Genomic DNA, 288,358 nt, shown 5'->3' on the forward strand with positions numbered 1-288,358 from the left:
TGCTAATTAATCCTCTCTCATTGCATAATACCCAGTCTAAGAAGGCCTGATCTCTAGTTGGTTCCTAACCATCCCATATACACTCTAGGAATTCCTCCTCCATGGTATTGTTACTAATTTGGTTAGCCCAATCTATATGTAGATTAAAGTCACCCATGATAATTGCTGTGCCCTTATTGCATGCATTTCTAATTTCCCATTTAATGCCATCCCCAACCTCAGCATTACTGTTTGGGGGTCTATATACAACTCCCACTAATGTTTTCTGCCTCTTGGTATTTCTCAGCTCTGCCAATACAGATTCCACATCATCAGAGCTAATATCCTTCCTTACTATTGTGTTAATCTCCTCTTTAACCAGCAATGCTACCCCACCTCCTTTTCCTTTTTTCCTGTCCTTCCTGAATATTGAATACCCCTGGATGTTGAATTCCCAGTCTTGGTCACCCTGGAGCCATGTCTCCGCCATACCATATCTGTTTACATCCATTTGCGCAGCTAATTCATCCACCTTATTACGAATGCTCCTCGCATGAAGACACAAAGCCTTCAGGCTTGATTTTTTAACACTCTTTTTAACCTGCTGCCCCCAGTTACAGCTCTCATCTTTCTGGAGTTACTAAAAATATTGGCTATTGCGAGGGAAAAGGGCAATCTGAAACTTTTGCACATCCCAGTGGTTAGTCATTGTTTTGACTCTGTTGGTTTTCTTTCATGTTGAAAGTTCACAGAATCTCGTAAACTACTTTTTCCTATTAGTAATGAAGTCGTCACTGCATTGCTATGTTTGACATGTGCAAGCAATTAATTAACCATGACTAAACCTGAAAGTTGTCTTCTTTGCACGATGGCAGAGATTGTTCGGAATACTCCGAATTTAAAAAAAATTGTAAAACAAAATTGTGTTCCTATAAAAGGAAACTTTGCGGATGAATTGATTTTCACGAGCTCCTATTGCTTATTCTGAAGTGGTTAAATAAAACCTGTAGGTACCAGGATATTTGAAGTAAATACACATCTCATGCAACAACAACTTGCATTTAGAAAGCACCTTTAACATAGTAAAACATCCCAAGGCGTGTCACAAGAGCGTGGGAGACTTCTACTGCCTCCCAAAGATACACAAAGCCAACACACCCGGACGTCCTATCGTATCAGGCAACGGAACCCTGTGTGAGAACCTCTCTGGATACGTTGAGGGCATCCTGAAACCCATCGTACAGGGAACCCCCAGCTTCTGTTGCGACACTACAGACTTCTTACAGAAACTCAGCACCCACGGACCAGTTGAACCAGGAACACTCTTCACCACGATGGACGTCTCGGCACTCTACACCAGTATCCCCCACGATGACGGCATCGTTGCGACAGCCTCAGTACTCAACACCAACAACAGCCAATCTCCAGACGCCATCCTACAACTCATCTGCTTCATCCTTGACCACAATGTCTTCACCTTCGACAACCAGTTCTTTACCCAAACACACGGAACAGCCATGGGGACCAAATTCGCACCCCAATACGCCAACATCTTCATGCACAAGTTCGAGCAAGACTTCTTCGCTGCACAGGACCTCCAACCAACGCTATACACCAGATACATTGATGACATTTTCTTCCTATGGACCCACGGCGAAGAATCACTGAAAAGACTACACGATAACATCAAGAAGTTCCATCCCACCATCAAACTCACCATGGACTACTCCTCAGAATCAGTTTCATTCTTGGACACACGAATCTCCATCAAAGACGGACACCTCAGCACTTCACTCTACCGCAAGCCCACGGACAACCTCACGATGCTCCACTTCTCCAGCTTCCACCCTAACCACGTTAAAGAAGCCATCCCCTATGGACAAGCCCTGCGAATACACAGGATCTGCTCAGACGAGGAGGAACGCGATGGATACCTACAGACGCTGAAAGACGCCCTCATAAGAACGGGATATGATGCTCGACTCGTCGATCGACAGTTCGGACGGGCCACAGCAAAAAATCGCATAGACCTCCTCAGAAGACAAACACGGGACACAACCAACAGAGTACCCTTCGTCGTCCAGTACTTCCCCAGAGCGGAGAAACTACGCCATGTTCTTCGCAGCCTTCAACATGTCATCGATGACGACGAACACCTCGCTAAGGCCATCCCCACGCCTCCACTACTTGCCTTCAAACAGCCGCCTAACCTCAAACAGACCATCGTTTGCAGCAAATTACCCAGCTTTCAGGAGAACAGCGACCACGACACCACACAACCCTGCCACGGCAACCTCTGCAAGACATGCCAGATCATCAACACAGATACCATCATCACACATGAGGACACCACCCACCAGGCACATGGTACATACTCATGTGACTCGGCCAACGTTGTCTACCTCATACGTTGCAGGAAAGGATGCCCCGGAGCATGGTACATCGGCGAGACCATGCAGACACTGCGACAACGGATGAACGGACACCGCACAACAATCGCCAGGCAGGAGTGTTCCCTCCCAGTCGGGGAACACTTCAGCAGTCAAGGACATTCAGCCTCCGATCTTCGGGTAAGCATTCTCCAAGGCGGCCTTCGAGACACATGACAACGCAAAATCGTAGAGCAGAAACTGATAGCCAAGTTCCGCACTTATGAGGACGGCCTCAACCGGGATCTTGGGTTCATGTCACGCTACATGTAACCCCACCTGACGTAGGGTCACCCAGACTCGAGTCGTCATTGGCTTGTTCTCTCTACACAGATGCGGCCGGACCCGCTGTGATTTTCAGCAAAAAAAATGTTTTTTTGTCTGTTTTTTGTTTTTCATACAGACCCCAGCATCTGCAACATTTGACCCCTTGTGACCCCACCTCATTATTCTTTGATGTAATGTTTTCCTGACTAACCTGTTTGGACACCATTCACACCTTTGATTGCTGTGATTATCTCTCTGCTGAGTTGTGATAAATGGCTGTTAGAAAGATTACCTGTAAACATCTGACATTATTCTCTGACTATATAAGCTGTGTGTTTATGCATCTCTCCACTTCACCTGACGAAGGAGCAGCGCTCCGAAAGCTTGTGATTTCAAATAAAACTGTTGGACTATAACCTGGTGTTGTGTGACTTCTTACATTTGTCACAAGAGCGTTATCAAACAAAATTTGACCGAACCACCTTAGGAGAAATTAGGACAGGACAGCGGTAGGTTTTAAGTGTCAGCTGTGGCTCAGTGGGTAGCACTCTCTAGGTGGGAGGGGCTAGGAGTGAGCAGGTGCTGCTGGGTGCTTGGTTACTGCAGAGAGAAATTGCGTAACACTAGCGGCACACTATGTTACAGCTTGCCATAAACAGAGGGACAACCACTAAATATAAGAAAAGAGTATATATAAATTATATGAAAGTATATTTATACACTCAGGGATATATCTGTTTATACACTGTATGGATAGATCTGTATTTTTGTGAACAAACATGAATGTTTTCCGATGCTTTGGCAACATAAGATGTAACTTGTCATGCCAATAAAGCGATTTGAATTGAATTGAATTGGTGTTTATTTTTCAGGTTTTAGGGCCTTCTTGGTCCTTAAACAGCAGCCAGATGGTCGCCGGGCCCCTCAGAGGACAATGCTCCCAGGATGAATTTAATCAGGGGAGAAAATGTTGGGGGAAGGGAGGAAAAAAGGCCCAACGATTTGGGCCGGGACCCCAGGAGGTTTGGAAAAGAAAACACGGTGGTGGTTCAGTGCGAGGATAAGGAGATACGAGCTTGGGATATTATCCAAGCGGTACATGAGGACTGTGGTGAGGGAAGCTGCTTTGCCTGCCGACCAAAGCCGAATGTTGGGTTTGAGGCAATGGTCAGTGGCCGAGAGGAGGTGGAAAGACTTTTACTAAGCTTGAAGGTTGAAGATAAGTTCTTGGAGGTATCTCTGCTATATACTGAAGAGCTGGTGGTCTCATTCTTAAATCTACCGGTTTATATTGAGGACGAGGTGCTAATAAAAAAGTTGGAGTCGTGGGACATTAAAATTTGCTCGGCAATAAAGAGGAGATACTATCCAGGAACACGGGTAGCAGATGGAACCCGTTATGTAAAGGTGCGGTTCCCAGAGGGGGTGAAGTCATTGTCGTATAGCATGAAATTCAAGACAATGGAAGGAGTGCAGTACTTCAGGGTACTGCATGATAACCAGGTGAAGGTTTGTTATTATTGTCTTGGACATGACCATCTTGTAAGAAGCTGTCCAGACTTGTACTGTTATAACTGCGGCGAGTCTGAACACATCGCTCAGAGCTGCGAGGCGGAGAGCTGTGGGGTGTGTCACAGAGGCCCCACCCGCTGTTAGTGTGAGGCAGAAGGAGCCCCTTGAGTGATGAGGAGATGGGAGAAGGAGAAGGAGCAGGAGGTGTGAGTGGAGCTGCTGGAGGAGCAGAACAGGCGGAGGACAGAGCTGGTGAATGGAAGGAGAAAAGAGCGCAGGAAGAGGCAGGACATTGCGGAGCAGAGAACAGGATGGAGATGGTGGAAAACACACCAAGTACAGTGGAAAAGGACAAAGGCAGCAGCGGGCAGCAAGGGTCGAGGGCAGAGTCAAGCCATAATACGACCCGGCTCTCCCTGAAGAATCTGGTGCATGCGGGGGGCAAGGAGGCGGGAGCGGGGTAAGGGTAAGTGCTCCAAAGAAAGACTGGGAGTCAGACATCTCGGGGAGCAGGAGGGGGCAAGAGAAAGAGAGGGTGCAAGAGGCAGCAGCCTTAAAAGGGGCAGCAGGACGGGAGCGGGGAGACAAAGACACCAGAAGGGAGCAAAATAGATGCAGATGCGCCATTGTCTCAGAGAGAGAGAAGAAACTGGGAGCAAGGGTCAGCAGTGGAGATGAGGTTGAAGGGAGTGGCACTGTTGGAGAAACCGTGATAGCAGGAAGACTCTCTAAGGGAGATTATAGGGGCAAAATTTGGTTATGCCCCATTTGGGGGTGGTAACCGAATTATCGCTGGAGATTTAACGCCCGGCGCGGAAGTACCGCCCCAGCCGCTAAATTCGGCTTACCACCCCGGCGAGGAAGCAGAGCGCTATCTCAGACTCTCCAGTTCTTCTCAGGGCAGTGTCAGGGGCGCAAACCACGGGAATGCTACGCGGCCTCTCCACGTAGTGCTGATGCGTTTCAGCGCCCCCTCCCCTTCTGTTAAAAGGGACACTGCGAGCTCTGCAGGGTCTCCGGTGGCTCACACTAGCCCACACTAGCTGTGCGATGGCGACCACAGACCACGCCAAAGGGCCGCTATGGAGGGCCCTCCTGGAGGTTGGCCAAAAAAATTAAATGGCGGCACGGGTTGCGGCTGCGCCTCCCTTTAATTAGCGCCCCGCAAGTGGAGGTCGGCCCGCAAGGCTAGCGCTGACACCGTCTACGGCAGCCTCGGGGTGCGCAGCCGAATTTCTGCTGCGGGGCAGTGAGGGTCGCAGCGGGGCGTTAAGGGGTCGTGGCGCACGGCAATGATATCATCGTCAGTGCTGCAGCGGTCTGGGGCGCTACCGGCAGGGGGGGCCACTATCAGCTAGCGCCTCAGTAGCGCCACATTGAATTTCTCAGGGGGTGCTGCCCCCGCCCGGGCAATAAGCCCGTTGCACCCCGTTAGCATCCCCAGGAGGCTCTAACGGCAGGCGCAAAGGAGCTTAATTTCACGGCCAGAGTATCTGATAAGGAGCAGTGACGGGAGGTTACAGAAGAGCTCGAGAGTGAGGAGTCAGAGGGGGACAGAGACATGGAAGTGGGGGTGGGGGGGCATCGTGTGGAAAGGGCCAGGTTAGTGAGGGGCAGGAGGAGGAAGAAGGGGCAGCTCCTCGGTCCAAACCTAACGTAAGGAAGAGGCTGAAACTGCAGGGAAGGTTCAAACAGGAGGTGAACAAGAGCCGGAGGCTGCAGCAGAAAGCAACAGCTACCCGAAAAGTTGGGAAGGAGCATAAGAGGAGGGTAGGGCCAGAGATTAAATGATGGGGGGGATTATCAGGCACACTTCCCTTATTCGGAGCCATGATCAATTTTTAAAGCACAATAGATTAGTATATGTTATGGGAGATAAATTAAACTTCAGGTTTTGATGTTAATATGTGGTGGAGGAATAGCTGTGCAGAGCGGCAGAATGGGTTTCTATGATGCAGTGGAATGATCACGATGTAAATGTTTTTAATGTTCAATAAATAATATATTTTAAAAAAGTGGGTAGCACACTTGCATCTGAGTCAGAAGGTTGTGAGTTCAAGTCCCACTCCAGAGAATTAAGCACAAAAATCTAGGCTGACACACCAGTGCAGTAACTGAAGGAGTGCTGCACTGTCTGAGGTGCCGTCTCTTGGAGAGATGTTAAAATGAGGCCCCGTCTGCTCTCCCAGGTGGATGTAAAAGATCCCATGGCACTCTTTTGAAGAAGAGCAGGGGAGCTATCCCTGGTGTCCTGGCCAATATTTATCCCTCAATCAACATCACTAAAACAGATTATCTGGTCATTATCACATTGCTGTTTGTGGGAGATTGTTGTGCACAAATTGGCTGCCATGTTTCCTACATTACAACAGTGACTACACTTCAAACGTACTTCAAAGGCTGTAAAGTGCTTTGGTACGTCCTGAGGTCATGAATGGCGCTATAGAAATGCAAGTCTTTCTTTCTTTCATTACGGAGCATCTTCAAGGAGGAAAGGAAGGTAGAGATGCGGAGAGGTTTTAACATAGAAACATAGAAGATAGGAGCAGGAGTAGGCCATTCGGCCCCTCGAGCCTGCTCCACCATTCAATGAGATCATGGCTGATCATCCAAATTCAGCACTCTGTCCCTGCTTTCTCCCCATAGCCCTTGATCCCTTTAGCCTTAAGAAATATATCTAACTCCTTCTTGAATATATTTAATGAATTGGCCTCCACTACCTTCTGTGGTAGAGAATTCCACAGGTTCACCACTCTCTGGGTGAAGAAATTCCTTCTCATCTCTGTCCTAAATGGCTTACCCCTTATCCTTAGACTGTGACCCCTGGTCCTGGACTCCTCGGCCATCGGGAACATCCTTCCTGCATCTAGTCTGTCTAGTCCTATTCGAATTTTATAAGTTTCAATGAGATCCCCTCTCATTCTTCTAAACTCCAGCGAGTATAAGCCCAATCGACCCAATCTCTCCTCATACGTCATTCCTGCCATCCCAGGTATCAGTCTGGTGAATCTTCGCTGCACTCCCTCCATGGCAAGAACATCCTTGCTCAGATAAGGCGACCAAAACTGCACACAATACTCAAGATGTGGTCTCACCAAGGCCCTGTACAACTGCAGCAAGGCATCCTTGTTCCTGTACTCGAATCCTCTTGCTACGAAGGCCAACATACCATTTGCCTTCTTAACCACCTGCTGCACCTGCATGCTTACCTTCAGCGACTGGTACACAAGGACACCCAGGTCTCGTTGCACTTCCCCTTCTCCCAATCTATTACCATTCAGATAATAATCTGCCTTCCTGTTTTTGCCACCAAAGTGGATAACCTCGCATTTATCCACATTATACTGCATCTGCCATGCTTCTGCCCAATCACCCAACCTGTCCAAATCATACTGGAGTTTCTCGGCATCCTCCTCACAGCACACACGCCCACCCAGCTTTGTGTCGTCTGCAAACTTGGAGATATTACATCTAGTTCCCTCATCTAGATCATTTATATATATTGTGAATAGCTGGGGTCCTAGGACTGTAGGGAGGTGGTGTGTGTAGTCAGCTTCACCTCTGACTCTTCTGAGCGGTTCAAATCGCTCCCACTCCCTTGTTCTAGACTTTGGACTTATTTAGGGGTCGTAATAAAACTTGCAACAGACACCTGGGTTAGTCAAAAGAATTCAGATCTTTATTTTGAGACAGGAGAATATACAATACAATAAAACTTACACTTTAAAAGGGTGGGGAACACACGGAATAAGCGAGGGAGAATTACAATACACAAAGATCCCTTACCCTCCCAACCCCACTACACTAACTAGGCTGGAATCCAGAGGACCAGGAAATGCTCACCAAAAACGACTTTCTTGACAGTTGTAGAGGTTCACGATCTCGGGGTTCTCTTTACTTGTGGCGGTTGGGGCCTGCCGTACCTCGGATGTGGTAGAGGACTGCACCTGCGTTGGGTCTTCAGTTGGGTTGATTCCGCAGATGCGGTTAGTCGCTCCGTTTGGATCTTATCGGGTAAGTACCCAAATTTCATTGGTTAGGGCTAGTTTAGAGTCTTTTGTCCAAAATCTTACCCAGGGGTAAGTCAGGCTAGCCTGTAGAGTGGAAACAAATCTTTGGTTCGTGAGTTTTTCGGTGGTTGGTTTCTTGTTGGTCGCGGTGGCCCAATATTACCTGGTTAGTGGTAATATTGGCTGATGTTGGTTTCTGTCGGCCTTTGGTTGCCGCGATCTCCGTTTCTTCTTTCTTCCTTCGAGTCTCCGATGATGGTCTTTCTCTTGAGCTGGTTGGCTGAATTTGAACTCGGACTTCTGAGCTGACTCGAACTGGCTGTGTTGCGTTGTCTCGCCTGTGTTGTGCTGTTTAACTGGACAAGCAGGCCTCACTTATACTAATTTGGGGCCTGGCTTATCTTACCGCCAAATCGTGGTTTCCTTTGTTGAATTTGGCGGGCTCGTTATTTTTAATGTCTTTTAAAACTCTAACGAGCTTCGGGAATGGCCCATCCAAAATGAATGAGTTTAGGGGATGGCTCTACCCAAACTTAATCGGTTTTTAACTGGTTTCGGGATTGCCTTGAAACCAATTTAAAATGCTAAATGTTTTTCAATTTCCTTACATTGACTTTGGACTATGGTTTGTTTATAGTAACTGTAGGGCCGATGTTCTTTTCCTTTGTGTGGCTGGAGACATGTCCTGTGTACCTGATACCTGGCTCTGGGTGGGAAAACAGGCTCCATTGTCCTTATGTAAAACTGGGGCATCCTGAAATTCCTTAGACAGACCAATATCCAAACCTCAGGGGCTCACCCCACATCCCTGCTGTTCTAGCCTTTTGCAAGCCCGAACATGTCTTTTAAACCAGCCAAAACTTCCTGGGATTTTTATTTTAAATCCCTTTTGCCCAATAACTCTTTAACCAGTCCAAAAATCTCTTCCTTAGATTAAACTCCTTGAAATCCTTCTGTTTGGCCCAACCACACTTTTACCCTTTTTCCATGTTCCTTCTGTGATGTTCCAAAAATCATTTTAAAATGACTTTCCTTCTGTTCTGGGGTTGTGCAGAAATTTTCGAACCTTACACGACCGATCCCTGCGGTACCCCACTAGTCACTGCCAGCCACTCAGAAAAAGACCCGTTTATTCCAACTCTTTGCTTCCTGTCTGCCAACCAGTTCTCTATTCAAGTCAGTACCTTGCCCCCAATCCCATGTGCCTTAACTTTACACGCTAATCTCTTATGCGGGACTTTATCGAAAGCCTTCTGAAAGTCCAAATACACCACATCCACTGGTTCTCCCTTATCTATTCTACCAGTTACATCCTCAAAAAATTCCAGTAGATTAGTCAAGCACGATTTACCTTTTGTAAATCCATGTTGACTTTGTCCGATCCTGTCACTGTTTTCCAAGTGCTCTGCTATTACATCTTTTATAATGGACTCTAGCATTTTCCCCACTACCGATGTCAGGCTTACCGGTCCATAATTCCCCGTTTTCTCTCTACCACCTTTTTAAAATAGTGGGGTAACATTAGCTACCCTCCAATCCATGGGAACTGTTCCAGAGTCTATCGAATTTTGGAAGATGGCCAGCAATGCATCTGCTATTTCTAGGGCCACTTCCTTAAGTACCCTAGGATGTAGATTATCAGGCCCTGGGGCTTTATCGGCCTTCAATCCCGTCAATTTCCCTAACACCATTTCCCTACAAATACTGATTTCTTTGTTCCTCCCTCTTATTAGACCCTACGTTCCCTGACATCTCTGGGAGGTTATTTGTGTCCTCCTTTGTGAAGACAGAACCAAAGTATGTATTTAATGCGTCTGCCATTTCTTTGTTCCCCATTATAAATTCCCCTGATTCTGACTGCAAGGGACCTACGCTTGACTTCACCAATCTTTTTCTCTTCACATATCTATAAAAGCTTTTACAGTCAGTTTTTATGTTCCCTGCAAGCTTACTCTCATAATCGATTTTCCCCCTCTTAATTAATCCCTTTGTCCTCCTTTGCTGAATCCTAAACTGCTCCCAGTCCTCAGGTTTACTGCTTTTTCTGGCCAATTTATATGTCCTCTCCTTGGATCTTATGCTATCCCTAATTTCCCTTGTTAGCCACGGTTGAGTCACCTTTTTTGTTTTATTTTTATGCCAAACTGGGATGAACAAATTCTGTAGTTCATCCATGTGATCATTAAATGTTTGCCATTGCCCATCCACCGTCAACCCTTTGAGTGACATTCCCCAATCAATCCTACCCAACTCGCGCCTCATACCATCATAGTTTCCTTTATTTAAATTCAGGACCTTAGTCTCCGAGTCAACTACTTCACTCTCCATCTTAAGGAAGAATTCTATCATACTATGATCGCTCTGACCCAAGGGGCCTCGTACAACAAGATTGCTAATTAATCCTTTCTCATTGCATAATACCCAGTCTAAGATGGCCTGATCCCTAGTTGGTTCCTCGACATATTGGTCCAGGAAACCATCCCGTATACACTCCAGGAATTCCTCCTCCACAGTATTGTTACTAATTTGGTTAGCCCAATCTATATGTAGGTTAAAGTCACCCATGATAACTGCTGTGCCCTTATTGCACGCATCTCTAATTTCCCGTTTAATGCCATCCCCAACCTCTGCATTACTGTTTGGGGGTCTGTATACAACTCCCACTAACGTTTTCTGCCCCTTGGTATTTCTCAGTTCTACCCATACAGATTCCACATCATCAGAGCTAATATCCTTCCTTACAATTGTGTTAATCCCCTCCTTAACCAGCAATGCTACCCCACCTCCTTTTCCTTTTTGCCTATCTTTCCTGAATATTGAATACCCCTGGATGTTGAGGTCCCAGCCTTGGTCATCCTGGAGCCATGTTTCTGTAATCCCAATCATATCATATCCATTTACCTCTAATTGCGCAGCTAATTCATCCACCTTATTAGAATGCTCCTTGCATTAAGACACAGGGCCTTTGAGCTTGTTTTTTAACACTCTTACACCTTTTAGAATTATTATTTACTGTGGCCATGTTTGATTTAAACCCTTGATTTCTCTGACTGCCATCTTTGTTTTCCTGCTTCCTGTCTTTTGCTTCTATCCTTGTTTCCCTTTCCTCTGTCTCCCTGCTCAGGTTCCCAACCCCCTGCCATTTTAGTTTAAACCCTCCCCCAGAGCACTAGCAAACACTCCCCCTGGGTCATCGGTTCCGGTCCTGCCCAGGTGCAAACCGTCCGGTTTGTACTGGTCCCACCTCCCCCAGAATCGGTTCCAATGTCCTAGGAATTTGAATCCCTCCCCCTTGCACCATTCCTCTAGCCACATATTCATCTGAAATATCCTTCTATTTCTACTCTGACTAGCACGTCGCACTGGTAGCAATCCTGAGATTACTACCTTTGAGGTCCTATTTTTAAATTTACCTCCTAACTCCCTATATTCAGCTTTTAGGAACTCATCCCGTTTTTTACCTATATTGTTGGTACCTATATGCACCACGACAACTGGCTGTTCACCCTCCCCTTCCAAAATGTTCTGCAGCCGCTCTGAGACATCCTTGACCCTTGCACCAGGGAGGCAACATACCATCCTGGAGTCACGTTTGCGACCGCAGAAACGCCTATCTATTCCCCTTACAATAGAATCCCCTATTACTATCGCTCTACCCCTCTTTTTCCTCCCGTCCTGTGTAGCAGAACCACCCATGGTGCCAGGAAGTTGGCTGCTGCTGCTATCCCCCAGTAAGCCATCCTCCCCAACAATATCCAAAGCGCTATATCTGTCTGAGAGGGGGATGGCCACAGGGGACCCCTGCACTACCTGCCTGTGCCTACTACGCTGCCTGGTGGTCACCCATTCCCTTCCTGCCAGTGCAGCCTTTACCTGCGGTGTGACCAACTCATTAAACGTGCTATCCATGACATCCTCAGCATCGTGAATGCTCCAGTATGTATCCATTCACAGCTCCAGCGCCGCAATGCAGTCTGCCAGTAGCTGCAGCTGGATACACTTCCCGCACACATGGTCATCAGGGACACAGGAAGTGTCCCTGATTTCCCACATAGTGCAGGAGGAGCATACTAGGGAGGAATTCCAGAGATTAGGGCCTATGCACTGAAAATATGTTTCAAGCGCTGTTGTGCTGTTTGTCCGTCTGCATAACTTTAAAGTGAGAGGGCGAAAAATTTGTTTCCGTAGCGTGAAATTTTCCGGTGCTACAGGTGCCATTTTGTGATGAAAATGGCATCCGCACCGCATGCGCACACTTCTGGTGCATACCGTGAGGGACGCCATCTTGGTGAGGGCATTAGCATCGGCACTGGAAGCGTGCGCCTGAAGTATGTAGAGTAGGCAGATCGTAAAGTCAATCAGTGTGCAACACAGATTTGACACCAGTGCCAACATTTTTGTCCTCAACATTGGATCTAACACCCTGTGTTAACCTCGCACAGCTGAACGTGTGTTCAGCAGCAGCAAGGACCCCCAACCAGCGATATTTAAAGGGATCATCAACTACTTTCAGGTTAGTTGCTGATTAATGTTGCCAAAAAGAGCAGTAAGCTTGAGGATTGGGAGAATTTTAGAATTCAACAAAGGAGGCCCAAGAAATTGATAAGGAAAAAGAATATGAGAGTAAATTAGCAAGCGACATAAAAACAGATTGTAAATGTTTCTATAGGTATGTAAATAGGAAGAGATTAGTGGAAGTAAACCCATTAGAGGCAGAGACAGGAGAAATTATAATGGGCAATAAGGAAATGGCAGAGACATTAAACAAATACTTTGTATCTGTCTTCACGGTAGAAGACACAAAAAACATTCTGGAAATAATGGGGAACCAAGGGACCAGAGAGAATGAGGAACTTAAAGAAATCAGTATAAGTAAAGACATAGTACTGGAGAAATTAATGGGACTAAGTGGCAACAAATCCTCTGGACCTGAGGACCTGTATCCTAGGGTTTTAAAAATGGTAGCTGCAGAGATAATGGATGCATTGGTATTAAACTTCCAGAATTCCCTAGATTTAAGAACAGTCCCCAAGGATTGGAAGGTAGCAAACATAACCCTGCTATTTAAGAAATGAGGAAGAGAAAAAACGGGGAACTATAGGCCAGTTAGCCTGACATCAGTAGTAGGCAGAATGCTAGAATCTATTATTATGGACGTGGTAATAGGGCACTTAGAAAATCATAATGGCCCAGAAATTCGGGTCGGAGGCTTCCCGCGGGTGCAAGCCTCCGACCTGCACTTACCTAGCGCGCCGGCCATTGAGCTGCGGGCCCGCGTGGGATTCCGATCCTGGGCCTCCTCCAACTGCCGGCGTGCAGTGCTTGCGTATCCCAGGGGCGTAGTTAGTTCGATGCGTCCCCTGGGATCACGTGGGTCATGGAGAGCCAATGGTAGCAGGGAATGCTTCATTCATAAGTTGGGCAGGAAGAGCTGTCAAACTTATAAATACTATAAGCCCCAAAACATCACTAAAACTTCAAATAATGTTTTTTTTAATTACATTTTTAAAATAACTATAAATTACATGAAATAACTATTTTAAACAATAATTTAAATTTTTGAAAAAATTAATTACATTTCCTAACGTGGCTAAAAATAAACTTACCTTTCTTTAAAGTATTTAAAAATAACAAACCTGTGGAAAAAATGATTTACTTTTAATTAATTCACCACTTACCTTGTTATAAGCAGGCCTTGTGCCTGCTTTTTAAAAGTGTAACTGCTGGAGACTTACCCTCCTGGAGAAACCTGCAAAAAAAAAACGTAAGTTCGATGCGCACGCGCTGCCTCTCCGGCGCACGCGTTCCACCTGTCAACCCCTTCTTTCAGGGGAACGGAGGTGCCGGTTTCCCGCGCATGCGCAGTGCATGCACGAAACCGGCACTTTAGTTGGGCCTACGGGTGAGTACCCCGTGCGTACTCATGCGTTGGGACCCGAATTTCTGGGCCAATATGATTAGGCAGAGTCAGCATGGTTTTATGAAAGGGAAATCGTGGTTGACAAATCTATTTTTTGAAGATGTAAGTAGTAGGAAGTATAAGGGGGAACCAGTGAATGTAGTGTATTTGGATTTTCAAAAAACATTCGATAAGGTGCCACACAAGAGGTTATTACACAAAATTAGGACTCATGGTATTGGGGGTAATATATTGGCCCAGTAATTCGGGTCCAAATGCGCGAGTACGGTCTGGGTACTCACGCATCTGGCCGGATGAAATGCCGGCGTTCAGGAAACACCGTGCATGCGGAGAACGCCGGCATTTCCGGTCCTCTGAACGAAGGGGTTCAGAGGCACAGCGCGTGCGACTGCACAGGCAGCGCGTGCGCAGTGAACTTCGTCGATTTCATTCATGGATTCAGTGAGGGTAAGTCCTTACAAGTTACACTTGAAAAAAGCATGTGTAAAGTTGTTCCAAGGCTGCGGAGGAAGATATATTTTATCGTGGAGCTTCTGAAAGGCAATATTTTTGTTTGGGAAAGTGAGGAAGGTTATGTTAAGAAATGCTGAGGTTAGTTTTAAAGTTTAAATTTTTTTTTTTTTTTTTAAAACGGGTTTTCAGTACGGTAGGTAGAAGGAGCAATTGTTGCTGTGTGAATTGAATGTGAGAATGAGTGTTCTAAAATGAGTAATGTAACATTTCCAACACTTTTAAGAAAGAAACTTTTCATCAGTAATAAGTAATTATGTATGTATGTCTGCATATATTCCTTTACGTATATGTATGTATGTTTTATATTCCTTTACTTATGTGTATGAATGTATGTTTTTAATTATGATTTTCCAATAAGTTACTTTCTCTGAAAGTCATAATTAAATACATACATTCATACACATAAGTAAAGGAATATATACATACACGCAAAGGAATATATACAGACATACATACATAATTACTTAAAAGAATATATTACTGATGAAAAGTTTCTTTCTTAAAAATGTTGGAGTCATTTTCACATTTAATAAACACAGCAAATTCAATTCACATAGCCACAATTGATCCTTCTACCTACAGTACTGAAAACCCGTTTTAAAAAACAAAAATAAACTTTAAAACTTACCTCAGCATTTCTTAAAATACCTTTCCTCCCTTTCCCAAACAACCGCAGCCCCTGGAGCAACTGTACTCATGCTTTTTTCATGTGTAAGTTGTAAGGACTTGACCTCACTGAAAGCATGAATGAAAGCGGTGAATTTTACTGCGCACGCGCTGCCTGTACAGTCGCACGCGTTCTGCCTCTGAACCCCTTCGTTCAGAGGACAGGAAATGCCGGTTTTCCCCGCATGCGCTGTGCATGCTGAAAACCGGCATTTCCTCCGGACAGACGCGTAAGTACCCCGACCGTACTCGCGCGTTTGGAAGGGAATTACTGGGCCAACATTTTACATGTCAATAAAATGAAAAATTTAACAATTGCACGATTTGCCCCCTCGCATCTGCGACTGAGGGTCCAAGGAGGTGCATTGCGCAACAGGTCATCATCGTACGTATCCTCACACTGTTCCCTTTCGGGAACTGTATGAAGTGGTGGAAGGATTTCTGGCCACGTTAACACTCCTTCCGTGACCATAACCATCTTCATACCAGCCATTAGGGTGGTTAGTCCTATGGCGTGAGGGTTTTACGGGCTCCCACAACCCATCTGAGGGGGGGGAGCCACCCACACCCGCGGACGCAAGTATCCCGCTGGATGTCCACCCAGAATTTATAGTTGGAGCTCCGATTCCACTTGCCGGGACTGTCTGGAGCGGGGTTCGAAACCCTACTCCTTCTGGCCCAGCGGCGGGGATGCTTACCGCTACGCAAAAGGCCCACTCCGCGCAAAAGGTGACACCCATACGTTTCCTGCACCTTTTCCCTCCCCGTGACTGGAGCCCTATGCTGCCACTTGAAAGACCAAGCTAGCATCTGTCCTTTTTGCGGCGCCTTTGACTTCTCATTACCAATGATGAGCAGGCGCTGCGCCTCCACCTCGTTGAGGAGATTGCTGAGGTCATCATCAGTTCAATTGTGAGTTCTTTTAATGCTGTGAATTGTGCTCATTCCAGCCATTTCACGTTGCTAATCGGATTGGGCCTTTGGCGTAGCGGTAGGATCCTTGCCGCTGGGCCAGACGGGGTAGGGTTTCGAACCCCGCTCCAGACAGTCCCGGCAAGTGGAGTCGGAGCTCCGGCTCTAAATTCTGGGTTGACATCCAGTGGGATATTTGCGTCCGTGGGTGTGGGTGGCCCCCCCCTCCTTGTATAGCTTGTGGGAGCCCGTAAAACCCTCCCGCCATAGGACTAACCACCCTAATGGCTGGTTCAAAGATGGTTACGGTCACGGAATGAGTGTTAATCACGGCCATAAATCCTTCCACCACTTCATACAGTTCCCCAAAGGGAACAGTGTGAAGACACGTATGACGACGACATTGCTAAATAAATAAATGGAATAAAAAAAATTATTTTAGGGCTTTTAAAAGTCTTTAAATTGCTTTAATTCTGTTTAAAATTACTTCAGATTCTTCAAAATAATGTAAACGTTTTTAAAAGTTTATAAAAGTTACCAAAAGCTTCATAAAAATACCAAAAACCTATTTAAAATGCTGCTTTGCATGTAAAAATGCTTAGCAGCTTGTGAAAAACATTGGGGGCGTGTCCTATTAAACTGAGACCTCAAGGGGCGTGTCTCACTTGCACAGCGCGCTCCAGGCTTCGTGCTGGCTGCACTCCTGGGCGGCATGACGTCAGACACTGCCCGGGATTCTTCTTTTTCAAACACAAATTCCAGGCGTCCCTGGAAGTGAAATGTCAGCGCGTCGGGTAAGTGCATATACGGGGCTTGCATGCGCGGCAAGCCACCGACCCAAATTACTGGGCCAATAGCATGGATTGAGGATTGGTTAATGGACAGAAAACAGGACTTTTTCAGGTGGGCAGGCTGTAACTAGTGCTTGGGCCTCAGCTATTCACAATCTATATTAATGACTTAGATGAAGGGACTGAGTGTAACGTATCCAAGTTTGCTGGTGATACAAAGTTAGGTGGGAAAGTAAGCTGTGAGGAGAATGCAAAGAGGCTGCAAAGAGATATAGACAGGTTGACTGAGTGGGCAAGAACATGGCAAATGGAATACAATGTGGGGAAGTGTGAAGTTATCCACTTTAGTAGGAAAAACAAAAAAGCAGAATATTTTTTGAATGGTGAGAGACTGGGAAATGTTTGCACTCAGAGGGACCTGGGTGTCCTTGTACATGAATCAGAGAATGTTAACATGCAGGTACAGCAAGCAATTAGGAAAGCAAATGCTTTTGTTACAAAGGGATTAGAATATAAGAGTAAAGAAGTCTTACTACAATTATACAGGGCATTGGTGAGGCCACACCTGGAGTATTGTGTACAGTTCTGGTCTCCTTACCTACAGAAAGACATACTTGCCTTAGAGGGAGTGCAACAAAGGTTCACTAGGCTGGTTCCTGGGATGAGGGGATTGCCCTATGAGGAGAGATTGAGTAGACTAGGCTTATATTCCCTAGAGTTTAGAAGAATGAGATGTGATCTAATTGAAACATATAAAATTCTTAAGGGGCTTGACAGGATTAATACTGGGAAAATGTTTCCCCTGGCTGGGGAATCTAGAACACAGGGTCACAGTCACAGAATAAGGGGCTGGCCATTTAGGACTAAGATGAGGAGAAATTTCTTCACTCAAAGAGTTGTGAATCTTTGGAATTCTCTACCCCAGAGAGCTGTGGATGTCGTTGAGTATATTCAAGACAGAGGTCGATACATTTTTGGGAACAAAGGGAATTAAGGGATATGGGGATCTGGCGGGAAAGTGGAGTTGAGGTAGAAGATCAGCCATGATTTTACTGAATGGCCGACTCCTGCTCCTATTTCTTATGTTGTTATGTTCTTAATTTCTACTGGCTCTGTGTAAATTTGTGGAAGTGTTTGGAACTTTCTAGAGTTATCTAAAGGTGGTGAGATGACAGGGAGTGGTGTTGCAAGTGGACAAGGCCTTGGTTCTGACTTCAAGGGTTCTAGTCAGACCAGCTGCTCCCAGTCATGGGTGGTCTAGTTGTCACACCCCCCGGCTTGCAGCATGACAGGGAGTTGGAGCAGGGGCAGCGAAGAAGAGGACAAGCTGCTCGCAGAGTGGAGGAGGAGGAGGGGGAGGAGAAGGGCTGTTAGCAGGTGGCTTTACCCACCTAGAGTCTTCCGAGAGCAATTCTCTTACCTCAGCCTGAGCCAGGAGCACTGTGTGAGGTGTCTGCACTTTGCGAAGGAGGTGCTCACAGAACTCTGCCACCTCTTGCAACCAGACCTGCAGCCTCATACAAGGGCAAGGACAGCATAGCCAGTGGCTGTGAAGGTGACCATGGCCCTGAAATTCCTTGCATCGGGATCCTTCCAGGCTGGAGGAGGTGACATCTGTAACATCTCCCAGTTTGCCGTCCACTGTTGCATAAGAGAAGTGATAGATGCTCTTTATGCCAGGAGAGGGGACTTCATTGTCTTCTCTCTGACCAGAGAGCAGCAGGCAGAGAGTGCATGTAGTTTTGTCAGGATACTGGGCTTCCCCATGGTGCAAGGCACCATCGACTGCACGCACGTGGCTTTGTGGGCGCCGCATTTAAATGCTGACATGTACCGCAACCGCAAAGGTTACCACTCGCTGAACACAGCATATGGTGAATGCCCATTATCCTGGCAGCAGTCACGATGTTTTTATTCTACACCAGTCCACTGTTCCCTCAGTCGTTGAGCCACCAAGAGGGCAATCCGCTGATGACCTGGCTCATGATTCCGCGCCGCAACCCAACCACACAGAGGGAAGGTAACCTATTGTTGAATGGGGAATTGGGGTTGCCTTCACTGGTACTGCAGTTGGATGAGTTGATCACGGGCAGCCCGGGTAGAAAGCATGGGCAGCAAGCCTGGCAGCATGTGTATAACGAAAGCCATGCTGCCACACAGAGAATCTGATAGAGCAGACCATTGGCATGCTTAAACAACGCTTCTGCTGCCTGGACCACTCTGGAGAAGGTCTACAATACTCACCAGAATCTGTCACAAGATTTGTGGTGGGTTGCTGCATGCTCCAGAACCTCGCCATCATGAGGGCACAGCCCTTACCACCAGGCACACGGCAACCAGCTGATGAGGAGGAGGAGGAAGAGGAAGAGGAGGAAGTGGAAGGAAGGCGGAAACCCAGACAGCCCCTTTCTACTAGGGCTGTCTGTGATCAACTTATCCGACTGCAGTACCAGTGAACGCAACCCCAATTCTCCATTCAACAATAGTCCACTCCTTACCTTCCCTCTGTTACTGACCATCACAGCGTCCTCTTGGCCACATTGCTGAAATAAAAGCCAACACAAAAGTAACATTTCAATCCAACTTTATACATCAATATTACATAACAAAGTCAACAAATCACCCTTGTGCATTGCCTTTGCCTGTCCTAGTGCTCCTAGGAAGTGCTACCCCAGTGGCTGCAGCATGGCTGGTGGAAGGCTGCTGACTTTCAGTGGGGGACACTGCAGATGGCCTTGCAGGACGACCTTGAGCAGCTCTGGGCCTAGAAGGCCCGGCTGCGGACTGCACCACCTTGGCATGGGCAGTCTGGGCTAGCTGACTGACAGGCAACAGCAAGGGCACTGGCAGAGTGGCAGTGGTGGGAGGATGATTGCTGCCATCCCGAGAGAGGACGGCAGGTTCATGCTCCATGGAGCCACTGCCACTCCCCCGGGGCGGCGCCTCAGCATTACTAGCCATCTGTTGGAGGACAGATTGCTGGACTGCTGTGATACGCTGCAAGCCCCTTTTCACACTGGTAAACGCAACCACGATGGCAGCAGTCTGAGCTTGCATGACAGAAATCGGAGTTTCCACTGCAGCACTCAGACGTTGGGTGTCTTCTGCTTGTGCTGGAGTAGAAGCTGAGACATTGGCCGTCAGACGCTGCATCATGGTTGGGTCCACAAAAATGCTCCCTTTAAGCCACGCAATCGTGCAGCGCGCCAGAGAACTCGTGCAGCCGGCTTTTTAATGTAAAAAACGCACATGCAAGGTATTTTGAAAGGCCCGCGCAGGGCCACTAGAATTACAGGGAACATTGGTCCACAAGTGTGCTAATGGATCTGCCCACCCCTTCCATGCTGGAAATAATGGGCTCCAATCCCTGTGCAAGTTTGGCTCCGGACTCCTCCATGCTCCTGGACATTGCACTCAGGCTTTCTGGTAGGCCTGCCAATGCACCACACATTTTGTTGTGCATACCCATCACCGTTCTTCTGTAGGCCGCCCCATTGAAGTCCTCATGAATCCTCTGCAGCAGAACTTGTGTGTGACCTCGTCCTCTGGGGAGCTGGTACCTGTGCTACCCTTTCCCCCTGCCCTGGCTGCAGCCCGCTCGTGCCCAGTGACTCACCACATGCAGATCCCGCCTCTAAGTTACCCTCTAAAGTCCGCACAGTGCCAATATCTGAGCTGGTGGCTGAGTGTGTCAGATTGAGTGACGGTGTTTCTTCTTCATCATCACTCTCCTCTCCCTCTTGTTCTTATGCCACCAGTTTCTTGGGTCTCTGAAATGATAAAGGCACAAGGGTAGGGTTGCGATGAGGGGAGGAGGGAAAGGAAGATGTGCATGCTTACACCAAATGCAGCTTGTAAATCAGATATTGGAATGAGGGTGAAGTAGGGTGTGAGGAGGAGGATTACGTAGGAGGATACGGTCATCTTGTATTCTTTCAGCCCCGCTACCGGCTCACCGATGCCCCTCCCAAGAATGGCCAGCACCATCTCTTCCATGGGGGTGAAGTTATGCAGGAGTGTCCCCCACTGGTTAGGTGCTGCTGGCGCCAGTTATAAGCCACCTTTGTCTGCAAGAGAAAGAGAAGTGTGTCGGTGAGTGTGGTGCAATGTGTTTGGGTGATGTGCCTGTCATGGTTGAACAGCTGGCAGTGTGTGCAAGCTGTGAGATGTGGGTGTGAGGCTTGCAGCAGCAGTAAGTGTGTGAGGGTGAGGTGAAGCCATAAATGTGAGGTATGAGTCGTGTTTGGTAGAGATTGTTGGTAGGTGAGTGATGGGGGGTGTGGTGCATTGAGCAGTGTGTGAGGCTACTGGTGCAGATGGATATGACATTTGAAGATTAATTTACAGACCTTGGCCACTGGTGTGAGGTCATTAAACTTCTTCCTGCACTGCGCCGACATCCTGGAGGCTACACTGCTGACATTCGCCACCGTGGTGATCTGCTCCCATTGCACATTACATTGTTGCCTGGAGGGTCTTCAGTGCTGCATCCGAGAACCTTGGTGCACGCTCTCTCCCATTGTACCATCATTAATTGCTGTTCACCGTCATCCCCAGCCAATTCAATGAGCTGCTGCAGGCAGAATGCACCTCGCCTTTAAGTAGTGCAGGCTTTAAGCGGTGCTAGCCTCGCACGCACTTGGGCCCCCTGCTGAACGTTCAGCCACTCAGCAGCATGTTCAGAGCTGGGCTGAACGTCACAATCACTGAAATGAGCAGGCAGCACAAAGTTCTTCTGAATGGCTGTGGGTAGATTGCGCATCGCGACCTCTGCATCATTTTTTTAGGGGCAAACCAATTTCGAGGCCAGTATCTTTCAGTTATCAAGTAGTATGATTTAACTTTTTAAATAGTCGCCATTGACCACATTTTGTAATGTTTGGTAGAGAGAACTGGAAATGTCAACACATGAATCGAAATGTATTTTTAAATGAGGAATTCCATGAAAACACATTTTGCTAGTGATGAGGCAGGAATTAATGCTTCAGTGTTTGAATGTCCATTCTGCACTCTGCTGAAAGGAAAAGATTTAAAATGCACAAAGCAGCCAAGTTCTTTGTTCCCATATCATTGTTTGGAAATTTGGCTGGCTACAAGTGAGAAATATCTTGCATGAAATTTTCTATTGGCCTCGTCCTCACTTTTGCATCCCTATATGGCCATGCCCCATCCTAACTTAGCAAATTTCTCCAGGCAACACTCCCTCCACTCCTTTGGCACCGATTTATTCCTTGTTCCCTGCTCCATCATTAGTTGCCACTTTGTGAGCCATGATGCCCTTGCACCTCCCCCCTCCTCCCGGAGTTCGCTACTGAGATTTCTCTGCCTTGTGGCCTGCCTCTCTGCTTTTAAAAACATCTCCAACACTGCCTTTGTTTCTCACTCTGCCCATCTCCGTTGCTCATGATCTGTTTTACCTTCAATTTTAAAAGGAACTTCGAGGTACCTATCTGTACATAGGAAGTACTTTAGAAATGTCAATTCATATTTTATGCCTGAAAAATTAAAAATTAATACAACGGAGTAGATACCAGAGGAATAGTTTCAAGTAGTAATTCCAAGTTATTTGGAATGCAAGTGTTACACTGAAGTAACTCGAGTAGGAATATCTTGCATAGTAAGTTTCAAGTAAAAGACCTTTAGCCCATCCAGCTCACCTCTCCACAGTATGCCCTTGGTCCATTTCTAATAATGCTGAATCCCATTTGTTGACCAGAACCTGTCCAGTTTCTTTTTGAAACCCATAAAGGTTTCTTATTCCACCACCCATACTGGTATTGTGTTCCACACACGCTTTTAGTAAAAAAAAGTTCCTCCTGCATTTCCTATTTTCTTTTATTGTCCTCAATTTGTAAATATGACCCCTTTGGGGAGAAAAAATTGAGTCGCGCCCCCTTTGGGTGGCTAACTTCGCCGGGCCTGAAAAAATTAGCGCCCCCGCAGCCAAAATTCAGCGGTAGCGCTGCGAGTGAATATCATGGCGCTATGTGCCGCAGCGACACGCCCTGCGGCAGGTCGCGCCATGGTACTGCAGGCCTTCCTCCCCTTCTTAAAGGGGAGGGGCCTAGCGCAGTGCAACCCGGGGCCCAGCTGAGCCAGCGGGGATCGGAGTGCCGGCAAAAGAGCCTGGCACTCAAGAGAAGTGCCGGGCTCACGGAGCGCAGCCGGCACTCCACGTGGGGGCTGCAGAGGAGGCCGGGACCTTCCCTTTAATTTGTGCCGCCCCGGCCGCAGGTAGGCCCCCCTGCCCCCGTCGGACATAATGTCCGGCAGGACAGGTGGCGCTACCGAAGATTGCGGCCGGGGCGCGAGCGAGTTGCTGCGCACGACGATGACGTCATCGCCGGCGGCGCTAACGGATACCGCCGCTGCTAACCTCCCGCTGAATTTAGGGCGCTAATGGGAGGCGCAAAGCAACTGAATTTTTAGGTCAATAAAGTCTGTACAAAGCAGAAGCACTTGGATTCAATTTGCATTACAGTGTCACAATATCTAATTGTACGGCTATAATTTCTGAATTATTAGAGATAGATTCATAAAATGTAATGTAAAATTTAGAATCAGTGAAGTTAGATAATGGGTCATGGCCTAATGTGGAAGATCGAGGACACCCTCCATTTCTATGCTTTTTTTTTTACTTTGGCTCGATCTGGGTCTCCTATCGCCAACTTAAATATTTTAGCATTGGTTATACATTGAGGCATTACCTGCAGTTTCCAGGTGCTCTTGTAAACGCAGACACTTTTGTGGCTCCAATGCACTAACCTTGCTACTGGCATGTAGTTTGTGTTTTTTTTTGCCTAGCATTGAACCACTTCACAAGAACCCTGGGTGCTAGAGTTGAGAAAATGGGTTTCTGCCCTGTTTACATCGATGGAGAGACTGATGCAGAAATGCTGCAAGGGGTGGCCTTTGGAATGCAAACGTTCTGAAAATATCTGGGAAACAGTAATTACACGGTTTAAGTCGAGCTTTGGGTAGTAGGGTTGGAAGCCTGACACATTGGATGGTGAAATTAGAAAAGGGACCAACAGGTCCATCAGCTAGAAATAAGGAACTTTAAAAAAAAATTATGTCAACCAGGCAGAATAAAGATAACTGTGGAGGACTGGAGGAAGAATGATAAGAGATCATTTTAGTATTAAAAGCTAGTGCAACAGGTTTTTCCTCAAAGAGTACAATGAGATACAGTTTAATAAAGGCAGCTATTCCTAGAGTTAACTGGTTCAGCAATGTATTATTAAGCAATGCACTAATGTGGGGACAGTTACATTTACTTATTTTTTCTCCCCCAGGTCTACTTCAATGCCTCAATTTTTTTAAGGGCGATCAGGAATGGAAAAGGGGAAATCTATGTAAAACCATTCATCATCAAGTCAAACAAGCTAGGAAAGTGATTTTATTTATCAAGGTTTTATTGTATAGTACAAAATGACAAACATAGGCTTTTCACACTAGACAAACAATACTAAACTGGTCACAGTTTGAGAGGGAAGTCTACATTACTTTTAATTATTTCAACCGAATCAAGAAAAATTTCAAAAGTACATTACGAAATGTCAAATACAAATATTCCCTATATAAAGGAAAACTGTAGAGAAACTGGTATAATGAAGCAAAATTACTGAGGTACTGTGTTAAGTATCAAACCAGATTGGCCATGTACTGTAATTTTGCATCAACACGATGTGGCCCATATCAATTTAACACCCAGGATGGGTCCATACTTCATACATATGTAGCCAGTTATTGTGTAGCTAGCCTTTCGCAATCTGTATTATGAAACGTAGGGATGCAATTATAGTGCATGTTCAAAAGTCACTTATACAAATACTTGGGCTAAATTAGAAGCAGAAGAGACACTTATTGTGGCTGGCCGTATATAAACATTAAAATCACACTTAATAAAATCACTTGGTTGACAGTCACTGCAAACATACTTCAACTTGTTTTTCAGAAGCTTCAATGGGGAGGGGAAGCATTTTATGTGGTGCACCTTTTCAGAAGTCAAAGTTTACAGCAAGGATCTGAGTCAATTCTCAGGATAACTTTTTCCACACTTCCAGCAGACATGCTTTCAAAACCTCTTGTTACTTAGGCAGAAGACAGATGATGAAAGCCGAGAGGTTTAAAAAAAAATACAAATCTTTAGAAGTGGAGACCCACCGTATCAGCTGAAGCCGAGACTTTTACTTCTGAAACCGATGATCACCATAGATGCCAATGAGTTATTGAAACATTTTCTCACAACTGAAAACTGAGTGCAAAATCACTGGTATAAGTTTTTATTAAAAAATTCTCTTTGAACCCCCTTCTCCTTCAACTATATTCATCCAGACCTCTGCCACTTATAACCAGCTATTAGATGGTATACAAAAATGACCCATGTTCATTTTCACACCCTCATGTTCCATTCTAGTTTAGAGGGTAGTATGTAGTGGTTAAGTTCGGCAAGTACTGAAAACAATGCCACCAATGGCAATTTCAAAAATGCATTATTCTATGTTAGTAAAGGTTTCACAGCCCAAAGTTTCACAATTCCGAATGCACACATAGGTAGAAGAAATTTTTTTTTTCAGTTATCTTCACATTTGCTACTTTTACTCAAAGTGGTTTCAGCTATTAGGTAGACAAATCTTTTTGGATTTTCCTTTGATCAAGCAGCTGCACGCACATTCCCTCTACTAGCTGTGCTGCTCATTCAAAAACAGAAGGTGCATTTGCAATGAATGAACAGAATAGTTGAGCACAACATATTCACAGACTTATGGAATCTGGCCATAAGTTACTCTACTTTCAGATGACAGCATTCTCTCTCTTCCCAATTCATGCACACAATTTGATATTTAGATCAGTTACGGCCTCTATGAAAACAAAGTTTCTACGTTAACCACTGCAAGAGCACCAGTTTTAAAAATAGCTACATTTGTAAAACAAAATGGTCTCTCGCACAACCCAACACTGCAATTATTTTCAATAAGTTAATAAATTCCAAACACTTCTAGTTATGGCTAGTATAAACACTCAGTTTGCACTTTCATGGAATGCCATTCAGAATGGCAATGGGCTGAGGATCTTTCAAACCAATGGTCAGTACTTGAGCGCCAAGATCATAAGATAAAATTCACCATAAGGCAACAATGAAGATATTAAATACTTGTAAAGTGTCTGCTTTAATCACTGTGTTGGATTTTCATTTCTTGGACTTTGAGCACAATATTGTAGACTCATTATTACAGACAGGAATTGATAGATTTTTCTGCATTTGCACAAAATTCTCAACATTTCCAACTATTTTGAAGGTTTCAAAAGGGCATTAATATGTAACATAGTAATCTAAATATGTTGTGCCAACTGAATACTGCGCAAAACATAACTACATTGATAACCATCTTATTTTTCAAAATAGTTCACAATGTGTTAGACATTACAACAAATCAAAACAATAGTTATCACACAGTGAAATGTGTATTAGATGAAGGGGTTAATGCCTGTTGGAATGTTCAATAGAATTGATTTCTGAACTAAATAGCTCAAGTGGAATAGAAACATTTTGCAGTTTCCTTAAAGTAGGTGGCTCAAATGTAATGACAAATTGCATCATACAGCAAATTTATCATCTCAATTAACTCAAAATTTGAAATATTGAAAAACATCAAATTTGAGAGAACTGGGATATACTGTAATGAAGGATGTTATTGTATCCATCCACACAAAACAGAGAATTGCCACTAATACAGGTCCTGACAAAATGTATATGTAACAAAGAGGCATTTCACTGGTTTTGAACAGTGGCTGATGGACAAATTATTCCCAATGGAAGTATAAAATACTGTGCAGTATAAAACGGAGTTCTGGAAATCAGCCTGTGTGGATTTGCAAAAGGTGAATGTCCTCGATAGTTCTTCTAAAGTCCTGAATACAAAATCTTACAGGCACAGAATGCTGTTATCCATTACCACCTTATAAAGTGTAGTGTAGACTTCTCCAGCTAAATGACCACAAAAATAAATATATTTCACCATCTAGTGGTTACTTCCTAGGTTGTGGCAGACTGCTTCTTTCTGACAATCCAGGCAGTGCAGGAAATCTACAACATACAAACTACAGGAGTTTTAACATTATTACAGCATCATACAGTCTTATAACTTATATTTACAAAGAAACATCAAAAATATTTTACCACTATTTTTCTTCTTTACAACAGGAATTTCTTATGCATTTCGGACTTTTAGTGCCAAGCTGTAGGTGAAGCCACAGTCCGAGTAATAGAGGGCAGTCACATACAAGGAATGTTGCAATTTACAAATGTGCAATTGGCTATCCAAATACTGGGTCCTTATTCTATCCCATAGTGAAGTCACATACATGTAACATGCATGAAAGCGGTGTCAAAGATACATATACGCTTTCTCCAGTCTAGTTAACATATAAAAAGGCATATTTAGAATCATACAAGACAACAGATCTGCGCAAATAGCAGTTAGGCTTATTTTCAACTTCAACATAAAAAATTTACCTATTGTAGATCAAACACATTTAACCCATTCACACTTTGCCCGAAACATGGGTTGGAGAATGCATACATGTTATTTGTCATCCTCAATGCACAAATTTTGTTCTTTTCAAAATCAGGAAAGAAAACTTACACGTTGATCTTTATCAAGAATATGACTATTAACCTTATGGGCAATGAATAACATTTTTAAAATGTACATGCATGGTTTAAATGCCTCTGAAAAACGGGCATTAAAAAAAGGCAAAAATTAGAAACCTATGGAACTGTATTCCCTTCCATCCCTAGTGAGTGTTGACCCCTTGCTAGGTAGTTTCACAGTTGCTGGTTGCCATCGGTTACCTCACCCCAGTGAGGATGTGTAAACCGAGACAGTGAGTAAACGATTTGATTGTGGGTGGCCCAATAATGTCATCGCCCAGCTTCTCTACTTCCAGCAGGGGTCAATGGATAGAAATCAGAAATAAAAACCATGACTAAGTTTGGCCTCCTAACCCAGGGGCACTTGGCCTCTACTGCCACCCTGCTTGCGATCAGCTGAGTACAGATGGAGTACTGAGCCTGCTAGCCTCCTGATCTGTTTGGTTCACTCACTGGATCAATTTGCTATGCCATGAGGGGAGGCGCGGGTCAATTTTTAAATTGACAATAATCTTAAATTCAAGTCTCAGTCTCCTTCTGTGAAGAGCACATTTGAATGGTTTATGTGCATTTGTTTATATGCATACTGATCAGTGCACATGCAAGATATGGCAGGTAGTACAGGGACATAACTGGTTTCCATACTGATGATTTTAAACACATTTCTACCCAAAAATTGCACTTGACACAGTTGGAGTGCGAATAATCCAACCAGTCTTGGTCTTTGGTTCATTTAACTACTCTGAGCTGGACCAAGTGCCAAAAGATTGATGCCAACACCTGAAATTAAAAAATGAAAATTTAAATATACATATTTATATATATATATATATATATACTCTCCAAAGTACAAGTGTAAAATCAGCAAAACTTCCAAATATAATTGAGTTTTTTTTTGTAAAACCAAAAAAAAATCACAAGACTTGAGTGGATTTTAGTTTCAGTTTGTGCTCATCTTGTGAAGTAAAGTTTTCTGTGACATCCAATTATGAAGCATTAAGGAAAGATAGCAAAGGGATTGCACACCAAGGCAAAGAAACAAAGAGGTTGAAACAGTAGCAGCAGCGGCATGACAGATTATTTTCTTCTAAAACACACACCACACTTATTCTTATTAGTTTCATCTGTAAGACAGCACTTTTGTTTCAATTAGTACAAATATAGAATAAGTGCAACATTTTACAATGCACCACATGTTTTGCAACATACATGACTTCTCTATGTGTTCCTGGCTACAAACTCCAAGAACGGGCCAAGATGCTTTGAGAAGGAAAATATCAATAACACCTCACATATTTTTCTGAAGCACATTCCCTTCTAACACCCGGAACTGCACATCTGTCTCCATATTCCTGGCTCCCTCCATGGCTGACTCTACCTTGGAGCCCTAACCAATGTTAAAGAAAACACTTGTGGGGAGTTGGATCGTAAGCCACTAGGATTCAAACACCTGAGGGTAGGATCTTTGCAACTAAGCTAACAGGTTGCTCTTCATAACGCCCATTGTAACAACATGAACTTCCTTGTTTTTGTCTACTGAATTGACGCACAACTTTTGTTTAATCCATCTGAAGTCTGGCTGATATAAAATGTACAGATTACTGAAATCTAGGGAACTCCAACCCCTTCACTGGCTTAAAACTAGGTTTGAACAAGATGCACTTAGGCTGTTGTTATGTCTATTAAAATTCATCAGGCCAGTGAAGGGGTTAAATGTCATTCAAATATAAAGGCTTGCACAGATTAAAATACATGACTGAAAATGTACAAATATACATACTACATTTACTTCTAATCTTATAATTCAGTCCAGCAATGACAAGGAGGATCAGGTCACTGTATAAATAGAAACACGTGGCAGATATGATGCAGCAACCACCCAGATACCCAGTTATTGTTCCATTAGAAATCATTTCAATGTCACAATATTATAGGGTTATATTGCAATGGAACTCTACATTCCTGTAGGATATTCTCACAAAAATACATCTGTTATTAGTTCAGGTTATACTACACAGAACAAGAATAGAGTTTCCATTTTCTCTTATTATAATACACCATGGGGTTGTGACTTATTGCTGCCTCTAACCATTGCATGAACACCTACAGCTTTATTAATAGAATTGTTGATTTTTATTTTTTACATAGAGTATGTGAAGTTTGTGGCAACTGTAAACGTCCATTATTAGCTTCAGAAATACAAACTTGGCAAGGATTGCAGACAATTAAGCCAATCTAACTCAATAGCATTAACTTTTTTTGTATTTTGCAAGCCTGGCCAATTCCCTGGGTAGTAATACATACATACAGCTTTTGTGATCTCCCAACATTGCTCAAGAACACACATTTTCTCCCCCCCCATTCAGTTCAGCGCTTCAGCTGGTCTCATGGAGCTGACCATTGTGAGTTGCAGTAAGGCTCCCCAATATTAATCAGATTTGTTGCTTACTTAACTGCCCTTATGGACCTACAGTGATGTGGTTCTGATCGCATCTCCACAACAAATGGAAAGACCTTAGTGCTGGGTACATTGTGATTTAAGATGTGAACATGTTCACTCCCTGCTCTTATTTATTCTTTTCACCTCACCCAACCTCCAAAAATAAATTAAGTTGGACAAAATAACTTTTGCAATTTGGCCATCCTGCTGCAAAATATATTAAAACAAAATCAATCAATCTCCTTATTAAAATGTTTGGGAAACCAGACGTTTTCATCATAACTGTGCGCAAGTGTTAAGTAGATGCAGACGGGGAGTCCATGGCACAAGTAGAAAACAAGAGGAGGCAACAAAGCAATGGTGATAAAAAAGGTTTCAAGAAATGTACACACAGAGTGCATGAATAAATAATGTAAATGGTAAGATACATAAAACAGCCAGTGTGCCATCATCTACCAATAAGAACAGCCAGTCCCGTCTTGACTGAGATAAGAAATCTTTAATATGATCATTTTCATTCGAGCCACACCAACCTCACAATTTCATCAACTTTAAAGCGGGTCTAAAAACAACTTGGATGGGGAAAGTAAGCGACGAAGTCAGATCAATGCTTCAGTCTATTCTACGTATTGCGAGTTGGAGAAGTATGTAGAACTGGACTATTTATTAAATTCAGAATTTTTCCCAGTTGGTAGAGATTTAAGCATAAATCTGAAGAATGGACAGGTTTGTGTGCCCGGTGGTCCTTCCCGGACGGGGAAATTAAATTCCTCCTCCCTCCTTTGGCAGCAAGCACAAACATACGAGCAAAGGCAACAAAAATAGCGAATGTCTGCTTTTCTATGTAATTAATGACCTGCTAATGAAATTGCACATTTCAACGCTGCACCTCCCTGCGATTTTGTTAACGAGTAGTTAAACACAGAGAACAGACATTCTTCAGATTCTGGCTAAAAAAAAAGAGGAATTCCACCCCAAAGAGACTACCGACCTACTGTGCAAGTGGTACATTACAAAGGCTGCACACAACACAGCAGTTCTAGCTAATGATACTTTGTTCTTCACAAAAACCAGCGAAAGATCAGATCCGTTCTTCAAGGAGTTCAAGTTTATAGATATTAAAAGAACATTATTCAGATGCTGGCAAGGGAGGAAGAATTAAAAAGAAATCAGGCCATACAGAAAGCTTCAACTTTCACTCCAACAGCAAATGCTGCTCATCAGGACAGAAAATAGACTCGCATAACAGACATGAAACATAGGCTGCCCTCCAATGGCTCTGGGGGTGGGGGGGGGGGGGGGGGCGCATTTAAAATGTCAATGCGCCAGCAAGTGGTAGATTTGGACACTGGTGATATGCAACATGCACACTGTTCAGAATTTTTGATTTGCCTCATCCCCATTCCCACACCACATTTTAACAGGTGCCTCCCCTCACCTATGTAGTAACAGTGCAAGTGTGAATTCATTCGAATACTGTTTGAAATAAGTGGCTGTTAGAACATGGACATTTTCAACAGTTGTGCAAGACTTGCTCTATACGACAACAAAAAACGACCCAGAGAACATTCCAATTCTACACTCTTAGTATTTTATCCAGGCATCAATGATTAAAATGCCCACAGAAGTGACCATAAGACACATGCATTATTAAACTGCAGCACAACTTAGGATTTGAAGAACTTTCCTTCAAAACTTGTTTGTCATTACTGGGCGAGCTCACGTTTTTTCACTACTACAAGAGGATTTGATTCAAGGACATTTCTACCGTTAACTACAAAACTTTGGTTTAGTTTGATTTATGCTCCTAGAAATCAACGGGCCCAATAAACATGATGGAACTCACTAGGGGAATTCAAGGTTCTTGTTAAAAAGACTTTTATAACTCATTCACACAAAGAGGGCACATGGCATGAATTTTTCACATGCAATAATTGCAATAAATTTATCCTCTCAGATTTACTCTCAGCAGACCTGTGGTTATTGTGCTCAGAGCTATAAATGTCTGCCCTTAATGGCAGAATGCATAGTTTACAGGTGGGAACAACTGACCTGGAATTATATTGTGCCCCCTTGCAGGGAATAGAATCAAGAAAAAGAACAGCAACATTGTAGGAGGAGGTTTGGAAAGTACTCTGGCATAGACATAATATAGGGTTCCATGCAGGTTTGTGCCCCCTCAGTTTTGGACCAGGAATTAAATTAATATATGATTTATATAAAAAATTAAAACTGGAAAAGGCTACTGTAAAATAGCAGCACAAATTTACAGCAAATTTTACAACATTGCAAAATCTAAATTTTAAGGACTCTTGTGTTTTGAAAGGGGTGGGTATATATTGTGTTGCAAATGACAGACTGTGTAACTTGGAGCACGGCAGGATTTAACAGTAAATCGTAATTTAAAGGCAGTGAACTTGGCATTGATGCAACTGCAAACACATCCTTTTCATCTTTACTCATGAAGAGGTGGCACTTGGTAAGTTTTCAGTACATCTCCTACTAACTGATCATAGCACTCTGTGTTATTTTTCAAAAAGAACTAATGACCCGATAAATTGTTTTAGTGATGTTGGTTGAGGGATAAATATTGGCCAGGGCACTGGGAGAACTCAGCTTCTCTTCGTGGAATAGTTCCATGGGATCTCTTACGTCCAATGAAGCCCCGGTTTAACGCCTCACCTCAAAGACGGCACCTTCAGCAACGCAGCACTCCCTCAGTACTGCACTGAAGTGTTAGCTTAGTTGCATGCTCACGGACTAGAATGGAGTTTGAACACTGACTCGGTACCGGGCCAGAGTGCTACCACTAAGCCAAGGCTGACATAATTATTACGAAAGAAAAGAAAACTTAATAAGTACTTTCTTTACTCACGGTATTAATTACCAAGGATTTAAGGTTTACTGTATGCGTTTATCGCTATAGCCCTCAGGTAGCCATATGACTGTGACAAAGGACTACATTGTCATTCAAACCAAGTAATCGGAGTCACGCTCACATGAATAATGGATCGCTCTGATGGGGCAAATATTCAGATGGTACACTTTGATGAAAAGGGATTGTAGAGCATATTTTAAAAAAGTTATTGGATTTTGGAAAGCTCTTTTCAGTAAGAAAACTACCACAAACACCAAGAGTGCTGAACGTTGAGAGAAATTCTAACTTTGACAACTGAGTGGGACCTACTAACTTGTAAGTGACTCTTAGGGGCAGTCTAACAATATTGAACAGTGATACAATGCTAATTCTGAAGAGTTCTGTTAATATTAAATGGGGCCATTGGATCAACTTATAAAAGGGAAAGTGCACAGCAGGTTACGATGACACAAGTCATTAGCTCGTGGTTGGGGGGGGGGGGGGGGGGGGAGGGGGGCAAAGTGATCTGACGACCACTAAAATTTACAGCATCATTTAAAAAAAAATGTGCAACATAATGTATTATCATTTGCGCATTAGTCTCTATTGCAGTCATGCAGGGACAGTTAGCAAACTTGTTGTCCTAACACATGGGGATTGTTTTTAATGTAGCGCAGTGATGCGGTACAAGAGAAAGTTAGCAATGTTTGAGTGCACACAATCTTTTCAGAAAGTTTTGTTTTATTAAATATGGACGCTGGAAGGCAAAAAAGTTACTGCAGGACCTGGTTACCCAAACAGGGTTGCGCCACTGTCCAAATCAAGCTGCAACTCCACTGTGGCACACGGAGAATCGCTTCACTACACAAAAGACAGCGCAGTTTAACAATTTAAAAATGTGCTACAACTTTATTAGCATCTGTGACAAACTAAATGCGTCTCTAAAAAGGAGGCAGTTCTAAATGTTTAACTTAATGACCAGTTAACTGGCCAGGAGCAAGGTGGATATAACCAGTGAATTAATTCCAATTGGACCATGGCTTGGATACCTAGGCGACATACACTGGCTTTTTTTCAATAGAGATTTAGCAGCTATCACACAGGAATTGCACTTTTATTGGGTGGGGGGGGGGGGGGGGGGCGGCGCGTGCTTGTCTTATGCAAGGGTTTTATTTAAAAGAAATTCAAAACTTCTACAACCCTCATGTTCATGGAAATACAAATCCTTTCTGGTCCATGCAGTACCCTTTTATTAGCACTAGATGTACAGCAAAGTATTTACCACAAGCCATCATCTAGCGGCATAAATTCAACACAGCAACTGGCTCACATTTTGGTATAAGGAGTCCCTGGGACCCAGTTTCATCAATCCCTAGTTCTATCCTGGTTCTAGTGATTTGATAATATGTGCCCTCTCCCGGCACCCAGATCATTGTTTTGTACCAGTTCAGAATGGTTCATGGTTGGCTCACCTCTAGTGGCTAGATCCAAAAAGGGGACAAACAGTTGATATGAAATGGGGTTTCCTTAAATTGAACAGCTCATATTTGCCCAAACCATAGGAACAGCTAATTCCATGTTTCTCTTTCTTAGCCATGAAAGTAGCTTCCACCACCAATCAGGTGGTTTGGTTAATCAAAGTACTACTAGAAATCTGTCACACGCAAAACGCACACATCCTTGTCCAAAAAAAACACTGATTAGTTTCTTAGAGATGCAGGAAATGACTAGAGTTGGACTTTAAACGCCATGCACAATAAAAAAAATGATAATGTTTATGACTAGAATAAATGCCATGAATGAGACTTGTTGATGATAGCGTTATGAATCCAATTTCACAGGCAAGATGAATACAAAAAACTGAACAGATGAAAAGGTTGTTCTGTAAAGTGTAGGGTATGTCTCCTCTCCATGTAACATCCAAAGGTTTAGATCCCATCCATGTATCTGGGCCCAAAAATAAATGGTTCTTTCCTCTCGAGAAACAAATACGCACTGTAAATAAATAGACGACATCACTGATGTCATGCCAAAAATTAGTTCTCCAGTAACTTTTAAAGTAAAATATAAATAAAATATTCTGTGAGCCGCCTAGCTCTCACTGAGATAACGATTCCGACTGAATAGTTGCAGGGTGGTGCAATGTGTGGGCGCTGAGCAAGCTGTTCACATCTCCAACATCAATACTTCCAAAATCCGTCACAGCAACAGACATTTTTGCCTGAGCAATGTGTGAAGTGTGGTTTTCAAAATCCACACTGCTGGGGTTGCCAGGCAGTCCGTCATTGAACGCTTTGGGCAGCGAGAAATCCATCTTCAATTTTTTGGTGGACATCTCCAACGCTGGTCTGTCCAGAATGACTTGATCCAGTTCCAGCTGGAAAAACCCAGATTCTGCTTGACTTAAGGTAACGGTATCACAGTCGTGCGGGGGTGTAACTCTTCCTTGGCCACAGATGGGATCCAGCGAGCAATTTGTTTCAGATCGGTTCACTGGAGGACTGCAGTACTCAAACATCTGGCTGTTGGCACTCATGGTGCAAACTGCAATTTCAACATCTTGCTGTTCTGTAACAAAATGGAGGGGGGGAATAAGTATTAAAAACAAAATAATTCAATAGTTTGACGTGATATACATTTGATCATCTACGTAGATGAATTTATTATACGTACATATTACTAAATTAAAAATAGCTTCCCATGAGCTACTATTGTAATTAGCCACAGAGTGGAAAAATCCATTTGGAAAAAGAAAACACATTAAGGGCAGTGCAGATTTAAATCTAGGATGTCTCACCTAGCTGAGGAACATCATAATAGTGTAAACTGGGAGTAGCCTCAGCGTTCCAGCCAATGTTCTGGCAAGAAAACCTCAGCGACAGTTCTAATTCTCCGCTGAGACCCAATGTAAGTCACATATGAAGTTTCAGTGGACTAAAGCGACCAACCCAATTGATTTTGGAGATACTGGCCAGGATTTTGCATATGAATGGCAAATCATTGATTGCGAGTGCAGGATTGCCAAGAGGGAAATCCCAGCCATTACATTCAACCAGGAGAGAATGAAAAATAAAGATATCATACGCAAGAGTCATAGGGGGAAAAATTGCTTTGCGTCTCCAGTTACAACTAGCGCCCGGGCGCGGCGCCGCCCACTCCTCCTGTGAAATTCAGTGGGAGGTTAGCAGCGGCGCCAACCAGTAGTGCCCCATGGCACTGCGCCACCGGCGATGATGTCATCACCGTGCACAGCGCCCCAGCCGCGATCTTCGGGAGTGGCCCCATACTTATCGCCTGACGCTATGTCCGATGGGGTCGGGGGGGGGGGGGGGCCTACCTACGGCCGGGGAGGTGCTATTTAAAGGCGAGGTGCGGGGTGGCCATTTTTGTTGCTGGCCGCCTGCCAGCGCTCCCGTCTCCGGCCTCCTGAACTGCACCCCCTGCGGAGTGCCGGCTGCGCTCCAAGGGCCCGGCACTTCCCTTGAGTGCCGGGCTCTTTTGCCGGCACTCCCGATTGCCGGGGGCCCAGCTTCCAGTAGCGTCCCGCTTCCCTCTTGGGGCGCAACCACTCAATTTCGGGGCGCTACTCAATTTTTAGCCCATAGAGTCATAATGGCACAGAAGGAGGCCATTCAGCCCATGCCGGCTCTTTCTAGAGCAATCCAGTCAGTCCCATTCCCCTGTAGCCCTGCAAGTTTATTTCCCTCAAGTGCCTATCCAGTCTCCCCTTGAAAACATTGAGTGTCTCCGCTTCCACCACTTCCGTCGGCAGGGAATTCCAGGTCCTCGCCACTCGTTGCGTAAAGAAGTTTTTCCTCACATCCCCCTGTATCTCTTGCCCAAAATCTTAAATCTGTGTCCCCTAGTCCTTGTACCATCAACTAGTGGGAACAGCCTTTCCCTGTCTAGCCTATCCAAACCTGTCATAATCTTGTACACCTCTATCAAATCACCCTTCAACCTCCTTTGCTCTAATGAAAACAAATCCAGCTTCTCCAACCTGTCCTTGTAGCTAAGATCCCCCATCTCCGGAACCATTCTGATAAATCTCCTCTGCACCCTCTCAAGGGTCTTCACATCCTTCCTAAAGTGTGGTGACCAGAACTGGACGCGGTACTCCAGTCGTGGCCTAACCAGCGCTTTATAAAGGTTCAGCATAACTTCTCTACTTTTGTACTCAATACTTCTATTTATGAAGCCCAAGAATCCATATGCTTTGTTAACCACTCTCTCAATATGTCCTGCCACCTTCAGGGACCTATGCACATTAACTCCCAGGTCCCTCTGTCCCTGCACACTCTTTAAAACTGTGCCATTGTGTATATTGCCTCTCCCTGTTCCTTCTGCCAAAATGCATCACCTCACACTTCTCTGTATTAAATTCCATCTGCCACTTGTCTGCCCATTCTGCTAGCCTTCCTATGTCCTGTTGCAGTCGATTGGTATCATCATCACTGTTTGCCACACCCCCAAGTCATCGGCAAATTTAGAAATTCTGCTCTGTATTCCAATCAATACACATTAAAAATGTACTTTTTTTCTAAAGCGCTCTGACGTTTCAGCGTCATGAAAAGTTTTAACTACAAGTATTTATGATACCTCTGGGCACAAAGAAGTGATTACCGGAGTTCTGAAGGACTAGTGGATCCTGCTCAGAGTCTAGTCTGCTGGTAGTGGAGGAGATGGGTGGAGAGCTTGGAGCTCGGCTGCAACTCTCACCCTCGATACCATCCAACTCCTGGTCCATGTAATCTCTTGCAAAAGGGAGACAAAAACATGTTAGCGTTGCTTAAATAGAACCTGTACTTCTAAGCAAGGAGGGAATTGACATCCAAGATTTGTGCAAGAAAACCAATATATGGAGAAATTAAACATCATAATTTGGGAAAATTCAGCTCTCCAGTTTTTAACATGGCCTCAGATAAACAAATGGCAAATAGGGCTACAGATCTTTTGCACTCGAATGTAAATAATCCCCTGGGTTGCGTGCATTCGTACTTTCTTCATGTGCTCCACCCTAACAGTTATTTACGCCCAAGTGCAGAAGAGGCAAAATCTGCCCTTATTTGTTTAAGGTGTTTAAACAGATACAAACCACATAAACTCAGACCATAAAAGTTACAATAACCATCATACATTATAATGTGGCCACATGAGATACAGAATAATGAGGCTACATTGTAGCAAGGCGATATACAATGGTCATGGATAATTTATAGGCACAGGTGATCTTCAGTTTGTTTGGGCAGCATGACAAGCCGTCATGGAACTCCGTGCCCGACTGTAATTCATTATTAGATTAACCTTCCTTTTGGCACAACATATACAAGACGTTCCTCCCCTCTAAAATTCAGTCCTGACCAAATATCGGACAGCAGATCATAAAGGGTGAATGTAATGCGTAGATGCAGCAGCTGTCATCGTGAGTGTGTGTGGGGGGGCAGGGTAGCTTACAGTAAAATAACCAGGTATTTAAAAAAAAATACCTGAACAGCAGTTTATAGTTTCCAGAAAATAAAAGGATTAAGCACATTGCATATATTCTATATACCAGTGGATTTCCCATATTTTTTGCCCATGGAAAGTCAGGACAAAGCCAGTCCTCTCATAGTACATTAGTGATAATGTAAGTTATTGGAATGAAGACCTGTAGTTTATGGGGCTCCATCTAGTGTTAGATTTGTATAGCTGTAGGTATGACTGTCACAGAACGGTGATGTCCAAATAACAAGTGCATGACACACATATAAAATTTAAGGTAGTTTAGATGAATTAGTGATAACGTTACAGAAACATTGTAAGCCCTCTCTTCTTCGGGTGGGGCTGGTTGAAGTCCCCTCTCACCTCCTTTTAACTTCAGCTACAGGTCTAGCCCAGTCATTCCTATCAGCATGGATTGTAAACCATTTGCAAATTCAGCTATTTTAACTTGATTACATTTTATGTTGCTGACGCACTGTAGTAACATGTCTCCGTTATACACCCAGTATACAGCCCCAGTCCAAAGCAAAATACATATCAGTACTCTGATCAAGAGAACCGTTTGATCTACTGAAAGCAGATCAGAGTGTACGAGGATCACAGCCAATACTAGAAGTTACAGATCTGTACTGCAATGTAGCAAATAGTTTCCACAGGACAAGCAAAAAAGCTTCAATTAATTCCAGGGCAGATATTCAGCGAGAGAAACAGTGAAATAAAAAAAGTTAGACGAGTTATATTGGCAAGGGAGGGGTGGGGGGGTTGAGTGGAAAGAGTATGGAGTTTGGTACCCCAGGGATCAGTGTTTGGGCCTCTGTGACCAATTTACATCAAAGAATTGGATTCAGAAACCTAATGCAAACTGGTCAAATTTTCAAATGATACTAAAAGAGGCAGTGAAATCGGAGGAGGCAGCACAGAAATTATAGAATTAGCTCGACAGAGTAGTTGAGACTTAATACAGGCAAGTGAAAAGTATTGCCCATCGGAAGGAAAAATGAACACATGCATCTCTGTGAATGGTACAGAATGAACACATGCATCTCCGTGAATGGTACAGAAATAGCTACAGATGAAGTTAAAGGAGACTCAGGAGTCTGAGAGACCTGACAGCTCAACATGTCCAACCAATGCAGAATAGCAATCATAATCAATAGAATGCTGAATGACATGAATCTTGTCATTCATGTGGAAAGCCTTATGAAATAATACTGGGCAGCCTGCTGGTGGCACTGTCCAGGGAGAGAATAAATACTCAGGCATGGGCCCAGCTTGCTCAGGACATTCTTTAACAGGAACTAGTGAAGGACACAACTAGATCTCCATGTTGAAAAACAGTTGATTAAAGCCTTATTTAATACCAAGTGCCTAGTAGTTTTCTTACGTCATTGAACATACAGGATTCAGTAGAATACAAGTCGAAGGAAGTCAGGATCAAACCGTACAGTGCTCTGGTCAGACCACAGTTCTGGTCACCTAGAAACAAGGGAGACATTCAAGCACTGGAGACAGTGCAGAGAAGAGACGCAAGGCTGATCCCTAGGGGTCTGAGTTAGAAGGAAAGGTTAGACAAATATCGCCTTTTCAGCCTGGAAAGGAAACATCTGAAAGTTAATCTTAGAGCTGTTTAAAATAGTAAACAGTATGAAAGAGTAAAAGTAAAAAAAGTAAATTGACTATTATTTTAAATTAAAACGTGCAGAAGAACAAGGGGCTACAGATTCAAATTAGTAAATGGCAAATTTAGATCATCAGGAAGTTCATCACTTGGAATGGACATCTGGACAGAGCATTGCAGGTGAAAACCCTGGAATCATTTAAGAACCAATTAGATGTTGCAATGGAGGAACTTTAGGTCCTTTCTAAATGGGTAAACGAAGATGGGCCAAACTGCCTTCCTTATTCGTAAATAATTTGTGAAGAGTTAAACTTGAAAAAAATCTTAGTAATTAAATTAAACCATTGGTAAATAATACCACTAATTATGCTGTATCCTGGAAAGGGGTTTCATTTCAAGAAATTCAGTATTGGACTCAAATATCAGTTGAAAGAAAAAGATTAGTAACAGTCTAATGTATAGAAACAGTCTATAATGCAAATCTGGGCACCAGAAATAACCCTGAATTAATGTTCTATGGTCAGAAAAGGAGCATGTGAGCAAGAGGAAGTAAGAGTGAGATCAGAAGGAAGAGAATTGAACTTCCTGACCTGCATGCGCTTTATTCAATTCATAAAGACAGTTAACAACCACATTGGTTTTACCACAAAATTAAAAACACCCCACAAATTACAGAATAATACTTACAGGACACCTGGGTGAAGGCTATACTTTTTCTTTCCGAATTTGGATTGCTGAGCAAAGTAGTCATAACGTTCGGATTTCTTCCACATATAATAATATGCAACACACTCGCCAACAGAACGTGTTCTTACCTAGACATATAACATGGGTTCAAGAATGCTGCAATCCCATGGAGCATTATACTGTAGTACCAAAGCTACAATTTTAATGATCAATAATATTCTTACTGCACACTAACACAATTCATTCAATTTCAAATTACCGATGGGGTTTATTTTAAAACGACATATTTTTTATGTACAAGTTTCTTGGCCAGTAATATTTAGATCATTGAATCATAGAATGATACAGCACAGAATGAGGCCATTTGGCCATTGCGCCTGTGCCAGCTCTTTGAAAGAGCTCTCCAATTAATCCCACTCCCCTGCTCTTTCCCCATAGCCCTGTAATTTTTTCCCCTTCAAATATTTATCCAATTCCCTTTTTAAAGTTACTATTGAATCTGCTTCCACCGCCCTTTCAGGCAGTGCAGCCAGATAACAACAACTCGCTGTGTAAAAAAAAAAAATCCTCATGTCTCCTCTGTTTTTTTTAGCCAATCACCTTAAATCTGTGTCCTCTGGTTACCGACCCTTCTGCCACTGGAAACAGTTTCTCCTCAATTACTCCATTAAAATTGTTCATGATTTTGAACACCTCCATCAAATCTCCTCTTAACCTTCTCTGCTCTAAGGAGAACAACCCTAGCTTCTCTAGTCTCTCCACATAACTGAAGTCCCTCACCCCTGGTACCATTCTAATAAATCACTGCTGCACACTCTCTAAGGGCTTGCCATCTTTCCTAAAGTGGGTTGCTCAGAATTGAACACAATGGGCTGGATTTTTCCAACCTCGGTGGGTTCGGGGCGGGCGATGTCCATGGCTTGTGGGGACCTGGCATCTGTCTCGGTCCCAGCCTCCAACAAGATTTTACGATGATGGGGCTTGTTAAGCCCGCCCTGCAAGGTTCCCGGCCAATTAATAGGAAGCGGGTTTGATGACGCGCCATCAGCCGGTTTCCTTAAAGGGGCCATGTCCAAATTGATTTTGACAGTTCTGCTGTCAGTGTTCTGCAGCACTGAGGTGCTGCTAACACTGGCAAGCACTGCACAAAGGTGGACAGCTCTCCCATGACTCACTCCATATGCTTATGGAGGGAATCGCAGCACGCATAACGTCCCCCCACCCCCAATAGTGAAAAGTGTGAAAGGAATGGCTTGGACATTGTAGGGATGCTTTATGGTGCTGGTGTGGGGTGGTGCCAACCTGATGCATCATGCGGCAGCCAGTGTGAAGCAAATCTGGACATGGTGAGGCCATCGCTACATCCCGGGCAGCAATGTGCATGGGTGATGATGCCCTGTGTCTAGTGCAGCGTCAGTTGATTGCGGAGAAGGTTGGTGTGGATGTTGGTGCTGATCGTGTTGGGGTTCTGAGGACCAAGGTGAGATTTTTTTCAAGGGCGCCGATGCTGATGGAATAGATGGCAGGTGAGGTTGAGATGACAGAAGTAATCTGTCAATGTTGAGATAGATTGTTCCAAGGAGGTGACAGTGGATCGAGAGATTACTCCAAACACTTCAAAAGTGCATAAAGCTCAAAAGTGGATTCCAAATATTGAAGGCTGAAGCTTCTGAGATTGGAAAGTGACCAGCTGTTAAATGGTAGCTTTTAGACCACTTTTGCAGCTGTCACCTAATGAAAGAAATGGAGAGTTGTTCAGAACCAGACATACTTACCTGGTGTGATCCCAGAGCGACGGGAACCTGGTGGAAAACTTGGGAAAATGCTCTATACCTTGTAAAATGGTGATTAAATTGCTTTAAACACCCTCTTAACTTGCACAATTGCATGACCTGCCACTTAGTGCCGTGTGTGCAAAGCGCAGGCAGAACCGGCACTAGGGAAACTCACAAGGAGCCGGGTTTAGAGCGGGATACCGCCCCTCAGTCAATCTTTTGGATTTTGACAGCGGACCCGCCTCCGAACCCGACCTCTGAGCGCCGTCAAAATTCAGCCCAATACTCCAGCTGAGGCCTAACCAGTGTTCTATAAAGGCTTAGCATAAATTCCTTGCTTTTGTACTCTATGCCTCTATTAATAAAGCCAATGTACTTTTTTAACAGCCTTCTCAACTTGTCCTGCCACCTTCAAAGATTTGTGTACGTACACCCCCAGGTCTCTCTGTTCCTGCACCCCCTTTAAAATTGTACCATTTAGTTTATATTGCCTCTCTTACCAAAATGTATTACTTCACACTTCTTTGTGTTAAATTTCATCTGTCATGTGTCTGCCCATTTTACCAGTCTGCCTTTGTCCTCCTGAAGTCTGTTACTATCCTCCTCACTGTTTACTGCATTTCTGAGTTTGGTGTTATCTGCAAACTTTGAAATTTGTTTACCAAGTCCAGGTCATTAATATACATCAAAAAGAGCAGTGGTCCCTGAGGAACACCACTGTACACTTCCCTCCAATCTGAAAAACAATTGTTCACCACTACTCTCTGCTTTCTGTTCCTTAGCCAATTTAGTATCCACGCTGCTACAATCCCTTTAATCCAATGGGCTTTAATTTTGCTATTACAGGAAACTCTTTTTTATCCGGCACCGACGGGACCGGCGTGGTGCAGGTTGATCAAAAAGTCCGGATTACAGAGAGGTATACTTACTAAGGTACGAGAGCCCCGTACACGGCCACAGATCCAGGCGTCCCTGTTGCATGGCAACAGGTGCAGGAACCCCGGTTACACGGCCACAGATCCAGGAACCCCGGTTACACGGCCACTAATATGAAGTAAAACTTACCTGAACCTACTCCTGAATTTTGCCGGTTAAGAGAGATCTCCGGTTATTTAGGTGCCGGTGAAAAGAGAGTTTCCTGTATGTGATACTTTGCCAAATGCCTTTTGAAAGTCCATATATACATCAACCACACTACCCTCATCCACCCTCTCTGTTACTTCACGGAACTCAAATCAAGTTAGTCAAACACGATTTGCCTTTAACAAATATGTGCTGACTTTCATTTATTAGCCTATAATTTTCCAAGTGCCAATTAAATTTGAACACTGACTACTGTCTCTAAAAGTTTCCCTACCACCGGTGTTAGATTGACTGGCCTGTAATGGCCGGGTTTATCCCTCTCCCCTTTTTTAAACAAGGGTGTAACTTTTGCAATCCTCCAGTCCTCTGGCACCACCCCATATCTAAGGAGTATTGGAAGATAGTGGCCAGAACCTCTGCAATTTCCATCCTTACTTCCCTCAGTAACCTAAGATGCGTCCCAGCTAGACCGTACGACTTTTCTACTTTGAGTACTGCCAATCTTTTAAGTACCTAAGTATAGTCAATAGGGAGGGAAGAAAAACTGGAATTGGAAAACAAAAACGTAGAAAGTAAATTGGAAGGACAGAGGAATCAAGGGCTAGATAGTAGTCAACAAGGAGGTTTGCCTGTACTAAATGGTATATACTTCAATGCAAGGAGTATAGCGAACAAGGCAGTTGAGCTGAGGGCACAGGTAGATACTTGGGACTATGATATTATAGCTATTACAGAGACGTGGCTGAGAGAGGGGCAGGTATGGCAGCTCAACATTCCTGGTTATAGGATTTTCAGATGGGATAGAGAGGGAGGGTCCCGGTATTGATTAAAGAAACTATTACATCTGTGCGGAGGGATGATATGTTGGAGGGATCATGAAACGAGGCCATATGGGTCGAACTGAAAAACAAAAAAGGGGCGATCACACGGCTGGGAGTGTACTACAGGCCCCCAAACAGTGAGAAGGAGGTAGAAGAAAACTATGTAGACAAATTTCTGCAAAAACTATAGGGCAGTAATAGTAGGGGATTTCAACTACACCAATATTAACTGGGATAAAATTAGTGTGAAGGGTATAGAGGGTGCGGAATTCCTAAAATGCATCCAGGAGGACTTTTTTAGCCAGTATGTAGCAAGCACAACAAGGGAGGGGGCGGTTCTGGACTTAGTTTTAGGGAATGAAGCTGGGCAGGTAGAAGGCGTATCAGTGAGGGAGCATTTTGGTGCTAGTGACCATAATTCTGTTAGATTTAAGGTAGCTATGGAAAAGGACAAGGATAGGCAAGGAATAAAAATTCTAAATTGGGGAAAAGCAAATTTTGCTAAGCTCAGAGGGGATTTAGCCATAGTGGACTGGAAACAGCTACTTGAAGGTAAATCAGTGTCAGAGCAGTGGGAGGCATTCAAGGAGGAGATCCGGAGGGTTCAGACCAAATATGTGCCTTTAAAGAAAAAAGGTGGGACTAACAAATCTAGAGCCCCCTGGATGTCTAGGGACATACAGGGTAGGATAAAGAAAAAAAAAAAAGGAGGCGATTGACAGATACTGAGGCCTAAATACTCCAGAATCTTTAGAGTACAGAAAGTGCAGGGGTGCAATTAAAAATATTAGGAAAGCAAAGAGAGAGCATGAAAAATTCTTGGCAAGTAAAATCAAGGAAAACCCAAAGATGTTTTATAAATATATTAAGAGTAAGAGGATAACTAAAGAAAGGGTAGGGCCTATTAGAGATCATGAGGGTAATCTGTGTGTGGAGACGGGAGACATCGGTAAAGTTCTTAATGAATATTTTGCGTCTGTTTTCACAAAGGAGAGGGGCGAAGCAGACATTGCTATCGGGGGGAGGAGTGTGAAATATTAGATGAAATAAACAGTGAGAGAGGAAGTGTTAAGGGGTTTAGCAGCTTCAAAAGGACCGGGACCGGTGTCCTTGGGGGAGTGTTTGCTAGTGCTGTGGGGGAGGGTTTAAACTAAAATGGCAGGGGGTTTGGAACCTGAGCAGGGAGACAAAGGAAAGGGAAACAAGGATAGAAGCAAAAGACAGGAAGGAGAAAAACAAAGGCGGCAATCAGAGAAATCAAGGGTTTAAAACAAACATGGCCACAGTAAATAATAATTCTAAAAGGTCTAAGAGCGTTAAAAAAACAAGCCTGAAGGCTTTGTGTCTTAATGCAAGGAGCATTCGTAATAAGGTGGATGAATTAGCAGCGCAAATAGAGGTAAATGAATATATGATTGGAATTATGGAAATTATGGCTCCAGGGGGACCAAGGCTGGGAACTCAACATCCAGGGGTATTCAATATTCAGGAAAGATAGGCAAAAAGGAAAAGGAGGTGGGGTAGCATTGCTGGTTAAAGAGGGGATTAACACAATTGTAAGGAAAGATATTAGCTCTGATGATGTGGAATCTGTATGGGTAGAACTAAGAAATACCAAAGGGCAGAAAACGTTCGTGGGAGTGGTGTATAGACCCCCAAACAGTAATGCTAAGGTTGGGGATGGCATTAAAAGGGAAATTAGAGAAGCGTGCAATAAGGGCACAGCAGTCATCGTGGGTGACTTTAATCTACATATAGATTGGGCTAACCAAATTAGTAACAATACTGTGGAGGAGGAATTCCTGGAGTGTATACGGGATGGTTTCCTGGACCAATATGTCGAGGAACCAACTAGGGATCAGGCCATCTTAGACTGGGTATTATGCAATGAGAAAGGATTAATTAGCAATTTTGTTGTGCGAGGCCCCTTGGGTCAGAGTGATCATAGTATGATAGAATTCTTCCTTAAGATGGAGAGTGAAGTAGTTGACTCAGAGACTAAGGTCCTGAATTTAAATAAAGGGAACTATGATGGCATGAGACGCGAGTTGGGTAGGATTGATTGGGGAATGTCACTCAAAGAGTGGACGGTGGATAGGCAATGGCAAACATTCAAAGATCGCATGGATGAACTACAGAATTTGTTTATCCCAGTTTGGCATAAAAATAAATCAAAAAAGGTGACTCAACCGTGGCTAACAAGGGAAATTAGGGATAACATAAAATCCAAAGAGAGGACATATAAATTGGCCAAAAAAAGCAGCAAACCTGAGGATTGGGAGCAGTTTAGGATTCAGCAAAGGAGGACAAAGGGATTAATTAAGAGGGGAAAATAGATTATGAAAGTAAGCTTGCAGGGAACATAAAAACTGACTGTAAAAGCTTTTATAGATATGTGAAGAGAAAAAGATTGGTGAAGTCAAGCGTAGGTCCCTTACAGTCAGAATCAGGGGAATTTATAATGGGGAACAAAGAAATGGCAGACCAATTAAATACATATTTTGGTTCTGTCTTCACAAAGGAGGACACAAATAACCTCCCAGAGATGTCGGGGAACGTAGGGTCTAATAAGAGGGAGGAACAAAGAAATCAGTATTTGTAGGGAAATGGTGTTAGGGAAATTGACGGGATTGAAGGCCGATAAAGCCCCAGGGCCTGATAATCTACATCCTAGGGTACTTAAGGAAGTGGCCCTAGAAATAGCAGATGCATTGCTGGTCATCTTCCAAAATTCGATAGACTCTGGAACAGTTCCCATGGATTGGAGGGTAGCTAGGGACTAATGAGAGGGGGGAACTGAAAGAAATCAGTATTTGTAGGGAAATGGTGTTGGGGAAGTTGACGGGATTGAAGGCCGATAAATCCGCAGGGCCTGATAATCTACATCCTAGGGTACTTAAGGAAGTGGCCCTGGAGATAGTACTCAGTAGACTCTGGAACAGTTCCCATGGATTGGAGGGTAGCTAATGTTACCCCACTATTCAAAAAAGGTGGTAGAGAGAAAACGGGGAATTATAGACCGGTAAGCCTGACATCGGTAGTGGGGAAAATGCTAGAGTCCATTATAAAAGATGTAATAGCAGAGCACTTGGAAAGTAGCGACAGGATCGGACAAAGTCAACATGGATTTACAAAAGGTAAATCGTGCTTGACTAATCTACTTGAATTTTTTGAGGATGTAACTGGTAAAATAGATAAGGGAGAACCAGTGGATGTGGTGTATTTGGACTTTCAGAAGGCTTTCGATAAGGTCCCGCATAAGAGATTAGCATGCAAAATTAAGGCACATGGGATTGGGGGCAAGGTATTGACTTGGATAGAGAACTGGTTGGCAGATAGAAAGCAAAGAGTTGGAATAAACGGGTCGTTTTCCGAGTGGCAGGCAGTGACTAGTAGGGCACCACAAGGATCGGTCCTAGGACCCCAGCTGTTCATAATATATATTAATGATCTGGACGAGGGAATTGGATGTAGTATCTCTAAATTTGCAGACGACACAAAGCTGGGTGGGAGGGTATGCTGTGAGGAGGATGTCGTGAAACTGCAGTACGATTTGGACGGGTTGGGTGATTGGGCGGAAACATGGCGAATGCACTGTAATATGGATAGGTGTGAGGTTATCCACTTTGGTGGCAAAGGCGGGAAGGCAGATTATTGTTTGAATGGCAATAGATTGGGAGAAGGGGAAGTGCAGAGAGACCTGGGTGTTCTTGTGCACCAGTCGCTGGGGGTAAGCATGCAGGTGCAGCGGGCGGTTGGGAGGGCGGATGGTATGTTGGCCTTCGTAGCAGGAGGGTTCGAGTGCGGGAGTGGGGATGTCTTGCTGCAGTTGTGCGGGGCCTTGGTGGGACTGTGCCTTGGGTATTGTGTGCAGTTTTGGTCGCCTTGTCTAAGGAGGGATGTTCTTGCCGTGGAAGGAGTGCAGCGAAAATTCACCAGGCTGATACCTAGGATGGCAGGAATGACGTATGAGGAGAGATTGTGTCGATTGGGCTTATACTCACTGGAGTTTAGAAGATTGAGAGGGGATCTCATCGAAACCTATAAAATTCTGTCAGGCCTGGACAGACTAGATGCAGGAGGGATGTTCCCGATGGCCGGGGAGTCCAGAACCAGGGGTCATAGTCTAAGGATAAGGGGTAAGCCATTTAGGACTGAGATGAGGAGGAATTTCTTCCCCCAGAGAGTGGTGAACCTGTGGAATTCTCTGCCACAGAGGGCGGTGGAGGCCAGTTCATTAAATATATTCAAGAAGGAGTTGGATATATTTCTTAAGGCTAAAGGGATCAAGGGATATGGGGAGAAGGCAGGGACAGGGTACTGAATTTGGATGATCAGCCATGATCTCATTGAATGGCGGAGCAGGCTCGAGGGGCCGAATGGCCTACTCCTGCTCCTATCTTCTATGTTTCTATAAATCCCCAGGCCCAGATGAAATGTATCCTAGGCTGTTAAGCGAAGCAAAAGAGGAAATAGCAGAGGCCCTGACCGTCATTTTTCAATCCTCTCTGGCTTCAGGTGTGGTGCCGGAGGACTGCTAATGTGGTTACCTTGTCTTAAAAGGGAGAAAAGGATAGACTGAGTAATTACAGGCCAGTCAGCCTAACCTCGGTGGTGGGAAAATTATTGGAAAGAATTCTGAAGGACAGGATAAATCTTCATTTAGAAAGACACGGATTAATCAAGGATAGCCAGCATGGATTTGTTGAGGGAAGGTCGTGTCTGACAAACTTAATTGAATTTTTTGAGGAGGTAACAAGGAGGGTAGATGAGGGTAGTGCGTTTGATGTAATGTATATGGACTGTAGCAAGGCTTTTGATAAGGTTCCACAAGGCAGACTGGTCACGAAGTTAAAAGCCCATGGGATCCAGGGCAAAGTGTCAAGTTGGATTCAAAACTGGCTCGGAGACAGGAAGCAGAGGGTAATGGTTGATGGGTGTTTTTGTGACTGGAAGGCTGTTTCCAGTGGGGTTCCGCGGGGCTCAGTACTAGGTCCCTTGCTTTTTGTGGTATATATCAATGATCTAGACTTGAATATAGGGGGTATGATTAAGAAGTTTGCAGATGATACTAAAATCGGCTGTGTGGTTAATACTGAAGAAGGAAGCTGTAGACTGCAGGAAGATATCAATAAATTGGTCAGGTGGGCAGAACAGTGACAAATGGAATTCAATCCGGAGAAGTGTGAGGTAATGCATTTGGGGAGGGCTAACTAGGAAAGAGAATACACACTAAATGGTAGGACACGGAGTAGTGTAGAGGAACAAAGGGACCTTGGAGTGCATGTCCACAGATCCATGAAGGTAGCAGGCCAGGTAGATAAGGTGGTTAAGAAGGCATACGGAATGCTTGCCTTTATTAGCCGTGGCATAGAATACAAGAGTAGGGGGGTTATACTTCAACTGTATGAAACACTAGTTAGGCCTCAGCTAGCGTACTGTGTGCAGTTCTGGTCACCACATTACAGGAAAGATGTGATTGCACTAGAGAGGGTACAGAGGAGATTTACAAGGATGTTGCCGGGAGTAGAGAATCTTAGCTATGAGGAAAGACTGGATAGGCTGGGTCTGTTTTCCTTGGAACAGAGGAGGCTGAGGGGAGACCTTATTGAGGTGTATAAAATTATGAGGGGCATAGATAAAGTGGATAGAAAGGACCTATTTCCCTTAGCAGAGGGGTCAAAAACCAGGTGGCACAGGTTTTAAGTAATTGGTGGAATGTTTAGAGGGAATTTGAGGGGAAATGTCTTCACCCAGAGGGTTGTGGGGGTCTGGAACTCGCTGCCTGAAAGGGTGGTGGAGGCAGTGTAGTGTCCGCGCCTTAATAACACATGGACTGCAGGAGAACGATAATAATAGATGTTTACTGCACAGAGAGTATGCTGAACTGAAAGTACAGAAGCCTGCTACTGCTTTATATACAGGTGTGGTCACTGCCGGTACTACAGCATAAAAGCAGTTCTCTCTTAAAGGTACATACACAACAATTCCTCCCCTTTTAGATAACCAGTACATAACATTCATTTAATAATTGAATAATAACTAATTACAATTACAATTTTCTTTGTACTATATACATCAGCTGAAAGTAAACATTTATAAATTCAGTCTTTGAGGAGGCTTCCTGATCCTGTCTGGATAGCGCCTTTCTCGAGTATACTGTTCTTGCGGCGGAGTCGATTCTGGCTCATTGTCATTGGTTGGTTCGTCAGCTTCCAATACCACTGATTCTGAGGTAGACGCAATCTGTGCTTCGGGTTCATCACCAGGTGCGCATGCTCGTGGTATGGGTTTGACTTGTTCCTGTGACTCTAGAATCTGGTCAGCATGGCGTCTCACGATGCTCTCTTCAACGTCCACTGTGTACATTAGTGGTCCCTGCCGTGTGCATATCGTTCCTGGCTGTCATTTTTCTGTTCGGTAGTCGCGGGCCAAGACTGGTTGCCCTATCTTGAAGCTCCTGGTTGGCCTTTCATTGATGTGCTGGAATTGCTTATTCTCAACATCTCGTCTTATGTTTGGTTTGAGCAAGTCCAGGCGACATCGTAACCCGCGGTTAAAGAACATCATGGCTGGAGATTGGTTGGTGACTGCATGTGTCGCATTTCGGTAAAGGAACAAGAAATTATCTACCTTGTGTTGCAGTGGTATGTTGTCGTTATACATCGCCTTTATTGCTTTTTTAAAGGTTTGAACAAACCTCTCGGCCAATCCATTTGTGGCTGGATGATATGGGGTGGATGTGTAATGCTTTACCCCATTATTCCTCAAAAACCTCCGGAAATCCTCGGACACAAACCGTGGTCCATTGTCGGAGCAAATCTGTTCTGGCAAGCCATTCCTGGCGAAGATGGTCCGTAGGACTGCAATAGTTTTCTCCGTGGTGGTGGAGGACATTTTGATGACCTCTGGCCATTTCGAATGTGCATCCACGGCGATTAAAAACATTGAGTCCATAAATGGACCAGCAAAATCAATGTGTACCCATTGCCATGGAGATGAGGGCCACTCCCATGGGTGTAGCGGGGCCTGTGGTGGAGTGTTTTGGACTTTCTGGCATCCTGTGCATCTCTTGGTCATTTCCTCAATTTCTTTATCGATTCCCGGCCACCACACAAACGCCCTGGCTAGGCTCTTCATTTTTACCCCTCCCAGATGACCCTCATGAAGCTCATTGAGCACTCTATCTCTCAACTTGGGTGGAATTACCACTCGGGATCCGCACATCAAGGTCCCACGGCACACTGACAGCTGTTCTCTCCTTGGCGAGAATGCTGGCAACAGTGAGTCGCCATGTGCTGGCCATCCCTTCACCGTCAAATCATAGACCCGAGAGTGTGTCGGGTCATTTCGGGTTTCCTTCTCTATACTTGAGTTTGTAACAGGTAGACATTCGACTATGGTCGAATGGAATATCTCAACAGGGTCCACTGCAGGCGCTTCCTCCACCATAGGCAGCGGCAGGCACGACAGCCCATCAGCGTTTCCATGCTGTTTCGTGCCCTTATACTCTATGTCGTATTGATGTGCTCCTAGAAAAAGGGACCATCTTTGCAGCCGTTGCGCCGTCATCACCGGAACGCCCTTCTTTGGGTTAAAAATGGAGACAAGAGGCTGGTGATCAGTCAGTAAGGTGAATTTCTGCCCGTGCAGGTAGTGATTGAACTTCTTCACCCCCCACACCAGGCTGAGGGCCTCCGTCAATCTGGGCGTAGTTACGCTCGGCTGATGTTAACGAGCGTGACGCAAAGGCTATTGGCCTCTCTGAACCGTCAAGGAATTTGTGCGACAGCACCGCTCCAATGCCGTAGGGAGACGCATCACATGCCAACCGAATCGGTAGTGATGGATTGTAGTGAGCCAATACTTCTTTTGAAGTAATTAGGCATTTACATTTCTGAAAGGCACGCTTATACTCATCACTCCACTTCCATGCTACTCCAGTTTGCAGCAGGGCGTTCAGCGGGTGCAGAATTGTAGACAAGTTTGGCAAGAACTTATGGTAGTAGTTCACCAACCCGAGGAACGACCTCAGTTGTGACACATTTTCCGGTGCTGGAGCCTTGACTACTGCCTCAATCTTATCTGGGGACTTATGCAACCCCTCTTCATCAATCACGTGGCCACAATACAAGATTTGTTTCCTGAAAAACTCGCATTTGGGGCGGTTGGCTCGTAGTCCATATTCTTGTAATCTAGTGAGCACCTGCTGCAGGTTGGCAAGGTGTTCACTGTCATTTCCGCCCGTAACCAGGATGTCGTCCAAATAACACTGGGTCCCCGAGATCCCTTGCAGGACTTGTTCCATCGCCCTCTGCCAAATAGCCAGAGCTGATGCTACCCCGAATACCAGTCGATTGTACTGGTAAAGACCTTTGTGGGTGTTTATCGTGAGGTATTTTCTAGATGATTCATCTACCTCCATTTGTAGATACGCTTGGGCCAGATCAATCTTCGTAAAGCGTTTCCCCCCAGATAGTGAGGCGAAAATATCCTCTATCCGCGGAAGTGGATATTGTACCGTGTGAAGGACTGGGTTCACAGTAACCTTGAAGTCCCTACAGATGCGAACCTTCTTCGGTTCCCCAGGCGTGCTGCTCAATGATTTCTTCATTACAGGGATGATGGGTGTGGCCCACTCGCTCCAGTCCACCTTGGACAGCACACCCGAACGCTCCAGACTCTCCAGCTCTGCTTCAACGGCTGGGCGGATTGCATACGGTACCGGTCTGGCCTTAAAAAATTTTGGGTTTGCGTTTGCGTTATCTTCAATTTTTATCGTTGCCGTTATGCCTTTTAGAGTCCCAAGTCCTTGCTGGAACACCTCTTTCGCGTCAGTTAGAATTTTTGACAGTCGTCCAGGTGTGGCGTCGTCAACTTTTTTGTCAGCCACAGTTAGTGCCTGAATGGAATGCCAATCCAATTGTATTTTTCGGATCCATTCACGTCCCAATAATGGTGGTCCTCCATCTTGCAGTATATATAGATACAGTTCCTGTGTATCCTTGCCGTTGTATTTAACGGGCACCCTTATTTTTCCTCTGGGGTAGACTTTTTGCCCTGTATATGTCTTCAAGACAATGGACGTATCCTTCAAAGGAATGTGTGAGAATAGCCGCTCGTCGTCTCGTCGACTCATGACTGTTAGGGCTGATCCTGTGTCCAATTCCATCTTTACTTGGGACCCTGCTATCACGAGGGTGACCAAATGGTTCGGTGATCCTCCTTCGCGATCACGTTGTGTAGCTTTAGACAACTTAGTCCCCTGCTCCCGGAGTCATTGTCCCTACTCTGGTCTTCTGAACTACTGTCCGTCATCTTTTGTACTTTCTTGTACTTTTCCTTAGTAGTTCTTTTAGTGTTGGTTTTCTTTCCCGACCTGCAGACTCGTGCTATGTGTCCCATTTTTCCACATTGCCTGCATACTTTGTCCTTAGCCCAACAATCCTTCTGGTCATGGGTTGTTCTGCCGCAGCGATAGCACTTTTCTGCTCCATATGCCATTTCATTAGTGCTATATCCTTGCGGTTTCTGTTGTATTTCCGCAGCTCCCCGTGCTGCTGCTTCATAGGATACTGCAACGCTGAAAGCCTTTTCTAGCGTAAGGTCCTTTTCCGAAAGTAGTCGTTTCTGGGTTCCTTCACTCTGGAGCCCGCAGACAAACTTATCCCTTAAGGTATCTGCCAGTCCTGTTCCGAACTGGCAGTGTGTCGATAACTTGCGTAGTTCCGTAAGATAGTCAGCATTACTCTCGTCTTTGTGCTGGTTTCGTTTATGGAACTTGAATCTTTCTGCTATCAGCAGCGGTGTAGGGTTTAGATGTTCCTGTAAGATATTGACAATCTCTTCAAAATTTTTCTCCATTGGTTTAGCTGGGGTAATTAAATTTCGCAGTAGGCCGTACGTTCTCGCGCCCATCAAATTTAATAATATCGACGCCTTCTTTTCAGCGGCCACCTCATTTGCCCTGCAGTACACTTCAACTCTTTCCACATACGTGGTCCAGTCTTCTATTTCGTTATCGAAAACAGTGATGCTGCCACTCTTCAGCATCTTGGGTGGTTTAAAATGGCGCCTCCCGTGCTTTTCCTTCTTCCCCAACGGATTAAAATGGCGCCTCCCGCGCTTTTCCTTCTTCCCCAAAGGATTAAAATGGCGCCTCCCGCGCTTTTCCTTCTTCCCCTTGCTGCCAATGCTGCTCCTCGCGTTCTAACAGGTAATGGCGGCGCCCCGCGGCTTTCTGTGCATCTCTTTTTCAACGCTGCCCGACTCTTGATCACCGGCCGCGTCCTGTGCGCTCCACCCTCTCTCTCTCTCTGTCTTCCCGATGATGCTGCTCGGCCCCCTTACAGAGCCGCTCGCCCGAGCTCTAGCCCGCCGCAGTCCGGGGAGGGTCAGCGCACTACCTGCTACCAGCCCGATTTGCTGGGACACCTTGATTGGAGAACCAGGCCCAGCTCTCCACAGCTTCCCCTGCAACTCTCTGGACTCCGATGGATCACTGGGCGGTTGCCCCTGGTCGACGCCCATTGCTCTGGCTTCGACCTCCAAGAAGCTTCTTCCCAGGGATGGATCCCCGTGAGGTGATGCAGTACTGCATGAGAGTTCAAACCTGCTCGTCGCCACTGTAGTGTCCGCGCCTTAATAACACACAGACTGCAGGAGAACGATAATAATAGATGTTTACTGCACAGAGAGTATGCTGAACTGAAAGTACAGAAGCCTGCTACTGCTTTATATACAGGTGTGGTCACTGCTGGTACTACAGCATAAAAGCAGTTCTCTCTTAAAGGTACATACACAACAGGCAGGAACCCTAACCACATTTAAAAAGTACTTGGATGTGCACTTGGGATGCTCTAACCTGCAGGGCTACGGACCAAGAGCTGGGAAGTGGGATTAGACTGGATAGCTCTTTGTTGGCCGGCGTGGACACAATGGGCTGAAATGGCCTCCTTCCGTGCTGTAACTTTCTATGATTCATCTATTTTTATCTTATCCAATATCATTACTACTTCCTCCTTTACTGCTACATTGGCAGCATCTTCTTCTCTAGTGAAGACAGATGCAAAGTACTCATTTAGTACCTCAGCCATGCCCTCTGCCGCCACAAGATCATCTCCTTTTTGGTGCCTAATCGGCCCCACCCTTCCTTTGACTACTTTTTTACCATCAGATTACTTTTATTAAGCAAAGTTAATTTTTCTTTTTAAACTAACCCCTTATTTGCAAGATAAGTTAGCCACTTTCTTCAGTCCATCTGGACGCATACCTCGACCACTGAGAGGATGTGTCATCTGCGACCTGCCAAGCCACTTTCAGTCAGCTGCTTGGCTGCATCTACCCTATTCAATTCTGGAACATGAAGCGCTCCTACTACAGTGTTATTTCATGAGCATTAACTTTGGGTTTTTACATATGTGAATGAAGCCAAATGGGTAAGAGAATTATCATGCAGTCCCATGCCTCAAGATGGTTATGCCTTGTGTAACCGGATTCTTTAAAGGTCAAAGTGCCAAATTCACAACCTCTACAGCTACCATTGAGAATCCCAGTGCAAATTGATGCTGTACATTCTTTACCCATTCAGAAGCATGTTTAAAACCTAAATTGGCCAACAAAATTGTGAAGCTGAAAAAGGCTAAGATGGCAATTATATCTGCACACAACGGTATTCAAATTTTTCATCTTTGTATGCAATTGGCTGAACATGAACAAAAGATAATTTCTGACAATATCCATCCTTGTATACAAACAGGATAACATTCACTATTAGCCAGGCTGCTGGAGCATATCAACTGTGGGTAAATCACTTTTCCTGTCTCGCCCTGTGGATCTCTGCGTGTGCAAAACTCATTTGGCAGAGTTCAAAAGAAAAACTTGAGATCATGGGTAGCTTGTGTAGAGTTAAGTGACTAGAGAGGAAGCAACATAGCAAGATAATATAGCTATATATATATATAATTGCTCTTCTGTCTGTCTGTCTTATAGAGCGTACCTACACGCGTGTCACATCAAAAGAAAGCTTACGATTCCGGAACGGTCATAAGCGTATTTACTTTTCGGTGAGACAAAAATTGTGCCGACGGTACCCAAAAAACGTTCAAAATTCCGCTCATTATCCCCTCATTAGCATTGAGTGACGTGAAGGTTGACCAATCGTACAGTCGAGCGACCCGACGGTCGACCAATCGCTGCGTCACGGGGGCGGGTTCATTGCGTGTGCGGGCGGGCCATCCTACAGTTGAGTGGCGTGATGATTGACCAATCCTACAGTTCAGTGACCTGATGGTTGACCAATCGGTGCATCACATTGCGTGTGTGGGTGGGCCTAATCCTTCTGACCGGAGGTGAGTGGCCGCCATCTTGATTCCTAACTTTATTTATTTTTGCCACTTTCTGTGTGTTAGGGAACTAAGGAAAAGAACAATTTATTTCAGTTTTAAATTGTATTTAGGAACAGTTAGAAATGAAGTGATCCCCTGCCCTTCGCCCGGAGGCTCGCCTGCTTTGACGGCCGTTTCGAGCGGCTGTGCCGGCGCCGGGCGCGGCCTAGCAGCCCGGGAAGCCTGGGCCTTGAGTTGAACGGATTCCCGGCGCGATGCCGCTGCCCCCTGGGCCCGAGGCGGACGCCGATCGATTTGTTTTAGTCGCCAGTTTAGACAATGCCCGGAACCTGCTGAAGGCCGTTCATTTCCGCGACCAGGTCACCGTCTTCGCCTCGGCCAACGGCATCAGGGCTCGGCTCAGTTTGCGGCTGCGGCCCGAGGACTCACTCGGGCTTTCACCCCTTCGGCCCGGTCCTGGGGCTCCCCGTGGCGTCAACCGCGCTGCCCGAGAGCCGGACCCAAAGCCACCAGGTGACCGGCCGCGGCGGTCCGTGCCGGGAGCCGCCGCGCACAAAACTTCCCCGCGGCGTCAACAGCCCCGCCCCAGAGCCTGACCCAAAGCCACCAGGTGAGCGGCCGCGGCGGCCCAGTCTCTCTCTCTCACTCCCAATCTCTCTCTCTCACACTCCCAGTCTCTCTCTCTCTCTCACACTCCCAGTCTCTCTCTCTCACACTCCCAGTCTCTCTCTCTCTCTCTCACACACACTCCCACTCAATCTCTCTCTCTCACACACTCCCACTCAATTCAATTCAATTCGCTTTATTGGCATGACAAGGTACATCTTATGTTGCCAAAGCATCGAAAAAACATTTATGGTTGAACATATAAACGCAGATCTCTCTCACACTCCCAGTCTCTCTCTCTCTCTCTCACACACACTCCCAGTCTCTCTCTCTCTCTCTCACACACTCCCACTCTATCTCTCTCTCTCACACTCCCAGTCTCTCTCTCATACTCCCAGTCTCTCTCTCTCTCTCTCATACTCCCAGTCTCTCTCTCTCTCTCGCTCACACACTCCCAGTCTCTCTCTCTCTCACACACACTCCCAGTCTCTCTCTCACACTCCCAGTCTCTCACACACTCCCAGTCTCTCTCTCTCACTCCCAGTCTCTCTCTCACATTCCCAGTCTCTCTCTCACTCTCACTCCCAATCTCTCTCTCTCACTCCCAATCTCTCTCTCTCACACTCCCAGTCTCTCTCTCACACTCCGTCTCTCTCTCACACTTCCAGTCTCTCTCACACTCCCAGTCTCTCTCTCGTCCCCCCAATCTCTCTCTTTCTCTTCTCCCCCCAGTCTCTCTCTCTCTCTTCTCCCCCCAGTCTCTCTCTCTCTCCCCCCGTCTCTCTCCTTCCCCCGTCTCTCTCTCCTTCCCTCTCTCTCTCTCTCCTTCCCTCTCTCTCTCCTTCCCTCTCTCTCTCTCTTCTTCCCTCTCTCCTTCCCTCTCTCGCTCTCCTTCCCTCTCTCTCTCTCTCTCCTTCCCCCTCTCTCTCTCTCCTTCCCCCTCTCTCTCTCCTTCCCTCTCTCTCTCTCCTTCCCTCTCTCTCTCTCCTTCCCTCTCTCTCTCTCCTTCCCTCTCTCTCTCTCCTTCCCTCTCTCGCTCTCTCCTTCCCTCTCTCGCTCTCTCCTTCCCTCTCTCGCTCTCTCCTTCCCTCTCTCGCTCTCTCCTTCCCTCTCTCGCTCTCCTTCCCTCTCTCGCTCTCCTTCCCTCTCTCGCTCTCCTTCCCTCTCGCTCTCCTTCCCTCTCTCGCTCTCTCTCCTTCCCTCTCTCTCTCTCTCTCCTTCCCTCTCTCTCTCTCTCTCCTTCCCTCTCTCTCTCTCTCTCGTCGCTCGTTCTCTTCCCCCCAGTCGCTCTCTCTCTCTCTCTCTCTTCCCCCCAGTCGCTCTCTCTCTCTCTTCCCCCCAGTCGTTCTCTCTCTCTCTCTCTTCCCCCCAGTCGTTCTCTCTCTCTCTCTCTTCCCCCCCAGTCGCTCTCTCTCTCTTCCCCCCAGTCTCTCTCTCTCTCTTCCCCCCAGTCGCTCTCTCTCTCTTCCCCCCAGTCGCTCTCTCTCTCTTCCCCCCAGTCGCTCTCTCTCTCTTCCCCCCAGTCGCTCTCTCTCTCTCTTCCCCCCAGTCGCTCTCTCTCTCTCTTCCCCCCAGTCGCTCTCTCTCTCTCTTCCCCCCAGTCGCGCTCTCTCTCTCTTCCCCCCAGTCGCGCTCTCTCTCTCTTCCCCCCAGTCGCTCTCTCTCTCTCTTCCCCCCAGTCGCTCTCTCTCTCTTCCCCCCAGTCGCTCTCTCTCTCTTCCCCCCCAGTCGCTCTCTCTCTCTCTCTTCCCCCCAGTCGCTCTCTCTCTCTCTTCCCCCCAGTCGCTCTCTCTCTCTCTTCCCCCCAGTCGCTCTCTCTCTCTCTTCCCCCCAGTCGCTCCCTCTCTCTCTTCCCCCCAGTCGCTCCCTCTCTCTCTTCCCCCCAGTCGCTCGCTCCCTCTCTCTCTTCCCCCCAGTCGCTCCCTCTCTCTCTTCCCCCCAGTCGCTCCCTCTCTCTCTTCCCCCCAGTCGCTCCCTCTCTCTCTTCCCCCCCAGTCGCTCCCTCTCTCTCTTCCCCAGTCGCTCCCTCTCTCTCTTCCCCCCAGTCGCTCCCTCTCTCTTCCCCCCAGTCGCTCCCTCTCTCTCTTCCCCCCAGTCGCTCCCTCTCTCTCTTCCCCCCAGTCGCTCCCTCTCTCTCTTCCCCCCAGTCGCTCCCTCTCTCTCTTCCCCCCAGTCGCTCCCTCTCTCTCTTCCCCCCAGTCGCTCCCTCTCTCTCTTCCCCCCAGTCGCTCTCTCTCTCTCTTCCAACAACAACATGCCCTCAAAAAAGCCTCGGCACCACCGGGCACCCCCAGCTAGTCTACTGTATATAATATAATAAATCTCTTATGTCTACAGGCATTTCCCGTCAACTTTTTCCATTATAAATGTGGACACAAGAATGTATAATGGAAATATGCAGTATCCATGACTTTAAACGGAGGACGAAATTACGTTGGCACACTCTGGCCCAATTATCCCCCACTGTTCAAACCCCGCTTCATCTGAAGACTACGCTTGGTCTTGATTCCCTGTGTGCAGCGCCATGGGAGATTGAGGAGTAAAAATATATATTTTCTATTTACATAATTAATTTGAAAAACAAGATATTTAATTTTACCTATAATAAAAGCAGAAAATGCTGGAAATACTCAGCAGGTCAGGCAACAAAACTTGCATTTATATAGTGCTTTTAATGTAGTAAAACATTCCAAGGCACTAGACAGGAGCGTTATCAAACAAAATTTGACACGGAGTCACATAAGAAGCTATTAGGGCAGGAGGTAGGTTTTAAGGAGCGTCTTAAAGGAAGAAAGAGAGGTAGAGTGGTGGAGAGGTTTAGGGAGGGAATTCCAGAGTTTAGAGCCGAGGCAACAGAAGGCACGGCCACCAATGGTGGAGTGATTAAAATCGGGGATGTACAAGAGGCCAGAATTGGAGGAGTGCAGATATCTCGGAGGGTTGTAGGGCTGGAGGAGATTACAGAGATAGGGAGGGGCGAGGCCATGGAGGGATTTGAAAACAAGGATGAGAATTTTAAAAATCGAGGCGTTGCTTAACCTGAGCAGCGGACCTGCGAGGGAGCAGCGGCTGTGGGTGAAAATAAAGGTTGGTGATTTTCAGGCCCAGTCGAGCAGTGGCAGCAGCGGGAGCGGCGGACCTGCGAGGGAGCAGCGGGAGTGGGAGCAGAATTCGAGAGTGACGTCACAATATAGAAAGTGACGCCGGCGCAGGGGAAGCAGCTGATTGGGTAGTACGGCCAGGTGAGTATTTATACTACTCTATAGCTTGACAGTTAAGGTTAATAGTTTATAAAGTTTAAAAGGTCTTAATTTTGTGGTTTATAGTTGCTAAGGTCTCTGTTGTGTAGCGGGGAGTGCTAGGAAACAAGGGCCCTTGAGTATATCATTTAATTGTAGTGCAATTAGTGGTATTGATTTGATTTAATTTAATTTGAATTAATTAAAGGGTAAGTCATGGCAGGACAGCTCGGCCCCGTGGCATGCTCCTCCTGCACTATGTGGGAAATCAGGGACACTTCCTGTGTCCCTGACGACCATGTGTGCGGGAACTGTATCCAGCTGCAGACAGACCGCATTGCGGCGCTGGAGCTGCGAATGGATACATACTGGAGCATTTGTGATGCTGAGGACGTCGTGGATATCACGTTTAATCAATTGGTCACACCGCAGGTGAAGGCTGCACAAGCAGGAAGGGAATGGGTGACCGCCAGGCAGAGTAGTAGGCACAGGCAGGTAGTGCAGGGGTCCCATGTGGCCATCCCCCTCTCAAACAGATATAGCGCCTTGGATATTGTTGAGGGAGATGGCTTATCGGGGGAAGGCAGCAGCAGCCAACTTCCTGGCACCGTGGGTGGTTCTGCTGCACAGAACGGGAGGAAAAAGAGCGGGAGAGCTATAGTAATAGGGGATTCTATTGTAAGGGGAATAGATAGGCGTTTCTGTGGCCGCAAACGAGACTCCAGGATGGTATGTTGCCTCCCTGGTGCAAGGGTCAAGGATGTCTCGGAGCAGCTGCAGGGCATTCTGGGGGGAGGGTGAACAGCCAGTTGTCGTGGTGCATATAGGTACCAACGATATAGGTAAAAACTGGGATGAGGTCCTAAAAGCTGAATATAGGGAGTTAGGAGGTAAATTAAAAAATAGGACCTCAAAAGGTAGTAATCTCAGGATTGCTACCAGTGCCACGTGCTAGTCAGAGTAGAAATAGAAGGATATTTCAGATGAATACGTGGCTAGAGGAATGGTGTGCAAGGGGGAGGGATTCAAATTCCTGGGACATTGGAACCTGTTCTGGGGGAGGTGGGACCAGTACAAACTGGACGGTTTGCACCTGGGCAGGACCGGGACCGATGTCCTTGGGGGGAGTGTTTGCTAGTGCTGTTGGGGAGGGTTTAAACTAAAATGGCAGGGCATTGGGAACCTGTGCAGGGAGACAGAGGAAAGGGAAACATGGATAGAAGCAAAAGACAGGAAGGAGAAAAGCAAAAGTGGCAGTCAGAGAAATCAAGGGTTTAAGTCAAACATGGCCACAGTAAATAATAATTCTAAAAGGACTAAGAGTGTTAAAACAACAAGCCTGAAGGCTTTGGGGGAGATTCGGTATCGCCCCATTTGGGGCGCAATTCTCGGCTGTGCACAAATTATCGCCACCTACTGCGAAATTGGTCTGTCTCGCCCCTGGAGCTGATTGCAGCGCTAAATCAGGCACTGCACGACTCTCTTAAGGCGCTAAGCCGGAGGAGCGAGGCGCTAACTCAGAGGGCGGGTGCAGCGCAGGTGCTGTCAGTTAGCGATTGCACACAGACACGCTGGCGCCGGTCAACTCTTAAAGGGGAGGGTCGATCTTGATTTGCAGCCGCACCCTGCGCATCGGAGCCCTGAATCTCGGCCTGGACAGACCTGTTGCCAAATCCTGCAGCCAAGGACCATGGAGAGGGCCAGGGAGCGAGCGCAGCGTTTCAGCGAGGGGGCCTTAGAGGCTCTGGTTGGCACGGTGGAGCGCAGGCGATCTCTCCTGTACCCGGAGAGTGGCAGGAGGCCTCTGCCCAGCGAGTACCGAAAAGCTTGGAGGGAGGTGGCTCAGAGTGACCTCCAGCGGCATGGTGCCTAGGACCCCTGTGCAATGCAGGAAGCAGTTCAACGACCTCACTCGGGTCGTCAGGGTGAGTGCTTTTTTCAGAAACCTCTTCATCCCTCCATCTCGACCTCGCTTTATGGCCAAAGGGTCTTGAAAGCCCCAATGCCCAGTACTCCTCCAACACCTTTGGCCCTTTCAGGAAACTCACATGCACATTCAGCACTTTGCACACAGTAAGGGCTATTCGACCATGGGAGGCATTTCAGCCAAGATCATGGCTGCACACAGTAAGGGCTATTCGACCATGGGAGGCATTTCAGCCAAGATCATGGCTGCATCTTTACTCAGACCCCGTCCTTTTTCTTGCAGGGCAAGCTGGCACATAATAGGAAACAGCAGCAACGGACCGGGGGAGGCCGGCCTCACCTTCAAGCCCTGACCGATCTGGAGCAGCAAGTCCACCGGATTGTGGCAAGCCGGATGCTTGGCCCCGTCGCCACTGGAGACGCCGACCCCGTTCTGGCCAGCAATGGTAAGGTCATCACCTTTTTGACCTCTCTCCTTCCACTTGTTCCTCACAACAGCATCCTTTGCCACTTTCGAGCCAAATCAGTACATCGCTGCACTCATTCCTCCCTTGCTGCCACCCTGTCCTCACACTAAAGCCACTCTAGTACCTCCCTGCTTTCAGATGCTGATTCACCAGGTGAGAAGGCGGGCCCTCAAGCTGCCACTGGGAGTGAATCTGAAGGCGAGGAGGAAGAGGAAGCCGGACCATCAGCGCTACCCTCTGCCGAGGCAGACTATGGCCATACTGGGGACACGCCTTCCCTGGAGGGGAGTGGGGGGAATGGTCTGATGAGGGTGAAGCTCCAGGACCCAGCGGGCTGCAGCAACGCGAGGTGGGGTAGGGAAGCTCGGGGGCCTTCTCCCTGGAGGGAGAGTATGGCCTCCAGTCCTGCTACAGTGAGCGCAGAAGAGGTGCGGCTCCTCGCTAAAATGAGCGCCCAGGCGGAGCAAAGGCACAGTGAGCTCATGGCTGCAGTGGCAAGGATGCCCGAATCCACTGAGTCACTGGCAAGGAGTGTCCAGGACTTCGGTGCAGCACAGGCGTCTGCCACGCAAATGCTAAGTGCTGCAATGCAGTCAGTGGGTGGTCTCATGCAGACGCAGATTGAGGCCACGAGAGCACTAACTGCTGCCACCCTCGCTGGATCGGGCAGATTTCCCCGGGGCTCTCACCGCGCCGCAGCAGGCCAGCAATCTGTGCTCCCGCAGATTGCTGCCCCGTGGGAGTGCTAGTGTGTCGGTCGAGCGGGGAGTTGCTGTCCTCTCTCAGGATGACAGCATTCCTGCTGCCAGCACTGTCACTTCTGCACTGCAGTTGCCACCACCTGTAGGACAGACTGCTGCCGCTCATGCAGAGTTGGAGCAGTCAGCAGCCGGGCCCTCCAGGCCCAGAGCTGGTCCAGGCCATCCCTCAAGGGCATCTGCAGTCTCAGTTTCTGACACTCAGCAGCCTTCCCCCAGCCTTGCTGCAGCCACTGGGGTCCCAGTGCGGAGGAGCTACAGGGTGGGAAGGGGGCAATTTCGCAAGGGAAGCAGATCACCCTCGAAGGGCAAAAAGTAGAAGGTGTGGCAAAAAGTGGTTCATCGTTTTTTTGAAGGCCGAGGGTCGTGGTCATATCTTTGTTACTGTTTTGGACATTGTCTCCAGGTTGTGAGAGCCAGTTATGTGATTGACTGTTTCTTTGTGTCTTTCTCTCTATTACTTTGTCATGCGGGAAGGATACACAGTTTTGTTAATAAAGAAGTGTGTTAATTCAAAATGTGCATGTTTGCTCTTTGCACTCATTGTTGCCTTGACCGGCTTAGGGGTTGCGGCATGGTTCCATTCAGGTTCTTTGAATGGCAGAAGCCATTGCCTCAGAGGGGGCCTAGAAGCGACTTGCGATAAGCCTTTGACGGACGGCCCTTGCACTTTGTGCCTCCCTCCCGTCTTGGTGCTGCTGCTCCTCCTCCTCCTCCTCCTCCTCTGCTGGTGCTCCAAGGCCCGATGGCACTGGCTGGGTCCTGAGGATTGCCTGGTTATGCAGCATGCAGCAGACAACAACGAAGTGGGAGACTCGCTCAGGCGAGTACTGCAGGGCTCCTCCAGAGTGGTCCAGACAGCGGAACCGTTGCTTGAGCATGCCGATTGTGTGCTCAATGATGTTCCTGGTAGCTTGATGGCTCTCGTTGTATCGTTCTTCTGCAGGGGTACTGGGCGAACGGAGCGGGGTCATCAGCTAGGTGCACAGAGGATAGCCCTTGTCCCCGAGAAGCCAGCCTCCTGGGTGAAGCGGGGCCTCAAAAAGGTCTGCCACAGAAGTCTGGCACAGGATGAAGGCATCGTGGCTGCTGCCTGGAAATCGGGCATTGACAGCGAGTATCAGCTGTCTGTGGTCACAGACCAACTGGACATTCAAGGAATGGAAGCCCTTTCGGTTGCGGAAATCCTCAGCATTCTCTTGCGGTGCCCGCAAAGCCACATGGGTGCAGTCAATGGCGCCCTGCACCATGGGGAAGCCCGCTATTCTTGCAAAGCCCACTGCGCGATCTTGCTGCTTGTCGGGGGTCATTGGGAAAGAGATGTGCTCTCGTCTCCTTTTAAAGAGGGCATTTGTGACTTGACGGATGCAGCAATGCACCACGAACTGGGAGATATTGGCAATGTTCCCAGTAGCAGATTGAAAGGAGCTGGTGGCATAAAAGTTGAGAGCCACTGTTACCTTCACTGCCACCGACAGAGACGTCCTGCTCCTCAGTTGAGGTTGCAGATCTGGCTGGAGATGGTGGCAGAGCTCAGTGACCACCTCCTTGCTGAATCGCAGCCTTCGCAAACACTGCTCCTCAGACATATTGATGTATGAAAACTGTTGTTGAAAAACCCTGGGACGGTAAGGTCTGCTGTACAGACGCCTGTTGGCCCTCCCCCGTCTGGCCATGATTGCCACTCTATCTCTGCGTCTCTGTGCCCTCTCAATATGATGGAGAAGCACGATGTGCCCATCCATTGCAGCCCCCATAATATGTGGGCAATCAAAGTTATGCCGGTGAAAAAGCAAAGCAACTACAAAGTTATGGGCAGAAGCCAAAACTACCTCAGGCAGCGTTGACTCAATGCAGAAGTCTCTCTTTCTCCCTTTGTCTCTCAGCAAATCTCTCTCTCTCTCTCAGAACGAGTGGTCCAAAAACAGCTACCACACAGAAGACAGGAAGAGCCCCCTTTAAATAGCGCCCCCCCAGCCCCACAGCGACTGGGAAGCGTTCCAGTCAACCTGTCGTTGGTAGCGACAGGCGGAAAGGAGGGGGGCGCCACTGAATTTCCGGTCTGGGGCGCCCCAAGGGCGTTGCACTCTGGAATGACGTCAAGATCTGCGTGCGCAGGAGAGCGGGCAGTAGGGTTTAGCGCCGCCGCTAAATGTCCACTCAATTTCGCAAGTGGCGCAGGGCTCGCCGCGCCTGGGCGCTAGTTGGTTAGCGCCCCACTTATCGCCCTCTTAAGGCGCTAACGGGTGGCGCTCACAACTGAATTTCTCACCCTTTGTGTCTTAATGCGAGGAGCATTCGTAATAAGGTAGATGAATTAGCTGCGTAAATAGATGTAAACAGATATGATATGACTGGGATTACGGAAACATGGCTCCAGGGTGACCAAGGCTGGGAACTCAACATCCAGGGGTATTCAATATTCAGGAAAGACAGGCAAAAAGGAAAAGGAGGTCGGGTAGTATTGCTGGTTAAAGAAGGGATTAACACAATTGTAAGGAAGGATATTAGCTCTGATGATGTGGAATCTGTATGCGTAGAGCTGAGAAATACCAAGGGGCAGAAAACATTAGTGGGAGTTGTATACAGACCACCAAACAGTAATGCTAAGGTTGGGGATGGCATTAAACGGGAAATTAGAGACGCGTGCAATAAGGGCACAGCAGGTATCATGGGTGACTTTAATCTACATATAGATTGGGCTAACCAAATTAGTAACAATACTGTGGAGGAGGAATTCCTGGAGTGTGTACGGGATGGTTTCCTGGACCAATATGTCAAGGAACCAACTAGAGATCAGGCCATCTTAGACTGGCTATTATGTAATGAGAAAGGATTAATTAGCAATCTTGTTGTGCGAGGCCCCTTGGGACAGAGTGATCATAATATGATCGAATTCTTCATTAAGATGGAGAGTGAAGTATCTGACTCAGAGGCTAGGGTCCTGAACTTAAATAAAGGAAATTACGATGGTATGAGGCGCGAGTTGGATAGGATGGATTGGGGAACGTTACTTAAAGGGTTGACGGTGGATAAGCAATGGCAAACATTTAAAGATCGCATGGATGAACTACAGAATTTGTTCATCCCTGCCTGGCATAAAAATAAAACAAAAAAGGTGACTCAACCGTGGCTAACAAGGGAAATTAGGGATAGCATAAGATCCAAGGAGAGGACAAATAAATTGGCCAGAAAAAGCAGCAAACCTGAGGATTGGGAGCAGTTTAGGATTCAGCAAAGGAGGACAAAGGGATTAATTAAGAGGGGGAAAATAGAGTATGAGAGTAAGCTTTCAGGGAACATAAAAACTGACTGTAAAAGCTTCTATAGATATGTGAAAAGAAAAAGATTGGTGAAGTCAAGCGTAGGTCCCTTGCAGTCAGAATCAGGGGAATTTATAATGTGGAACAAAGAAATGGCAGGCCAATTAAATACATACTTTGGTTCTGTCTTCACAAAGGAGGACACAAATAACCGCCCAGAGATGTCGAGGAACATAGGGTCTAATTAGAGGGAGGAACTGAAAGAAATCAGTATTTGTAGGGAAATGGTGTTAGGGAAATTGACGGGATTGAAGGCCGATAAATCCCCAGGGCCTGATAATCTACATCCTAGGGTACTTAAGGAAGTGGCCCTAGAAATAGTAGATGCATTGCTGGTTATCTTCCAAAATTCTATAGACTCTGGAACAGTTCCCATGGATTGGAGGGTAGCTAATGTTACCCCACTATTCAAAAAAGGTTATAGAGAGAAAATGGGGAATTATAGACCAGTAAGCCTGACATCGGTAGTGGGGGAAATGATAGAGTCCATTATAAAAGATGTATTAGCAGAGCACTTGGAAAACAGTGACAGGATGGGACAAAGTCAACATGGATTTACAAAAGGTAAATCGTGCTTGACTAATCTACTGGAATTTTTTGAGGATGTAACTGGTAGAATAGATAAGGGAGAACCAGTAGATGTGGTGTATTTGGACTTTCAGAAGGCTTTCAATAAGGTCCCGCATAAGAGATAAGCGTGTAAAGTTAAAGCACAAGGGATTGGGGGCAAGGTGCTGACTTGGATAGAGAACTGGTTGGCAGAGAGGAAGCAAAGAGTTGGAATAATCGGGTCTTTTTCCAAGTGGCAGGCAGTGACTAGTGGGGTACCACAGGGATCGGTGCTAGGACCCCAGCTATTGACAATATATATTAATGATCTAGACGAGGGAACTAGATGTAATATCTCCAAGTTTGCAGACAACACAAAGCTGGGTGGGCGTGTGTGCTGCGAGAAGGATGCCAAGAAACTCCAGTATGATTTGGACAGGTTGGGTGATTGGGCAGATGCAGTATAATGTGGATAAATGCGAGGTTATCCACTTTGGTGGCAAAAACAGGAAGACAGATTATTATCTGAATGGCAGCAGATTGGGAGAAGGGGAAGCGCAACGAGACCTGGGTGTCCTTGTGCACCAGTCGCTAAATGCAGGTGCAGCAGGCGGTTAAGAAGGCAAATGGTATGTTGGCCTTTGTAGCGAGAGGATTCGAGTACAGGAACAAGGATGTCTTGCTGCAGTTGTACAGGGCCTTGGTGAGACCACACCTTGAGTATTGTGTGAAGTTTTGGTCGCCTTATCTGAGGAAGGATGTTCTTGCCATGGAGGGAGTGCAGCGAAGATTCACCAGACTGATACCTGGGATGGCAGGAATGACGTATGAGGAGAGATTGGGTCGATTGGGCTTATACTCGCTGGAGTTTAGAAGAATGAGAGGGGATCTCATTGAAACTTATAAAATTCTAACAGGACTAGACAGACTAGATGCAGGAAGGATGTTCCCGATGGTGGGGAAGTCCAGAACCAGGGGTCACAGTCTAAAGATAAGGGGTAAGCCATTTAGGACAGAGATGAGGAGGAATTTCTTCACCCAGAGAGTGGTGAACCTGTGGAATTCTCTACCACAGAAGGCAGTTGAGGCCAATTCATTAAATATATTCAAGAAGGAGTTAGATATATTTCTTAAGGCTAAAGGGATCAAGGGATATGGGGAGAAGGCAGGGACAGGGTACTGAGTTTGGATGATCAGCCATGATCTCATTGAATGGTGGAGCAGGCTCGAGGGGCCGAATGGCCTACTCCTGCTCCTATCTTCTATGTTTCTATGTATGTCAGCGAGCACAGGGGTGATGGGTGAACTGGACTTGGTGCGAGTTAGGACACGGGCAGCAGAGTTTTGAATGACCTCAAGTTTATGGAGGGTAGAAAGTGGGAGGCCGGTCAGGAGTGCGTTGGAATAGTCAAGTCTAGAGGTAACAAAGGCATGGATGAGGGTTTCAGCAGCAGATGAGCTGAGGCAGGGTTGGAGTTGGCCGGTGTTACGGAGTTGGAAATGGGTTGTCTTAGTCATGGCTCAGATATGTGGTCGGAAGATCACCTCAGGGTCAAATATGACAGCAAGGTTGCAAACAGTCAGGCTCAGCCTCAGACAGTTGCCAGGAAGAGGGATGGAATCGGTCAGTCTTCGCAATATTTAGTTGGAGAAAATTTCTGCTCATCCAGTACTGGATGGTGGACAAGCAGTATGACAATTTAGAGACAGTGGAGGGGTCGAGAGAGGTGGTGGAGAGGTAGAGCTGGGCATTGTCAGTATACATGTGGAAACTGACGTCGTGTATTTGGATGATGTCACTGAGGGGCAGCATGTAGATTTCGATAAGAAGGGGCAAAAGGCAGATCCTTGGGGGACACCAGGGGTAACGGCGCAGGAAGAGAAGCCAGATTTGAAATGTTAACTGTTTCTCTCGCCACAGATGGTGCTTGACCTGCTGAGAATTTCCAGCATTTTCTGTTTTTATTTCAGATTTCCAGAATCCACAGTATTTTGCTTTTATTTCATTTTACCTTATTTGCTTGTATGAGATGAAAGTTTTTGCCATGAACTCGAAGTCCATGTTCAAAATTTCTGCATTCCTCTTCACTCCAGGCACATAGTTCATCTGCAAGTGCAAAAATGTGGCATGTCAGCACTGCAGAATAGTCACGTGGTTTTTCAGGACAATTTCAAAGTTCCAAAAGAAAGGTTATATTGCAATTAATGGCAGAGTAACAATTTACAGCACAAACTATACTTTCTAATAGCTTGCTGTTAGACTACAGCAAGTTATAACAGCTTGAAGGAAATTTCAGAAAGCCTTTCCAGTATAATTAAAGTAAGCAAGAAACTTCAGCAGAGGATGAGTCTGAATAAGTCAGAGTCAATTCCTCATAACTCATAAGGGCTTTGGTGAGACCACACCTTGAGTATTGTGTGCAGTTTTGGTCGCCTTATCTGAGGAAGGATATTCTTACCATGGAGGGAGTGCAGCGAAGATTCACCAGACTGATACCTGGGATGGCAGGAATGACGTATGAGGAGAGATTGGGTCGATTGGGCTTATACTCGCTGGAGTTTAGAAGAATGAGAAGGGATCTCATTGAAACTTATAAAATTCTAACAGGACTAGACAGACTAGATGCAGGAAGGATGTTCCCGATGGCGGGGGAGTCCAGAACCAGGGGTCACAGTCTAAGGATAAGGGGTAAGCCATTTAGGACAGAGATGAGTAGGAATTTCTTCACCCAGAGAGTGGTGAACCTGTGGAATTCTCTACCACAGAAGGCAGTTGAGGCCAATTCATTAAATATATTCAAGAAGGAGTTAGATATATTTCTTAAGGCTAAAGGGATCAAGGGATATGGGGAGAAAGCAGGGACAGGGTACTGAGTTTGGATGATCAGCCATGATCTCATTGAATGGCGGAGTAGGCTCGAGGGGCCGAATGGCCTACTACTGCTTCTATCTTCTATGTTTCTATGTAACTCATAATACATTTAGCACTAAAGAGGAACGGGCCACTTGGGATGTACTGGTGACAGAATGGAGGCCTCGTCCCAAGCTGTGCAGTCTTATTGATAAGAGATAGAAAGGCATAAAAAAGGTTGCATACCTTGTACCACTTTGACATTAAATCTCAGTCTTCTGAGGGCTTCCTCTGCATTGAAGTTACATTTTACAAGTTCATACAAGGCCTATTGGAGTTAAACAGAGATTGAAAAATGATACATAGGATAGGAACACTGTTTCATCTGAAAATAGCAGATGGTAGCTAGTTAGACAAAAATGTGGACTAATTTATCATTGCTTTATGCTTTGAGACATTAAAGTTATTTCAATCAAAAATAAAAAAACAAAGTGCTGCAAACACTAGGACAGGTAGTGGCGAGAACAGAGAGATCAGGTACAGTTGGTAATTCAGGTGTGCGCTTTAACAAAAAACATTCCCCCCCCGCATTCAAGCAGCAATGCGTTCAGGGTCCACATCTGATGCATCAACTTATCTGTTTTCTCCACAGATGTTGCCTGACCAGCTGTGTGTTTCCAGCAATTTCTGTTTTTGTTTCAGATTGAAAGCATCTTCAGTTTCTTGTCCAAAAAGACAGACAGACTTGCATTTCTATAGCGCCTTTCACGACATCGGGACATCCCAAAGCACTTTACAGCTAACAAAGTACTTCTGAAGTGCAGTCACTGCTGTAATGTAGGAAACGTGGCAGCTAATTTTGTACACAGCAAGCTCCCACAAACAGCAATGTGATAATGACCAGGCAATTTGTTTTAGTGATGTTGATTGAGAGATAAATATTGGCCAGGACACCGTGGGGATAGCTCCCATGCTCTTCTTCGATGTAGTGCCATGGGATCTTTTACAACCACCTGAGAGAGCAGTCTCATCCGGAAGACGGCACCTCCGACAGTGCAACACTCCCTCAGTATTGCACTGGAGTGTCAGCCTGAATTTTTGTGCACAAGTCTCTGGAGTGGGACTTGAACCCACAACCTTCTGACTCAGAGGCAAGAGAGCTACCCACTGAGCAAGTTGGGCATTGAGTATCCAATGTACATTTAGTCAATGATTACATTCAAGATAAATAGGGATGAGGAAGGTCACTTGGTCTTTCTTAACATCCATCCAGAAACACCATATATTTCCCCATCGTAGCGTCCAACTGTTTAAACAATTCCAGAGTTTTCAGTCTACTACTCTACCCAAACGTCCATTCCGTGGGTTAATCATTCTGCGTGAAGAACTTCCTGACATCAGTCATAAATTTGCCTTGCGCTAGTTTGAACAAGCGCCCTCTTGGCCTGCTGTGTCAGTTTAGTGTGAAGCAATTGCTCAGATTTTCTTTAATCCAGGCTCAGTGGTCAAATCTGCAATGATGGATTGAATGGAAATGTCCTTTTAACAGTGCCAACTCTATCCGTGATACCTCCACAGCCCTTTCTGATGTGTAGATTTTGGGAATGTGTGTGTTGCTGATGCATGTCCATGAGCTCTTTTTCTCTCCCTCCTCCTCATACATCAAATGGGACACAAGAGCAAGTCCTATGGTAAATAAGAAAACCTTTTTGCAATGTATCACCTCTGAATTGGTCCTGGCATGAAATTTACTCCAGGATTAATTTGGTAGTGTATAATCTAGAACCACAGGTTGGATTTAAGCTGCTGTCAGGTCTGCATGAAACTTAGATTGATAGTGTAAAGAAATATGTGGAGAACAGTTCAACTTTCCATCGAAATTAATCTGTATAGACTGGTTAGTCACCTGTTCACTATCTTTAACAAGCATTCCTTCAGGTAAACTCTCATTCATTTTCTCCTCTCTCGCTCTCTTTACTGCTTTGTATAGAAACTCTTCAACTTGTCTTTCTGGAAGAACGTAGGGATCCCAAAGCAACTGGTCCTCATTGTCATAAACTATAAGTATGGAAAAAGGGCAGATGCAATGTGAGTTATAACACAAAATATACAGATCATTCAATACTGAATCAATGTTATTAACAGCCTAACTGAAGTGCAGCAAGTCCTTCACCTAATAGAATGAGGCAGAGTATGATATTTTAAATATGCGCACTTAACTGAGAGAACTTGCATTTATATAGTGCCTTTCACATCCTCAATACGTTCCAACGCACTTTACGGCCAATGAATTATTTTTGAAATGTAGTCATTATTATTTTGTAGGCAAATATAGCAGCCAATTTGCACAGCTAGGCCCAATAAACATCAAAGAAATAAATAACCAGCTAATCTTAGTTTAGTGATAAATGTTGACCAGAACACTAGAACTCCCCCATTCTTCTTCGAATAGTATCATGAGATCTTTGACGTAAACCCGAGTGGACAGACAGGACCTCCGTTTAATGTCTTGTCTAAAAAACTGCATCAGTAACAGACACCAAATAGGTGGTCCAATGCTAAAGTACCACTGTGTTGCACCAGTATACTAGTCAGAAGCCAGCACACTGCTTCAGAAACCAATCCATGGCACAATGTTGGGCCAGATTTTGTTGCCAAAATAACGGCGAGGTTAATGGCACTCGCTGTTATTTGCGCGTAAATGGTATGACAACTTCGGGCGAGGAGCAGATGTCAATATCCAAAAGTTGCGCCACTCCACCATTAGCTTTTCGCTGTCTGCCTCACCAGTGACATGCATTAAATGTCGTGAAGTTGCTGTGTATGCATGGTAGATACAAACTAAACTCGCCACAGAAAGTTCAGTCTTGTCGTTTCAAGCGCAAGTATCTATTTAATGACATGATAATTGTTAATTACTGCCAAACAACCTCTCTGGCACGGAAAATTAACGATTACAAGCGTGGAGTCTCATTCTTTCAGGTATTAATTGTTGTTGGAGATTTTTTTTTTTAAATGTGAAATTTAGAATTAAAAACTTTTGCTTTTCCTGTCTCTTTTCTCACTCTCTCCTAATCCAATCTTTCTTTTCCTCTCTTTCTATACCTGCTTTGCCATTGAATTCACCCACTCTAATTTATACTTCCTTCTCAGTTTATACTTCATAATTTATCTAATTTATACTTCCTTTGCTATTTATTTCACAATCCTTCAATCTAACTGGTTCAAGAGATACACAGTTCATCTCCCTGTTCACTCAGGTCCCAGATGCCGTTTCCCTCTCTGTGATGTTATCAGCTCGTATTTTCAGCAGCTTAGCAAGCAAAAATGTTTTGAGCTGAAGGGTGCAGGGGCAAGTCTAATTCATGGCAGATACTGTTAGATACCTTGCTGCAGCAAATTCTGGCCCATAATGTTTCTTCCTCCAACACACCCCAGGCAAGTAAAGAGACTCAACTCGGTGTTGCTGATAACAGCTGGAACCAGTTCCCTGCAAAGCTCAGGGCGCTGATGTGTCTGCAGATAAGTATGACTCATGCAGAAAATAGTAGAGCCAGGCAAGTGAGTCAGCATTTGAAGTGTCTTACTTGGGCCAGTGTGCTTACTGCAAGTGTTTCAGCGAGCAGTTTGTTTAAATTACATTTTCCAGCAAGGTGTAAAAGTTTGTTAATTTATTACAACAATTGAAAGCAGTCTTCCACAGAACTTGTAGAACCAGGCTAATATACTTGTTCTGGACCAATGAACATTTTATGTGTGCAGATAACACAATAACCACCACCAGAGGGTGCTAACAGTTTGTATGCTGGAAAGGTCATCTGATCTTTCTTCCTGTGTGAGGTCATTTGACCTTCCTACCTTTCTTCCTGTTGACCCCAGGAAGCAGTTTTGCTAGGAAGAACCTGACTTGAGTAATGGAGAATCTGCCATGAGAGGTTCCATTCACAATCCAAAGTAATCTGATTTCATATGTTAGGCCAAGCGCAATATCTTTTCACAAATTTGTTCGAGTAAAGGCTTCAAACAGCAAACGGCTTCAGAAGAATTATTTTGAATAGAGTGTTTAACTTGCTGGATAACTAGATAGGAGCACGTCTAGCGCGGCCAGTACAGTGAAAAGATATCAGTGAAAATATATCAGTGAAAAGATAGCAATACGGCTAGCTGTGAAGAGCGGAGCAGGAGGAACCCAGAGTAAGCCTTAACCTCGTAGAGCACATCTACCTCACATCAACATGTCAGAAGATAATAACGAAAATGCTTTGCAGCAAGTAGAAGACCTTAAACAGGCAGACGAAACTGTAGAACGTGACAATCGGTCTATAAGCTCCGGTTACTACAGATCGCAAGTTGGTTCACGGTCATCGGGTGGTTCTAGAGTAAGCATAGCCATCGCCAAAGCACGGGCTAAGCTAGTAGCAGCTCAAGCCAGAGCTGCGCATGCGGACAGTGAAATAGAAATAAAAGTAAGACAGGCCCGTCTCCAAGCTGAACCCCAAGCAGAACAGGCCCGACTCCAAGCAGAACAGGCCCGACTCCAAGCAGAACAGGCCCGACTCCAAGCGGAACAGGCCCGACTCCAAGCGGAACAGGCCCGTCACCAAGTGGAACGCCAGGCTGAACAGGCCCGTCTCCAAGCCACATTAAGCGCTCTGCAGCAACAAAAAGAGATAGATGCTGCATTAGCCGAGACACAAGTATTCGAGGCAATTTTGGAGGGAGCTGTTCCCGAGACAGCTTACAAACCTTTAATTCCCGTTCCATGGCAGAGTCCACGACAGCGCACCATAGATTACGTGAGCAACCATGCCGACATACAGTTTACAGGAGAAAGGGATGGAGGCCCACACATCTCTACAGACGCAAGCACTTCGTATAACATGCCACAAGTTGCCAACCAAGGTCAAAGCAGACGGCGTGCCTCAAGCCGCAGAGTCTCTCCCAGCAGAACGGAAGACACGGTGCAAAGGAATAGGATGCCGAATAGAGAAAGTCAGAGGCAAATCCCCTCTCGGTTCCTTGAGACCCCCAACAGAGCCCCCAGCCAAGGCAACCCTGGCACAGGTCCCAGCACCTACGACCTCGCCAAATACCTTGCACGCACCCAGCTGGTGACTTCGGGGTTAATCAAGTTTGATGACAGGCCGGAGAATTATCGGGCTTGGAAGTCCTGCTTCCACGATGCCATATCGGGCTTAGACCTGTCGGCAGGAGAAGAGCTCGGCCTCCTTATCAAATGGCTCGGCCCAGGGTCCGCCGGACAGGCCTGCAGGATAAAAGCAGCCAATGTGGGGCAGCTGCCAGAGGGGTTGAAGAAGGCTTGGGTGAGGCTGGAAGAAAGCTACGGCTCGCCCGAAGCCATTGAAAGGGCTCTCTTTGACAGGTTGGAGAACTTTCCAAGGTTGACGAGTAAGGAACCCCAGAAGCTCCGCGACCTTGGAGATCTGCTGTCGGAACTCGAAGCCGCAAAGCAGGACGGCTACCTACCCGGTCTATCGTACTTAGACACTTCCAGAGGGGTAAGTCCCATCATTGAGAAGCTTCCATTTAACCTGCAGGAGAAGTGGATAACGTTTGGATCAAAGTTCAAGCTAAAGCACAACGTGGCGTTCCCACCGTTCTCTGCGTTCGTTAAATTCATCCGTAAAGAAGCCAAAGCCAGGAATGACCCCAGCTTCAACTTCTTCTCCTCCCACCCAGCACTTGCCAGAAGAGACAAGTTCGACAGACATGGAAAGGCACCAATATCTGTCCACAGAATGCAAGTGTCCTCAATTGAGCACACAAAGATTCAGAAGAAACCTGAGGATATGAGCAAACAATGCCCTATCCACAACAAGCCCCATCCTTTAAAGAAGTGCAGAGGCTTCAGAGATGTCCCTGGAAGATCGGAAACAATATCTTAAAGAGAACTCTATATGTTTCAGGTGCTGCTCGTCCACGAGCCATCTCGCCAAGAACTGCAAGGTAGATGCAAAATGCACTGAATGTGAAAGTGATCGGCACGTTTCAGCACTACACCCAGGCCCAGCTCCTTGGAAGTCAGAGACGCCTCCTCCCGCATCAGAGCACGGCGGGGAGAGGGAGCTGCTGGTCCAGAGATTACATCCAGGTGCACCGAGGTGTGTGGAGAAGGAGTGAGCGCAAGAGCATGCTCCAAGATATGCCTCGTTAATGTGTACCCTGTAGGACGTCGCACACTAGAGAACAAGCCATCTCAGGTGAGCACACTCAAGACTTCCATCTTGGAGAATGGTCGTCCAAGCTACCTTACCCCATGCAGTAGACAGATCCGCGTGGTGTTTGACTCCAGTGCACCATATCAGGGCGTCTCTCTCAACGACATACTCCTCACAGGGCCCGATCTTAACAACAGCCTCTTGGGAGTGCTCATGAGATTCAGGAAAGAGCCCGTCGCCATCACTGCCGATATCCAGCACGTTTCATTGCTTCGTGGTGCGAGAAGACCACAGAGACTTCCTCCGCTTCCTGTGGTATCGGGACAATGACCCCAATAGAGACATTGTGGACTACAGAATGCGTGTCCATGTCTTTGGGAATAGCCCATCCCCTGCTGTCGCCATATACGGACTAAGGAGGGCTGCCAAGGAAGAAGACGACGACTTTGGCAGTGATGTGAGAGGGTTCATCGAACGAGAGTTCTACGTCGACGACGCACTGAAGTCATTCCCGACCAAAGCAGAGGCCATCAGTACCCTCGGACGAGCCCAGGAACTACTTGCACTATCCAACCTCAGGCTGCATAAGATAGCTCTAACAGACCAGCAGTGATGGAGGCATTCCCCCCTGAAGATCGTGCTAAGGACGTCAAGGACCTAAACCTCTTCACTGATGACCTCCCCCTACAGCGTAGCCTAGGGGTGTTGTTGAACATAGCAACAGACACGTTCAAGTTCCAAGTCCTAGACGCCAAGAAACCCTTCACACGTAGAGGAGTGCTCTCTACAGTCAACAGCCGATACGACCCTCTCGGCTTCTTAGCCCCTGTCACCATACAAGGCAGGCTGCTCCTCAGGGAACTCTCCACACGCGCTGAAGAGTGGGATTCACCTCTCCCTGAAGAGATGGAAGCAGAGTGGGACAGATGGAGAGACTCACTCCAAGACTTACAGGAGATCCGAATACCTCGCTGCTATTCGTCTTTCTCTCCCTTAAATGCCCAATTCAAAGAGCTTTGTGTCTTTGCAGACGCATCCGCTAAGGCCATTGCAAGTGTGGCTTATCTGAAGGTCACCACTCAAGAAGGACAAAGCAAAATCGGCTTCGTCTTTGATAGAGGCAAGTTGGCGCCCCAGCCAGACCTCACCATACCCAGGTTGGAACTGTGCGTAGCAGAACGCAACCTACCCCCTCACAGCAGTTTACGGAAGCTGCATCCTATCATCGACATCGACGGATCGTCTCTGAGGTGGTTCTTCTTTTGTCGCCAGAGGACTCCAGTGACAAGTAGAGTTCAGACTATGTGGAGTCGTTAACGACCCCAGACGGGGAGTGTTCTGGACCAATGAACATTTTATGTGTGCAGATAGCACCCTCTGGTGGTGGTTATTGTGTTAACAGTTTGTATGCTGGAAAGGTCATCTGATCTTTCTTCCTGTGTGAGGTCATTTGACCTTTGTTCCTTTCTTCCTGTGTGAGGTCATTTGACCTTTGTTCCTTTCTTCCTGTGAGGTCATTTGACCTTCCTACCTTTCTTCCTGTTGACCCCAGGAAGCAGTTTCGCTAGGAAGAACCTGACTTGAGTAATGGAGAATCTGCCAGGAGAGGTTCCATTCACAATCCAAAGTAATCTGATTTCATATGTTAGGCCAAGCGCAATATCTTTTCACAAATTTGTTCGAGTAAAGGCTTCAAACAGCAAACGGCTTCAGAAGAATTATTTTGAATAGAGTGTTTAACTTGCTGGATAGCTAGATAGGAGCACGTCTAGCGTGGCCAGTACAATACTACTCTGCACCATAGCCACAAGCTCAAGAGTATCATGAGCTGAGCAACAGAAAAAACACATACTGATGATTCTCAACAGGGAACTTATGTATTTCACAAATGAGGAAGAACACTATTCAAGTACTGTACTTGGCATTTTGCTAGTCACCTTTAAGCAATTTTCAGAAGCGAGTGGCCACCATCTTGAAAATCAACCATGAAGAGATGAGTAGGATTTTCAGGGCTTTCTTCGTGCATTCAAACCATGGCGATTTTGCTTATATTTGTGTAGCCATTTGAAAACATTCAGAGGAATGGAATATAGTATGTTTTCAAATGGCTTAGTGTTTATCTCCCCAGAGCTGAGGCAAAGGGCTAGATTTTCGGGGAGCCGCCAGGCGGGGTTTCAGGCGTGTGGGGTGGGGGGAAATCCCGAATTCGGGGGTCCCGACACCATCCCGCCCAAATTAAGTTTCAGGGGCGGCGGGTACCCGCCCCGCACTGGGACCCGCCAAAACCAGGCGGGAAGGGATTAGAGCAGCGGGAGCAGAGGAGGAGCAGCCGGGTATAAAAACCCACGACCAGCGAGGCCCGAGAGCACTCGGAGCAGCGGGAGCAGAGGAGGAGCAGCCGGGTATAAAAACCCACGACCAGCGAGGCCCGAGAGCACTCGGAGCAGAGGAGGAGCAGCCGGGTATAAAAACCCACGACCAGCGAGGCCCGAGAGCACTCGGAGCAGCGGGAGCAGAGGAGGAGCAGCCGGGTATAAAAACCCACGACCAGCGAGGCCCGAGAGCACTCGGAGCAGCGGGAGCAGAGGAGGAGCAGCCGGGTATAAAAACCCACGACCAGCGAGGCCCGAGAGCACTCGGAGCAGCGGGAGCAGAGGAGGAGCAGCCGGGTATAAAAACCCACGACCAGCGAGGCCCGAGAGCACTCGGAGCAGCGGGAGCAGAGGAGGAGCAGCCGGGTATAAAAACCCACGACCAGCGAGGCCCGAGAGCACTCGGAGCAGCGGGAGCAGAGGAGGAGCAGCCGGGTATAAACACCCACGACCAGCGAGGCCCGAGAGCACTCGGAGCAGCGGGAGCAGAGGAGGAGCAGCCGGGTATAAAAACCCACGACCAGCGAGGCCCGAGAGCACTCGGAGCAGCGGGAGCAGAGGAGGAGCAGCCGGGTATAAAAACCCACGACCAGCGAGGCCCGAGAGCACTCGGAGCAGCGGGAGCAGAGGAGGAGCAGCCGGGTATAAAAACCCACGACCAGCGAGGCCCGAGAGCACTCGGAGCAGCGGGAGCAGAGGAGGAGCAGCCGGGTATAAAAACCCACGACCAGCGAGGCCCGAGAGCACTCGGAGCAGCGGGAGCAGAGGAGGAGCAGCCGGGTATAAAAACCCACGACCAGCGAGGCCCGAGAGCACTCGGAGCAGCGGGAGCAGAGGAGGAGCAGCCGGGTATAAAAACCCACGACCAGCGAGGCCCGAGAGCACTCGGAGCAGCGGGAGCAGAGGAGGAGCAGCCGGGTATAAAAACCCACGACCAGCGAGGCCCGAGAGCACTCGGAGCAGCGGGAGCAGAGGAGGAGCAGCCGGGTATAAAAACCCACGACCAGCGAGGCCCGAGAGCACTCGGAGCAGCGGGAGCAGAGGAGGAGCAGCCGGGTATAAAAACCCACGACCAGCGAGGCCCGAGAGCACTCGGAGCAGCGGGAGCAGAGGAGGAGCAGCCGGGTATAAAAACCCACGACCAGCGAGGCCCGAGAGCACTCGGAGCAGCGGGAGCAGAGGAGGAGCAGCCGGGTATAAAAACCCACGACCAGCGAGGCCCGAGAGCACTCGGAGCAGCGGGAGCAGAGGAGGAGCAGCCGGGTATAAAAACCCACGACCAGCGAGGCCCGAGAGCACTCGGAGCAGCGGGAGCAGAGGAGGAGCAGCCGGGTATAAAAACCCACGACCAGCGAGGCCCGAGAACACTCGGAGCAGCGGGAGCAGAGGAGGAGCAGCCGGGTATAAAAACCCACGACCAGCGAGGCCCGAGAGCACTCGGAGCAGCAGAGAGCAGCGAGGAGGAGCCCGGCTTAAAAACCGGCGGCAGTTGCGAGGCGTACCAAATCAACAGCAGAGGAGAGGGGTAAATAGTAATCAGTGTGTGACGTCACCAGGGAGCAGCTGGTGCAGTCGGGAGAGCAGGAGGCCAGTAACTCTTATATAGGTGGAGCTGTTGCTAAACCCGAAACACTACAGTGTAGTGTCTCCCACCCTTCCACCTCCTCTAACCTTTTAGGGGTTAGGGGAAGTTGAAAAGGTAGGTTCAATTTATTTTAGTTCAGGAGCCTAACCTAGGTGGAAAAGGTTCCAGGACAGGAGGCGGCAGTGAAAATACAACACCAGAAAACAGGTAGGTGACTGGTTGGTGAGTACTTTCACAAACTTATTCTAAGTAGAATTCAATAATTAAGCTAAATCGTAGTAAATAAAAGGGTCTTGTAAGGGTTAAGTCATGGAAGGGCAGCTCAGACCCGTGTCATGCTCCTCCTGTGCCATGTGGGAAATCAGGGACACTGTCCCTGACAACTATGTGTGCAGGAAGTGTGTCCAGCTGCAGCTCCTAGCGGACCGCATGGCGGCGCTGGAGCTGCGAATGGACTCACTCTGGAGCATACGCGATGCTGAGGATCTTGTGGATAGCACATTCAGTGAGTTGGTCACACCGCAGGTAAAGGCTAGCTCAGACAGTAAATGGGTGACCAAAAGGCAGGGTAAAGGCAGGAAGGTAGTGCAGGAGTCACCTGCGGTCATCTCCCTCCAAAACAGGTTTACCGTTTTGGGTACTGTTGGGGGAGATGACTTATCAGGGGAAGGCACCAGCAGCCAGGTTCAGGGCACCATGACTGGCTCTGCTGCACAGAAGGGCGGGAAAAAGAGGGATAGGGCTATAGTGATAGGGGATTCAATTGTAAGGGGGATAGACAGGAGTTTCTGTGGCCGAGACCGAGACTCCAAGATGGTATGTTGCCTCCCTGGTGCAAGGGTCAAGGATGTCTCGGAGCGGGTGCAGAGCATTCTGAAGGGGGAGGGGGATCAGCCAGTTGTCGTGGTACATGTAGGTCCAACGATGTAGGTAAAAAGAGGGAGGAGGTCCTACAAGCTGAATTTAGGGAGTTAGGAGCTAAATTGAAAAGTAGGACCTCAAAGGTAGTAATCTCTGGATTGCTACCAGTGCCACGAGCTAATAAGTTTAGAGAGAGTAAGATAGATAAGCTAAATACGTGGCTTGAGCAGTGGTGCAAGGGAGAGGGATTTAAATTCTTGAGGCATTGGAACCAGTTCTTGGGGAGGAGTGACCTGTACCAAGGGGACGGTCTACACCTGAACTGTGAGGGAGCCGATGTCCTCGGGGTAATATTTTCTAGGGCGGTTCGGGAGGATTTAAACTAATTTGGCAGGGGGATGGGAACCTAGGTAGTGGAAAAGAGGGAAGTCATATGAAGTCAGAAATAGATGGTAGAAAGGTGAGAAGCAATAAGCAAAGGAGAGAAACACAAAGGGCCAAACTAATTCATAATGAGAGTGTGAAAAAAGCAAGCCTGAAGGCTTTGTATCTTAATGCTAGAAGCATTAGGAACAAGGTGGATGAATTAGTTGTGGAAATAGAGGTAAACAAGTATGATTTGATTGGGATTACAGAAACGTGGCTGCAGGGTGGGCAAGGCTGGGAACTTAACATCCAGGGATATACAATATTTAGGAAGGATCGGCAAAAAGGTAGGGGAGGTGGGGTAGCATTGCTGGTAAAGGAGGGGATTAATGCAATGGAAAGGAAGGATATTAACTCGGATGAAACGGAATCTGTATGGGTAGAAATGAGAAATAGCAAGGGGAGGAAAACGTTAGTGGGTGTGATATATAGGCCTCCAAATAGTAATATGGAGGTGAGGGAAGGCATAAAAAGGGAAATTAGAGAAGCGTGTGATAAGAGCACAGCTGTCATCATGGGTGACTTTAATTTACATATTGATTGGACTACCCAAATTAGTAAAAATTCTGAGGAGGAGGAATTCCTGGAATGTTTTCGGGACGGTTATCTGGATCAATATGTCGAGGAGCCGACTCGAGATCAGGCCATTTTAGACTGGGTATTGTGCAATGAGAAGGGACTTATCAGCAATCTTCTTGTACGAGGCCCCTTGGGTCAGAGCGATCATAATATGATCGAGCTCTCAGTCGAGATGGAGAGTGAGGAAATTGAATCAGAGACTAAGGTCCAGAACTTAAATAAAGGGAATTACGAGGGTCTGAGACGGGAATTGGGTAAGATTGATTGGGTGGTGTTTCTGGGGGGATTGACAGTAGAGAGACAATGGCAAGCATTCAAAGATAGAATGGAAGAATTCCAGAACATGTTTATACCGGTTTGGCATAAAAATAAACCTAAAAAGGTGACTCAACCGTGGATAACGAGGGAAATTAGGGACAGCATAAAATAAAAAAAAAAGGGCATATCAACTGGCAAAAAAAAGCACCAGACCGGAAGATTGGGGGCAGTACAGGATACAGCAAAAGAGGACAAAGGGATTAATCAGGAAGGGGAAAATAGAATACGAAAGTAAACTTGCAGCAAACATAAAGACAGACTGCAAAAGCTTTTATCGGTATATCAGGAGGAAAAGACTGGTAAAATCCCAAGTCGGTCCCTTGCAGTCCGATTCGGGAGAATATATAATGGAGAATAAGGAAATGGCAGACCAATTAAACTCATACTTTGGTTCTGTATTCACAAAGGAGGACACAAATAACCTCCCAGGAATATCGGCAAACATGGGGACTAATGAGAGGGAGGAGCTGACAGAAATTAGTATCTCTAGGGATATGGTGTTGGGTAAGTTGAGGGGACTGAAGGCCGACAAATCCCCGGGGCCTGATAAACTACATCCTAGGGTACTTAAGGAGGTGGCCCTGGAGCTAGCAGATGCTCTAAGGATCATCTTCCGGAACTCCATTGACTCGGGAACAGTACCCGTGGATTGGAGGGTAGCTAATGTTACCCCAATATTTAAAAAGGGGGGTAGAGAGAAAGCAGGGAATTATAGACCAGTAAGCCTTACATCGGTTGTGGGCAAAATGCTAGAGTCCATTATTAAGGATAAAATAGCGGAGCACTTGACAAATGGGGAAAGGATCGGACAGAGTCAACATGGATTTACAAAGGGTAAATCGTGTTTGACTAATCTGCTGGAATTTTTTGAGGAAGTAACTGGTAAAATAGATGGGGGAGAGCCAGTGGATGTGGTGTACCTTGACTTCCAGAAAGCCTTCGATAAAGTTCCACACAAAAGATTATCATGCAAAATTAAGGCTCATGGAATTGGGGGCAAAGTATTAACGTGGATAGAGAACTGGCTGGCGGATAGAAAACAGAGAGTTGGAATAAACGGCTCGTTTTCGGAGTGGCAGGCAGTGACCAGCGGGGTGCCGCAAGGATCTGTCCTGGGACCCCAGCTGTTCACAATATATATAAATGATCTGGATCAGGGAATTGGATGCAATATTTCCAAATTCGCTGACGACACTAAACTAGGAGGAGGGGTGGGCTCTGATGAGGATGTCAGGAGGCTACAGTGCGATTTGGACAGGTTGGGGGAATGGGCGGATACGTGGCAGATGCACTATAATGTGGATAAATGCGAGGTTATCCACTTTGGGGGTAAAAACAGGAGGGTAGATTATTATCTAAATGGCAATAGATTGGGAGATGGGGAAGTGCAGAGGGACCTGGGTGTTCTTGTGCACCAGTCACTGAAGGAGAGCATGCAGGTGCAACAGGCGATTAAGAAGGCAAATGGTATGTTGGCCTTCATATCAAGGGGGTTCGAGTATAGGAATAGGGATACCTTACTACAGCTGTACAAGGTGCTGGTGAGACCGCATCTGGAGTATTGTGTACAGTTTTGGTCGCCCCATCTGCGGAAGGATGTTCTTGCCATGGAAAGAGTGCAACGGCGATTCACCAGGCTGATACCTGGAATGGCGGGAATGACCTACGAAGAGAGATTAAATAGTTTGGGCTTGTACTCACTGGAGTTTAGAAGATTGAGAGGGGATCTCATCGAAACATATAAAATTATGGCAGGCCTGGACAGGCTGAATTCAGAGAGAATGTTTCCAATGGCCGGGGAGCACAGAACCAGGGGCCACAGTCTAAAAATAGCGGGCAAATCATTTAAAACAGAGATGAGGAAGAATTTCTTCACTCAAAGAGTGGTGAGCCTGTGGAATTCCCTGCCACAGAGGGCTGTGAAGGCTAATTCAATAAATATTTTCAAGAGAGAATTGGATATATTTCTGAAGGCTAAGGGGATTAAGGGTTACGGAGAAAAGGCGGGGACAGGGTACTGAACTGGTAAGATCAGCCATGATCTCATTGAATGGCGGAGCAGGCTCGAAGGGCCGAATGGCCTACTCCTGTTCCTATCTCTATGTTTAGTGCCAATTAACTGCCTGTTAACAGGTAGTTAACAGGCAGTTTTTAGCCTAATCCCTATTTTGAGGGGTGTCGTGTGGGATTCCCGACGGCTCCAAACCACGCCAGGTTAGAGCAGTCGGGCCGTCGGGTTGAAGGACTTGGAGGGGTCGTGATGTCGGTGTTGAGGTGAGTGATGGGTGCATGAGTGCAAAGATAAGTGTGTTTGGTGTGTCCAATGTGTGTAAAGAAGTTTAAATTACCTGTACTTACCTTAACAGCCTTTCTTCCTCTAGGTTTCGGGAGTCCATCACTCAGCAGGCACTGAAAGCAGAATGGCTGCGATCTGTCAAAAGTGACAGCCTTCAGCTTTCATTGCCGGAGAGATTTCTGACTGAGTCTGCATAGAAGGACTCAGGTTAGAAGTCAGACTGTCAATGTTTGACAGCTTCAAACAGCTGTGAAGCGCTGATATTTCATCTGTCAAGAACTCTTGACAGATGAAATATCAGTCTGTGACGTCACCTGTTGCCGGGTGGCCCTTAATTGGCCTGCTGAGCCCGCTGGGCGGGCTTAACAAGGTCAATCAAGGGAAAATCACGCGGATAGGCCGGACGTCGATGTAGGCGGGACTAAAACCCGAAAGTTGAAGTCCCACCTCCTTCCCGACAGCTTTATGAAAATCTACCTCGTAGAGTCAGTGTTGATGTTTACTGTACACGACAAAGCAGCATGCTTACTGCAGAAACAATAGCCCCGCTTTTAACTTCAGGTGGATTCCCCGCTCAGGCCCGAGTTAAAATTACAGTCGGGTCTCAATGATGTCATCGGGCCGCAACATGCACGTGTAAAGAAGGACCCTGTCGGCGCCAGGCGCGTGTCCTTGCTGCCTGCTCAGGACAGCAGGTTAAAATTGCAGATGTTACGATCATGGCGGCTTTCGGACAGGTAAGAGCCGGGGCGATGTTAACTGCCCGCCCGCCAGGGTTCTGTTGAGCGAGTAGGGTTAAAATCGCCCCGAATGACGCAGCTCTCTGGAGACTCTTCTAGTCAAAGTAAATGTTCACTGCCACGTAAAAACTGCAAAGCCTACTCATTGGATGTTTAAAAAAATTATTTTCCTGCTGCGCAATTTACATTTTGTACAGAAACTGAATAATTGCTACCACCCAGTGGATGAAAGGAAGAATGCAACATATCCTACTAATTGCATTGCAAAAATTGACATACAATCTTGACACAGGTTAAATCTCAGCCATGTGCAGGACCTCATCCAGTGGAAGAATAAGGAATTTTAGCAAGATTGTGACTTTCTGCATCTAGGGTTAGTGTTAGAACCATAGAAGTTTATAGCACAGAAGGAGGCCATTTTGGCCCACTTGTGCCTGTGCAAAAAGAGACATTAAGAAGAATTAAGAAATAGGAGTAGGAGTAGGCCATACGGCCCCTCGGGCCTGCTCCGCCATTCAATAGGATCATGGCTGATCTGAATCTAGACTCACGTCCACTTCCCTGCCCTCTCCCCGTAACCCCTAATTCCCTTATCTGCTAGGAAAATGTCTATCTCCATTTTAAATTTATTTAATGTTGCAGCTTCCACAGCTCTCTGGGGTAGCAAATTCCATAGATTTACTACCCTCTGAGTGAAGAAGTTTCTCCTCATCTCAGTTTTGAAAGGGCAGCCCCTTATTCTAAGATTATGCCCCCAAGTTCTAATCTCACCCATCAGTGGAAACATCCTCACCGCATCCACCCGATCAAGTCCCCTCACAATCTTATAATTCTGCCAAGTCGAGTATTTAGTTTCAGTCAGACTGCATCAAATTATCACATCAGAATTAAAAATGAATACAAACAAATAAACTTCAAAATACAACTGCATGAAATAGACCAAAATAAAAACTGGAATAAAAAAGTCTAAAAAAGGTTATAATAAGCCACAGAATGCGAACAATGTTTTGAATAAAGCATCATCGTTTGTAAATGCCACTTATGTAACAATAATTTTCTTTTGCAGTGTTGAAGTTGCTTAAAGATACACAAAATAAAATGGGAATGATACTTTAGAATCAGCACTACACCAGTGCATGCTATCAGTGTAAAACAACAGCAAGATCTGAAAGCTTACTATCACCACTAACTGGCACTTAGTAGTATTGCAACTATTGAGCCTAGACAAATTTAATTTAATGGCTGTAAAATGTTTATTCAATGGATAAGCATGTGTCCTTTTGGCTTCTTAGATCTTATTACTAGCTCAACTGAGCAGGATTTTTGCTAGATAAAAAGGTACAGACTTAAAGAAATCGCACTCCATTTTAACTGATGGTCTAAGTTAAATCTCCAGCTCATTTAACTATATGAATGGTTGCCTGAACAAACCGGTAAAGCTGTAGTTCCATACAGACAGTCATACATCTTTTGATGGCCAATCAAAATTCATTCAAATATCATCCGATTTTTCACACACTAAACCCAGATATTTTCAGCAGAAAAATAACAAACCAACCATCAAACCAGTTGGTATGGCAATTCTAAGCTTTCAATTTCGTCATTCAACGAACAGAAACTTACATTTGTAAAACATTTTACACACTGGAAAGACATTTTCAGAATGCGTCAGAGAAGTGCGGAGAAGAAACAAATGGACACCGAACGTGTGGGAAGAACCAGCAGATGGAACTAAGTGATGCGAATGAAAGATTGGCTGAAGAAGAATATTTTGAGAAGGTTTTTGGAAGCAGGAAGGGGGGAGGGAAAGCAGAGGGATTTAACGAGGAAATTCCAGAAGGCAGAGGCATGGCAGCTGAAAGAGTGGCTACCAATGGTGAAGTGTCAAGGTTGGAGAACAATTGTAGACCAGTGTCAGAGTGCCAGCAACAACACAGGTCTGAAGATCATTGAGGTCGGATGGGCGAGGCTGTGGAGATATTTGAAGAAAACGACAAGAGATTTTGAAATCGATAGAGGGACACAAGGAGCAAGTGGAGTGTGGCAAGACCCAGAGTGATGAAAGCATGGGGCTGAGAGCAGGCAAGGAAAGGGTAGTGGCATTCTGAATTTGTAACTATTTGTGGAGGATTGGGAAATGCTAGGGTCAGAGATGATTAGAGACTCAACACAGCACTGTGGGAAGAGGCAGTGGCAGAGATGGGCGACGTTTCGAAGGTGGGAGAAGATGGTGTTGGTAACAGAACCGACGTGGGCAAGGAAACTAAGTTCTCACTCAGGCAACATGCTAAGTTTCTACATCAGTCCAAGTTTCTGAATGTAGCCTGAGCTGTCAATTAGGGAAGTTGATGGAGTTGAGGAGAGGTATGTAGGAGTTGAGAGGAGCCTTCAGTTTTGTCTACAGCGAGTTGAAAGAAATTTTGATTCATGCAAGCCTTCATATCGGAAAGGCAACTGCAGAGTATTTAAGTCTGTTGGCCCTACTGAGATAGTTTAATAGTAAAATGCATTTCAACATACTGCACATTAAAATGTCAAACTGTACAAGTTGTGATTATTGAGTATGATCCTAATATACTGTCCTGAGATATGGAAAACACACACAAGTCAGAAACTTATACAAATACCTAGATATTAGTTAAAACCTACTGATAATTGATAGAATATTTAACTAAACTACTGCGGATCGATGTGGACGAATATATTTCAGTGCATTACATAAAGGAAGGATTAGGTATTTAAGTCTAGAGGACTATGAAAGGGATTTGAGGAAATGCCAGTATGGGTGAAACTGCATGCTCTCTCCTGTCCTTACCTTTTTCATTTTGCCTATATCTGCCGATAAATGGTGGAATAGGGGCTTGATACTGAGGTCCAACCATAATCTCCTGAAAGAAATCAAAGTACAAATTTTGGCAAGTTATCCTTCAGGGTGTAACATACATTCTCAAGTCTCAACCAAAAGATCTAAATTGCAACAACTTGTGACCAAAGCTGATTACACCAAAGCTGATTACACCATTGAGAATCTTCACCAAGGGCAAGTTTATACTCTGACACAGCAGTATATACAGGGACAAGTTGTAATCACTCAAGAGTGGAGCCAGTCCCATTGGAGAAACCACATCTTTTATATTGTTGGATAGTTTCTACAGCAGTATGTTCAGCTGTACAATATCCATGCATGCATAATCATGTGCAGTTGCTTTTAAGTCACTGATTGAAACCATTTCTGTGGTTTCTTTACCTTCTTTCCTTCCCCAATCGCTGAGGAAGATACAGGTAAGCTTTGCCTGCTTGTATTGAGGCAGCCAGCAGTGCCTCAGCTGCTCAGCTTACCAACAGCCATGTTACTTGGCTGCCTCGCCGCGCTGGCCAATTTTCACCGACTAATATCTGGAAGAGCATTAGGAAGAATTTGGGAAATTAGCACGTCTGTGAAAAATGTTAGAACAACTGAGGTAGGACGTAACCTTAATGCCGCCTTTAGTACAGCACACATGTAGAATTCAAAACAATGAAATGAATTTCTTTTAAATACCTGAAAAAACTTTAAAATAATTGGGAATTAGAAAAAAAAATAAGCACGTAGTTTGCTCTGTCCACTTGTATACGACTAAAACATAAGGTACTCCAATGATCTCGATCTCAGCGATAATATATAAATAACAATTCTTCCTAATGGGCTCATATTTTAAAAATGCAGTCAGCCAAATTTAAATTGCATACCGTGATCAATTAAAAAAAATACTCTTGACAGACATTACATCGGCACATCATTTCAACAAGGTTACCATTTTTATTTCCCTGTGGACTGAGGGAATAAGTGTTTCTGCATTTTCAATATTAAATTCTATTTGAACAAATGCCATTTGAAAAAAAAAAGTTAATTATATTATCACGGTTATTATGCTAAGTGACACTATTTCTATAAGCGACTACATTTCATCGTAACATAGGAGTCATGTTTGAGGATACTTTGGCCATTTTTCCACAGAAAGAATTTGAAAAAAAATGTTACTTTTAATTTTAAAAAAAGTATATTCTCAAGTTTAAAAAAAGGCCACTACAACAACAGCAACCTGCATTTATATAGCGCCTTTAACATAGTACAACATCCCAAGACGCTGCACCGAGCCACATAAGGCGATATTAGGACAGGTCAAAGCTTGGTCAAAGTGGCAGGTTTTTAAGAAGCATCTTAAAGGAAGAGAGGGAGGTAGAGTGGTTTAGGGCGGGAATTACAGAGCTTAGGGTCTAAGCAGCTGAAGGCACGGCCGCCAATGGTGGAGTGAAGAAAATTGGGGATGCGCAAGAGGCCAGAATTGGAGGAGCGCAGAGATCTCGGAGGAGATAGGGAGGGGGCGAGGCCATGGAGGGATTTGAAAACAAGGATGAGAATTTTAAAAATCGAGGCTTTTGTTGGACTGCGAGTCAATGTCGGTCAGCCTCGATGAAAGATGGTTAATATGCTACATGGGAGCTGTACTTTCCAGAGATTAAACAAGAAATTGGTTAGCCTGTCGAGATAATAAAACACACCTCACACCCATTGTGTTAGAAAGTTCTTTTATCTCTGTCTGTCTGTGAACAGATGGGAGATTAAGAAATTTTTTAAAAGTTGTCTTTGGAGCACAGGAAGGCTGCACAAGCAGTCAGACTTGTAAACAGAAAGTTGCAAAAGCTTTAGGAATGCTCAAAGTCAGTTAGAGGCATTTTTTCCCCCCAAGTCAAGTAAGACAACCCACTAAGGTGGGTAAGCATGGCATATTTATTTTGCAGTTAATTGTTCTAATTGAATCTAATAGAACTGATGCTCTTGTATATTCGCTTGTGAAATGAAGCATCTTAATGATTCATATCAAGTCTTGCGGCACCAATTGTTTGCTCACTCTGCCTTTGGAAAAAGATTCAAGAACCATTTGTGCAAAAGACACAAATATCCAGTCCAGATCACAAGGGAATGCTGTTGTTACATCCCTGAATTGCACTATCGTCAAGTAGATATGGTGCAAGCAATGTTTCCCCTAATTTTTTTTTTTTTTTTTTTTTTTTTTTTTTTGAGTGGGCGCTCCCTTTAAGAGGCTGCAGTCGTAAAATTTAACATTGGCGGCCGCACAGCTTAGAGGGAACTTTGGGTGCAAGTCAACTCTCATAAAAGTCAGACGCTCAGACTGCTTACGGTAGTGACTGACACTACTGAACTCGAGAAGATAGTTATGGCAGATCACAACCTGTAACAATAGGATTTGTGGTTGTGAAAGAATAAACAAAAACCATACAAGTCCTTGTCTTACAAGGATACCAAGACCATCAAATTTAACTTTAAAAATAAATGTAAATTGTTACTGAAGAGATACTTTTCCCATCAACTTATACCATAAATACCTGCTGCACAGGCAAAATGAGCCGTGCATTGCTAGGTTTAGAGAACACGTGCATAGCATAGGAATTCTTTGCTCGTGTGTAGTCTGCTACCAGGAATTTATTTTTTGATATTTGCTGTGGTCCTGCTGCAGCCTAAAAGAGACAGTAGTGCACCCATTACTGTATTATAGTAAATTTACTGCAGCAATATATCACAATGAGGTAGAAATATTACCCACTTTAGCTGCTGAGAAAAGTTTCAAATAATTTTTCAAAATCCATGGCACTTTCATGCCAGTGACCCTTAAAAGCTCATTTATAGTAACCTGCAGAATGTTCTCAAAAATCTGCTCCCACTTTGGGTATTAAACTAATAAGCCTGTAACAAATACTTTAAAAAATATATTTATTATACTCATTAATGGATCTCTGAAAAATATCAGCCCAAGCATCACTAAGGGGGAAAAATTCAGTTGCTTTGCGCCTCCCATTAGCGCCAATGTGGCGCAAAGCAACTAGCACCCGGGTGCGGCGATGTTTGCGCCACTCGCGAAATTGACCAGACATTTTGCGGCGGCGCTAAACACTACCGCCACGATCTCCTGCGCCCGCAGATCGTGACGTCAGTTGAGTGCGCAACGCCCCGGTAGCACCCCGGACCGGATATTGAGTGGCGCCCCCTGCCTTACTGCCTGCCGCTAGCAACGACAGGTTGAGGGGAACGTTTTGCAGTCGGGAAGGGACTGGGGGAGCGCTATTTAAAGGCGACCGCTTCCTGACTTTTTTTGTCGCCGACATTTTTGCACCATCCATTCTGAGAGAGAAAGAGACTTCTCGACATAGTCAACGCCGTGCGAACGAGTTTTGGGTACTGAGCTGCACTATGCAGGTTCATTTTGATTTGTCCTTCCTTGCATCGATTTAGAAGAGACTATGGGGACTGCACTCTGAGCTCTTTCCCTGGGTCTCTCCATTGTTTTTTTCCCAGCAGAATTGATGTACAGGTCTGTCCAGGCCAAGATTCAAGGCTGCAATGAGCAGGAGATGGAGAGCAAGATCGACCCTCCCCTTTAAGAACTGGCTGGCGCCAGTGTGTCTGTGTTCCAATGCTGACTGACATCACATGAGCTTCGCCAGCGCTCTGAGTTAGTGCCTTGCTCCTCGGCGTTAACGCCTTAAGAGAGGTGTGTAGCGCCTGATTTAGCGCTCCAAACACCTCCAGGGGCGATAGAAGCCAAGTTTGCAGTTGGAGGCGATAATTAGCGCCAGGCGCTAAACTTTGCACCCGGCTGATAACTGCGCCCCAAACGGAGCGATACCAAATTTCTCCCCCTAAATCTTTAATTCCCTGAGGACGCTTAAGATGTATCTAATACTTTAAGCCATTCTCGGTTACATTTTCTAAGAACCCCAATTCCTCATACCTTTTGAAGCATTTTTACTTTAAAAAAAAAATGTTCCTTTTAACCTAAATAACAACAGAAAATGCTGGAAAAACTCAGCAGGCCAGGTAACATCCGTGGAGAGAGAAATAGAGTCAACGTTTCAGGTCAAAACCCTTCGTCAGGACTGAAAAAACACAGGAAATGAAACAGATTAAAAAGCCAGTTTGGGGGCTGGGAAATGGGGATGAGAGAACAAGAGAGAAGTGAAGAGACATTACGAGGTATTCAAAACGAGACGGTGATAGGACTAGTGGAGACAAAAGACGGCTCTAGATGAGGTGTGAAATGCGCTGGCAGAATGACAGACAGCTGCCATGTGGGAGAGAAAAAAAGGGGGAAGGGCACAAAACAAAGGTGTGGATAAAAAATATATAAAAATGTAATAGGGGCCGAGGTTATGATCTGAAATTGTTGAACTAGATATTGAGTCCGGAAGGCTGTAAAGTGCCTAATCAGAAGATGAGGTGCTGTTCCTCGAGCTTACCGTGTTTCCGTGGAACAATGCAAGAGCCCGAGTACGGTGAGGTCTGAGTGGGAATGGGGCAGCGAATTAAAATGACAGGCAACCGGAAGTTCGGGGTCACCCTTACGGACTGAACGGAGGTATTCTGCAAAGCGGTAACCCAATCTGCGTTTGGTCTCCCCAGTGTAGAGGAGACCACATCGTGAGCAGCGAATACAGTATGCTAGATTGCAAGAAATACAAGTAAATCGCTGTTTCACCTGGAAGGGGTGTTTGGGGCCCTGGACAGTGGGAAGGGGGTAGGTATAAGGGCAGCTGTTGCATCTCCTGCGCTTGCACGGGAAGGTGCCGGGCGAAGGGGAAGGGGTGCTGGGGGTGATAGAGGAGTGGACTAGGGTGTCTCGGAGGGAGCGGTCCCTACGGAATGCTGAAAGGGGAGGGGAGGGGAAGATGTGTTTGGTGGTGGGATCACATTGGAGGTGGCGGAAATGGCGGAGGATGATCCGTTGAATGTGGAGGCTGGTGGGGTGAAAGGTGAGGACAAGGGGAACCCTATCGTGGTTCCGGGAGGGGCAGGGGTGAGGGCAGAAGTGCGGGAGATAGAACAGACATGGTCGAGGGCTGTGCCAACCACGGTACAGGGGAATCCTCGGTTGAGGAAAAAGGAAGACATGTCGGAAGCACTGGTGTGGAAGGTGGCATCGTCGGAGCAGATGCAGCGGAGACGGAGAAACTGGGAGAATGGAATAGCGTCCTTACAGGAGGCGGGGTGGGAGGAAGTGTAGTCCAAGTAGCTGTGGGAGTCAGTGGGCTTGTAGTGAATGTTGGTCAATAACCTATCCCCAGAGATGGAGACGGAGAAGTCGAGGAAGGGAAGGGAAGAGTCGGAGATGGACCATGTGAAGGTGAGGGAAGGGTGGAAATTGGAGGCAAAGTGAATGAAATTGTCTAGTTCAGGGCGAGAGCAGGAAACGGCACCGATACAGTCATCAATGTACCGGAAAAAGAGGTGAGGGAGGGGACCCGAGTAGGACTGGAACAAAGAGTGTTCCACTTATCCCACGAAAAGGCAGGCATAGCTAGGACCCATGCGGGTACCCATAGCAACACCTTTGATTTAGAGGAAATGAGTGGAGTCAAAGGAGAAGTTGTTCAATGTGAGAACAAGTTCAGCCAGGCAGAGGAGGGTGGTGGTGGATGGGGACTGGTTGGGCCTCTGTTCAAGGAAGAAGCGGAGTGCCCTCAGGCCATCCTGGTGGGGGATGGAGGAGTAGAGGGCTTGTATGTCCATGGTGAAAAGGAGGCGGTTGGGGCCAAGAAACTGGAAATTGTTAAAGTGGCGGAGGGCGTCAGAAGAGTCGTGGGTGTAGGTGGGAAGAGACTGGACAAGGGGAGAAAAGAGAGAGTCGAGATAGGAAGAGATAAGTTCCATGGGGCAAGAACAGGCTGAAACAATGGGTCTACCAGGGCAGTCCTGTTTGTGGATCTTGGGAATGAGGTAGAAGTGGGCTGTGAGGGGTTGGGGAACTATGAGGTTGGTCGCCACGGGACGAAGATCTCCAGAGGAGATGAGGTCAATGACAGTCTTGGAAACGGTGGTTTGATGTTCAGTAGTGGGGTCATGGTCCAGGTGGAGGTAGGAGGAGGTGTCGGAGAGTTGGCGTTCAGCTTCCGCTAGGTAGAGGTCGGTTCGCCAAACAACAGCACCACCCTTGTCAGCAGGTTTAATGACAATGTCGGGGTTGGATCTGAGAGAATGGAGTGCTGCAAGTTCAGAGGGAGGTAAGTTGGAGTGAGTGAGGGGAGCAGAGAAATGGAGACGGCCGATGTCACGGTGGCAGTTAGCAATGAAAAGATCTAGAGAGGGTAAGAGGCCAGGGGGAGGGGTCCAGGTAGAACGAGAATTCTGAAAGCGGGAGAAAGGGTCAGCCGTGCGGGGGGAAGACTACTGGCCAGAGAAGTGGGCACGGAGATGAAGGCGGCAAAAAAAAGAGCTCAACATCGTGCCGAGCTCGAAATTCATTGAGGTGGGGGCGTAAGGGGATGAAGCTCAGGTCTTTGCTGAGGACTGATCGTTCGGGGTCAGAGAGGGGAAGGTCAGAGGGGATAGTGAAAATGCGGCAGGGGGTGAGATTGGGAGAAGGGGGGTCAGAGGAAAGTGAAGGGGAAGAAGGTTCCGGAGGGGCGTTGGTGTTCAAGAGTTGATGAAGCTTGCGATCCTTGACATCGGAAAGGAAGAAAAAAGTTTTTTGTTGAAGCGTCGGATGAGTCGATGGATAAAATGGAACTGTGGACCCGGACAGCTTTGAGATAGAGTGCGTCGGTGTTAGATCCGTGGTTCAGTGGATAAATAATTACACGGATGCTGTACATAAACAAATAACAGGTCTTTACTGGAGGAGGGTAGTCTCTAGACTGGGGTACAGAGGCATGCGCACAGCTTATATACCGGTGTGGTCACTGCCGCTACTACAGTATACAGGAGCTGTAAAAAGTAGTTCTGACTTAAAGCACATACACTACAATTCCTCCCTTTTTAGATTAATAATACCCCCTTAATATTCAAATAACAATTACATTTTTACATGTACATTCAATAACAAAAGTCCATTTATAGATTCAGTCTTTGGGGCGGCTTCCTGACCCTTTCGGGATAGCGCCTTTCTGGAGGTTCTTGTTCTTGGTGCAGAGGCGATTCTGACCCCCTTTCATCGGGTAGTTCATCGGGTTCCACTGCTACTGGGTCTGAAGTAGATACTACCGGTATGTCGGGTTGATCCCCAGGTACTCGAGACATGGGGTTGACGCATTCCTGTGATGCTAAGATCTGATCGACGTGGTGTCTCACAATGTTCTCCCCAACATCCACTGTGTACATTAATGGCCCCTGCCTTGTACATATCGTTCCGGGTTGCCACTTCCCTGTTCGATAGTCCCGGGCCAAGACAGGTTGCCCTACATTGAAGCTCCTTGTCGGCTTCTCGTTGATGTGCTGGAATTGTTTGTCCTCAACATTTCTTCGCACATTTGGTCTGAGCAAGTCCAGACGAGATCTCAACCTTCGGTTAAAGAACATCATGGCCGGGGTCTGGTTGGTAACTGCATGTGTCGCGTTTCGGTAGGCTAATAAGAAATTGTCCATCTTATGCTGTAGTGGAATTTCCTCGTCGCACATGGCCTTTATCGCCTTCTTAAAGGTTTGTACGAACCTCTCAACCAATCCATTGGTGGCTGGATGATACGGGGCGGATGTGTAATGCCTTACCCCATTCCTTTTCATGAATTTTTGGAACTCGTCGGACACAAACTGTGGTCCATTATCAGAGCAGATCTGCTCTGGCAACCCGTTTCTGGCAAATATGGTCCGTAGGACTGCAATCGTTTTCTCTGTAGTGGTTGAAGACATCTTTATCACCTCAGGCCACTTTGAATGAGCATCCACTGCTATTAAGAACATGGAGTCCATGAATGGACCAGCGAAATCAATGTGCACCCGTTGCCATGGAGAGGAGGGCCACTCCCATGGGTGTAGAGGGGCATGTGGTGGTGCATTTTGGACCTTCTGGCATCCTAAGCAGCTCTTAGTTAGGTCTTCGATTTGTTGATCGATTCCCGGCCACCACACATAAGCCCTAGCTAGGCTTTTCATTTTCACTCCCCCCAGATGACCTTCATGTAGCTCATTGAGCACTCTCTCCCTTAACTTGGGTGGAATCACCACTCTGGATCCACACATCACTGTCCCCTGGCATACTGACAGCTGTTCTCTTCTGGATGAGAATGCTGGCAACAGTGAGTCGCCATGTGTTGGCCATCCCCTCACCGTCAATTCATATACCCGTGACAGCGTCGGATCATTGCGGGTCTCCTTCTCTATATCCGCGTTTGTTACTGGCAATCATTCAATTATTGATGAATAAAATATCTCGATAGGGTCCACTGCTGGTGCTTCCTCCACAGTAGGCAGTGGCAGGCGCGATAGCCCATCAGCGTTCCCATGCTGTCTCGTGCCTTTATATTCTATTTCATATTGATTCGCCCCTAGAAACAGGGACCATCTTTGTAACCGCTGTGCAGTCATTGCTGGCACGCCCTTCTTAGGATTAAAGATGGAGACAAGTGGTTGGTGGTCAGTCAGCAAGGTGAACCTCTGTCCATGCAGATAGTGGTGGAATTTTTTTACTCCCCATACTAGGCTGAGGGCCTCCCTGTCAATCTGGGCGTAGTTGCGCTCGGCTGAGGTTAGTGACCGAGACGCAAAGGCTACTGGCCTCTCCAACCCGTCTGGGAATTTGTGCGACAGCACCGCTCCAATGCCATAGGGTGATGTATCACATGCCAAACGAATTGGTAGTGCTGGGTTGAAATGGGCCAACACCTCTTTTGATGTGATCAATTCTTTACACTTCTGGAAAGCTCGTCTACGTTCGTCATCCCACTTCCATGGTAGCCCTGTTTGCAGTAGGGTGTTCAGCGGGTGTAATACCGTAGACAAATTTGGTAAGAACTTGTGGTAATAGTTTACCAGCCCGAGGAACGACCTCAGTTGTGACACATTTTCCGGTGCTGGAGCCTTGACTACTGCCTCTATCTTGTCAGGGGACTTATGTAACCCCTCTTCATCGATGACGTGGCCGCAATACGAGATCTGTTTCTGGAAAAACTCGCACTTGTGGCGATTAGCTCGTAGCCCATATTCCTTTAATCTGGCGAGCACCTTCTCCAAGTTAGCGAGGTGATCACCGTCATTTTCGCCCGTGACCAAGATGTCGTCCAAATAACACTGGGTCCCTGGAATCCCTTGCAGGACCTGATCCATCGCCCTTTGCCAGATAGCCGGAGCCGAGGCTACTCCAAACACCAGCCGGTTGTATTGATAGAGACCTTTATGGGTGTTGATCGTAAGGTAATGTTTCGAAGCTTCTTCTACCTCCATTTGCAAGTACGCCTGGGCTAGATCAATTTTGGTGAAGCGTTTACCACCAGATAGCGAGGCGAAAATATCCTCAATTCATGGAAGCGGATATTGCACCGTGTGAAGGACTGGGTTCACTGTCACCTTAAAATCCCCACAGATGCGGACCTTCTTTGGTTCCCCAGGCGTATTACTCAACGACCTATTCATTACAGGAACGATGGGTGTAGCCCACTTGCTCCAGTCCACTTTGGACAGTGCTCCTGAACGTTCCAACCCTTCCAGCTCTGCTTCAACCGCTGGTCTGATCGCATAAGGCACTGGTCTGGCCTTCAGAAACTTTGGGCTTGCATTATCCTCTATTTTAATTGTTGCTGTTATTCCTTTTAGTGTTCCTAGTCCCTCCTGGAACACTTCTTTTGCGTCAGTTAGCATTTTTGACAGTCGTCCAGGTGTGACGTCGTCATCCTTTTTGGCCTCCACCTTCAGTGCCTGTATGGAATGCCAATCTAAATGTATCTTCCGGATCCATTCACGTCCTAGCAGTGGTGGTCCTCCATTTGGCAATACATATATATCCATTTTAGGTATTTCCTGACCTTTATATGTCACTTTCACCCTTATTTTTCCTTTGGGGTAGACTTTTTGCCCCGCATACGTCTTCAAGACAATCTCTGTAGCTTTCAAGGGTATGTGTGAAAATAGCCGCTTGTAGTCTCTTTGATTTATGACTGTTAGAGCTGACCCTGTGTCCAATTCCATTTCCACTTGGACTCCGTCTATCTTGAGTGTAACCCAGATAGTCTGGTGATCCTCCATTTTGGTTACATTATATAGTTTCAGACAACCCAGCTCCTTGCTTCCGGAGTCTGTGTCACTTTTCTGTTCGTCTGAACCACTGTCCATCACCTGGTGTAGCTTTTTGTACTTCTCCTGTGGAGATTTCTTACTGTTGGTTTCTTCCCAGACCTGCAGACTCTTGCTATGTGTCCTGCTTTCCCACACTGTCTGCACACTTGGTCCTTGAACCAACAATCTTTCTGGTCATGTGTTGTTCTGCCGCAGCGATAGCACTTCCCTGTTCCATAGGTCATTTCGTTGGTGCCATATTCTTGCGGTCTCCGTTGTATCTCTACAGCGCCCCTTGCGGCTGCTTCGTGTGATACTGCCTTACTGAAAGCTTTGTCCAGCGTAAGGTCCTTTTCTGATAGAAGCCGTTTCTGGGTTCCTTCACTTTGTAGCCCACACACAAACTTGTCTGCTAGTCCCGCTCCAAACTGGCAGTATTTCGATAGCTTGCGTAGTTCCGTTAGGTACTCAGCATTACTTTCGTCTTTGTGTTGGTTCCTTTTATGGAACTTAAATCGTTCTGCTATCAGCAGCGGTGTGGGGTTTAAGTGGTCCTGTAGGATTTCTACTATGCTTTCAAAATTCTTGTTTACTGGCTTCTCTGGGGTTATTAGATTTCGCAGTAACCCATAAGTTTTTGCACCCATGGAATTTAACAGAACCAGTGCTTTATTAGCATCTGGCACTTCATTCGCCCTGCAGTACACCTCAATATGTTCCACATATGTCGCCCAATCTTCGACTTCATTGTCGAACGTAGAGATACTGCCACTCTTCGGCATCCTTGGTTGTGCATTAACTATCACCAATGGCGCCTCCCGCGCTTCCCCTTCTTCTCCGCTGGCACAAAATGGCGTCTCCCGCGCTTTCCTTCCTTCCCGCACTCGCCCGTCTTCTCCGCTGCGGCTTCGCAAAGTGGCGTCTCCTGCGCTCTTCCTTCTTCTCCGCGGCTCAATGGCGCCTCCCGCGCTCTCCCTGCTTTTCCGCGGCTCAATGGCGTCTCCCGCGCTCTCCCTGCTTTTCCGCGGCTCAATGGCGTCTCCCGCGCTCTCCCTGCTTCTCCGCGGCTCGATGGCGTCTCCCCTTGCTTCGCCCCGCCGACCCTGATCAGCCCGTGATCCCTGGCTGTGCTCTGCGCGTTCTTCTCTTGATAGTTGTCGACGCCGCTCAGTCTAGAACCCGGCTGTTTCTTACCCTCTCTCTCTCCGGTTTGCAGTATTTTTCCTCGACGCCGCTCGGTGATCAACCCCCGGCTGCGCCCTGCTCTCTTCACCCTCTTTCTTACCCCGTCGACGCTGCCCGGCTCTCTCTCTCTGCCGTCGGTCGGCTCCAGCCGCCGCTGCTCGGGAAGGGTCTGCTCTGGACCTGTCGTTGGTCTCTTACTGCTCGTTGTGGCTGGGGAACCAAGCCCGGCTCTCCACAGCCTCCCCAGCGAAGTTGGATCTCTGCCTGACTGCTGGGCGGTTGCTCGCGGTCGACGCCCGTGTTCCTGGACTCGACTATTTTTTTTAATTTTTAATTTTATGTTGCAGGTAGATTCGCATCAACACTCGTCGCCACTGTTAGATCCGTGGTTCAGTGGATAAATAATTACACGGATGCTGTACATAAACAAATAACAGGTCTTTACTGGAGGAGGGTAATCTCTAGACTGGGGTACAGAGGCATGTGCACAGCTTATATACCGGTGTGGTCACTGCCGGTACTACAGTATACAGGAGCTGTAAAAAGTAGTTCTGACTTAAAGCACATACACTAGTGTCGGTGCTGCTGAAGAGAGAGGTCGAGAGTGTTCATGTGGCGCCGCATGGCGTGGAGCGTGGATCTCAAGATGTGGCGAGAGCAGTAGTTCGAGGAACGATGAATATCTTGGAGGTTCCTTTTAACCTCCTGTGATCCAAGTTTTGACATACCTATTTCTAAAAATTAGGAACAGCATGGCCTGGATTTTGAAGGAATAATAACGGTGAGGCTATCAGCGCTCACTGTTAGTAAGGAGTAAATCAGACACCACTTCCGGCATCCACACATGCGCAGTTAAACACAGAAATCAGGAAGTTGCTGTCGAGTAGTCCTGCTCCTCCACAAGCTTCGCTACACCCGTACCGCGCCGAGACACTTGGGATTCACATACATGCAACAACATGAAGTTGAGGTACTTACCCACTAGAGGCCCACTAAACATGCCAGAAAAGGTTAGGGCTTGTCCATTCAAGTTCATTTTTAACGGCATGGTAAGTTTTAATTATTGCCAAACAAACTTTCTGGCACTGAAAATTTACTTTTACAAGTATGGAATCTCATCCCTTCAGATTTTAATTATTGTTGGAGAGTTTAAAAAATTACTTTTTCTGTCTATTATCTCTCTCTGTTAATCTCATCTTTCTTTCCCTCTTTTTATTTCATTTTCTGCACATGATTTTACATTGAATTAAATATTCTAACTTATACGCCCTGGTTTAGACTCTGTGTGGCTCAGTAAGGATTCTTCAATCTGATTGGTTGAGGAGACAGGCCACTGCTTTCCCTGTTCGCAGAGGTCCCAGATCCCCTAGAAGATGCCGCGCTGTTTCGGCTCTCTAATTACCGTAAATCGTAGTAAATTACCGTAAAAGCCCACAGGAGCTGTGGGCAAGTGTATGTGAAATGAACAGCAAGCGTTATTTGTTCGCCGCTAACCGCAAAATCCTGGCCATTATATTTTCTTTCCTCATCCTGAATAATAGCCGTAAATATTTTTCTTTTCTATTTTGAAGGGACTGGGGGATTTGGTGTTGGGGAAATTGATGGGATTGAAGGCCGATAAATCCCCAGGGCCTGATAATCTACATCCTAGGGTACTTAAGGAAGTGGCCCCAGAAATAGTAGATGCATTGCTGATCATCTTCCAACATTCAATGGAATCTGGAACAGTACCCATGGATTGGAGGGTAGCTAATGTTACCCCACTATTCAAAAAAGGTGGTAGAGAGAAAACGAGGAATTACAGACCGGTAAGCCTGACATCGGTAGTGGGGAAAATGCTAGAGTCCATTATAAAAGATGTAATAGCAGAGCACTTGGAAAACAGTGACAGGATCGGACAAAGTCAACATGGATTTACAAACGGTAAATCGTGCTTGACTAATCTACTGGAATTTTTTGAGGATGTAACTAGTAAAATAGATAAGGGAGAACCAGTGGATGTGGTGTATTTGGACTTTCAGAAGGCTTTTGATAAGGTCCCACATAAGAGATTAGCGTGTAAAGTTAAGGCACATGGGATTGGGGGCAAGGTATTGACTTGGATAGAGAACTGGTTGGCAGATAGAAAGCAAAGAGTTGGAATAAACGGGTCTTTTTCAGAGTGGCAGGCAGTGACTAGTGTGGTACCGCAGGGATCGGTCCTTGGACCCCAGCTATTCACAATATATAGACAAGGGAACTAGATGTAATATCTCCAAATTTGCAGACGACACAAAGCTGGGTGGGCATGTGTGCTGTGAGGAGGGTGCCGAGAAACTACAGGATGATTTGGACAGGTTGGGTGATTGGGCAGAAGCATGGCAGATGCAATAGAATGTGGATAAGTGTGAGGTTATCCACTTTGGTGTCAAAAACAGGAAGGCAGATTATTATCTGAATGGCAATAGATTGGGAGAAGGGGAAGTGCAACGAGACCTGGGTGTCCTTGTGCACCAGTCGCTGAAGGTAAGCATGAAGGTGCAGCAGGCAGTTAAGAAGGCAAATGGTATGTTGGCCTTCATAGCGAGAGGGTTTGAGTACAGGAACAAGGATGTCTTGCTGCAGTTGTACAGGGCCTTGGTGAGACCACATCTTGAGTATTGTGTGCAGTTTTGGTCGCCTTATCTGAGGAAGGATATTCTTGCCATGGAAGGACTTCAGAGAAGATTCACCAGGCCGATACCTGGGATAGCAGGAATGACGTACGAGGGGAGATTGGGTCGATTGGGCTTGTACTCGCTAGAGTTTAGAAGAATGAGAGGGGATCTCATTGAAACTTATAAAATTCTGGCAGAACTGGACAGACTAGATGCAGGGAGGATGTTCCCGATGGTCGGGGAATCCAGAACCAGGGGTCACAGTCTAAGGATAAGGGGTAGGCCTTTTAGGACAGAAATGAGGAGGAATTTCTTCACCCAGAGAGTGGTGAACCTGTGGAATTCTCTACCACAGAAGGCAGTAGAGGACAATTCAGTAAATATATTCAAGAAGGAGTTGGATATATTTCTTAAGGTTAAAGGGATCAAGGGGTATGGGGAGAAAGCAGGGACCGGGTACTGAACTTGGATGATCAGCCATGATCGCATTTAATGGCGGGAGCAGGCTCGAGGGGCCGAATGGCCTACTCCTGCTCCTATCTTCTATGTTTCTATGTTTCTATCCCACAAGTTGAGTGAACAAATTAGGGACAATTGGGAGAATGGGATGAAAATACAGAGCAAATTCACTGAGTTAGGGATGGTTTCCTCACACAACAATAAATATTGACCAAGAGTCTTCAAAATTTGAATATTGAAATTTCTGTACCATTAAATTTTTGCCAGTAGTTTTGACAAAAATATCAAATCTAATAAATCAATGGTCATCAACCTCCTGGTTACTAACCAATTCTGGTAAATGGCTAAACACAAATCCACTGCAGCTTCTGCTCCAATAGCTTGCCTCATATGTTGTGTGAGGAAACCACCCCTAACTCTCTGAATTTGCTCTGTATTTTCATCCCACTCTTCCAATTGTCCCTGATTTGTCCACTCAACTTGTGGGATGTTGAAATCTCATGGATAGTACATGATGTTCCACACTCCTCCTTTCTGGTTTAGAGCTCCCTGTTCACCTTTTGTTGGTGGCCTACAGCAGTTCGGGGTTAATTTTCATTACTCATTACCGATGAGTAATTTTCCACCCTTACAATTACTTTGTTCTAACCTTTGTTTCAACTTTAATTCTCTTTTGCTGCATCCACCCTTTCTGCAGCTGCCATGTCATAACTCAGCAATAAAGCCAGTCCCAACTCAGCAATAAAGCCAGTCCCAACTTCTGTGTAGATCTGTTCCATAGATGTACAACATGGAAAAAGGCCATTTGGCCTAACCAGTCTGTGTTGGTGTTTATCCTCGACATGAGCAGTAGTTTTAATCCCACGTGCTTGTGCAGTTTCCATATCCCCTTTTCCTCTTTCCTTCAATTCCCCATCCAACATATTCTTAAATGGCCTCTGCTTCAATCAGTAATTCTGGTAGTGCATTCCATAGCCTCACAATCCTGTACAAAAAAAGTCATCCCTTCTCTTACATTTAATGCTGTATCTATGTCCCTTTGTTCAAGATCCCTCAAGCTCTGGAGCTAGTTTTTTCAATCTACTGTATAACATCTCTTCATAACAGTAAACACTTCTATCAAATAACTCAATAGTCTCTACTGTTCTAAAAGTAAAGGCCCAATTTCTGAAGTCTTTCTTTGTATTTGTATTTCCTCATACCAGGCAGCATCTTAGTCAACCTGTGCTTTATTTTCTCTATTGTCTCAATATCCTTCCTATATTGTGGACCCCAAAACTGCAGACAGTACTCCAACCATGGTCTTACTAAGGTTTTGTGTAGATTTACCATTATATCACAACTTTTATCATCTAAATCTCTTGCAATAAAACCTAGTATTCCATTAGCTTTTTTTATGGCCTTAAGTGCTGTTTTTAATGTTTTGTAAACCTAAACCTCCAATACCCTCTGCTCTTCCACATAACACAGCCAACCCCCATTCAAAGTACAGGTTGAGCGTCCAAAATCCGAAATTCTGGAATCCGGACGATTGGTGGCAGGGTTGTCTGGAATCCGTAAAATGTTCCGGAATCCAGACACCCTGTCAAACCGCAACCTGGGCCCAGGAATTTCCGGGCTCGGAACGTGTTTCTGATGTCCGAAGTCCGGAAACGCCCGAGCCCAGGTTGCGATATTTCCGGACATCAGAAACACATTCTGAAGTCCGGAAAAACACGAAAGCCGGCTCGGCCTCAGTCCCAAGGTTGCCGGATTCGGGACGCTCAACCTGTATAATTATTACTTTTACATTTCCCCCCCCCCCACACCTTTCTTCCACCCCTCGCACCCCCACATCCCCCCCCGCCACCCAAACAGCTTTTTGGGGTACAATTTAACAGGTTCATGTGTGAGCCTAAACAGTCAGTTTTGGCAGGCTATCCAGCCATGGGCAAAGGAGCCATCACAGTCAAGATCAATCCTATCATTATTCAATATTCTCGTGTCCTTTCCAGTAGAGGTCAGTAGACAGCAGTCGCGAAGAGGGAAGTTGGCTGATTTTTCTCCACTTAGCCCAGGGGCATTTAGGTCAATTGTGATGCACCTACTGGCATCCCAGTTGAGATTAGTTAACTCAGCATTAAAGCAGAGATTTTCCGATCTGTATAACTCAGCTGCACACTGTGTCAATGCTATAAATGGAACTTGCCAGTGTTATCAAGAGACAGCAAAAGTGGGAAGAGAAAAGGGCAATGAAAATGAAACAATAAAGCAAAGAACATAAAACAATGGAAAGATTGTGGCAAGAATAAGGAAGAAGCAGGTTTAAAAAAAACACAACCCAATACAAAGGGAGTAAATTAAGGGTAGGACATGGCGGGGCAGCTCGGCAGTGTGGAGTGCTCCTCCTGTGCTATGTGGGAAGTCAGGGACACTTTCGGTGTCCAGGGCGAACACATGTGTAGGAAGTGTCTTCAGCTGCAGCAACTCGAATTCCACGTTTCGGAGCTGGAGTCACTGTGGAGCATCCGCGAAGCTGAGATCTTTGTGGATAGCACATTTAACGAGGTGGTCACACCGCAGGTAAAGAGTGCACAGGCAGACAGGAAATGGGTGACCGCCAGACAGAGTAAAAGAACTAGGAAGGTAGTGCAGGTGTCCCCTGGGTCTATCTCCCTCTCCAACAGATTTTCTGTTTGGGATACTGATGGGGGAGATGGTTTCTCGGGAATGCAGCAAGAGCCAAGTCCGTGGCACTACGAGTGGCTCAGCTGCATAGGAGGGGAGGAAAAAGAGTGGGAGGGCAATAGCGATAGGGGATTCTATCGTAAGGGGAACAGATAGATGTTTCTGTGGTCGCAGACGTGACTCCAGGATGGTATGTTGCCTCCCTGGTGCCAGAGCCAAGGATGTCACTGAACGGCTGCAGGGCATTCTGAAGGGGGAGGGCGAACAGTTAGAGGTCGTGGTTCACATTGGTACCAACGACATGGGTAAAAAGAGGGATGAGGTCCTGCAACAAGGATTTAGGGAGCTAGGTAGCAGATTAAAAAGCAGGACCTCAAAGGTTGTAATCTCTGGATTACTCCCAGTGCTATGTGCTAGTGAGTATAGGAATAGGAGGATAGAGCAGATGAATGCATGGCTAAAGAGTTGGTGCAGGAGGGAAGGCTTTAGTTTCCTGGATCACTGGATCTGCTTCTGGGGAAGGTGGGACCTGTACAAGTCAGACAGGTTGCACCTGAACCAGAATGGGACCAACATCCTTGCGGGGAGGTTTGCTAGTACTGTTTGGGGGGGGGTTTAAACTAACTTGGCAGGGGGATGGGATACGGAGTGGAGCTACAGTAGGGGGTGATGCACAGCCAAACATAGAGGAAAAAAAACAAGTCAGCCTGGATGACAGAGCAAATATGTAGCGGCACAAGGGAGTATGGCAAGGCTGGATGGCATTTATTTTAATGCAAGGAGTCTTGCGAGTAAGGCAGATGAATTGAAGGTGTTGATGAACACATGGGAGTATGATATTGTTGCTATCACAGAGACATGGTTGAGGGAGGGGCAGGACTGGCAGCTCAATATTCCGGGGTATAGAATCTTCAGGCGAGACAGAGGGGGGCGTAAAAGAGGAGGGGGTGTTGCAATATTAATCAAGGAGTCAATTACTGCTGTAAGGAGGGATGATATCTTAGCAGGTTCCTCTAATGAGGCCATATGGGTAGAACGTAAAAACAAAAAGGGGGCAAGCACTTTGCTGGGAGTGTACTATCGGCCCCCAAACAATCAGGGGGAGATAGAGGAACAGATATGTAGGCAAATCGCAGAGAAGTGTAGAAATAATAGGGTAATAATAGTAGGGGATTTCAACTTCCCCAATATTAACTGGGATAGTCACAGTGTGAAAGGCTTAGAGGGTGCGGAATTCTTAAAGTGCATCCAGGAGAGCTTTTTGAGCCAGCATGTAGAAAGTCCTACAAGAGAGGGGGCGGTACTGGACCTAATTCTAGGGAATGTAATCGGGCAAGTGGTAGAAGTGTCAGTAGGAGAGCATTTTGGTGACAGTGACCATAATTCGGTGAGATTTAAGGTAGTCATGGAAAAGGACAAAGATGGACCAGAAATAAAGGTTTTAAATTGGGGGAAGGCCGATTTTAATATGATAAGGCAGGATCTGGCCAAAGTGGACTGGGATCAGCTACTTGTAGGAAAATCCACATCAGGGCAGTGGGAGTCTTTCAGAAAGGAAATAGAGAGAGTACAATGGCAACATGTTCCCATAAAAGTCAAGGGTGGGACCAACAAGCCCAGGGAACCCTGGATGTCAAGGGATATACAAGAAGGGAAAAAAGGGAGGCTTTTGGCAGATACAAAGGACTAAAAACAGTGGAAGCCCTAGAGGAGTATAGAAAGTGCAGGGGGGGGTACTTAAAAAAGAAATTAGGAGAGCGAAGAGGGGGCATGAAAAAACACTGGCAGGCAAAATAAAGGAAAATCCCAAGGTGTTTTATAATTATATTAAGGGCAAGAGGATAACCAGGGAAAGAGTAGGGCCCATTAGGGACCAAAGTGGCAATCTGTGTGTAGAGCCGAAAGATGTAGGTGAGGTTTTAAATGAATATTTTGCATCTGTGTTCACTATGGAGAAGGACGATGGAGGCATAGGGGTCGATTTTCATTAAGCTGTTGGGAAGGAGGCGGGACTACAACTTTCGGGTTTTAGTCCCGCCTACATCGACGTCCAGCCAATCCACGCGATTTTCCCTCGATTGACCTGGTTGAGCCTGCACAGCGGGCTCAGCAGGCCAATTAAGGGCCACCCGGCAACAAGTGACGTCACAGACTGAAATTTCATCTGTCAAGAGGTCTTAAAAGCTGAAGGCTGTCACTTTTGATAGATCGCAGCCATTCAGCTTTCAGTGCCGGCTGAGTGATGGACTCCCGACGCCTACAGGAAGAGAGGCTGTTAAGGTAAGTACAGGTAATTTAAACTTCTTTACACACTTTAGACACACCAAACACACTTACCTTTGCACTCATGCACCCATCACTCACCTGAACACCGACATCGCGACCCCTCCAAGTCCTTCAACCCGACGGCCCACCTGCTCTAACCTGTTGTGGTTTGGAGCCGTCGGGAATCCCACACGACACCCCTCAAAATAGGGATTAGGCTAAAAACTGCCTGTTAACTACCAGTTAACAGGCAGTTAATTGGCACTAATCCCTTCCTGCCTCGGGTCGGCGGGTCCCAGTGCGGGGCGGGTACCCGCCTCCTCTGAAACTTACGTGGAGGCGGGTTTTGGGCGGGATGGTGTCGGGACCCCCGAATTCGGGATTTTTGCCCCCTGCCCGCCTAAAAGCCCGCCTCACGGCACACTGAAAATCTAGGCCATAGAAACCAGGCAGGGGGATTGTGATATACTTGAACAAATTAGTATTGAGAGGGAGGAGGTACTAGCGGTTTTAGCAGGCTTAAAAGTGGATAAATCCCCAGGCCCAGATGTATCCCAGGCTGCTGTGAGGCAGGGGAGGAGATTGCAGGGGTCTGCCACAGGGGAGGTGCCAGAGGACTGGAGAACAGCTAACGTAGTACCATTATTCAAGAAGGGTAGTAGGGATAAACCAGGGAATTACAGGCCAGTAAGCCTAACATCAGTGGTAGGGAAATTATTGGAAAAAATTCTGAGGGACAGAATTAGTCCCCACTTGGAGAGGCAAGGATTAATCAAGGATAGTCAGCATGGCTTTGTCAGGGGGAGATCATGTCTGACCAATTTGATTGAATTTTGAGGGGGTAACTAGGTGTGTGGATGTGGGTAGTGCAGCTGATGTGGTCTACATGGACTTCAGTAAGGCTTTTGACAAAGTACCACATGGGAGACTGGACAAGAAGGTAAAAGCCCATGGGATCCAGGGCAATTTGGCACATTGGATCCAAAATTGGCTTAGTGGCAGGAGGCAGAGGGTGATGGTCGAACGTTGTTTTTGTGACTGGAAGTCTGTGTCCAGTGGTGTACCGCAGGGATCGGTGCTGGGTCCTTTGCTGTTTGTAGTGTACATTAATGATTTAGATATGAATGTAGGAGGTATGATCAGCGAGTTCGCAGATGACACGAAAATTGGTGGAGTGGTAAATAGCAAGGAGGGAAGCCTCAGGCTACAGGGCGATATAGGCGGGTTGGTTAGATGGGCAGAACAGTGGCAAATGGAATTTAACCCTGAAAAGTGTGAGGTGATGCATTTTGGGAAGACTAACAAGGCAAGGGAATGCACAATTAATGGTAGGACCCTAGGACGGACAGAGGATCAAAGGGACCTTGGTGTGCATGTATATAGATCCCTGAAGGCAACAGGACAGGTAGATAAGGTGGTTAAAAAGACATATGGGATACTTGCCTTCATTAGCCGAGGTATAGAATATAAGAGCAGGGAGGTTATGATAGAGCTGTACAAAACGCTAGTTAGGCCACAGCTAGAATACTTCGTGCAGTTCTGGTCGCCACATTATAGGAGGGATGTGATTGCATTGGAGAGGGTGCAGAGGAGATTCACCAGCATGTTGCCTGGGCTGGACGCTTCAGCTATGAAGAGAGACTGGACAGGCTGGGGTTATTTTCCTTAGAGCAGAGAAGGCTGAGGGGGGACCTGATTGAGGTGTACAAAATTATGAGGGGCATAAATAGGGTAGATAGAAAGGAACTTTTCCCCTTCGTAGAGGGGTCAGTAACCAGGGAGCATAGTTTCAAGGTAAGGGGCAGGAGGTTTAGAGGGGATTTGAGGAAAAACATTTTCACCCAGAGGGTGGTTGGAATCTGGAATTCACTGCCTGAAAGGGTGGTAGAGGCAGGAACCCTCACAACATTCAAGAAGCATTTAGATGAGCACTTGAAATGCCATAGCATACAAGGCTACGGACCAAGTGCTGGAAAATGGGATTAGAATAGACAGGGCTTGATGGCTGGCGCGGACACGATGGGCCGAAGGGCCTCTTTCTGTGCTGTATAACTCTATGACTCAAAGTTATACCGTGACAGGTGTCCTCCACTGATGGTAACTTATCTGGACCTACGCAATGACAAGTTTTCAGACACTGCTGAAGGAAGGGATATATAAACTACACCTTGTCCAAAGGCACTAACCTTTTTACAGTCATTTGACAAAATGGAATCATCTTCTTCAGAGTCCTCATCCGATAATGACAGTTCCTTATCATCCTCAATAGAATTAGCTGGAAACAAAATAAAGCTGGTCATTTATACTTGAACTAAATATTTAATTATAATTAAGAGATACACTAATTATAGTTTTTTATTACATGCAGCCGAGTAATTCACTGGTGTAAAACTCAAACAGGGAAAAACTCATTTCAGGAAACGCAGCAACATTTTCTGAATGAGAATTTCTTGTAATCCTGACAACTTTCATGTCATAGTGCATAAATAATACAAAGAGCGTTTTGGAGTTTTATAGTTAAGGCAGTATGTATCGTTTATCTAGACACAAAGTGAACTGAGCATTTGTCATATTTCACCATCCCACATACTCCCACGGAAAAAAATAGCTCAATGAAGGTTTCAGAAGTAATTCTCAGAGCATTTCAAATAGAATCTTAACCTACCAGCAATGGTTCAGCATCAACAACAACTTGGCCCAGAAATTCGGGTCTCCACGGATGAGTACGCATGGGGTACTCACCCATTGGCCCAATGGAAGTGCCGGTTTCGTGCATGCACTGTGCATGCGCGGGAAGCCGGCACTTCCGCTCCCGAAAGAAGGGGTTGACAGGTGGAACGCGTGCGCCGGAGAGGCAGGGCGTGCGCATCGAACTTACCCTCCCGGAAAAACCTGGAAAAAAACCATAAGTCGCAAGGCCTGCTTTTAACAAGGTAAGTGGTGAATTAATTAAAATAAAAACATTTTTTCCCCACAGGTTTATTATTTTTAAATACTTTAAAGAAAGGTAAGTTTATTTTTAGCCCCATTAGAAAATGTAATTAATTTTTTCAAAAATGTAAATTATTGTTTAAAATAGTTATTTAATGTAATTTATAGTTATTTTAAAAATGTGATTTAAAAAAAAAAATTATTTGAAGTTTTAGTGATGTTTTGGGGCTTATAGTATTTATAGGTTTGACAACTCTTCCTGTCAAACTTACGAATGAAGCATTCCCTGCTACCATTGGCTCTCCATGGCCCACGTGATCCCAGGGGACGCATCGAACTAACTGCGCCCCTGGGATACGCAAGCACTGCGCGCCGGCAGCTGGAGGAGGCCCAGGATCGGAATCCCTCGCAGGCACATAGCTCAATGGCCGGCGCGCAAGGTAAGTGCAGGTCGGGGGCGTGCACCCGCGGGAAGCCCCCAACCCGAATTTCTGGGCCCTTGTATTTATATAGTGCCTTTAACATTGTAAAATGGCCCAAGGTGCTTCACAGGAGTATTATAAGACAAAAAAATTGACACAGAGCCACATAAGGAGAAATTAGGGCTGGTGACCAAAAGTTTAGTCAAAGAGGTATGTTTAAGAGATATGTTTAAGGAGTGTCTTAAAGGAGGAAAGAGAGGTAGAGAGGCAGAGAAGTTTAGGCAGGGAATTCCAGAGCTTAGGGCCCAGGCAACAGAAGGCACGGCTACCAATGGTTAAGCGATTATAATCAGGGATCCTCAAGAGGGCAGAATTAGAGGGGCGCAGATATCTCAGGGGGGTTGTGGGGCTGAAGGAAATTACAGAGATAGGGAGGGGCGAGGCCATGGAAGGATTTGAAAACAAGGATGAGAATTTTGAAATTGAGGTGTTGCTTAACCGGGAGCCAATGTAGGTCAGCGAGTACAGGGGAGATGGGTGAACGGGGCTTGGTGCGAGTTGGGACGCGGGCAGCCGAGTTTTGGATGACCTCAAGTTTACGTAGGGTAGAATGCGAGAGACAAGCCAGGAGTCCGTTGGAATAGTCAAGTCTATAGGTAACAAAGGCATGGATGAGGGTTTCAGCAGCAGACGAGCTGAGGCACGGGCAGGGACGGGCGATGTTATGGAGGTGGAAATAGACGGTCTCAGTTATGCCGTGGATATGTGGTCGCAAGCTCATTTCAGGGTCAAATATGACACCAAGGTTGCGAACAGTCTGGTTCAGCCTCAGACAGATGTTAGGGAGAGGGATGGAGTCAGCGGCAAGGGAAAGGAATTTGTGGCGGGGACCGAAAACAATGGCTTCGGTCTTCCCAATATTTAATTGGAGAAAATTTCTGCTTATCCAGAACTGGATGTCGGACAAGCAGTCTGATCATCAATCAAGGCTTGTTTTTTTTTTAAATTGCTGAACCAAGGTGCAAGCTATGAACTGTTTTGTAAAACATGATTCCAAACAAAACACATAGGCCTAGAAATTCGGTGGCGCCCCGTTTGGGGTGCCAAGCTCGCCTGGGCGCCAGAAGTTCCGCCCCGGAAGGAGCCGATTGCGCCAGCGCGATATTCAGTTTCAGCACCCCAAACGGAAGCGGGGCGCTGCTCGGGGCGCTGAAACTGAATATCGCAGCGCAACGTGCCGCAGCGCCATACACTGCGGCACGGCGCGCTGCGGTACTGCAGGCCTTCCTCCCCTTCTTAAAGGGGAGGGGCCTGCAACAGCGCGATCAGAGATCGTGAGTGCTGGCAAAAGAGCCCGGCACCGAGGAGAAGTGCCGGGCTCTTGGAACACAGCCGGCACTGCCCGGGGGGGGGGGGGGGGTGCTGTGCTCAGGAGGCCAGGGACGGCGGCGCGAGGAGGTGCTGGCAGGCGGCCAGCAAAAAAAATGGCCGCCCCACACCTCCCCTTTAATTAGCGCCACTACCGCCGCAGGTCAGCCCCCCTGAACCGGCCAGCATTACAGCGGGGGACGCGACCCAATATCGTGATCGGGGCGGTAGCGGGGCGCTGTGCACACCGATGACATCATCGGTGGCGGCGCAGTGCTACAGGCTAATGCCGGCATTAGCGCCCCGCTAAATTTTGCAGGGGGCGGGGCCAGTGGCGCTAAAGCCACTGAGTGCCCTCTTTGGGCGCTAACTGGTGGCGCAGCCCACCGAATTTCTAGGCCATACACTTAATGTGGGCTAAAAGTCATAAAAACAGGTTTCCAAAGTTAAGGGGCATCAGTAGTAATTGCTAACTTTCCATTAATGGACTGGCATTCGAAGGTCTTCGAGGTACTGCTCAGTTTCCTTTTCATACCTGTGACCGGTGAACACTGCGTTTTATTAATTGGTTAGAGTACTGTGAACAGTTCTGGTGTCCAGATTATAAAAAAGGACATAGAGGCACTGGAGAAGGTGCAAAAAAAGATTTACTAGAATGATACCAGAACAGAGAGTTTATACCCATCAGGAAATATTAAATAGGCTGTGGCTCTTTTCTCTAGAAAAGAGATGGCGGAGGGGTGACCTGATAGAGGTCTTCAAGGTTATGAAAGGATTTGATAGGGTAGATTTAGAGAAGATGTTTCCACTTGCGGGCAAGACTAGAACTAGGGGCATAAATATAAGATAGTCATTAATAAATCCAATAGGGAATTCAGGAGAAACTTCTTTACCCGGAGAGTGGTTTGAATGTGGCACTCACCATCATAAAGAGTAGTTGAGACGAAGAACGTGGATGCAGTTATGGGGAAGCCAGATAAGCACACGGGGGAGAAAGGAACGGAAGGATATGTTTTTGGTGTTAGATGAAGAGGGTGGGAGGAGACTCGTGTGGAAGATAAACACCGGCATGGACCGCTTCGGCTGAGTGGCCCGTTTGTGCTGTAAATACTTTGTAATACTCAATTTAACTATTACAATTTAAAGCTGTTATTGTTTTTTGCTAAATTTTAATTGATGTTTCCATCTTAAAATTTATTTTCCAATCCCCACCACCAAAAAATCTACACCCAGGCCAATACTGGCCACTTATTCTAGAATTTATTTTTCACTAACTACTCAGGTCGGCAGATAGCGTGCAACTATGTACAACATGTATGAAATTATGCTGTCTGTTCTTGGCTTCCCTCGAAACTCAGCACATAACTGCTGCTAGCGTAATCTGGCTTTCACGACATTATTTAGCACAGGGCAGGTTAAGTGCAAGAGCTGCACAAAAGTGACCAATGGTTGGAGTTTCCTCCTTTTAGGGAGAATCCTCCACATGAGCTCTGGATAACTTCCAGAACAGTCCTTAAAAAAAATTATTCAAGCAGTCAATCATTATATTTAGTGAAAACCTAGTAACTCTTGGATGAAGGAAGGGAGTTTTCCTTGAAATTGTACAGTTTTGCCTCTCCAAACTTCACAACCACCGGACGTCTCAAAGCGCTTTACAGCCAATGAAGTACTTTTTGAAGTGCAGTCACTGTTGTAATGTAGGAAACACGGCAGCTAATCTGCGCACAGCAAGCTCCCACAAACAGCAATGTGATAATGGCCAGATAATCTTTTTTTTATATAGTGATGTTGATTGAGGGATAAATGTTGGCTAGGACACTGGGGATAACTCCTTTGCTCTTCTTCGAAATAGAGCCATCGGATCTTTTAGTCCACCCGAGAGAACGTTTAATGTTTCATCCTCAGTACTGCACTGGAGTGTCAGCCTAGATTTTTGTGCTCAAGTCTCTGGAGTGGGAAATTTGAGGCTGAATTTACAACTCATACCATGGTCAGAAACAGAATTCAAAACTGAAGACAGCTTAAGTACGCAGGATAGCAGTCGAGTTATACCATGGTCTTGACTTCCATGATCTGAGCTTGAATCCAGTCCAGATCGACTAGAGGAGTAGCTCCTCTGACAACTGTATGGGTACAGTTAAACGATTAAATATTCCTTTCATCTTCTACCCAAAACAATGTCCTTCTGTTGGTTTGGTATCTGCAGAGGTAGCTGATCTCAACTGGAAGGTGGCATAAGGGCAGTACACAGTCCCCCTGGATCAGGTTGGGGGCGGGGTGGTGGAAAGAAAAAAAATCAGCCAGGTTTAATGTTCCTGATCATTATATAGCAATGTCCACAAAGTGCACTACTGATACTGGGAAAGGGCAGAATCAGCTATGACATCCCCTGCAGTTAACTTCTAAGGCAACATTCGCACATGAACAATTGTCACTTAGAAAAGGTACAAGAGGCTGACTGGCAGATATCACAACAAGGAGTCAATGCTTTTAGGAAGAGAGGGGAGGGGAGAAAATTTAATTTAAAAAAAAAATCAAAAATACCCAAGTGTGGGAAGAAATTATATTTCAGAGTTACATAAGAACATAAGAAATAGGAGCAGGAGTAGGCCATACGGCCCCTCGGGCCTGCTCCACCATTCAATCGGATCATGGCTGATCCGAATCTAGACTCACGTCCACTTCCCTGCCCTCTCCCCGTAACCCCTAATTCCCTTATCTGCTAGGAAACTGTCGATCTCCATTTTAAATTTATTTAATGTTGCAGCTTCCACAGCTCTCTGGGGTAGCAAATTCCATAGATTTACTACCTTCTGAGTGAAGAACTTTCTCCTCATCTCAGTTTTGAAGCCCCTTATTCTTAGATTATGCCCCCTAGTTCTAGTCTCACCCATCAGTGGAAACATCCTCCCCGCATCCACCCGATCAAGCCCCCTCACAATCTTATATGTTTCGATAAGATCACCTCTCATTCTTCTGAACTCCAATGAGTAGAGTCCCAACCTACTCAACCTTTCCTCATACGTCAACCCCCTCATCTCCGGAATCAACCAAGTGAACCTTCTCTGAACCGCCTCGAGAGCAAGTATATCTTTTCTTAAATATGGAAACCAAAACTGCACGCAGTATTCCAGGTGTGGCCTCACCAATACCCTGTATAACTGCAGCAAGACTTCCCTGTTTTTATACTCCATCCTCCTTGCAATAAAAGCCAAGATTCCATTGGCCTTCCTAATCACCTGCTGCACCTGCATACTAACTTTTTGTGTTTCATGCACCAGGACCCCCCAGATCCCTTTGTACTGTAGCACTTTGCAGTTTCTCTCCATTTAGATAATAACTTGCTCTTTGATTTTTTCTGCCAAAGTGCATAACCTCACACTTTCCAACATTATATTGCATCTGCCAAATCTCTGCCCACTCACTTAGCCTGTCTATGTCCTTTTGCAGGTTTTTTATGTCCTCCTCACTCATTGCTTTCCCTCCAATCTTTGTATCGTCGGCAAACTTGGGTATGTTGCACTCAGTCCCTTCCTCCAAATCGTTAATATAGATTGTAAAGAGTTGGGGTCCCAGCACTGACCCCTGCGGAACACCACTAGTTACTGATTGCTAGCCCGAGAATGAACCATTTATCCCAACTCTTTGTTTTCTGTTAGATAGCCAATCTTCCACCCATGCCAGTATATTACCCCCAATCCCGTGATTTCTTATCTTGATCAGTAATCTTTTGTGTGGAACCTTGTCAAATGCCTTTTGGAAGTCCAAATACACTACATCCACTGGTTCCCCTTTATCCACCCTGTATGTTACATCCTCAAAGAATTCGAGCAAATTTGTCAAACATGACTTCCCCTTCATAAAACCATGCTGACTCTGTCCTATTAAATTATGTTTATCCAAATGCTCTGTTACTGTTTCCTTAATAAAGGACTCCAACATTTTGCCAACCACAGATGTTAGGCTAACTGGTCTATAGTTTCCAGCTTTTTGTCTACGTCCCTTCTTAAATAAGGGTGTTACATTAGCAGTTTTCCAATCTGCCGGGACCTTTCCTGAGTCCAGGGAGTTCTAGAAAATAATCACCAATGCATCCACAATCCCTACCGCCACTTCTCTCAAGACCCTAGGATGTAGGCCATCAGGTCTGGGGGATTTATCTGCCTTAAGTCCCATTATTTTACTGAGTACCATCTCCTTAGTGATTTTAATCGTCTTTAGCTCCTCCCCCCCATTGCCCCCTGTTTGTCCAGTGTTGGGATATTTTTAGTGTCCTCTACTGTAAAGACTGATACAAAATATTTGTTCAGCGTCTTTGCCATCTCCATGTTCCCCACCACTAGTTTCCCGGTCCCATCCTCTAAGGGACCAACGTTCACTTTAGTCACCCTTTTTCTTTTTATATAGCTGTAGAAACTCTTGCTATCTGTTTTTATATTTTTTGCTAGTTTACTTTCATAATCTATCTTCCCTTTCTTAATTAATCTTTTAGTTATTGTTTGCTGGCTTTTAAATGCTTCCCAATCTTCTATCCTCCCACTAGATTTGGCTACTTTATATGCCCTTGTTTTCAGTCGGATACTATCCTTTATTACTTTACTAAGCCACGGGTGGCTGTCTTTTCTTTTACTCCCCTTTTTCCTCAGTGGAATATATTTATCTTGAAAGATGTGAAATATCTCCTTGAATGTAGACCACTGCTCTTGTACCATCCTACACTTTAATCTGTTTTCCCAGTCCACTTTAGTCAATTCTACTCTCATACCTTCATAGTCTCCTTTATTTAAGCTCAGTATGCTGGTTTGAGATCCAACACTCTCACCCTCAAACTGAATTTGGAATTCAACCATATTATGATCACTCATTCCAAGGGGATCCTTTACTAGGACATTTTTTATTAATCCTGTTTCATTACACAGGACCAGATCGAAGATTGCCTGCCCCCTGGTTGGTTCAGTTACATACTGCTCAAGGAACCCGTCCCAAATACACTCTATGAACTCTTTCTCAAGGCTGCCATGCCCAATTTGATTAGTCCAGTCAATATGAAAGTTGAAATCCCCCATGATTATAGCTGTTCCCTTATTACAAGCCCCAACTATTTCCTGATTTATACTCCGACCAACAGAGTTGCAACTGTTAGGAGGCCTATAGACTACGCCCACTAGTGACTTTTTCCCCTTCTTATTCCTTATCTCCACCCAAACTATTTCACTATCCTGATCCTTTGACCCAATATAATTTCTGACTATTGCAGTGATTCCATCCTTGATTAACATAGCAACCCTTTCCTTCCTGTCTGTCCTTCCTAATTGTCAAATACCCTTGTATGTTTAGTTCCCAGTCATGATTATCTTGCAGCCATGTTTCCGTAATGGCCACCAGATCATACCCATGTGTAGTTATTTGTACCGTCAACTCGTCAATTTTGTTACGAACGCTGCGTGCATTCAGATAAAGAGCTTTCAAATATGTTTTCTGACAATTTATTCCTGCTTTTACCCCTTTTACTACTTTACCTTTATCATTATACATTCTGTCCCTTCCTGACACGCTCTGGTTTTTAATTCCCCCACTGCTACCTGTTGTGTCCGTGTATAATAAGACACTGACTGCAGGAGAACGGTACAACAGGTGTTTACTCAACGTGGCTCACACTGAACTGGTCTGTACAGATTACTACTCAGTGCTATATACAGGTGTGGTCACTGCCGATACTGCAGTATACATGAGCTGTAAAAGATAGTTCCCCCCCCTTAAAAGGTATATACATTACAATTCCTCCCCTTTTAGATTAACAGTACCATAACACTCATTTAAAAATTAAATATCAAACTAATTACAATTAACACTTTTAACATGCAACATTAGCTGAAAATAGTCTATTTATATATTCAGTCTTTGGGGAGGCTTCCTGATCCTTTCTGGATAGCGTCTTTCCCGAGTGTCTTGCTCTTGGTGCGGAGGCGATTCTGGCCCCCTGTCGTCGGTTGGTTAATCAGCTTCCGATGCTACTGTTCCTGGGGTAGATGCGACCTGTACATCGGGTTCATCACCAGGTACGTATGGGCGAGGCATGGGGTTGACTTGTTCCTGTGACTCCAGGATCTGGTCAGCATGGCGTCTCACGATGCTCTCCCCAACATCCACTGTGTACATTAGTGGGCCCTGTCGTGTCCATATCGTTCCTGGCTGCCATTTTTCTGTTCGGTAGTCGCGGGCCAAAACTGGTTGCCCTACATTGAAGCTCCTTGTTGGCTTCTCATGGATGTGCTGGAATTGCTTACTCTCAACATCTCTTCGTACATTTGGTCTGAGCAAATCCAGGCGAGATCTTAACCTTCGGTTAAAGAACATCATGGCTGGGGCCTGGTTGGTGACTGCATGTGTCGCATTCCGGTAGGCGAACAGGAAATTGTCCACCTTGTGCTGCAGCGGAATGTTGTCATTGTACATAGCCTTTATTGCCTTCTTAAAGGTTTGTACGAACCTCTCAGCCAATCCATTTGTGGCTGGATGATACGGGGCGGATGTGTAATGCCTTACCCCATTCTTTTTCAAGAACCTCCGGAACTCTTCGGACACAAGCTGTGGTCCGTTGTCGGAGCAAATCTGTTCTGACAAGCCATTCCTGGCAAAAATGGTCCGTAGGACTGCAATAGGTTTCTCCGTGGTGGTGGAGGACATTTTGATGACCTCAGGCCATTTCGAGTGCGCATCCACGGCTATTAAAAACATTGAGTCCATGAATGGACCAGCAAAATCAATATGCACCCGTTGCCATGGAGATGAGGGCCACTCCCATGGGTGTAGAGGGACCTGTGGTGGTGCATTTTGGACTTTCTGGCATCCTGAGCAGCTCTTGGTCAGGTCCTCGATTTGTTTATCGATTCCCGGACACCACACAAGCCCTGGCTAGGCTTTTCATTTTTACCCCTCCCAGATGGCCCTCATGAAGCTCATTGAGCACTCTATCCGTTAACTTGGGTGGAATTACCACTCGGGATCCACACATCAAGGTCCCCCGGCACACTGACAGCTGTTCTCTCCTTGTCGAGAATGCTGGCAACAGTGAGTCGCCATGTGCTGGCCATCCCTTCACCGTCAAATCATATACCCGAGACAGTGTCGGGTCATTTCGGGTTTCCTTTTCGATAGAAGCGTTAGTTACCGGTAGGTATTCAACTATAGTCGAATGGAATATTTCGACAGGATCCACTGCTGGTGCTTCCTCCGCAGTAGGCAGTGGCAGGCGTGATAGCCCATCAGCATTTCCATGCTGTTTTGTGCCCTTATATTCAATCTCATAGTGGTGCGCCCCTAGAAAAAGTGACCATCTTTGTAGTCGTTGCGCAGTCATCACCGGAACGCCCTTTTTCGGATTAAAAATGGAGACAAGAGGCTGGTGATCAGTCAGCAAGGTGAATTTCTGCCCATGCAGATAGTGATTGAACTTTTTCACTCCCCACACTAGGCTGAGGGCCTCCCTGTCAATCTGGGCGTAGTTACACTCGGCTGAGGTTAGTGATCGTGACGCAAAGGCTATTGGCCTCTCTGAGCCGTCCGAGAATTTGTGCCCAATGCCGTCGGGTGACGCATCACATGCCAACCGAATTGGTAATGCTGGGTTGTAATGGGCCAATACCTCTTTCGATGTGATTAGTGTTTTGCTCTTCTGGAAAGCTCGTCTACATTCGTCACTCCACTTCCATGGCACCCCAGTTTGCAGTAGGGTGTTCAGTGGGTGTAGTATTGTAGACAAATTTGGCAAGAACTTATGGTAGTAGTTTACCAGCCCGAGGAACGACCTCAGTTGTGACACATTTTCTGGTGCTGGAGCTTTGACGACTGCCTCAATCTTCTCTGGGGACTTATGTAACCCCTCTTTATCGATAACGTGGTCACAATACGAGATCTGTTTTCTAAAAAACTCGCATTTGGGGCGGTTAGCTCGGAGCCTATATTCCTGCAATCTAGTGAGCACCTGCTCCAGGTTGGCAAGGTGATCACTGTCATTTTCGCCCGTGACCAGGATGTCGTCCAAATAACACTGGGTCCCTGGGATCCCTTGCAGGACTTGTTCCATTGCCCTTTGCCAAATAGCCGGAGCTGATGCTACCCCGAATACCAGCCGGTTGTATTGGTAGAGACCTTTATGGGTGTTGATTGTGAGGTATTTTTTTGATGCTTCTTCTACCTCCATTTGCAGATACGCCTGGGCCAGATCAATCTTAGTGAAGCGTTTCCCTCCAGATAGCGAGGCGAAAATATCTTCAATCCGCGGAAGTGGATATTGTACGGTGTGAAGGACCAGGTTCACTGTTACCTTAAAGTCCCCACAGAGGCGAACCTTCCTTGGTTCCCCATGCGTGCTGCTCAACGACTTTTTCATCACAGGGACGATGGGTGTAGCCCACTCGCTCCAGTCTACCTTGGACAGTACACCTGAACGTTCCAGACTCTTCAGCTCTGCTTCGACGGCTGGGCGGATCGCATAAGGCCTTAAAAAATGTTGGGCTTGCGTTTTCTTCAATTTTAATCGTCGCTGTCATGCCTTTTAGTGTTCCGAGTCCTTGCTGGAACACTTCTTTCACGTCAGTTAGGATATTTTACAGTCGCCCAAGTGTGACGTCGTCATCCTTTTTGTCAGCCACAGTCAGTGCCTGTATGGAATGCCAATCCAGTTGAATTTTCCGGATCCATTCACGTCCCAGTAATGGTGGTCCTCCATCTTGCAATACATACAGGTCTAGTTTTGGTGTTTCCTTACCGTTATATATAACAGTCACCCTTATTTTTCCTTTGGGGTAGACTTTTTGCCCCGTGTATGTCTTCAAAATAATTTTTGTGTCTCTCAAGGGTATGTGTGAGAATAGCCGCTCGTAGTCCCGTCGGTTTATGACTGTTAGGGCTGATCCTGTGTCCAATTCCATCTTTACCTGGACTCCTGCTATCTTGAGAGTGACCCAAATGGTTCGGTGATCCTCCGTTGTGATCACATTATGTAGTTTCAGACAACTCAGTTCCCTGCTTTCGGAGTCGTTATCACTCTTTTGTTCGTCTGAACTATTCTCCGTCATCTTATGTACCTTCTTGTACTTTTCTTTGGTAGGTTTCTTATTGCTGGTTTTCTTTCCCGACCTGCAGACTCATGCTATGTGTCCTACTTTTCCACACTGTCTGCACACTTTGTCTTTGAACCAGCAATCATTCTGGTCGTGTGTTGTTCTGCCGCAGCGATAGCACTTCTCTGTTCCATATGACATTTCGTTTGTGCCATATTCTTGCGGTCTCTGTTGTATCTCTGCAGCGCCCCGTGCTGCTGCTTCATATGATACCGCAATGCTGAAAGCCTTTTCCAGCGTAAGGTCTGTTTCAGATAAAAGCCGTTTCTGGGTTCCTTCGCTTTGAAGCCCACACACAAACTTGTCCCTTAAGGTATCTGCCAGTCCCACTCCCAACTGGCAGTGTTTCGATAGTTTGCGCAGTTCTGTTAAATAAATCAGCATTGCTTTCATCCTTATGCTGGTTCCGTTTGTGAAACTTGAATCTTTCTGCTATCAGCAGCGGTAAATGTTCCTGTAGTATCGTTACTATGTCTTCAAAACTCTTTTCCATTGGCTTCGTTGGGGTTACTAGATTTCGTAATAAACCATACGTCTTTGCACCCATTAAATTTAACAATACCGACGCTTTCTTGTGATCTGACACCTCATTTGCCTCGCAGTATACCTCTATTCATTCGACATATGTAGTCCAATCTTCGACTTCATTGTCAAATGCGGTGATACTGCCACTCTTCGGCATTTTGAGTGTGGTTTAAAATGGCGTCTCCCAATGGCTTAAAATGGCATCTCCCGCGCTTTCCTTCCTCCCCCGCTGCTGCCAACGCCGCTCCCGGCGGTTCTCGTGGCAATGGCGGCGCCCTGTAGATTTCGCGCGCTTCTCCTGCGCTGCTGCCAACGCCGCTCTCGGCGGTCCTCGTGGCAATGGCGGTGCCTCACGGGTTTCTGTGCGTCTCTCTCTCCCTCTCGACGCTGCTCGGCCCCTGAACACCGGCTGCACCCTGTGCACTCTGCCCTCTCTCTCTCTCTCCCCCATCGACGCTGCTCGACCCTTTGCTGTGCCGCTCGGTCGGGCTCTAGCCCGCCGCTGTCTGGGAAGCGTCTGCGCACTACCTGTTGCCAGCCCGTTTCGCTGGACCACCTCGACTGGAAAGCCAAGCCTGGCTCTCGACAGCCTCCCCCGCAATTCTCGAGTCTCTGCTGGATGACTGGGCGGTTGCCCGTGGTCGACGCCCGAGTCTCTGGCCTTGACCTCCAATCCACTGATCTCCAGGAACGAATCCCCGGGAGGTGATGCAGAGTTGCAGGTAGGTTCGAACTTGCCTTGCCGCCAATGTTGTGTCCATGTATAATAAGACACCGACTGCAGGAGAATGGTACAACAGGTGTTTACTCAACGTGGCTCACACTGAACTGATCTGTACAGATTACTACTCAGTGCTATATACAGGTGTGGTCACTGCCGGTACTGCAGTATACATGAGCTGTAAAAGATAGTTCCCCCCCTTAAAAAGGTATATACATTACACGACCTTGCTCTGTTGCCTTCTCCGCTGTCATTTTTATTTTTCGCTCTCTTAAAACCTCCCCCCCACTAATTAGTTTAAAGCCCTCTCTACAGCCCTAGTTATTCGATTCGCCAGGACTCTAGTCCCAGCACTGGCCAAGTGAAGTCCGTCCCAACAGAACAGCTCTCTCCCGTCCCAGTACTGATGCCAGTGTCCCAGGAAGCAAAACCCATTTCTCCCACACCAGGCTTTGAGCCACGCATTTAACTCTCTAATTTTATTTACCCTAGCCAAATTTGCACATGGCTCAGGCACTTTGCAGCCTTCCGGACTCAATATCGAGTTCAACAATTCAGATCATAACCTCGGCCCCTATTACTTTTTTACTTATATTTTTTTCCACCCCTTTGTTTTGGGTCCTCCTTCCCCCCCCCCCCTTTCCTTTTTTTTCCTCTCTCCCACCTGGCAGCTGTCTCTTATCCTGCCAGTACACTTCACACCTAATCTCAGCTGTCATTTGTCTCCACTGGCCTATTACCATCTCGTCTGGTTTTGAATACCTTTTAATGTCTCTTTTACTTCTTTTGTTCGCTCGCAGCCCTGCCTTCGATCTATTTTATTTCCTTTCCAGTTTTGAAAAAGGGTTTCGACCCAAAACGTCAACTCAAATTTCTCTCCACGGATGTTGCCTGACCTGCTGAGTTTTTCCAGCATTTTCTGTTGTTATTTCGGATTTCCAGCATCTGCAGTATTTTGCTATCGTACTAGATTCAGAACAGATCTAGCAGCTGAAAATTGGGCATCCATGAGGCGCTGTGGGCCATCAGCAGCAGCAAAATTGTATTCCACCACAATCTGTAATCTCATGGCCCGGCATATCCCTCACTCTACCATTACCATCAAGCCAGGTAACAAACCCTGACTCAATAAGGCGTGTAGAAGAGCATGCCAGGAGCAGCACCAAGCGTACCTAAAAATGAGATGCCAATCTGGGGAAGCTGCAACACAGGACTACATGCATGCTAAAAAGTGGAAGCAGCATGCGATAGACAGGGCTAAGCGATCCCACAATCAACGGATCAGATCAAAGCTCTGCAGTCCTGCCACATCCAGTTGTGAATGGTGGTGGACCATTAAACAACTAACAGGAGGAGGAGGCTCCATGAATATCCCCCATCCTCAATGATGGTGGAGCCCAGCACGTGAGTGCAAAAGACAAGGCTGAAGTGTTTGCAACCATCTTCAGCCAGAAGTGCCGAGTGGATGATCCATATCGGCCTACTCCCGAGGTCCCCACCCATCACAGAAGCCAGTTTTCAGTCAATTCGATTCAGCCCACGTGATATCAAGAAACGGCTGAGCACACTGGATACAGCAAAGGCTATGGGCCCCGACAACATCCCGGCTATCGTGCTGAAGACTTGTGCTCCAGAACTAGCCGCACCTCTAGCCAAGCTGTTCCAGTACAGTTATAACACTGGCATCTAACCGGCAATGTGGAAAACTGCCCAGGTATGTCCTGTCCACAAAAAGCAGGACAAATCCATACCAACCAATTACCACCCCATCAGTCTACTCTCAATCATCAGCAAAGTGATGGAAGGTGTCATCAACAGTGCTATCAAGCGGCACTTACTCACCAATAACCTGCTCACTGATGCCCAGTTTGGGTTCCGCCATGACCACTCCGCTCCCGACCTTGTTACAGCCTTGGTCCAAACATGGTCAAAGGAGCTGAATTCCAGAGGTTAGGTGAGAGTGACTGCCCTTGACATCAAGGCAGCATGTGACTGAGTGTGGCATCAAGGAGGCCTAGTAAAACTGAAGTCAATGGGAATCGGGGGGAAAACTCTCCACTAGCTGGAGTCATACCTAGCACAAAGGAAGATGGTTGTGGTGGTTGAAGGTCAATCATCACAGCCCCAGGACATCGCTGCAGGAGTTCCTCAGAGCAGTGTCCTAGGCCCAACCATCTTCAGCTGCTTCAGCAATGACCTTCCCTCCAACATAAGGTCAGAAACGGGGATGTTCGCTGATGACTGCACAGTGTTCAGTGCCATTCACGACTCCTCAGATAATGAAGCAGTTCATGCCTGCATGCAACAAGACCTGGGCGACGTTCAGGCTTGGGCTGATAAGTGGCAGGTAACATTCGCGCCACAGAAGTGCCAGGCAATGACTACCTCCAACAAGCGATAGTCTAACCACCGCCCCTTGACATTCAATGGCATTACCATCGCCAAATCCCCCACCATCAACATCCTGGGGGGTCGCCATTGACCAGACACTTAACTGGACCAGCCACATAAATACTGTGGCAACAAGAGCAGGTCAGAGGCTGGGTATTCTGTGGCAAGTGTCTCACCTCCTGACTCCACAAAGCCTTTCCACCATCTACAAGGCACAAGTAAGGAGTGTGATGGAATACTCTCCACTTGCCTGGATCAGTGCAGCTCCAACAACACTCAAGAAGCTCGACACCATCCAGGACATAGCAGCCAGCTTGATTGGCACACCATCCACCACCTTAAACATTCACTCCCTCCACCACCGGTGTACCGTGGCTGCAGTGTGTACCATCAACAAGATGCACTGCAGCAACTTGCCAAGGCTTCTTCGCCAGCACCTCCCAAACCTGTAACCTCTTCCACCTAGAAGGACAAGGGCAGCAGGCGCATGGGAACACCACCACCTCCAAGTTCCCCTCCAAGTCACACACCATCCTGACTTAGAAGTATATCGCCGATCCTTCATCATCGCTAGGTCAAAATCCTGGAACTTGCTACCTAACAGCACGGAGTACCTTCACCACATGGACTGCAGCAGTTCAAGAAGGCAGCTCACCACCTCCTTCTCAAGGGTAATTAGCAATGGGTAATAAATACTGTGGCAACAACCTTGCCAGCGACGCTCACATCCAATAAACACGTTTTAAAAAAGGCATGCTGAGATTCCCTTCCAACATCTTCTCTATGTAACCCCTTCACGGTTCTCTAGATATATGTGAGATGTGGTCTCTGTTGTAGACAGTATTCTATAGTCCAGTAAGGAGATCACTACTACAATGGCTTAATTCTAATTATCTTACTTTATAGTTTTAACGTTAGACAGTATAAGACGATTACGGGTCAATGACCTAAATTAGACATTTGCATACATTAGAATGAATCTAGACATAATAAACATACATTCTCCATTTATATGGATTCAAAGGAGAATCTGTCCCTGTGTCCAAATTCGAGTGCACTCTTTCGTTGGCGCGCTTAAGTTGGAGCTTATGGTATGTATAATGTCTGCAAGACTTACGACTCCGAACCCCTTCGTTGAATTCTCTTCACGATCACTGAATCCCACTTTGAGTTCTGGATGCAGAGCTACTAATACGAAGGGCGGCGGCCGAGTTTGGAAGCCCGGGACGGTATGCGGCAGCCATTTGCCACCTGAGCCCTCTTTTCAGAGCTCCTGCCCTCTTTTCTTCCAGTCGCTCCCGTTTCCCGCTCGAAAAACCCGACTCCACCCCTTCCTCCTGGGGTTTCTGCCTGGAGACTGCGCAGCCTCACTGTCTGCAACAGTTGATACTGGTGCAGAATTATGGAAAGTCTGCTCTTAGTCACATTGTGTCCTTAAAAGTTCTTGCCGTACCTTCACATGGGCAACTTTAACCCAGGGATTTATAACAATGATAATACAGTGTCTAAGTTAAAGATTGATAACCATACTTAGCGTACATAACATTTCCAGTGGGTATTACACTCCCCCCCCTACCAAATATAGGCATGTCCCCATGACTAATGAACTTTACACATAAGTGGTTGCATGCTTCCCAACCATGTATAAAGGGAGGTAACATATCAAACCGTAGGGGCTATCATTACACTTGGCACTCCTAGTGTACTGTATGTCAATCTTTCAGGAACCTTCTTAACTCGCTGTGAGCTCCTTATTTCGGATACCCGGTCTTCAGTTCCTTCAACTATGTTGGAGGCGTTGGTTCCTTTGTTATCATGCCTTTCAGTCTCTTTTATCTCCTTCTCGGAAGCATCTGGTTCTTCCCAGACCATGTCCAAGTCTGAGCTAAATGGTTGAGACAATTCATCCAGATTCTGTCTTGTGTGTCTTTCTGGGAGGTCGTACCATAGATCCCATTCTTCATCTTCCGACTCATCAGGTTCCTCATGATCCACACACTGTGTCATGGGTTTTCTGTCTTCTGGAACAAAGTTTTCCTGGTTTCTCGTTTTTTTTCCTTCTTCTTCTCTGCAGGGTTCTCCTACTAGGTGTCGGCTCCTTATCCGCTGGCGGATCCAGACGCACTTGCTGTCCCAATGGCAGGATATGATTCCGGTGCAGTATTTTTATGGGTCCATTCCCACCTGCAGGTTTTAGCCGAAACACAGGTAGTTGTGACATTTGACTTTCAACAATGTAAGGTGTAGAAGCCCAGCGGTCTGCTAACTTATGTTTCCCTTGAAGTCCTAGGTTCCGTATGAGAACTCGGTCACCAGGCATGAGTTGGGAAAAACGGATCTTCTGGTCATACCTCTGCTTATTTCCTTTATTCTGTTTGGCAGAAACAGACTCAGCAAGTTCATAAGCAGCTTGCAATTCCTTTCTCATGTCAGATACATAATTGAGGTAAGTTCTCTGTGATGTGCCATCACTGGATACTCCGAAACACAAATCCACCGGCATCCTCGCTTCACGTCCAAACATGAGGTAGTACGGTGAAAAACCAGTAGCGTCATTTCGGGTACAATTATAAGAATGAACAAGATGTCCAATGTGCCGACTCCACTTGTTCTTTCGCTTTGAATCCAGCGTTCCAAGCATGTCTAACAAAGTACGGTTAAACCGCTCAGGTTGAGGATCTCCCTGAGGATGGTATGGAGTTGTTCTTGACTTCTCAATCCCGAGCATGGACAACAACTCATGTATAAGTCTACTTTCAAAGTCTCTACCTTGATCACTGTGTATTCGCTTTGGCAGTCCATAGTGGATGAAGTATTTCTCCCACAACACTTTGGCAATGGTGGATGCTTTCTGATCCTTTGTGGGAAAAGCTTGGGCGTAGCGAGTATAATGATCTGTAATGACCAAGACATTTGCGGTATTGCTGGAATCGGGTTCGATGGACAGAAAATCCATACAGACAAGGTCTAGAGGTCCATTACTTTGCATGTGAAACAGAGGAGCAACTCTTTTAGGTAAAGTCTTTCTCTGGACACAACGTGCACAGGACTTGCAGAACTCCTCAACCGCAGACTTCATACGCGGCCAATAGAATCTGTCCTTGACCAACCCATAGGTCTTATCTACTCCCAGATGACCTGCGTCATCATGCAAAGACTTCACCACTATTTCCCTGTACTTTTCAGGCAGGACCAACTGTGAATGACATGGTTTAGTGGGTGGGTGAGTGATTCTACACAACACTCCCTCTTTAATTTCCAAGTGGTCCCATTCTCTTTGGAGCAGATGACAGTCAGGATGTTTTGATTTGTCGATCTGTGTAATGTCACCCAGACGGAGAGCTGAAAACACCTCATGAATACAGGGATCCTCCTGTTGTGCTTTGGATATTTCAGATGAACACAACATGGGTAAGTTTTGTACATCCAAACTGGAAAGGTTGCAAAATGCCTGGGGAACAGCATGCATTGACGCTCCCAAGTGGTCAATCTCTCGGGCATGAAATGAATTCTTTGGTCCAGATACCACGGACATCTGACACATTACTTTCACATCTGCTGAAGCAACATCTTTCCACTCTGGTTTCTGGTAGTGTGGGCGACGAGACAGAGCATCTGCGTCAATGTTCTGGTTCCCAGGTCTGTACCTGAGACTAAAGTCATAAGCAGATAGTGCAGCAAGCCAGCGGTGGCCGGTGGCATCAAGTTTTGCCGAAGTCAACACATAGGTTAATGGATTATTGTCTGTCCTCACTTCAAACTTCACTCCATACAGATAATCCTGCAGCTTATCCACCACCCCCCACTTCAACGCCAAGAATTCTAGCTTATGAGCTGGGTAGTTACGCTCTGATGGCGTAAGACTGCGACTGATGAACGCTACGGGTCTCAGCCCTGCTCCTTGGTCCTGATACAACACACCACCCAACCCTTCTTGACTGGCATCCACGTGTAGCACATATGGCAGCTGTGGGTTTGCAAAAGCCAACACGGGGGCTTGAGTAAGACTTTGCTTTAAGGTGTGGAAGGCCTCTTCGCATTTCTCATCCCATCTAACACCAAAAGGCTCAGAGGGTTTGAAGTAGTCCTTGTTCTCTTTACCTTTAGCCTTTTTCTTCCTCTCGGCTGGTGGGAGGTAACCAGCCAGCAGCTGATTCAGAGGATGGGCCACTTTGGAGTAATCCTGCACAAAGCGCCTGTAATATCCGCAGAACCCAAGAAATTACCGCAAGGCAGTCACTGTGTTCGGTTTGGGCCATGTGGTAACAGCTTCGATCTTGGATGGATCTATGGCTACTCCATCCTGTGATACAATATGCCCCACATAGGACACGGATGTTTGGCAAAACTGACACTTGTCCAATGATAGCTTGAGACCTTCATCCTCCAGGTGACCAAGCACTTTCAGCAACCGAGCTTCGTGTACTTCAAGGGTTGCCCCAAACACAATATCATCCAAGTACACCAATACTTCGAGCAAGTTCATGTCCCCAACTGTTAGTTCCATTATTCTTTGAAAAGTTGCTGGAGCGTCTGAAACTCCCCGTGGCATCCTTTCAAATTGGTAGAACCCAACTGGACATATAAAGGCTGTCTTTTCTTTGTCCGATTCACTCATCGGTATTTGGTAGTATCCACTTCTGAGATCCAACACACTGAACCACTTGCTTCCATTAAGACAAGCCAGTGCATCCTCAATTCTTGGAACGGTGTATTGGTCGGGAATAGTACGTCTGTTAAGCGTCCTAAAGTCCACACACATCCGAATCTTTCCGTTCTTTTTCCTCACCACCACTATAGGAGATGCATAAGGACTCCTGGACTCGGTAATGATCTCAGCTTCTTTTAACTGCGACAGGTGCTGTCTCACTGCTTCGATGTCAGCTGGTGCCAGCCGTCGAGACCTCTCCCGAAAGGGTTTATCCTCGGTAATTCTGATAGAATGGCGAGTACTCTTACTACAACCAGCATCAAACTCATGAGTAGAGAAAACTCCTCTCCGCTCCATCATCTTCCTGACTAATCGGTCCTTCCATTCTTTAGGAATGAATGAATCTCCAAAGTTGAAGGAGGAGGGTGTCAGATCTCCGGTTGAGTTAACTTTGGACTCTTCCTTCACATGTGACGACAGTACATTTACAGGAAACAGATGCGCAATCGGCATTCCTTTCCTCAATGTGATTCCTTTGCCTGACATATTCCTCACGGTCACTGTAACTCTCCTTGACATCACAGCTGTCGGGGTCTGCAACTCTGGTCTCACCAGAAGCTCATTTGGAAACTGTGACTCTTCTGCAGGATCATCAGGTGACTCTATCAGAATGGCTTCAGTACCTGGCGTTCCAGGGAATTTTGGTATCCCAGGGATTCTAGCCACTCCTCCAGGACGCAGGGTGATAGGTTTGGCTCGAACGTACCACACAGTTCCTCTTTTGCTATCATCTACGTCGGAAGAAAGTTCAGGCAGTTTCTCAAAAGCCTTTTTGAAAACAGGGTGAATGTGTCTGGTGCTCAAGAAGTTTTCACCTCCCTGCTCTTTGCAGCTTGTCAGGAGTCGTCTCACTATGGGTGTATTACTGCCAACCAGTATGGAAACCTCACCTTTCACCATGGGGTCAGGGCAAACCAACACAAGTGCATCAATGGTCTCAGTGGTCCCTACATCAGCTTCCAAGAACTCCAACCTCAGCGACAAATAGCCATATGGGTAATCAGCAGGACTAAGGCCCCAGATCTGCAGAAGACTGATTGGGGTTAACGGCAAATGCGTCAGGTATCGGTCATAGAAGGATCTGTACAGTATGGTAACCTGAGAACCCGTGTCGAGGATAGCTTTAGTATAAATGCCTTCAATCTGTATTGATACAGCAGAACTCGGCCCTACTAAACCTTCAGGTATGATGTCTTTCATATCCCCTCGTCTATTATTGCACTTAGCGGAACGTGTCTTAACTACAGGGACAGCAGGCCGTTCCGTTACTGTGCCCCTTTGTAGTTTCCTGACTTCTTGGTAAGTTTTATGAGATGGTCATTTACTTTTTTTAGATTTTCCTCACCTCTACATTCTCGCTTGAAATGTCCATCCTTTCCACAGTTATAACAAAAGACTCCAGGTCTATCTCCTTCATGGGGATATCCTTTAGAGGAATCATTCATTTTGCTGTTAGACTTCGCAGGGTGTTCAACCTTTTGCACCCGTGCGTCATCCCTTTCTGTGTTGGGCTTAGACCGAAAATATGCCATCTCGGCTCTCATGACATTTATTTCCTTCTTCAGCTGTTCCATCTCAGGGTTGACATCACCCTTAGGAGTAGGAACTGTAACAGGAGTCACAAGCTTGGACATCACAGCACTCTTTGCTACATTCCGGGCCTGAAGCATATCCTCCTCCTCTCTGACTTCCCTTAGCAGCTCAGTGAAGGTAGGTGGATCTCGCAACTTATGGGTCATGCGTATGCGAAGAGCAGTCACGTCTTCGAGCAATGCACCTCGCACAACCTGTTCAATGCGGAACCGATTCATTTCAGGCAACTCAATCCCTCTTTTCCGTAACATACAATGCAGCAGTTTGTCTATTCTCAGCAGATAACTGGACAGCTTCTCTCCCTCACACTGGAATGTGCTTCTGAATCTGACCATCAAATCTGAAATGGTTTCAGTAGTTCCAAAGGCAGTTTCTAGAGCCTGCATGTAGTCAAAGGAAGTAGCAGAGGTGTTCTGCGCCTTTAAGAATCTTACAATGTCAGCAGCAGGACCCTTAAGGCTTTCTACTATTCTCTGCCTCTTCACATTGTCACTGCACTGCCATTCCTCTAGCAGAGGCAGGGTCTGCTCAGCCCAGGCGTCGTACTCCTCTTCCCCACTGGGAGTTGGTCTCACTCCTGAGAACATACGGAGCTTACGGTATCCCTGAGCCTCGAAGGGCAGATTGGTGCATTTATCCACCAGAGAACTAATGGCACTGACCAACTGAGTGTTCATATCCAGGGCCTAAGAACCTATCAGACCTTTGACATCAGCAACAATCTTTCCTTCTTGTCTCAAGAATGACAACAACTTGGTCTGAAACCCTTCTTCTTCCTTAGTAGTAATAGGGACAAACTGAACTGGCCAGGGACCAGCCTCTTCAGAAAGCCCAACAGCCTCAGGTAAACCATGACCTCTCAGGTTCTCTGATGTCTGGATCAACACAAACTGCTTCTTGGTAGCTGTATCCAAGCAGCGCTCAACTATCCTAAACTTTCCAAAGGCTTTGACACAATTCAGAGCCCTTAGCAAGACATCATCAGGGTCATCGTTAGCAACACCATTCAGCACAATGGCATGGGTAGTAGCTATCTGCTTCCGTTTGCACCAAGCTTCAACCTCAATAACATCCATCTTTTATGCTCAAACAGCCCAGTAGAAACCACAAACCACTCTCTTAGCAATGAGCATTCAATACTGTTAGTTTACTGACATAAATAGACCACAATCCCAGATGAGCCCCCAAAATGTAACCCCTTCACGGTTCTCTAGATATATGTGAGATGTGGTCTCTGTTGTAGACAGTATTCTATAGTCCAGTAAGGAGATCACTACTACAATGGCTTAATTCTAATTATCTTACTTTATAGTTTTAACGTCAGACAGTATAAGACGATTACGGGTCAATGACCTAAATTAGACATTTGCATACATTAGAATGAATCTAGGCATAACATACATTCTCCATTTATATGGATTCAAAGGAGAATCTGTCCCTGTGTCCAAATTCGAGTGCACTCTTTCGTTGGCGCGCTTAAGTTGGAGCTTATGGTATGTATAATGTCTGCAAGACTTACGATTCCGAACCCCTTCGTTGAATTCTCTTCACGATCACTGAATCCCACTTTGAGTTCTGGATGCAGAGCTACTAGTATGAAGGGCGGCGGCCGAGTTTGGAAGCCCGGGACGGGATGCGGCAGCCATTTGCCTCCTGAGCCCTCTTTTCAGAGCTCCTGCCCTCTTCTCTTCCAGTCGCTCCCGTTTCCCGCTCGAAAAACCCGACTCCACCCCTTCCTCCTGGGGTTTCTGCCTGGAGACTGCGCAGCCTCACTGTCTGCAACAGTTGATACTGGTGCAGAATTATGGAAAGTCTGCTCTTAGTCACATTGTGTCCTTAAAAGTTCTTGCCGTACCTTCACATGGCCAACTTTAACCCAGGGATTTATAACAATGATAATACAGTGTCTAAGTTAAAGATTGATAACCATACTTAGCGTACATAACATTTCCAGTGGGTATTACATCTATCAAAGTCAGACAGTGCATCTTTGATCCCTTCTACCAGCTTGCATACAACTGAAGTTAGGCCTGTAGTTTCATGGCTCTAAATTACTGACGCTTTTAAATATTGATATTTCATAGGTCTCTCTCCATAGGCAACATTCCAGGCTTTAGCAAGCTGTTAAATATTTGACTCACAGAGCACAGTTCGTTTCTTTGAGCACACCAGGGTGAGTGCCACCAAGGCCAGCAGCTCAACCTGATTTGAGATAAAATTAGAGCTAAGACTACATCTACATCAACTTTGACGTTCAATTATAGCACCAACCCTATGCTGTATTTTTGGCAGCCCAACATCATCTTCAGTGGTGAGGACTGATGCAAAGTAGCCGCTTAAAACCTTTGCCATATCCTGGGTGTTTTCCCGTATCTACATTGGGGAATCCTTCAGTGGCCCTATATAGTCCTTAATTTCCCTGACTCCCAACATAGCCAAGAAGGACCTGTCTACTATCCTCTTCTCCACTGCCCTTCTGGTTGTTCCGACAGCATATTTTGTTGCCGAGGAGAGTTCAATGCCTGTCCCGGTTCTCCTAAAAGCTATTTTCCTTAAACCTGTAAAAATGCTTCTCTTTTAGTCTAATTTCTCTTTGGACATGACCAATTTGGTTTTGTTTTATCATGTGCCCTTTTAACTCTAGGGTCATACACAGCTTCTATTTGTGTAAGGATGGTTTTGAAGGCATTCCATTTCTCTTCAGTGCTCCCTTTATCCCTCCCTCGTAGGGCCGCTCAATCAATTTAGCCAACATTTATCCCTCAACCAACATCACCAAACAGATTATCTGGTCATTTATCTTATTGCAAGGGACTGTGCGCAAACTGGCTGTTACATTTCCTTACAACAGTGACTACACGTCAAAAGTACTTCATTGGCTGTGAAGCGATTTGGGGCGTCCTGAGGTTGTAAAAGGCGCTACAGTGTATAAATGCAGGTTCTTTTTTTCTTAAAGCAATAATTCTTAAAGAAATATGATACCCTTGGCACGTATCTTTCTAATTAAAAAAAAGCCACAAGCTTTATTTTCCAAATTTATGTGGCTGATTAGTAAATAAAAAAACGAGTATTAGAGACCAAGGTTGCGCATGTGATCTCAATACTCATTCACACAGTGTATGCATGTGTACTTTAAACTTTTTGTGCGTTTGTTGGTAAAATGATAAGATGAAAAGCAGAGTGCGCAAGTGTTTAATTATAATAATAATCATAATCAACTTTATTGTCATTGTTAGTGCACAAGTACAGTACAACGAAATGTAGGCTTGCGGCTCCCGAGAGTGTACATTTAGATTAAGACATTTAAACATTCAACATACATTTGGCTTGTAATACATTAACATAAACATAACCATAATAAAGTGCATTGGCAGATGTGCAGGCTTTAGAGTTTATTTGTGGAGTTCAGTAGGATGACAGCCCTGGGAAAGAAGCTGTTCCTAAATCTGGTCGTATGGGTGCGAATGCATCTGTAGCGTCTCCCAGATGGCAGGAGGGCGAACAGACTGTGGCTGGGGTGGGTAGGGTCTTTGATGATGGTCCGTGACCTCCGTAAACAGCGTTTCTGGTATATGTGCTCTATGGTCGGTAGCCAGGTGCCGGTAATGCGTTGGGCAGTTTTGACTACCCGCTGCAGGGCTTTCCGGTCATAGTAGCTACAGCTGCCATACCATACTGTGATACAGTTCGTCAGGATGCTCTCTATTGTGCAGCGGTAAAAGTTAGAGAGGATCAGGGGTGACAGGTTACATCCCTTCAGCCTCCTTAGGAAATATAGGCGCTGCTGGGCCTTCTTCACCAGAGAGGAGGTATTGAGGGACCAGGAGAGGTCTTCCGTGATGTGGACTCCGAGGAACTTAAAGCTGTCCACCCTTTCCACCACAGCCCCATTGATGTGGATGGGGGTGTGACTTCCGCCTTTAGACTTCCTGAAGTCCACAATGATTTCTTTGGTTTTCTTGATGTTAAGGGCCAGGTTGTTATCGGCGCACCACTTCACGAGATGCTGGACCTCCTCCCTGTAGGCTGACTCATCGTTGTTGGTGATCTGGCCTACTACCGTGGTATCATCCGCAAACTTGATGATGGTGTTGGAGCCATGAACAGCCACACAGTCGTGGGTGAAGAGGGAGTAGAGGAGGGGGCTCAGCACACATCCTTGTGGGGCCCCCCGTGTTCAGGGTCGGGGGGGGGGGGGGGGGGGGGGAGGTGTGGTTACCTAATTATTGTATGTGCTTTACTTTTTTTGGTTATTGCTTATTGACTATCTGCTAAAATGGTGTGCAGCACGGGTGAAAACGCCAGACTTCAGTGCCACGGAAACACCAGCAACATTGCACGGAGAGGGGAGCCGTCATCATGGTCAGTTTGACCAATCAGAAAAACCACTTCAGGCCAGCAGAAGAAAGCAAGCCCAACCAATAACAAGCAGTTTCAACGGGGTACATCATTGCAAAGGGCAAACGGCATCCAACCGCATTCTGGGTGGACAGCAGGGTCGCATTTTGTTGTGCAAGTCAACATTCTCAGCAATCACTCTGATAAAGTCAACGTAGCACTCGGAACTTCTGGAGAAAAACCTAGAAGCTGCACTAAGACGCGCTGCCTCTAATAAATCCATGCAAGAATTTCAAATTTGGTGAAAGAGAAAGACTCCAAAGTTTCACACTGAACGGTGGTAGATGTTAAGTAAATATACACATGAAGTACATTTACGTAAGAACATAAGAATTAGGAGCAGGAGCAGGCCATTCGGTCCCTCGTGCCTGTAAGATCAATAAGATCATGGCGGAGCTTCGAACTCAAATCCACTTTTCTGCCCGATTCCCATATCCCTTGATTCTCCTAGAATCCAAAAATCTATCTATCTCAGCCTTGAATATACTCAACGACTCAGCATCCATAGCCCTTTGGGATAGAGAATTCCAAAGATTCCCAACCCTCTGAGTGAAGAAATTCCTTCTCATCGCAGTCTTAAATGGCCAACCCCTTATCCTGAGACTAAGCCCCCTCACCAGCCAGGGGAAACAACCTCTCAGCATCTACCCTGTCAATCCCCCTCAGAATCTTATATGTTTCAATGAGATCACCTCGCATTCTTCTAAACTCCATTCTTCTAAACTCCAGAGAGTATAGGCCCAATCTACTCAATCTCTCCTCATAGGACAACCCTCTCATCCCATGGATCAATCTAGTGAACCTCCTAAGGCACGTATGTCCTTTCACAGATAAGGAGACCAAAACTGTGCACAGTACTCCAGGTGTGGTCTCACCAAAGCCCTGTACAACTGTAGTAAAACTTATTCTTGCACTCCAACCACCTTGCAATAAAGGCCAACATGCCATTTGCCTTTCTAATTGCTTGCTGTACAGGAAACTCTCGTTTAAACGGCACCTAAATATCCGGAATTCTCTAATAACCGGCAAAATTCATACTCCAAAAACAACACCTCAATAACCGGAAAGGTTGCCGAGTCTGAGTCTCCCGCGGTGGCCGAGTTAGTCAGTGGGGCTAGTTCTCCAAACTGCCACTACTCGGCTTCTTGGCGCTGTTGGAAGTCTCTTCCGATCCGAACACCTCAATAACCGGAAATGTTGCCGAGTCCGAGTCTCACGCGGTGGCCAAGTTAGTCTGTGGGGATAGTTCTCCAAACTGCCACTACTCGGCTTCTTGGCGCTGTCGGAAGCCCGAACACCTCAATAACAGGAGTCTGACTCTCCCGCGCTGCCGGTAGTCTCTTCCGATCTGCCATTTTTCTGTGTGTCTCCCGTGCTGCCGGTAGTCTCTTCCAATCTGCCATTTTTCTGTGTCTCTCCATCTTTATCGTGAATTATCTCCCCCATCTTGCATTATGGAATTCCCAAAAGTTGGTCAAAGCAAAAGGAAGAGAGCGGTGTTAACTTTAAAACCGAAAATCGACATATGCCAAAGACTAGAAAGGGGGGAGAAGCGTATGAACATTATGAATGAATTCAAAATTGGTTCGTCAACAATCTACGACATCAAATCGCAGAAGGATAAGCTGTTCAAGTTTTATTCAAGCTCGGAGACATCTAAGAGTGTAGAGAAACGGCGTACGCTTCGTAAGCCTAAGCTTGAAGAGCTGGATACCGTGCTTTATGAGTGGTTTTCTCTTAAGCATTCAGAGGGTGCTCCACTTTCCGGACCCATGCTAATCGAGAAAGTGAAGGATTTCTATGCAACGATGGAGCTTACTGACAAGTGTGCTTTCTCCGAGGGATGGCTAACGTGCTTCAAGTTACGGCACGGGATACGACAACTCGATATTTCCGGGGAGAAAAAAATCAGCTGATTACGACGCCGCCGAAGAATACTGCGATTATTTCAATCGGATTGTGCAGCAACATGATTTGTCGCCAGCAGATATACAATGCCGATGAAACTGGCTTATTTTGGAGGTTTCTGCCAGAATCAACGCTTGCTGGGGCTAATGAGGCTAATGCTTCAGGTTACAAGAAAAATAAAGATCGAGTAACCATGCTAACATGTGCGAACGCTGCTGGATCACACTGGGTTAAACCTCTTGTCATTGGGAAGTATAAAAATCCCCGTGCATTTAAAAATGTGAGGCACTTATCTGTTGAGTACAAAGCTCAAAGAAATGCTTGGATGGATAAGAAAATCTTTTTGTATTGGTTCCATCATATTTTTGTTCCATCTGTGAGGGAACATCTCTGTAAAATAGGGAAACCCGAAGATAGCAAATGCATTTTATTGCTTGAAAATTGTAGAGCCCATCCGCATGAATCCGAGTTGGTTTCGGGAAATATTTTCACCACTTATTTGCCACCAAATGTAACTTCTCTCATACAACCCATGGACCAGGGCATTATCCAAAATCTCAAGTGTCATTACAAGAAAGACTTCCTACATAAACTGATAAACCAAGATGACAATATTCACACATTTCAGAAGGAATACAATCTTAAAGATGCCATCTTTAATGTTGCATGTTCCTGGAACTTGATGAAAGGTCACACTTTGAGACAAGCCTGGCGCAAATTGTGGCCTTCTGTAATGTTTGCCGAAGGTTCTTCTTCAGAGGAGGAATTTCATGGGTTCAATGTTCGTCCCAAGAGGAGTACAGTAATGGAAATGGCTGGCATGGTAAAAAATGTAGGCCCAGCAAACCCTCTACATCACCTCAGTGAAAGTGATATTGAGCAGTGGGTTGATGCAGATAGAGAAGTTGGTGTTGTGCATATGCTAAGTGAAGATGAAATAATTGAGACTGTTTTGAATCCAAAGAAAAGGAAAGTGAGATGGAAAGTGAAGAGGATGAGATTTCTGAAGAGAAGATGATTTCTTGGGCTAAAGCTGCAGAAGGATTTGCTTTAATCCTCCAATTTGCTGAAAGGCAGCCTTGCCACTCTGCCCAAGAAGTTATGCAACTCCATATTTTGCATTCCACCTTTCTACAAAAAAGGCAAGAGTCCACTGAGCAAGCAGACATCCGGGACATGTTTAAGAAAGCTTCCAAAAGAGTTGAAGCAGTGGAAGTGCCTGAAGAATCTGTTGAAGTGCATGATCCTGATGACCCAGCTGGCATGGATATTCCTGATGAACCAGCTGACTTGGAATAAGTGTACAGTCAACTACAGTATACAGTCGTTTATAAGTTTTGTTTTACTGTTAAATAATTAAAGAATTATGGATTACCCTCAACTGGCAGTACTGTACTTAATCAAGCATCTTCCACCATCCATTTAATACAACATTCTGTAGGTGAGTACCCAATTATACTGCACATTTCTTGATTTTATTATTTTTGTTTGTTAAAAATAGCCTTGGTATAAAACCCTCTCCGTCATCCGGAATTTTTAATCAACCGGCACCATCCCGGTCCCGTCGGTGCCGGATACGAAAGAGTTTCCTGTATTGTGTGCGAGGCCTCTTCTACTAAAATTCCTGCATGTAGTTAAAATAGTGTCGCCATAGCCACACCTGTGGATAGTACGCGGTTTCTATTGGACAACATGTTGCATTTGCAAAGATAAATCCAGAGGCCGTATGCAGAGCTCAGTTCATGTGCTCAGGCCAAGGCAATCGAGTACCTATCACCAATGTCAGACATAACATTTCCTCCCCCCTCACAGAATTTCAAACATGAAATGTAGTGACAAAGTCCTGTAGGTGGCCAGGGCGAGAACGTGTACGAACAGGCCGAGGTGCGGACTGGTGAAGAGCAGGCCGAAGTGGGGACTGGCGAGGAGCAGGCTGAGGCACAACATCTGCTTGAGGGTTGGCTGGCTGAGTCACATGTGCATCCCGCCACTCTGGGGGTAAGGCTTGGGGGATTAGGTCCGTATAATCCCGCATCAGGGGGTGCTGGCACCTTCCAAAGGCGGCTGGCATGCCACCGAGAGCCGTCAGTGAGGCAGAAAGTGGCTGGTCCAAGTTGGCGGCTGATTTGGAGAGGGGAGGACCAAAATGAGGTCATCTTATTGTTGCGGTAAGGCCTGCGGGCTCTGACCCAATCGGAGACTGAGATGTTGGACGCCTTGGCCCTCTTCGACTGGTCGAAGCGGAGTTTCATCTTCTCCTGCTGTCTAGCGACTGTGGCTTGAGCCGGTGGAGCGGGGCTCTGAGCTAGCGAGGGGCGGAGCCTGCCAAGGGGCAGCATGAGCTCACGGCCTAGCATGAGGGATGCGGGTGAGACCCCTGTAGTGGAATGCTGGGAGGCTCTGTAGTGCAGCAGTGTGTGAAGGAGGGCCTTGTCAAACGCACACCCCTGGGATAGGTGTGCTCTGAGGCCATTTTTCAGTGTCTGGTTAAAACGCTCCACCCCCCCATTTGACTCGGAGTGTATGTGACGGATGCCCTTGCTCTCAAGGTAAGAGAGTTCCGAAGAGACCATTTGGAGGCCATTGTCTGTGGTGATGGCCTTTGGATGCCCCCAGCAGGAGAAGAGGGACTCAAGAATATCGATGATGACCCGATAGGTGACGGAGCCCACGGCAGTGACCTCTGGCCATTTTGAGTGCAGGTCATAGGTCACCACTAGGAACCGTTGATGGTGGGGGACACCATGGATCTCCCCGCAGACGTCCAGCTGCAGGTGCTCCCAGGGCGGAGAGGGCCAGGCAAGGGGTTGCAGGGGTGGAGGAGCTTGGTGGCCAGTCTTGCCACTCACAAGGCAGGCTGCACAGTCCTTGACCAGGGCCTCGATTTCCTGTCGATACCCGGCCACCACACTAGGTCTCGGCATCATTGTTTGAGCTTCACTATGCCCAAGTGGCCCTCATGCGCCATGGAGAAAACACGCGCACGAAGGGCACTTGGGACCACAGTGCAGAGCCCACGTGCAACACAGGAGTCATTCCAGCAGGAGAGCTCCTCTTTAACTCTGGAGTAGGCAGACAGTTCCTCAGGCACCTTGCGAGGCCAGCCATCTCTGATGAAGGTGCACAGCTGGGAGAGGGCCGGATCCTGTTCAGAGGCCTCTTTGAGCTCCTGGAGAGAGACTGTGGTTTGGAGAGGCGTGTGCAGCATCTGGACGATATCCTATTCCACATGTTCAGACCCGATGAGTGGGGCTGGGGCAGTGACAGTGAGGGAGAGCAGATCTGCAACAACATTGTCACGTCCTGGTGTGAACTGGAATTGTATTGGCGGAGGCGGTCAGACCAGCAGTGTAGACGCAGTGGTCTGTGGCCCATGCCGGATGTCGACAGCAGGGCAGTGAGAGCCTGGTGATCGGTTTGCAGGGTGAAGGCACGGCCATACGTGTACAGGTGCCACCGCTCACATGCCCAGACGCATGCCAATGCCTCACGCTCGCCTACCGAGTACTTCTGTTCAGTGGGGCTAAGGGCTCGGGAGGCAAAGGCGATTGGTTTCTCCACTCCATTCTGTATCTGCGATAACACCGCCCCCACAGCTGCAGCGGACGCGTCGCAGGTGACGAGGGTGGGGCTGGCGACGTCAAAGTGAGCCAACACTGGAGGCGACGTGAGCTGCGATTTGAGGCGGCGAACAGCTTCTGTACAGGCTTGTGACCACACCCAGGGCTCATCCTTTCACAGGAGCTGGCGCAGTGGGGCTGAGTACTGGGGCAAAAACTTCAGGTAGTACCCAGTCATGTCAAGGAAGGAGGCAACCTGTGCTGCAGAGCTGGGTTCTGGGATGCTGTGAATGGCATCCACGTTTGACTGGAGTGGGGATATACCGTCAGCCGACAACTGAAACCCCACAAATTCGATCTCTGAAACAACAAAGACACACTTTTCGCCATTCAGTGTGAGCTTGTGTTTTGCTAGAGCCATGAAAACTCTGTGAAGGTGTTCGTCGTGAGTGGAGGTCGAGGGCCCATGCACGACAATGTCATCCAGGTAGATGGCCACCCCAGGAATGCCCGCGAGTACAGAGGACATCACCTTTTGGAAGCAGCTGGGTGCAGAGGTAAGTCCAAATGGCATCCTGGTGTACCGAAAGACGCCAGCATGTGTCACAAAAGCAGTGAGGTCCCTGCTGCTGGGGTAGAGGGGAACCTGTAGATAGCCCTGTCGAAGGTCCAGTTTCGAGAACAGGATGGAACCATAGAACTGTGCTGTGAGTTCCTCTGACGTGGGCAGTGGATATGTGTCAGGGATTACGGCCTTATTCACTGCTCGAAGATCGACACAGACGCGTAGACCACCTGACTTTTTCGTTGCGACCACCAGGTTGGAGACCCATGGGGAGGCATCAACTGGTTCGATGATGCCAGCTTCCAGTAGCTGCTTTAGTTCAGCTGTGACCCCGTCATGGAGAGCAAGCGGGATGTGGCGCAGTGGCTGAATGACAGGGGTAACGGTGGAGTCAACCATGGGCTGGTGGGTGAAGGCAGTCAGGCAGCCCAGACCCTCGAAGAGTGCTGGCCATGTTTGGCGTCACGGTGGGGTGACGTGCAGAATTGCAGACCCGCCGGTGTCCAAGAGAGAAAAACCCAGGTCAGTGAAAAGATCCAGTCCCATCAGGTTAGCTCCTTGGCGTGCCACATGAAAACAAAAATCTGGCAAAACTTTTGTTCCATAGCGTACAGTGAGGTTGACTGAGCCCACTAGTCCAATTTTCGAATTACCATACCCGCAAAGGGCAGTGGAGGGCGCAGAGAGTGGCAGGGAGCTGAAAAAGCGTTTAAATGTGTCCATATTCAGCAGTGAGACGCTGGCACTGGTATCCAACAACAGCGGGATGCACACATCATTCAGGTTAATTGTGCATGACTTGAAAGCCACTACTGGCCCAGAGCTCACGTTGTGAATTATAGTGCTTGAGGACTGAGAGTGTTCATTTGTAGCAACCAGGGCAGAGTGGCAGACATTGGCAAAGTGATTTTCTTTTCCACAATTGCGACAGGCTTGGCCGCGCGCGGGGCAATTCTGCGCTCTGGTAGCATGTGAACAAGATCCGCAGTTTCCACACTGTTGCCGTGGTAGCGCGCGTTGCTGCCGTCGCGCGAGCATTACCGTGTCAGAGCTGTCGGGGCCGAGGGTGCTGTCACTGGGTGTGTGTGCTAGTTTCACTGCACATTCAGCTGCAGACTCCACTTGAAAGGCAATGTTGACTGCCTGTGACAACGACAGATCGTCGGACTCGAGTAACAGTCTTTCACGCACTCTCACGTTGTTGGTGTGCTCTATTAGTTGATCACGCACCATCTCGTCTTGTAGTGCACCGAACTTCCACGAGCTAGCTAACCCCCTCAAATTAGCCACGTATTGATGCACCGACTCACCGGGGAGTTGGTGACGCTGTCTAAAAATGAATCGCCGCAGGAGGGCACTTTGTGGGGCAGAGAAGTGTGTGCTTAACAGAGCCACAGCCTCATATGTTTGCATTGAGGCTGCTGTGCATAATGTCCCAAGAACACGCTGGCCCTTCGCTCCCAAGCAATGGGATAACAGTGCCTTTTTCCGTGATGTACTCACATCTTCTAGTCCAAGAGCAATGAGGTAGGTTTCAAAGGACTGTAACCAGCGAACCCATGGGATCGGCGGCTCACCGGGTAGTGCAAGGAAGGGAGGAGGTGGTGGAAGAGAGATTTCAGCCATCCTCATCGCCAAATGTTGCGTTTGCAAAGATAATCCAGAGGCCGTAAGCAGAGCTCAGTTCATGTTGCTTTTAATGGCTGATCCAAACACACACTACAGGCAAAAGCAATCAAATACCTATATCCAATCCAAATGTTGCGTTTGCAAAGATAATCCAGAGGCCGTAAGCAGAGCTCAGTTCATGTTGCTTTTAATGGCTGATCCAAACACATACAGGCAAAAGCAATCGAATACCTATATCCAATGTCAGACACAATACAACGATAATAGCACTATCAAACGCCATGTGCTCAGGCCAAGGCAATCGAGTACCTATCACCAATGTCAGACATAACACAACACTGCTTTAAATACAACTACCATGGCTTCATGTTTCCAACTACTCTTTGCATTTGAAATTTCTATCATACGGGACAACTCCTTACTACCAGCAATGGGACTCTTCCATGGGCTGAAGCTTTTTGCTAGTCCACTTTTTCCAATAAAATATCTGGAATTCCAGCAGTGTGATGGACTAGGGTATAAAGAATTCATGAACAAATTAAGTCTCAAGTTCCATATCCAGTCACATTTCTTCATGGAATTAGGCCAGGTACAGGAGGTGAAAATACATTTTATTAAAGAGTCTTAGGGGGAAAAATTCGGTTGCTTTGCACCTCGTTAGCACCCCGAGCGGGGCGCAAAGCAACGAGCGCCCGGGCGCAGCGCCACTAACGCCTCCCGTGAAATTCAGCGGGAGGCTAGCGGTGGCGGTAGCGCCCCGCGGCACTGCGCCTCCGGCGATGGCGTCATCGCCGTGTGAAGCGCCCCGCTCGCACCCCGGCCGCAAACTTAGCTCGCGCCCCCGACCTACCGTCGGACGCTATGTCCGACAGGGTCAGGGTGGTGTTTTTGCAGCCAAGACGGTGATTATTAAAGGTCGGGTGATGGGCGGCCATTTTTTTTGGCCCACCTGCCAGCACCTGCCCCCTCTCGCCTCCTGCTGCGGGGTGCCGGCCGCGATCGGTCAGCCTGGCACTCCTCTGCACATAGCGCTGCGATATTCCATGGGAGCGCCCCATGAGGGAGGGGGAGCGCTTCCAGTAGCTTCCTGCTTGGGGCGCTACCAAAGGGGGGCACGAGCCAATTTTCCCCCCTTAAAATGTTAATCATCTACAGATGAGATAACCCAAAGTAATATGACCTTAGGACTTCAAATTCAGTTCAAAGAGAAGCTCACAGAGCTAATCTGGTTTTCACTGGAGAAATAAGATAATTCAAGAAGTCAAATAACCTGCTCACACTATTAGCAGCCTTTTCAGTGTTTTAATGTGACCGCAGAACTAGAGGACAATATTAAATTAACAAGACTACCAAGACTGGAGGAAGTTCCGCTAATGAAAAATTAGGGATTTTTTTCCCTACCTAATTTATGGCCCACGAACAAAATTGTGGGCAGCTTTAAAATGTGGTTTTCGAGAAATATTTTCCTGCTTAAAACAGGAATTTCATGCCTAAAGTTTTTACTCCCTTCCTCCACCTCCACCCACCCCCCGCTCCATGAAAATAAGATCAATCCCGCTTCAAAATTTCACTACTCATCTCCTGGAGATGGCCTCTCATTCTGCAGCATGGTTCCACATGGCACTGGATACCTTCTTGCTCAAATGACATTGATATGCAACCTTTGACCAGTGACTGCTGGGAGGTTAATGGATTATGAGGGCATCACAGCAGGTTGTCATCCAACATTGGAAAATATGCACTTTCCCCAATTAGATGTATTTCTGGAGAAAGCAATGAATGAGAAATATGGTGAGATCTTGACAGATCTATGAAAAAAGAATGGGTTTGTTGGGCATAATGGCCTTTTCCTGCTTCTAAAAAATTGAATGCTCTCATAATTGATATTCTTGAGTAATGCCAAGTAATAAAGGGTTTAGTACTCAGAAACCTTATCCTGAGAAGCTCTGCCCCATAACTTAGGGTCACAGTATATTCTGGAGATTCTTCCTTCTCTTCCCAGTCTCTTCTTATTTTTCCTCTACTTTTCTATTTTCTTCTTCTCCTCTCCTTTTATATTTTTTCTTTACATTCTCTCCTGCTTTGCTTTTGTCTTGCTTCCTGCAAGAATGCTCCCTGAGCACAGGTAATCAATCACACACTCAATGTTTTCCAGTTTTCTTCATGCACCTGCTGCTCCAAGCTTCAATGACCCTCTTTTGATTTTCATCTTTAGTCCAACCCAAAGCCACTCATTTTTGTAAAAAAATAAAGTGAAAAGACAGTGCAGGGCTCATGGATACAAGTCAGAAGAAGGGGCTGAAAAATAGTTCAGAGTAAGTATTTAGAGCAAGGAGTAGCAGAAAGACAGAGCACTAGACTGAGAAGCAAGATGGTGGCCAAAAGGTACTACAGGAAACTTTGTTATATCCGGCACCGACGGGACCGAGCTGTTGCCGATCTATCAAAACTGCCGGACATACAAAGTTAATGTTGAAGCATACGGAGGTTTTCATCTCCGAATCTGACAACAAACACTGTTGCTTAGCAACAGCTTGTAAACAGTCGGCCCGTACCTTGGAAGCATCTCTGTAGCTTAGCAACAGCTTCAGGGAGACTTTCCAGAGCCCGACTGTTGAAAACAAAGCGACAAGAAGAAAAAAAAACCTAACAAAACGGCTCCTGATTTCTGCCGGTAGATAGAGGTTTCCGGACATACAACCTCCGGATAAACCAAAGTTTCCTGTAAATCACACATCTTCCTGGTTACTGCCAAGTATATATTTAGCAAGCACTAAAGAGGGTATTCTGACCAATAAATGCTCAGATTTAGTGGTGATGTTGTAACCACAGACCAATCACATCGCTCAAACTGAACAGTCAGTCAAACTGGATGGATATTAACCAACTCAATTCTTTTAAATTTATAAGGATATGACATAAACTGAAAGAAGTGATCTAAAAATTGTGCATGGCCTTATTGAGACTCCATCTGGAATACTGTGACCAGGTTTGGTCTCTTACTTCAGAACAAATATTAGGCTAATCAGAGAGGGTTCAACGAGGACTACAATACCAGAACTTAGAGGGCTCAGTTATGAAGTCTAACTGCTGGAGCTTTTCTTTCTCCAGAAGAGACGATTAATCAGAAACTTAATAGAATTTTTTTGGATTAGGAAGAGGTTGAAAATGGACCCATTTTTCTGCATTGTACAGAATTTCAGAACCAAGCTGCATAAATTCAAGATAAATTGTCTTTAACAAAGGGGTAATCAACATATGGCAGCTGAACAGAACATTTTAGTGCAGTCTCAAAAAAAGTGAAATAGACACGCTCCTGGGATCTGAAAAGCATTCACGATTATTAATAATGATAGAGATATTTCACTAGAAAGAAAGGAAAAATTGAAACGGGCAGCGGAGATGGACCGATGATCTTCTCTACCTGAAATATGTTACCCAAGTGGTTCTTGTGTTGTTAAGAGTCAAAGGTCATATGTGGAATATAACCGGTCAGAGTCGAGTGATGCAGATTGTAAGCAGTTTTTCCTAAATTATTTTTACTCAGATCATTCTGCCTTTCTCCTTTTTCTCTCGGCATGCAAACTGTTGTAGGCAACATTTATTTAATTCCTCCTCTAATGACTGGTGAGGTAATGGAAAAGGAAAAGCTATGATTAAGATGACATAGGCTCAAACTAGTAAAAGGTAACTTTAAGACTGATTTGAGCTTCCCTTTTATGCAGAGTGAGCAACGCTTAGAATGGACTTCCAGGCAGAGTGGTGAAAGTGAAAACCATGGAATAATTTAACAATTAGATGTAGCAAAGGAGAGTGTAGTGTTGTTCTGAATGAATGAATTAAGATGGGTTAAATGGCCTTCCCCATCCATAAGGATCTTGTAAACCATCACGTTATACAACTTACATCTCAGAGGGTGGGGAAAAAGATCGGATGCCTCATGGGAAGTGACTGATGGAGTCAAATCATCTGCTGAAGACTGGGTTTCTTCCTCCTCTTCTCCAGAAAGAAGATCTTTAGCTATTTGTTCCTGTCAACAAAAGGCAGGAGTTATTATTCTTTATGTTTAGTTATTTTTTACTTATGTTTCAGCAATTTGCTTATATTTACTGAATAAAGCCAAGTCTTCACACTCAGAGCTGGAGTTCCTATTGCATCTTCCAAACGTATTTTATCTATTGCTGTGACTAATGATGAAAACAAACCATCACCATACATTTTTCCTCGATTACTTGAAAAGGAACGCCCTTTATAAATGGGATACAAGTTGAAAGATGCTTTGTTGGCAAGATCAATTTAATGGAATTGGTTGAGCTTGTTAACCAATTGTGCAATAAATTTAGAGTCTTGCCTTTATTAATATAGGCCAATAGATCAAGCTACAAGATAGCAATTCAAGGAAGCATGAGGCAGTTAAATCACAAGAACAAAGTGCAAGTGGTTTATTGAATGTTAATCATAAGATTAAGAGACAGCGGTTCAAACTAACTGCCAGGCATGAAGCACTTAAGCCTTCTTGTTTTGATAAAAGGCACATTTTACATGTCTAAAAATAGAACTGTTGCAAATGCACAACACCTGAAAGAGAAAGACAGGTTAATGTTTCAGGTGTAGCCCATCGGAACTGATCAACCTGCTGTTAATTTTCAGCATTTCTTCACCGCACCCCCCGCCAATCAAATTTCTAGCATTTGTTTTCTTTCAACCGTTTTACTTGCATGTTAAACTGAAACTTTCCTGTTGGTTGGTATTTTCAACAGACAAGAAATGACTATCCAGCATTTCATGTATTCAAGCAGACGCCAAGCAATATTTTAATTGGTGCTGGTCAAAAAAAGTAGAAAATGGTGGAAATTTCCAAGCAACGTTTTGCATTCCCACTGCAGGTTTAAAAAGAAACCATGGTGATTACACTTAAGTTGATGCCAAGGCAGCATCAGGGTTGTTAGACAAGAGAAAGCAGCAGAGACGCTGCACGTTCCTTTTGGTAAAGGTGTGGATTTGGATGCAGACAGCACCTTTATCAGCAAACATTATTCCACATTAATCAGACATGAACATTGCAATCTACTACCTATATTAAGATTTTAGCATTTAAACTTTAAATGTGCCCACAGCACAGAAAAAAAAATCACACTTTCTGATCAAAAAACACTTCAGCATCCACTTCCATCACTGCCTCGTACCAGATCTTTCACAAACTTCTACGTTTTCCTTTGATCAATATGAGCAACATCAAAGGATATCCACTAGTTTGTTATAAGAGTTAAAGCAAACATTGGTAGCAATTGGTTAATTGCTTTAAAACAAAAAATCACCAACTCAAGTCTCAACAGAACTAGAACTGCTTACCTTATCCAGGGTCATATCCGGCAAGTTATCAGCAAGCTCACTGGGAGAGCTGCCCTCACTTTCATGCTCCGAGATTGGATCGGATGCTTCATAGCCATAAAGTGCTAGAAGTTCTTCTAGAGGCACATCACTTTCCTTCATAAAGAGATTAAAATAAACACTCATGAACCTTGGTTCCTTGTTTGCCCCTCTGTCAAGGCTTTTGAATGCTAATATAATACACCATAACTTTAAAAGGACATATGACATAACATAGAGGAGTGAAACTACACAAGGTAAGACTGGATGAAATCACATTACTCGCCTTTATTAGACAATTTTGCAAAATACGGTCTACTCCTCTCAATTCAAATTAATGTAACTACTTTTTAGCTCTGAATCCCACTTTGCTGTATTATATTAATTAATTCAAGTTACTGGATGATTCCAATTTTTAGTGCAAAATGACAGTTATTCAGGAGTACACTATAGTTGTCTGCCAGCAACTGGATTGAGAGGCTGAGGTGCTGAACATCCAGGGAACTCTTCTACCTGTCTTCAATTATCAAAGAAATACACCGTTTCAACATTCGAAGAATTCTGTAGTTCAGCTATCTTTTTCAAATATATCTTGTTACTACAATGCACAATCAGGCACAAATGATTTCCACTGCTCTGACTGGGGTGAGGGGCAGAAGAGTGGCAACAAAGAGAAACAGATCAGAGCAAACACTGCGACATTTTTGAGAGTCGTACGGTTGACATTCATTCATATCTAGTCATTAATCAAAATCACATAGAAACATAGAAGATAGGAGCAGGAGTAGGCCATTCAGCCCCTCGAGCCTGCTCCGCCATTCAATGAGATCATTGCTGATCATCCAAATTCAGTACCCTGTCCCTGCTTTCTCCCCATATCCCTTGATCCCTTTAGCCTTAAGAAATATATCCAACTCCTTCTTGAATATATTTAATGAATTGGCCTCAACTGCCTTCTGTGGTAGAGAATTCCACAGGTTCACCACTCTCTGGGTGAAGAAATTCCTCCTCATCTCTGTCATCCTCCTCATCACACGTTAGGCTTATACCTGTACAACATTCAGGATTTAAAAGTTTAAAAATTCTTAATGTGACTTTACCCTTTCCAGATCCTCAAACGATTTATCTCCTTCAGGCGTCTCCTCTTCTTCCTGAGGAGTGTAATTGTGAGACAGGATATCGGCCAAATTGAATCTGTGATCTGCTGAGCCCATTGAGCCAGCTAAAAGACCAAAAACAAATTTAACAATTACACATTCTCTTGGACACACTAGTTCAGCCTAAAGAGAAATACACAATTCAATAAGAGTTAGGAACTAATGAAGTAATTTGCAAAAAGTGGTTAATTGATTTAAATTTTTTTTAAATGACACTTATTCTCAACATATACATTTTGGTAGTTCTAAGAATGATACAAGTGAAAAACTACATTGGTTGCCCTCTCTGATAGTCCCAGTGATTCCCTCATGGTTTTCAAATCGGTGAGGAACCGTCTTAGATCATTGGAAACTCTTGTTAGTTCCTCATTCTTGTCCGTTACATAAGAACATAAGAAGTAGGAGCAGGAGTAGGCCATACGGCCCCTCGGGCCTGCTCCGCCATTCAATAGGATCATGGCTGATCCGAACCTAGACTCACGTCCACTTCTCTGCCTGCTCCCCGTAACCCCTAATTCCCTTATCAGCTAGGAAACTGTCTATCTCCGTTTTAAATTTATTTAATGTCGCAGCTTCCACAGCTCTCTGGGGTAGCAAATTCCATAGATTTACTACCCTCTGAGTGAAGAAGTTTCTCCTCATCTGCTTCACGAGAGAGAAATGGGATCATGTTGTTGTAAGAATGATAGTGTAAAAGTTGACTGTTAGAAACATAATTTTATATTTATAGTAATAACCAATCTCTCACTACAATGTACAAAGGTATTCTAGCATTCGGAGCACACTTGTGACGTTCAGCTACTATCCTGGTGTGCCCCTTTAAGGCCACTGCTCAGGTACGCAGCACATGCGGAGGCAAATTACAGGCTAATTATTGTTGGACAATGTTCAGCTCCTCTGCTTGGGAAGGGGCCATAAAAACTGTTCATTTGTGATCTGTTAACGTTCTGTCTGAAGTGTTACATGCTAGAGCCAAAATTTATATAGAACAGTTCAGGATTCCCTAAACATTAGCACTGTTTCCCTCCAACAGCGACTAGAATTCAGTAGATAGATGAATAGGGTTGCATTTGCAATAGTGGCAGTGAGGAAAATAGACTGCAAAAGCTAGACGCTTCTGAAAGGATACATGCCAGCAAGAATAAACATGCTGCTGAAGTTAGCTACTGAAGTGGAGCAAACAATTTAAGATTGCAAAAGTACTTCATAATATTGTGGCTTTGCATAGAAAGAGAGAGTGTAGCGCTGACAGAAATGTCATTTCTCTGAAGGTTTCCTTATTCCCTAGTCCACTCAAGAAAGGAAAAAGATTATATATACACACACACACAGTTAAGAAATTCCCAGGACACTGTTACTCATGTGAATTACACGAATCAGAGTTGAAATTGAGAAAAATTAAAAGTCTTGCATATTTCTTCCAAGTGGGAGACTGCAAATATCACACCGATCAAATCAAGGCCCGTGTCCCTGCTCACGGAACATCTCAACTGCTGTTGCTACATCTCAATTACAATTAGTAAATTGCCTGTGGACCCATGGTCAGTTGATGGATTTTTTAAAATGTAAATAAGGTGCCGGCAGAGTAGGGCAAGATTTCAGAAACTCGCTCCACATACTGACCAGAGTCTGCAACTACATAGTTACAGGCAAATGTTTACATACAGGAATTCCATTACAAATGTTTATACCGGTTTAAAGATATTAAATATTAAAGACTGACATAAAGCATGACTAATAGTTGTGATAACAGAAAGTTAAACAGGAAATAAGCAGATACACAATATAGTTTAATATATAAATCAGAAATCTTGCTTATGTACAAGAAACAAACAGTTGTGCTCTCATTCTTGAGGACAAGAAAGGGATTCTTTCTATTCTCAACGTGACAAAGCATTACCCCTTGAAGTCGCTGATAGGGTATGGTGGCAAATAATTCAAAACTCTGTGGCTCACGTCTTTTCGTGCACGCCCATTACCACGGTCCTTGCCAAACTCTACCGGTTCCCTGTTCCCCAGTGTAATGATGTCAAGGTCCTTGTCCTCATTTGCAAATCCTTCCATGGCTTTACTCCTTCCTAGCACTGATCTCAACTTCCTTGTATAGATTTACAAATCCTTACGTAGCCTTGCCCTATCTTAGCACAGTGATCATGTCCAACCACAAGTTCTACCATGCACCTTGCTCTCTGCTGACTTATTGTTTGTTTCCAGCTCTCTCAACCACTAGTGGCTCATTTTTTTAAAATCATGCCCGTGCCCTTTGGAATTCTCTTCCTAAATCACTCCTCGTCACTTCACTGACTTCCTTCAAAAGCTTCTCGAAAACCTCTCTCTTCGATTTGTACTTTAGGGTTCCACCTCCCACACTCCCTTTCATCGCCACTTGGTCCACTTTCTCTTCATTATTAAGCATCCTGCAATATTCTCCCACATGAGGGCACTCTACAAATATAAGTTGCTGTTCTCCTACCCTCATCAATAGAACCAAACTTTAGGCCATAATAAATGGACATTCATTGCCTTTTCTCCCTAGCAATCTCAAGCCAGCTGATTTAGCGCCAACTGTTTCTTGCCATCAGTCATCTGATGAAGGGTCATCATCTTGACACTATTCTGTAGTTGCTGACACCATCTCTACTTCCATAATTATTAGGCTAGCTGCATCTTTCGCTGAAGGATGTAATGTTGATCTTGTAGAACTGTGGAGTGTCATCTTCTAGTTCACTAGTTACTGCCTTGAGGAATCAGAGATGATGGGGGGATTTTGCCGGCGCTCAGGGGGTGGGTTTGGAGGCGGGACATCCGGCAAAATTGCAAAGATTGACAGCGGGTCGGAAACCCGCTGTCAACCCACCTCCAATCTTCCCAGGTGTCAGGTCCCCGATTTGCACATAGACCCGACACCTAGTGGCGGGAAGATGATTATAGGCACTTAACTGCTTGTTAATAGGTTGTTAACAGGCAGTTAACAGCCTTTTTGCAATTTTGACAGATCCACTGTATGCTTCCCAACGTCTGGACACCACGCCAGGTATATGTGGTGTGCTGTGGGTCTACTGTAATGTTTGTGCATTGATGACAGCTGCAGAAGTGGTGTGAAGGATCCAATGGTACACTGGTGAGTTTCAGAGGTAAGAAAATGTTGGGAAAATCATTTTTAATGTATTTAGACTTCTCTGCAAGCGACAAGTTTTGAATTGTGTGTGTAGTCCCACCTCATTGGGAGAACCTCTCTCACCAGTGACAGATCACTTCTGTAACCTCACCTGCAGCGGCCATCTGTTCTAGCCTAAGGAGGGAGTCACTGGAGAGCCTGGGTGCAAGGGCTCACCTTTGTAGTGATTGTCAGTGTTTGCAGCACCTTAATGCTGTCAAACACTGAAAAATCAGCTGTCAAAAAAGTGTGTGGCCCCTTTAAGAAAACCAGCAGATGACTCGTCATCAACTGACGTCATCTGACACCGGCTTCCTCTTAATTGGCCGGCAAACCCGCAGGGCGGGCTTAACAAGGCCAATTGACGCAAAATCGCGTCTGTGCATCGGACGTCATTGGGGGCGGGACTGGAACCCAGAAGGCAGCTGTCCCGCCCCCAAGCCGCATCGACCGGTAAAATCGAGCCCGATGTGTTTACAGCATGCCAAATGGAGTACAGTATTCCAGTATTCCTAGACATTCTCCCTGCCAGTACTCGCAGCACCAAGACCACTCTGGTCGAAGCCATGAATAACATCTTCGGACTGTGAAGATGGTGCGTTGTCCTTCTTTATCTTCCTCAACCTATCCACAGCACTCCATACAGTCGACTACTCCATTTTCCTCCATCGCCTCTCCTCCACTGTTCAGGTGTGTATGACTGCCCTCAGGTGGCTCCATTCTCACCATATTTTAATGTAGACAGTGTACCTCCAGCAATGGCTTCTCTTTCCCACATCCCATCATCTCTGCAGACCCCTCCGTTTCCTCATTTATACTGTGTCACATGGTGTCAGAGGGCAGCTTCCACATATGTTGTTCTTGACACTCAGCTCTACCTCTCCACTATTTCCCTTGACCCCCACAACCATTTCCATGCTGCCAGTCTGCCTAATCTATATCAAGCCGTGGATTAGTCAAAATTTCTTCCTACTCATGGAAGACCAAAGCCATGATTTTCAATTCCCATCAGTCCCTGGTCACCTTTCCCGACGACCTGCTCAGGCTGAACCTGTAACAAACCTCGACATCCAGTCAACCAAAAGCAGAGCTTAACTTCCACATCATATCCTCCACAAACACTACTTATTTCAACCTCCATAGGGACACCTACTTCTGTGCCGCCTCACTCCTCTGCTACTGAAACCGTTATCCATACCTTTGTCACTCCTTCGACTCAAATTTGTATCTGGGAAGGAGCAGGGAGGGCCACTCTACACAGGGACTAGGATAGAGAGTGACATGCAGCTTGACAGATCAAGACCTGGAGACAGAGGACTCCAGGATAGAGAGGAAAATAGGACCAGTCTAGAAGCAGATGGGTGCCCTCCCTCAGAGTGAACGACAGCACCATCCACCAGTCACAGCATCTGAGGGTTTCCATGGATTTGGGGGCAAAATCTGAGCATTTAAACGAAAATTTCAGAAAATTTCTGCTCATCGCCTGGAAAAACAGCTTAATGTTATTAGCAAAAGTTACAGCATTACAAGAATACGCTTCTTCATACTGCTCATAAATAACATGAACAGTGGGAGACCATAAAGAGCATGATTATTATCCCTCTGGGTGAACCTTCTCCATTTGCTATTTAATGTAGATTCCAAAGGCTGAAAAAATCCACAGCTATTCTCAGGCTGCTGGATGTTCTAACACCTATATTTACAATGGAGACATTCCCCGGAAGTGACATCACCGGAACAGCCTGGCAGGGAGGGAAAGCCTATTCGAGAGTCTCTTAAGTCAGAAAAAAAAGTGAAATCATTGGCTACGTTTAGAGTTAGAGTTTTTTGAGGTTGTAACTAGCAGAATAGATAAGGGTGAACCAGTGGATGAGGTGTATTTGGATTTTCAGAAGGCATTCGATAAGGTGCCACCACAAGAGGTTATTGAACAAAATTAGGGCGATTGGGGGTAATATACTAGCATGGGTTGAGGATTGGTTAACGGACAGAAAACAGTGAGAAGGAATAAACGGGTCATTTTCGGGTTGGCAGGCTGTAACTAGTGGGTTACCGCAAGGATTAGTGCTTAGGCCTCAGCTATTCACAATCTACATCAATGATTTGGATGAGGGGACCAAATGTAATATATAAGTTTGCTGATGATACAAAGCTGGGTGGGAATGTAAGTTGTGAGGAGGATGTAAAGAGGCTTCAAGGGGATATAAACAGGCTACGTGACTGGGCAAGAGCATGGCAAATGAAATATAATGTGGAGAAATGTGAAGTTATCCACTTTGGTAGGAGAAATAGAAAAGCAGAGTATTTTTTAAATGGTGAGAGATTGGGAAATGTTGGTGTTCAGAGGGACCTGGATGTCCTTGTACAAGAATCACTGAAAGTTAACATGCAGGTACAGCAAGCAATTAGGAAAGCAAATGGTATGTTGGCCTTTGTTACAAGAGGATTTGAGTATAAGAGTAAAGACGTCTTACTGCAATTATATAGGGCCCTAGTGAGATCACACTGGAGTATTGTGTACAGTTTTGGTCTCCTTACCTAAGGAAGGATATACCTGCCATAGAGGGAGTGCAACGAAGGTTCACCAGACTGTTTCCTGGGATGGGGGATTGTCCTATGAGGAGAGATTGAGTAGACTAGACCTATATTCTCTAGCGTTTAGAAGAATGAGAGGTGATCTCATTGAAACATACAAAATTCTTACAGGACTTGACAGGGTAGATGCAGGGAGGATGTTTCCCATGGCTGGGGAGTCTAGAACCAGGGGTCACAGTCTCAGAATAAGGGGTCGGCCATTTAGGACTAAGAAGAGGAGAAATGTCTTCACTAAGAGGGTGGTGAATCTTTGGAATTCTCTACCCCAGAGGGCTGGGGAGGCTCAGTGGTTGAGTATATTCAAGACAGAGATCGATAGATTTCTGAATATTAAGGGAATCAAGGGATATGTGGATAAGGCAGGAAAGTGGAGATGAGGTAGAAGATCAGCCATGATCTTATTGAATGGTGGAGCAGGTGTGAGGGGCCGAATGGCCGACTCCTGCTCCTATTTCTTATGTTCTTATGTAAGATATAAAAGGAGAATTCTTTGAACAAAAAGTGAATTTCAATAATCCCCAATAAGTCACAACTGTTCTGAAACTATTAGTATACTATACCTCCTCCAGACTGAAGCCCGTTTTCTAAGGAACATAGATTCTGTGTTCGATATAACACCACACGTGGACTCTGTCTACCAACAGAGGCCTATAAACACAAAATGAAAGCTATTAGCTTTGTCCACAACATAAACTATTAGCATTCTTTAGAAAAATATTATCCATTTTATATCTCAAATTTTCAATGCATTATAAAAAGTTGTAGCTAAATACAGGAAACGCTCTTTTAACCGACACCTAAATATCCGGTAATCTCTCTTAACCAGTAAAATTCAGGAGTAGGTTCAGGTAAGTTTTACTATATATTAGTGGCCGTGTAACCGGGGTTCCTGGATCTGTGGCCGAGTAACCGGGGTTCCTGCACCTTTGGCCGTGTACGGGGCTCTCGTACCTTGGGAAGTATACCTCTCTGTAATCCGGACTTTTTGATCAACCGGCACCACGCCGGTCCCGTCGGTGCCTGGTAAAAAAGAGTTTCCTGTACCACATCAGATATTGAAGGACTGATTAAACATTTATATCAGCATTGATTGATGAAGAGAGCTCCCACATTTAAGAGTAATCTTAAGATTGGCAAAGTCACAAACACAATAAAACTGAATCAGCTGAGCAGCTCCATAGTGTCGGAGGGAAGAAAGAAATATGCCTCAACATGGAGAGAACTCCCTCCAATTAGAGAACCTAACTTAGCTAAGATACCCCTAACCCTTAAATGGCATCCCACCCTTGGACAGACATTCAACATGCATGATATAAAAGTAACGACTCTTGTAACTCTTAATTGCACGTTACTTAAATTGTCCACTCTCTGAAGATTATTGTCTTGGTCTGGGAGGCATGCAATTTCTACAAGTTATTCAAGTTTTATCTATCTAGCCATAACCAGAGGATCACCTGTAAAGGCTGCTCCTCCCACTCGGTTACCTCTGGAGTCCCCTAAGGATCTATCCTTGGCCCCTTCCTATTTCTCAACTACAGTACATGCATTTTCAGATGATGTCGCCAAGGGGCAGCAACGTCAGTTCCACATGTACACAGATGGCACCTAGCTCGACCTCGCCACCTCTCTCGACCCTGCCACTGTCTCTCATTTTTCAGACTGCTTGTCAGACATCCAGTACTGGATGAGCAGGAATTTCTTCCAACTAAATATTGGGAAGATCGAAGCCATTGTCTTCAGCCCCTACCACAAATTCCATTCCCTACCCACCGACTCCATCCCTCTCCCTGGCAAGTGTCCGAGGCTGAACCAGACCGTTCGCAACCTTGGTGTCGTATTTGACCCCGAGATGAGCTTCCGACTACATATCCACGCCATCATCAGGGCCGCCTACTTCAACCTCTGTAACATCGCCCGACTCCACCCCATCTCAGCTCATCTACTGCTGAAACCTTCATCCATGCCTCTAGACTTGACTATTCCAACATTCCCATCTTCCACCCTCCATAACTTGAGCTCATCCAAAACTCTGCTGCCCGTATCCTAACTCACGCCAAGTCCCTTTAGCCTTAACCCCTGTGCTCGTTGACCTACATTGGCTCCCAGTTCGGCAACACCTTAATTTTAAAATTCTCATCCTTGTTTTCAATTCCCTCCATGGCCTCGCCCCTCCCTATCTCTAATCTCCTCCAGCCCTACAACCCTCCAAGATCTCTGCGCTCCTCCTCCAATTCTGGCCTCTTGTGCATCCTCTATTTTAGTCCAAAGATGTGCAGGTTAGGTTGATTTGGCTATGATAAATTGACCCTTAGTGTTAGGGGATTAAATACATGGGGTTATGGGGATAGGGTGGGATATGTGTCGGTGCAGGCTCGATGGGCCGAAATGGCCTCTATCTGCACTGTAGATTCTGTGATTCTGTGATACTCCACCATTGGCGGCCAGGCTTTCAGCTACCTAGGCCCCAAGCTCCAGAATTCCCTTCCTAAACCTCTCCGCCTCTCTTCCTCCTTTAAGAGGCTCCTTAAAAACTACCTCTTTGACCTTTGGTCATCTGTCCTAATATCTGCTTCTGTAACTCGGTGTCAAACGTTGTTTGATCACGCTCCCTGTGAAACGCCTTGGGACATTTTACTACGTTAAAAGGCGCTATATAAATGCAAGTTTGTTGTTGTTATCCAGATACGAGCACATGCCCGCACAGCGAGTAAACAAAGTGCTTCAATTTTAAAATGTAGAATCATGGAGATGTAGGCAGCGTTTGGTTACTTGGTTACACAGTGCACCAACTTGTAACAAGAGGTCTATGAGCTGCTGCTCATAATGCAAGCTCCACATATCTCAATGGGTTGAAATCGTTTGTCCCCCCACTTAATGCCACTCATGACCAACAACTTATGTATTACACATCTACGGTTCTATTTGTGGCAGATCATGCACAAAGGAAATTGTAAACCAATATCAATATCGGATAATTTCAATTAGAGAACTAGCTATTCCATTGTAGTAGCCCATTATTTTTAAATCATAATACAAATTGGTAAAGAATTGCTCAGTAAGCCACATTAGTGGTCCATTTTCTACATCTACCTTCTCTCTCCCTATACTACAGCACAAAGACGTAACTGCACTCCAAATTGTAAAAGTAACTGTAAATAACAGGTAAAATATGTCAACTATCGTAGGAACTGCTGAGAAGTTAAGAGTTTGTTTTTATTTTAAAACAACTTTGAAAAGGCTTAAAGAAGCTAAGCTTTGCATTCCCTATATGTCCAGAGGGCAATGTGGAACCGACAGGATTAACAAGTCAGTACTTTTACAAAGTTTGAAGTTGCACAAATCAAAGTGAACTATATGTACATCTTGAACCCTATGTCTGTTAAAAGTATATATGAACACATGGCCTGACAATATATTTATTGCATACATGCTTTAAAAAAATTAATGATTTTAACTATCGTACTCACTATTAACATGATCTATTTGAGCAAGATTGAAATAATTGTAATGCAGTTATTGCACACAAGTTCGAATGCTGGAGTGCACAGCATGCTGTGAATCTGGAGTTTACTTTGTACAGCAACCGGCAGGGAATGAAATACTGCCACATAAATAGCAAATTAGAGGGAAGGATACTGTAAAGAGAAGTACTTACCCCATAGCTGTCCAGCAGTGTTCGGTTCAAACACTGTTCTACCTTTGTAGAGTAATTGTTCCACACAGATCTCAAATAACCAGCACTTTGTGGCTGAAAAGACATCCACTGACATCAAGCAAAGAGATCCTATGGTGCACATCACTTGCAGTTTTCAGCTCCGCAGTCTGTTATTAGACAATTGGGAACACCTCGCTCATTCTGAAAATTGGTTCCTGCCGGGATTTGTTCTGAACACAGCAGAATTGGTCAAGGACCTCTCGAGCATAAAATGGCTGGCAAATGGAGAGCTGAGGAACGCCTTTTGTTTTAAGGTCAGTTAGGTATTCGACACATGTGGCAACCCATCACCATGTTCAAGAGTTTCTGAAGCAAGCCGATAAATTTTTGTCTGCCCGATATGGAAACCTATTAGGGACACATCCCAAGAGCTTAAGCACAGGCTGCCAGAGCTAGGGTTTAAAGGATCCCCCTCCCCTCCTTCAATAGTAACTTTCCAAAAAAGAATTGGATATACACTTCAAAAGGAAAAATTGGCAGGGCTATGGGGAAACAGCAGGGGAGTTGGACAAACAAAGTAGCTCTTTCAAAGAGCTAGCACATGCACAATGGGGCGAATGGCCTCCTTCTGTGCTGTAAGATTCCATGATTCTATGACAGTTTGACACTAACTTCACAAATAAGGCACCATGGCATGGTGTATTAGCTAACAGCTCTATGTGTATGCCAGAGGAAGTCTAACCATATTATCATATCTTTCATTATTTGTTTAAAAAAAACTATAAAATGACTGATTTTAATAGACTCACTTTAATCAAAGTGTTATTCTGATCCTTGCCCTGTTGATGAGGATAGTTTCAATGAGAACATTTGTGCAATAACAAAAATTATATTGTGAATAAATTCATTGAAGTGGTCATTGTGTTCATCTGTCCAAACTTAATGGTGGGTAAAGTGGTCTGGGTATGACAAGATAGTCGTAACAAATCAAATTCAGCATTACAGACATGCTTCTAAATTAATTGTTCAAGATTCACCGGATTACACACCGCAATTTTAACCCTACAATGATCCCATAGTTAACATGCAGAAAGAAAAGGAACTCATATTTATATAATGCCTTATCATATAATATATCAAAGCACTTCACAATTAATGAATTCGTTTTGAAGTGCAATGACAATCAGTCTGCATTTGATCAATCGAACTAATTTTACAATTGTCACTCTAGATATTGGAAAATATACACGTTCCCCTCCATGTCATACACCATCCTACTATATATTGCCATTCCTTCATTGTTGCTGGGTCCGAATCTAGAACTAGGGGACATAGTCTCAGGATAAGTGATCGGCCATTTAAGACTGAGATGAGGAGGAATTTCTTCACTCAGAGGGTTGTGAATCTTTGGAATTCTCTACCCCAGAGGGCTGTGGAGGCTCAGTCATTGAGTATATTCAAGGCTGAGATAGATAGATTTTTGCATTCTAGGGAAAACAAGAGATATGGGGATCAGGCGGGAAATTGGAGTTGAGGTTGAAGATCGGCCATGATCTTTTTGAATGGCGGAGCAGGCTCGAGGGGCCGTATGGCCGACTCCTGCTCCTAATTCTTATGTATCCAGGAATTCCCTACATAACGCTACTGAGGGAGCACAAGGACTGCAGCGGTTCAAGAAGGCCCACCACCAACTTCTCAGGGTAACTAGAGTTGGACAATAAATGGTGACTTGCTAGTCTCGCCCCCATCCAAAAAACACTTCTAAAAAATAAAATTGGATTCCTTTGCCATTTCACTCAATAGCACCTTCCTTTCCATGCTCTGCTTTCAGATTACAATACTGTATTTGGGCACGGTAAAGATTGCCCAATCACCTTTACCGAGAGCACGAAGATTGTGACAAATTTGGCTCAAATTTTCAGTTAGATCCTTCGCCAGAAAGGAGACAAGACACCAGCAATGTTTTACAAACAATCAATCAATCAATCAGAGGTTGACTGGGAGATATTGAAATTCCTATTATGGTATGCCTATTAGACACAGTTCCTTAATAAAACAACAGTTTAAAATAAATATCATTACACTTCAAAAGGAAGTAAAACAAAAGCACAAATGCTGTACTGACAGATAAATTTTAGCAGGGATATAGTGAATGAGGTTTTAGAAGTGAAAATAGCGGATTATGCAAACTACATTATACATACCATGACAAGGACAGGACGTGATGCAAAAACCAATTTTCTTGCACCAAATCATGGTATCTCAGTCGTCACTAATCCTATATTTAAAGAAAAAATTTACATATAACGGCAGGGCATTGCACGGAACAGGCAGTGAATTCCATCTCGTGAAACAACTGCCGCCATAGAGGAAGCAATAGTTGATTAATACAGGCAGCATAGTCTGGAGATTGGACAAGTGTGCAGAACTAGTGGTAAATACCATATATATTAATCATATATAGTCTATGAATTGTATGGTGTTACTTCAACGTGTCCTTACACATCGATTTTGCACAAATACATAACAGTGCAAGTAATTAAATTATACAAAAATGGGAAAGTGAGCTTTATGCGCTATCTGCTCTACCTTTTTTTTTATTTGGTCCTGGAATGTGGGTGTCGCTGGCATGGCCAGCATTTATTGCCCATCCCCAACTGCCCTTGAGAAGGTGGTGATGAGCACCCTTCTTGAACTGCTGCAGTCCGTGGGGTGAAGGTTCTCCCACAGTGCTGTTAGGGAGGGAGTTCCAGGATTTTGACCCAGCGACACTGAAGGATCGGCGATATATTTCCAAGTCAGGATGGTGTGTGACTTGGAGGTGGTGGTGTTCCTATGCGCCTGCTGCCCTTGTCCTTCTAGGTGGAAGAGGTCGTGGGTTTGGGAGTTGCTGTCGAAGAAGCCTTGGCGAGTTGCTGCAGTGCATCTTGTAGATGGTACACACTGCAGCCACGTTGCGCCGGTGGCAGAGGGAGTGAATGTTTAAGGTGGTGGATGGGGTGCCAATCAAGCGGGCTGCTTTGTCCTGGATGGTGTCGAGCTTCTTGATTGTTGTTAGAGCTGCACTGATCCAGGCAAGTGGAGAGTATTCCATCACACTCCTGACTTGTGCCTTGTAGATGGTGGAAAGGCTTTGGGGAGTCAGGAGGTAAGACACTCATCGCAGAATACCCAGCCTCTGACCTGCTCTTGTAACCACAGTATTTATGTGGCTGGTCCAGTTAAGTTTCTGGTCAATGGTGACCCCTAGGATGTTGATGGTGGGGGATTCGGCGATGGCAATTCCGTTGAATGTCAAGGGGCAGTGGTTAGACTCTCTCTTGTTGGAGATAGTCATTACCTGGCACACTTGTGTGGCGCGAATGTTACTTGCCACTTATTAGCCCAAGCCTGAATGTCATCCAGGTCTTGCTGCATGCGGACATGGACTACTTCATTATCTGGAGAGTTCCAAATGAAATTGAACACTGTGCAATCAGCGAGCATCCACACATCTGACCTTATGATGGAGGGAAGGTCATTGATGAAGCAGCTGAAGGTGATTGGGCCTAGGACATTGCCCTGAGGAACTCCTGCAGCGATGTCCTGGGGCTGTGATGATTGGCCTTCAACAACCACAACCATCTTTTTGCTAGGTATGACTCCAGCCAGTGGAGCGTTTTTCCCCTGATTCCCAATGACTTCAATGGACCTTAGAGCAAGGAGAATACGGAGAGGACTACCATCTGAAGAGCACCACACACCTCAGCACCAAATGTCACCACCAGAGATACACATACAATGGGAGAAGACCTAGTAATGTTGAGATGAAAGCTTAAAAGTAAGGCACCAAGCACTTGTGAGGAAGATACAGCAGCAGAGGTGGTTTAAGAGGTCATCTGCTACAGGGTAGACACCCAGCATGATGAGTACCTCTACAGAGTTCTATTACAATTGCAATCAGATGTTCTGAAAACAAAATGTTGTAGATATGATCCATCACTTGCATTTGGTCATTAAATGAGAGTACTGTAATCAATCTAACTGAAGACGACAAATCCATTAGCAGAATTTACTATAATTGACAATTTCTGTTGGTCAATTAGTCATTTTTGTTCACTGTTCTCCTTCAAAAGTTTTCCTTTATACAAAGCCATTAATCATCAGGGAAAACAGAGAGGAGACAGAGAGACACAGAAAGAAAGCAGGAAGATAGAAAGAGAAAAAAGACAGAACGAGAAAACAAGAAGTGAGGGCGGCAAGGGGGAGCAGGGGGGTGAAAGAAGGAAGAAAGAATGGATACTTAGATCTATACAACACTAAGACATCCTGAAATGTTTCACAACCAATAAATTACTTTTTCTAGTGTAATCACTGTTATGTAGGCAAGGATAGCAGCAAATTTGCACACGTAACATCCCACCAACAGCAAATGATAATCTGTTTGGTAGTTTTGGTTAAAAGAATGCTAAATAAAATATGGAGAAACTCCCAGCTCTTCTTCAAATAGTGCCCTGGGATCATTTATGTCTACTTAACAGACTGCTTAAAGTCTCATCCGAAAGCTGGCACCTCTAACAATGTGGCACTCCCTCAGTACTGCACTGTCAACCTAGATTATATACTCAATCCTGAGTGCACTACCAACTGAGTCAGGCTGAAACTTGATAAAAGGGATAAGTTCTACCTACTTCCATTAACTGTGGTTGGTAGTTCTTCAATCACAGCTGGTTGGTCAAGAGTTAGTCATTTTCTATCGCTGCTTACTCCAATCCCAAAGCACAGGGCTTCCCAAAGCACGTACATACAAAAGTCCCGCTTCGGTCACTTGGTTATTACTCACATTGCTGTTGATGTGGTTACCCTCACTCCATTTGAAGAGTTGCTCATTCTGCGTGTAGCACTGGATACCATCTTGGTTGGTGTCCAAGAAGCATGTCGCACAGCTTCACGTTGTGCTTCTTCTGCCAATTCAAAGAACACGGGGTGTGGGCATCGCTGGCAAGGCCAGCATTTATTGCCCATCCCTAATTGCCCTTGAGAAGGTGGTGGTGAGCCACCTTCTTGAACCGCTGAAGTCCACGTGGTGAAGGTACTCCCACGGTGCTGTTAGGGAGTTCCAGGATTTTGACTCAGCAACGATGAAGGATCGGCGATATACTTCCAAGTCAGGGTGGTGTGTGACTTGGAGGAGAACTTGAAGGTGCTGATGTTCCCATGCGCCTGCTGCCCATGTCCTTCTAGGTGGAAGAGGTCGCGGGTTTGGAAGGTGCTATTGAAGAAGCCTTGGCGAGTTGCTGCAGTGCATCTTGTAGGTGGTACACACTGCAGCCACGGTACGCTGGTGGTGGAGGGAGTGAATATTTAAGGTGGTGAATGGGGTGCCAATCAAGCGGGCTGCTTTATCCCGGATGGTGTCAAGCTTCTTGGGAGTGTTGTTGGAACTGCACTCATTTAGGCAAGTGGGGAGTATTCCATCACACTTCTGACTTGTGCCTTGTAGATGGTGGAAAGGCTTTGGGGAGTCAGGAGGTGAGACACTCGCCACAGAATACCCAGTCTCTGACCTGCTCTTGTAGCCACAGTATTTATGTGGCTGGTCCAATTAAGTGTCTGGTCAATGGTGACCCCAGGATGTTGATGGTGGGGGATTCGGCGATGGTAATGTCGTTGTATGTCATGGGAATTGGCTAGACTCTCTCTTGTTGGAGATAGTCATTGCCTGGCACTTGTGTGGCGCGAATGTTACTTGTCACTTATCAGCCCAAGTCTGAATGTCATCCAGGTCTTGTTGCAGGCGGGCACGTACTGCTTCATTATCTGAGGAGTTGTGAATGGAACCGAACACTGTGCAATCATCAGCGAACATCCCCATTTCTGAAGTTGAGATCATAACTGCGTAATAGACTTCACGATTGATGTTTGACGGTATACCAAGTTGGCCCTAGCCTTGTTCATTTCAGCCTGCCTAAGCAGAAAGTGTCCTTTCTAATATGAAAACACTTTCTGATCAGTGAGAGCAGTGTTCAACAGAAAACGTCCCAGGCAGATAAACACTGTTAACTGTATTCAGTCCAGTATCATTGATGTTGATGGTGTGACATATTGTTTATTGGGTGCAGATTGGCACAATCACCTGTTTTTGTTAGGTTGGTGGTGAGGCCATAATTCTTCACGACTGCTGCAATTGTGTGTGTGAAACGTTGTCAGTATTACTGGGTATGTGCTTCAAGTGTAGTCATCATCTGCAAACAAGACTCCGTGAATGACCAAACCATGCAGTCTGCTCAAATTGAAAAGTTTTCCAGATGTACGGAACCTGATGTGTGTGACTGCATTCCAATCTTTTGTGACATTAATCACTGCTGTAAAGAGACCAAAGAGGTTTGGTACAAGAACACAACCAGGCTTGATCCTTAGGATGTTAAATGGTTTGGAAAGGGCACCATCTACACACAATCTCTCAAGCATACATGTAGTTGGTGAACAATCTGCACATCCTTTTTCAGATGTCCAAACTTGGACTGCAGTTTCTGCAATCAAGATCTGTCGACTTCATCAAATGTCGAAGTAGAATTCCAGACTCTTTGCCTTTTTCGTATATTTGATGTGTGATAACGATCATGTTGATTGTGCTTCTTTTTGTTCTGAATCACTCTTCATGAAGACATCAGTAAGCACTGGCAGCTCCAGTTTTCTTTTGAACATCAGAGTATATTGGGTCATTTACTGGATTACATTCTGCATATGCGCAATGGGGAGGGAGAGAAAGAGAATACCAAATACTGTATGTGGCTGTCCAATATTTGGTAAGAAACTAACTAAAAGATCTCCATCAAGAAATTCTCAGCTTTCTTATACTTCAGCAAGGATGTGCACTCAATCGCACACACATAGATGCTCTTCACTGCTGAGAATTTGGTTAGGTTTTTCCCATGAGAAGCAGCAACCATTATTCAAGGATCACTCACCTTGTAGGAACATTCAATTCGTATTTTTGAAAGGAATATTTAATTGCTGACAGTATACTAAAAAGTATATTAACAGGACTATGCCACAACATGGCAGCCATTAACACAAATGGCTGACTTGTAGACAACATTCCATGGTGACACGGGAAGAAACGTTTTTTTGATCAGAACTATATGATTACGATTAGTCGTTTGGGAAATAAAAAACGAAGATTATGTGGGGTTGTTACCATTTTGCGAATTAAAATGAATTGAGAATAACCTCATCCTTACTTTGCAATGCAGAGTTATTTGATCTTTTATAACACCCGGCTCTCATATGCTTCTGCATTGCTTGCCATTCTATCACATCTCCCAGTTTCTTCCAAGCTTCCCAGTTCTAACGCTTTTGGTCTATTGAAAACGGAGTTTTTAAACTCAACAGCAATCTTCTGTTCTATGTGTATTTCTGCTGTTTGACGCGCTGCTCCATTCAGTTAAACTAGCATTTCCATCTTGCTTACATTACGTCATTTACCCAACCATTGGACACAGCTTACCACATACAATTGTGATGGAATAATGTCCTATATTACACTGCTTGTTGTACCAGACTCAGGCAAGCTAGCATTGCTTTGAATACAGGCGTAGTCGCAAGATAGTAGAATCTAGCGGCAGAAATAATGCATCAAAACATATCCAATCACAAGCCGGCAACTCTGCCTAGTTTTCAAAACTGTAAAACTGTTTTGAAGTTCTGGGCCAATATTAAATATATTAAAAATAAAGACAACTAATGCTTCAACTAAGAACACTTCAAGAAACTAGCTAAAAGATCCTCTATCAAGAAATTCTCAGCTTTCTTGTACTTCAGCAAGGAGGTGCACTCAAATGCATGCACACTGTGTATATGCACAAATCTGATATATACACACAAATCTGCCATATATATATATGCGCAAATCTGCTATACATATATATACACATGCAAATCTGCCATATATACACACGCGCAGATCTGCTATACATACAATATACACACAAATCTGCTATATATACACACAACTCATATATATATATATATACACAAATCTGCTATAGATACACAAATCTGCTATATTATATATATACAAATCTGCTTTATATATATATATATACACACACACAGTCTGATATATATAGATACAAATATATATATACACACGCAAATCTGCTATATACACACATATATATATATATATATATATATATAAAATACATACACACTGCTACAGGAAACTCTCTTTTAAACGGCACCTAAATAACCGGAAATCTCTGTTAACCGGCAAAATTCAGGAGTAGGTTCAGGTAAGTTTTACTTCATATTAGTGGCAGTTCCTGGATCTGTGGCTGTGTAACTGGGGTTCGTGCACTTGTTGCTAAGCAACAGGGACGCTTGGTCTGTGGCCAGAGTTCCTGCACATGTTGCTAAGCAACAGGGAAGCCTGGATTTGTTGCTGTGTACGGCGCTCTCGTACCTTTTAAACTATACCTCTCTGTAATCCGGACTTTTTGATAAACCGGCACCACACCGGTCCCGTTGGTGCCGGATAATAAAGAGTTTTATATATATATATAATATATACACACAAATCTGCTATATATATATATTATACACACACACAAATTTGCTATATATATATATACACACAAATCTGCTATATATATACACACAAAAATCTGCTATATATATATATATACATACATACACACACAAATCTGCTATATATATATACACACACAAATCTGCTATATACATATATATACACACACAAATCTGCTATATACATATATACACACAAAGTTGCTATATACATATATACACACAAATCTGCTATATACACACAAATCTGCTATATTTCTATATATATATACACACACACAAATCTGCTATATATATATATATATACACACACAAATCTGCTATATACACACACAAATCTGCTATATATATACACACACAAATCTGCTATATATATATACACACACAAATCTGCTATATATATACACACACAAATCTGCTATATATATATATATAATACACACAAATCTGCTATATATAATATACACAATAATCTGCTATATATATACACACAAATCTGCTATATATACACACACACAAATCTGCTATATATATAATATACACACACACAAATCTGCTATATATAGATACACACACAAATCTGCTATATATATATACATACACACACAAATCTGCTATATATATATATACATACACACACAAATCTGCTATATATATATATACACACACACACAAATCTGCTATATATATATATACACACACAAATCTATATCTATATATATACACACAAATCTGCTTTTTATATATATACACACAAATCTGCTATATATATATATATACACACAAATCTGCTATATCTGCTATATATATATACACACAATCTGCTATATATATATAAAATATATATATATACACACACAATCTGCTATATATATACACACACACACACACAATCTGCTATATATATACACACACACAATCTGCTATATATATATACACACACATCTGCTATATATACACACACACATCTGCTATATATATACACACACACATCTGCTACATATATATACACACACATCTGCTATATATATACACACACACACACACCTGCTATATATATATACACACACACATCTGCTATATATATACACACACACATCTGCTATATACACACACACACACACATCTGCTATATATATATACACACACATCTGCTATATATATACACACACACACATCTGCTATATATATATACACACACACACATCTGCTATATATATACACACACACACACACCTGCTATATATATACACACACACACACCTGCTATATATATACACACACACACACATCTGCTATATATACACACACACCTGCTATATATACACACACAATCTGCTATATATACACACACACACATCTGCTATATATATACACACACACATCTGCTATATATATATATATACACACAATCTGCTATATATATACACACACATCCGCTATATATATATACACACACATCCGCTATATATATACACACACATCTGCTATATATATATAATACACACACATCTGCTATATATATATATAAAATACACACACACAATCTGCTATATATATATAAAACACACACACACATCTGCTATATATATAATACACACACACATCTGCTATATATATATAATATATACACACACACACATCTGCTATATATATATATATATATATATAAATACACACACACACACACACATCTGCTATATATATATATATATATATATATATACACACACACACATGCTATATATATATATATATATAAATACACACACACACATCTGCTATATATATATATATATACACACACACACACATCTGCTATATATATACACACACAACTGCTATATATATACACACTGCTATGTATATACACACACATCTGCTACATATATATAATACACATACACACCTGCTATATATATATAATACACACACATCTGCTATATATATATAAAATACACACACACACATCTGCTATATATATATAATACACACACATCTGCTATATATATATAATACACACACACATCTGCTATATACACACACACACATCTGCTATATACACACACACACACATCTGCTATATACACACACACACACATCTGCTATATATACACGCACATCTGCTATATATACACACATCTGGTATATATACACACATCTGCTATAATATACACACAAATCTGCTATAATATACACACAAATCTGCTATATATATATATATACACACACAAATCTGCTATATATATATACACACAAATCTGCTATATGTATATATACTCACAAATCTGCTATATATATATATATATACTCACAAATCTGCTATATATATATATACACTCACAAATCTGCTATAATATATATATAAAAAACTGAGTACAGGTATGCACCAGGTTTGAATGGAAACCCTAAGGCTCATTCCTGCACAGTTGCTTTCTGAGCTCCTCTGGGCCAATGTGGCAGTAAGTTTACAAACAGTGAGAGGGCTGGCGCGCAGGCGCAGTGGGCACCGGGAGCTGTCAGCCGGGCCGGGACAGGCGCTCGAGCCCCCCTACCCGCCCCCCCTCAAAACAAAATTAAAAAAAACACTCGCCGTTAATACCTGCACCCGCCGACTCCAAATTCCACCAACCCCAGCGGCTCAAGCGCCGCCACCTCGATCTAGACGCCTCAACAGCCGGCCGCTCGGTGGCCAGCCCCAACCAAAAAAAAGACGCGGCGCGGTCATTAAATCACATCAGGGTAAAACCAGCTCTTTCGCCGCCTCACCTCCGCCATATTGTTTCTGTCTCTGCCTGGGAAATCCGAACGCCGGTTCCCGGATGTAAAGTAGTGTGTTGCTGGACAGCGCCGCTGCTGGCGGCAGGAGGGAGTGCAGAGGACTACAGCAGAGGGGTGTGTGTCACTGGGGCGGTGTAGTTGCCTTTATTGCGTTTATATAAAGGGGCCACAGGTAGCAAGTCACCCTTTTATTTTCCTTGCTGTGTAGAGAGGACATGTTGTCTGTCTTTCATTCTTTTTTTCTTTCTTTCTCTCTCTGCCAGGTCATCAGGAAGGATGTTCTTGCCATGGAGGGAGTGCGGCGAAGATTCACCAGACTGATACCTGGGATGGCAGGAATGACGTATTAGGAGAGATTGGGTTGATTGGGCTTATACTCGCTGGAGTTTAGAAGAATGAGAGGGGATCTCATTGAAACTTATAAAATTCTAACAGGACTAGACAGACTAGATGTTCCCGATGGCGGGGGAGTCCAGAACCAGGGGTCACAGTCTAAGGATAAGGGGTAAGCCATTTAGGACAGAGATGAGGAGGAATTTCTTCACCCAGAGAGTGGTGAACCTGTGGAATTCTCTACCACAGAAGGCAGTAGAGGCCAATTCATTAAATATATTCAAGAAGGAGTTAGATATATTTCTTAAGACTAAAGGGATCAAGGGATATGGGGAGAAAGCAGGGACAGGGTACTGAATTTGGATGATCAGCCATGATCTCATTGAATGGCGGAACAGGCTCGAGGGGCCGAATGGCCTACTCCTGCTCCTATCTTCTATGTTTCTATTAGAGTCTCAACAGGGCTCTCTCACTCACTTCCCGACATTACAACAGTGACTGCACTTCAACAGTACTTCATTGGCTGTAAAGCACCGCACTTTAGGAAGGCTGTGAAGGCCTTAGAGAGGGTGCAGAAAAGATTTACGAGAATGGTTCCAGGGATGAGGGACTTCAGTTACAAGGATAGACGAGAGAAACTGGGGTTGTTCTCCTTGGAGCAGAGAAGGTGGCGAGGCGATTTGATGGAGGTACTCAAAAATCATGAGGGGTCTAGACAGAGTAGAGTGAAACTGTTCCTGTTGGTGGAAGAGTCAAGAACCAGAGGACACAGATTTAAGGTGATTGGCAAAAGAACCAAAGGTGACATGAGGAAAAATGTTTTTACGCAGCGAGTGGTTAGGATCTGGAATGCACTGGCTGAATGGATGGTGGAGGCAGATTCAATCGTGGCTTTCAAAAGGGAATTGGATAAGTACCTGAAGGAAAAAAAATTGCAGGGCTACGGGGAAAGGACTGGGGTGTGGGATTAGCCAAAGTGCTCTTGCAGAGAGCCGGCACGGGCTCGACGGGCCGAATGGCCTCCTTCTGTGCTGTGACCATTCTATGAAAGCACTTTGGGATGTCCTGAGGTTGTGAAAGGTGCTATATAAATACAAGTCTTTCTTTCACTCCAACACTCCGTGTTTGTAAACTTACTGCCACATTGCCCCAGAGCAACCGTGCAGAAATGAGCCTAAGGGTTTCCATTCAAACCTGGTGCACATCTGTACTCAGTTAGCAGATTTGTGCATATGTGTGCATTTGAGTGCACCTCCTTGCTGAAGTGTAAGAAAGCTGAGAATTTCCCGATAGTGTGTTGATTTGTCTGTTTACTATTATCTGTATTCTCTTCTAAAATAACCCATAAGAAGACACTGGGTTCCCCAGTGTCACCAACTGAGAACCAAACAAAAGCCTCACTCAGCTCGCCATAAGAGACTCATTTTCAGAACCGCCGATATGATTGGGGGAGTGGGCCAAACAGATCACAAACCAGTGGAGATTTGTTTTTTCTGTTTAACAGAGAGAAACTGCAGGGGCTGGATATTAAAAATATTGGAAGCACACTGGAATCTATTAGCACCTGGAAAGAGAGGTTAACATTTCATTGGAACCCTCATTGGAATGAAACTGTATTTACTTTTAAGGTCGATGTGCAATAAAAATAGGAACCAAACATTGTGGCTCGCTTCAACAACAACTTGTATTTATATAGTGCCTTTAATATAGTAAAATGTCCCAAGGCGCATCACAGGAGTGTTATAAAACAAAATTTGACACCGAGCCACACAAGGAGATATTGGCCCGTATTTTCCGATCGGGGGCTTCCTGCATGCGGAGGCCTCCGATCTGGAAAAAATCTGCGCCCTTACCTGAGTGTTCCGGAGGTCCGGACATTTCCGCTCCTGGGCCTCTGCGCTACGAAATGCGCAGGGCCCAGATATCCCAGGGACGCAGGCGGTTCGCAAGTGATCCTGGGATCACGTGGGCCATGGGGAACCAATGAAAGAAGGGACTCTCCCTTCATACCTTTGACAGCTTTGACCTGTCAAAAGTATGAATGGGGATCACTCCAAAAACAAATCAAAACATTAAATTTTTTTTTTTTAAATCACGTTTTAAAATTAGTTCAAATTACATTAAATTAAATATTTTAAACAAAAATGTAATTTTTTGAAAAATAAATTAAAGTTTTTTACGGGGCTAAAAATAAACTTACCTTTTTTAAAGTATTTAAAAATTATAAATGGGTGAAAAATTTTTTTTTTTTTTTTACTTTTTCCAACTCTTATGTTTTTACCAGGCGTACAATTTTTAAGGGATTTCAGCGGGCGGAGGTTCTGCAGAAAGCGGAACTCTCCACCCGCAGATGCCCTTCTCCAGGGCAGGCGTGCGATCTGAAACCGGCACTTGCGAGGTCCCTACGGGTGTGTACACAGCGCGTACACACCTGTAGGGATCGGAAAATACAGGCCATTAGTGCAGATGACAAAGGGCTTGGTCAAAGAGGTAGGTTTTAAGGAGCATCTTAAAGGAGGAAAGAGAGGTAGAGAGGCGGAGAGGTTTAAATAGGGAATTCCAGAGCTTAGGGCCTTGGCAGCTGACGGCACGGCCACCAACCGATTAAAATAAGAGATGCTCAAGAGGCCAGAATTTGAGGAGTGCAAATATCTCAGAGGGTTGTGGGGCTGGAGGAGATTACAGAGAAGCAAGGCCATAGAGGGATTTGAAAACAAGGATAAGAATTTTAAAATCGAGACGTTGCTTTACCGGGAGCCAATGTAGGTCAGCGAGCACAGGGGTGATTGGTGAACGGGACTTGGTGCGATTTAGGACACAGGCAGCAGAGTTTTGAATGACTTCAAGTTTATGGAGAGTAGAACATGGGAGGCCAGCTAGGAATGCGTTGGAATAGACAAGTCCAGAGGTAACAAAAGCATGGATGAGGGTTTCAGCAGCAGATGAGCTAAGGCAGGGGTGGAGAAGGCAATGTTAGGGAGGTGGAAATAGACAGTCTTAGTAATAGAAGATAGGAACAGGAGTAGGCCATTCGGCCCCTCGAGCCTGTTCCGCCATTTAATGAGATCATGGCTGATCATCCAAATTCAGTACCCTGTCCCTGCTTTCTCCCCATATCCCTTGATTCCTTTAGCCTTAAAAAATATATCTAACTCCTTCTTGAATATATTTAATGAATTGGCCTCAACTGCCTTGTGTGGTAGAGAATTCCACAGGTTCACCACTCTCTGGGTGAAGAAATTCCTCCTCATCTCTGTCCTAAATGGCTTACCCCTTATCCTTAGACTGTGACCCCTGGTTGTGGACTCCCCTGCCATTGGGAACATCCTTCCTGCATCTAGTCTGTCTAGTCCTAATGGCGCGGATATGTGGTTGGAAGCTCATTTCAGGGTCAAATATGGCACTAAGGTTGCGAACAGAGTGGTTCAGCCTCAGACAGATGCTAGGGAGAGGGATGGAGTCGGTGACTAGGGAATAGTGTTTGTGGCAGGGACCGAAGACAATGGCCTGGAATTTGCGGTCAGCCGCGAAGCGAAGGCATCCGCTGCTGGCCCCGAAGTACGCTTCGCACAAGGATCTCGCGATCTCTGTGCTGCGAACTTTGGGTTTTCTGACCTTCAATTCAATCAACGGAAGTTAATGGGAATCCCCTTGTTCGAACTGCTGTGACTTCAACAGGCTGTCTAAGCAGCCAGTCAAAAGGCAGAATTCTCACAGACATCGAACGCAGAAGTGAGTAAGCCCTTAAAATTCTAACTTTTTAAAAATGAGGGAGCAAAACAAAGATTGAAGCTCTCACATGGGGAAAAGGCAAACCTGAAATAAAGATGAACAAACTTTTTAAAAAAATTAAAATTTTTTTTGAAAAGTTTCTTAAACATTTTAAATTTTATCAAAATGGACAAATTTCACATTGCACAATATTAAAATTAGTTTTCCAGGTCAGAACTCTGTTAATATTCAATATACACTTTTAGAAACTTTACCCAAGACTTCATATTGCCAAACTTGGCTTCTAACTATTGAAGACTTAAAAGTAACTTTTTTGAAGGGACAAAGCAAGAAACATGTTATATGCTAGAAATCCTTTAAAATATAACACAACTGTCAGTCAACATGCTGGGAGTAAGATTGCGATAATAGAATGTGACAGGTTGCAAATCCTTTTAAACTGTTAACAAAGTTTTTTTTATAATACCAAAGCAACAGTCACAAATGTCAGTAACCCATTTAAACAGATATATATATTTTTCAGAGTGATATACATCAAATAGGTTATGTTATAAAATTTAAATGAATGTCATTGCCAGTACTATTAGTGAGACTTTACAGATCTGTTTATAACTTAATTTTCTTTGAAAGTTTGAGGCATATAGATGATTTGTTTCCAGACCACAATTAATGGGCATCCCACAATGGTAAGGAAAAAAGCTTCTTTGCTAACTGGCTGTGAATATTTAAGATACAAGTTGACTGCTGCACTGGTCCCACACACATAGGGCAATACTTGTTTTCCTTATCTGTGAAAATTTAGGCTGCTAAAACTCATCCTCGAAAAAGATATATGAAGGACAACAATTTGCACTTGTATGACATCTTTAGGGGTGAGGCTATAAAGATGATGAGGATTTTAAATTTTGGCCAGTGTTTTCCCTTCCGAGTCAGGTCGGGTGCGTGCGGGCCACACAGGGGGCGAGTACCGCGATGTCTTGTTCAGCCTGCTCTTCAGGGCGACTTTAGCGTAATGGCTCCCATTAAAACAAGCATGGACATTTCCCGGCCCTATTAAATGGTACTGGTCTGATGACATCATCGATGACTCATTTCCAGTGGGGATATTTAAAACAGCTTGGCCACATCGCATTTGAAGGTTCGTGTAGGAGTGTGGAGGGAGTATTGTGTTGTTGCTGAGAATTATAAAAATGAGTTCACAATGACAGCGGGCTGCACCCCGGTTTTCGGATGAACCCCTACATATTCTTGTGGAGGGCGTCAGAGCACGCAGGGAGGTCCTCTTCCCTTCTGATGAGTGGATGAGACCTCCCCAAGAGACCAAAAGGGCATGGCTTGAAATTGCTGAGGAGGTCAACAGCAGGTATGTCATCAGGAGGACATGGGTACAGTGCAGGAAGAGATCTAGGGCTAAAAATTCGGTGGCGCCGTGTTTGGGGCGCCAAGCTTACCTGGGCGCCGGACGTCCCGCCCCGGAAGGAGCCGGGAGCACCAGCCCGATATTCAGTTGGGGCGCTGAAACTGAATATTGCAGCGCAACGTGCCGCAGCGCTACATGCTGCGGCACGGCACGCTGCAGTACTGCAGGCCTTCCTCCCCTTCTTAAGGGGGAGGGGCCTGCACCAGCGCGATCACCGATTGCGAGTGCCGGCAAAAGAGCCCGGCACCGAGGAGAAGTGCCGGGCTCTCGGGACACAGCCGGCACTGCCCGGCGGGGGGGGGGGGGGGACTCAGGAGGATGGGGAGGGCGGCGCGAGGAGGTGCTGGCAGGCGGCCACCAAAAAAAATGGCCGCCCCGCACCTCCCCCTTAATTTCCGCCACTACCGCCACAGGTAGGCCCCCCTGAACCGGTCGCGACTTGCGACCAGCGCTACAGGGGGGGGCGCGACCCAATATCGCGTTCGGGGTGGTAGCGGGGTGCTGCGCACACCGATGACGTCATCGGTGGTGGCGCAGTGCTACAGGCTAACGCCGCCATTAGCGCCCCGCTAAATTTCGCGGGAGGCGTGGCCAGTGGCGCTAAAGCCACTGAGTGCCCTCTTTAGGCGCTAACTGGTGGCGCAGCCCACCGAATTTCCAGGCCCTAATGATCTGATGAGATCAGGAAAGGTGAGTGCAATGCCACACTCACCTTCATCCTGATGTGCCTGTCACCACATCCCCATCACTCTGCCTTCCCAAGCCTATTCCTGCCCATCATTACTCACACCAACATACCTCACACGTCCACCCATCCCTCTCTCTCTATGTACATACTCACATCCCCATCTGACTAGCCACCCCTCACATTCACCCTCATCCTAATGTAATCATACCAAGTTACACCACAGAAAGTGGCCATTTGGCTTTGGCACCACACTCCCTCATATTCACCCTCTACAGATGTAACCCACACATTCCTTGCACTCATTCCAAAACTCTCACTCAAACTTCTCTACTTTCCCTCCGTGCAGGAGAAGAGAGCCCAGAACAACAGAGGGAGAGAACCAGAGGTGGCCCTCCATCCTTTAGTACGTTGACAGCAGCAGAGGAGGTGGCCCTAGACATCTCGAGAGTTGCAGAGCTGCTGGTGGTGGGAGACAGAGAGAGGGGACCCCTCAGCAACCTGGTGACAGAATTACATCTCATACAGCCACATGGCATACAGCAGTCACTCATATGGTGACTGATGTCAGCAGCCAGTGAATGTTCATCATGTGCATAATGGTATTGTTACCTATTTTTAATATAACATTTGTAAATCATCTCTTTACTCTCCCACAGGTCCATTAAGAGCACCCCCCCCCCCCACTGTCCAGCCAGAGGAGATAGACGACTCCATAGAGGAGCCTCCAGCCTCTGAGGGTGCACCGTTAGCAGACGCAAGCGCACCCAGCACTAGCACAGTTACACACACCTCGGTGGTCCTATGCAAGATAAAGTATGTGTTGTCACCTGGTGTTTCACACTTCACAAGTGAGCAAGAGCAGATGGTGTTGACAGGGACTGCAGTGCAGACTCCTCGCCGGAGAGCGCAGGACACTCCAAGCTCTGCTCAGTTGCATGCAGACGCTGAGCTTTGGGGACCATCGAGAAAGATGGTGATCCTGGAGGGGCAGCAAGAAATACAGGAGGCTCTGGCGGGTTTTGCAGCCGCAATGTCTGCAAATGTGCAGAGAATGGAAGAGTCCATCTCCAACATGTGCACCACCGTGTCGCAGGCGATGGGGACGGTATGCCCTTCCATGGAAAGGATGGCCATCTGCATGGAGCAGCTAAAGCGCCACTCACGTGAGCAGATGGAGAACAGATGGCAGAGGCTCATAGACTTCCTCTCTAAGAGGGATCTAAACGTAGACTTGGGCCCTCATGGCCCCACTGCTGTGCAGCAAGGTGTTCTCCAGCTCCTTGCTAGCAGGGAAGTGCATGTGGCCCATGAGAGGGATGATGGTGAGAGAGGACATGGAAGTGGGAGCTCCTCTCAAAGCGCTCTCACTTCTCCACCATTGCCTCCCTTCAGCCAGAGCCCCAGATGCTTCCTTGGATCGCGATGGCCGAGTCTGCCCCTGCACAGTCGCAGGAGGAGCAATCTTCCACGAGGCCATTAGAGGCTCCAAAACCCAGAGGACGTCCGCTAAAAATGCCTATGCTGTCGCAGCAGGGAAGTGAGCAGCTTGCCTCTACCTCAGCTGAAACCACAGAGGTTGCACTTCATAGAAGCAGGCATAAAAGAAAAAAGCCACAATCCTAATTGCACAAGGGTATGTACATGGGTGCATTAGGAAGTGTTACTGTTAAGGTTCCGTTACTGTTATCACACGTATAAAAGTTTTTTTTTCATCACTTTTTTCATGCCCATTTTTGCCTGCTACCTTGGAAGTGGCTTTCTGAGTTGGAGTGAATGGTGAGACATTACATAACCTCCAGCAATGGGGGTCAGTGTGAAAGGAATGGCTTGGTCATTGTATGGATGCTTTATGGTGTTGTTGGGGATGGTGGGCGTTGATGGCACAGCATGTGCCAGGCATATGGATGCAATGAAGGAAGTTAAGTAAAGCTGGTCATGATGAGGCCATCCCTGGCCTCCTGGGCAGAAATGTGCTCTGCTGCTGGTGCCATCTGGACCTCGGGTTCCTCCTGCTCCTCCTCCTCTTCTGAAGAGGCTGTGCGCTCAGAGCCTTGCTCCTCATGCAGCTTTAATCCTCGCTGCTGCGCTTTGTTGTGCAGCGCGCAGCAGGCGACAACAAATCTGGAGACCCTGGCTGGTACGTACTGAAGGGTTCCTCAGATCTGTCAAGGCATCTGAAGAACATCTTCAGCATCCCTATTGTTTGCTCTATGACACATCTGGTGGACATGTGGCTTTCATTATAACGCTCCTTGGCCTCATTGCTTGGCCTCCTTAAGGGTGTCATGAGCCACGTCTTTAGTGGATGGCCCTTGTCTCCAAGCAACCAGCTGGTAAGTCTGTTTGCCAGTGCAAAGAGCTGAGGGACGGTGGACTGGCGCAGGACGAAAGAGTCATGACAGCTGCCAGGGAATTTGGCGCACACATGCATGATGATCTTCCTATAGTTGCAGACGAGCTGCACATTGAGGGAGTGGAAGCCCTTGCGGTTCACAAACACTCCTGGGTGATGTGGGGGTGCCCTGAGGGCCACATATGTGTAGTCGATGATGCCCTGCAGCAGTGGGAAGCCAGCCAGAGCGGCAGATCCCAGCGCACGCTCAGTAACACTGGCTTCATCAGTGGCAAAGTTCACATAATTAGCTGAATTCTTAAACATGGCATCGGTGACCTGTGTGATGCCTCTGTGGGCGGCCGACTGCGAGATGCCACAAATATCTGCTGCTGATCCCTGGAAGCAGCCCGAGTCGAAGAAGTTGAGGGCACTGGTGACTTTGAGAGCCATTGGTAAGGAATGTCCAACAGGTCCTCTGGGCAGCAGGTCTTGCTCCAGCAAGCTGCAAATGTCTGCGACGATCTGGCGAGATAGCCAGAGCCTCCTTTGGCACTGCTGCTCAGTCATGTTGAGGGAGCTCAGCCTTTGCCTATATACCCTCTGTTGGGGGTATCGCCTCCGACATGGGGCAGCCCTGCACTGATGAGCTCTATCCTGTGGAGCATCAGGTTGTTGAGGCGAAGGTTGTTGTTGCTGCTGTTGCTGGAGTGCCTGCTGCTGCTGGTGGAAGGGCTCATCCTGGTCCGATTCTGAGGACCAAGGTGAGATAGTATAAGTAGCACCCATGCTGATGTAATAGATGGCAGGTCAAGTAGAGATCAAAGGACCAATCTGTCAGTGTTGTGATAGTTACCAGCAAAGTGGTGAGAGTGGTTTCCGAGGTTGCAGAAAAGACTTGCAAACTCTAGACACCTAAATCTGTGCTCAAAATGCACTCAGCAAGAGCCCAAACAACAGAAAATGCTGGAAAAACTCAGCAGGCCAGGCAACATCCGTTCCTTTCAAAACTGGAAAGGAAATAAAATAGATTGAAGGCAGGGCTGCGATAGAACAAAAGAAGTAAAAGAGACATTAAGAGGTATTCAAAACCAGACGAGATGGTAATAGGAAAGTGGAGACAAAAGACGGCTGAGATTAGGTGTGAAGTGTACTGGCAGGATGAGAGACAGCTGCCGTGTGGGAGAGAGAGAAAAAAAAAGGAAAGCGGGGGGGAAGGGAAGACCCAAAACAAAGGGGTGGAAAAAAATATAAGTAAAAATGTCATAGGGGCCGAGGTTATGATCTGAAATTGTTGAACTCGATATTGAGTCCGGAAGGCTGCAAAGTGCCTAATCGAAAGATGAGGTGCTGTTCCTCGAGTTTACGTTGAGCTTCCGTGGAACAATACAAGAGGCCGAGGACGGTGCGGTCCGAGTGGGAATGGAGCGGTGAATTAAAATGACAGGCGACCGGAAGCTCAGGGTCACCCTTACGGACTGAACGGAGGTGTTCCGCAAAGCGGTCACCCAATCTGCGTTTGGTCTCCCCAACGTAGAGGAGACCGCATCGTGAGCAGCGAATACAGTATACTAGATTGCAAGAAGTATAAGTAAATCGCTGTTTCACCTGGAAGGGGTGTTTGGGGCCCTGGACAGTGGGAAGGGGGGAGGTATAGGGGCAGGTGTTACATCTCCTGCGCTTGCACGGGAAGGTGCCAGGCGAAGGGGAAGGGCTGTTGGGGGCGATAGAGGAGTGGACTAGGGTGTCTCGGAGGGAGCGGTCCCTACGGAATGCTGAAAGGGGAGGGGAGGGGAAGATGCGTTTGGTGGTGGGTTCACTTTGGAGGTAGCGGAAATGGCGGAGGATGACCCGTTGAATGTGGAGGCTGGTGGGGTGAAAGGTGAGGACAAGGGGAACCCTATCGTGGTTCCGGGAGGGAGGGGCAGGGGTGAGGGCAGAAGTGCGGGAGATAGAACGGACATGATCGAGGGCCGTGTCAACCACGGTAGAGGGGAATCCTCGGTTGTAGAAAAAGGAAGACATGTCGGAAGCACTGGTGTGGAAGGTGGCATTGTCGGAGCAGATACGGCGGAGATGGAGAAACTGGGAGAATGGAATAGAGTCCTTACAGGAGGCGGGGTGGGAGGAAGTGTAGTCCAGGTAGCTGTGGGAGTCAGTGGGCTTGTAGTGAATATTGGTCGATAACCTATCCCCAGAGATGGAGACGGAGAAGTCGAGGAAGGGAAGGGAAGAGTCAGAGATGGACCATGTGAAGGTGAGGGAAGGGTGGAAATTGGAGGCAAAGTGAATGAAATTGTCTAGTTCGGGGCAAGAGCAGGAAACGGCACTGATACAGTCATCAATGTATCGGAAAAAGAGGTGAGGGAGGGGACCTGAGTAGGACTGGAACAAAGAGTGTTCCACATATCCCACGAAAAGGCAGGCATAGCTAGGACCCATGTGGGTACCCATAGCAACACCTTTGATTTGGAGGAAATGAGTGGAGTTAAAGGAGAAGTTGTTCAATGTGAGAACAAGTTCAGCCAGGCGGAGGAGGGTGGTGGTGGATGGGGACTGGTCGGGCCTCTGTTCAAGGAAGAAGCGGAGCGCCCTCAGGCCATCCTGGTGGGGGATGGAGGTATAGAGGGATTGTACGTCCATGGTGAAAAGGAAGCGGTTGGGGCCTGGAAACTGTTAAAGTGGCGGAGGGCGTCCGAAGAGTCACGGATGTAGGTGGGAAGAGACTGGACAAGGGGAGAAAAGATAGAGTTGAGATAGGAAGAGATAAGTTCCGTGGGGCAAGAACAGGCTGAAACAATGGGTCTACCAGGGCAGTCCTGTTTGTGGATCTTGGGAAGGAGGTAGAAGCGGGCTGTGTGGGGTTGGGGAACTATGAGGTTGGTGGCCGCAGGGGGAAGATCTCCAGAGGAGATGAGGTCAGTGACAGTCTTGAAAACGGTGGTTTGATGTTCGGTAGTGGGGTCATGGTCCAGGTGGAGGTAGGAGGAGGTGTCGGAGAGTTAGCGTTCAGCTTCCGCTAGGTAGAGGTCAGTTCGCCAAACAACAACAGCACCACCCTTGTCAGCGGGTTTAATGACAATGTCAGGGTTGGATCTAAGAGAATGGATTGCTGCAAGTTCAGAGGGAGGTAGGTTGGAGTGAGTGAGGGGAGCAGAGAAATGGAGACGGCCGATGTCATGGCGGCAGTTAGCAATGAAAAGATCTAGAGAGGGTAAGAGGCCAGGGGGAGGGGTCCAGGTAGAACGGGAATTCTGCAAGCGGGAGAAAGGGTCAGTCGTGCAAGAGCCTTTCACTTAGGTAAGTAAGCAGGTGTCATGTGGGAGTATTTATTTGGATTTCCATGCTCCCCATTAATGACCTCGCTCAATGGCCACGGAGCTTCCGCCTCACGTTGAAAAATGTGGTTCCTGAGCTGCGTGATTCCCGTGGTCATCCAGTAAAAATCAAAAGGTCTGGTTAAAAACCCTGTTAGAGGTCTCACAACAAGGATATAATGAGCTTAATTAGGTCGCCCGCCTCTGCTGTTGGGGTCCGTGATGCACTGGCAAACGCGCCTGAGTCAAAGGCGCGAGGAAGCGGGATGACTGCGGGTTCCCAACGCGCTCGCAATTTCGGCAACTTTTACTGCCGACCCGCCTCCAAACTGGGAAAATTCCGACCTTTGTGTCTCGGAGGACAAGGAGCCAATGGAGTACAGCAATGACAAGGGCGATGGACAATTGGGGCTTAGTATGGGACAGGGCGTGAGCAATATATTTTAGGATGAGTTTGTGTAAGGTGGAGCTTGGGAGGCCTGTGAAGAGAGCTTTGGAGAAACTGATTTTGGAAATAACAAAAGCATGGATAAGGGCCTTAGTGGTGGTGAGAGTGAAGTAGCAGCAGAGGGGGATGATGCTGCAGAGGTGGAAATTGTCGCTCTTAGTAATGAAGAAGATTTGGGGTATGAGGCTCAGCTCACGGTTGAATGGGACACCAAGGTTGTAAATGATCTCTGACGAAGGGTCATCGACCTGAAACGTTAACTCTGTTTCTCTCTCCACAGATGCTGCCTGACCTGCTGAGTATTTCCAGCATTTTCTGTTTTTATTTCAGATTTCCAGCCTCCGCAGTCTTTTGCTTTTGTAAATGATCTCGTTCAGCCTAAGCGAGCAACCTGGAAATGGATTTAGGGCGAGGCAATGGAGTTTTTTTACGGGTGTCAGATAGGATACCTTCTCATAATTCAATGGCAGGACGTTAAAGAAAGAAAGAAAAACCTGCATTTATATAGCATCTTTCACGGCCTCAGGACATCCAAAAGTGCTTTACAGCCAACAAAGTACTTTTGAACTGTTGTAACTAATGCAAAAAATGACAGCCAATTTGTGCACAGCAAGCTCCCACAAACAGCAATTAAATAAATGACCAGATAATCTGTTTTAGGAGTTGGTTGAGGGATAAATGTTGGCCAGGAATAGTGCTGTGGGATCTTTTACCTCCACCCGTGAGTGCAGACGGGGCCTCGGCTTAACGTGCCATCCATGGGGCAGGAAGGGAAACCATTGTTGACGATGTGATGCCTATGTTGGGATAGGTAAAAGTGGAATCAAGTGAGAGCAGTCTTGCTGAAGTGGACCATGGAGGGGAGACAGTGGAGGAGGATAGAATGGGCAATCGTGTTGAACATTGCTCACTTTCCTGCTGCTCCTGTCTCGACACCTTTGGCGGGCGTCCTCTGGGGTGGCGAGCCTGTGAGGGCGAGCCAGCAGTCTGCTGCTCCTGTGGCTGTACAGGGGTTGAGACCTCTATCTCCGTTGGATGTAGACTCCGGCGGGGCTCTGACCGAGGGCTCTGCAGTGGCATGGAAGTGTGAGCGCTTGGAGAGAAGCCCCCACTTCCTTGAGGTCTGCCACCAACCTCCCTCTCATGGGTCAGGTCCCCCTCAGTGCCTGCAAGTGGCTTGAGAGCAGCTTGCTGCACATCAGGGAGGCCATAGGGACCCGTATCTGCAATGGCAGTCCTACTCAGAAGGACTTCCATGAAGGTCTGGTTTCTCTGTTCAATAGATGCCCATCGCTCCTCAAGAGATGTCATTCTATTCTGAACACTCACCATGTTTTCCATACCCTGGCGACTAACCTCCTCCATGGCCGTAGCCCTCCTCTCTATCGTAGCCAGCCTTACCATGGAGGCAGCAATCATTTCCACGTAGGTAGCCATCCTTTCCGTGTTGATGCGTTCATGCGCCAATGACTCCACAAAGGCTCTGCTCATGTTCGCTATGGACTCCTCCATTCGCTCCACACTCGCAGCGACCCTAGAGACAAAACCTGCCAGAGACTCCTGCATCTGTGCCTGGAGTTCCATCACCTCTGATCTTACGGATGGACCCAGAGGCAGAGGGTCGACATGCAGCTGAGCCGAGCTGGCAGAGTCCTGCGCTATCCGACGAGGACTCTCCACTGCTGTCCCTGTCTCCACAATCTGCTGATGCACACTTGTGAGCTGTGATACACCAGGTGACAACTCTATGTCCCGAAGGTCCCACCGAGGTGTGAGTGTCTGCGCTGGTGCTGCGTGCGCTTATTTCTGATGACACTGCGCCCTCAGAGGTTGCAGATTCCTCTGAGGAGTCCGGCTGCTCAGGCACTTCCTCCTGCACCGTGGGGACGGGGGCTCTCGATGGTCCGGTGGGGGAGTCAAGGAAAAAGTTAGAGATGTGATGCCAAGGTTACATGCACATTGCATTTTGCAGATGATCATAAGTCCATGTGATATAGCTTCAGAATCATTATCAGCGACTCATGCAATGCCAATGAGAGAGATGGAAAACTATTCTGTCACCAGCTTGCGGGGATGCTCCTGCCTGTCCTTCCCCAACGTCCACATCTCGGTCAGCCCCGGCAATCTCCAGGACGCCTTCCTCCCAGGGGGTGAGCTGGGCTAATGAGGGCGGCCCTCCTCCTGTCCTGGCTCGCTCTCTCCTGTTGTGAGCTCTCTTTTCCTGCAATGAGGGAGACAAGTGGAGGTTGAGTGAGAATGAAGGAGTGAGTGCAGAGATTGCATAGCATAGATACTTAGAAGGAGACAAAGATGGAGTGAGGTTGCAATACCAAGGGCCCTCCCTGTGTGTTGTCAGTTGTGTTCAAAGCATCAGAGTGAGAGGGAGTGTGAGGGCTGCATGGCGGCATAGTTCTGTGAATGTGAGCATAGAGAGAGAGGGAATGGGTAAGGGTGCATGGATGTGAGTGTCTAGTGGGATGTGCAGGAAGAGAATGCTGAAGCTGAGTGCTGGTGAGGAAAGGCAATGGGGATCAGATTGAGGGTGATGGAAACATCATACAGTACTTACTTTTCCAGTGCGAAGAAGGTCATGGAATCTTTTCCTGCACTGCAACCATGTTCTTCATGTGAGCCCCAAGCAGTTGACTTGACCTGCCACCTCTAGCCACACAGCCTTGGTCTGGCTGGGAGGCCTCTTCCTCCCTGAAGAAGGGAAGAGGACCTCCCTGTGGGCCCTAGCACCATCCAATAATGCCTGTAGTGAAGCCTCATCAAACTTCGGCGCAGATCTGGCCCTCCCGCTGGCCGTTCCTCCTACAGGCTCCCATGCCATCTCAATATTGAAGGTTGGAAGCCTGCAGAGGAAGCAAGGCTTGCTGTGAACCTTAAGAGCAGCAGCAATGATGACGTCATATTCTGCGACTTTCTGACTGGAAATACTCAATTGCCAAGGCAATTCGGAATCACTAAATTCGGGGAAACTGCCAATTCCCCGCAACTGAACTAAAATCGGCCCCTTTGTGTTCTTGGACAGATTCGTGTGCACCTTTGCAAGTGGCTTAGTGAATTGCAGTGAATGATGAAACATAACGGTACCCCCACAATGGTCATGAGTGTGAAAGGAATGGCTTGGGCATTGTATGAATGCTTTATGGTGCTGGAGGGTGGTGCCAACCTGGCGCATCATGTGGCAGCCAGGGTGAACAGCATCAAGTGAAGTAAATCTGGCCATGGTGAGGCCATCCCTGGCCTCCCAAGCAGCAATGTGGTTGGATGCTGATGCCCTGTGTCCTGTGCAGCATCAGTTAATTGCGGAGAAGGTTGGTGTTGTTGTTGGTGCTGCTAGTGTGCCTGGTGATGCTGGTGTTGGTGCTGATCATGGTGGGATTCTGAGGACCAAGGTGAGATAGTTTCAAGGGCACCGATGTTGATGGAATAGATGGCAGGTGAAGTAGAGATGACAGAAGTGATCTGTCAATGGTGAGAGAGTTTTTCCAATGAGGTGAGAGTGGTTGGAGAGTGGAAAGTGGAAAGCCTGCAGAATGTGTGTTGGAAATGGAGTGAGAAAAAGCCTCTGCCTGAGGAAAGTGATGATCTGTCTTTTACTGTACATTTGAAGCTGTCAGGTAATCAGCTGGAGCAATGGCCAATGAACTCATGTCTTAGCTTGACAACCGTGGTCTGCGCACAGCGGGGATCCTGTGGTCATGAAGTTAAAGACAAAAGGTAAGTGAAAAAAGGCTGTTAAGCATCTGGCAACTAGGTGCTAATGATTTTAATTAGGTCCCCCGCCACTGCCGGTCGGGTCTGCTCAGCGTTGACAGACCCAACATTGGGAAAGGCACGTGGCGGTGGGTTCACTGCGGGGTCCCGACCCGCTGTGAAATAAAAACACGTTCCCACCCGAGCTGCCACCGATCCCGTCCACAGATCCCCTGGAAAATTACGGCCTTAGTTTCTAGTCATTCAAATTTTAATAGCACGCACTTGCACTTGTCTGTAAGTTCTCATTTGCCAATAAAAAAGGAGTTATTTATGAAATATTTCAATGTTGTGATATAGTCATACATTTGACAGTAATTCTGTTGGCTGAGATACAGCATAAAAACTTGGCTACGATGAAACATTGTAAAATATAGTACAATTGAATTTAAGATCAGTCAAAGTGCTTAGTTGTATGCATTCCTTGATAAATAGGCTCACTAGCACTAATATCCCCTGCATACTGATTGGAGAACTAGCCTCAATCAGCCATGTTACATTTAAAAACAATCTCTCCCCTCCTTTCCTTGTGCAAGTGACTGTTCTTTATTAGTGAACCTGGATAATGAGTATTGCCAGGCTTCTCAACGAGAAGATAATTACAGCAGAACCTACTCCTGTCTTTAGCTGATATTCATACACATGATTTTCCAGTAGGGATCACTGGATAGTGATTCGTTGAGGGAATCCCGGCAGATTTTTCAACTCTGTACTGTAGCTAACTGTAATGCGCAGCCCCAATTGTAACTCCAGGTGGATTCCCCGCTCAGGCCTGAGTTAAAATTACAGTTGGGTCTCAATGATGTCATCGGGCCGCAACATGCACATGTAAAGAAGGACCCTGTTGGCTCCGGGCGTGTGTCCTTGCTGCCTGCTCAGGAGACAGGTTAAAATTGCAGATGTTGTGATCATGGTGGCTTTCGGACGGGTAAGAGCCCAGGGCGATTTTAACTGCCCACCCACCAGGGTTCTGTTGAGCGAGTAGGGGTAAAATCGCCCCTATCTCAAGGGAACATAGGAACCTAGGAATTCCTAGGTGAATAAAGACCAAGATCCATCTAGTTCGCCTTCTACCATCCTGGTAGTTGTATGATACAATGATAATGGAGTTGTTGATTAATCATAGCAATCAATCTCTGTCAATTTGTCTACAACAGACCCAGAAATTCTGCTCTTAGGCAGTCCCTCAGAACTGAGGATGACTTGCTTCCACACTAAAAATGAGTTCTCAGCTGACTAATGAGTCCAATGCGGGACCTACAGTCTCCGTCACAGGTGGGGCAGATGGTGGTTGAAGGGGCAGGTGGGTGGGGTGCTTGGGTTGACGTGCGCTCCTTCCGCTGTTTGCGCTTGGCTCGCGCTTGCTCCCGGCGAAGAGACTCGAGGTGTTCGGCACCTTCCTGGATGCTTCTCCTTCACTTTGTGCGGTCTTGGGCCAGGGATTCCCAGGTGACAGTGGGGATGTTGTACTTTTTCAAGGAGGCTTTGAAGGTGTCCTTGAAGCGTTTCCTCTGCCCACCTGGGGCTCTCTTGCCATGTCGGAGCTCTGAGTAGAACGCTTGATTTGGGAGTCTCGTATCGGGCAGGTGGTGATGTGGCCCGTCCATTGGAGCTGATCGAGCGTGGTCAAAGCGTCGATGCTGGGGATGTTCGCCTGAACGAGAACACTGACGTTGGTGCGCCTATCCTGCCAATGGATTTGCAGGATCTTGCGGAGGCAATGACACAAGGTTTACTCCAGTGGTGGAGAGCTTTGGGAACAATAGGTTCAAAGTCAAATTTTTCCTCCCCAGCATACTATACTTACTAATATATTGTCTCAAATTACTCATATACTGTATTATACTCATATAAGGGAGATCAGCTGACATCATAAGAACATAAGAACATAAGAAATAGGAGCAGGAGTAGGCCAATCGGCCCCTCGAGCCTGCTCCACCATTCAATAAGATCATGGCTGATCTGATCCTAACCTCAAATCTTCTATCACTCTGCATCCACCTGAACCCATGTGATCTCCCGGGAGAGGCGAAAAACCAGATAAAGACCCAATGGCCAATTTGGGAGAAAAAAATCTGGGAAATTCCTCTCCGACCCATCTAGGCGATCGAAATTCTTCCAGGAGATCACTCTGTCCCTATATTTTCTACAGTACTTACCTTCTGTAAAGGCGATCTCCACCCCAGCCAGGAACAGGAATAAAACCATCTCCTGAAATCTAACAGAATTAGAACACAGTAGGAGCAGAACAAGGCTACACGGCCCCTGGGCCCACTCCACTACCCACAGGGCCATGACCATTCCGAACCTAGACTCATGTCCAATTTCCTGCCCGCTCCCCGTAACCCTTAATTCCCTTTACTTCTAGGAAACTATCTATTTCTGTTTTAAATTTATTTAATGATGTAGCTTCCACAGCTTTCTGGGGCAGCAAATTCCACAAACCTACCACCCTCTGAGTGAAGAAGTTTCTCCTCATCTCAGTTTTGAATGAGCAGCCCCTTATTTTAAGATTATGCCCTAGTTCTAGTTTCACCCATCATTGGGAACATCCTCACCGCATCCACCCGATCAAGCCCCTTCACAATCTTATATGTTTCAATAAGATCGCCTCTCATTCTTCTGAACTCCAATGAGTAGAGTCCCAATCTACTCAACCTCTCCTCATATGACCACCCCCTCATCCCCGGGATTAACCGAGTGAACCTTCTTTGTACTGACTCGAGAGCAAGTATGTCTTTTCTTAAGTATGGACACCAAAACTGTATGCAGTATTCCAGGTGCGGCCTCACCAATACCTTGTACAACTGCAGCAATACCTCCCTGTTTTTATATTCCAACCCCCTAGCAATAAAAGCCAACATTCCATTGGCCTTCTTAATCACTTGCTGCACCTGCATACTAACTTTTTGAGTTTCGTGCACCAGGACCCCCAGATCCCTTTGTACTACAGTACTTTCCAGTTTCTTGCCATTAAGATAATAACTTGCTCTATGATTTTTCCTGCCAAAGTGCATAACCTCACACTTTCCAGTATTGTATTCCATCTGCCAAATCTCTGCCCACTTACTTAGCCTGTCTATGTCCCTTTGCAGGTTTTTTATGTCCTCCTCACTCACTACTTTCCGTCCCATCTTTGTATCATCTGCAAACTTTGATATGTTACACTCGGTCCCCTCCTCCAAATCGTTAATATAGATTGTAAAGAGTTGGGGACCCAGCACTGACCCCTGCGGAACACCACTAGTTACTGGTTGCCAATCTGAGAACGAACCATTTATCCCAACTCTCTGCTTTCTGTTAGAGAGCCAATCCTCCACCCACGCCAGAATATTACTCCCAATACCGTGATTTTTTATCTTGAGCAATAATCTTTTGTGTGGCACCTTGTCAAATGCCTTTTGGAAGTCTAAATACACTACGTCCACTGGTTCCCCTTTATCCACCCTGTATGTTACTTCCTCAAAAAACTCAAGCAAATTTGTTAAACATGACTTCCCCTTCATGAAACCATGCTGAGTTTGCCCTATTAAATTATGTTTATCCAAATGTCCCGTTACTGTCTCCTTAATAATGGACTCTAACATTTTACCAACCACAGATGTTAGGCTAACAGGTCTATAGTTTCCAGCCTTCTGCCTACTACCCTTTTTAAATAAGGGTGTTACATTAGCAGTTTTCCAATCTGCCGGGACCTTTGCTGAGTCCAGTGAGTTTTGGAAAATTATTACCAATGCATCCACAATCCCTACCGCTACTTCCCTCAAGACCCTAGGATGCAAGCCATCAGGTCCAGGGGATTTATCCGCCTTGAGTCCCATTATTTTACCAAGTACCACTTCCTTAGTGATTTTAATTGTATTTAGTTCCTCCCCCCCTAGAGCCCCCTGTTTGTCCAGTGTTGGGATATTCTTAGTGTCCTCTACTGTAAAGACTGATACAAAATAATTGTTCAGTGTTTTTGCCATCTCCATGTTTCCCACCATTAATTTCCCGGTCTCATCCTCTAAGGGACCAACATTTACTTTAGCCACCCTTTTTCTTTTTATATAACTATAGAAACTTTTACTGTCTGTTTTTATATTTTTTGCTAATTTACTTTCATAATCTATCTTCCCTTTCTTAATCAATCTTTTTGTTATTTTTTGCTGTCTTTTAAAGACTTCCCAATCTTCCATCCTCCCACTAGATTTGGCTACCTTATATGCCCTTGTTTTTAGTCGGATACTATCCTTAATTACTTTACTTAGCCACGGATGGCTATCTTTTCTTTTACACCCTTTTTTCCTCAGTGGAATATATATTTTTTGGAAGTTGTAAAATAACTCCTTAAATGTACACCACTGGTCATGTACCGTCTTACCCTTTAATCTATTTTCCCAGTCCACTCTAATTAATTCCGCTCTCATACCTTCATAGTCTCCTTTATTCAAGCTCAGCACGCTTGTTTGAGATCCAACCTTCTCACCCTCTAATTGAATATGGAACTCAACCATGTTATGGTCACTCATTCCAAGGGGATCCTTTACTAGGACATTTTTAATTAATCCTGTCTCATTACACAGGACCAAATCTAAGGTTGCTTGCCCCCTGGTCGGTTCAGTTACATACTGCTCAAGAAACCCATCCCTAATACACTCAATGAACTCTTCCTCAAGGCTGCTCTGCCCAATTTGATTTGTCCAGTTAATATGATAATTAAAATCCCCCATAATTATAGCTGTTCCCTTATTACAAGCCTCAACTATTTCCTGATTAATACTCCGTCCAACAGAGTTGCAACTGTTCGGAGGCCTATAGACTACACCCACTAGTGTTTTTTTCCCCTTATTATTCCTTACCTCCACCCAAACTGTTTCACTATCCTGCTCCTTTGACCCAATATCATTTCTCTGTATTATAGTGATTCCTTCCTTTACTAACATAGCCACCCCACCTCCTCTCCCTTCCTGCCTGTCCTTCCTGATTGTTAAATAACCTGGTTATTAATCAATACGAACCAAGGATTGAACCTGGGACCTCCCGGTCCTTATGACTAAGTACCTCAGTGGAAGTGTGTTTACCTGGACAGCCATCTGGAGCCCTTAAAACAGTAGTTTTAACAAAATTATATTGCCTAACATGGTCAAAAATATCCTTTTTGTTCAGCAGTGTGGAGGACAGCATGAATTCCAGCCCTTCTATAAATTGCTGGCGTAGTGTACAGTAAGGACAGTCCTTCAGCCCTCGCACCAAATCTGGAAAAATGCTCACCAGAGATAGATTGGTATTTATTCCTGAATTAGAGGCAATCTATGTGCAAGGTCTGTTGCTGTTGCTTTAGAAATGCTCTCTAATTATTGCATTTTTGTCTACATTAGTAATCTACACGCTTTGCGTAAAAGCATAAACAGCAAGAACAGGTTAAAATCAAATGTACAAGAAGTTCAGAGAAACAAAGAGTGAAAGATCTAACCTCCACAGCTTTTAGCCTTTATATAGGTTATTAATATGTCTCTACACACAGAATACACACATTATACTATGATACCCAGAAATAGATTAATTGGAATAATTTCAGATCTTCCTATAAGTAGGGAATATACTTTAGTAGTCTATGACTTCTGGGTGTTTTACTGGTATCAGGAGGGGACATTTATTTATGTGCATATTAATTATACCTTGGGCGAGGCATTATGTCAATAAAACATAAGGCAAAATTTTAGCTGGAGTAACATCAGCAAGATTTAGGAACAAATTATTTTCGCACAGCGTCAAGAACGGATATTTTTAGAACTTATATATGACATCAATTAAGCTAACATCGCTGAAATTGCTGCAAGCTATATAACTGCAATGCAAATTTAACTGATATAATGTTCTAAAAATATTCATTGTAGACAGCACGTGATAAAGAAGAATGAAAACACTCTACTCTCCCCTGTACAAAGTGCACACACTCTTTAAAGTAAAAAAGAATAAAATTAAACAAGTCATGAATGACATTTACCTGCAATAACTTTAAAGGTAGGAAAAATATAATTTCGAATAAGGATTTTGCATGCAGAAAAGTGTTTGAAGATGATCTTGTAACTCTGGAGTTACTTAAAGTTATTGCTGGTAAAATGCCATTCATGATTTGTAGATATTACATTTCCCTAATAACACATTCTCTATCTGACATCCTGTTGTTATATGGTGGTAATTGTTCTGTTTCATTTACCTAAAGGCCTCTTATATACCAGAAACATATATTTACTGTACTACAAAGCTGTGATTGAGAGTCCCAGTAGTAACAGGCCATCCAATGGTGGGTCAGTTGAAATTATGCAAATTTACCATTTTAACAACTGTTCATGACCCTCCTGATCTTTATAAATGATCTGGCCACTGAAGGTAAAGAAGGAAAGACATCATATAAAACAAAGCACATGGGAAAATCAAGATTCAGAGAAAGTGAATTCAAAAAAATTAGTCAAAGAATGCATTAAACACTCCAAGTAAAGTTGCAGCAGTCAGTGGGTGTGAATGGCCTACCTATGGATATTAAGCCAAGGCCAAAAATGTTCCTTACATCATACAGAAGAATGCAAGAAATGTTTGATCTCAAAAAGAGATAGCAAGGTTGCATGCAGTGAACAGCAGATATAAAGAGTGTGGCAGTACCACCCAAACAATCCTTAGAGCAGTCGAAGAAGTGATTACTTTTTAATCCTGACCAATACTTATCCCTCAACCAACATAAAAAAACAGATTATCTGGTCATTATCACATTGCTGTTTGTGGGACCCTGCTGTGCGCAAATTGGCTGCCGCGTTTCCCACAGTTACAACAGTAACTCCACTTCAAAAGTACTTCATTGGTTGTAAAGCAATTTGAGACGTCCGGTGGCCATGAAAGGTGCTATATAAATGCAAGTCTTTCTTTCTTTAATTTTGAGGAAATCCAGAACACAGCCTGGGCAGCTTCTGATAAGTTCATTTACATTACATACCTACTATTGTGTTGTTTATGACTTTGAAACACATGTAATGTTAAATAATTTGATACAGATAACTGGCTCACTAAAATGATAGTCCTTGAAAATATGTCTGACCTCTAACATCCCATTGTATTAATTTATCTATCTCTCTTATATCAAAAGTTATGGCCGGAGTGTGACGGAATAAGCCATATTTCAAGAGATACACCATAATATGTACAGAATTCTGATATTTATTAATACATGATATACTGGGTTTAAAAATCTAAAGCCTCGAAGACACAGGCTGCAAACAGAAAACAGGCTTCTGAGATGGGATGGTTTGATAACAAAGTTGTAAACACAACAAGCTTTGAAATGGGAATTGATTGTTAATGCTAATACAATGGCCCTATTGAAATAGCAGTTTGGCACTTCCGAAAGGTCTGTGGTTTGGAACCAACACAATGAAATGACCCAAGTAAAGTGTTAGAAACTGACACTTTGAACAGGAACAGAATATTAAAAAACCATGTGCCTTTGTAAAAGTAACATCAAATAAGATGAAACACGATTAAATATGCAACCAATTGAGATAGCTAGAAAACAAGTAAACACCCTGGTTAAAGTGGTTTTAATTTACATATAGTAAATATGATACCTGCAGAACACTTTGAAGATATGACTTCAATAGATGCACCAAGCAATTACATTGTTTTTGTATTGAACTTGGAACACCACGGAGTCACAATGTCTGCTAAAACCAGTTAAGCCAATATTAAGAATTGAATGAAAGATCTTTGATAAGAATGACATCAAATAAATACTACTGTCATATTGTTTTTATGATGGTTTTTGGAACACCTAAAGGTAAAGATATAATTATGCATGCAGCAGCTAAATTGACAATAAGATCAGTAAGAATTCAACAGAGAGAATGAATAAGACAATTAGCTTACATCAGCAGGAAACCTCAAAGAATAAACCACTAAAAAAAGAGTATAAAAGATAGAGCTTTTCAAACAGAAAGTCAGAAGTTGCTGAACGGGCAAGCGTTTCTCAACTTCACAGGCACACTCTGTAAGTTTTTAACTTTGAGTCTTGGGTAATCAAGGTATTTGATTTTGGTGGATGTTCTGGATTTAGAAATAAGAAATGTAGAAATGTAACAAAGTAAAGATTTGAGAATAGGTATCTCTGATAAGAAATGTAAGCTATTTGTATTTTGAATTGTTAATGTTGCGACTGACTCAACAGCTGTTAAATGAATGTCGGCTCTTAAATAAATCTATTATTTTTTGAATTGTCTCACAGAGTAATTCTGTATCAATCTCACGAACCCAATTTCTGTACACTCTTTTGTCAGGAGTTGCAGAATTCTGAGGGGTATTCCGGACCCTCATAATATCCGGAAGGTTACAGTCTAGTTAAACTTATTAAAAGTGCTATCCGGAGGACGGTAACATCTTCAGTCATTCCTTTCCTTTAGAGAGAGATGGCCTGAACCTTTAGACCCATTTAAGCATCTTATAGAATTCTGCTAGCTCTAACTTTAGTTGAAGGTGAACGTCTGGGGAATACGCTTGATCTGGGGTAGCCCGAAAAGGGCTAGGATTTGTAATTATCCCTTCAGGAGTTTTGCCGGTGCTCGGTTGGTGGGATCTGTGGTGGGTCAGCTGTTAAATTTTAAATGATTGACAGTGGGTCGGGAACCCGCCATCAAAATGCGCACACTAGACTTTCCCGATGTTGGGTCTGCTAGCGCTGAGCAGACCCAACAGGAAGCGGCGGAGTAGGCAATTAAAATAATTAGTGGCTTGTTTACAGCCACTTATCAATGTTTTTTCCCAGCTTTTTGGATTTGACAGGTTGCCCATTGGTTTGCCGCCATGCCTAGACCTCATCTATAAAGCTGAGGCGGGATGTCAGTGGCCATTTAATCAGCTGATGAGTGGACAGCTTCAAATGTCAAGTCAAAGCTCCCAGCTGACAGAGATATGTTCCCTTAACAACCAGCTTCTCCAACCTGCATTTCCACTACAAATTCAGGATGCTGCAAGTCTTTACACAAGTCTCCATCCAGTCTGACTTCATTACCTCTCCCACCATTGACAGATTGCTTCTGCCATCTCTACTTCACCTGCCATCTATTCCATCAGCATGGGTGCCCTTGAAACTCTCTCACCTTGATCCTCAGAATCTGACCACGATCAACCCCAACACCAGCATCACCAGGCACACCAGCAGCACCAACAACAACACCAACCTTCTCCGCAATCAACTGATGCTGCACAGGACACAGGGCATCAGTACCCGACCACATTGCTACCTGGGAGGCCAGAGATAGCCTCACAATGGCCAAATTTACTTCACTCAACACCGTACACCCTGGCTGCCACATGCTGCGCCAGGTTGGCACCATCTTACACCAACACCATAAATCATCCCTACAATGCCCAAACCATTCCTTTCACACTCATCACCATTGCGGGGGGTACCGTTATGTCTCACCATTCACTGCAACTCACTAAGCCATTTCCAAAGGTGCACACAAATCTGTCCAAGAATGCAAAGTGTTCAAAATAAAGATTTCAATGTTTGACACCACATTAACAGAAACTTTACATGAACATTGACTATAACACCCAAGTGGCTACCCGTGTGTGTTGTTAGTTGATATGATTGCACTAGGATGAGGGTAAGTGTGAGGGGTGGCTAGTGAGATGGGGATGTGATAATATAGATAGAGAGAGAGGGATGGGTGGTGGTCCAAGGTAAGATGGTGTGAGTAAGAATCTGCAGGCGTAGGTTAGGGAAGGCAGAGTGATGGAGATGTGATGAGAGGCGCAGCAGGATGAGGTTGAGTGTGGCTTTGTACTAATGTTCCGTGATCCACTGAGAGCATTGAAATGTTTGTGGCACCGCACCCAGGTCCTCCTGACCACATCCTTGCTTGTGCCCTCCTCTGTAATGGGCAACCAGGCTGTATTGATCTCTTGGGGAGGTCTCTTCCACCCATTGGAAGGGAATGCGTGCTGTGACTCCCTCCATAAACATAAGCAGATTGGGGGGGTCATGGGAGAGCCTGAGTGCAGCCCTGCACATCTGTGCAGTGCTTGTTAGTGTTTGCGGTACCTCAATGCTGTAGAACACTGACAGCACAACTGTCAAATTTAAGTTGGCCATGGAAACTGGCTGATGACGCTTCATCAAATGACATCCAATTGGCTGGGAAATGCACTGGGTGGGCTTAACAAGCCCAATCAGGGGAAATTAATTTCAGAAGCCAGGATGGAGGCAGCAGCGGGGTTGGGACCCGCCACCAACGTCACCCGCCAGGGACCTGCCGAGGTTCGTAAAATCGCGGCCTATGTGTCTAGCATACACTTCTTGTAAGTGTCACACTTACTTCCTGTAACACTATTTTTAATCACGGTATTTCTGTCACTTCTGTCTCTCATACTTTGTCATATTTTTTGTCATGCTTAAATTTACCCATTTATTAGACTTACCTCCCACTGAGTCGTCCCAAGCTCTGTCTCCAACAAAGGTAGCACTGTGACTCCTGCTGCCACGAACCCCAATAAGCACTTTGAAGAGCCTATAGCCACCTGCACAGCGATGTAGCACTATTCTCCGCAACTCCCCACCCAGTGCCAATGTGGTAATGAACCGTTTGGACCACACCAGCAATGCCTTTCACCAATGCTTCCATGCCTTGCCACTACTTCCACACTCACAACACATCAACCCCAATTTTCCAAGACCCTGGAACCCTTCTTCCATTTATCACCAATCCAAGGGCTCTCATCTCCAATACTCCCACACCTCACCACCCCTTCCCACTACTCCCCACTACCAAATCACATCACTCTCCCTCCTTATTTCTTCCATATGCCTCATACCGACCTGAAATCAGGAGCATCTTCTGACTTTCCTTCTGCCAATTCTGGATTGTTTTGATAAGAAATGGTGCGACATAAAATTCTATAGATAGCAGTTTCTTAAATGACCTCCATGTAAGCTCACTAGTGTTTAGACTTTGTAGATTTAAGGGAACAAAGGCCTCAGAACCAATAGTCTCCAGTTGACTCAGGAAGGCCAAACAATTACACCTTAAAAAGACATACTAAGTTATTCACAGCTGCACTGTAGCAGCAGAGTAATGCATTGTGCGTTACATAGTATGATGCTACTGTCCTTTTAAACAGATGATTTATCATGAGCAGCACTACAGAAAATCTGAAGAAAATATAAGGAAAAGTCATTGATCTGCTGCTCCCAGTGAGGACCTACTCTTGAAAGGGTGTGAGGTGGAGAATTGGTGCTACAGAATTGCGGGCCTATTTTGACTCATGGTCCTTTTGAGGGTGGCTCCCTGCTGGGAACAGGGGATTCGTAAAAATTCTCTTGTTTCTCAATGTATAACGCAGATTGAGATGAACATACTTATCTTTGGATGAGGCTCTTTCCACAGTCATTAATTCTTTATTTATTCATATTTTCTTGGATGTTTCACACACATTCAATAACACCATTTGAACTTTTGGCAATAAACGCAGTTGTTTCTGATGAAGAACAGGAGCTCCCATGGTGCTTAAGAGCTCTGAATCCAATTCTTCTATACAGCCAACATCCAAGGATCTGGAGAAATGCTACATGACAGTAAGAGTTCAGGACATTCCTCGTGTCATACGGCCTGGACCAAGCTTGCCTTAGCTCTAAAACAGGTTTATTTTCAAGAAGCGATTAAGGCCTAGAAATTGGCCTGAGGCGCCCAAGCAGCGCAAAGTTCGCCTGGGCGCTGGAATTTGCGCCGCAGTCGCCGCATTAGCGATCGCCGCAAATTCAGTTGAAGTGCCCCTAGAGGGAGATGGGGCGCGGCTCGAGGCGCTCCGCGTCCCTCTTAGGGCGCTGAAAGTGAATTTCGCAGCGCTATGTGCCACAGCGCCACACGCTGTGGCACGGCACGCTGCGGTACTGCAGGGCTTCCTCCCACTGTTAAGGGGGAGGGGCCTGCAACAGCGCGAGCCCCGATCGCGAGTGCCGGCAAACGAGCCCGGCACCAGGGAGAAGTGCCGGGCTCTTGGGAAACAGCCGGCAATGCCGCGGGGGGGTGGACCAGGAGGCCGGGGACGGAGGTGCTGGCAGGCGGCCGCCGAAAAAGCGGCCGCCCCGCACCTCCACCTTAACTTGCGCCTCTGCCAGCGCAGCATGGCCCCGTGAACCGGGCACGGGTAGCGAACGGCGCTGCAGCGCCGTTCGCTACCCAATATCGCGATCGTGGCACGAATGGGGCGCTGCGCACACCGATGACGTCATCGGTGGTGGCGCAGCACAAAAGGCTAACGCCACCATTAGCGCCCCTGCTGAATATTGCGGGAGGCGCAGCCAGTGGCGCTACAGCCACTGACTGCCTCTTTAGGCGCTAACAGGTGGCGCTACTCACCCAATTTCTCCCCCTAACAGCGTGTGACGTTATTTCTACAGCAGAACTCGTTCCAGGGAATGTCTCACTCTAGAAGTTTTTTTGCTTATGCAAGCTTTCTGAAGATAATCACCTAATTCTCTTAAAGTGAAAAAGCATTCTCTTTATACCTAAGGCAAGAAATTCTGCGGTGCCCCTTCTGAGAACAAGCAAGACATCAGGTGGTCATTTTCCAACTAAGTCAGTGATACGTCAAGTCATTGAATTAGAAGCACAATCCACCCAGTCCGCACTCACAGATAGGCAGTGGCCCTAGTTCTAAGGGGATTGAAATGTGTAAAAAATAGCTATTAGATTCATAGATGAAATTTGACTCTTAGAACAGAGATTAAAATGCAGTCAGGAACAAATGGTTGAAGTGTCAGCAAGGTCAAATAACAAACACCAAAAGACAAATGGAAATGATAAGAGGATCGTAAAATGCAAGAAAACACAGGATGATAATACCGTAGCTAGACAATAAGGAGCCACAAAGTCATAAAATGTCCTTAAAGAAACACAACAAAACATTCCTCAGAAAGATAAGAGAAAGGCCTTGTCAGCCATGCAGAAAGGGGTAGTGAGAAATGTGGATTATAGATGATTGGCACTAGATAGATCACTGCCCACCGAAATAACTATAAATATAGAAGGCTGAGAGAGGGAATCGGACAGCGAGGGGCGAAGGCTTCTTCAAGGTGGAAATCAATGCTGGCTCAGGCCTAACACCTTGACTAAGTTTAGCCTCTGAGGTGGATCAATGCTGGCTTATGCCTAACACCTCCAAAAGCTCGGGGGATGAATCAACAGAAGTGACCGTTTTACTGACTGCAGAGACCCGCTGACCCGAGACCTCCACGCTGTCTCATCGGGCATCTAACCAACCATCCGTCCAGTCGTAGCATTCTGATTCGGGAGTCGTTCTCTACTGTCACGGGTTGTATGTCTATTATGCTTAGCTTAAACCATATCTGATTATGCTTTAAAACTGTAGCTATTTAATAAAAAGCCTTGCAACTCCTAAGACCCTTTGGATAATCTGTGTGTGACCTGTGATCCTAAACTTACAAATGGAGGCTGTCATTGTGCAGACTGTGGTATAACAGTGGCAGAAAGATACTCTTGGTTTGCAGTACATTAGCGAGTAGATTGGCTTCTTTAATTGCAGAGACTGTAAGATAAATACAATGATTTTCATCACTTCTGCTACTAGTTAATTTACCACCTTGGTGCATACATTGATACCACTTCATATTAAAAAGAAATTGATTAGTTGCAGCATGTTCTATTTCTGTATTGTAATCACAGATGTCGCAACTATTTTTAGGTTTTCAACTTGAAGCAGTAGGGAGAATGGTTCACTTTTAGTATTACTTTAGTATCACTTTTGCACAATAACGTATCTCTCGCCCTGAAATATGTTGGATAGGTACAATTCAGGTCAGCCATTGGGGAACAGCCATTGGTTTCTATAGAACCAGCAAATCAGCAGATATTTCTACTCAGAAGACTTGCAAACCAGTGCTGCTTTTCTCAGTGGCATTGTTTAATGTCAGGATTTTATTTATTGAAGCATGACAGTTGGGAGGTGTGCATCAGGCTATCTTTGTTAATGATAGCCTGATGCACACCTTATCTGAGGAAGGATGTTCTTGCCATGGAGGGAGTGCAGCGAAGATTCACCAGGCTGATACCTGGGATGGCAGGAATGATGTATAAGGAGAGATTGGGTCGATTGGGCTTATACTCGCTGGAGTTTAGAAGAATGAGAGGGGATCTCATTGAAACGTATAAAATTCTAACAGGACTAGACAGACTAGATGCAGGAAGGCTGTTCCCGATGGCTGGGGAGTCCAGAACCAGGGGGTCACAGTCTAAGGATAAGGGGTAAGCTATTTCTGACAGAGATGAGGAGGAATTTCTTCACCCAGAGAGTGGTGAACCTGTGGAATTCAGTAGAGGCCAATTCATTAAATATATTCAAGAAGGAGTTAGATATATTTCTTAAGGCTAAAGGGATCAAGGGATATGGGGAGAAAGCAGGGACAGGGTACTGAATTTGGATGATCAGCCATGATCTCATTGAATGGCGGAGCAGGCTCGAGGGGCCGAATGGCCTACTCCTGCTCCTATCTTCTATGTTTCTATATTTCTATGTTTAATAATATATAGAAAATTATGGAAAAAAACCTGGAGATCATCTCAATATACTCTGATTAAGGTACATAGTAGACACACACGCATTCACCCCGATATTGACAGGGCGAGTTTTCCGAGTGGGGCGGGGGAATGGAGTTTCAGACGTGTATACCGGAAGTCCCAGTTCCCCATGCATTTTTTTTTGACAGGGTCCCCGCCCAGAAGTCAGCCTGATTGACAGACTTGGCTTCCAGTTGGGCAGGGAGCTCGCCAGAGCGAGCCGCAGCCTCTGGTAAGGAGACTGCAGCTGCTAGTGGGAGTGTGGGGAGAGTCTGATCCCTGACCCTGAGGGGGGGGGTCCGATCCCAGGGAAGAAGGTAGCTGGTGGGGGTGGGTGGGCAGCAGGGAAGCACTCCTGCTCCTCTTGGCCCACAAGCAGCGCTGTAAGGTCACTTACCTTCTCCCCGAAGCTGTCCTCACCTCCCTTGAGCTGCCGGGTTTCCCGAGGCCTGGGAAATTTGGTTGGCCAAGGTTAATCCTGTAAGGGAAGTTAAATGTGAGGCTCCCAGCCTCATTATAATATTTAAATGGCCAACCCGCCTTCTGGGAGCAAGTTGGCTGCCCACTCCCTGTCCTGCCTCCATTAAGCCCGGACGTGGGTGGGTTGGAGGCGTGTTGTGGTCGGGTTTGAAATTTAAAAATTTTTTACATCTTGCCCATTTTTGGGGATTAAAATTACCCCATTAGTTCTGACTAAACCACTATAAATGTCATATTCCACTCTTCAAACATGCATGTTAAAAAAAAGCCATTCAACACAATTGGCTTACTGTATGATATGAAGGGGTTGTAGGCCAGAAATATTCGTAGAAATTAAATTATCCTGCGTGGAATAACATATTGAAGGTTTTTTTTTTACCCTTGGGTACTACAACTATAATCATGTTAGATGATGTCTTAATTAGTAAAAAGTTACGATCAGCAGATTGCACAAGAAAAGAGCTAATTTTGAAGAAACGATATATTTTTTTATTAATTCACGGGATGTGGGCGTTGCTGGCAAAGCCAACATTTATTGCACATCCCTAATTGCCTTTCAGAAGGTGGTGGTGAGCTGTCTTCTTGAACCACTGCAGTCTGTGTGCTGAAGGTACTTCCGCAGTGTTGTTAGGGAGGGAGTTCCAGGATTTTGACCCAGCGACGATGAAGTACCGGTGATATATTTCTAAGTCAGGATGGTGTGTGACTTGGAGGGGAACTTGGAGGTGGTGATGTTCCCATGCGCCCGCTGCCATTGTCCTTCTAGGTGGTAGAGCTCGCGGGTTTGGAAAGTGCTGTCGAAGAAGCCTTGATGAGTTGCTGCAGAGCATCTTGTAGATGGTATGCACTGCAGTCACGGTGTGTGGGTGGTGGAGGGAGTGAACGTTTAAGTTGGTGGATGGGGTGCCAATCAAGCGGCTGCTTTGTCCTGGATGGTGTCGAGCTTCTTGAATGTTGTTGGAGCTGCACTCATCCAGGCAAGTGGAGAGTATTCCATCACATTCCTTACTTGTACCTTGTAGATGGGGGAAAGGCTTTGGGGAGTCAGGAGCTGAGTCACTCACCGCAGAATACTCAGCTTCTGACCTGTTTTTGTAGCCACAATATTTATGTGGCTGGTCCAGTTAAGTTTCTGGCCAATGGTGATCCCCAGGATGTTGATGGTGGGGGGATTCGACGATAATAATGTCAAATTAAAGATATTTTATTTATTAATCTATTATTAAAATACTTAAAGCATCCAGATTTTCAACAAAAAAGCATTAACTCCTGTATGCTTCATGATTTTAACTATAGATTGAATCCTTTTGGATAATGCTATCATAGCGTAATGTTGCAGGTTTGATTCAGGTGATTGTCAAAGGAGCAACCAGTGCATTTCCACAAGACTTTGTCAAAACAGAGCTACAAAGAAGTTCTGATTGGTGTTATTTAAATAACAGTGTTGACCCATTTGAAGTAAATAAGTTAACACTGACTGGAAAATCTAGGCTAGCAATTTTAGCGTGGAACCTCCAGCTCAGAATCGCACTGCTTACAATCAACACAACTTTCAACAATTCTCTGGTGCTCCAGAGTGCAGTTGGCTGAATATAGCCTGAGTCATCGATTGTCCAGTATATAGTCACAATTACAGTAACTGACTATTATGTGCATCCGACCAACAATTATGCCCTCACGAGCTGCTCAATTACACATCTGGAATAATAACATTTACGAGCTGTAATTAACTGGAACATTCTGTAGCTGAAATAAGCAACTAGTCATTTTTTACAAGAACGACAACAGCCTAGAAATTATTGTCGGTGATTTTAATGGATGAACGTTTAACATGTTCATATGACATTCCTTTGTCTGCTACTTTAACACAGGCATTAACAGCTTTACTTTCAATTAGTTAATGTATCTGCTAATGTAATGAATGGAGGGATGTCATACAAATATGTTAAGTGTTTACTTGTTTATATTGTCAATAGTCATTTCTAGGCTAATATTCTCTCAACTCTTAACTAATAATGCATCATAACGCAATTCATCAAGTAGTTTTTACATCCACACATTTAACCTTACTTTATATACATGGCATCCAAGTCACCTTCCTGCACTTTCTTTAAACAAATACTTGAATGCTCTTTCCAAATTAATTTGTTGTTACTCCACTAGTACAGTGAGTCACTCCCTTCTCTAAATTTAAAATTTCTACGTCCTATTTGTAAGAAGAAATGTCTGCTACAATATTTGCTCCTTGATCCTTTCTTTCAAAGGAGATCCATCTTATAATATCAAACTTGTAAAAGACCTAAACCATTATTATAATTATAAAGTATTAATTATAAACAGTTATAAAGAGGGAACAGTTAAAATTTTGGGTTTCCCCTAAAACTCTTCTCTCAGGTCCATTGCAAAAAGGAAGTTTCCATCAGTAGATCTTGACAATAGTATCTGTAGCTTACACGTTTAGTCCTGTCATGTATCGGATAGTGTGCAACAGGACTAATGGTTACTCTTACCACTGTGTTAAGCACCTGAGATCCATGTAACAAGGGTACGGTAGCATAGTGGTTTTGTTACTGGACTAGCAGTCCTTGACTAACAATTCAAGCGATGTGAGTTCAAATCCCACCACGGCAGCTGGGGAATTTTAATTCAGTTAATTAAATAAATCAAATCTGGAATTAAAAAGTGACTATGAAACTACAGGATTGTCATAAAAACCCATCTGGTTCACTAATGTCCTAATGTTTCGGGAAGGAAATCAGCCATCATTTAGAGCTGTGACTCCAGACCCACAGCAATGTGGTTAACTCTTAACTGCCCTCTGAAATGACCTACATAAACTGCAGCGGTTCAAGAAGGCAGCCCACCACCACCTTCTCATGGGCAATAAATGCTGGCCTTGCCAGCAATGCCCGCATCCATTGAATAAAAAAAAACTTGATTCAGTCCACCATAAAAGGCAAGAAACCATATTGTTATTAATCAGAAACAAAGTCAGTGCTTGACTTGCACAATGATTAAAACTACCCAGAATCTTAGGACTAGGATTCTCCTCTGTGATCTTGCCTGAAATTGGGCAGGATTGCAGCAGATCAACGAGAGAATAATCCTTGTGGTGAGGTCAACCATCGCCTCACTGCCTAGACTTTGATTTCCTTCCCCACCCATTGCATACAAACTATGTATCAGGAGTGGGACCTGGGTCCTTGATGGATTTTCCTGGTGTCTCCCCGCTTACCAGGGCCACCATGTGCAAGGTGGTGATATGTTCGGGGAACGGATGTTAACCCTGAGGTCCTACAACATGTGTACCACTTACCTTCCTTTGTAAGGCCTTGTTCTCTCCTAGGGCAGCCTACTGCTTTCCCAATCTTCAGGCCTTTTCTACCCCTTTAAAGGCAGCATCATCAGTATTTTGAGCACCTGGGCTGGCACCAGCAGGCTTGTTCTTGGCAGCAGGCATCCTGCTGGGAGCCCACTGTGAATATTAAATGACTTTCAACCTCAGGAAATGGTTTTCTTGCTCTACTTCAAATAGTAGCATGGGATCTTTTGTATCCACCTGAGTGGCCAGACAGGTCTTCAGTTTAACATCTGATCAGAAAGAGGACACCTCCACCAGTGCACCACTCCCTCAGTACTGCACTGAAGTGCCAGCCTGGTGTTATGTGCTCAAGTGTTTGGAATGGGATATGAACCTACAACCTTCTGACTCAGAGGCAAGCAGGCTACCACTGAGCCAAGGCTGACACATCCGAGGCTGAATATGCTCTACAGAAGTAGCTGGATGTTACAAGTAACATAATTTGTCTGAATTTAACTTCCACTTCCGCTTTGACAATAGACAAGATTCCGTCCTGTGTTGCATCATGTTGTGTTATGAATCTCATGAATATGAACAATGGACAGATATTCTACAAGCATCGATCTGAGATCTGTATTTCCTCCTCAGAGCGATGTGAAGCTAGCAATGTTGATTTATTCCACTCGCATCGTGTAGGTCTCCGCCCAGGCAGATTGGAACTCTGCTCATCAGTTAAATTTAATGTTAGCAAAGAGCCAACTGGATAGTTGGCCCTTTGTCAAGTTCAAAATGAAGTTTAAAACGTTCTCGGGCAGCCTTATTGGACTGGCTGGGAACTTCTTAAAAAGTTTATTTTGTACTGGCTGCAGTTATGTAACAGTCTGTGCAGAGCCATAGTACTGTAGTGTGAAACTACTACTTCTTCAAGGGTGGGTTACATCATTCAATCTGGGAGACATCACACTAGAATTATCTGACACAGTTTTCATCAACGTGAAGTAGTTTCAGCTTTGTTACATCTGTGCACTAAAAGAAGTCTGAAATGTAACAGAGACCCTAGTGCTGCGGCAATTTAAAATAATTGAAACTGGAAATCTAACAAAGAGCAAGATACAGATGTGCATGCCATTTTGTGTTAGTTTTGTGCATGAATAGCAACATCCGAGGGGGTCCATACACATCTGTAATTCATCCCCTGACCATCGTGATGCTTTATAAAATATGCCGGGCATGTTCACTCTTGTTAGCATTGATTAAAAGCAGTCAATAAGGTGTCAGGATGAGTGAGGTGTACAAGTAAAGAAGTTATTGTTAATAAAGAATATTGGGCTTGATATCACACATGCAACTGCGCAATGAAAGTGTGAGCCTAGCGGTGCAAAATTTACAGATAATTAACCTTAAATTCTGTTATTAAATGGTACAGCTACAAGAATAATCTTTTTTGAACAAAAAAGTACCATGAAAAACAGGGTGAAAATTAATTTCAAACTAGAAGATTGGAGCACAGAGACAAGAGAGAGAGCAAAGAACCCCCCTGTAAAAACACAGAAGTGGATATTTCCCTGAAATCTGGAGTTAATATATCATGAAATTAATCGCTAACTATAGTCTTCGTTCATGAAAGCAGGCTGGGTGGGGGAGGGAAATTCTCCTGTTGCCTGGATCTAATAAAAGTCTGGTATTGTGTGCATTAGAAGCCATTATGTGGCCTGCGCTGCCTTCCAGAAGGTACTAGAAAGTTTAGGTTATGACTGCAGAATGCTAGATATTGTACTAAAGTATGCTGGTGTTTAGAGCAATATTGAAACAAATTAGACCAAACTCAGTTCTGACAAAAGGCCATCGACCTGAAACATTAACTCTGTTTCTCTCTCCACAGATGCTGCCTGACCGGCTGAGTATTTCCAGCATTTTCTGTTTTTATTTCAGATTTCCAGCATCCGTGCAATATTTTGCTTTTGTATTCGATCGTATATTCAGCCCTCAATGTGTAGGGCAAAATGTCAATTGGTAAAATTTGATTATAACTGCTTAACATGCTCTTCCTGAATTCCTGCGCCTGCTATTTTTATGTAAGTGTTAATCTGTTCGAAATAAATCAAGTGATGATTGCTTAAAAATGCAGTGCACAGGTGCTAAGCATGAGTGCATTAAGCATTCCTATGCGCACTTTGCCGATTGGAGTACTACCCTTACATACAGTAGCACATGTCTGCCAACATTTGAAGGATGTAAAGAGTTCCATGGATGGCTCAGTTGATAAAGAAGTGGGTAACCGAGCCAATAGACCAGGAGGCCAAGACTCAATTCCTGGCCTGTGCTGAGTTAGATGATCTCAGCCTCAGCAGCAGTACGTGAGGTACAGTTGAATTCAATGGGGGTGATTTTTCGTTCAGAAGTCGGGAAGGAGGCGGGACTACAACTTTCGGGGTTGCAGTCCCGCCTCCATCGAGATGCGGCCAATCCACGCGATTTTAACTTGATTGACCTTGTTGAGCCCGCCCAGCAGGCTCAGCAGGCCAATTAAGGGCCACCTGGCAACAGGTGACGTCACAGACTGAAATTTCATCTGTCAAGATGTTTTGACAGATGAAATATCAGTGTTTCACAGCTGTTTGAAGCTGTCAAACACTGACAGTCTTACTTCTAACCTGAGTCCTTCTACACAGACTCAGTTAGAAATCTCTCCTGCACAGAAAGCTGCAGGCTGTCACTTTTGACAGATCGCAGCCATTCTGCTTTCTGTGCCGGTGAGATGAGGGACTCCCCGAACCTAAAGGAAGGAAGGTTGAAAAGGTAAGAAAAGGTATGTAAAACTTATTTAATCACTTTAGACACACCAAACACACTTACCTTTGCACTCATGCACACATCGCTCACCTGAACACCGACATCTCGACCCCTCCAAGCCCTTCAACCCGACGGCCCAACTCCTCCAAATTGGCGTAGTTTGGAGCCATCGGGATTCCCACAGATAAAGCTTAAAAATAGGGATTAGGCTAAAAACTGCCTGTTAACTACCTGTTAACAGGCAGTTAATTGGCACGAATCCCTTCCCACCTCGGGGAGGCGGGTCCCAGTGCGGGGCAAGTACCTGCCTCCTTGGAAACTGGCATGGAGGCGGGTTGGGGGCGGGATGGGGTCAGGACCCCCGATTTCAGGAATTTAACCCCCCGCACGCCTCCATAGAAACATAGAAACATAGAAGATAGGAGCAGGAGTAGGCCATTCGGCCCCTCGAGCCTGCTCCACCATTCAATGAGATCATGGCTGATCATCCAAATTCATTACCCTGTCCCTGCCTTCTCCCCATATCCCTTGATCCCTTTAGCCTTAAGAAATATATCCAACTCCTTCTTGAATATATTTAATGAATTGGCCTCCACTGCCTTCTGTGGTAGAGAATTCCACAGGTTCACCACTCTCTGGGTGAAAAAATTCCTCCTCATCTCTGTCCTAAATGGCTTACCCATTATCCTTAGACTGTGACCCCTGGTTCTGGACTCCCCGGCCATCGGGAACATCCTTCCTGCATCCAGTCTGTCCAGTCCTGTTAGAATTTTATAAGTTTCAATGAGATCCCCTCTCATTCTTCTAAACTCCAGTGAGTATAAGCCCAATCGACCCAATCTCTCCTCATACGTCATTCCTGCCATCCCAGGTATCAGTCTGGTGAATCTTCGCTGCACTCCTTCCATGGCAAGAACATCCTTCCTCAGATAAGGTGACCAAAACTGCACACAATACTCAAGGTGTAGTCTCACCAAGGCCTTGTACAACTGCAGCAAGACATCCTTGTTCTTGTACTCGAACCCTCTCGCTACGAAGGCCAACATACCATTTGCCTTCTTAACCGCCTGCTGCACCTGCATGCTTACCTTCAGTGACTGATGCACAAGGACACCCAGGTCTCGTTGCACTTCCCCTTCTCCCAATCTATTGCCATTCAGATAATAATCTGCCTTCCTGTTTCTGCCCCCAAAGTGGATAACCTCGCATTTATCCACATTATACTGCATCTGCCATGCTTCTGCCCAATCACCCAACCTATCTAAATCATACTGGAGTTTCTCGGCATCCTCCTCACAGCACACATGCCCACCCAGCTTTGTGTCGTTTGCAAACTTGGAGATATTACATCTAGTTCCCTCGTCTAGATCATTTATATATATATCCTGACTCCACAACTCAATGAAAATCGAGGCCAATATCTCTGGTCTAGGGAGAGGAAAATTCAGTCAAAATTTGTTGTTCAGTGACTTGTGCTAGAAAGTCTGAATGTCAGGTAAATATAGGATCAGATGGCTGAACATTCGGCCATGGCTCACTGTTTGGATTCATACATGAAGAATGGTTGTTTTGAGTGAGATACCAGAGGACAGCTGGCTCCCCTGGAATTGTGCGCCAGCATGGGTCAGCAACTTGTGGAGAAAATTGAAGGAGGAAAATGATGAAATAATTGAGTAAGAGGTTGCACGAACAATAAAAAATGCAAATACTGTGTAGCTCTGACACCTTGGGGGTAATTCTGACTTTGTGCCATAGTGTAAAATGGGTGCTAGTGAATCCACACTGAAAATAAAACTTAGGAGAGATGTAAAACGGGCTGCTGATTCACAATCTCCAGTTTTACACTATGCACAAAGTCGAAATCTAACCCCTTGAGTGTTAATCTGTGCATGGGGAACACACCCTGGTGCAAATGACTATCTCCAACAAGCGAGAGTCTAACCACCTCCCCATGACTTTCAACGTCATTACCATCGCCGAATCCGCCACCATCAACATCCTGGGGGCCACCATTGACCAGAAACTTAACTGGACCAGTCACGTAAATACTATGGCAACAAGAGCAGGTCAGAGGCTGGGTATTCTGCGACGAGTGTCTCACCCCCTGACTCCCCAAAGCCTTTCCACCATCTGCAAGGCACAAGTGAGGAGTGTGATGGAATACTCTCCACTTGCTTGGATGAGTGCAGCTCCAACACTCAAAAAGCTCAAAACCATCCAGGACAAAGCAGCCCAGGTGTTTCATCCACCACCTTAAACATTCACACACTCCACCACCGGCATACCGTGGCTGCAGTGTGTACCATCTATAAGATGCACTGCAGCAACTCGCCAAGGTTTCTTCGGCAGCACCTCCCAAACCCGCGACTTTTACCACCTAGAAGGACAGGGGCAGCAGGCGCATGGGAATACCATCACCTGCAAGTTCCCCTCCAAGTCACACACCATCCTGACTTGGAAATATATCGCCGTTCCTTCATCGTCACTTGGTTAAAATCCTGGAGACTCCCTCCCTGACAGCACTGTGGGAGTACCTTCACCACACGGACTGCAGCGGCTGAAGAACGCGGCTCACCACCACCTTCTCAAGGGCAATTAGGGATTGGCAATAAATGCTGGTGACGCCAAATCCCATGAACGAATAAAAAAAAAAAATCAGCCCTCAAAGTAGGGTAACTTCTATGAATTTGAACTCCCGCTGGGCTCCGCACAATTTGCTGATACGCCCTGCTAACCAACGCGTCTCCATGATGACAGTGATCACTCATAAAACTTCCCCTACTTTTTTCTCCTTTCAACTCAACTCAGCTGATTTCTACTACTCACTGCAGACATTAAAATAGAAAATTGAGTCATGCATTGAGTAAGAATATAATGAATCCCATGCCAAAATGACAAAAGTTGTCAGATCTAGTTACATGAAACAAATTAATTACCGCAGACAGTAAAATGGGTAAGAGACCTACTCACTGTGAGACGAAGGAATAAAATGTTAACCCTTGTACTCCTTTATATTCTCAGTATAATTGCTGCAATCCATTTCCATGCAAGTTTATTGCATACAGTAATTCACATGATAAATAACCTGTTCCCTGTTGGATTTTACAGTCCCTGTAGCAGGAATTAACTGAAAGAAAATATTTATTAATGGGAAAATTTTACAAATTTAACAATATGGTGCATCAGTGCCAGCTTATTACAGATCGATAAATATGGTCACTTCATGTTTATTGGCGATTTTGTTTCCTGAAGCAACAGTTCTTTCCAAAAAAAGATGCATTAATCATTCATCCAACTATGCCATGTCTTACAATCAGATTTCAACTAGTGTCTTTCTAACAGGGCAGTTTCACATCCTTATTCTATGCTGTGTTGTCAACTGCACATCAGGCACCATGAATACATACCTAAGTGTGAGAAATTTCATAGAAGACTTGTATAGTAACCATCAACAGACTACTCAAACCTACAGGGTACGCAGGACCATGATGAATATTGAAATGGTCAACATTTCCCCTAATGGCTCAATGGAAAACCGCGCTGTATTGTGTGGTGCTAGAACATACAGACCAGCAAACATAGAAACATAGAAGATAGGAGCAGAAGTAGGCCATTCGGCCCCTCGAGCCTGCTCCGCCATTCAATGAGATCATGGCTGATCATCCAAACTCAGTACCCTGTCCCTGCCTTCTCCCCATATCCCTTGGTCCCTTTAGCCTTAAGAAATATATCTAACTCCTTCTTGAATATATTTAATGAATTGGCCTCAACTGCCTTCTGTGGTAGAGAATTCCACAGGTTCACCACTCTCTGGGTGAAGAAATTCCTCCTCATCTCTGTCCTAAATGGCTTACCCCTTATCCTTAGACTGTGACCCCTGGTTCTGGACTCCCCCGCCATGGGGAACATCCTTCCTGCATCTAGTCTGTCTAGTCCTGTTAGAATTTTATAAGTTTCAATGAGAGCCCCTCTCATTCTTCTAAACTCCAGCGAGTATAAGCCCAATCAATCCAATCTCTCCTCATACATCATTCCTGTCATCCCAGGTATCAGTCTGGCAAGTTGTAGGTTCGGTTCCTGGTTTGTGCGGAGTTACTGGATCTTAGTCAGGTTAACAGTAGGCACAATACAATTGATACAACAGGGGAGATTTGCCTCTTTCATGTGTCTGGAAGTCAACATCTCCCAGGTGTAGGGAAGAGGAAAAAGGTGTGGAGACCTGTACTACCCTGGGATTTTCTGGGGCTTCACCAATGAATGTACTTAGATCTGCACCTGTATTAAACACAGGCACAGGCCTGGTGTGCCTACTTAAATAAGGCAGAAGAGGGCATTTCCAGCCAGCCGCTTTCGTTGGGTGCCCCAGAGGAGGGGTGCTTGAAGAGTGCTGGTGCAAAGCACTGCCCAGGACCTCTATAGCTTGAAGGGTCTGTGAGGGCCCTAGGACCAGGTGGAAGACTTCAAGAGCAAGATGAAAAATTTAAGTGAGCTCTGCCATATGTTCATCTAAAGGCACAGCAGGCACCCATTGAGGAAAATCTACCCTAACATCTCTGAGCTAACACACCTATGGCATTGTAACCCAATACATGACAGAACCTTCAGGAGAGACAAAAGAAGAAAAGGAGGGAAATTTAAAAATTGATGGACATAGAAAGAAAAATGGGAGACATAGGGGCAATTTTGTGAATGGGGGCACGTTGGAGGCGGGACTGCTGCTTGGCGGGTTGATGTCCCGCCTCCATCGATTTGCGGCCAACCCACGCTATTTTCCCTTGATTGACCTTGTTGAGCCCGCCCAGCAGGCTTAGCAGGCCAATTAAGGGAAAGCCGATTGCAGAGCACTTCAACGTTAGATGGTTGTTACATCTGAGAATGGAACGGTCATCTCTCATCTGTAACACGGAGGTCCGAGACTCTCCGCATACACACCGACTGAAGCCTGCAGGAAGAAACAAAGGTAAGTACACTTTTAAAAACACTTTGCACTTACCTCAGATACTCACCTCTACACTCTTGCACCCATCACTTACCTTCACACCACACTTTGGCATCCGACCCCCGCAGACCCAGTACTCGCCTCGCTGAGCTGACGTGTTTTGGAGCCTTCGGGAAGCCCGCACTTGTGAGGGCATAAAGGGGATAATCTTATTTTCTGCCTGTTAACTACCTGTTAACAGGCAGTTAATAGGCTTTAATCTGTTCCCGCCTCCAAGGAGAAGGGACCCAGCGCGGGACGGCTACCCGCCTCCTGGGAAGATGGCATGGAGGCGGGTTGGGGGCGGGTTGGGCACCCGCCCCCAAATTCTGCCATTTTCCCGGCAGTCCTGCCTCCATACCCACCTCCCCAGGGCTGGCAAAATCGCCCCCATAGTATTGAGATGTTGATCATGTCAAAATCTAAAGTAATTTTGAATTGAGTTATGTCAACTAGCTGATACATGCGAATCAATGATATCATGGCAGTTGCGTGAGAAAAGGTACTGTAAGCTGTATTGCTGGAAAATAGTTTGCAAGCCCTAAATAAAGAGATGGTAAAAAAAAGCTGCTGAATGATAAAGTTATGCAGTGTTGGCCTCTTTATTATGTTTGTATTTTGGAAATAATGACATTTTCTGAAAGGGTTGTGTTTGTAAATTGATCTATGGAACAGAGTTAGCCATTGATGCCAAAGAAGTGGCGGAAACATTAGGTTAGCAATTCACGGCAGATAAAAGGTGGCATTAGGAGGTGGATCTTGCTACATTGGGCTCCTGGTGCTAAGCTCCACACGACGGAATTGCATATCGGGAGTGCAGGGTTGGCAGTCAGTGTGCCTGAATCACGTGATTAATGGTGGAAAATTGCGCAGGGTGCAAATCCAGTGCAATGACCTCCATGACAGAATTCCTGATATGTGTCCCCATCATGTGACACTTTGTGCCAGGAGTACTAAATCATAAAATGTACCCCTACGATCTTAAATTGCTGTGTGAGATAATAGCGTCCAAACAATTAATATGTTTGTGTGACATTATTTTGCGATTCATTTAAATAATAATAGGTTAACGCTGCAACTAAAATACACTGTAGTGGACAAAGTCCCTGACATCACAGTATAGAGTCTTTTCATAGAGTCATAGAGTCATAGAGTTTTACAGCACAGAAAGAGGCCCTTCAGCCCATCGTGTCTGCGCCGCCCTTTTATTTTAATACTTACCTTAAATTGGCAGAATTTTGGGGAATTTTGGATAAATGCACAAAGTCCTTATCTGGTACTATTCCACAGCGTAATTATAGGGCCAAAGTAATGCCATAAAAATGTGTTAAACATTTGCATGCTATTATCATATACAGTAATTCCCAGGCTAGCGTATATGCAGGAGGGCACTTGTAAGAACCCTTTGTAAAACAGCTAATGGTGTGCTATAGATTAAGACTATAGATCTATACAGTTTTTCACTCTTTGAAATTTGTGGAAAATAAAGATGTCAGTTAGTTGAGCGCTTATGCATAAAAGGTTAAAAGTAACACAGCTAAAGGGAGATTTTTAATTGTATTGTCTCGATTGCAATGGTTCACAGTTTGGGAACAATGTAATCATAGACATGTTCCTTTGAGTTCCATTCCCTGAAGCTTATAAGCCAGATGCGCAGTCTGCAGTAGTACCTGCAGCTCTCCGTGGAGTAGCACTTCCCTTTGTATTGGTAATGTTATCATAATGTTTACAAAATCCTAGTAACAGACACCACAAACAAGTGAATAATTATGACATAATGGTTTTTAAAATCATAGTCAAACACTTTCCTCAGGGAGCCATTCTGTGGGAGTGACAGCTGTTTCATTATCAGCACTTCACTTGGTACTATTATCACATTTTTGGGTTGTAAGCAAATTAAAAGCGACACTTCGCTGTACTACCAAAAATAAATAATGGCAGTGGCAAATTGCACAAGATGTATTTATTTTCTATGCAGGAATATTATTTAAAATACCAAATAAAACACTTAATGCCATGTTACTTGTCACATCCACCATCAACTTTATTGTGCATCTGCATATGTTACTTCCACTTAATGTAATTACTGCACTCTGCCCGGTTCATAACATTTTATAATCTGTAATTTACAGGTATCATGTAAAACAAAAAAAATCCTGGGAATTGCAAGGCTATAATTCCACAGGTTTCTGCTGACACTTATAAACTGTTCAGACTTTACTCTCTCTGTTGATCAGAATGCATTTATTTAATTACAATCCACTTGTAAGTAATTCGTATTCTTAAAGGCCTTAATATGATACCGTGGGATATTCCATCTGAACATTTAACATACAGGAAACTCTCTTTTTACCGGCACCTAAATAACCAGAAATCTCTCTTAACCGGCAAAATTCAGGAGTAGGTTCAGGTAAGTTTTACTTCATATTAGTGGCCGTGTAACCGGGGTTCCTGGATCTGTGGCCGTGTAACCGGGGTTCCTGCACCTGTTGCCATGCAACAGGGACGCCTGGATCTGTGGTCGTGTACGGGGCTCTCTTACCTTAGTAAGTATACCTCTCTGTAATCCGGACTTTTTGATCAACCGGCACCACGCCGGTCCTGTCGGTGCCGGATAAAAAAGAGTTTCCTGTACTTGTATGTTAATATCCTACAAGTAATTTAAAGGACAAAGATCATGCTGTGCCGATTTTACTGGTAGCTCCCAAATTTTAAAATGATTCCCAGTGCCCAGTCAATTTTTTAATAGATTTTCCCTTGAAAATCTGTTGTGGCTTGCAGCATTTTCTCTCCTGTTTAAGCCTCAACAAATATAAGAAATATACTCATGGCTAGGGCGAATGGTTTCTCATGGTGTGTCATTAAAGGTGTTCAGATTTCCTTCTGCAGGAAACAAAATAAGTGGCAGGAAGTGGTTGCAGTTGCTGAGGAGCAGCGCATCACCCATAAAGCATGCCTCCTGTCACTGATGCAGCTATGGAGCTGCTCCTTCAGAGCCTGTCAAAGAAAGATTGTGCGATGGGGAGAGAGATTCGGCGATATAGATTTCTGCCCGATTTCGAAGCTTTTGCCCGCCAGTTAGAAAATCTACTCCCCTGTGTTGTGTATGTAACCTGTTCCACCTTAAGAGAGCTTAAGCCTGTTCCACCTTAAGAGATGTACTACTTTCTCAGGCTGCTGTAGACGTAATACCGGGGGTGAACACACCGGTATATAAGCACTGTGCAGTAATCTTGTATTCAGAATAGTCCCTACCTCCAACCAGTAAAGACCTGTTTTATTGTTACTGATTAAGTCTGAGTATTAATTACTTGAACAACTCACAGACTTAACACTGGCGACGAGTCTGATTCGGACCCTGCGGCAGTCACTCCACGGCAGCTTCGTCCACAGCCAGGACGTTGCAGAGAGGTTTCCACCCTCTCCACCCCACTGGAAGACATCCTGACCTCAGAGCCTCCATCGGCGACCGTCAGCTTCTTCTCCAGCTTGGTGGTGGGTAAGCCGTTGTCTGAGCCGGGCAGCGACGCGACAGGCAGTCGACCGCGTTGGCCGCACGAACGGGGCTGGGGGAGCCGGAGAAATAGGGCACGAGAGCCGCTTCGAGCGGGAGGCGTTTCAACAGAGCGATCGCATCTCCTGATAAGGGCCGCACTCGGGCGATCGCGGCGAAGATAAGGGCCGCACTCGGGGGCTGAAGGGAGACGGCGTCGGGGGACGGGTGAAGACCGCCAAGCGCGGGAAAACCGCCATTTTGTGGGCGGAGGACGACGGCAAGAGCGGGAAGCCGCCATCTTGGATAGCAGTAAAAAAAAAAAATCTGAGAAATTGCAAATCTGATAAAGTACTACAATGCCTAAACACGGGAATATTAGCAACTTTGATAGTGACATCGAAGATTGGGCCATATATGTTGAACGAGTTAAAAATTATTGTAAGGCCAATAAAATTCGTGAGGCTGATAAAGCACTAACATTATTAAATTTAATGGGTGCGAAGACATACGGGCAATTGAAACACCTGTTATCGCCAGATGAACCGGCGGATAAGACGTTCGATGAGATTGTTACTGTCCTGAAAGATCATCTAAACCCCACGCCGCTGATGCTAGCGGAACGATTTAAATTTTATGACAGAAGGCAGCTACAGCATGAAAGCAATGCTGAATATTTGCTGGAATTGCGTAAATTAGCGAAATATTGCCAGTTTGGAACGGGACTGACAGATGCACTACGAGACAAATTTGTGTGTGGTTTATTTAAACAGGATACACAAAAGCGACTGCTCGAGGAGAATGAGCTGACGCTTGAGAAGGCGGTCACTATGGCAGCAGCACACGAAGCCGCAGCGAGAGGCACGGCAGTAATGCAGCTACGGTCACCGGAGCTCAGTGCACACAAATTGGGTGTGAGTTCTGTTAAATGTTATCGTTGTGGAAAGACAACGCATGATCAGAACCAGTGTTGGTTTAAAAACCAAGAATGTAGAACTTGTGGTAGGCTTGGACATATAGCTAGAGTATGCAGGTCAGCGAAGAAGACCAGCAACAAGAAGTCACCGCAAGGGAAATACGCAAAGGTACACAAGGTGGCCGAACAGGAGTCCGATTCAAACGCAAGCAGTATTGAACTGGCTAGCTTAAGGGTACTCAACGTTGGTAAGGGTGCAGACCTCCAGACAATTTGGGTTACTCTTCAGATAGAAGGAGTCCAAGTAAAAATGGAATTGGACACTGGATCGGCATTGTCGGTCATGAATAAGAAAGATTACAGAAGGTTATTCCAACATATTCCCCTACAGGATACGGAGATTATATTGACAACCTACACGGGGCAGAGAGTGTACCCCATCGGGACAATAAAGGTTGCAGTGGCCAACAAGGGCGAAGGAAGTCAAATAATGGACTTATATGTGCTACCGGAGGGAGGTCCACCACTACTAGGCCGGGAGTGGTTTAGAAACATAAATATGGACTGGCATTCGCTAAAAGCCATAAAGAGTGAGAACTCGGTGCAGATAATCAGCCCAGACTCTAGAACTGATGATGGTAAGACCAACCCATGTGCAAAAGACAAAGTTTCAGCACAGAATTCCACTGAGCAACAACAACATAGTTTAACAGAGAATTTTGAGTCTGTCAAGTCTACTGATATGCACATTTTTGAGGGACACTGGGCTCGAACTCAACTCCATTTCAAACTACAACAGCAATTAGAACAAATGATTCGCCGTTTTGAGCAAGAGATGAATGAAATAAAAAAGTTCTTTGTGACAGAGTGGGAGAATCTGGAAAGGCAACAGAAGCAACTGATGGAGAAAATGGAGCAGGAGCACACCAACCATCTGCGCGAGGAGGCCGAACGAATCAAAGCTGATTCAGATTCTGAAGGTGCGTGCCATAATCTGGTGTCAGAAGAGTTAACGGTCAGCCAACTCCTTCATATGCTGAGGGACAAGACTCTGAAATGGGAAAAACTTGAACACGAGCTGCGATCTTCAAAGGAAAAGGGTTCGGAGCTCTCAAAAGTCATTGAGATGGCTGATGTGACGACACAGACTGAAACGACTGCAACAGAGCAGCCATTGGATGCCAAAAGTACGCTGACTCATGTCAATGTAGAACAACAGACCGCTGAAACAGCTGCTCCGGTAGAGGGATTGCATAGTCCGATCAATCAATCTCCAAAGGAAGTTGAAGTATTAAAATCACAAATGAGGTCACTAGTAAACGACTTGCTGAAAGCCCAGAAAAAGCTGGATGCAGAGGTACACATGAAGAAGTCTCTTCAGGAAAGATGTCTGGATTTGGAACAAGAGCTGGCTAACGTCCAGCTGGGTATGGAGGAAATAGACGACCCTCTCACTGGTCTAGCTCAGGACGACACCGAATATTACCATGACCTGGTGGACGACACCGAATATTACGATGTCCTGTCCTGCCCAGCTTGTAACTTCGACTCCCAAAGTGCAGAAATCATGGAGGAGCACCAAAAGTCTACGGAACATCGGGAGAAGCTGGCTCTGCGACGGAAACAGGAGGAAGAGAAGGAGGAACTGCGCATGCAGCTGGCAGCTGTGGCAGCTGACAATGGAGCCCAGAGAGTCTCCAAGAAGCAGAAAAGGAAAAGTAAAAACAGAAGATGACCCATCTGAACCATTATCACCTCTACCAGATCACACACGTGGTCCCTCCGAACGGAGCCAAATCAGTTCGGAAGTTCAAGCTGTTAAATCCATGAAAGGACTATTGAATGAGTAACGTGAACCGACTACACCACAGAGATTGAATCTGTGAACTGTTTTCCGCAGAGACTGAATCTGTGATATGTTACGTTAAACATGAAGTTATATATGTATATATGTTATTACGTTATGTTAAATGGGGGGGATGACTATAAAGCTAAGAAGGGAGGAGTGTTGTGTATGTAACCTGTTCCACCTTAAGAGAGCTTAAGCCTGTTCCACCTTAAGAGATGTACTACTTTCTCAGGCTGCTGTAGACGTAATACCGGGGGTGAACACACCGGTATATAAGCACTGTGCAGTAATCTTGTATTCAGAATAGTCCCTACCTCCAACCAGTAAAGACCTGTTTTATTGTTACTGATTAAGTCTGAGTATTAATTACTTGAACAACTCACAGACTTAACACCCTGTACCTTTAAAGAAATTAAGGGCGCGACCTTGTCAGCCCTGGGGAGGCGGGTATGGAGGCGGGACTGCCGGGGAAATGGCAGAATCTGGGGGCGGGTGCCCAACCCGCCTCCGTGCCATCTTGCCAGGAGGCGGGTAGCCGACCCGCGCCGGTTCCCATCTCCTTGGAGGCGGGAAGGGGATTACAGACACTTAACTGCCTGTTAACGGGTAGTTAACAGGCAGATAAGAGGATTATCCCCATTTTACCCACACAAGTGCAGGCTTCCCAAAGGCTGCGAACCCCGCCAGGGTCACCGAGGCGAGCAGTGGGTCTGCGGGGGTCGGAGGGGTGCAAAAGTGCACTGTGAAGGTAAGCGATGGGTGCAAGTGTGGAGAGGTGAGTATGTGAGGTAAGTTGAAAGTGTTAGAAAAAGTTTACTTACCTTTGTTTCTTCCTGCAGGCTTCAAGAGTTGGGTATGTGATGCGCTATCAATAACTCAAAAGACTGAGATTCAGCGAGTAATTAACAGGCTTTTATTAACAAGAGAATGAAGGTGTGCCTCGAGTGGTCGACCGGTCCAGAATACAGAGGGACTGTGGAGCAGTCACCTTTATACCTGGACTCGTGGGAGGAGTCAGCCGCGACATGTACAGGCATGTACACAGTGGAATACAAACAGTGGTTTACCACATTCACCCCTTGTTTAAAAATGAGTCCGGCGGGGTGAAGTGTATTAAAAGTTAGTGTATTGGAGTCTCTCCGGAGGTCTTGTCTGCCGCTGTGATCGACGTGGCGACGGCAGGGGTAGTGAAGCTTCCGGCGTCGAGTCCCGCGTAGGCTGGGGCACTGGTGTGTAGTCCTCGTAGGTGTCGAGCGGGTCGCAGGGCCCAGGCCCGCCGTCTGCTGGGGCTGGATATCGGGTCGTGGGGGGGGTGGTAGTGGGTAGTGGGTTACTGCGGCCCCCGAGGGTGCGAGGTCTCGTATGGAGACTGTGTCCTCCCGCCCGTCCGGGTACGCAATGTAAGCATACTGGGGGTTGGCGTGGAGGAAGTCGACCCTTTCGACCAGGGGGTCCGTTTTATGGGTCCTCATGTGTCTTCTCAGTAGGACCGGCCCTGGGGATGTCAGCCATGGCGGTAGCGATGTCCCCGATGTGGACTTCCTTGGGAAGACAAACATTTTCTCATGAGGGGTGGCGTTAGTGGCAGTGCAGAGCAGTGACTGAATAGAGTGGAGCGCATCGGGGAGCACATCCTGCCAGCGGGAGGTCGGAAGGCCCCTAGACTTTAAGGCTAGCAGGGCGGCCTTCCAAACTGTCACATTCTCTCTTTCCACCTGTCCGTTCCCCCGGGGGTTGTAACTGGTGGTCCTGCTTGTGGCAGTACCCCTAGCGAGCAGGTACTGACGGAATTCGTCGCTCATAAACGATGAGCCCCGGTCGCTATGGATATAGCTGGGGAAACCGAACAGGGTGAAGAGGTCGTTCAGACATTTAATGACCGTGGCACTGGTCATGTCCGGGCAGGGGATGGCGAACGGGAAATGGGAGTACTCATCAATAATGTTGAGGAAGTACACATTGCGGTCGGAGGAGGGGAGAGGCCCTTTAAAATCAACGCTCAGGCGCTCGAAGGGGCGAGTGGCGTTTATCAGGTGAGTCCTGTCTGGTCTATAAAAGTGCGGTTTGCACTCAGCGCAGACTTGGCAGTTCCTGGTCATGGTCCTGACCTCCTCAATGGAGTAAGGCAGGTTGCGGGCCTTGATGAAGTGGAAGAACCTGGTGACCCCCGGGTGGCAGAGGTCATTGTGGAGGGCCCGCAGTCTATCGATCTGCGCGTTGTCGCAGGTGCCACGTGATAGAGCATCCGGGGGTTCATTGAGCTTCCCGGGCCGGTACAAGATCTCGTAATTGTAGGTGGAAAGTTCGATTCTCCACCTCAAGATCTTGTCGTTTTTGATTTTGCCCCTCTGCTTGTTGTTAAACATAAACGCAACTGAACGCTGGTCAGTGAGCAAGGTAAATCGCTTTCCGGCCAGGTAGTGCCTCCAATGACGCACAGCCTCCACAATAGCCTGGGCCTCCTTCTCAACGGCGGAGTGTCTGGTCTCCGGGCCCTGGAGGGTTCGTCAAAAGAAGGCCACGGGTCTCCCCGCCTGATTGAGGGTAGCAGCCAGGGCAAAGTCGGACGCGTCGCTTTCCACCTGGAAGGGGATGGATTCGTCCACTGCATGCATGGTGGCTTTGGCAATGTCTTCCTTGATACGGTGGAAGGCTAAGCGGGCCTCTGCCATCACGGGAAAAGAGGTGGACTTGATCAGCGGACGGGCCTTGTCCGCATAGTAGGGGACCCACTGGGCGTAATAAGAGAAAAACCCTAGGCACCTCTTCAGGGCCTTGAGGCAGTGGGGCAGTGGGAGTTCCATAAGGGGACGCATCCGGTCGGGGTCGGGACCGATGACTCCGTGTTCCACAACACAGCCAAGGATGGCGAGGCGGGTTGTGCGGAATATGCACTTCTCCTTGTTATATGTCAGGTTGAGGAGTTTGGCGGTGCAGAGGAATTTTTCGAGGTTTGCGTCATGGTCCTGCAAGTCATGGCCGCAGATGGTCACATTGTCCAGATATGGGAAGGTGGCCTGCAACGCATTTTGATCGACCATCCGGTCCATCTCCCTTTGGAAGACGGAGACCCCGTTGGTGACGCCAAAGGGAACCCTAAGGAAGTGATAGAGGCGGCCGTTTGCCTCAAAGGCAGTATACTGGCGGTCCTCAGGGCGGATAGGGAGCTGGTGGTACGCTGATTTCAGGTCAATGGTCGAGAAGACGCGGTGCTGCGCGACCTGGTTGACCATATCAGCTATACGGGGAGTGGGTAAACGTCCAGCAGGGTGTAGCGATTTATTGTCTGGCTGTAGTCGATGACCAGGCGCTGCTTCTCGCCGGTCTTAATGACCACAACCTGGGCTCGCCAGGGGCTGGTGCTGCCCTCAATAATCCCCTCCTTCAGGAGCCGCTCCAATTCGGTTTTAATGAAAACCCTGTCCCCGGCACTGTATCGCCTGCTCTTTGTGGCGATGGGCTTACAGTCGGGGGTGAGGTTAGCAAACAGTGCGGGGGGGGGGACTCTGAGTGTGGAGAGGTTGCACCTGGTGCGCGGCGGGCAATTTGGAAGCTGCTGGCTGCGGACTGTGAGTGGGGGGAGGGGTCCACCGTACGCCATCGTAACACTTTTAAGGTGGCACTGAAAATCTAACCCCAGTAGAACGGCAGCGCAGAGGTGGGGCAGGACCAGAAGTTTAAAATTATCGTACACAGTCCCGTCTACTACGAGTGTCACCACGCAGTAGCCGCCAATGTCCGCCGACTGGGACTCAGAGGCCATTGAAATCCGCTGGTGCGCAGGCAGGACTGGGAGAGAGCAACGCCGCATCGTGTCAGGGTGGATGAAGCTCTCCGTGCTCCCAGAGTCAAAAAGGCAGATTGTTTCGTGACCATTTACCTTAATGTCCATTGTGGACCGGGCCAGCTGGTGCGGTCTCGCTTGGTCCAGCGTAACGGAGGCCAGCGTAGGGGTCGGTGTGTCGCTGCGGGTATCAGATGAGGCGGTGTTGGGGGCCTGCTGCGTCCCGGCTGTCGTCCAAGATGGCGGCGTCCATGATCCCCATGTGGCTGGAGGCGTCCAAAATGGCTGCTGTTCCGGTGGTTCGCACATGGCTGGGGAGGCCCAAGATGGCGGCCCGCACGGCCCACACGCGGCGCTGCTGGGGTTCGGGGTGGCTTTGGCCCTGCAGACGCTGGCGTAGTGTCCTTTCTTCCCGCAGCCCGAGCAGATCGCATTTTTCGCCGGGCAGCGCGCTCTGGGGTGTTTGGCCTGGCCACAGAAGTAGCATTTCTGGCCTTGGGGCACTGCTGTCTGGCCTTGGGACACTGCTGCGGTAGTTGGGCCGTTGCTGGGATGTGGCTGGGGTGGCACGGCGCTATGAGATGGTCCTACCGTGTCCCAGGCTGTCGTTCCCCGCGGCGTCCACGGTGCAGAGGAGTAGGCGTCCATGCCCCGGTAGGCAAAGTCCAATGATAGTGCGAGTTCAGAGGCCTTGTTGAGATCGAGGTCACTCTGCTCCAACAGTCGCTGTCGGGTATAATTGGACCTGTGGCCCGCTACAAAAGCGTCCCGGATAAGTTCCTCTGTGTACACGGCGGCCTTTACATCCTTACAACCACAGGCCCGGCCAAGCACAGACAGTGCCTGAAGGTATTCCTCGGTCGATTCCCCAGGTTGTTGTTTATGACTCCCCAGGAGGTGCCTAGCGTACACCTCGTTCACTGGGCGCGTGTACTGGTCCTTGAGGAGCTTGATAGCATCCGCATACGAGGTCGCGTCCTGGATGACCGAGTACACTCGGTGGTTCACTTTGGAGGTCAGGACATCCAGTTTGTCCTCGTCCGATTTGACCGTTTCAACGGAGGCGATCAGAAATTTTTCAAAACACCTAAGCCAGTGAGTAAACTTGGTGGATGAGTCTGCCTCCCGATGATTTAAGTTCAGGCATGCTGGTGTGAGGATCTTCTCCATTATAAAAATCTTGTTAATAAAATTGATGCGGTATCAATAACTCAAAAGACTGAGATTAAGCGAGTAATTAACAGGCTTTTATTAACAAGAGAATGAATGTGTGCCTCGAGTGGTCGACCGGTCCAGAATACAGAGGGACTGTGGAGCAGTCACCTTTATACCATAGCGCCGTGCCACCCCTGCCACATCCCAGCAACGGCCCAACTACCGCAGCAGTGTCCCAAGGCCAGACAGCAGTGCCCCAAGGCCAGAAATGCTACTTCTGTGGCCAGGCCAAACATCCCAGAGCGCGCTGCCCGGCGAAAAATGCGATCTGCTTGGGCTGCGGGAAGAAAGGACACTACGCCAGCGTCTGCAGGGCCAAAGCCACCCCGAACCCCAGCAGCGCCGCGTGTGGGCCGTGCGGGCCGCCATCTTGGGCCTCCCCAGCCATGTGCGAACCACCGGAACAGCAGCCATTTTGGACGCCTCCAGCCACATGGGGATCATGGACGCCGCCATCTTGGACGACAGCCGGGACGCAGCAGGCCCCCAACACCGCCTCATCTGATACCCGCAGCGACACACCGACCCCTACGCTGGCCTCCGTTACGCTGGACCAAGCGAGACCGCACCAGCTGGCCCGGTCCACAATGGACATTAAGGTAAATGGTCACGAAACAATCTGCCTTTTTGACTCTGGGAGCACGGAGAGCTTCATCCACCCCGACACGGTGCGGCATTGCTCTCTCCCAGTCCTGCCTGCGCACCAGCGGATTTCAATGGCCTCTGAGTCCCAGTCGGTGGACATTGGCGGCTACTGCGTGGTGACACTCGTAGTAGACGGGACTGTGTACGATAATTTTAAACTTCTGGTCCTGCCCCACCTCTGCGCTGCCGTTCTACTGGGGTTAGATTTTCAGTGCCACCTTAAAAGTGTTACGATGGCATACGGTGGACCCCTCCCCCCACTCACAGTCCGCAGCCAGCAGCTTCCAAATTGCCCGCCGCGCACCAGGTGCAACCTCTCCACACTCAGAGTCACCCCCCCCCCACTGTTTGCTAACCTCGCCCCCGACTGTAAGCCCATCACCACAAAGAGCAGGCGATACAGTGCCGGGGACAGGGTTTTCATTAAAACCGAAGTGGAGCGGCTCATGAAGGAGGGGATTATTGAGGGCAGCACCAGCCCCTGGCGAGCCCAGGTTGTGGTCATTAAGACCGGCGAGAAGCAGCGCCTGGTCATCGACTACAGCCAGACAATAAATCGCTACACCCTGCTGGACACTTACCCACTCCCCCGTATAGCTGATATGGTCAACCAGATCGCGCAGTACCGCGTCTTCTCGACCATTGATCTGAAATCAGCGTACCACCAGCTCCCTATCCACCCTGAGGACCGCCAGTATACTGCCTTTGAGGCAAACGGCCGCCTCTATCACTTCCTTAGGGTTCCCTTTGGCGTCACCAACGGGGTCTCCGTCTTCCAAAGGGAGATGGACCGGATGGTCGATCAAAATGCGTTGCAGGCCACCTTCCCATATCTGGACAATGTGACCATCTGCGGCCATGACTTGCAGGACCATGACGCAAACCTCGAAAAATTCCTCTGCACCGCCAAAGTCCTCAACCTGACGTATAACAAGGAGAAGTGCATATTCCGCACAACCCGCCTCGCCATCCTTGGCTGTGTTGTGGAACACGGAGTCATCGGTCCCGACCCCGACCGAATGTGGTAAACCACTGTTTGTATTCCACTGTGTACATGCCTGTACATGTCTCGGCTGACTCCACCCACGAGTCCAGGTATAAAGGTGACTGCTCCACAGTCCCTCTGTATTCTGGACCGGTCGACCACTCGAGGCACACCTTCATTCTCTTGTTAATAAAAGCCTGTTAATTACTCGCTTAATCTCAGTCTTTTGAGTTATTGATACCGCATCAATTTTATTAACAAGATTTTTATAATGGAGAAGATCCTCACACCAGCATGCCTGGACTTAGATCATCGGGAGGCGGGCTCATCCACCAAGTTTACTCACTGGCTTAGGTGTTTTGAAAAATTTCTGATCGCCTCCGCTGAAACGGTCAAATCGGACAAGGACAAACTGGATGTCCTGAACTCCAAAGTGAACCACCGAGTGTACTCGGTCATCCAGGACGCGACCTCGTACGCTGATGCTATCAAGCTCCTCAAGGACCAGTACACGCGCCCAGTGAACGAGGTGTACGCTAGGCACCTCCTGGGGAGTCGTAAACAACAACCTGGGGAATCGACCGAGGAATACCTTCAGGCACTGTCTGTGCTTGGCCGGTCCTGTGGTTGTAAGGATGTAAAGGCCGCCGTGTACACAGAGGAACATATCCGGGACGCTTTTGTAGCGGGTCACAGGTCCAATTACACCCGACAGCGACTGTTGGAGCAGAGTGACCTCGATCTCAACAAGGCCTCTGAACTCGCACTATCATTGGACGCAGCCTACCGGGGCATGGACGCCTACTCCTCTGCACGGTGGACGCCGCGGGGAACGACAGCCTGGGACACGGTAGGACCATCTCATAGCGCCGTGCCACCCCAGCCACATCCCAGCAACGGCCCAACTACCGCAGCAGTGTCCCAAGGCCAGACAGCGGGGGTCGGAGGGGTGTAAAAGTGCACTGTGAAGGTAAGTGATGGGTGCAAGTGTGGAGAGGTGAGTATGTGAGGTAAGTGGAAAGTGTTAGAAAAAGTTTACTTACCTTTGTTTCTTCCTGCAGGCTTCAAGAGTTGGGTATGCAGAGAGTCTCGCACATCCGCGGCAGAGATGACAGACGGCCGTTGCATTCTCCAATGCAAGAACCATCTAATTTCTGCAAAAGAAAGAGGTTCGATGAGGTCTTGAATTCAAGAACTCATCAAACTACAGAGAATGTCAGTGTTTGACAGCTTCACAGAGCTGTCAAACGATCACAATTCATCTGTCAAAAATTTTTGACAGATGAAACGTCATACGCTGACGCTCTCTGCAACTGGCTTTCCCTTAATTGGCCTGCTAAACCCTCTGGGTGGGCTTAACAAGGTCAATCAATGGAAAATAACATGGGTTGGCCAGAAGTCGATGGAGGCGGGACTGAAACCCGACAAGTGGGAGTCCCGCCTCCAAAAGCTCTCCATTGGCAAAATCCAGCCCTAAGGGATGAAACTGGACATATCTCTTATTGGAATTGAATTTTGGGTGCTATGGATAAGGTACAGACTGAGATGACCAAATGGGACATCACAGGGCACCATGGTGTCAAAGTGGAAAAGTAAACATATGTAAATATTTTAGAGGTCTGCTTGATAATCTTTGAGAATCAGTGAATACTTATGCAAAGATTTCCTTTGGGACATTGAATAGGTGAAGTAGAGTCTATAATAAGGTAGGTTGTAGATGCTCTGTTTACAGATTGGGCCTAATGTGCAAAATGGCCTTTTCCTGTTCAGACCTTTAGGGCTGGATTTTCATTGGGCCGTGGAGTCAGGACTGGAGGCATGTGGGGGTTTAAAATCCCGAAATCAGGGGTCCCGACCCCATCCCGCCCCCAACCCGCCTCCACGCAAGTTTCAAAGGAGGCAGGTATCCGCCCCGCACTGGAACCTGCCTCCCCGAGGCAGGAAGGGGATTAGTGCCAATTAACTGCCTGTTAACAGATAGTTAACAGGCAGTTTTTAGCCTAATCCCTATTTTCATTGTTGAAATGTGGGATTCCCGACGGTTCCAAACCACGCCAAGTTAGCGAGGCGGGTCGTTGGGATGAAGGGCTTGGAGAGGTCGAGATTTCCAGTATTCAGGTGAGTGATGGGTGCATGAGTGCAGAGGTAAGTGTGTTTGGTGTGTGTAAAGTGTTTAAAGAAGTTCTACTAACCTTTACTTACCTTTACAGCCTTCCTTCCTTCAGGTCTCAGGAGTCCCTCATCTCACCGGCACAGAAAGCAGAATGGCCGCCAGCTGTCAAAATCTGCAGCCTCTGCTTTCTGTTCTGGGGAGATCTCTAAATCATCCTGAGAGGAAGGAATTAACCTGGAGTACAGATTGTCAGTGTTTGACAGCTTCAAACAGCTGTCAAACATTGATATTTCATCTGTCAAAAGGTCTTGACAGATGAAATTTCAATCTGTGACGTCACCTGTTGCCGGGTGGCCCTTAACTGGCCTGCTGAGCCCGCTAGGCGGGCTCAACAAGGTCAATCAAGTCTAAATCGCATGGGTTGGCTAGAACTCGATGGAGGTGGGACTACAACCCCAAAAGTTGTAGTCCCACCTCCTACCCGATTCCTCAATGAAAATCCAGCCCTAAGTCTGCAAAAGGTTTTGCTGTAAATAAACGTCCTGCAGTGTAAAGGAATCAGGCTGAAACAACAACAACAAACAATACTGCAACAATGAAAAGCAATGTAATAAGCCAAAAGAAACATTCAAACCAATTCTGAAAAGAGCTGCTTGTCTTGAAGAAGCCAACTTTTAAAGGCTAGGCCAGCCAGGTAGCCATATGCCCATTTTAGACGGGGAAGGAGTGCTAAGGCCAAAGAAAAGGTGAAATCTGATGTGGGACCAATTTGCAGGCTTACTTGGGATGGTATAGCCCAAGTAATTAAAATGACCCATTTAACTCGACTCTTCAGTACGATATCAAGTACTGAGTTTTGTGCAAATTTTGTAAATCACAAAGTGCGGCACGCTACGAATTGGATGAGTGGACCTCGTTTCTGTGACCCATGCTGCTGGCCAGCAAGGCTCCGCTCTGGGAGCTAAGCCTTCGAAAATTTACCCTATAAATTGACCAGTTGCAATATCCTTCGTGACATGGTGATGAGCATTAGTTTCTGGGGAACTGTGCTTCCTCAGGCTGTCATAAAACAACTAATTGCTTTGATACGGTGCCTTTAATGTAGTAAAACGCCCCGAGGCACTTCATAGGAATGTTCTCAAACAAAAAGTTACACAAGCCATATAAGGAGATAGTACCACAAGTGACCAAAAGCTTGGCCTTTTAAGGAGCGTTTTAAAGGAGGAGAGCAAGATAGAGGGGTGGAGAGGTTTAGGGAGGGAATTCCAGAGCTTAGGGCCTAGGCAGCTGAAGGCACGGCCGGCAATGGTAAAGCAAAGAAAATTGGGGATGAAGCCATTATGGCACTAATTTTAGAATAGGTAAGTCTCAGTGATGACAGTCTAGATGCATTAATTCTAGATTTGGCTGTGTTGTACTGTGAACTTGGTGCCAAATTTAGCCTGTTACGGGCATGAGCCACTGTCAAAGAATAAAAGCAGCTCATCTACCAGGGGTATGGAGCCCGTTGTAACTGTACGAAGTTCTGTTAGCAACTTTCACAATTCAATGTTTAAGAACACATTCTGGGAATTGTAGAATGAGGTTCCTTGTTTTGTTTAAGCTCATTTAGATTCTTGGTTGACCAACATAAACCAACTCAATTAAAATGACCCATTTAACTCGACTCATCAGTGCGATATCAAGTACTGAGTTTTGTGCATAATGATTAATTTACCTTATAATACTATTTCTAAATAGTCAAGAATAAAATTATTGCTAAAGTGACCACCACAAACAGAACAATAACTGGGGCCGCGATTTTCTGCTTGGAGGCGGGTTGGTGTCGGGAACGTTAGTCGGCGGGTTCCGATCCCGCTGCCAGCTCCAGCAAGCCTGCTGACACAAATTTACATTAATTGGGCTGGTTAAGCCCGCCGTGTGCATTACCTGCCCTGATCACAAGGTGCGGGTCTGCTGAGCTGCTCTGCTGACGCGTTTGCAGCCGGTGTATTTAAGGGGGCCATTTCACAATTAGATCTCACGTTGTTTCGTTTGCTCCTGACTCCTGCTGCAGGGAGATAAAAGGCAGCTCCCCGCTTTAACAAAGAATCCCTCCGTGTTCTTGTGGAGGGAGTCAGAGGTCGTCGGGAGGTCCTGTACCCAGGTGATGGAAGAAGGAAACCACCTCAGCAGACAAAGGCAGCCTGGCTGCGAATAGCTGAGGAAGTCAATGAAGGTCCATGTTCAGAAGCGCCTGGGTCCAATGCAGGAAAAGGTTCAATGATCTCCTGCACTCTGGAAAAGTGAGTATAAAAGCACACTTACCTTCATTCTCCTGTGCCTGTCATCACATCCCCATCACTCTACATTGCCAACCCTACTCCTGCTCATCCTAACTCAACCCAACATCCCTTGCACCATCACCCATCCCTCTCTCCCTAGGTACAGAATCACTTCCCCATCTAACTATGCACCTCTCACACCCACCCTCAAGGTTATGCAATGACAACAACTAACACCTCAAAAGGAGGGAACTTGGTAATGGGAACCCACTCCATCACAGTCTCCCTCTAAACATCTATCGTATCCATTCTTTACACTCATTCCATCACTCTCACTGAAACTCCACTTCTTTCCCTCATTGCAGGAAAAGAGAGCCCACAATAAGAGGGAGAGAGAGAGAACAGGAGGAGGACCACCATCCTTCTCACAGCTCACCCACGCTGAGGAGGCCGCTCTCGACATTGCGGGATCAGTGGAACAGCTCGAAGTGGGGGATGGAGAGACGGGCTAAGTGGAACAACCTGGTGACAGAATGCTTCTCCATCCATCTTATTTGGCTTTCATGAGTGACACATATGGGATCTGATGTCATAAGAAGTTGAATGCTCATCACGTGCACAATGGGATGTGTCTGCAATCTACATATCACATGTCTAACTCATGTCTTTACTCTCCCACAGGACCATCAAGAGCCCCCCTCCCTACTGTCATGAGGAAGAGCAGGAGAACTCCTTAGAGGATGCTGCATCCTCTGAGGGAGCAGCGTCAGCAGAAATGAGCGCACCCAGCACCAGCGCAGAGACGCACACCTCGGTGGGTCCTTTGCGAGATAGCGTAGTGTTCTCACCTGGTGTATCACAACTTACGAGTGAGCAAGAGCAGATGGTGGAGACAGGGACGGCAGTGGAGAGTCCTTGTCGGAGGCTGCAGGATGCTCCTAGCTCTGCTCAGCTGCATGTAGTCGCTGAACCCCGGGGACCATCCAGAAAGAGAGCGGTGCTGGAGTTTCAGGCAGAAGTGCAGGAGGCTCTGACTGGGTTTGCAACCACGGTGACTGCGAGTGTGCAGACAATGGAGGAGTCCATCTCAAACATGAGCAATGCCGTGGTGCACGCAATGGCGAATGTAGGTACTGCCATGGAAAGGATGACAACCTCCATAGAGGACATAAATAGCCAGACTCACAACAACATGGTGACTCTTCTAAATAGATGGTCAGCTATGGAGGATAGATGGGCATCTATCATGGAGAGGAACCAGAGGTCCATGGACATCCCCGTTATGAGGACTGTCAGTACAGAGGCGGGTCCTCATGGCACCACTGATGTGCAGCAAGGTGCTCTCCAGCTACTTGCTAGCAGAGAAGTGCGAGTGGCCCATGAGAGGGATGATGGTGGGAGGCGACATGCAAGTGGGGACTCCTCTCCAAGCACTCATGCTTCCATTCCCTTGCCAACCCCTCGGTCAGAGCTCCAGATGACTGCCCGAGCAGTGATGGCCAAGTCTGCCCCTGTGCAGCTGCAGGAGGAGCAGACTTTGCGGGGCCTTCACAGGCTTCAAAACCCAGAGGACGACTGCCAAAGGCATCTAAACAGACGCAGCAGGGAAGTGAGCAGGCTGTCTCTACATCTGCTGAAGCCACAGGGGTAGCACCATGTAGAAGCACACGTAAGAGAAAGCTGACACGCAAATAATCACAAGGATACTCACTTGGGTGTTCTGCTAGAATTCAATGTTAAGTTTCTGTTCTTTTATTCTGTTGGAATGTTTGACATTATTGCCATATGTGTGTTCACAATTTTTGGTGGCACAGTGAAGGGTGAGGGTGCCTTTTATGTCCAGCAGTGAATGTGACAGTGGATATAGAGTTAGCACAACACACTTACAGCCTCAAGATAGAATGGGGTCGATTTTCATTGACCCGTGGAGTCGGGTTTGGAGGCGTGCGGGGGGTTAAAGTCCCGAATTCAGGGGTCCCGACACCATCCCGCCCCCAACCCACCTCCATGTAAGTTTCAAAGGAGGTGGGTACCCGCCCCGCACTGGGACCCGTCTACCTGAGGCGGGAAGGGATTAGTGCCAATTAACTGCCTGTTAATAGGTAGTTAACAGGCAGTTTTTAGCCTAATGCCTATTTTAAAGCTTGAAGTGTGGGATTCCCGACGGCTCCAAACCACGCCAAGTTAGAGGAGGTGGGCCATCGGGTTGAAGGACTTGGAGGGGTCGAGATGTCGGTGTTCAGGTGAGTGATGGGCGCATGAGTGCAAAGGTAAGTGTGTTTGATGTGTCTAAAGTGTGTAAAGAAGTTTAAATTACCTGTACTTACCTTTACAGCCTTCCTTCCTTTAGGTTTCAGGAGTCCATCATCTAACCGGCACAGAAAGCAGAATGGCTGCTAACTGTCAAAAGTGACAGCCTGCAGCTTTCTGTGCTGGTGAGATTTCTAACTGAGTCTGTGTAGAGGACTCAGGTTAGAAGTAAGACTGTCAGTGTTTGACAGCTTCAAACAGCTGTGAAACACTGATATTTCATCTGTCAAAACGTCTTGACAGATGAAATTTCAGTCTGTGACGTCACCTGTTGCCGGGTGGCCCTTAATTGGCCTGCTGAGCCTGCTGGGCGGGCTCAACAAGGTCAATCAAGTTAAAATTGCGTGGATTGGCCACATCTCGACGGAGGCGGGACTACAACCCCGAAAGTTGTAGTCCCGCCTCCTTCCGAATGAAAATCACCCCCAATGTGTCTCCCAAATCGTGAAATCAGCAACCTCCGACATTTGAAATTGAGCAGATGTGAGAGTGCAGCTTTTAGACTGCAGTAGCAGCTATGATGTATCCAGCTCGTTGGTCCTCCCGACACACTTACCTGGCGTGATATCCGAACGTCATGAAACCCGTTGAAAATGTTGGAAAATAAGAAAAGGCTGTCAAAATAGCAGTTAACAAGCGCTTAACAAGGAGTTAAGCGTCTTAAATCCCTCACCCACCACTTGGTGTCGGGTCTGTTGTGAAATCGCAGACCCGACACTCTTGAAACTCACACGGAGGCGGGTTCGCAGCAGGTTTGCAACCCGCCGTCAATCATTGCAACTTTAACAGCTGACCCGCCTCCGATTCCACCCGCTGAGCGCTGGCAAAATCGCGGCTGTCGTGTATGTACCTTTAAGGGGAGAACTACTTTTTACAGCTCCTGTATACTGTAGTACCGGCAGTGACCACACCTGTATATAAACCCTGAGTAGGGATCTGTACGTTTAGTTTTAGAGTAACCCTCATCCAGTAAATACCTGTTGATTGTTCCTGCAGTCTCGTGTCTAGTTATTGAAGGACACACAACATCAAAAATACACGGATCTAACAGTGGCGACGAGGCAGATTTGAACCTACCTGCAACTCTGCATTACCTCCCAGGGATTTGCTCCTGGAGAACAGTGGAAGAAAGTTGAGGCCAGAAGCACGGGCGTCGACCACGAGCAACCGCCCAGTCACCCAGCAGAGATTGAGCATCGCAGGGGAGGCAGTTGAGAGCTGGGCTTGGTTCTCCAGTCACGGTGGTCCAGCGAAATGGGCTGGCAACAGGTACGGCGCAGACCCTTCCCGGACAGCGGTGGCTAGAGCCGACCGACGGCACAGAAAAGGCCGAGCAGCGTCGATGGGAGAAGAGAGAGGGTAGAGCGCACAGGGCGCAGCCGGTGTTCAGGACCGAGCGGCATCGACGGGAGAAGAGAGAGGGTAGAGCGCACAGGGCACAGCCAGTGTTCAGGACCGAACGGCGTCGACGGGAGAAGAGAGAGAGGCGCGAAAGAAAACGCGCAGAGCGCAGCCGGTGTTCAAGAGACAAGCAGCGTCAGCGGAGAAGAAGGGAGAGCGTGGGAAACGCCATTTTGAGCCACAGTGCAGAAGAAGGGAGAGCGCGGGAAAACGCCATTTTGAGCCGCAGTAGAGAAGAAGGGAGAGCGTGGAAAAACGCCATTTTGAGCCACAGCGGAGAAGAAGGGAAGCGTGGGAAAATGCCATTTTGAGCCAGTCTAACCACACCCAGGGATGCCGAAGAGTGGCAGTATCACAGCGTTCGACAATGAAGTCGAAGATTGGATGACATATGTCGAACGCATAGAAGTGTACTGCAAGGCGAATGAAGTGCCAGATGAGAAGAAAGCGCTGGTATTGTTGAATTCCATGGGTGCAAAAATGTATGGCTTACTGCGAAACCTAATAACCCCAGAGAAGCCAGTGGACAAGGATTTTGGAAACATAGTGTCAATCCTACAGAACCACTTAAACCCCACATCGCTGCTGATAGCAGAAAGATTTAAGTTTCACAAAAGGAACCAGCATAAAGATGAAAGTAATGCTGAGTATTTAACGGAACTGCGCAAGCTGTCGAAACACTGCCAGTTTGGAACAGGACTGGCAGATACTTTAAGGGACAAGTTTGTGTGTGGGCTTCAAAGTGAAGGAACCCAGAAACGGCTTCTATCAGAAAAGGATCTTCCGCTGGACAAGGCTTTCAGCATGGCGGTATCACACAAAGCAGCCGCACGGGGCGCTGCAGAGATACAACGGAGACCGCAAGAATATGGCACAAATGAAATGTCATACGGAACAGTGAAGTGCTATCGCTGCGGCAGAACAACACACAACCATAATGATTGCTGGTTTAAGGAAAAGTGTGCAGACAGTGTGGAAAAGTAGGACACATAGCAAGAGTCTGCAGGTCGGGAAAGAAAACCAGCAGCAAGAAATCTCCACAGGAGAAGTACAAGAAGGTACATAAGGTGACGGAGAGTAGTTCAGATGAACAGAAAAGTGATACAGACTCCGGAAGCAAGGAGCTGGGTTGTCTGAAACTACATAAGGGGATCCAAACAGAGGATCATCAAACTATCTGGGTCACGCTCAAGATAGCTGGAGCCCAAGTGAAAATGGAATTGGGCACAGGATCAGCCCTAACAGTCATAAACCGAAGGGACTACAAGCGGCTATTCTCACATATACCCTTGAGAGATACAAAGATTGTCTTGAAGACGTACACGGGGCAAAAAGTCTACCCCAAAGGAAAAATAAGGGTGAACGTTGTATATAACGGTAAGGAAACACCAAAAATGGACCTGTATTGCCAGATGGAGGACCACCACTACTAGGACGTGAATGGATCCGGAAGATACAGCTAGATTGGCATTCCATACAAGCACTGACTGTAGATGCCAAAAAGGATGATGACGCCACACCTGGACGACTGTCAAAAATGCTAACTGATGCACAAGAAGTGTTCCAGGAGGGACTTGGAACACTAAAAGGCATAACAGCGACGATCAAAATAGAGGAAAATGCAAGCCCAAAGTTTTTTAAGGCCAGACCGGTGCCTTATGCGATCCACCCAGCCGTCAAAGCAGAGCTGGAAGGTTTGGAACGTTCAGGAGTACTGTCCAAAGTGGACTGGAGCGAGTGGGCCACACCCATCGTTCCTGTAATGAAGAGGTCGTTGAGTAATACGCCTGGGGAACCAAAGAAAGTTCGCATCTGTGGGGTCTTTAAGGTGACAGTGAACCCAGTCCTTCACACGGTACAATATCGGCTTCTGCGGATTGAAGATATTTTCGCCTCGCTATCTGGAGGGAAACGCTTCACTAAGGTTGATCTGGCCCAGGCGTACCTGCAAATGGAGGTAGAAGAAGCCTCGAAACAGTACCTCACGATCAACACTCATAAAGGTCTCTACCAATACAACCGGCTGGTGTTCGGGGTAGCATCAGCTCCGGCTATTTGGCAAAGGGCAATGGATCAAGTCCTGCAAGGGATTCCAGGGACCCAGTGTTATTTGGACGACATCCTGGTCACGGGCGAAAATGACAGTGCTCACCTTGCCAACCTGGAGCAGGTGCTCACTAGATTGAAGGAATATGGGCTCCGAGCAAATCGCCACAAATGCGAGTTTTTCCAGAAGCAGATCTCGTATTGTGGCCATGTTATTGATGAAGAGGAGTTACATAAGTCCCCTGAAAAGATTGAGGCAGTAGTCAAGGCTCCAGCACCGGAAAATGTGTCACAACTGAGGTCGTTCCTCGGGCTGGTGAACTACTACCATAAGTTCTTGCCGAATTTGTCTACAGTACTACACCCACTGAACACCCTACTGCAAACGGGGGTACCATGGAAGTGGAATGATGAATGTAAACGAACTTTCCAGAAGTGCAAAGAATTGATCACATCAAAAGAGGTGTTGGCTCATTTCAACCCAGCACTACCAATTCGGTTGGCGTGTGATGCATCACCCTATGACATTGGAGCGGTGCTGTCGCACAAGTTCGCGGACGGCTCGGAGAGGCCGGTAGCCTTTGCGTCTCGGTCACTAACCTCAGACGAGCGTAACTACGCCCAGATTGACAGGGAGGCCCTCAGCCTAGTGTGGGGAGTGAAAAAGTTCAACCATTATCTGCACGGGCAGAAGTTCACCTTGCTGACGGACCACCAACCACTTGTCTCCATCTTTAATCCAAAGAAGGGCGTGCCGGTGATGACTGCGCAACGGCTACAAAGATGGTCGCTTTTTCTAGGGGCGAACCAATATGAAATCGAGTATAAGGGCACGAAACAGCATGGAAACGCTGATGGGCTATCACGCCTGCCACTGCCTACTGCGGAGGAAGCACCAGCAGTGGACCCTGTCGAAATATTTCATTCGACTATAATTGAACGCTTGCCAGTAACTAACGCTGATATAGAGAAGGAGACCCGAAATGACCCGACACTGTCTCAGGTATATGACTTGACGGTGAAGGGATGGCCAACACATGGCGACTCACTGTTGCCAGCATTCTCATCCAGAAGAGAACAGCTGTCAGTATGCCAGAGGACCTTGATGTGTGGATCCCGAGTGGTAATTCCACCCAAGTTAAGGGAGAGAGTGCTCAATGAGCTCCACGAAGGCCATCTGGGAGGGGTGAAAATGAAAAGCCTTGCTAGGGCTTATGTGTGGTGGCCGGGGATTGATCAGCAAATCGAGGACCTGACAAAGAGCTGCTCAGGATGTCAGAAGGTCCAAAATGCACCACCACATGCCCCTCTACACCCATGGGGGTGGCCCTCATCTCCATGGCAACGGGTGCATATTGATTTTGCTGGTCCATTCATGGACTCAATGTTTCTAATAGCCGTGGATGCGCACTCAAAATGGCCTGAGGTGATCAAAATGTCGTCCACCACCACGGAGAAAACTATTGCAGTCCTACGGACCATATTTGCCAGGAATGGCTTGCCAGAGCAGATTTGCTCTGATAACGGACCACAGTTTGTGTCTGAAGAGTTTCGAAGATTCATGAAAAGGAATGGGGTAAGGCATTACACATCCGCCTCGTATCATCCAGCCACAAATGGATTGGCTGAGAGGTTCGTACAAACCTTTAAGAAAGCAGTAAGGGCCATGTGCGATGACGACATTCCACTGCAGCATAAGGTGGACAATTTCCTGTTAGCCTACAGAAATGCGACACATGCAGTCACCAACCAGACCCCGGCCATGATGTTCTTTAACCGAAGGTTGCGATCTCATCTGGATTTGCTCAGACCAAATGTACGAAGAGATGTTGAGAATAAGCAATTCCAGCACATCAATGAGAAGCCGACAAGGAGCTTCAATGTAGGGCAACCAGTCTTGGCCCGCGACTACCGAACAGAGAAATGGCAACCAGGAACGATATGCACATGGCAGGGGCCACTAATATACACAGTGGATGTTGGGGAGAACATTGTGAGACGCCATGTCGACCAGATCCTAGAGTCACAGGAACGAGTCAACCCCGTGGCTCGCGCACCTGGTGATGAACCCAACATACAGGTAGCATCTACCCCAGAAACAGTAGCATCGGAAGCTGATGAACCAACTGACGACAAGTGGCCTCCGCACCAAGAACAAGACACTCAGGAAAGGCGCTATCCAGAAAGGACCAGGAAGCCGCCCCAAGACTGAATTTATAAATGGACTATTTTCAGTTAATGTGCATGTTAAAAGTGTTAATTGTTAAATGAATGTTATGGTACTGTCAATCTAAAAGGGGAGGAATTGTAGTGTATGTATCTTTAAGGGGAGAACTACTTTTTACAGCTCCTGTATACTGTAGTACCGGCAGTGACCACACCTGTATATAAACCCTGAGTAGGGATCTGTACGTTTAGTTTTAGAGTAACCCTCATCCAGTAAATACCTGTTGATTGTTCCTGCAGTCTCGTGTCTAGTTATTGAAGGACACACTGATACGCTTATCAATTACTTCATAAAAGGTGATGAGTCGAAGAAGAGATGATGAGTCGAAAGAAGAGATGAATAAGGCTTTTATTAGCTAAGAAGAGACCATGCTTCTTCGTGAGTGACTGAACAAGTCTGAACGAAACCCACACAGTGGTGGGTGGAGTCAGCTGAGGCATGCCTCCATACACAGCGCCACCCAGAGGTGGCAATATACAATACAGTGGTTTACCACATTCACCCCTTGTTTAATGTGAAGTCCGGCGGGGTGAAGGGTACTACAAGTTAAGTCTATCAGGAGGCCTTGTCTGACGTCCTGATCATCGTGGTGGCGGCGGTGGTGTTGCAGCATCCGACGTCGGGTCTGGTGTCTGGGTGGTTGGCGAAGATTCCTGGGGCTTTGGCATGCCGTCTGCAGGGGTTGGGTTGGGAGGGGTGGTGGGGGATAACAGTGGTAAGGGGGATAACGGTGGTAAGGGGGATAACGGTGGTAATTCAGGGGTACCCGAGGGTGCGAGATCTCGTATGGAGACCGTGTCCTCCCGCCCGTCTGGGTATGTCACCCAGGCATACTGGGGGTTGGCGTGTAGGAGGTGCACCCGCTCGACCAGGGGGTCCGTTTTATGCGTCCTCACGTGCCTCCGCAGTAGGACGGGCCCAGGAGAAGTCAACCATGCCGGTAGCGAGGTTCCCGATGTAGACTTCCGGGGGAAAACGAACATTTTCTCATGAGGGGTCGCATTAGTGGCAGTACAAAGCAGTGACCGAATGGAGTGAAGCGCTGCAGGGAGGACCTCCTGCCAGCGGGAGGTCGGAAGGCCCTTAGATTTTAGTGCTAAGAGGACTGCCTTCCAAACCGTCGCGTTCTCCCTTTCCACCTGGCCGTTCCCCCGGGGGTTGTAACTGGTGGTCCTGCTCGTGGCGATACCTCTTGTTAGCAGGTACTGCCGAAGTTCGTCGCTCATGAACGATGAGCCCCTGTCGCTATGTATATAGCTGGGGAACCCGAACAGAGCGAAGATGTCATTCAGACACTTGATGACCGTGGTACTGGTCATGTCTGGGCAAGGGATGGCAAAGGGGAAACGGGAGTACTCATCAACTATGTTGAGGAAGTACACATTGCGGTCAGCGGAGGGGAGGGGCCCTTTAAAATCGACGCTCAGGCGTTCGAAGGGGCGGGTGGCCTTGATCAGGCTTGCTCTGTCCGGCCTATAGAAGTGCGGTTTGCACTCGGCGCAGATTTGGCAGCTCTTGGTCATGGTCCTGACCTCCTCGATGGAGTAGGGCAGGTTACGGGATTTGATAAAATGGAAAAACCTGGTGACCCCCGGGTGGCAGAGGTCATTGTGGAGGGACTGCAGCCTATCACTCTGCGCGTTGGCGCATGTACCACGTGATAGGGCATCTGGGGGCTCATTGAGTTTCCCTGGCCGATACAAGATATCATAATTGTAGGTGGAGAGTTCGATTCTCCACCTCAAGATCTTGTCGTTCTTGATTTTACCCCTCTGCTTATTATTAAACATAAAAGCTACTGAACGCTGGTCAGTGAGCAGGGTAAATCGTTTCCCGGCCAGGTAATGCCTCCAGTGACGCACCGCTTCTACAATAGCCTGGGCCTCCTTTTCGACGGAGGAGTGTCTCGTCTCGGGGCCCTGGAGGGTCCTTGAGAAAAAGGCCACGGGTCTGCCCGCCTGGTTAAGGGTCGCGGCTAGGGCGAAGTCGGAGGCATCGCTCTCCACTTGGAAGGGGATGGACTCATCCACCGCGTGCATTGCGGCCTTCGCGATATCGTTCTTGATAAGAGTGAAGGCTGCACACGCCTCTGGTGTCAGGGGGAAGGAGGTGGCTTTGATGAGGGGCCTGGCTTTGTCTGCATAGAGGGGCACCCACTGGGCGTAGTAGGAGAAAAACCCCAGGCATCTCTTCAGTGCTTTTTGGCAGTGGGGAAGGGGTAGCTCCATTAGGGGGCGCATTCTGTCGGGGTCGGGCCCGATGACTCCGTTCTCCACCACGCAGCCGAGGATGGCCAGGCGCTTGGTGTGAAACATACATTTTTCCTTATTGTACGTTAGGTTCAGCCGTTGGGCCGTACGGAGGAAATTTGCTAGATTAACGTCGTGGTCCTGCTGGTCGTGGCCGCAGATGGTGACGTTATCCAAATAGGGGAAGGTTGCCCGCAGCGCGTTCTGGTCAACCATTCGGTCCATCTCCCTTTGGAAGACCGAAACCCCGTTGGTGACGCCGAAGGGGACCCTAAGGAAGTGGTAGAGGCGGCCGTTTGCCTCGAAGGCAGTATACTGGCGGTCCTCATGGCGGATGGGCAGCTGGTGGTACGCTGACTTAAGGTCGATGGTGGAGAATACTTTGTATTGCGCAATCTGATTGACCATATCAGATATGCGAGGGAGGGGGTACGCGTCCAGCTGGGTGTACCGGTTTATGGTTTGGCTGTAGTCGATTACCATGCGGCGTTTTGCAGTGGTTTTAACGACTACAACCTGGGCTCGCCAGGGGCTAGTGCTACCTTCGATAATGCCCTCCTTCAAGAGCCGCTCCACCTCAGAGCTGATAAAAGCTCTGTCCCCGGCACTGTACCGCCTGCTTTTGGTAGCGATGGGTTTACAGTCGCGGGTGAGGTTAGCGAACAGGGGAGGGGGGGGGACTTTTAATGTGGAAAGGCTGCAGGTGGTTTGCAGCGGGCGATTTAAAAGTTGTTGAATGCAGACTGTGAGTGGGGGGAGGGGTCCACCGTATGCTAGTGTGACACTCTTAAGGTGGCACTGAAAATCCAACCCTAGCAGGACGGCAGCGCAAAGACGGGGCAGGACTAGCAGTTTAAATTTTTGATATTCAGTGCCCCCTACTGACAGGGTCACCACACAGTAGCCGCTGATGTCCATTGACTGGGACTTGGACGCCATAGAAATGCGATGGTGCGTTGGCAGAATCGTGAGGGAGTGGCTACGTACCGTGTCGGGGTGGACGAAACTCTCTGTGCTCCCGCTGTCGATCAGGCAACTGGTGGCGCGGCCGTTTACCGCGATATCCATCATGGAGCTGGATAGATGGTGAGGGTGGCCTTGATCCAGCGTCACGGAGGCCAGTATGTGGCTTAGTGAGTCACTATAGTCATCCGCCGAGACGGTGGTCGGTTCCGGTGACGAAATGGCGGTTGAGTGCGTTGGATACGATGGCGGCGGATGCCATGCGGCCGGGGGTACACAAAATGGCGGATAAGATGGCTGCTCCCACGGCCCGCACGCTGCGCTGCTGGCTGGCTTCCCCTTGCAGGCGTTAGCGTAATGGCCTTTCTTCCCGCAGCCCGAGCAGGTAGCTGTCTTAGCTGGGCAGTGCGCTCTGGGATGTTTTAACTGGCCACAGAAATAGCATTTTTGGGCCTGGTTACTGGGCATCGAAGCAGTTCTTACCGGAGGCTGCTGTCTCGGTTGGGTCGCTACAGCGGTTGGTGCCGGGGGCGGCGGTCCCGTGTCCCACGGTTTCGATTGCCATGTCTCGGCGCCGTTACGGGGGTATGCCTCGAGGTTTCGGTGGGCCTCCTCTAACGAGAGCGCAAGGGCAATGGCCGTCTTCAGGTCGGGTTCCTTGCTTTCTAGCAGTCTCTGCCGGGTGTGGTCTGACTGGAGGCCCCTGACGAAGGCATCACAGGCGAGTCCCTGCGCGTGCTCCACAGCCGTTACCGCTTTACAATCGCAGTCTCTGCAGAGTGCCAGTAGCGCCCGTGCAAATGCCCCTACCGATTCTCCCGGTTGCTGCCTGCGGGATCCCAAGAGGTGTCGGGCATAAATTGTGTTCACTGGGCGCGTATATTGCCCTTTTAGTAGCTCGAGGGCCGCCACGTACGTATTAGAGTCCCGGATTAGCATATATACTTGATGGCTCACCTGGGCGGTCAAAATTTTCAGTTTGTGATCCTCCTCTGTAACCTGTGAGATTGCGAGGAAGGATTCAAAGCAGCTCAGCCAGTGTTCAAACTTGGCTGATGCACCCACATCTTGAGGGTCGAGGTCCAGGCGTGGTGGTCTGAGGGCTCTCAGCAATGTCTGCTGTATCCGTTGCTGTTGTTGCTCCTCAGGTGTCGCCATTTAACTTTTAGCTAATAAAATTGATACGCTTATCAATTACTTCATAAAAGGTGATGAGTCGAAGAAGAGATGATGAGTCGAAAGAAGAGATGAATAAGGCTTTTATTAGCTAAGAAGAGACCATGCTTCTTCGTGAGTGACTGAACAAGTCTGAACGAAACCCACACAGTGGTGGGTGGAGTCAGCTGAGGCATGCCTCCATACACAGCGCCACCCAGAGGTGGCAATATACAATACAGTGGTTTACCACACACACAACATCAAAAATACACGGATCTAACAGCGGCCTGGGTTTCAGAATTTCAACATAACTGTGTTCAGCATATTAGAACTTCATTCAAAATTGCTGTGTTATAACCTTTTGCTAGGTTTGACTTAATGTAGCATATCAGTAGGTTTCAGTTTCAATGATTACAGTACATAGTTGGTAAACCTAGCTCTTTTCAGTTTATGCAGCAAAAGTACAGTAACCCCAGGTATCAACTGTACTCTTCCTGTTTAAAGTTTATATATAAATGACATGAAAAATGTAGCCTCTGTTCTGGCAGCAGTTCAACTGCTGTATCAAAACAGTTCAATCTTCTTCCTTCCTGATTTATCTTCCTCTTCTAACACCTTGCACTTACTTACACACCATACCATACTTTTATGTCACAACCACTGTTGTACTTCTCGCGAGTTGAATTCGAACACAATCCAGCACTCCTGTTTACACATATCTCTCCTTCAAATTGCACCTACGCCTGAATTAAGACTTAGGAAAGGTAAAACTAAAACCGAGGCAAGAATGTCCCTTCCAGCTTTTCAAAATTTAAACATTACTTCAGGCAATCTGACCAACTTAATCATTTATCGTGAAGGTTGAACTTTCTTCTAAAAAACTATAAAATCACATTTTAGTGCAGGAAACTTTCGATTTACCGGCACCTAAATAACCGGAAATCTCGGTTAACCGGCAAAATTCAGGAGTAGGTTCAGGTAAGTTTTACTTCATATTCTACTTGCCTTCCTCGATCTGTTGCTGTGCAAGGGTGTGGCTGCAGCTGTTGCTAAGCTACAGAGACGCTTGGAACTTGTGGCCATTGTTCTGAACCTGTTGCTAAGCAACAGGGTTTGTTGCTTTATACGGAGCTCTCAGCTCTCCGTATCTTTTACTATAGCTTTCGGTTATCCAGAATTTTTGATGAACCAGCACCACATATCGGTCCCGTCGGTGCCGGATAAAAAAAAGTTTCCTGTACACAGCATTGAGAACGAGCACTTAAAATGTTTATCGACACCAACATAGTTCCAAATTTCTGCTGTTAAGAAGTGTTCTTCATCTGGTGAACCTTTGCTTACCAGAATCCCTCCAACATTAATAATTTGACTATGGCCCAGGCTTCTTTAAATTCTTGTTACCAAGTTCCCAGATCTCTGCCGATGCATTAATGCTCCAGTGTCATGTTAGCCACAGCCTTTCCGACAACATATATCATATACTACTAGTAAACAGGTAGCATATAGTGAGACTGCACTGCATATATAACAAGGAGTCTCACCCTGATATCACAGTGCTGGGAGGGAGACAATTGAATGTTAAAGATACTTCTTAAAGGAATATTCCCATTATGCATAAGATCAATGAAGCCAAAAAAAAAAGCGCATTCTCACAGTCCAAATGTTCTAAAGGTACTATAAGAGAACCTTTTTGTTCTCTGGATCTTTTGTAAGAGGAGCTGTCGTATAATCTTCTCATCATTAAGCTATGCTGTACATAGTTCATAAAATATATTTTTAATCATTAGAGATATATGGCAAAAGAACAACTTTGTTTTTTGACTATGAAGTTGCATTGCAGAGTGTGCTCTGGGATTTAATGCACCTCTTTTTAAAAAAAAGGATATTTATTAATAGTACTCAAGAGAGGTTCATTCACAGCGTTGGTTGTTGGCAGCTGTCAGCTGGATCTGTGTTATCACAGATACAATAAAATTGGCCAATTTTAAACAAGTTTATCTGTACACACCACCATAAGCAGCAGACTGCAGTATCTTCCTTATCTTCATTCCTTTTCTACAATGTTTCTTCCCCCTCGCTTTCTCTTCTGAAGGCATTGACTCCTCGCTGGGGTAATGTCTTGTACTGCACCCAGACGATCATTCTTTATATGTGAACCTAGGCACGGAAGGGGTTATTTTTCTATTTAATTTCTTCCCTAACCCGCTCCGACTCTCTTATCTTTCTATCCTCCTTTAAGATGTTCCTTAACACCTACCTCTTTGACCAAACTTTTTGTCACCTGTCCAAATACCACTTTATGCGATTGGTGTCAAATTCTGTTTGATAACGCTTCTGTGAAGCACCTTGGGATGTTTTTCTCGGTTAAAGGTGCTATATAAATGCAAGTTGTTATTGTTAATTTTACATTTCCAGCAGGGAGTTTCGCCTGTCAAGAGCTTTAATTGGAAACTTGGGCCTGAACTTGCAATAGGCGCTTCTGGATAGTGAGCTCCCTGCTGGGAGTGCAAAGACAGAGAATTGCCCATTAAGCATTAACAACTCATGGGAGATAAACCTGATCTTGTCCACCTCTGATGTTCATGCATGTGCTCTTCTAACAGGGTTACTGAATAGCTATCCAGAGCAGGAACACTGGCCAATTTCCGAAACCATAAACCGGGGGTGCTGGGGCCAATTTTAGCACTCCTACCTTCACCTGGCCCCAATCAGCACAGATTGAAGGTCCAACCAAGGGTCTTTTCTGAAGTCCCGTTCACCCATCTCCCCAGTGTTCGCTGACCTACATCGGCTCCCAGTGCAACAACACCTCGGGCTAGATTTTCAGTATAGACAGTTTTGGGGCGCTAACCTTAGCGCCCGCCCGAAGTTAGCGCCCGCCCCAAAGTAGCGCCCCGTTGCCGGAAATTCAGTGGCTTCGCCCTAAGAGATTGGTGGAGCGCTAAAAGAGGTGTTCCACTCCTATCTTTAGGCGCTAAGCCGGCGGTCCAGAGGGATAGCGCCCAGGCGGGGCGCAGCGCGGGTGCGGACATTTTTGGACTGACAGCAGACCCCGTGGCGCCGACCAGCTCTTAAAGGGGGAAGGGACGAATTGGTCTGCTGCCACGCCCTGCACACTGCAGCCTTGCAAAGAGGCCTCAACACTGCTGCTCAGCCCCAGGGAGTCATGGCAACGCCAGAGAAGGCCCGTCAGCGTGCCCTGCGCTTCTCAGAGGGTGATCTGGACATAATGGTCACAGCTCTGGAGGTGAGGCGCAAGATCTTGTTCCCAGAGAGTGGGAGGAATCCAACCCACCACGACTACACCAAAGCCTGGAAGCAGATCGCCCAGAGGGTGACGTTCACCGGCGATGCCCCCAGGACCCACAAACAATGTCGTAAAAAATACAACGATCTGACCAGGATTGTGAAGGTGAGTAGCCTTTCCAGTCTCCTCCTCATTCTTGCATGTACACCTGACATGATGGGCAAAGGGAGCTGAAAGTCCTATTGGCCAGCCCTCAGCCAGCAGCATTGGGACAGTCATGAGCATCACATGGCCATTCGGCACTCTACACTTTGTCCACGCTATTCCACCATGGGAGGCAGTGCACACTACATCAGGGCTTCACTCTGTCCACGCTATTCCACCATGGGAGGCAGTGCACACTACATCAGGGCTTCACTCTGTCCACGCTATTCCACCATGGGAGGCAGTGCACACTACATCAGGGCTTCACTCTGTCCACGCTATTCCACCATGGGAGGCAGTGCACACTACATCAGGGCTTCACTGCGCACTTACAGCCCGTCCTTTCTCTTGCAGGCTAAAGTAGCGTTTAATCGCCAGGCGCGTGCCAGGGGTGGCCGCGCCAAGCTGCAGAAGCTCACTCGGCTGGAGGAGCGCGTGTGTGTGCTCATGGGAGCCCGTGTGATTGTCCCCACAGCGTGCGGAGTATCCGACCCTCCACTGCCCGGCAATGGTAAGGACCTCGCCTTTTGGCCCTCTCGCGTCGCACTGGCCCATCTGAGCTACCTCCTTTGCCACTGTCCCACCAATGCGCTGAATGCCACCAGTCCTAACTCCCTCGCTGACGCCGTCTCCTCACTCTGAAGCTACTCTTGTGCATTCCTGCTTTCAGCTGGTGACGACCAGGACCCTGAAGCTGCCAGTGACAGCACCTCCGACCAGGAGGAGGAGGAGGAGCAAGCCGGACCTTCGGGGGAACAGTCACATCCCGCAGGAGAGGAGGAAATGCTTGACACCTCCTCACTGGACGAGTGCCTGGAGGAACTGTCGCAGGGCAATGCAGCTTCTGGGACCAGTGGTGTCCAGCCACCCAGGAGCCGTGCGCGTGGCCCGCGGCCTTCCCCCCAAAGGGGGGAAGGATCAGAGGGGAGTGCTGCTGATCGGCACACTCGCCGCCACCAACGCGGCAAGGGTCCCCTAGTTCGGCCCCCTCCTCCCCAGCGGGAGAGTCGCGACTCCAGTCCGGACACCTTCACCTCGGAGGAGGTGCGGAAGCTGGATAAGATGGCCGAGGATTCGGACCGGCGCCACACGGAGCTCATGAGCGTGGTGGGGCGCATGCCTGAGGCCATCGAGTCGCTGGCGACCAGTGTGCGCGAGTTCGGGGCAGCAACTGCCGCGAGTGGCCGCATGCTGACTGATGCCGTCAAGACCCTGGCGGCTGTGATGCGCGCGCACACCAGGACCACAGGGGCACTCACTGCTGCCACACGCGCTGTCTCAGGCAGGCATCGCCAGGGCAGCCGCCGCGCTGGACCATCCCAGCAAGCCGCCCCTCGGCTGATTGTTGCGGATCCTGCAGTGCGGGCCCGGCCGAGTGCCACCGTGCCACAGCACCAGCCAGCGCATCCCAGACGCCAGCTGGCCCACATTGCGCCATCCGTCACCGCCATTCCCCCACTGGGGCGTCAAGGGCAAGCGGCTGCAGCTGATGGTGGCCAGGCTCAGGTGCGCCACTCAGCAGACGGCCCCTCGAGGCCCAAACGCCGTGTAGGCCACCCCCCAGCGGCATCTGGCGGAAGGGCATCTGAGCCTCAGGCGCCTTCCCCCAGCCTCGCAGCAGCCACTGGGCAGAGCTTGCGAAGGAGCAGCAGGCCGGGCAGGGGAGGCAAAAGGCTGGGCAAGGTCTCGCCCTCGCGGGCCACTCAGTAGAGGGTGTGGGCAGCTTTCCTTTTATATGGCGGTGGCCATCTTTATTTTGCCCATGGTTGTGTTGTTGGAGGGCTTATTTTTTGCGTTAGGCCGACGTTGAGGCCCGGTTTGAAGAAAGGTGGAGTGACTCCTCCCCAGTTTGTGGGAGTGAGTCGTTTGTTGGGCTTTTTGTGGGGTCCGTTTATTGTTTTTGGGGATTCATGTGGGAAGGGCTTTTCATTTTTGTGTAATAAAAAATTATCTTTATTCATGCAGTCTCCATGGTTGTTCTTCTTAGTGTTTGTTGGCTTCGCCGGCTGAGGGCTTGCGGAGCGGCTGCATTCATCTTCCCTCATGGCCCCTGGCCATTCCCTGACAGGGGGCTTAGAAGTACCGTGTAATAAGGTGGCGTCGTGCGGCCCTTGGCCCTGGTCGCTCCCTCCTGGGAACGTACTCCTGCTCCTCCTCCTCCTCCTCCTCATGCTCCTCCTGCTCCTCCTCCTGAGGTGCTGGTCCAACGTCAGGTGGCAGTGCCTGAGTCCTGCGGATAGCCAGGTTGTGTAGCATGCAGCAAACCACCACAAATTGGGAGACCCGGTCCGGCGAGTACTGAAGAGCTCCTCCGGAGCGATCAAGGCAGCGGAACCGTTGCTTGAGGACCCCAATAGTTAGCTCGATGATGTTGCGGGTGGTTTGATGGCTCTCGTTGTAGGCCTCTTCAGCAGCGGTCCTGGGCGCGCGGAGCGGGGTCATGAGCCAGCTGCACAAAGGATAGCCTTTGTCCCCGAGTAGCCATCCTCTTGGGGGAGGCTGTGCCTGGAACATGTCATGCACAGTACTCTGCCGCAGGATAAAGGCATCGTGGCTGCTGCCTGGGAAGCTGGCATTGACTGCCATGATGCGCTGCTTGTGGTCACAGACCAGCTGCACATTCAGAGAATGGTAGCCCTTCCTGTTGCGATACTGCTCGCCATGCTCCAGAGGGGCCCGCAAAGCCACATGCGTACAGTCAATGGCGCCCTGCACCAAGGGGAATTCTCCGAGTCTGGAAAATCCCAATGCGCGCTGATGCTGGCTCTCCAGGGCCATGGGGAAGGAGGTGAATTGGCTTCTCCTTCTGAACAGTGCTTCGGTCACCTGGCGGATGCAGCGATGCGCGCCGTACTGGGAGATGTTTGCTATGTCCCCAGCAGCGTATTGGAAGGAGCCGGTGGCATAGAAGTTCAATGCCACCGTCACCTTCACTTCCACCGACAGAGACGTCCTGCACCTGAGCTTTGGCCGCAGATCTCGGCGAAGCAGGTGGCAGATCTCTGCAATCACCTCCTTTCGGAATCGGAGCCTTTTAACACATCGCGCGGCACTCATGTTTAGGTAGGAGCGCTGCTGGCGGTATAGCCTGACTGGGTAAGGCCTACGTGGCTGACGCCTGTAGCCCCCTCTGCCTCTAGCCAGGGCTGCCCCTCTCACAATGCGTCTGCGAGCCCTACGGACATGGAGCTGCAGCTCCGCGTTGGCAGCCCATGCAACCCCCATCAAATCCTGGCAAACACTCTAATTTCCAAAAGGCCACTTGCAGCGCTCTGGCCTGAGTCCAAAAATACCTGGCTCTTGCTGCTTGAAACCAGTTAGCTATCCTCCTTGTTGTGTCTCCAGAAATGCGTTGCACAAGAGTGTTTTCTGAAAAAAGGCTGGCCTTTATACTGGAGAGTACGTCCCCTTTAATTTGCGCCCCCCGGGGCCCGCGCTGGTTGTGTTGCGTTCCTTTTTCCAAATGCTCCGGCCGCCAGCCGCACAATGGGGCGGTCCGACTGAAGTTTGGAATCGGGGCGCACAAAGGGCGTTGCACGAGGATGTGACGTCATTTTCTGCGCGCGCATCCGGGCGGGCGCTAAACTTTGCGCCGGCGCTAACGGGCAACTTAATTTGGGGCGGGGCGCAAACTGCGCTGCGCCCGGGCGCTACACGCATAGCGCCCGAAAATCACTTCTCTTAAGGCGCTAACTGCTGGCGCAAGCGACTGAAAATCTAGCCCCTCATTTTTAAAATTTTCATCCTTGTTTTCAAATCCCTCCATGGCCTCACCCCTCCCTATCTCTGTAACCTTCTCCAGCCCTGTAACCTTCCGAGATCTCTGCGCTTCTCCAATTCTGGCCTTTTGCTTATCCCTGATTTTCATCGCTCCGCCATTGGTGGTCGTGCCTTTAGCTGCCTAGGCCCTAAGCTCCGGAATTCCTTTCCTAAGCCTCTCCATCTCTCTACCGCTCTCCCCTCCTTTAAGACACTCCTTAAAGCCTGCCTCTTTGATCAAGCTTTTGGTCACATATCCCAATATCTCATGTGGCTCGGTGTCAATTTTGTTCGCTAACACTCCTATGAAACACCTTGGAATGTTTTACTATGTTAAAGGTACTATATAAATACAAGTTGTTGTTGTTCTATTGCTTAGCTATTCAAGAAATTTGTTTGCCCTGCAGGATATATTGCCAACTGGCACTGTTCCTGTATGAAGGTATAATGAACTCAGGCTAAGTTCCTCTATGCATTTTTATAGTATTCATTAACCCAGTTATTTTGAACACATTGAAACCTGGAATAAGAGAAAAGCACAGAAGATCTTAATATGGATGCATTAAACATTCGTACAGGAACATTGCTAGTGGGGAAATCTTAAGGGGCGCAAAATTCAGATCCTTAGAGCCTGTTTTTTTCGGCGCTACAAGTGCCGTTTTGGTTCCAAAATGACGTCTGTGGCACGTGCGCACACGTATGGGGCAAATCGCGCCGGATGCCATATTGGTGAGGGCGCTAGCAGGCGCACGTTGAACATCCGCTGGAAGTTTGCAGAGCAGCCAGATCATGATGTCAATCAGCGTGCAATGCTGATTTGATGGCAGCAGTACCATTTTGGAGCTCAACGCTCCAACTAATGCCCTCTCTTAACCTCACACAGCTGAGCAAGCATTCAGCAGCAGGAAGGAAACCCCACTACCGCTATTAAAAGGGATCATCACCTACTTAAAAGTTATTTGCTGATTGATTTCTACCGGCTGTTGTTATGTTTCTACAAGTGTTTGGTGCTTTCTATAACGGTTTAAATTTGCTAAAGTCTGCAGGGAATGGTGTGGCAGGTGCTGAAGGACTTTTTCTTTACTTCAAGGGTTCTGTACAAACCACTTGCTGCCAGACATGGATGCACTAATAGGCATTCCCCTTGTAATACAGCATGACTTGCAGAATTAACAGTTGGTGCTGGACCCCTCCATGCTCCTTGACATTGCATGCAGGGTTTCTGGCAGGCTTCCCAATGCATCAAGCTTTTCATTGTGCATACCCATCAGCCTTCTTCTGTAGCCTGCCCCATCGAAGTCCTCTTCTGAGTCCTGTGCAGCAGAACTCATGTGCGACTTCGCCCTCCAGCGAGCTGGCACCTATGCTATCCTTGCCCCTGCCCTGGCTGCAGGCCACTCATGCCCAGTGTCTCACCACATGCAGATCCCGCCTCTATGCTATCCTCTAAATTACGTGCAAGTGTCAGTAACTGAGCTGGTGGCTGCGAGTGTGAAATCGGGTGATGGTGCGTCTTCATCATCACAGTCTTCTTGCTGTCCCTCCACTGCCTGGCCAGGTTGCACTTCTTGGGTATCTGAGAGGAGAAAGGCACAAGGGTATGGTTGTGATGAGGGGAGGGGGGGAATATAAGGGGTGCATGCTTACACCATGTGCAGCTTGTAAGTCAGAAGAGATTGTGGGATGAGGAGGAAGTGGGATATGAGAAGGAGGATTAGGTATGAGGATACCGTCATCTTCAATTGATTCGGCCCCTCTGCTGGCCACAGGTTCAGCAATGGCCATCCCAATAATGACAGCACCATCTCCTCCATGGGGATTAGGACATGCAGGCATGCCTGTCCCCCTCCAGTGAGCTCCTGCTGTCTCCGGTTGTGCGCCACCTTGACCTGCAAGGAAGAGTGAAGCGTGTCAATGAGTGTGGTGCAATCTGTTTGGCTGAGGTAGCTGCCATGGTTGATGTTAGATCTGTGAGTTATCTAGTTAATTAAGACACAGACTAATTAATAACAATCAAAAACAGGTCTTTACTGGTTGGAGGTAGGGACTATTCTGAATACAAGATTACTGCACAGTGCTTATATACCGGTGTGTTCACCCCCGGTATTACGTCTACAGCAGCCTGAGAAAGTAGTACATCTCTTAAGGTGGAACAGGCTTAAGCTCTCTTAAGGTGGAACAGGTTACATACACAACACTCCTCCCTTCTTAGCTTTATAGTCATCCCCCCCATTTAACATAACGTAATAACATATATACATATATAACTTCATGTTTAACGTAACATATCACAGATTCAGTCTCTGCGGAAAACAGTTCACAGATTCAATCTCTGTGGTGTAGTCGGTTCACGTTACTCATTCAATAGTCCTTTCATGGATTTAACAGCTTGAACTTCCGAACTGATTTGGCTCCGTTCGGAGGGACCACGTGTGTGATCTGGTAGAGGTGATAATGGTTCAGATGGGTCATCTTCTGTTTTTACTTTTCCTTTTCTGCTTCTTGGAGACTCTCTGGGCTCCATTGTCAGCTGCCACAGCTGCCAGCTGCATGCGCAGTTCCTCCTTCTCTTCCTCCTGTTTCCGTCGCAGAGCCAGCTTCTCCCGATGTTCCGTAGACTTTTGGTGCTCCTCCATGATTTCTGCACTTTGGGAGTCGAAGTTACAAGCTGGGCAGGACAGGACATCGTAATATTCGGTGTCGTCCACCAGGTCATGGTAATATTCGGTGTCGTCCTGAGCTAGACCAGTGAGAGGGTCGTCTATTTCCTCCATACCCAGCTGGACGTTAGCCAGCTCTCGTTCCAAATCCAGACATCTTTCCTGAAGAGACTTCTTCATGTGTACCTCTGCATCCAGCTTTTTCTGGGCTTTCAGCAAGTCGTTTACTAGTGACCTCATTTGTGATTTTAATACTTCAACTTCCTTTGGAGATTGATTGATCGGACTATGCAATCCCTCTACCGGAGCAGCTGTTTCAGCGGTCTGTTGTTCTACATTGACGTGAGTCAGCGTACTTTTGGCATCCAATGGCTGCTCTGTTGCAGTCGTTTCAGTCTGTGTCGTCACATCAGCCATCTCAATGACTTTTGAGAGCTCCGAACCCTTTTCCTTTGAAGATCGCAGCTCGTGTTCAAGTTTTTCCCATTTCAGAGTCTTGTCCCTCAGCATATGAAGGAGTTGGCTGACCGTTAACTCTTCTGACACCAGATTATGGCACGCACCTTCAGAACCTGAATCAGCTTTGATTCGTTCGGCCTCCTCGCGCAGATGGTTGGTGTGCTCCTGCTCCATTTTCTCCATCAGTTGCTTCTGTTGACTTTCCAGATTCTCCCACTCTGTAACAAAGAACTTTTTTATTTCATTCATCTCTTGCTCAAAACGGCGAATCATTTGTTCTAATTGCTGTTGTAGTTTGAAATGGAGTTGAGTTCGAGCCCAGTGTCCCTCAAAAATGTGCATATCAGTAGACTTGACAGACTCAGAATTCTCTGTTAAACTATGTTGTTGTTGCTCAGTGGAATTCTGTGCTGAAACTTTGTCTTTTGCACATGGGTTGGTCTTACCATCATCAGTTCTAGAGTCTGGGCTGATTATCTGCACCGAGTTCTCACTCTTTATGGCTTTTAGCGAATGCCAGTCCATATTTATGTTTCTAAACCACTCCCGGCCTAGTAGTGGTGGACCTCCCTCCGGTAGCACATATAAGTCCATTATTTGACTTCCTTCGCCCTTGTTGGCCACTGCAACCTTTATTGTCCCGATGGGGTACACTCTCTGCCCCGTGTAGGTTGTCAATATAATCTCCGTATCCTGTAGGGGAATATGTTGGAATAACCTTCTGTAATCTTTCTTATTCATGACCGACAATGCCGATCCAGTGTCCAATTCCATTTTTACTTGGACTCCTTCTATCTGAAGAGTAACCCAAATTGTCTGGAGGTCTGCACCCTTACCAACGTTGAGTACCCTTAAGCTAGCCAGTTCAATACTGCTTAAGCCAGCCAGTTCATTACTGCTAGCGTCTGAATCGGACTCCTGTTCGGCCACCTTGTGTACTTTTGCGTATGTTCCTTGCGGTGACTTCTTGTTGCTGGTCTTCTTCCCTGACCTGCATACTCTAGCTATATGTCCAAGCCTACCACAAGTTCTACATTCTTGGTTTTTAAACCAACACTGGTTCTGATCATGCGTTGTCTTTCCACAACGATAACATTTGCCAGAACTCACACCTAATTTGTGTGCACTGAGCTCCGGTGACCGTAGCTGCATTACTGCCGTGCCTCTCGCTGCGGCTTCGTGTGCTGCTGCCATAGTGACCACCTTCTCAAGCGTCAGCTCATTCTCCTCGAGCAGTCGCTTTTGTGTATCCTGTTTAAATAAACCACACACAAATTTGTCTCGTAGTGCATCTGTCAGTCCCGTTCCAAACTGGCAATATTTCGCTAATTTACGCAATTCCAGCAAATATTCAGCATTGCTTTCATGCTGTAGCTGCCTTCTGTCGTAAAATTTAAATCGTTCCGCTAGCATCAGCGGCGTGGGGTTTAGATGATCTTTCAGGACAGTAACAATCTCATCGAACGTCTTATCCGCCGGTTCATCTGGTGATAACAGGTGTTTCAATTGCCTGTATGTCTTCGCACCCATTAAATTTAATAATGTTAGTGCTTTATCAGCCTCACGAATTTTATTGGCCTTACAATAATTTTTAACTCGTTCAACATATATGGCCCAATCTTCGATGTCACTATCAAAGTTGCTAATATTCCCGTGTTTAGGCATTGTAGTACTTTATCAGATTTGCAACTTCTCAGATTTTTTTTTTTACTGCTATCCAAGATGGCGGCTTCCCGCTCTTGCCGTCGTCCTCCGCCCACAAAATGGCGGTTTTCCCGCGCTTGGCGGTCTTCACCCGTCCCCCGACGCCGTCTCCCTTCAGCCCCTGAGTGCGGCCCTTATCTTCGCCGCGATCGCCTGAGTGCGGCCCTTATCAGCGGATGCGATCGCTGGGTCGCGAAGTGGCTCCCGACCGAAGCGGCTCTCGCGCCCTATTCCTCCGGCTCCCCCAGCCCCGTTCGTGCGGCCAACGCGGTCGACTGCCTGTCGCGTCGCTGCCCGGCTCAGACAACGGCTTACCCACCACCAAGCTGGAGAAGAAGCTGATGGTCGCCGATGGAGGCTCCGAGGTCAGGATGTCTTCCAGTGGGGTGGAGAGGGTGGAAACCTCTCTGCAACGTCCTGGCTGTGGACGAAGCTGCCGTGGAGTGACTGCCGCAGGGTCCGAATCAGACTCGTCGCCAGTGTTAGATCTGTGAGTTATCTAGTTAATTAAGACACAGACTAATTAATAACAATCAAAAACAGGTCTTTACTGGTTGGAGGTAGGGACTATTCTGAATACAAGATTACTGCACAGTGCTTATATACCGGTGTGTTCACCCCCGGTATTACGTCTACAGCAGCCTGAGAAAGTAGTACATCTCTTAAGGTGGAACAGGCTTAAGCTCTCTTAAGGTGGAACAGGTTACATACACAACAGTTGAATAGCTAGCAGTGTGTGCAAACTGTGAGATGTGGGTGTGAGGTTTGCAGCAGTGCTAAGTGTGTGAGGGTGAGGCCTGATAGAGATTGTTGGTAGTTAAGTGATGGGGGTGTGGTGAATTGAGGAGTGTCTAAGGCTAGTGGTGCAGCTGGTAGGATATGTCATTTGAAGAAGCATTCACTGACCTTGACCACTGCGGCATTGCATCCAGGTCCTCGGGGGATGACTCCTGGCATTGACCTCCATGGCTATCTTGTCCCACTGCCTTTTGACAGTGTGTCTGGAGGGCCTCCTTCCCCGCTGCGGATACAGGACATCTATCCTTCTTTCCACCTCCTCCACCAAGACCTCCAGTGCAGCGTCCGAAATCCTTGGAGCCTGCTTTCTCCTCTGTTGTACCAATCCTCACTCATTCCCAGGTCAGAATCTCTTCAAACATGATTCCCAGCACCTGCTCTAGCCACAATGCACCTCCCCTTTAAGAGATGCAGGCTAGCTTTAAGCAGTGTAGGCTAGCTTTAACTGGTGCTAGCCTCTCACGAGATTGGCCCCTTGCTGATCCGTCCAGCCATTGAGCAGTGTGGTTAGCACTGGCTGGATGCTGCAATCATTTAAATGAGCAGGCAGCACAAAGTTGGCATGTTGCCTGCATCGGGGGGCTATTGAATTTAGCGGTCATAGTCTTGTGCCCCTGTACACAGTTAGAAATATTCAGCTGCTACTATGATGTCTTTAACACATTAAAAAGATTAACAATTACGTATAATGACCAAAAATAGTAGATTCAATCAATGTTAAATTAAAACTTACATCTGGTTTTAATGAAATAAATTTTACTATACCAATTAATTATTCCTAAGGCAATCATGCTGTCATAAAATTGACATCCTCTGTCTCCCATTCGCTCCTCTGTTATGCATCATGCTCATCTGTTAAAATTGCTGACTACTTGTGTAGCTTTTAGAATGTGTTTAAAATTAAGTTTATGTGTTCGTGTTTCATTTGCGGTAATGAAATCGCAATAAAATCTGCAATGGTTTATGGAAAGCAGATGAAATGCATTTGTGAGACCAACCTGACGATGAAAGACCTATGTTTTATGTAAGGTTTTGAAAATAAATCAAATATGTTGGACTAATTACCACAAAATATGTTAATTTATACCATTTGTACGGCAATGTGATAATGGATCTCGTTTATGAGAGGTAATACAGAAGATAATTGATTAATGACTCATAAATCAGATGCTGTGATATAATTACTCTCCAATGACCAGACTTAACATTGTGTACACTATCTGCAGGACCTGGGAACAAACGTGTTCTAAGGTAGCACACTTTGAAGAATCTGGTATGCAAGCCAATCATGCATCGGGTAGACCCTAATTGACCCAAGACCGCATAGCACTGTCAATCCGTTCCATGTTCACTGCTCACCCATGACAGCCCTCACATCTCATACATACCCACTCCACAGAAGGGCACATATTCAAGATGCACCATATAATTGAAAGTCTTGCCACACTCAAACCTGCCAAGTTTGTCATGCTTCAAGTCATTGTAACACAACCTAAAGAAAAAAGAAAGACTTGCATTTATATAGCGCCTTTCATGACCTCAGGACATCTCAAAGCACCTTTCAGCCAATGAAGCACTTTTGAAGTGTAGTCACTGTTATAATATAATCTAGCTGCATGATGCACAGTCACTTATTGGTACACAGATTGGTCTGCGGGTTGGGTATGTGTCTATCATTGTGAATGTGTTTCTTCAACTTCCAGCATTTCAAGACTACTTTTCTGTCTTTCACAAGATGGCACATTGAGAGCACAATCACAACCTGGAGAAAGATGCACAAATTCTGACCAGCAGCTCAAATTTAAAAGAGATATATGCATTTAAAGGTAAGTGGCTGCATATGTATGCGAATGATGTTTTAGGCTTTATAAAACTACATATTTTCAGCCTTTGCCAAGGCCTTAGGGAGGATGGGGTGAAAGAAGTGACAAAGAAAAAGGAAATGGAAGAACCCCAATATGGAGGCATGAAATGGTAGCTGTGGACAAGTGGAATAGCACCAAACCACCTGTTTAATAGTTGGCAACTTGGATGTGTAGCTGGATAAGGTGGGTGTGAGGAGTAGTGACTTGTTTGACACTTCAGGGCACCATCCCCAGAGGACAGCAATGTGCTTTTATGCAAGAAAGTGGTGGTCAGAGTATAGTACATTGATGCCAAGTGTCGCACCCTGTACTCTTGGGAACCATGGAATTTGGGAAGTATTCTGTACCTTGTTGAGTTGATGCCTCCTTTGCACAGGGAAGATGAGGAACAAGTTACTTCTTGCAAAGAAGGCCTCTGATACTTGCTTGATGTATGGGTGGACAGTCAACTTATTAACTTAGCACATGTCATTAGTGGTGGCTTGGAAGAATCCAGTAGCATAAAAGCTTAAAGCACACCGTCTCAGCGGTACAAGTTGTCTGCAGATGGGCCTCCAAGAGACGGCATAGCTATGTGGCTAATGCTTTGTGATGGTGTCTGGGTCTGTAAATATGAGTCCTAGGAAGGCGTGGACATAACACCTCCGGTGTTGCACCTATATGTGTTGTCCTCTGATCTAAACCATACAGCACTATTGGAACCTCCAAAGAATTCCAATCCCTATCACGTTGGTCTTATTTCAATTGCAGTGGTAACTAAGAATAATGTAGAAGAGTATTGGCAAAAAAGTATCTAAAAATGCAAACATTTTGCACTCCCCAGTAATAAATAATGACACAGGGACCAAAATACAACCAAATATCAATGTTAAATGGAAAAAAAATGCAATCAAATTTTACAACAGTGATCCCACTTTAGGCATCCACCTTGAGCATGCCAGGTCAGATGATTAGTTGTGCTTCTCTGCTTTATGTGTGAACTCATCACTGGGGAAGGAGCAAGCCAAAAACATGGGAATTCTGCCAATGGAGTATTTGTATAAATCTTGTGCCTCTCACACAGCTCAATATCTCTTTGCCATAAAATGTGGTGTGGATGTGCCTGTAGGCCCATTTTATGACCACCTTGCACCCTGAGACTCCATGCTGGAATGGGAGCCTTACAAAATCAGCATTATTACCTCCCTTGGTGACGCAGCCGGTTAGAAGAGCAGGTAGCTGAGTCATACAGACCAAGAAGGCCCCTGGTTTGATCATTGGTCTGTGCTGAGATGGCTGATGAGATCTCAGCTGGGATAGTACAGGAGGCCCAAGAAAGTGGCAGAGGAGAAAATACTTTAAAAATGTGGTATGTTCCCTTGATGACTCAGTGAGTTGATTCGGTGGGTAGTTGAGCCATACTAACCTGGCTAATCTACTACTTTAGAGATATAATTAATATAATAAATATATGCAAAGCAGCACTGTACAGTTAAAACTCCTGCCATTCTTCCCAACCATCAAAATCCCATCCTCAAACTGTATGGGCTGGATTTTGTCAATGGGAAGCTTTTGGAGGTGGGACTGCTGCTTGCCGGCTTTCAATCCCGCCTCCATCAGCTTCTGGCCAACCAGTGGGATTTTCCCATGATTGACCTTGTTAAGCCCGCCCAGTGGGCTCAGCGGGCCAATTAGGGGGAAGTCACTGACAGAGTAAGTCAACATCTGACGTGCCATCTGTCAAGATTTTTTGAAAGAAGAAATGTCAGCGTTTGACAGCTTTGTGAAGCTGTCAAACACTGACATTCTGCGTAGTTTGATGAGTCCTTGTGTTCAGGACTCATCAAACCTTTCAACTTTGCAGCAATCACCTGGCTGTTGGATCGGAGGATCCAACAGCCAGTCTGTGATATCTACAATGGAGATGTCGGGACTCCGGCTCCACAGCGGCTGAAGGCTGTAGGTAGAAACAAAGGTAAGTGAACATTTTCTAACACTTTACACTCACCTTAAATACTTACCACTCCACACTTGCACCCATCACTCACCTCTACATTGCACTTTCAGACCCCTCCGACCCCCGCAGACCTCCTACTCGACTCCTCCACCCCGGCGGGGTTCCCCGAGGTCGGAAAGCCTGCACATCGAAACACGAAATGGGGATAATCATATTTTCTGCCTGTTAACTAACTGTTAACAGGCAGTTAATAGGCTTTAATCCCTTTCCCACTTCGAGGAGACGGGACCCGGGGCAGGACGGCTTCCTGCCTCCTGGCAAGAGGGCACAGAGGTGGGATGGGGGCGAGTTTGCCACCCGCTCCCAAATTCTGCAACTTTACCGGCAGTCCCGCCTCCACACCCGCCTCCTCGGGGCTGACAAAATCCAGCCCAAATCTACTTACCTCAAATGAACTTTTGACAGACCTTTTTTAACTAGTATCACCGTGGTTACAGTGATGTTTTACAGGCCTCTCATACTCACAAGTACACTTTTGTACATATATCAACATTTTAGCCTATAAAATAGACTGAGCCACTGTGGTACACAATAGGAAGTATGATCAAAGACACAGCTTATCTTGCTATGTGAGATGAACCACTTCTGCCATCTCTGGCTGGGATAATTGAGTCACTAAACCCTAAATAATACTTCACAATCTCTGACCACGTCTTTGATATTTTAAATGCTAATACTAAAGGAAACGAAGCTTTTTAATTGCTAGCGGCCTAGCTACATTAAATTTCTTTCAGGCCTTACATCTTTAAGCGTTAGATTAAAAAAGCATAAAATATTCATGAGAGTGAATATGTTCCATTTATAGTTCCGTCCCAGAATGCTTACAATGAGATGTTATGTTGCTTTATTAACATATTTCTTTCGTCAATCACCGTTAATTGGGTTTAAATACAATGCCTAGTGACAAATGCAGCCATTCCTTTAATTATATTCTATATAAGAAATATTATATGCAAGGCTCCTTCGTTGTGTTCAGATTGTAGACTGACCAGTCCCCATCAGAAAATGCACAGCTGGTCAGTCAATATCTGAAAGACAAGAGATCAGTTAATGTTTTGGGAGGGAAAGAAATAAATAAAGAAAGAAAGAGAGAAAGAGAGAAAGAAAGAAAGAGAGAAAGAGAGAAAGAAAGAAAGAAAGAAAGAAAGAGAGAAAGAGAGAAAGAAAGAGAGAAAGAAAGAGAGAAAGAGAGAAAGAAAGAGAGAAAGAAAGAAAGTACACAATGTACCAAAGGACTTCACAGCCAATGGAATACTTTTGAAGTGCAGTCACTGTTGTAATATAGACATATGGAGCAGCCAAGTTGCACACAGCAAGGACCCACAAACAACAATGAGATAAATGACCAGATACTCTGATTTGGTGATGTTGGTTGAGGGAATTTGTTTGGCCAGAATACCTTCATTGCTCTTTGAAATGTGCTGTGGGATCTTTTACATTCACCCAAGAGAGCAGGCAGGGCCTCCCTCAATACTGCACTGAAGGATCACCCTACATTATAGACTAATTTTTCTGGCGTGGGCCTTGAACCCACAGCCTTCTGTTTCTGCTACCACTGAGCCAATGATGACACCTGAGTTACGACTAAACTGTCACAGTCAAGTAGGAAAAGTCCCTTTATAGGACTAACAGGTCAAAACAAAGAGGGGAAGGAAGAATAACTTATAGAGGATACAAGGTCAGATATGCTAACCATGTTCAAACTGGCAACTAATGAGTTTAAAAGCTGATAAATAAACTTTAAAATGCTGAAAAGAGATGCAAATGGTTACCCCACCACTGGTAGGTATATGATTAAACAGGACTCCAAAATAGGAAAGAAGAATGTAGCATTGTCAGCCTGGTAGAAAGCAAGCATTACAACCTCCAACATTGTATACTGTAGGCGCTGCAGTACCACAAGATAGAATAAAAATGGAAAGGCTTTCAGTGCATGTACGCTTAAAAAGAGGTGCAATTGGAATGTGTGACTCCCTTATAAATGAAAGAAAGAAAGACTGCCATTTTATATAGCTCCTTTCACGACCACCGGACGTCCCAAAGCGCTTTACAGCCAATGACTTACTTTAGGAGAATTTTCCAATGCTTACTATCACTTGCTACGATACATATTTAAACACACAAACACAATGAATCTCATGCACATTTTATACAAATTGTGTTAAACTAATTTCTATAATTTCCACTATGCTATCATATTGTTCATTAATTATGTGATTATTATTTGTATAAATGCTAATCACAACAATCCTTCACCAAGTGCAGGCAGAAATCAGCATTTATTGCACACACCTCCAATTTATTCTCAGTGACACTGAACTTTTGGCCGACTCCAAAATCATTTAAATACATGTCCTCAGCTCCCTCCTGCAGTTGCTTGTTCATCCTTCTGGTCACTCTGTCTCACATCTTGGGAATAGTATGGAAAGAAGATGAAAAAGACCATTTGATCCATTCAGCCCACTTTTCTAGCGGACAATTTATGCTGTTGTGGACTTTTCTAATGTATTTAATCCCCTGAGGTGGGTGAGCAACCAGAGGTAGTATGTTCAGGAGGAGTAAACTCTTCTTTGTCCTCAAGGTCAATCAAATGAGAAACTCCAGGATATCAGTGTAGCCTTTTGACCCTGAGCTGTTGTATCCACAGACGACACTCCCGTGGACAAATAATGCTATGTAGGTATTTCATATCCCATGCCTACACTAATCCCCATAACTCTCAGTCCCTTTTATAATCCTTTTTACTGAGTTAGTCAACACAACACTAACCAGATTTTATGGGAGTCTATTCTTTATATCTAACACCCTGCAGGAAAAAGCATTAATTAACAGAAATAAATGGAGAAAAGCCAAACATTGTTAGTGATAATTCTTTTTAAGGTATCCATTTCTGTATCAATAAAGAGATGTCTATTCACCTGTGTTTTGATTTAGGCAGTGAAGATGTCTATGGGGGTAATTTGGACTTTGAGCGATAGTTATATAGAAGTTACAGAGAATATACAGCACAGAAACCGGCCATTTGGCCCAACCAGTCCATGCTCCACTCAAGCCTCCTCCCATCCTTCCTCATCTAACTCTGTCAGCACAACCCTTCTCCCTCATATGCATATCTAGCTTCCCCTTAAATGCATCTACACTATTCCCCTCAACTACTCCCTGTGGTAGCGAGTTCCACATTCCCACCACTCTCTAGGTAAAGAAGTTTCTTCTGAATTCCCTATTTTGATTTCTTGGTGACTATTTTATATTGATAGTGTACAGTGGGTGATATCAGATCAGTCGCCCGTTACACAATTCTCACAATTTTAATTTCTATTGCTGGCGTTAAACTCCCAAGACAATAGTTAGCTAGCTTGTCCCATCCTCCTTTTTAAAATGAAGTGTAATGTTTATTGCCTTTTAATTCTATGGTACTATAACCTAATCCAGTGAGTTTTGGAAGATCATAACTAATGCAGCCCCACTTTCTTTGCCTTTTTAATACCCTTGTCTGGAAACCCTCTGGGCCTGGAGATTTGTGTGCCTTTAATCCCATTATATTATCCATCACAATTTTTCTGTTTATACTAGTGCTGGTAAGGTTCTCCCCCTCACTAATCTCTAGTCTTTCCTAAACCTCTGGTACTATATCCTCTCCCTCGACTGTGAAAACCAAAACAAAACGTTCATTTAGCAATTACTCCATGTCCTGATTGTCTACTATTGTCATACCTAATTCAGTTTTTAAGAGGTCCATCTCTTTTGCAACTATCTTTCTTGATGCATTTATAGAAACATTTGCTTGACAGCAGCATAGAGTTTGCTGTGGAGATACTAATTCACTGAGAGCTTTTCAAGATGATTTGGAATTACAGCAACAACAACGTGTATTTATATAGCACCTTTAATGTAGTAAAACGTCCCAAGGTGCTGCACAGGAGTATTTTAAGACAAAAAATTTGACGCCGATCCACATAAGGATAAATTAGGGCAGGTGACCAAATGCTTGGTCAAAGAGGGAGGTTTTAAGGAGCATCTTAAAGGAGGAAAGAGAGGTAGTGAGGCGGACAGGTTTAGGCAGGGAATTCCAGAGTTTAGGGCCTAGGCAACAAAGATTGAGTGATTATAATCAGGGATGCTCAAGAGGGCAGAATTAGAGGAGCGCAGATATCTTGGGGGGTTGTGGGGCTGAAGGAGATTACAGAGATAGGGAGGGGCGAGGCCATGGAGTGTTTTGAAAACAAGGATGAGAATTTTGAAATCGAGGCATTGCTTAACTGGGAGCCAATGTAGGTCAGCGAGCACAGGGGTGATGGGCGAACGGGACTTGGTGCGAGTTAGGACACGGGCAGCCGAGCTTTGGATGACTTCAAGTTTACGTCGGGTGGAATGTGGGAGGTCAGCCAGGAGTGCGTTGGAATAGTCAAGTCTAGAGGTAACAAAGGCATGGATGAAGGTTTCAGCAGCAGATGAGCTGAGGCAAGGGCGGAGACGAGCGATGTTATGGAGGTGGAAATAGGCGGACTTTGCTATGCAAATGAATACATATGAATAGTTCTTAGCTGGTTATATTCAAATACGTCAATATTTAAATTCTGTTTATGTAAAAAAAACGCAACTTAATGTTGCAAGTAATTCTGCAACTGCAGAACCTAAGACTCCTGCTGTGATCATTACTAACGATTGCTGGGAGCTGCACAAAACGATTTGACAACATATGTTTTGTTTTACGTTTCATGAATGTGTTCCAAACAATTAAATGTTATTTTTACAGACTAGCAGAGCTCCTGTGCCAGCGATCCTGGTAAATTAGAAAATACTATTTTATAAGGACAGGAACGTTACACCACAATGGTGCACAATGTATTATTCTGCCACCCAGGTGTAACTGTGAGTCTTTAAGGCCTCAAGGCCCCATCATTGTCAATAAGAATATCCTGGAGTCAATTGGAGGTTAATTGCCCTTCGGCACATCTGGAGGTAAATTAAAGGATATTTTCTGTTGCTGGGAAGTTTTCCGAACTTGCTTTTTGTTTCCCTTTTTCTATATATTTTTAAACACAAACAAAAAAATCTGCCTATGTGACCTCTGGGTTTTTGGCTTAGTGGCCACTGTCATGAACAATAATCTCAGTGAAGACCATCAGTGGCAGCAGCGATTAGAACTTAAATTTCTCCATTGGCTTCAAACAGGTCTCTTCAGCAGAATTTCTGTTGGTTTCAAGCTTGTTAAGGCTAATTCGGCCCTGTTTGTTGCCTTATTGGTTCCACGCAAGCACTGCCCTCCACTCAATGCCCCTTAAAGGCCTGGAGTTTCCTCCGCATTTATCCCCGGAGAGAGGTGTAATCTGGTCGCAAACAAGTTGCGTGGCTTAAAAGATCGCGGAATTTTGGGTGTAAGTGAGTTACGTGCATACCTACAATTCGCCCAAGTCCCCTCAATCTTATACGTCCATCCATCAAACAAGTGGCATTGAAAGGGGCGCTATACACAACTGATGTGTGTCCTAACTGTTCCCGAGCTAGAAACAAAGAGGGTAATTTTGACTTTGTGCGATAGTGTAAAATGGGTGATAGCGAATCAGCAGCCCGTTTTATAAAATAGGCTGCCGATTCACTATTACCCGTTTGACACTATCGCACAAGGCCAAAATGACCTCCAAAGTATGTCCAGTAGCAATAAGGAAACAGAAGCATGTGCTGAAAGGATGGAGGTAATTTTAACCTCCAGGTGGGAGGTTAAAAAGTTAAAAATCTGAAACAAGAGCCCAGCCCACCTCGAACCCATCCACTTCTGGTTTTAACGGAGACAGGACGAGGGGTGGGCTACCAATCCGCTCTCAGCAGGTGGGTCGGTCGTTGAAACCTTTTAAGGAGGCTGCGAGCTTCTATTTTTACAGTGTTTCCATTTTTAACCCAGGTCGGCCAAGTTTCCTGGGCCTTGGGAAATCTGGCAGATAAAAGGTGAGAAGGGCTGGATCCATCAGGTAAGTGCCTTTACAGTACTGTTTGTGGGCCAGGAGGAGCAGCCCCCCTCCGATCGCTCCACAACTCCCACCCCCGCCCCCTGATCTCCAACCCCCTGTGATGACCCCTGACCCCCCCCAACCACGTCCTACCCACCCCCTCTCCCCTCCACAAATGAGTAAATAAGGAGAAACTGTTTCCAGTGGCAGAAGGATCGGTAACCAAAGACACAAATTTAAGGTAATTGGCAAAAGAAACAGAGGCGACATGAGGTAAAATTTAATAAATAGTGAGGGGAAAATTTACATGGCTATGGGGAAAGAGCAGAGGTGTGGGGTTAATTGGATAGCTCTTCCAAAGAGCCATCACAGGCACAATGGGCGGAATGGCCTCCTTTTGTGCTGTATCATGCTATGATTCTATGGTTATTATTAAGCAGACATTCACATATTATAGTGGTGCCATTGGGTCTGCTGTCCTAACTTCCTTTGGGAATAGGAACTTCTGCATCCTCTAATCACCTGTCAAGTGAGGTATGTTCACCCTCTGAATGCAGATGCGAGTGCTTGAGTATCAGTAAGTGGGCACAGAGCATCTCTTATGCAGCTTGATTGCTTAGGTGGTCCTCCTTCGTCCAGCTACCTCAGATAGGGGAATCCCCATTGGGAAATCCTTTGCTGCCAGTGAGGAGGAAAGAAAATTAGAACCATTTGGCAGAAAGGCTCGCGAGAACCTCAGCAGAAAATAAAACACAGAAATATGAAGAAAAATAGTTAAGAAAAGGCTGAAATCCACTTAACATTACTATGTCTTTTCCATAACCTGCCATACCTACCTTGGATACCCACTTCAAATGGGCATGTGTTAGAAATGATGTCCTGCATGCCTGAATGTTGGGGAATGGTGTGTAGGATGACCCTGCCTTCAACTTAATATTTAAATAAAGCTCCCACTTGAGGTGGGCACTGAATACACAGGCTTGCCCTGCCCATGGGAAATTCAGCAGGATGCAAAATGGGTGGACGTGTGCTGTAAGGGATCTCTGCCCATTTTCCTAATTGGATATGCCTGTAAATCTGGTAAAGCTCACTGGAAAATCTCGGCTTCAATGTCAAGCTTTGCACCTGAATAATGGCCACATGGGCAAGGTCTGAAGCCCATGGAATAATACCCCAGCAAGGAGTCAACTTTTTCAGGAGAGGGGGAGATGAAAAACAACACTTTCCTTTCCCATTATTTTGGTCAATTTTTGTCTTTATTAAAGTGAGTGCTGGAAATGGAACACTTGGCTGATTATTTTTTTAATCAAATTTTGCCCTTTTGTTTAACCTTAGAATACCTTGCTCTTCATTTATACTGAAGTGATTGGTTTTCTCTTATTAATTAGAGTCCTGTGTATTTTGCTTTCATTAAAAATAACACCTTATTTTATGATACGCTGGTTCAGTTTCATGTTTTGCTGCCTCCATGGGTGATGAAGTATTAAATTTCACTAGTGCTGACCTTGACAATATACCATAGATTATCTTACCATCACTGAAAGGACATTGTACTGTCCTCCCTACGTGTATGTGTCTGTACGCAGTTAGACAGCCAGCCAAACTCCTTTCAATAACGACATGGGAGTCAGGATGTAGCGTCCAAGCTCTGTGTTTAATAATGCCACACTTGCATGAAGTCAATGAAACAATACAAATCAGTTGCATTGGGTTGGAGTAAAACTGAGAAAGACAAAAGAAAGAAATGCACCTTGTTACATACATGAAATATAACTAACATTTAAACATGAATATGTAATGAAACCATTCAACTCACAGGCAATGCTTTCAAAGGCGTAACAATGTAAGATTGCAACGGATTAACTTGCAGCACGTTCCATGCTGTGGTGTGACCTCCTTGTTTGCTATCACTATACTACTTCCTGTTGAGTGACCCTACTGGTCATTTCCCTTTACTGCCACCTACTGGCGGCAACAAAACAAACTCCTGCAATTGTAAGGCAGAACAGACATGTTGGTAGCATCTTCCATCTCCAACCATCCATGCTGTGCAGGAGTGTTACAGCTACAATACATAGTCCAAGCTTATCCTTTATAATTAGTGTAAAATTGAAACAAAATATTTGTGCAACTTAATGGGTAGCTTCTGCTTACATGTCTTCTTATTTTGTGCATGAAGCAGTTGAGAAGGGAAGGCGAATAACCCATTCCTCACATTAACAGTGGGAAAAAGGAGATAAAGCAATCTGCGGAATATCATTTGCAGCATGCATTCATAGTTAGGAAAAGAGATTCCCATACTTATCAACATGGAACTTGAAGGCATCATTTATACATTGAAGGCATCAACACCAAGGTAAAATACCATTCACCTCGGAAAAATCTCAAACAATTCACAAGAAGGCCATAGTGTTGCAAAAACGTCATCACGTTGTTTCCATGTGATAACATAAGAAGTAAAAGCAGGAGTAGGCGATACGACCCCTCGAGCCTGCTCCGCCATTCAATAAGATCATGGCTGATCATCGACCTCAACTCCACTTTCCCGCCTGATCTCCATATCCCTTGACTCCCCCTAGAGTCCAAAAATCTATCGATCTCAGCCTTGAATATACTCAACAACTCAACATTCACAGCCCTCTGGGGCAGAGAATTCCAATGATTCACAACCCTCTGAGTGAAGAAAGTCTTCCTCATCTCAGTCTTAAATGGCCGACCCCTTATCCTGAGACTATGCCCCCTAGTTCTAGACACTCCAGCCAGGGGAAACAACCTCTCAGCATCTACCCTGTCAATCCCCTTCAGAATCTTGTGTTTCATTGTGATATTATCATGATAATATTATGATAATGTGATATTATCATGACAATGATGCTGAGCTCTTCTAGAGGACTGATAATCTGGTCTCGAGGTGCTGTCCTTGCCTGTGCCGAAATGAGTTGACCGCACCCGATAATGTGAGCTTAACTCGTTTAAATATTGCAGTGGCAGTAGATCATGATTGTATGGGGGAGGGGCATCACAGGGGCCGGGGACTGGAATATCAGATGCCAGCAGCAATGAAGGCGCTGCTGTAAAAGGTTTCCATTTATTTTTAGTGGACGGGCACAAAATTCCCATTGAAGGATCGGCTGGCTGTCGGAGGCCAAGTGAAAGCTAGGACATGAAGCAAAGGTCACCCTATACCAAGGAAATGGAGCAAAAGTTTAAATTTTGTTCGGTGGGCCTCCACGCCTGTTGAAAATTGGCAGCTAGCAATTTAAGCACTGCTCAAGTGCTCCAGCTAGATTATGAAGAGGCCGCCTAATCTAAGTGACTTTTGGGGCCTTACTCAGCCTTATGCACTGTCAGTACGCAGGTTCCTAGCATGCTAGGCATTCCCTACCCACCTCCCCAATACATCATGCACTAAGCACATTGGATACATAGAATCATAGAATGGTTACAGCACGGAAGAAGGCCATTCGGTCCGTTGAGCCCGTGTCGGCTCTCTGCAGAGCACTTCAACTAGTCCTACTTGTGGTAAACCACTTTTATCGTTCACTATCGTTACACTATAGTTATCACTGTTGTACTGTTCTCACTGTTCTCACTGTTGTATCACTATACGAGGTCGCCTCTTGTCGCGCTGTTATACCTGGGCTGACCACCTCCGACTCCGCCCATGGCTCCACCTACCTGCCCAGGTATAAAGGTAGTCGACTGGCTGGTATTCCTCCTTGTTGGACCCGATCACCCACGAGGGTGGGCTCTGTTATTTAGTCAATAAAAACCTTTAGTTACGTTCCTAACTCATCGCTTTTTATTGGACGAATTGATAGGTATATCAATTTTATTGACTAAATTTTAAAGATGTCTACTACTGGCCAGCCAGGAGCCCTCCCAGAAGCACAGCCACAGCAGCTTTCAGACACCGGGCTACACCAGCCACACCAGCCGGCTTGGCTGCAAGCCCTCAAACCACCGTACCTGGATCTAAACCCACAGGCAGCAAACTCAGCCCTCAACTTCAAACACTGGCTGGACTGCTTCGAATCCTACCTGGAAGAATCCAGCGTCCCTCAGAGATCCAAACTAAGAGTTCTGAACGCCCAAGCGAGCCCGAGAGTATACGCACTCATCCAGGACACGACTACATACGAGGCCGCTATCAACCTACTGAAACAGCAGTACCGGAGCCCGGTAAATTACATGTACACCAGGCACCTCCTAAGATCCCGCCCGCAACAGCCAGGAGAGTCTGTAGCTGAATTTTTACGGGCGCTAAGAGCACTCGGCAGGAACTGTGACTTTAAAGCGGTGACGGCTGTTGAAAATACGGAAGATAATATCCGCGATGCCTTTGTGAAAGGCCTACGGTCCGACTACTCACGGCATCTTGTGCATCTGGTGATGACCTTCCCACTGATTTTGCCTGGCTCCCCACTTCATTCAAGTGAGGGGGTTACAAGTGTGAACCCAGCGAAAATCTTGCATTTATATAGGCCTAGAAATTCAGTTGTTAGCGCCAGCCGCTAGCGCCTTAAGAGGGCGAGAAGTGGGGCGCGAAGCGGCTAGCGCCCGGGCGCGGCGCGATCTGCGCCTCTCGCGAAATTCAGTTAAGATTTAGCGCCGGCACAAAACCTTTGTGCGCGCTCAGATGCGCGCGCAGATCCTGACATCATTTCATGGTGCAACGCCCTTTGTGCGCCCCGAACCGGAAATTCAGTGGCGCCGGCCTATTGTGCATCTGGCGCCCCCAGCGACTGGTAAAGGGGAACGTTTCCCAGTCGCTGTGGGGCGCGGGGGGCGCTAATTAAAGGGTACTCCTCCTGCAGTATAAATGTCAGCCATTTTGCTACACTCCTTCTTTGTGAGAGACGGATATTTGGAGAGAGACAAAGGGAGAGAGCTTTCTGGTTTGACTCAACACTCGTTCAGGTACTTGTGGCTTCAGGCCAGAGCTTTGCACTTGGATTTAACTTTCAGTGCCATAGCATTGATTCGATACATCTAATGGGGGCTGCAATGGGTGCAAACGTTGGCTTACTGCATTGCATTCAAAGGGCTCAGAGACGCCGTGAGAGAGTGCCAGTCATGGCCAGACGGAGAAGGGCCAACAGGCGTCGGCACAGGAGGCCTTACCCACCCAGGGTATACCGCCAGCAGTTCTCATATCTGAACATGTCTGAGGAGCAGTGTGTTCGGAGGCTGTGATTCAGAAGGGAGGTGGTCACAGAGATCTGCCACCTGCTTCAGAGAGATCTGCAGCCACAGCTGAGGAGCAGGACGTCTCTGTCGGTGGCAGTGAAGGTGACAGTGGCTCTCAACTTCTATGCCACCGGCTCCTTCCAATCCGCTACTGGGGACATTTCCAACATCTCCCAGTTCGCGGTACATTGCTGCATCCGCCAGGTGACCAATGCCCTTTTCAGAAGGAGGCGTCAGTTCATCTCCTTCCCCATGACCGTGGACAAGCAGCAAGAGCGTGCAATGGGATTTGCAGCATTAGCGGGCTTCCCCATGGTGCAGGGCGCCATTGACTGCATGCATGTGGCTTTGCGGGCACCTCTGGAGAATGCCGAGGATTACCGCAACCGGAAGGGCTACCATTCGCTCAACGTGCAGTTGGTGTGTGACCACAGGCAGCAGCCACGATGCCTTCATCCTGCGCCAGACTTCTGTGGCAGACATATTCAAGGCCCAGCTTCCCCCACGAGGATGGCTTCTCGGGGACAAAGGCTATCCTTTGTGCACCTGGCTGATGACCCCGCTCTGTGTGCCCAGCACCCCTGCTGAAGAGCGATACAACGACAGCCATCAAATAACCAGGAACATCATTGAGCACACAATCGGCGTGCTCAAGCAATGGTTCCGCTGTCTGGATCATTCTGGGGGAGCCCTACAGTACTCGCCTGAGCAAGTCTCCCATTTCGTTGTCGTGTGCTGTATGCTGCACAACCTGGCTATCCGCAGGACTCAGCCACTGCCAGCAGACATTGGAGGACCAGCAGAGGAGGAGGAGGAGGAGCACCAGGACGGGAGGGAGGCACAAAGTGCAAGGGCCGTCTATCGGCGGCTTATTGCAACTCGGTTCTAGGCCCCCTCTCAGGGAATGGCTTGTGCCAATGAAAGAAGATGAATGTAGCTGCTCTGCAAGCCCTCAGCCGATCAAGGCAACAAATACTTCCAAAAGCAAACATGGACAGTGCGATTAAGAACATAAGAAGAACATAAGAAATAGGAGCAGGAGTAGGCCAATCGGCCCCTCGAGCCTGCTCTGCCATTCAATAAGATCATGGCTGATCTGATCCTAACTGCCAATCCACTATCACAGAACCATCTCCTGAATCTAACAGAATTAGACACACGAAATAGGAGCAGGATCAGGCTACACGGCCCCTGGGCCCGCTCCGCTGCCCACAGGGCCATGACCGATCCGAACCTAGACTCATGTCCAAATTCCTGCCCGCTCCCCGTAACCCTTAATTCCCTTTACTTCTAGGAAACTGTCTATTTCTGTTTTAAATTTATGTAATGATGTAGCTTCTACAGCTTTTTGGGGCAGCATATTCCATAGACCTACCACCCTCTGAGTGAAGTAGTTCCTCCTCATCTCAGTTTTGAAAGAGCAGCCCCTTATTCTAAGACTATGCCCCCTAGTTCTAGTTTCACCCATCATCGGGAACATCTTCCCTGCATCCACCCGATCCAACCCCTTCACAATCTTATATGTTTCAATAAGATCGCCTCTCATTCTTCTGAACTCCAATGAGTAGAGTCCCAATCTACTTGAAGCTAAAGACCTCGACCTGGACAAAGCTGAAGCCCTCGCTCTCTCCCTAGAGGTGGCCCATCAGGACCAGGAGGTGTTTTCCAGGTACTGCTCGCGACCCTGGGACTCGGGCCCGACCCCTACCGCAATACCCTTCGCAGCGCCGCCCCCGGGACCTACCTCAGCGTCGGCGTCCCGGACCCGACCGGGACCGCCACCCCCGGTACCGGCTCCGACATCGGGCACCCGCGATCGGGCCGCCGGCTGCTTCTTTTGCGGCCAGGAGAAGCACCCGAGGTCGCGCTGCCCAGCCAGGAACTCTACCTGCTCAACCTGCAGGAAGAAAGGCCACTTCTCTAAGGCCTGCAGGAGCGGATCTTCAGAGGCCAGCAGTGCCTCATGCGAACTGTGGGGGCGGCCATCTTCTTTCAAGGCAACTGAGGCCAGCATCCCCACACGTGAGTCATGGGGCGGCCATCTTTGATCAAGGCAACCGACCCCAATAGTGGCTCATGTGAGTTATGGGGGCAGCCATCTTCTCCGCCATTTTGTCCTACCTCGTGGGAGACGCCATTTTACCCACCACGCCCGACTGCCACCGGGCCCCCGGACCCGACGACCGCCTCGCCAGCAGACGACAACGACTCGCTTACCTACACACTAGCCTCCGTCACTCTGGATCAAGCCCGCCCACACCACCTGTCCAAGTCGATGATGGACATCAAAGTAAACGGCCACGCCACGACCTGCCTGTTCGACAGCAGAAGCACGGAGAGCTTCATCCACCCAGACACGGTGAGCCACTACTCCCTCCCTGTCCTGCCAACGCGCAACCGAATCTCGATGGCATCGAGGTCCCACGCCACGGACATTAGCGGCTACTGTGTTGTGACCTTGTCGGTTAAGGGTACGGAGTATAAAAATTTTAAACTCCTCGTCCTCCCCCAGCTCTGCGCTGCCGTCCTACTAGGGCTGGACTTCCAATCCCACCTCCAAAGTGTAACCCTAGCATACGGTGGACCCCTCCCCCCACTCACAGTCGACAACCAGCGAATGTTAAACCGCCCACCGCGTAACACCTGCAGCCTATCCACCCTCAAGGTGCCGCCACCTTCCCTGTTTGCTAACCTCACCCCCGACTGCAAACCCGTCGCTACCAAGAGCAGGCGGTACAGCGCTGGGGACAGAGCCTTCATTAGCTCTGAGGTGCGGCGCCTCCTGAAAGAGGGCATTATCGAGGGGAGCAACAGCCCCTGGCATGCCCAGGTCGTGGTCGTTAAGACCGGCGATAAAAATCGCCTGGTCATCGACTACAGCCAGACCATAAACAGATACACCCAGCTGGACGCATACCCCCTTCCCCGCATATCTGACATGGTCAATCAGATTGCACAATACCGCGTATTCTCGACCATCGACCTTAAGTCGGCCTACCACCAACTCCCTATCCACCCCGAGGACCGCCAGTACACCGCCTTCGAGGCGAATGGGCGCCTATACCACTTCCTTAGGGTCCCCTTCGGTGTCACCAACGGGGTCTCGGTCTTCCAAAGGGAGATGGACCGGATGGTTGACCAGAACGGACTGCAGGCCACATTCCCCTATCTAGATAACGTCACCATCTGCGGCCGCGACCGGCAGGACCATGACGTGAATCTGGAGAAATTCCTCCGTACGGCCCAACGGCTGAACCTCACCTACAATAAGGAGAAATGTGTGTTTAACACCTCGCGCCTTGCCATCCTTGGCTGTGTAGTAGAGAACGGACTCATCGGCCCCGACCCCGAAAGAATGCGCCCCCTCATGGAGCTACCCCTCCCCCACTGCCCTAAGGCACTTAAGAGAACCCTGGGGCTCTTCGCCTACTATGCCCAATGGGTGCCCAATTATGCGGACAAAGCCAGACCCCTCATGAAGTCCACATCCTTCCCCCTCACGGAGGAAGCGTGCGCGGCCTTCTCCCTCATCAAGGGAGACATAGCCAAGGCCACAATGCACGCAGTGGATGAGTCCATCCCCTTCCAAGTGGAGAGCGATGCATCCGACTTCGCCCTAGCCGCTACCCTTAACCAGGAGGGGAGGCCGGTGGCCTTCTTCTCAAGGACCCTACAGGGCCCCGAGATCCGACACTCGTCGGTCGAGAAGGAAGCCCAGGCAATTGTGGAGGCGGTACGGCGCTGGAGGCATTACCTGGCAGGCAAACGATTTACCCTCCTCACCGACCAACGTTCGGTTGCTTTCATGTTTAATAACAAGCTGAGGGGCAAAATCAAGAATGACAAGATCTTGAGGTGGAGAATCGAGCTATCCACCTACGATTATGATATCTTGTACCGGCCAGTTAAGCTGAACGAACCCCCTGATGCTCTTTCACGAATTACATGCGCCAGCGCGCATATTGATAGACTTCAGACCCTCCACAACGACCTCTGCCACCCCGGGGTCACCAGACTTTACCATTTCATTAAGGCCCGCAACCTGACCTACTCCATCGAGGAGGTCAGGACCATGACCAGGAACTGCCAGACCTGCGCCGAGTGCAAACCGCACTTCTATAGGCCGGACAGAGCAAGCCTGATCAAGGCCACCCGCCCCTTCGAGCGCCTGAGCATCGACTTTAAGGGGCCTCTACCGTCATCTGACCGCAATGTGTACTTCCTCAACATCGTTGATGAGTACTCCCGTTTCCCTTTTGCCTTCCCCTGCCCAGACATGACCAGTACCACGGTCATCAAGTGCCTGAACGACCTCTTCGCCTTGTTCGGGTTCCCGAACTATATACATAGTGACCGGGGCTCCTCCTTCATGAGCGAGGAACTCCATCAGTTCCTACTAGCGAGAGGTATTGCAGCAAGTAGGACCACCAGCTACAACCCCCGAGGGAACGGCCAGGTGGAAAGAGAGAACGCGACGGTATGGAAGGCCGTCCTCTTAGCCTTAAAGTCTAAGGGCCTCCCAACCTCCCGCTGGCAGGAAGTCCTCCCGACAGCGCTGCACTCCATCCGGTCACTACTTTGCACTGCCGTTAACGCCACCCCCCATGAACGAATGTTTGTTTTCCCCAGGAAGTCGACTACGGGAACCACTCTACCAACCTGGTTGACCTCTCCGGGGCCCGTCTTGCTGCAAAAGCACGTGAGGGCCCATAAAACGGACCCCCTGGTCGAGAGGGTGAACCTCCTGCACGCCAACCCCCAGTACGCCTACGTGGCTTACCCAGACGGGCGGGAGGACACTGTCTCCTTACGAGACCTCGCACCCTCGGGCACTCCGGAGACACCGCCTTTACCCCCCCCCACCACCCCCCCAATTCCAGCCCAGGTAGACGGCATGCCGGAACCCCACGAGCCTTCGCCGACCACGCAGACACCAGCATTAACACCGGATAATGCAGCACCGCCGCTGCGACGATCGGAGAGGCTTACGAGGCCTCCGGTCAGACTGACATACCAGAACTGGTAGTACACTTCACCCCGCCGGACTCAAATCTAAACAAGGGGTGAATGTGGTAAACCACTTTTATCGTTCACTATCGTTACACTATAGTTATCACTGTTGTACTATTCTCACTGTTCTCACTGTTGTATCACTATACGAGGTCGCCTCTTGTCGCGCTGTTATACCTGGGCTGACCACCTCCGACTCCGCCCATGGCTCCACCTACCTGCCCAGGTATAAAGGTAGTCGACTGGCTGGTATTCCTCCTTGTTGGACCCGATCACCCACGAGGGTGGGCTCTGTTATTTAGTCAATAAAAACCTTTAGTTACGTTCCTAACTCGTCGCTTTTTATTGGACGAATTGATAGGTATATCACTACTCCCCCGCCCTTTCCCTGTAGCCCTGCAAATGTTTTTCCTTCAGGTACTTATCCAATTCCCCTTTTGAAAGCCACGATTGAGTCTGCCTCCACCACCCTTTCAGGCAGTGCATTCCAGATCATAACCACTCGCTGCGTAAAAAAGTTTTTCCTCCTGTCGCCTTTGGTTCTTCTGCCAATCACCTTAAATCTGTGTCCTCTGGTTTTCGACCCGTCCGCCAATGGGAACAGTTTCTCTCGATCCACTCTGCCCAGACCCCTCATGGTTTTGAACACCTCTGTCAAATCTCCTCTCAACCTTCTCTGCTCTAAGGAGAACAACCCCAGCTTCTCCAGTCTATCCACGTAACTGAAGTCTCTCATCCCATGAACCATTCTTGTAAATGTTTTATGCCCCTCGAGTCTGTTACCATAGGAACAGGAGTAGGCCGATTCAGCCCCTCGAGCCTATTACATAAGAACAGGATGAGGCCATTTAGACCCTCGAGTCTGTTACATTAGGAACAGGAGTAGGCCGATTCAGCCCCTGAAGCCTATTACATAGGAACAGTAGGAGGCCATTCAGCCCCTCAAGTCTGTTACATTAGGAACAGGAGGAGGCCCATTCAGCTACTCTAGCCTGTTACATAAGAACAGCAGGAGGCTCATTCAACCCCTCGAGCCTGTTACATAGGAACAGGAGGAGGCCCATTCAGCCCCTTGAGCCTGTTACATAGGAACAGGATGAGGCCATTCAGCATCTCGAATCTGTTACATTAGGAACAGGAGTAGGCCGATTCAGCCTCTCGAGCCTGTTACATAGGAACAGGAGGAGGCCCATTCAGCCCCTTGAGCATGTTACATAGGAACAGGAGGAGGCCATTCAGCCCCTCGAGTCTGTTAACACAGGAACAGGAGGAGGCCCATTCAGCCCTTTGAGCATGTTACATAGGAACAGGAGGAGGCCATTCAGCCCCTCGAGTCTGTTAACACAGGAACAGGAGGAGGCCCATTCAGCCCTTTGAGCATGTTACATAGGAACAGGAGGAGGCCATTCAGCCCCTCGAGCCTGTTACATTAGGAATAGGAGTTCGACCCATTCAGCCCCTCTAGCATGTTACATAGGAACAGTAGGAGGCCCATTCAGCCCCTCTAGCCTGTTACATATGAACAGGAGGAGGCCATTCAGCCCCTCGAGCCTGTTACATATGGACAGGAGGAGGCCATTCAGCCCCTCGAGCCTGTTACATATGGACAGGAGGAGGCCAAAAGTCTCTGCACCCAATAATATTGGATCCTGGTAACCAAAATGCTGCATTGCTTCAGACATCTGCCACTGCATCATTGTCCCTATAGACTCTTTCCATCCCAAATGCTGGGGCAGTCCCTTTAAAAAAGTACTTGGATCAAATCAAGAGTGGCATCTCCCTAGTGGCTGGCTGTGTTTCCTATTTGCAGTTGGGTCATCTATTGGAGGAATGTTAAACTGTTGTTAACAGGAGCTCTTTCCCACATTTCTCAAATATGTTTCTTGGTGGCTTGACCAAAGACATATATTGCTAGCATCTATGGAGGTGACTGTAACTTGCAGCATCCTATGCTGTCAACCTAAGGGAGGCAGCACAGACCGCAGGGAGGGAGAAGGTAAAATTGGAATTGAGGAGAGGGTGAGGTAAACAGAAAGAAAAATGCATTAGCATTTGCCTTGCTAATCAGTGACATTATGAGACATTCAGATTTATGGAGTGTACAATATTATTTAGTGACTGTACCAGCGTATTTCTTAAAGTGCTCCTGCCACAGTAGCAGCTTGAGTGTAGCTTGCTGGGGTACCATGCATTACGCAATTGCAGGACAGGATATGAGGTCATTGTCTAGGGTGACGCTCCAATGCAGTCCTGAGGCATGCTGCATCTTTGGGTGTGCCGTTCTTTAAATGAGACATTAAACCAAAGATCCATCTGTCTGCTCTGTTGGTTCATGTGGATGTTAAAGATCTCATCGCACTATTTGAGGAAGAACAGGGAGCTCTCCAGGTGTCCCAGCCAACATTCCTCCCTCAGTCCACACCACCAAAAGCAGGCCATTCATTTCATTAATACAAAAGCAAAAGTACTGTGGATGCTGGAAATCTGAAATAAAAGCAGAAAATGCTGGAAACACTCAGCAGGTCAGGCAGCATCTGTAGAGACAGAAACAGGGCTAACGTTTCAGGTCGATGACCCTTCGTCAGAACTGGAAAAAGTTGGAGATGGAACAGGTTTTTAAGCAAGTGTAGGGGCAGGGAAAGGGGGGAGGGGAGGAAAGAACAAAAGGGAAGGTCTGTGATAGGATGGAAGGCAGGAGAGATTGAGAGACAAAAGGGATGATGGTGCAAGGCAAAAGGAGATGGTAATAGGACAAGTTAAGAAACAAAAGATGAGTCTAGATGAGGTGTAAATGGCAATGGCAGAATCATCAACAGCTGCCATGTGAGAGAGAGAAAAAAATAGGGGCAGAGGTTATGGTCCGAAATTGTTGAACTCGATGTTGAGTCCAGAAGGCTGTAAAGTGCCTAATCGAAAGATGAGGTGTTGTTCCTCGAGCTTACGTTGAGTTTCATTGGAACAGTCGGGACCAGCGGGAGCAGCGAGGAGGAGCTCGGGAGAAAACCCGGCGACCAGCGAGGCCCGAGACCAGTCGGGAGCAGTGAGTCGGAGCCCGGTATAAAAACCGGAGAGAGGCGAGGCCCGAGACCAGTCGGGACCAGCGGGAGCAGCGAGGAGGAGCTCGGGAGAAAACCCGGCGACCAGCGAGGCCCGAGACCAGTCGGGAGCAGTGAGTCGGAGCCCGGTATAAAAACCGGAGAGAGGCGAGGCCCGAGACCAGTCGGGACCAGCGGGAGCAGCGAGGAGGAGCTCGGGAGAAAACCCGGCGACCAGCGAGGCCCGAGACCAGTCGGGAGCAGTGAGTCGGAGCCCGGTATAAAAACCGGAGAGAGGCGAGGCCCGAGACCAGTCGGGAGCAGTGTGGTGAGACCGGTATAAAAACCGGAGAGAGGCGAGGCCTGACCAACTCAGCAGCGGGGAGAGAGGTAAAAAGTAATCAGTGTGTGATGTCACCAGGGAGCAGGTAGGTGATTGGTTGGTGAGTATTTCTCTTTTTTCAATACAAGCTTGAATTCTGTGGTGTTAAATTTCTGTGGTGTAGTGGGGATAGTTGGTAAATAAAGCGCCCTAGAGCATACCTGGAACTGGGGTATTGAATAAATTTTTAAAGAAATTAAAGGGGTAAGTCATGGCAGGAGAGTTCAGACCCGTGCTCTGCTCCTCCTGCTCTATGTGGGAAGTCAGGGATGCTGCCAGTGTCCCTGATGACCATGTGTGCGGGAAATGCATCCAGCTGCAGCTACTTGTAGACCGCATTGCGGCGCTCGAGCTGCGGGTGGATGAATTTTGGAGCATGCGCGATGCTGAAAGGCTCGTGGATAACACGTTTAGCGAGTTGTGCACGCCTCAGGGTAGGGCAGCACAGGGGGTAACCATCAGGCGGAGCAACAAAGGCAGGCAGGTAGTGCAGGGAACCCCTGCGGACATCCCCCTTTCAAACAAGTATACCGCTTTGGATACTGTTGAGGGGGATGACTCACCAGGGGAAGGCAGCAGCGGCCAACTTCCTGGCACTGGGGGTGCTCCTGCTGCCCAGGAAGGGGGGAAAAAGAGTGGGAGAGCAATAGTGGTAGGGGATTCTATAGTAAGGGGAACAGATAGGCGTTTCTGTGGCCGTAGACGTGAATCCAGGATGGTTTGTTGCCTCCCTGGTGCCAGGGTCAAGGATGTCACTGAGCGGCTGCAGGGCATTCTGGAGGGGGAGGGAGAACAGCCAGTGGTCGTGGTCCACATTGGTACCAATGACATAGGTAAAAAGAGGGATGAGGTCCTGCAGCAAGAATTTAGGGAGCTAGGTGAAGGATTAAGGAGCAGGACCTCAAAGGTTGTAATCTCTGGATTACTCCCGGTGCCACGTGCTAGTAAGTATAGGAATAGGAAGATAGAACAGATGAATGCGTGGCTAAAGGGATGGTGCAAGGGGGAGGGCTTTAGTTTCCTGGATCACTGGGTCTGCTTCTGGGAAAGGTGGGACTTGTACAAGTCGGACGGTTTACACCTGAACCAGGGGGGAACCAATATCCTTGCGGGGAGGTTTGCTAGCACTGCTGGGGAGGGTTTAAACTAACTTGGCAGGGGGTTGGGGTACAGAGTGGAGCTATAGTAGGGGGTGATTTACGGCCAAATACAGAGGGAAAAACAAGTCAGCTGGGAAGGCAGAGCAAATATGTGAAGGCAAAAGAGAATATGGCAGGGCTGGAAGGCATTTATTTTAATGCAAGGAGTCTTGCAAATAAGGTGGATGAACTGAAGTTGTTGTTGAACACATGGGAGTACGATATTGTTGCTATCACGGAGACATGGTTGAGGGAGGGTCAGGACTGGCAGCTCAATATTCCGGGGTATAGAATCTTCAGGCGAGACAGAGGGGGGTGTAAAAGGGGAGGGGGTGTTGCAATATTAATTAAGGAGTCAATTACTGCTGTAAGGAGGGATGATATATTAGCGGGTTCCTCTAATGAGGCCATATGGGTAGAACTTAAAAACAAAAAGGGGGCAAGCACTTTGCTGGGAGTGTACTATAGGCCCCCAAACAGTCAGGGGGAGATAGAGGAACAGATATGTAGGCAAATCTCCGAGAAGTGCGAAAATAATAGGGTAATAATAGTGGGGGATTTCAACTTCCCCAATATAAATTGGGACAGTCAGAGTGTGAAAGGCTTAGAGGGTGCAGAATTCTTAAAGTGCATCCAGGAGAGCTTTTTGAGCCAACATGTAGAAAGTCCTACAAGAGAGGGGGCGGTACTGGACCTAATTCTGGGGAATGTAGCCGGGCAAGTGGTGGAAGTGTCAGTAGGAGAGCATTTTGGCGACAGTGACCATAATTCGGTGAGATTTAAGGTGGTCATGGAAAAAGACAAAGACGGCCCGGAAATAAGGGTTCTAAATTGGGGGAAGGCCGATTTTAATATGATAAGGCAGGATCTGGCCAAAGTGGACTGGGAGCAGCTGCTTATAGGAAAATCCACATCAAAACAGTGGGAGACTTTCAGAAGGGAAATAGAGAGAGTACAACGCCAACATGTTCCTGTAAAGGTCAAGGTTGGGACCAACAAGCAAAGGGAACCTTGGATGACAAGGGATATACAAAAATGCATTAGAAATAAGAGGGGGGCTTTTGGCAGTTACAAAAGACTAAAGACAGAAGAAGCCCTAGAGGAGTATAAAAAGTGCAGGGGCATACTTAAAAAAGAAATTAGGAGGGCGAGGAGGGGCCATGAAATAACACTGGCGAGCAAAATAAAGGAAAATCCTAAGATGTTTTATAAGTATATTAAGGGCAAGAGGATAACCAGGGAAAGGGTAGGGCCCATTAGGGACCAAAGTGGCAATCTGTGTGTAGAGCCAGAGGATGTAGGCGGGGTTTTAAATGAATTTTTTGCATCTGTGTTCACTATGGAGAAAGACGATGCAGACATAGAAATCGGGCAAGGGGACTGTGACATACTTGAACATATTAGCATCGAGAGGGAGGAGGTGCTAGCGGTTTTAGCGGGCCAAAAAGTGGATAAATTCCCAGGCCCGGACGAGATGTATCCCAGGCTGCTGTGGGAGGCAAGGGAGGAGATTGCAGGGGCTCTGACACTAATTTTCAGAACCTCTCTGGCCACAGGGGATGTACCAGAGGACTGGAGAACAGCTAACGTAGTACCATTATTCAAGAAGGGTAGCAGGGATAAACCAGGGAATTACAGGCCAGTGAGTCTAACATCTGTGGTGGGGAAATTATTGGAAAAAATTCTGAGGGACAAAATTAATCTCCACTTGGAGAGGCAAGGATTAATCGGGGATAGTCAGCATGGCTTTGTCAAGGGTAAATCATGTCTAACAAATCTGATCGAATTTTTCGAGGGGGTGACTAGTGGGGTGGATGAGGAAATGCTGTGGATGTGGTTTACATGGACTTCAGTAAAGCTTTTGACAAAGTCCCGCATAGGAGACTGGTCAAGAAGGTAAGAGCCCATGGGATCCAGGGTGCCTTGGCACGTTGGATCCTAAACTGGCTGAGTGGCAGGAGGCAGAGGGTGATGGTCGAAGGTTGCTTTTGTGACTGGAAGCCTGTGTCCAGTGGGGTACCTCAGGGATCGGTGTTGGGTCCCTTATTGTTTGTGATCTACATAAATGATTTGGATGAAAATGTAAAAGGTATGATCAGTAAGTTCGCAGATGACACGAAAATTGGTGGGGTGGTAAATTGCGAGGAGGAAAGCCTCCGGCTACAGGACGATATAAACGGGTTGGTCAGATGGGCGGAAAAGTGGCAAATGGAATTTAACCCTGAAAAGTGCGAGGTGATGCATTTTGGACGGACAAATAAGGCAAGGGAATACACAATGAGTGGTAGGACCCTAGGAAGTACAGAGGGTCAGAGGGACCTTGGTGTACATGTACATAGATCCCTGAAGGCAGCGGAGCAGGTAGATAAGGTGGTTAAAAAGGCATATGGGATACTTGCCTTCATTAGCCGAGGCATAGAATATAAGAGCAGGGAGGTTATGATGGAGCTGTACAAAACGCTGGTGAGGCCACAGCTGGAGTACTGTGTGCAGTTCTGGTCGCCTCACTATAGGAAGGATGTGATTGCTTTGGAGAGGGTGCAGAGAAGATTCACCAGGATGTTACCTGGGATGGAGCGCCTCAGCTATGAAGAGAGGCTGGACAGGCTGGAGTTGTTTTCCTTGGAGCAGAGAAGGCTGAGGGGGGACCTGATTGAGGTGTACAAAATAATGAGGGGCATAGATAGGGTAGATAAAGAGGAACTTTTCCCCTTAGTGGGGGGGTCAATAACAAGGGGGCATAGATTCAGGGTAAGGGGCAGGAGATTTAGAGGGGATTTGAGGAGGAACTTTTTCACCCAGAGGGTGGTTGGAATGTGGAACTCAATGCCTGAAAGGGTGGTGGAGGCAGGAACCCTCACAACATTCAAGAAGCATTTGGATGAGCACTTGAAATGCCATTGCATACAAGGCTATGGACCAAATGCTGGAAAATGGGATTAGACTGGACAGGGATGGATGGGCGGCGCAGACACGATGGGTCGAAGGGCCTCTTTCTGTGCTGTAAAACTCTATGACTCTATGAGTGTAAGAGGCCGAGGACTGAGAGGTCAGAGTGGAAGTGGAACGGAGAATTAAAGTGACAGGCAACCGGAAGCTCGGGGTCACCCTTACGGACTGAGCGGAGGTGTTCCGCAAAGCGGTCACCCAATCTGCGTTTGGTCTCCCCAGTGTAGAGGAGACCACATCGTGAGCAGCGAATACAGTATACTAGATTGCAAGAAGTACAAGTAAATCGCTGTTTCACCTGGAAGGAGTGTTTGGGGTCCTGGACAGTGGGAAGCGAGGAGGTAAAAGGGCAGGTGTTGCATCTCCTGCGCTTACACAGGAAGGTGCTGGGTGAAGGGGCAGGGGTGTCGGGGGTGTTAGAGGAGTGGATCAGGGTGTTTGTGGGATCTTGCTGCATGCACAATGGTTGCCGTATTTGCATACACAATAATAGTCATTGCACTTCAAATTAATTCATTGTACGTGAAGCACTTTGGGACATTTCTTAGAGGCATGGCAAGGCCTAGAAATTCAGTATAGCCACGTTTCGGGCGCTACAGCCGAGCGTTCGCTAAATTTTGTGCCCGGTGCAACTTAGCGCCACCTTCGCCGATATTCAGTTGCTTCGCCCCAAGAGGTTGCTGCTGCGCTAAAGCAGGCGATGCACGAGTATCATAAGGTGCTAAGCCGGCGAGCCGGGGCGCTACCACCGAGGGCGGGCGCAGCACAGGTGCGGCGAGTTGCTGATTGAAGGCAGACAGTCAGGCGCCGGTCAGCACTTAAAGGGGGAGGGTGGAATTGTTTGGCTGCCACGCCCTGCACACTGCAGCCCTGAAGGAAGGCCTGACCAGTGCTATTTCAACTGCTCCACGCCCAGGAGAATGGAGAAGGCCAGGGAGAGAGCGCAGCGCTTCGGCGAGGGTGACCGGAGGGTGCTGGTTGGCACAGTGGAGCGCAGGCGCCATGTCCTCTTCCCTGAGGGTGGCAGGAGGCCGCTGCCCTCCGATTATTGGAAAGCCTGGAGGGAGGCGGCAAACAGGGTCACCTCCAACAGCGTGGTTGCCAGGACTCCCATCCAATGCCAGAAAAAATTCAACGACCTCACTCGGGTTGTCAGGGTGAGTACCCTTTCCAGTATCCTCCTCATCCCTGCATGTGCACCTTAGTTGATGGCCAAAGGGACCGGAAAGCCCAAATGCCCAGCCCTCACCCAGCAGCTATGGGACTGTCATGAAAAGTACTTGCACATTCAGGAGTTTATACACTGTCAGGGCTATTCCACCATGGGAGGCTGTGCAGGCAAGATGAAGGCTTCACACTGTCAGTGCTATTCCACCATGGGAGGCTGTGCAGGCAAGATGAGGGCTTCACACTGTCAGGGCTATTCCACAATGGGAGGCTGTGCAGGCAAGATCAGGGCTTCACACTGTACTTAGAGGCCGTCCTTTCTCTTGCAGGGCAAGCTGGCGCATAACCGGAGACAGCAGCGTCAGACCGGGGAGGCCGTCCTGACCTGAAACAGCTCAGCGACATAGAGCAGCGAGTGGAGTGGATCATGGCAGGCCGGCTGATTGGCCCCGTCACCACTGGAGATGCCGACCCTGTTCTGGGCACCAATGGTAAGGTCATCACCTTTTTGACCTCTCTCTTTCCACTTGCGCCTCACACCAGCATCCTTTGCCACTATCGAACCAATGCAGTGCATACCAGCACTCATGCCTCCCTCGCTGCCGCCCTGTCCTCACTCTAAAGCAACTCTTGTGCCTCCCTGCTTTCAGATGGTGACTTGCCAGGTGAGGAGGCGGCCCCTCAAGCTGGCACTGTCTCGGAGTCAGACATAGAGGAGGAGGAAGAGGAAGCCGGCCCATCAGGGACACCCTCAGCAGAGGCAGCCCATGGCCATGATGGGGACATGTCTTCCCTGGAGGGGAGCAGGGGGGAAGGGTCGGAGGAGAGTGAAGCTCAGGGGCCCAGCGAGCTGCAGCAACGCGGGAGGGGTGGGGAAGCTCGGCGGCCTTCTCCCCAGAGGGAGAGTGTGGCCTCCAGTCCTGCTACGGTGAGCACAGAGGAGGTGCGGCTCCTTGTGGAAATGGGCGCCCAGGCTGAGCGCAGGCACACTGAGCTCATGGCTGCAGTGGCAAGGATGCCTGACTCCATAGAGTCACTAGCAAGGAGTATGCAGGAATTCGGGGCAGCACAGGCCAGGAGTCTGCAAGAATTCAGTGCAGCACAGGCCAGGAGTCTGCAGGACTTCGCAGCAGCACAGGCGGCCTCCAGCCAAGTGCTCAGTCGTGCCGTGCATTCACTGGCTGGTGTCATCCAGACACAGACCAGGGCCACACGGGCACTAACTGCTGCCACCCTCGCTGGATTGGCCAGGCATCGCCGGGCACTCGCCGCACCGCAGCAACCCAGCAGTCTGTGTTTCAGCAGATTGCGGCGCATGCTGAAGTGCTGGCCCGTGCGAGTGCCAGTGAACCAGTTGACCAGGGAGTGCCTGTGCTCTGTCAGGTTGGCAGCATTCCTGCAGCCAACACTGTCACTCCTCCACTGCAGCTGCCACCACCCGTCGGACAGACTGCTGCCGCCCAAGCAGAGTTGGAGCAGCCAGCAGCCGGCCTCTCCAGGCCTAGAGCTGGTCCAGGCCAACCCCCAAGGGCATCTGCCGTCTCACCAACTGACCCTCAGCAGCCTTCCCCCAGCCTTGCTGCAGCCACTGGGGTCCAATTGAGGAGGAGCTGCAGGGCGAGAAGGGGCCAGTCACGGACGCGAGGCAGATCACCCTCGCAGGGGAAAAAAATAGAAGGTGTGGCCATATGTGTTGTTTTTTATATACAGGCCAAGACTGGTGTATTTGTTTTTTATATAAAGGCCGAGACTGTTGTGTTTTTTTTGGGGGGGTTTCTCAGAATTAGTTTGTCATGCGGGAAGGGCACAGAGTTATCAGAGTAAAAAATTTTCTTTGGCAGGAAAAATCATAGAGCAAGTTATTATCTTAATGGCAAGAAACTGGAAAGTACTGAAGTACAAAGGGATCTGGGGGTCCTGGTGCACGAAACTCAAAAGGTTAGTATGCAGGTGCAGCAAGTGATTAAGAAGGCCAATGGAATGTTGGCTTTCATTGCTAGGGGGATAGAATATAAAAATAGGGAGGTATTGCTTCAGTTGTACAAGGTATTGGTGAGACCGCACCTGGAATACTGCGTACAGTTTTGGTGTCCACACTTAAGAAAGGACATACTTGCTCTCGAGTCAGTACAAAGAAGGTTCACTCGGTTAATCCCGGGGATGAGGGGATGGACATATGAGGAGAGGTTGAGTAGATTGGGACTCTACTCATTGGAGTTCAGAAGAATGAGAGGCGATCTTATTGAAACATATAAGATTGTGAAGGGATTGGATCGGGTGGATGCAGGGAAGATGTTCCCGATGATGGGTGAAACTAGAACTCGGGGGCATAGTCTTAGAATAAGGGGCTGCTCTTTCAAAACTGAGATGAGGAGGAACTACTTCACTCAGAGGGTGGTAGGTCTATGGAATATGCTGCCCCAAAAAGCTGTAGAAGCTACATCATTACATAAATTTAAAACAGAAATAGACAGTTTCCTAGAAGTAAAGGGAATTAAGGGTTACGGGGAGCGGGCAGGAATTTGGACATGAGTCTAGGTTCGGATCAGTCATGGCCCTGTGGGTAGCGGAGCGGGCCCAGGGGCCGTGTAGCCTGATCCTGCTCCTATTTCGTGTGTCTAATTCTGTTAGATTCAGGAGATGGTTCTGTGATAGTGGATTGGCAGTTAGGATCAGATCAGCCATGATCTTATTGAATGGCAGAGCAGGCTCGAGGGGCCGATTGGCCTACTCCTGCTCCTATTTCTTATGTTCTTCTTATGTTCTTAATCGCACTGTCCATGTTTGCTTTTGGAAGTATTTGTTGCCTTGATCGGCTGAGGGCTTGCAGAGCAGCTACATTCATCTTCTTTCATTGGCACAAGCCATTCCCTGAGAGGGGGCCTAGAACCGAGTTGCAATAAGCCGCCGATAGACGGCCCTTGCACTTTGTGCCTCCCTCCCGTCCTGGTGCTCCTCCTCCTCCTCCTCCTCTGGTGGTCCTCCAATGTCTGCTGGCAGTGGCTGAGTCCTGCGGATAGCCAGGTTGTGCAGCATACAGCACACGACAACGAAATGGGAGACTTGCTCAGGCGAGTACTGTAGGGCTCCCCCGGAACGATCCAGACAGCGGAACCATTGCTTGAGCACGCCGATTGTGTGCTCAATGATGTTCCTGGTTATTTGATGGCTGTCATTGTATCGCTCTTCAGCAGGGGTGCTGGGCGCACAGAGCGGGGTCATCAGCCAGGTGCACAAAGGATAGCCTTTGTCCCCAACAAGCCATCCTCGTGGGGGAAGCTGGGCCTCGAACATGTCTGCCACAGAAGTCTGGCGCAGGATGAAGGCATCGTGGCTGCTGCCTGTGGTCACACGCCAACTGCACGTTGAGCTAATGGTAGCCCTTCCGGTTGCGGTAATCCTCGGCATTCTCCAGAGGTGCCCGCAAAGTCACATGCGTGCAGTCAATGGCGCCCTGCACCATGGGGAAGCCCGCTAATGCTGCAAATCCCATTGCACGCTCTTGCTGCTTGTCCACGGTCGTGGGGAAGGAGGTGAACTGACGCCTCCTTCTGAAAAGGGCATTGGTCACCTGGCGGATGCAGCAATGTACCGCAAACTGGGAGATGTTGGAAATGTCCCCAGTAGCGGATTGGAAGGAGCCGGTGGCATAGAAGTTGAGAGCCACTGTCACCTTCACTGCCACTGACAGAGACGTCCTGCTCCTCAGCTGTGGCTGCAGATCTCTCTGAAGCAGGTGGCAGATCTCTGTGGCCACCTCCCTTCTGAATCGCAGCCTCCGAACACACTGCTCCTCAGACATGTTCAGATATGA

At 46.7% G+C, this 288,358-nt stretch overlaps 1 protein-coding gene across 3 annotated transcripts; it reads right to left on the minus strand.

The window, feature by feature from the left end:
• Window positions 1–34,160: 34,160 nt before the first annotated feature.
• On the minus strand, window positions 34,161–171,270 carry LOC147108101 (mesoderm induction early response protein 2-like). Of its 3 annotated transcripts, none has more exons than XM_086004588.1 (15): window positions 171,213–171,270; window positions 162,077–162,150; window positions 159,873–160,280; window positions 156,778–156,865; window positions 150,409–150,530; window positions 149,291–149,425; window positions 147,845–147,968; window positions 110,278–110,366; window positions 88,656–88,728; window positions 72,391–72,542; window positions 70,731–70,812; window positions 69,646–69,740; window positions 40,740–40,867; window positions 37,577–37,707; window positions 34,161–35,521 (listed from the first exon to the last, which is right to left on the minus strand). In XM_086004588.1, the coding sequence occupies exons 3-15, from the start codon at window positions 159,975–159,977 to the stop codon at window positions 35,052–35,054; spliced, it is 1,794 nt and encodes a 597-aa protein (XP_085860714.1). In that variant the 5' UTR covers window positions 159,978–160,280; window positions 162,077–162,150; window positions 171,213–171,270; the 3' UTR covers window positions 34,161–35,051. The 3 variants fall into 3 exon arrangements, with proteins under 3 accessions (XP_085860714.1, XP_085860715.1, XP_085860716.1); XM_086004589.1 differs by having other exon boundaries at window positions 171,046–171,225; XM_086004590.1 differs by lacking the exons at window positions 159,873–160,280; window positions 162,077–162,150 and having other exon boundaries at window positions 171,046–171,225.
• Between the last annotated feature and the right edge of the window lie 117,088 nt (window positions 171,271–288,358).

The sequence above is a fragment of the Somniosus microcephalus genome, chromosome 13, assembly GCF_052327205.1.
Source record: "Somniosus microcephalus isolate GS21.2 chromosome 13, FLI_Smic_1.0, whole genome shotgun sequence".
In the NCBI taxonomy this organism is placed as follows: Eukaryota; Metazoa; Chordata; class Chondrichthyes; order Squaliformes; family Somniosidae; genus Somniosus; species Somniosus microcephalus.

Bases quoted from the DNA above. Each gene is read 5' to 3' on its own strand.
- LOC147108101 (XM_086004588.1), bottom strand. From the start codon at position 159,977: ATGTCTTTTCAGCCACAAAGTGCTGGTTATTTGAGATCTGTGTGGAAC. The intron at 150,531-156,777 runs GTATAGTATACT...TTGGTCTTTTAG, and splicing joins CGGGCTTCAGTCTGGAGGAG to CTGGCTCAATGGGCTCAGCA. The intron at 110,367-147,844 runs GTAAGTTGTATA...TTTTGTTTCCAG, and splicing joins TTTTCCCCACCCTCTGAGAT to CTAATTCTATTGAGGATGAT.